Source organism: Alligator mississippiensis, chromosome 10, assembly GCF_030867095.1.
Source record: "Alligator mississippiensis isolate rAllMis1 chromosome 10, rAllMis1, whole genome shotgun sequence".
Taxonomy (NCBI): Eukaryota; Metazoa; Chordata; order Crocodylia; family Alligatoridae; genus Alligator; species Alligator mississippiensis.
Window position 1 is genome coordinate 33,885,239 of NC_081833.1, and position 209,825 is coordinate 34,095,063.

At 48.7% G+C, this 209,825-nt stretch overlaps 3 protein-coding genes and 1 long non-coding RNA gene across 8 annotated transcripts; 1 reads left to right on the forward strand and 3 right to left on the reverse strand.

The window, feature by feature from the left end:
• Positions 1 to 457: 457 nt before the first annotated feature.
• PSKH1 (protein serine kinase H1) lies at positions 458 to 86,461 on the reverse strand. 3 transcript variants are annotated; one of them, XM_019488968.2, is made up of 4 exons: positions 86,389 to 86,407; positions 73,110 to 73,196; positions 70,840 to 71,867; positions 458 to 1,139 (listed from the first exon to the last, which is right to left on the reverse strand). In XM_019488968.2, the coding sequence occupies exons 3-4, from the start codon at positions 71,785 to 71,787 to the stop codon at positions 822 to 824; spliced, it is 1,266 nt and encodes a 421-aa protein (XP_019344513.2). In that variant the 5' UTR covers positions 71,788 to 71,867; positions 73,110 to 73,196; positions 86,389 to 86,407; the 3' UTR covers positions 458 to 821. The 3 variants fall into 3 exon arrangements, with proteins under 3 accessions (XP_019344513.2, XP_006278152.3, XP_059569614.1); XM_006278090.4 differs by lacking the exon at positions 73,110 to 73,196 and having other exon boundaries at positions 86,389 to 86,461; XM_059713631.1 differs by lacking the exons at positions 458 to 1,139; positions 73,110 to 73,196 and adding an exon at positions 52,668 to 53,004 and having other exon boundaries at positions 86,389 to 86,461.
• A 75-nt stretch (positions 86,462 to 86,536) lies between these two features.
• On the forward strand, positions 86,537 to 99,311 carry LOC109283534 (uncharacterized). The gene is made up of 2 exons (XR_002090735.2): positions 86,537 to 86,685; positions 90,015 to 99,311. It is a non-coding gene; the product is annotated as an uncharacterized LOC109283534 (long non-coding RNA).
• Positions 99,312 to 117,221: 17,910 nt separating this feature from the next.
• Positions 117,222 to 136,545, reverse strand: NRN1L (neuritin 1 like). Its single transcript, XM_006278096.4, has 3 exons — positions 136,407 to 136,545; positions 120,970 to 121,132; positions 117,222 to 120,119 (listed from the first exon to the last, which is right to left on the reverse strand). Exons 1-3 carry the CDS (start codon positions 136,471 to 136,473, stop codon positions 119,831 to 119,833), a joined length of 519 nt encoding a protein of 172 aa, XP_006278158.1. The 5' UTR covers positions 136,474 to 136,545; the 3' UTR covers positions 117,222 to 119,830.
• A 4,841-nt stretch (positions 136,546 to 141,386) lies between these two features.
• On the reverse strand, positions 141,387 to 206,448 carry EDC4 (enhancer of mRNA decapping 4). Of its 3 annotated transcripts, none has more exons than XM_014599273.3 (29): positions 206,310 to 206,448; positions 198,292 to 198,448; positions 195,559 to 195,670; positions 190,919 to 191,018; positions 188,490 to 188,679; positions 186,362 to 186,509; positions 182,352 to 182,456; positions 178,792 to 178,901; positions 178,234 to 178,317; positions 177,542 to 177,637; positions 175,470 to 175,572; positions 173,894 to 174,074; positions 170,170 to 170,242; positions 169,465 to 169,556; positions 168,809 to 169,005; positions 166,567 to 166,655; positions 165,561 to 165,720; positions 163,333 to 163,796; positions 159,781 to 159,882; positions 158,591 to 158,743; positions 156,585 to 156,621; positions 154,127 to 154,307; positions 153,118 to 153,273; positions 152,489 to 152,604; positions 148,841 to 149,006; positions 147,505 to 147,691; positions 146,128 to 146,347; positions 145,100 to 145,263; positions 141,387 to 142,476 (listed from the first exon to the last, which is right to left on the reverse strand). In XM_014599273.3, the coding sequence occupies exons 1-29, from the start codon at positions 206,383 to 206,385 to the stop codon at positions 142,284 to 142,286; spliced, it is 4,212 nt and encodes a 1,403-aa protein (XP_014454759.2). In that variant the 5' UTR covers positions 206,386 to 206,448; the 3' UTR covers positions 141,387 to 142,283. The 3 variants fall into 3 exon arrangements, with proteins under 3 accessions (XP_014454759.2, XP_059569611.1, XP_059569612.1); XM_059713628.1 differs by having other exon boundaries at positions 146,128 to 146,365; XM_059713629.1 differs by lacking the exon at positions 158,591 to 158,743 and having other exon boundaries at positions 146,128 to 146,365.
• Positions 206,449 to 209,825: the final 3,377 nt, after the last annotated feature.

Below are 209,825 nucleotides of genomic sequence, written 5' to 3' on the forward strand. Positions count from 1 at the left end.
TAAACAGTTTTCTCCAGACAGATTCTTATCCCCTCCCCTTCGCACAACCAGAAACCTTCAAATCAGAACACAGGGAAATGTGACTGCAGATGGCGAGCACTTCAGGACATCCCGCTTTCCAATTTGCACATCAATCCTTAAACAACATGAGTAACCCTGTGACGCTGTCCCAATGATGGAGACCCTCAGGGGAAACCTCTCTACTTCGTGATCCTCATTGAAAAGTGCTGCCTGGTGTTTCCTTGGTGCTGCAGTAGGATGAGGAGCAGGGACCTAGTTTGCAGCTGAGTCACACACACAGCTAGGACAGGAATTGCTGTGACTCACTCCAGCATCAATAGAAAGGCATCATGGAGTGTGATATAAATAGTTTAAAAAAGTATAATATATATATTGAGAGAAAGAGAGAAAGAAACATAATGGTCTGGAATTAATAAATAACTATAGGCAGCCAAACTCCTGGGTTAAGGAGGGGACTCTTCTTAAGTGGCTCCTTTATTACTCACTGCTCAAGGCACTTGGACTTTGACCTTCTCTGTTCCTGACTGAGTACAGGGAAGGTTCTCACAACTCCACTTTCTGCATTTGGCTCTGTAACACAATCCACCTGAGCAAGAAGCACTCAGGGGTGGTGACAGGGATGCAGTGGCCACCAGAAAGCCCTATCTCCTCCATGCTCAGTGGGCACAGAGGGTCACTCCTGGAGGAGGAGAGCGAGGAGCCCTGGTGTTCTCCACACCAAGTGCGAGGTGTAGATTGCTGCACACCCATGCCAGGGGAAGTGCATCTGGGAAGACTTCTGGCTGTTCATTGCAAAGTTCTCAGCCATTGTATTGCTGCTGGTAGCGTAGGTTGAGCTCCCGGAGCTCCCGTTCTCGCACACGCCGTGACTTATTGGATTTGGTGGAGCGGCTAGAGCGGGTGGACTGGGCAGACTTGGTGCTTTGGCAGCGAGAGGACGCCCGCTTGAGGAGGTTCTGAGAGATGGAGCGGTGCAAGTTCTTCATGGATGAAGAGGCTGCCATGCTGACCACCCATGGATGCTTCAAGGCTTGAAGGGCTGTCATCCTGTCACTGGGATCCACGGTGAGCAAGCGATCAATAAAGTCCTTGGCTAGATTGGATACACTGGGCCAGGGCTGAAAAACAAAAAGGAAACAATTAGAACAAAGCATTCCAACGCAACTTTAACGAACACCCATTCCTGCTGGCCCAGGACAGCCAGCCAGGCAACAAGGCACTCTCCTTTCCACCATGGCCCCTTTTACTCATCCATTTGTCCTCACATCCCCGAGTTATATCTATCTTGGTGTCAGGCCAAAGAGCACGAGATGCAACTACCTTCAGAGCCTCCAAGCCAGATTCCTAGACTTAGTACTGATGATCAATGCTTCATTTCCACATGTGCCAGACTCTGAGCCCCAGTTCACACACAACTAAAGGCTTGTGCTCAATCTTAAACACTGCTCCTCTGCTATTGCAGGCCACCTGGCTTTGCCATCAACACATTTCAAACTGGTTTTCAGCTGGTGTAAGCCAGCATAGCTCCAGCGATTTCAATAGAACTTGACCAGCTGACACTGAAGATCTGGCCTTTTATCTCTACATGACATACTGTTGCTCTAGGTCTGGCTTAATTTTTTCATTATGTGGTTTCAGAAGAACAGTTTCCTTTACAGCAGAAGAATGTACATTTTAAATGGTCCTGAGCAATGTCCATTCACTACTTTAACCTGACTTTCTGCTCAGAGCTTCACATTTCCAAGTAGACTCTGAGAAAAAACATTATCTTTTGGCAGACTCAGATTCCCAGCTCCACAGAAATTCATCCTCTCCCACTTGACACAGCCCAATAATTAAATGCTAGTATGGAAACTTCATCAGTGGGGGTAGCTGAATTATCTATTGTGAATGATTCTTCCTGTAAATCAAGCATTTTTTTCTGGTCACTGGTGGTTCATGATGTTTACAAATTTGTTTCTTTTTCAAGTACTAGGACAAATAGCTGATCTGAACATATTTCAACCAACGGGTGGTTAATAGAGGTGCCAGGCCAGCCTTGTTGCTGGCTCTTGCTGGCTCCCCTTGGGTCCTACTGACCTTGGGTCCTGCCATTTTGACAGGCAGCCAGGAGCAAACGAATATTAATTTTCTAAATTTTTTAAGGGCCCCACGGGCCGAATAGAATGGCCTGGCAGGCTGGATCTAGCCCATGGGCTGTATTTTGCCCACCCCTGCAATAAATATATAGTCATTTTTATTTAAGAAAAAATACTGTATTGGCACTGAAGCAACACTTCTGAGCCTTCCTCGGGGAATGGGAAGCTAAGGGCACAGGTAGTGGAAGGTGCAGAAAAAAGTTATAAGCAAAGATTATAGTGCAACAGGGTGGGAAAAGCAATGAGCCTGGTGAATAACAGAGCATGGCATAGGAAAGAGAAGTATAGATTCTACCCCCCAAGAGACAGATTTCTGAAACCATGTCTTTTCTCTGCCTCAGGGTTGTGTGTAGCCTCCATCATTATGGTACTGAAGCTTTGTACGAGATGGATGAATATACAGAATTACTCAAAAACTGTCTGACCAGAGCCTAGCATGTAATTATTTAAAACCCGCTAGACAAAGGGCTGAATACAATCATAGTAACTAGGCCAATGCACATATTCCTAACTATCTGTTGTTGATGTACATATTAAAAAATAAAAGTAAAAATAAAGCCTCTTACATGATGATGAAGGTGTCTTCTGTCTGCTTCCAAGATCCCATTCAAGGTTGCTTTTTTTTTTTTATATAAGTTCTGACTATTGGGTTTAATATAATAGAAAATACTGGAACTGTGCTTAGAGTCAGTGCACTTTTCCAAGTGCTGATGAATTAATTGTAACCCAAAGCTGGAAAGGGAAGGGTTGGGGGCAGCTTTGTCTCCACTTCTGGTGTTTTGTGTTCCATTTCCTTTTTTCTTGCCTTTCACATTTCACGTATGGATCTAATGTGTGGAAAGCCAAAAGAAATTCGGACAGGGTCATAAATTTGGTTTTGCCTGTTTATCTGATGCCATCTCCACTGCCTTCTGCTCAACTGGTGCTCCTCCCTTCAATCCTATTTTTCTTCATGTACATGTACCAGGGACAGGCAAAATTCCAGGCTGAAGCAGGCTATCACCCACCTATCACAGGACTGAAAGGAGGCCTTTATTACTTTTTACCTGCACTGCTCCTCTGTTTGGGCTGAATACAGTCTCAATTAAACAGCTGTTTTGCAAGTAATCTAAAATCTCCAACACTTAAGAAAAGGTTAAAACGTTGGTTTTGTAATTTGCAATCTTCCTAGACATGAAAATTAATACAGGGCTTGCATCATGTGTGTGATTAAGCTACAAAAGCCTCAATGTCTGCCCACATCCAGGGTGTTTGCAGTGGTACAGCTATAAGCAAAAATCCCTAATGTCAACAGACTCTGAAGACCATGAGAAAGAATATGTTTTAGCCATAGCTGTGGGCTGCACAAAACAACATCTAAGGCATAATCCATAAATGAGAATATCCTAAGGGCTTGTCCAGGGTATAGGAGGTTAAATAAGGCTTCTTTAAAAACTATTATTCATATTCCAGTATTGCCCAGAGGCTCCAAACAAATGGCCTTTTAGGCACTGTATAAACACAAAATAAAGAAACACAAACAGCAAATAAGACCTGACAGAGTTACAGGATGGAAGAAAGGAAGCATTGTTAACCCTATTTTCTAGATGGGAAACTTGGGCCTCAACCACATACAGGAATGGCATAGGTTTACCCAAATCCCTAAGAATCAATCTGGTTCAGGATGCTCAAGTACCAGCCCATGGACCAGAACCAGCCCAAGGAGCTATCATCTGGCTGCCCAAGAATTCATAAATATGCCAGTGGTGGCATCATTAACTGCTGTTTCCCTGCTGCAAAGTTTCTGGACCTGTGGGGATAATACAGCCCTGCACACTAGTGTCCAGAGGGATCTGAGTGTACAGGGCCAGTTCAGCATGCTGGATCATACCCATGAACCTACCCAATGCAGGATCTGACCTGTGGACTGACCCCTCAGGACTGGTAGTTTGGGTGCCACTGATCTAGTTAAACTGGTTTAAGCCCATACCACTTCAATACCAGGCTGTCAAGAACCACCTGCTGATGAGAATCAGGTACCTGATCCAGAGGTGTGAAACACCCCAGAGTCTACATTCAGAAATATCTTTGACAGAAGCAATAGGTATGCCTCGGGTGAAAACAAACTCTCTGTTTTTGGAAACTGTCAAATACAAGTGACAGTATCTCAGGAACAGGTAGCAGAAAGCTGTTTTTGCTGATGGTCAATGACTGGGAAACTCCATAACCCCCCCCACCCCCCCCCACACACACACTTTCATTCAAGAAACAAATCTTAACTGGCTACAATAAAAGACCATTTGTTATTGTGGGCCAAGACAACTGCCTTCCTGATTGGCAAACTTTTGGTACACTGCCTGGATTTAAAACAAGAAACAATTTTAGAAACCACTGATTCACCTTATTATATTAAAGATACAATTCGACCACTGATCAAGCTGAATTCACATTGACAGCGGAAGACCCTACAATTTGTCTATTGGTACAGATGCTCACGAGTTGAACCATGTTAAACAACTAAAAATGCAGATTCTCAAAGAAAATGCTTTGAGTCTGGAAAGTTTAATTAACTGATTATAGTTTTGACTGCATCAGCTATTCTCAGTAGTGTAAACAGTTTGATTCTCCTTTGTAGGAAAGAAGCAGAATGTTTGGTTTCATCCAGCTAGTCTGTACAATAAATATGCTTATAAGCAAAGCCAGCACGTTTCTTTTCACATTCAAGAATAAGCTTGCTGGAGTGGGTTCAGCTGTAAGTTTAAACATATTTTGTAAAAACTTTGTATTTTCTTGGTTTTTAAAGGCTTTTCCACATGGTTTGTCACCCATGCCATTGAGCACCAACCAGACAGACAGACCTAAATATCATGAGAAAGAGATTTGCTGAAACAATGAAATAGACAAATCTAGTTTAATACAGGAGGGATGCTATAACTAGAGGTGCACCGATACATCGGTCCGATATCAGATTGGCACCGATATAAAGAAAATTGGCCTGATGTGGCTGATAATTTGGCTGATAAATGGCCCGTGCATGGGCACAGCCACAGCGCAGCACATAGGCAATGAGGAGCCCAGCTGGCAGCATGGAGAACGGTGTGCAGCTGGTAAGTCGCGTGTGGTGGAAGGGGAGAAGAGGGGTGCAGATCAAGGCACCCATGGTGAGGAAGTGAGACGGTGCCACAGCTCCTCTGGGGGGTGTGGGGATGGCAAGAGGGGGCGACTCCTGCTGCTGTGCGCCGCTCTTGCAGGAGCCGCTGGTCTGGTACTTGCCCACTTGTCTGGTGGCTTCCACTGCTGTTCGTCCAGGAGGACATGGGAGGAGTGGAGGTGCCCCCAGATCTGCGTGGGGTGAGCAGCGGCGGCGCAGGGAGGGTAGCTATGGGGTGCCTATGGCAATTTCTGGGGTGGCTGCAGCCCCCCCACCCCCTGTAGCCACCTACCTGGCACTGCCCTGGCTCCAGCCCCAGCCTGTAGCTGCAGCCCACCCTGCCCAACCCTGTGCTGATCCAGGAGGGACATGCCCCCCCGTACCCTTCCAATGACATTAACAACAACATTAGCCAACCTCTACCCCTCCCTACGCCCCCCCGGACAAGCCGCAGTTCCATCCCACGCCCTGCCCCAGCTGGCCAGTGTCTGCCCCAGTCCCAGCCTCTGCCAGGCAGCATCTGCCCCAGTCCCAGCCCCAGCCCCACTCCTTCCCTCACCCCGGGGGCCTTGATCTGCACCCCCATGCCCCTTCCCTCCCCCTTCCCCTTCCACCACAACACACTTACTAGCTACACGCAGCTGTATCAGAAATCAGATCAGTATCCCGCTATGCCTCCTTAAAAATCAGCTATCGGTATTGGCGCCAAAAATCTCTATCAGTGCACCCCTAGCTATAACGGACAGAAAAGCTTAAGGACCCATTCAACATTTGCCTAGAACTCTGGGAACAAGACCTGCAATCAGGTAACCAGCATCACCCTAAAGAACCTAGACACTGCTGATCCGTTCATGTGATGGTTTATTTCACAATCAGCCTCTGCCATAAAGGAATAAAGTCTCATGCCTCTACTGATCCTAAATCCCACTTTGGGCAAGGCTGACTATAAATAGTACAGAAGGTGAACCAGCCATGGACTGTTAATAAAAATGCACTATATTGTACAATTTATTTTTAGAAGTGTCAGGTTTGTCCTAGGTATTAAAATATTCCTGATGGATATTCTCAACCAATTTTCCTTCAATATCAGTTTCACTAATTACTGTCCACAGCACTTGAAGTTTCACTTCATTTTAAGCCAGAGACGCCCAACTGGGAGCCTGCAAGAAGTCGCAATGTGGCCCCCAGGCTCCTGCTCTCCCATAGTTTCAGCTGGTGCAGTAGGTAGGACCCTGGCTCTTCTCCTCTCCTCTGGCTTCTGCTTCCTGCCCACACTCCTGGGGACAAGACAGGGCTAGGCAGCAGGAGGGCACTGCAGTCCAGCAAAGGGAGATCCAGACTGCTTGTATGGTAAAAGAGGGATTGGTTTGCTTGAGCTGCACAGATGGCCAAGAGAAAGGTTGGGCTGCTCACGCAGTTGGAGAGAAGCTGAGCTGCTTCTGAGGCAAAGGGGGGCAGGGGGAGCACACGCTAGGTGTGCAGCCCGGGGGTTGGCAGCCTGTGGGGCATGTGACCCCCTGTTCAGAAATTGGACAGCCCTGATTTAAGCTACAACAAGGTCAGATTAATTTGCCAATTGATCGATCCCTCATTTGGCTCAGCTTGTCCCCTTCCAATCACTTACTTTTTTTTCTTTTGCAGATGCATGCAACTTGTCCCCTTTGTCTATGCTGCGGTTTATTTCTCCTTTCATTGTAAGAGTTATTTTCACAGTGAAACCCTGATTTGTTCTCTCAACTATCTTTACACGGATGACCAAACGCACCCAGCAACTTGATGTCCTTCGTTTCCCATTCCAAAAGGAGCATCTCCACTTCAACACCCCCATGCTGGAACCATTTGCCATAACCCAGTTTTACTTAACAACAGAAGTTTTGCGTGTTTATTTTTTTTCTTTTAAGTGGCAACACAGCCCCAACAGACCTTTTCTAACTGAATGTTTTTTACCCTGGTTCCAGCAATTTCATGTGGAAAGGCACCAATTAGTTCCAGATTTAATGTTCCATTTTATCTGTCAACAGCTTTGCTATCACTTTTTCAAACTATGGTGCCATGTAAGTAATCATGAGCCCACTATCTACTAAGAAGCAGGTCCACTATCCACTGTGGATCTTGTCTACATCATCTTCAAGATGTCTCCTGCCATCAGAAGGCAGATTCCTCATCAGTATGGAGGCATCTACTCTTTCCCCTCAGAAAAGAGCCTTTGGAACTGTAGCAATAGCAAAACAAACATTCTCACAACTCTTTCACTTTAAAGGCAAATGACATACAGTTGCTGGCCTGGAGCTTATCAAAGAAGGATATTCAAATTAATTACGCTAATAATTTGCAAATTTGCATTTGCCCTATGTAGACCAGAGAATTTGGATGGATCACAGGCAAACATTTTAGAACACTACCAGGAACCTGGTCATTTTTGAAGGTGGAACATATGAATATTTAGCATTTGACTAAAGAAATCTGCCAGCAACTTCATAATCTTTGAATAGGCAGCTGGCATTCGTAGGAAACTGGGAGAAAATAATCAACCTCAACCTCCAGAGAAGAGTTTGCTTCGCTAGCTCAGTTAAATTAAACTAACCAAAAACAAACTCCAAACAAAAGTGAATTGGATTTCTTATCCTTCCAATTACTCTGTTCCATCAGGAACCGGGAATATGGAGTGCTTGTAATTAGAAATCTCTTCTGGTCAGCAAACACAAATCAGTTTATTGATCTGTTTATGCTACTGGAGATTTCACCTGCTGTACTGTAAAAGTCTCTGGTTTTATTTCATTAAACCCTTTCCTCAAAAAATAAATAAGAATGTATCCTGCTGAGTGAGATGAGTTTAGTAGTTTCTCAGCCCTAATCCCCTAGAGAAGTTTGTTCATTTCACAGAAGTATCAAACTAGTTGTCACCATATCAGTCTCTGATCAAGTAAGATCCTGGGGGTTGCACAGGCCAGGAAGGGGCAGCCACTCCCTGAGCTTGATGTCAGGGCCCAGAGAGGAACACTGAGGCAGCAACAGTCAAGACTGATTTGCCTTGACAGCACAACAGGGGAAATTTGCACAGTGCTTCATCTCATCACTGCTGTGACAGATTCTGACTACTGCTATTAATCCTTCATTTACACGAACACCAAATAAAGCCACGAAAAAAAAACCCATCAAAAGGAGTCTCCATGCCACCATCTTCCCTCTAACCTCCCCCAAATACATTAATTTCAATGAACTACCAAAGGAGTCTTGGATTCAGTATATACTTTCATCCTGCTGCACCATATTATTTTGGATCTCAACTTACTCCATACCTTCCATGCTGCAAACCTTTTTCACAAATAGAGGCAAAGTCACATACTTCTGAGCAGAACCTCATCAGAATCCAAAGGACATTAATAGTAATTCATTGAGGGTTAGTGGCTATTCCACTGCCCCTTGCCCAGGGAAGGTCCAAGGAACCTCACTTTACTTGCCATTGGGCCTTGCTCATGAAACAGATAGATGATACAGACCAGGTTCAGAGTGGAAAACAGTTGCCCTCAGACAAAGCCAATGGGTGGGAAATGCCTGTAACCACAAAAAATCCATCCCCCAGGAAGAAGCTGAATTTGCTGCTCTCTGATAGCAGCAATGCCACCGTGAACCATGCATCATGCTGCAATGCAGTGCAATAAATTACTAAATTGCAGGGGGACAAAAGAAAGAGTTAAGTCTCTTAGCACGATATGTTCCTGTTGGTGAAAAGATGGCACATACTTCCTTGTCTCCACACTGCGGTCTCCTGCGGGGCTGAGCTTGACATGCCAAAACAAATATTCACTTTTTAATCCTGCTTTTAATCCAAGTTCAGATTTTCTTTACTGGCCTTTCTCCTAGAAAGGCCCACTCTCCAGCTTAAGTGTCTAAAACTAAATGCACCCACTAACCACATCAAGGCAAGAGGGCTCTGTGGCACGGCTGTCTCTGCTCTGTTATTACTAGGTATCATTGTGAATTTAGTGGTGAGTTCTAACTGGAACTGGTGCCAATTAAACATCTCTTTGGCCTGCCTGGTACCATTTTATTGAGGTATCTGGCTGGTGCCATTAAAACAAAATGCACTATCTTCATAAAGGACAATACCTAATCTCCCAGAAGGGCAGGGTAGCTAGAAATTGGTTCACAACACAAACATTCATTAAGAAATGCAATCATGAGAAAGCAGACCAGTGCAATCTGCACCCTTTCAAACAGAATCTGGCACCCTACATTGCAGCCCATGGCCATGTCTCGGAAGTCACAATAACTGCCAGAATCTTAGCAGAGAACAAAGAAACACCATTCTTCAGAGTACTCAGAGTGAGAATGAGGAAAGCTCATTAGGAAGGCTGCATGGCTCGCAAAGGAATAGCACAAGAGTAAATAACAAGAACATTTGTGACTGCAACAAGGACACGATTCTGATTCTTGCCCAGCAGCTCAGTGACCACAAAAGAGAAGAATGAAGTATTTCTACCCACTCATTCATTCCCCTGTTTGCATTTGAGTATGACTCTTCTGCTTGTGCCAGGGCAGCCAGGTGTCCCAGATGGTCTCCTAGCCAAGCATTAGCCAAGTCTGAGTACATTCAGTCCAGCATGCCTTTTTTAAGCAGTAAAGGACACCGATAGTAGCCAAAGCCCTTAGATACAGTCACGTCACACCTGCTGTGCAGTGGCATCCCTGAGAACTGAACAGCCTGAATGCTAAGAGGTGAAAACCCGGAACCACTGATCAGCTGAAGATTTAGAAACAAAAACAAAGTTGGGAGACGGATCTAATTCTCAGGGAGAGCACAAGAGCACATCCCCTCCATGAACAGGATCTCCCCATACTCTAGCAGCCAGTGGCAAAATCCCATGGCCTCTGCAACTCTGCAGCCAGGGAATTTGCAGAAATCTCCTCCCTCTGACATAGGATTGTGCTCCACAGTCCATGCTGCATTTAAAAATGTAAGTTTCTACCCAAGATGGTTACTCTTCCCAACCTTTGGAAACACGGGCTGATTATAATCATCATTATTTTTATGAGTATGGAGAAAAGCCTGAAAAGATAGATCCAACTGAAGTGCAAATTACTCCATCCCAACTGGAAGGTTAAATCCAACAGAGTGGCAATTTAAATCCCAATGTTGCTAATTACATAACTGTTGATTAATCTGAGATTCCAGCTAATTTGCTATTCCCACAATCTCTTCCTATCTCCCCCTTGCTTCCCTGTTAAAAGCTGCAGTTACACAAACCTCTTTCTTCCCCACAACTCTGAGGATGTGTTTCAGTGTTACCAATACAGAAAAATCTGTGCCATACCAGAAACTGAAAGCCTTGGGACAGGGTAAAATAAGTGCAACAATCTAGACAGACAAGGTTCCTTGGGTGAATATGATATCTTTTATTAGACCAACCCAAATAGTTGGAGAATAGTTATTAAGCAAGCTTTCAGGTTCAAAAACCCTTTGTCAGGCTAAGGAAATTTCAGCAGTTGGTGTGTGCTCTTCCTGGAGGGAATGAAAAGTAAAGAAGCCAGCAGCTGCGCTGGTATGCATACAAGACAGGTAGTCAGTAAATGTAGATTGAGGAGTTAATGGGTGAGAGACAGGCGGGGGGGAAGGGGGATGAAAGTGGAGAGATACCTGGGGAGTCAGATGTCAGGCAGGTTATAATGTGTCATAAATCCAATGTCTATATTTAGTCCATGATTTTTAGTATCCAGGAGGTTGATGAAGTGCAGTTTATAGGCTCGTCTCTGGGAAGTGACCAACTATTTGGGCTGGTCTAATAAAAGATATCAGATTCACCCAAGGAACCTTGTCTGCCTATGTCCTTAGACCAACACAGCTACAACCTATACCCATGCAACAATCTATTAATTTTAACACCACCAGGTCTATTGTACTAATCAGGTAGCACACTTCAACAGAATTGCAGAAGAATAAGGCTGGACAGGACTTCAGGACGTCATCTAGTCCACACCCCTGCTCAAGGCAGGATCATTCCTCTCTAAACTGTCCTTCCTTTCTCCCCCCCACCCCTGAAAAATGACTCTCTAAAAGGTATGGCCACACATAACACATAGCCTGATTCAAATGAGGTTTAAACTTGAAATGGACACATGTACAAGATAATTAAAGCAGTTTAAAGATGCCCAAAATGGTTCAAAAGTGTACCTGGAAAACTGGGTACTCTTAAACCAATGGACTGTGAAATGAGCACCTGTTATGTGTGGACATCAAGAGTTCCATGACATGGGTCTGTCTAATCCTGCAGGCATCCCATACTGTATCACTCCTCAGCTACTCCTGCACTCTGCTGCTGCAACCGACTGCCCTGGTACATGCCTAGAACTCTACAATCCCCAATTTGTTGGCATGTTTTATCAATGAGTTCCCTTGCACTGTTTGCTCAACAGAAGCTGTCTTTCTAACAGCCAGTTAGGTTCTCACTCCCTACACAACTGCAACCCCTTATCATGTCCCCTCAGCTCTTGGGAACCTAAAATCATGGGTCCAAACACTACCCCTCAGTTTCCCAGGCACCCTAAACTAGGCAAACACACTTCAGCTGCCTGCAACTTACCAAAGTCTGCACTTTACTCAATTCAAGTTTAGGATGTTTAGGGAACAAAAGAAAGCAGAAAAGGGAAAATGTCCTCAGCCACAGGTCACCCACACCCCTGGGGGCGTTTGTACATGCCATGTTTTTTGACCTTTCTTGTGCTGCAACAGCGTGACTGTTTGTATGAACGAGATTTCCAGATGCTTTAAAAGTCTTTCTGGTACATTAAACTAAAACTCCTCAGCTGTAGTTTAGTTTGGCTCCCCAGGAATTAAAGCAATGCATCCATGGATTCATTGTGTGCAAACACAAAGGCACTCTAAGACATGTAATGAGTCTCTTTGTCCACTAAGTGGACTTGAAACTTTTTTGTAGTTCACCCCTTTGAATTGCTGCCACTTTTTTTTTTGGTACCATGTGCTGGCTCCCTGCTCCCACAGCTACGTGGCAGGGCATGGGGTGGGAGGCCCCAGGCTGGGGGCGCAGCACGGGACCATCCCACTCTCCTGTGGTGCCACCTGGGGACTGGGCTTACTTTATTTGAAAACCTGGTATGTGCAAACACTGATGCGACCCTCCAAAGTAAACAAGTTTAAATTTTATAAACCTATTTAATTTAATGAGGATTAAACCCTGTGATGTGTACAGATGCCCTGGGAAGCCTAATGCATAAGTACAAGCACTACCTCCCCCACCAGCCATCCCCTCCCCACTGGGCTTGGGAGCCATGCTGAACTGAGTCCTCACTCCCACAGCCTGCGGTCAGAGCTACAGCACTTCAACACCTAAAAGGTGATCGTGGTACTATGTCCACATCCCATCAAGCACTTAAAAACTTCTAGCAAGAGAATCTACAGCCTCTCCAAGTGATCCATTATTATAGCACCTAATCACTCACATAAAGAGAGTCATATCAATTAAACCATCATATTTTAAAGCAAAGCAAAGCTGCTACAGAGAATTTCCAGTCTAATGAAGTACTACAGATACAGAAATCTTGCCCCTGAGTCCACAGGGCCTTAGCAAAGGCTAGAAAGAAGAGTGTGAGCCATGCTAAGGAAGCAAAGCATCTTTTCAGTTGCTGGATTAGAATTTCATCAAATATTAAGACCTCTGCTGTGTGTGTCCATGTACAGTGTGTGGTATAGGTGCTTGTGGGATGCACATGAGGGTGCCTTGTGTTTTTTTCATGCCGGAGATTAATGTGCAGTGAATTATTAAACATTATTATACATTAACATGTTTCCTTACCAGCTGGGGGCAGAAGGAAATACCTTGTGCCACTGTGAAGCCTGGCATCATCTATGGAAATACAATGTATGCACATCAAGGTTCAGTTAACTACCTTTTTAGGGTCTATCTTAGGTAGGAGTCACTCTTAGCCCACCTTCATCTTTTTGTAACAGATTTTGCCTATATATTTTCCTTAGAAGGAGGTTTAGATCCTGGGAGCAGAGAAGCTCTTACTGATTTTCTGTGGCATATGGAGAATATGGAAGGAACAAGACGTTTGAGATTGAAAGGAGCGAACAGCAACTGTAACAGCATCTATGGAGTCCCAGTGAATCCATGTCTATGTGCCCTAAATCCACCACAATGGTGCCTGCATTCTTGGGCTGAAGGACCCTGCCAAGAATAACCTGGACCCTGCGGATAACCTGGAGAGGGTCCAGAGAAGGGCAACTCATATGGTCAAGGGCCTGCAGACCAAGCCCTATGAGGAGAGACTAGAGAAACTGGACCTTTTCAGCCTCCGCAAGAGAAGGTTAAGAGGCGACCTTGTGGCTGCCTTTAAGTTCATCACGGGGGCACAGAAGGGAATTGGTGAGGATTTATTCACCAAGACGCCCCCGGGGGTTACAAGAAACAATGGCCACAAGCTAGCAGAGAGCAGATTTAGATTGGACATTAGGAAGAACTTCTTCACAGTTCGAGTGGCCAAGGTCTGGAACGGGCTCCCAAGGGAGGTGGTGCTCTCCCCTACCCTGGGGGTCTTCAAGAGGAGGTTAGATGAGTATCTAGCTGGGGTCATCTAGACCCAGCACTCTTTCCTGCTTATGCAGGGGGTCGGACTCGATGATCTATTGAGGTCCCTTCCGACCCTAACATCTATGAATCTATGAAGAACTGACACACACTGAGCCACTCATGGCTCATCAGAGAGGAGTTGCTTTTTAAGCTACAGAGTTTCATCAGATGCTGGAGAGCCCCCAGGCCTGGAGTTCAGCTTCCTACCCATAGGTGCCTTGGAGCTTGCCAAAGAAATCTTCTCAGCTTCCTAATTGTACAGCATGGGGACAGACTTCTATCCTGGCTCAACCTAGCAGAAATAATAAGCCAAAAGATGGCCATCTTGATTTAATGCACAAGCACTTGCCCATGCAGCACAGATGAGTCAGGGTCCCAATTTTGAAAGGGGAGAGGGAAGGCAGATGAGAGGAGAGGGATCCTTACCAAAATATTCATGAGTCACAGAATCATAGAAAATTAGGGTTGGAAGGGACCTCAGGAGGTCATCCAGTCCACCCCTCTGCTCAAAGCAGAGCCATCCCCAACTAGATCATCCCAGCCAAGGCTTTGTCTAGCCGAGTCTTAAAAACCTTCAAGGATGGAGATTCCACAACTTCTCTGGGTAACCTGTTCCAGTGTTTTACTATCCTCCTAGTGAAAAAAGTTTTTTCCTAATATCTAACCTAAAATTCCCTTGCTGCAACATGAGATCATTGCTCCTTGTTCTGTCATCTGCCACTACTGAGAACAGTATAGCTCATGGATGGGCAATTATTTTGGCCTGCAGGTGGCATAGGGAGTTTTGTGGAGCTGCCACAAGCCAGTCAGCATTCCCCCATCCTCCCTCCCACCCAGCAACAGCCTGGAGCCTGTGAGCCCTGTGGCTGCTCCCCACCACTGCCAACAGCGCACAGCCCGAGCCCCGACCCTGGCCTGTACCCGCTCCATACTTGCCCCATACTTGGACCAGCTGAAACCTTTATGCACAGTCCCAAACTCAGCCCACCCCACTCCTGAGCAGTGGCACCAGCTGGGCAGAAGCTGCTGCTCAGCACAGGTTCTGGCTGGTCTGGAGCTGGTCCGCTCTGTCAGGCAGAGTCCAGAGTAGCTGCAGGGCAGGTTGGGGTTGGGCTGTGTGCGCAGGTTCCTGCCAACACCATGGGGCTGGGGGCAGCAGCAGCTGGAAGGAGCTGCTGCCACCTGGGCTGCCTAGAAAGGCAGTCCAGCTGCACAGCCACCCCAACCCTGCTGTGTGCCCAGGGAATGGCGGGATGCACCTTGGGCTGGACAGCACAAACCAAGGGACTCGCCACAGGCCACAAAGTCCCTCTGTGGGCCAGATCCAGCCTGCATGCTGTATTTTGCCCACCCCTGGTATAGCTCCATCCTCTTTGGAACCACTATTCAGGTAGTTGAAGGATGCTACCAAATTCCCTCTTTCTTCTCTTCTCCAAACTAAATAAATCCAGTTCCCTTAGCCTTCTCTCAGAAGTCACGTGTCCCAGCCCCTTCTCCATTTTCACTGCCTTCCGCTGAACTCGCTCCAATTCTAATACAGCAAAAGCTGTGTTATCCGGCATCCAGGGGAAATGTAGAGTGCCAGTTAACCAAAACTGCCCATTATCTGAGAGGCGCCTGTTCAGGCCACTGTCCCTCCCACCGCATCTGGTGCTTCAGCGTGCCGGGGGACAGGGAGGGGGGCCCCACACAGGCTGCTTTGCCCTGGGCCATGGGACTCAGTGAAACTGGAAGTGCCACGGTGAGACTTCTGGTTTCGCTTTTCCTGTGTTGATCGGCATGGCAGTTAAAAGAGAATGCCAGTTAGTAAAGTGCCAGATAGCACAGCTTTTACTGTATAATAAAAGCCTTAGTCTGTCTGTCTGTCCATAATGTTCCAGGTCAACTGTGCATGCGCTGCCAAGACAGTGCATGTTGATTGGCTGCGAGGGCCCGGAGCTTTACAGGACAGAGGCGGCAAGGGAATGGCCGCACTGTTTCTCCCCCCGCCCAACAGCTGGCAGGGAGGGGGGAGATGGCGGGGAAGAGTGGAGGAAGGGGAGCAGAAAGGGGAGGGGGGTTCCAGTGGCAGCGCCCCCCCCGCCACCACCTGGCCCCAACAACAGCTGGCAGAGAAGGGGAGGCAGCAGGAAGAGAGGGAAGAGGGGGAGGAGAGGCGGGGGGGTGGGAAATGTTGCCTGCCGCCCAGTGTTGGTGGCTGCCGCTACATGCAAACTCCCCTCCTCCCCATTCCTGGAAGCTGGCTGCAGTGTGGGGTGGGGTGGGGTGGCAGGGGGGAGGGCACATAGGGGCACACCGGGCTGGATTTGGGTGGTAGGAAGGACCGGGGGGGGGAGAGTACACAGAGCCAGAGGCGGGGGGGCACACAGGGCCAGAGGTGGATCAGTGGCATAATACCTGAATCCTCCCACGTAATTAAATGCAGAAGCACAGCTGCTGTAGAAAGTCATGGTCATGGAGGAAGACAAGCTTTCAGGTAGCTAGGGCAAATCCCATGGAGGGCTTTTTATATCTGGACAGAGACCTTGAACATAATTCTGTATTCAATGGGGAGTCACTGTTGAGGGCAGAGAACCCTTGTGATGTGCTCGTGGCAATCCGCGTTGCTAAGAAGACTGGCTGAAGCATTCTGTGCTATTGGTTGCTGCGTTTTGTACTTTTTTGTTCAGCTTGGCAACCAAACAAGGCTGATCAGTTTTTCGTCTTTCACTCCCAGACAGAAGCCTAGCACCTGACTGCAAGATAAGACTTCCCTGATATTACAGGGGCTAGCTAACATCAGCAGCCAAGTGACAAATAACCAAAGAGAAAGTTTCCCTTAAAGCTCTTTATAACAATCCTTTTATATAGTGTGTGCATGTATATGTATATGTATCTGTCTTTAGAAGATCTAAACCTGGACCCTAAATCACTTGACTCTGCAATCACGTATTATGCTTCTTTAACCACATGGAGGATACCCCTAGACTCTAGTTTTACACACTGGTCCAGGCATACTCCACACTTCCAAAGAGAAAAGGGGGCAGTCATTAGCTTTCCATGCAGTCAGGAAGCGGCTCTATCATACTTGCCCTCTTGAAAGAGAAGGAGGCAAGTGGCATCATTAAAATTCCTGTTGCTTAGTAGCTCATTACTTGGATGCTGACTACTTACATTTAAACAAGATTTGGCAACAGAAATGACACTTGAGACAAAGAAAAAACATCACCAAAAAGAAAATGTGATTTTCCTTAGTTTGGTATCTTTCAGGGCAAAGTTTCCAGGGCATTGTGAACAAAAAGTGTGGTGGAGGTGGCTTGAACTGCAGCTGACTTCTAAAAAGGAACTCTAAAAATGGCCATACCAGGCTTAGCATATTTCAGGGACACCAGAGTTACATGCTTGACTTACAAGTAAACCAATGATTTTTCTTAACTGCCACTCTTGCAGAGACAGCCTGGGATCAGCCCCTGCCCCCAATGGCCAAATTTTGTCTTGCTCGTCAGTGCTAGCAATAAGGATTTTGCAGCTGGATTCCACACTCAGGTATATTTCTGTCACTTCATAGTCTTCAACAATGTTGCACATGCTCGAGGTCAATGAGGGCATCTGAATACAAGTCCATTAGTTGGGAAGCCAGACAAAAAACAGTTCACGCATATCTGCACTGACTCACTAATATGAATACAGCATAGTAAAAACAGGTTTTTTCCCTACCAAAGCAAACAAATCCAACTGATAAAACAGAGTCTGGGACAGAAAAAGAGCATGAAGATGTACTAAAAATACAGATCTACTTCAAAGTAAAACCATGTACTAACTTTAAAAACTGAAATGTGCTTATTAATTTAGGTTAAGTTAGTTGTAGCCATGTTAGTCTAAGGACATAGGCAGACAAGGTTTTTTTGGTAGATTTTTTATTAGACTGACTAAATAGTTGGAAAAACTGTTCTTTGCACGCTTTCAGGCACAAACACCCTTCTTCAGGTATAGGGAGAGTCCACTGTTGTTTTGTGTTCTCCTGCATGGAACAGAAGCCAATATGCAAAATGCAGATCTATAAAAATTCAAATGCATGGCAGTGAGGATCAGAGGCCATGGGAGACAATAGGTATGGGGTGGGAGGGTAGGGAGGAATGCTGACCTGGTGACAGAATGTAGAGACCTCTTTACGTTTTACTAGCTAGGTTCTCTCATCAGGTCAACATTCCCCCCCTTCCCTCCCCCACCTACTGGTCTCACATCTATCATCTCCTGTGGCCTCTGATCCTCAGTGCCATGCATTTGTATTTTTACAGACCTGCATTTTGCATATTGGCTTCTATTCCATACAGGAGAACACAAAACAACAGCAGACTCTCCCTATGCCTGAAGAAGGGTGTTTGTGCCTGAAAGCATGCAAAGAACAGTTTTTCCAACTATTTAGTCGGTCTAATAAAAAATCTACCCATCTACCCAAAAAACCCTGTCTGCGTATTAAGTAACACACACTGGGCGTTTGTTTCATTTCTCACATTCAAGATACTTCAGTTTGTGAAATTTCCAGTGTATCAGCTTTGCATGCTCCCTCTAGTACAGGTATCCTGGGTACTGAAAAATGACACCAATCTTTAAAGGAAAACTGTAAGTTACTACAACATCCCTTAGCCAAAGACAATGATGATGCCATCAGAGCACCAACTCCCAGCCAGAGGCCAACATTTCTTAGTGTTTAACATTGTGCCATGTGATACATGCATTAGCTCATGGTGAGGAGCCTGCACACTTCTCTTACCAGGCAACAGCAATCAGCACATTAATACATATTAGAGAGGATTCATCAAAAAGACAGAAAAGAGTAGCGTAAATACGTCTAACCATTCACCACAGAACTCACCAGTCACTTCACAGGTTTTATATCATTACAGCAAGGAAAGAGCAGAAAGAAAATAACTTTTGTAGATTTGAATTGTTTTCAAAGTGTCATTATGGCTGGTGAAGTGCAGCCACTTCACCTTAATCTGAGACCACAGCACCCCATACTGCTTCTGTCAGGGTCCCTACTCAGCTCTGCTAATCCACCTCCAACTCAATTCACAGCATGCCCTGCTTACTCCATTCTTCCTGATTCACTGTCCCCCAGGCTTGATTCAGGACACTGCCACCAGCTAACTGACCTTTTGAAGGCAGAAACTAAGTTTTCTAACATCGCACAATGGTTTCGTAATCCAGATAAACCAGCTGTAGCCACAAGACTCATCATGTGGTGGAATGAACTAGGCCTGAACATAGGTTGCTAAAAGCAAAGGGTGGTGCATTTGTCCAATTCTTTGTTTAGCCCTGCAGCAGCTTGAAAGGAGTGCCCAGGAGAGTGGAACAGCTGAAAAAGGTTGGAACAAAAAGTTTCCAAATGAAAAGCCATAACGTGCTAAACTCTGTGCAGCACAGATTCCTAGGCATTCAACAGTAATTTGATGATGCAGAGGGGGAGAAAGGAAGGATGAAAGAGGGACATGCAGCAGCCCTTTAATAATCCACAGCACTATAAGTATGTGCAGCCATCTGGTGCTGTGAACTCCTATAACCCAGATTTTTCAAATGAAAATAGTCAGCAGGCATTCCTCATGCATCTCATCTAGCATCAAACACGGCAAGTCCACCCAGCACTCAACAGCACGCAGGCACCCTCCCTCCCCTCACCACTCTGCCCAAAAGCCAGGGAGTACTTTCCTAACTGCAATGGCAGCTAAATTAGGGGGTCTAAGTACACACAATTTAATTAATTTACCTTTAAAGACCACTTAGCACATAGTGCTGACAAATGTTTTGAGCATGTTAACAGGCTGCCGTTAACCCAGAGGGACCCTAGGATTTAAATGTTACCCTAGTCAAGTAACTCCATACTGACAAAGCTCAAGGGTGGGATTCCTGGAAACAGCAAACACATTTCTAGAGACCAAATGATAACTAAGGACTGCTGAGAAACAGCATTCTAGAGCTGGGAGTAGTTAGTGAAAGGCTGAAGAAGGGAAGGGTCCAGCAACTTAACCAAGTATTGCTATACGAGTTCCAGTTGTGCCAACGTTTGCAGAATTTTTTTTTTAAGTCGCCCAGAACCAGGCAGTGAAGGAAGAGAGGCTAAAACACATGGTCTCGGTGCCAAGACAACCTCCCCCAGTAGATAAAACAGAAACAAAAAGGTTCCACTCTCCTGGAGGGCTGCTGGCTGTAGCTGTGTTGGTCCAAGGACATGGGCAGGCAAGGTTCTTTTGGCAGATATAATATCATTTATTAGACCAACGAAATAGTTGGAAAAAATGTTCTTTGCAAACTTTCAGGCACAAATGCTATTCTTCAGGCATAGGGAGACTCTGCCAGTGTTACATGTTGTCCAAGGTAGAAAAGAAGCTAATTTACAATGTTGCAACATGCAACACCAGCAGTTTCCCTGTGCCTGAAGAAGGATGTTTGTGGCAGAAAGCTTGCAAAGAACATTTTTTCCAACTTAGTTGGTCTAATAAAAGATATCACATCCACCCAAAGAACCTTGCCTGCCCATTTCCTGGAGGTTGCTGAGGAAGAAGACATGGGGGAACACTGTTCACCAAAGCAAAGGATAGGAAGGAGCTACTGCTCTGCTTTCAAAAGAGCTTTGTTCCCCCATTCCCTCTTGCATTAGCCCTGTCTCCCCCTGGGGCTAATGCAGTACCTCTAGCCCTGTGCCTGGAAACATATTCATTGTGACCAATGCTCCTGGTCCCTTGTGGGGCTGGTGCATGCTTAGGGTTACCATATTTCCCGGTTCAAAAAAGAGGACACCTGTCACGGGGAGGGGGGAGAGGGAATACAATGGTGGGGAGCAGTGACATACTGGTGACCTGCCCTGCCCGTTCTGTTGCTCCTCGCTGACATTCCACATCCCCCACAGCCCTGCTGCTGCCCCTCGCTCCAGACCCACTGACCCAAGCCCTGCCAGTGCCCCTCACTTCTAAACAGCAGTACCCTGCCCCCCACCCCTTGCTGGTGCCCCTCACTCCTGACCCACAGCCCCTTTCCCACCCCCAGCCCTGCTGGCTGGTGCCCCTCACTCCCAACCTGTAGCCCTGTGCCTTGCAGCCCTGCTGGTGCCCCTCACTCCTGACCCACAGCCCCTACATCCTCCCAGCTCTGCTGCTCAAGCAGCTTGCCTGCACACACCCTCTTCCAACAACTGCCAGCCCATGCGAAGAGCACATGATCTCCCGACAGCCAATCGGATTCCTCACTGCCCTCAGCATTGAGCAAAAGCAGAGGGAAAGTGAATACCGGGACATTTGCTGACATTTTCAAAAACCTGCCCAGATGGCGCACAACAGCCCAAAAAAGGATACATCCAGAAAAACCCAGATGTATCGTAACCCTATGCATGCTGAAGACAGAAAAGGTTTTCCTAGATCAGGAGTGGCCAACCTGCAGCATGGGTGTCACAAGTGATGAGCATGTGCTGAGTGGGGAGGAGACAGGCAGCACAGTAGCAAACAAGGCAAGCAGCAGAAAGCAGAGCAGCAGGCTGGGCAGGGGAAGCAAATCAGACTGGCACTCAGGGAAGGCATGGGGCTAATCTGACAAAAAGGCTGCCCCCCACTGTCCTAGCTTTTGCAAATGAGCCTCTGTCAAACTCTACACAGCAGAACATGTGCATGAAAATCACTGGAAACTGTTTTTAGGGCTAGGTACGGACAGTCAAAAAGCCTACGGCTGAATTGATTCAGTTTTTGCAAGTTAGCCTAAAATACAGAGATTAAACTGAGAAAAAATGGGACACACATTTACTTTTGGTTCAGGAAATGCAGCCACATGCCTGCAGTGACTCAGGCCAGAAGCCAAGGGGGCGGGGCTAAAGCACCGCTCTGTGCCACTTTCTCTTCCTGCTGCCTCCTAGGTCTCTGGGATTTGCAGTCCAGACTCACGGCAGCAGGACTCTTCCTGCTTCCAGGCACAGGTAGGGGGTGCTTCTGGGATTTGTAGCCCACAGTCACAGCCAACACTAAGTTTGAATGGGGGAAGGGGTGTTTAACCACCCTCCCCGGCCCCAGACCACTGCCGAAGTTTGCCTGGAGGGGGGCAGTTCCTGCCTCTTCCCCTACCCCCAACCCCTCTCTGCTGGAGCAGACAGCACAGCCCAGAGCTGGAAAGCACGCTGGGATGCTGGGGGACTGTAATTTAACGTGACCCATCAAGGGGTCATAAAACGGTTTGACCCTAATCAGTTAAGTCTGATACTACATTCAACCAGGTTCATCTTAAACCAGTTTCAGCCATTTTGAAACTGGCTTATATGCACTGAACTTCTGTTCTGTTACAGGTTTAAACCAGTTTCTGATCACTTAAACCAGTTTGTGTGTAACTTCTGTCCCTAGCCCAAGAGACTAGCAAATATGCACGGATTCTCATGGGGTCAGAAAAGTGATCACAAGACCAGCCCCATGGCAATATCAAGTTCTTATTCCAGACTTAGGAGGTGCCAGAGCTTTTCAAAGAAAAAAAATGACTGCCTGGAAGCCATCTTACCTATTTTTTTTTTTCCTTAACCTTGTTCATACTGAGCTATTTTTGCTGAAATTTTTCAAAAAGTCACCTGGAGACAGGAAGACTCATAAACCTTTCAGCCAGGACCACTAACATTTGACAAACTACAAGCACTTTGTGCTACTTTGTTCGTGGTACAAAGTCATAGACGGCCATTACTAGGGGTCTAACTTAAGGAGCCAGCCGACCAATTTCATGGGGACATCACAGCACTAGCTGCCATTTTTGTGGGCTGATCACAGCAGGGGGCTCCTCCCATGCTCTGACTGGCTGAGGGGCCCTGGTGGCCCTGCCCCTCACTGCTAACTGGCTGCAAGGGCTGTCCGTCATACAGCCCCACCCCTTGCCACTGACTGGTTGTGAGGGATGTTCATCGTGCAGCCCCTCCCCCACCAAATGGTGGAGGGGGTGGGCCCACACAACAGGTAGCCCTCTCAGACAATCAGCGATGAGGGGCAGGAGTGGTAGCCATTTTGGGCTCCCTTTCCTGCAAGGGCACCTCTACTTCCCCTCCCCCGCAAGCTGCACAGATGAACCACAGAGCTGTGAGGACTGCTGGCTCTCTAGGAAGCAAGCATTTTAATTTCAGTAAGGTTTGGGAGGGAGGTTGGGGGCAACATTCCCTCTAAGGAGTAGTGGTCTGTGAGCATGCTGCCTCAGTCCAGCATGGGACACTTATCAAAGGGGGCTGGAGGCTAGGACCTGAAGGCCAGGGGCCAGAGGCTGGAGCCAAGAAGCTGGGGCTGGAGCCAGGGGGCCGGCGTGGGCACCGCTGGCTCCAGGGAAGTGCTCCACTCCCCCGCATCAGGACCGGGGAGTGGAGCACTTCCCCAGAGTCGGCAGAGCCCATGCCAGGCCCCTGCCTCATCCTCCATCCCTGCCTTGCCTCACCTTAGGGAGGAGCCACTGCCTGCCCTGAATGAGGTTCTGCTGGCTCCAGGACACTGCTTTGCTCCCCAGCATTGCCTCGGGGAGCAAGGAGGCATGTGGCATCAGGGCCGGGGAGCGGAGCAGTGTCCCAGAGCCAGTGCAGCCTCACTCGGGGCAGGCAGTAGCTCCTCCCCGAGGTGAGGCAAGGCAGGAATGGAGGCTGGGGCAGGGGGTTGGTGTGGGCTTCGCCAGCTCCAGGGAAGTGCTCCACCCGGCCCTGATGCAGGGGAGCAGAGCACTTCCCCGGAGCCAGCGGAGCCCATGCCAGGCTCCCGCTCCAGCCTCTCCTGGTGCGCAGCCTCAGAAAGGCTGTGCATGGCCACACTTCTAGTTGTGCGCAGCCGCGCACCTTAGAGAGAACCTTGGGTGGAGGGTGGGGTTGTGGATTTAGCAGACATTGCCTACTTTTGCGGGCAATGCCAAATTTCAAGATTTCTGCAAATTTGTAATTTCAATAGGTCCCTAGCCATAACCTTAGCCATTACCATCAATGTCACCATGTTAATTTGGGTCAGGGCAAAGCATTTTCTTATGCTGGAGGGTTATATAACAAGACCCACAGGGGAACAGATCCTGGACTTCTCTAAAATTTCTTATGGAAGTTCAGAGATACAGGTTGTAGCCATATTGGTCTACAGGCAAAAGCAGGGACGGGCAATTATTTCGGGTGGAGGGCTGCTTAATGAATTTTGATGAGCTGTCAAGGGCCCCTTGCCAGGAGCTCTATCCCCTGGTTGCCATCTTGGGACTGGAAGTCCCACCCCCTATGCCACCAGCAGTCCCTACCCTTGCCACTGGAAGTACCCCTTTCGGCAAGGGAGTTGTCATCTCAGAACCAGAAAAAAAAACAAATTATATTCTAAAAAAAAAAAAAATCAAACATCTACTACAACATACATTTATTTGATTTCAAAAAACACTTTTGTCCTGATTCACATGTATTTGCATAGCGTACATAGAGGTGATTGCATAATAGCTTAAAATGAAGCTTTACTTTTGTATATTGTGGGGGTGTATGGAGAGGTAGAGGGGGTGGGTACACAGTTTGTATAGGGCTGTGGGTGTGTGCACACAGGTATGTGTGTATGTAGGGGGTGTGGGAGAGCGTGGGTGTGTATGTGGGCTTTGTGGGGGGTGAATAGGTGTGATGGTTGTGTATGTGGAGTGAGGGAGCATGTGGGTGTATGTGGATATGTGGGGTGTCTATGGAGCCTCTGCCAGCCTGGGTTCTGCGCTCCTGCTGCCCTGACTTGGGTCTCCGCTGGCCCTGGCCCTGGCCCCGGCCCCAGGGCACCCGGCCACCACCGCTTCCCCCACCTGCCACTCCCCACTGCTTCCCCACCACCGCCCACCCACCCCTCTGGCACCACGTGGTTCCTGGCCGTCTCCTGCTGTGCCCCATGTGATACTAGAGCACACAGAGCCAGCCAGGAATCACAGGGGCTGGGCTGGCTCCTGCTGCGCTGGCAGGGAGAGGGGTAGAGCCAGCCCAGGCTCTGTGCCCCTGCCACCCCACTCTGGGTCCTGAGCTCCCAGCCCCGTACTCCAGCCCAGCTGTCACTGTGCTCCTTATCCACCTGCTTGCTGCTACTCCCCTCCCTACCTGCTGCCACTGTCACTGGCATTTCCCCACCTTCCCACTGCTTCTCCCCTCCCCCTCCACCCACCTGCCAGCCGCTCTGGCAGCGTGCGGTTCCCAGCTGCATGGCTGGGACTGCAGAACACAGCAGAAACCAGCCTAGCCCCATGGACTGAGGCAATCACTGGTGTCCTCCCTGCACCACCCCATTCTTATCTAACTGCACTCTTGGATGTAGGGAGGCAGGGAACAGCCCCCAAGATCATCAGGCCAGGCCAGGCACCTCTGCTAGGTAGAGGCTTCCGGTTGGGGGCTGGAGGTGGGTGGGTGGGGGGCGGTTGTGGGGGTTGAGGCCAGTCGGGCCTTGCCGCTGCTGCCCCGGGTCCTGCTGCTGGCTTCTCCTGGTCCTACCACCACTGGTGCCTCATCAGCTTAGACAGGCAGCCACAGACAAATAATAATTAATTTTATACATTTTTTAGGGGCCCTGCAAGCTGGATAGAATAGCCTGGTGTGCCGGATTTGGCCCGTAGGCCATATTTTGCCCACCCCATGGCAAAAGAAACCAAAACTCTTGGCAGAAGTGATATCTTTTATTAGACCAACTAGATATTTGCAAAAAAAAAAAAATCTTTATTTGCAAACTTTTGGGTACACTTGCCCTTCTTTAGGCATAGGAGAATGCAAAGAATGTAAAATTTCTCCTTGGTGGAAATTAAAATTCACATTTCACAAGAGAGCTGAAAGTGTTGTAAGATCTCCTTGTTGGAAAAGTTCATTTTGGGTAAATCGGGCTCAGATAAAAGTTAAAAGCCCAAAAGCTTGCAAATAAAGACCTTTTTTTGCAAATACCTAGCTGGTCTAATAAAAGATATCACCTCTGCCAAGAGTTCTGATTCCTTATGGAAGTTCATTCATCAGACAGGATTGGCAGAACAATTGCTACAAAACAGGCCAACTCTTTCTCCCTAAGATAACTCTTAGGTCATGCTACTGTGCTTTAGCTATCAAGTCAAACCTGCAAGTTAATCATTCAAAATACCCAGCGTTGATGGGTATACTCAGTGTGTGGGATATGTTACGCTGATAGAACTTCACAAACTATAAACATGCTCAGACAGACATTCCCAGGAGCAGGCTGGTATGTATGGCAATAGCAGCAGGGTCACTGATAACCAGCAGCAGGAGACACCTCCCCCCTCACAAAGGATGTCTGCACTGTTCCCATTTCACCAATCAGCACTAATCTGCTGTTTTAGTGCAAGCTCAGGTTTCAGAAAAATCCATAAAAGAATTAAGTTGAGATAAAGAATGAATTGGGAAACATGTTTGGGATCTTCATCTTGGCACTTACACAGAGCAGCAGGGAGGCAAAAAAGGGAGGTGGGAGGGAGAGGAAGGGCAGACCCCTCCCAGAAGAAAGAACAAGCACCAACCACACAATCAAAATTTTAAAAATCTCTTGCAGAGCTCAGGGTATGTTGTGTGGGTGTGTGGAGGGAGGAGGTGTCCACCAACACCACCACAGCTCTGAAGGGTGAGATCAGCCCTTGCCTGCAGCCTTGATGGTGATCTTATGACCTTTGTTAAGAAAGGTTTGGCTTTTCCAGTACTTTGACACAGAGAGGTAGGTAGCCATATTAGTCTAAAATCAAGGAGAAGGCAAGGCAGCAGTGCACCTGAGTCAGAGATGCATAAGCTTTCATGAGCCACAGCTCACTTAATCAGATGCTGTGCAGTACTTGGAGAGGAGACCTCCAAGAAAAAAAACCTCTCATAGTTTCACAAAAAAAGTGTGTTTGGGTGCAGACAGATGTAACAATTGAACCTTTCCAAGAAGTGTCACTGGTTCAGAACTGGTTCAAAATTGTGTGAAGTGCTCTGGCTCTGACACCAGGGGTGGAAGTGACTACCTCAGCATGCCTTGCGGAGGGAAAATGGGAGGCAGGGTGAGGAGAAAGCTTGCACCCAAGCTTTGAGAGTCCCAAGGGGTGGGTGACTTGTGTTGTCACTTTTCTGCTTTCCCTCATTTCTCAAACACCTGAGTTCAATAAACTAAAATAACCTGTAAATAACCAAAGCCTGTAAGCACTCCCCTGACTTGGGTGGCAGGGTGGGGAGGAAGTGCATGGACCCAATACTTTTTGATTCCCCAGGGGCTATGGGGGGAGTCAGGGGCATAATGATCAGCTATGGTTGAGGAGGAAGTGAGAACATAGCTGGACGCTAGAAAAATAAGTTTTAAAGTACAAATAGTTCAAGGGAGCTTGTTGATAACATACAAACAAAAGGAAAGAAAAGTAGGCAGTAGAATTTTGACTACATACTACAGCAGCTAGATGCAGCAGTGTATGGGGGGAGGCTAGGAACAATGCATTATGGGATGTTGGGACAACTGACCAGACCCTTGTTATAGAACACTTGGTGACACAACACTGAACAGTACCTGAGTTTCCAGGTATACTGTGGAACCATTACAGGAGGATTTTAAGAGGTTTAACAGGCTTGTATGGCTGTCTTATTCAAGTTTAAACCATGTTTAAGCTGTGTGTGTCCATGCCTTTAGAAATGCAAAGGGTCAAGGTGATGCTGGTGAATCAGTGCTGCAAAACCCTTTGCACAACACTCAAACTTCCAAGGGAGATACAAGCAAGATCTTAACTACCTGAAACTAGAGATCCTAACATACCTTTCCCAAAAGCCAGTGTCCTACCCAAATTCCAACTGGGACAGGCACATTCTGCTCCAGTCCACTATTCCACTCATTCAAATGAATACAGAACACATAGCCCCTTGTCCTAAAAGAGGCTGTCTTTCAGTAGCTATGAAGCTGGTCTAAGTACTCTCAGACACAAAGTACTCTCAATCTCCGGTCACATTCCAGGGCAAAACAAACATCCCTCACAGCTGGTTACTCAAAATATGAACCTACTGGGCTCTACCACAGGGTTTCATTCAGTCAAGGGCAGAGCTGCAACAAAACACACAATAGGCACATGCCCACAGCCAGCTAGAAGCAGGGCTTGGATGACTCAGATTGCAGAACTGGCTCTCCCCTTTTGGTTCCACAATCTGAAAAAAGGGAGGGAGAAGTTATGGTCCAACCTCAGCAACGCACCCAACTGCCATATCATCCCTCAGTTTATTCAGTAGATGTTGGAGTGGTCTCTTTTGATGTTAAGACCCATGATTCTTTGGGGCATGTTTGGCCATCTCCTCTCTCACAGGCTTTAACCAACACTGAAATAGTGAACATTGTTACTCTTAATATCAATCTGTTTCAGGCACTTGAGTAAATCCATCACAATGAACAAGGCAGGTCACATTTTTAGGCTCCCATGAAAATTCAGAAAGACAGACATCACACTGCACTGATTACACCAAGTTCACATAATAAACAGTTCTATCCTAGTGACACTGGTCAGAAAAAGACTTACTCTTTTTTTCCAGTGAAAACTGAGACTCTGGAAAACAGAGTGATACTATCTTAGGGATGCCAGGTCAAAGGCTCAAGTGAATCTGCATTGTGAAGTGATCCATCTGTTCTTCCCATTTCTCCGGTGCTGCATTCATTGATCTTTCTACAGCATATGATACTGTTTGGAAGCATGGTTGCTAAAACTGTCCCATCTTCTCCTGTGTGCCAGACTGCTCTGCCTTTTGTGGACATTTTTGGGCAACCAATGGATGTGTGTCTACCTCCGAGACAAAGTGAACAGACCAAGGGCTCTAAATAAGGCCTCCTGGAGGCAAGTGTTCTTGCCCCAGCCCTCTTCAACATTTATATAAGCAATATGCCTGCTACCTCTTCAAGGAAATTTGCATATCCCAAAGACCTGGTACTAACCACACAGGCAAGGACCTTCAAAGAAACTGAAGATATACTAACATCTGACTTGCCAATAAAGGCAGAATATTTCTGCAAGTGGAGGCTGCAACCACATTCAACTAAGTCCGTCATTTCAGCATTCCACCTCAACAACCACACATTCATCTCAATGTCACTTTCACAATCCAACTCTATATCTTACCTAGACATGAAACTCGACCACACCTTAACCTTTTGTAATCATCTTTAAAAATAGCTGCAAAGATTAAGAGTCGGGCGAACACAGTGCGAAAACTCACCGGAACGAGTTGGGAAGCTACCATGGGAGTACTCCACACCTCTGCTATGGCACTGGTCTTTTCAATGGCTGAGTACCGTGCACGTTGTGTCTGGACTGCTAGCACTCATACCAAACGTGTGGATGTCCAGTTAAATTCTGCAATGCGTGCTATCACCGGAACCCTGAAATCTACACCAACTCAATGGTTACCGGTACTGGCCGATATTGCTCCTCCGGACATTTGCCACAACAAAGCTTCATACAGAGAGGTCAACTACATGAATGACAATTCCCTCCAGACCTCCCCATCCACAGAGATTTAAAGAACCTCCCAGCTCACCGCTTGGTCTCCCAGAAACCATTGTGGACACGTGTACAAGCTCTTGTAGTACACAACAGTGAAGCAGCTTGGAGGAAAGTGTGGAATAAAACCACCATTTGGAATAAACATCTAATTTACAATCCAACAATAAAAACCTCCTGGTTTTGACCTTCTGCAAAAAACATGGAAAGCTCTAAATTGGATCCAATCTGGGCATAGCTGCTGCGGTCACTTGATGCACAAATGGTGTATTAGGAGATCTGCAAAATGTGACTGCAGCAATCCTGTTAACCACATGGCTGCCCCGGCACAGGAAGCTCAGGTAAGGGGGGGGGCACGGGAAGGACAGGGCAGGAGCTGGTGCAGAGTGCAGGGAAAAGTGGTCCCTCCCCCATTCCATGGCCGGTGCTCGCAGCCCACACGGGGCTGTCCTGAGCAGACACAGGCATCCCCACACAGGCTGCGAGAGGCTGCAGTGCAAGGCACCGGCCACAGGGCAGGCAAGGGACCGCTTTTCCCCCTGCACTCAGCACCAACTTGTAACCCGGCTCCGCACCGGCTCCGGGCTTGGCCATCAGGGCTGTGCCATGGCGGCAGCAGCTGCAGCCCCCCTGCTTGCCACGCTAGGCAGTGGTTGCTGCTGCTACCCGCCTGGAGCTCACGCTGTGGTAGGCTGCAGTGAGGCTGCCACCGCCGCCTCTGTGGTGCCCAGCACGGGCAGTTTACAACTGGTGCTGAGCGTTGGGATGGGGGGGAAAGCGGCCCCTCCCCCACCCCCAGAAATTGTGAATTCTCTGATTAAAAGCCCCCAAATCAGCATTTCTCAATAATTAAAATGAAACGCCACTATATATATAGGTATCAGTTGAACACAGTGTTTTATTGATATCTTTGCAGTTTTAAAACAATTTGGAAGCCTACCAGTGCTTCAGTCACTATTCTATATATAAAAACCTTAGTCTGTCTGTCAGTAATGGTTTATTTGCAGTCTGACTGGCCGTCTCGGCAGCCAATCAGAATGCAAATAAAGCAGTAGGGACAGCAGATGGCAGAGTGCTGCCATGATGGTGGGGACAGAGGGAGGGGGCCAGGCCAGCTCTGTGGAGGAGGCAGTGACAGCAAGAGGGGGCAAGGAACAGGGTCGGGGCCACCACAGCAGGGAGGGGGACGGGGGGGAAGTGGCCCTGGGCCTGAACCCAAACTGCTGGGGGGAAATGGGGTCAGACCTGAATTGGGGGGGGGGGGGGGGAAAGAGGTGGGGGGGCAGGGCTGGACCCTGGGCTCTGTCCCTGCTGGCCCCCCGGTGGTGCATGGCTCCAGCCCCAGCTCCAAAGTAGTGGGGGCAAAGGTGGGGGGAGCAAGCCTGGCTCCCAGCGTCTGTCCCTGCTCAGCCCCTCCCCCCCAGCAGGCGGCGGTGATGAAGCGAACAGAGATGGGACACTGGCCCTGTCCCCCCGATCCCTGCAGACCGCAAAAACGGAGCAGCCGGGGGACGGGGGCAAAGCCAGCGCCACTGGCCACACACCCCACCTCCCCGCCCTATGGGTAGCAGCGATGGAGCAAACTGGGGGGAGGGAGCGGGGCCAGATGCAGGCCTCTGTCCCCGGCAACCCCTCCCTCCACCCATCATTCCTGACATCATTCCTGACAGGCAATTGGCTAGTAATAAAATTAAGTCTAAATACCTATACGTTTTGATGTTTTGCTTTGGGTTTTTTATCATGGAAAATCAGAGCTCCCCCTGCCCTCTTCACTCACTAGGACATGGGTCCAGCTGTGGCTGTCCCACCCCCACTGCTTTGTGGCACTGAGAAGCCCTGATATGCCAGTGCCCTGCCCCTGCCACCTCACTCCCCACCCAGAGCCTGCTGCTCCCCTCAGCCCTGCCAGACGGGACCCCCAGCTGCCAGGGCTACAGGGCCAGGGACCCGAGTCCACAGCCCCCTGACCTCTGCAGCAGCACCCAAGCCCATGGTGGTGAGAGGACAGCAGCATCCAAACCCATTGAGCCCATGGTGGTGGGGGGGCAGATGCAGGCTGACTGCTATGAGCTCTGCACTCACCACCCTGTTGCCTTCCCCCCGGGATCTCTGCAACCCAGTGGGCAGGACCCAGCACAGCAGGGCAGAGCAGTGCAAGGAAGCTCATTGCTGCCACTGGGAGCTCTGCACCACCATGACAAAGCAACCCCTGCCCATCTGGCAGCTAAGGGGCACAACTCCACGCCGCTGCCCCCACTGCTGCCAGGTGGGCAGGGGGTGTCTTGCTATGGCAGCGCAGGGCTCGCAGCAGCAAGAAACTTCCCCATCCCGCTATGCCCTGCCATGCCAAGTCCTGTCCACTGGGCTGCTGAGGGGGGGCAGCAGGGCAGGGAGCCTGAGCCCACAACCTGCTCCATGCACAGATCTGGAGGGCATGTGCCCCCATACCCACCCAGGAGTGCACACAGCAGCGGGGAGCCAGCCCCCACCGCCCTGGACAAGCCACATGCGGCTCCATCCCGCTCCCTACTGGAGCCCTGCAGCTGCGCACGCCAGCCCCGGGCCCCAGGCTGGGCAGCAGCCCCAGCCCTGCCCAAGCCACTCCTTCCCTCCCTATGCAGGGGGCCTCAATTCCCCATCCCCCCACCAGACATACCTGTGGGGAGCTGCTCTCCAGGCTGCCTGGCAGCCATGTACATGTGTGAGCACGCAAATGCATGTGGTAGCCCCTGCCTGACCACCTTCCTCCTGCTCCTCCCAGCCTCTTCCAGGCTGAAACTGTCAATCTGCAATGGGAAATCCACTGTTTTTCATGATTTTCCAGTGTTTTCCTCCTTTAAATGAGAAAATACGAGTTTTATGGCATTTTTCATGGCAAACAGAAAACCTGGATTTCTGGTCAGAATGGTAGCAGACTTGGTCTGGTCTGACCTGACTCTATACCCAACTATTCACCCAAAAATACAACTCAATCTTGGACCTATGACTAGTGCCCTTATGGAAAATTCTATCAACATTCATGACAGAGACTATGAACAAGACATGCTACACAAAAATACCTGCTCCCATATTTCACCTCCTCAAGGATTTGCTCACTTCTCCTTTATTCTACTGAGGGTTTCTTGGATCAAAATATATTTGTTTTGGGATTGCTATTTCTCTACCCAGCATACTGAAAAACTATACTAAGACACAAAACGTAAGCCTTCAAAATGACATGCACTGTCCAGCTTCATTGCAGTCAAGATATCGCAGACACCTCTGGGCCAGAGAGACTGCAGTGAAAGCCTGCAGGCGTCAGTCTTGGGATAAGTGGCTCAGATACAATGGGTCTGTTGCTTTGTATTAAACTAGAAACAACTATAGAAAAATATCTGAAGCCCCATAATGAGCAAGGGTATACCTGCATTAAGAAGGAAAGATAGATGTAAGACAGAAGATCAATTCCTGTTTGATCAACTCAATTCTAAGTTCAACTTCAAAGAACTGGTCACAACATAAAGCCCCAGCTATTGAAGTATGTAGTATGGAAGGGAAAGTAACAATAGTCTACTATTACAGGTGTTTGTAACACAATACAGGTGTTTGTGAGGTGTCACTTCCTGAGTTCAAGATGGTTTCATCTGAAAGAAGTGGCAGTCAGGAAAAGGGAATAGATTTTCAAATGCATATGTTGGTTTTACGCCAGCAGAGGTACCTTTTTACTGAGAAAAGTGTAAGAGGTGATACTTTTCTTCTTTTAGCACAAAGAATTTTCTACCACAGCTTTGAAAAGTTCTACAGCAGCACATGTCCCTGGCATAAGTTTGTAAGATTTTCCAACTTTCTAGTGAGCACATGATAAGCTTCAGTGACCCTAACAAGTCAGTTCCTGAAGTAGAAGAGAACTGGCCAAACATTTCACCTACTGATGCACAAACCAACATGAATTCACCTGCATTCATTCAGCAGGTGCATTAAAAGAGAAAAACAGCAGAAGCTAAAAGAAGTTACAAGAGCACCATGGTAGAGCATATTTGTCAGACTGACCTCGTGGTCAGCCTGATATTTGTCAGGTGATCTCGTGGTTGCCTACAAATTCATCAGGGGTGGGGGCAGCAAGAAATACGGGATACAATGTTTACCAAGGCACCCGCTGGGGTGACTAGAAATAATGGCCACAGACTGAAAGAGAGCAAATTCAGATTGGACATCAGGAAAAAATTCTTTACAGTGAGGGCTGCCAAAATATGGAATATGCTTCCAAAGGAGGTGGTGCTGTCCCCTTTCTTGGAGGTACTTAAAAGGAAATTGGACACACACCTGGCTGGGGTAATCTGACTCCAGCACTCTTTCCTACCCAGGGCAGGGGGTTGGACTCGATGATCTAACAGATCCCTTCCAACCCTACATCTATGAAACTATGACTTCAGCATGCATGCACCAGACAAGGAAAGGTACACTTTTCCACCTCTAACACAGAGAATTGTGCCCTCTTCAAGAAAGTGCACTTGATTTACTGCTGCCTTACTAAAAATAACTACACTCTCATGACCACCTGAAATATGAAAGCACATTCTTCTGCAAATTGATTTCTCTTTTGCTGAGAGATAGATGGAGAGAGAAAGACGCATACAGAGACAGGAAGACAGAGACCTGGATGTACATGCAAACATTTCTACAGTTCAGAAAAAGTTAGTCTAAAAAATTTTTAGACGCATGTTATGAATTCCTGCAATTACAGCTGTATTGTAAAGTGTTTGCACTGCCTATCGCAGCTCACAGAAGACACAATGCAATAGATGACCTGGGAAAAATGGCACTACCTTGGGAGACTGAAACAGACACAAAAGTTCATGTAGGCACTCAGGTGTAGAGGTGCCATGAAAAAGTGCCTTAACAGGCCTTTCATAAACTAACTGCCCTGTGCTTGGTATCCCTTTATTGTGCTGGGTTAACTTATAAACAGCCTGACTTCTAGTCCTTAAGAATTCGAAGTGTTATAAAAATTAAGAACAATTTACTGATGCTTGGCTGAAAAAAAAAAAAAAAAAAATCTCATTTCTATTAGTATGAAAGTCCACAGACCTCCAGAGTATGGGCTGAGCATTTCCTGACTCAGGAGAAAGAACCAGATATAGTGACCACTGGCAGAAAGGAGTGACCCATCCCTAGACCCAGCCAATCTGAGATCATTCCAACAGGTGCCACTCTTTTGTTCCATTACTTAACTTGAAAACTGCTACCAAAGTGGCCTTTAGATTCCCCTAGTGCAGCATGGCGCTGGTGACCATGAATAAATGCTCTGCAAACAAAACAACTACCTGGACATAGCACACAGGTGGAAGATGTTTCCAGAGGTCTATAGCAGCATTTCTCAACCTGTGGGTCGCAACCCAAAAGTGGGTCTCAAGAATATATGAAAGGGCCGCAAACAAACATTATAAATGGAGCAACAAACTTTAAAAATGGATTCTCCTTTAAAGGAAAAAAACGTGGGGAACCATGGGTTTAGAGCCTTCAAATAGAGCCTCGAAAATGAATACAAATAGACCATGCTTAAGGCATTAGAAGAGATAAGACTAATTAAAGGATACAAAGAGAGAGAGGATATGGTCAGAGACAGGATAGGAATAAGAACTTTGCACAGCATTCTGGGTGGATGTGAGCAGGGCAAAATAAAGCTGTAAAGGCCAACAAAAACAATGTTGCAGCAACTGAGCCTCAAGATGATGAGGGCCCAAACAAGAGTTTTAGTTAGATGGACAGATAGGAAAAGCAATATCTTTTAGACAGAAGGAAGTGTTAAAGTTTAGACAGAGCTTAGACACCAAGGCCCAGATGGAGGTCTGAGCTGGAGATAATGCCAGGCTATAGACCTGCACAACACCTACAGCAATAAAGAAGGGACAAGGGGGTGAGTTTGCGAAGAAAGGAACTGGTGTCTAATCAGCCATGAAAAGATGTCAAGAAAGCAGGTTTTAATTCTAGTTTGAACAGAAAGAACAAGGCTGGAAAAGTAGATATGTAAGTCATCATCATCAACATAAAAATTACACGTAAAAAATATGGAGAGACAAGGTTTGGTGGGAGAAAAGGTGGTGGTTAAGGACAGTGCCCTGTCCAACCTAGAAATCTGGAAGCAGGGTAAAGACATACTGAAGCTGAAATAAGAAACAGGAGAAGAATTGGAAGAGAGCAAAGTCATGGAACCCAATGGAAGACAAGACTTTAAGAAACGCTCAGCAGTGACAGGATATATCAGAGGCATCTCCAGACAGTACTCACTAGTGCCGAAAAGAGAGGAATAATCACTTTCCTCAATCTGCTGCCAACACTCCTACTAATACAGCCTGGTATGTTGCTAGCCTTCTTTGCAACAAGGGCACACTGTTGGTTCATATTCAGCTTACCATACAGTGGACAATAAGGGTATTAAGATATATTAGGAAAAACTCTCTCACTAGGAAGGTAGTAAAGCATCAGAACAAGCTACCCAGAGAGAATGATGATATAGTTAGGGATGGTCCTGCTTTGAGCAGGGGGTTGGACTAGATGACCTCTGGAGATCCCTTCCACCCCTAATTTTCTATGATTCTAAGTCAAGGAGGATAAGGATGGAACACTGGTTCCAAGCTTTAGCTTAAGAGGTCATTACAAACTTCATCAGTAGAAAATCTAGTTGAGTACAAAAGGTGAAAGCCAGATTGGAGAGAACCTCCAGATACCATCTTAACTTGTTCATTCAAGAGGCCTGAAGATAAAAGGGAAGAGAGAGATAGAGGTAGAGTGGTGTTTAAGATGAGAGAGATAAGAGCATGCTTGTACTGTGAAGGAAAACCAAGCAAGGAAAGAAAACAAGTGGCAGGGCGAGGGGGTGGAAATCAGACCAAGGGTTGGGACAAGGTCATGGCGACATGGGGAGACATTAAGAGAAGGAGAGCAGATAAAAAAAACCTTGGCATCTGAGACAGGGAAGGACTAGAAAGTTGTAGGAGGAGAAGGCTGAAGACAAGGCAAACCAAGTTGGGAAGGGAGGTCTTGTCATATTTTGTCAATGTCTTTCTTGGAAGAAATCAACGCGATCCTGAGCAGAGACAAAGTGGAGGGAAGAGAAGAAGATGCTTTGACAAATGAGTCACAAGTGGCAAAAAAGAGCTGGGATTGCAAGCGTGGGATTTGATTAAGCTGGAGAAGCAGAGTCGTTTAGCTGGGAAAATGACAGAGATGAAAGTAAAGAAAACAAATTAGTAGTTGTAGAAGTCAGACTGGTCACAGGATTTATGCTAGAGACACTGCAGTATGACAGAAAGAGTGGAAGTGAATGACTGTGAGCATTGAGCTAGGCCTGCAGGGGGGCAGGACAGGCTTGAGATGAGTAATAGACTTAACAGTGTAGGAGACAGTAGCATAGAGAACTGCCACATCGATTAAAGAAAAAGAGAGATCAGAGAGAAGAAGGCTGATGGGTCAGAAGTCACAGAAAGACTGAGTGACAGGGCAGTGAGCACTGGAGTCATAAACGAAGATGAGAGAGACCAGATGGTGGTCAGAGAGAGGGAATTCCCCAAGAGAGATCAGAGAGAAAGCGGTGCTTGGTGAAAATAGACTGAAGGGCCTTTTGACCAACAGGAGGCTTGACTCAGGGCTGCAGGTTGAATGGAGAGGTGAGGGTAAGGAAAGGTGCAGTGGGATATCAAAATGGAAGTTAATGAAGATAAATGTGAGAAAGTGAAGAGACAGACAGACAGACAGACAGAAGCTGGAATAAGAGAAAAGTTAATGTGATCTAGATAGAGGAGCCAGATACAGGGCTGTTCCAACAAGGAGAAAGAAAAGGAAATAAGACAGGCTAGAAATGACAAGAACACTACAGAAGAACCCCAATACCAACACAGGCCAATTTAAGTTAGGTAGTGTAATAGTTTTAGAAAGTCTCTGTCCAAGAGGGATGCATTAGAGGAAGGGATAGAGTCTAAGAGAACAAGACACTGTGGAAAAGAGGGTTAAGACACAGCTGGGGACAGCTGCTTTCTTTCTAGAGGTGCAGTGGGCATCCAAGAGAAGGGGGGAAAAAGTAAAGAAAGTTACAATCAATATGATATATAAGAAGTTAGGAATTACAGAAAATTGATTAAAGAAGCTAAAGTCATCATGAAAAAAACCCTATAGCTGGTCAAGCTCAGGACAATAAGGAAGTTTCTCTTACATAAACTAGGAACAAAAGAATCCTAATAAAACGGTAAAGGATGGACAGGGATAGTAAAACCACTGATGATTCAAAAAAGACTGAGGCATTCAATACATTTTTTATACTATCTGGTTGGAAAGAAGCAAGATAAGGAGCAACTTTTCAAACAATACAACCAGACTCAAACCCCACTCACTCTGACCTGCTACAATACCTGCCCCAAGACTAGGACAAGAGAATCACCCTGCTGGAACATATTGTTAATAATATCCAACCCCTCCTGGAAACTGGTGACCATGCCAAGGTAGTCATCATGAGGAACAAACCTATCCTGGTTTACAGACGGCCCTCTGACCTCAAATGGTGTGGTGTCCCTCCAGCAACAGACCCTTGCAATGAACTCAGATGCCAGCTGTGCCCCCTCATCATCACAGACCACATCATTACTTGTCTAAATAACACAGAATATAACATGCAAGATTCATTCATTTGCACTTCTACCAAAATAATATACGCCATTGCAGGCTCTCTATATTGGACAGACAGGACAATCCCAGTAGGAAAGAATGAAGAACACCAATTTGACATCAACTCCAGAGAGATGAAGGACTGTGGCAGTACACTTTAACCTCCAGAGACAGACATTCCATCCCTGCCCTCAGAGTAACTGTTCTTAAACAGCAAAACTTTAAAAAAACAACTTAAATGGGAAATTGCAGTACAAGAAGTCATCCACAAATGGGATTGTGTTAACAATCTGTAGTCTCAGTTTAGACCAGATTTATCTCATTATCTGGATTATTTTCATAAACCCTATGTCCCTCAGTGAGTTAACTACTTTGTTTTTCTCTCTTCTATCCAACTTGTCTCTCTCAGTAGTGCCTCTTTCCTTTTGCTCCCACTTTCCTATCCTTTATATTTAAATCACTACTCTCTATTTAGAAGCTCTGCTCCAAGGCCCTTTATACCATCTGATGAAGTAAACTGTTGCTTATGAAAGTTTATACATTTCTGATTTAGTTAGTCTATAATAGCGTTTCTCAACCTTTTTGGACATGAGACACCGCTCACTGGACTTGAGGCATGCCTCCATAACTTTGTGAATTGAATGGCATCCAGTTTCAACAACTAATTTATATATCACATTTACTCAAATTCAAGATAAGGATTTTTCCCCCCCCATTTAACATGGGGAAAGCATGAGACAAGCGAGGGGGGGGGGGCAGCGGGGGGCTAAAGGTGGGAGAGAGTAGACAAGGGCAAGCAGGATCAGTAGCATACAATACATTGGTTAGTCTCAAATCAATCCCAGACAAAATAATAGACAAGTTGTTACAGGATTTAATGCATATCAGTCCAAAGATGGGAACATAATTAATGCAAGTCAAAATGTCTTTTGCAGAGAATGCATCTTGTCAAACACACGACATTTCATTCTTTGATGAGAATGCAAGTTTGTACGATAAAGGTAACCACAGTTGTAACAGACTTTAATAAAAGCATTTTAGTCTTACACGATTAAAAACAATTAACATTTAACAAGTAAACAGATGCCTCTGACAGCAGTGCTACCACGAGAGCTTCAGTTTCTTCGACCACAGCACGCACTTCAGGGAAAGAGGACTCCTGGGATGAGATGGCATCCACCTCACGTGGAGAGGTAAGTCCCTGTTCTCAGTCAGGATGGCTGATCTATTGGACAGGGCTTTTAACTGCCTTTGCTGGAGGACGGGAAAACTCCTAGTGGAGCATGCCTGAGGACTGGCACACAGGAAAGCTCCCACGTAGAGGACACTAAGATAACTGTTTTTGAAAATACTAACAAAACGGTTCTCCCACAGCATCTCAGAACATCAAGGGTATCAGCTGGGGGCATCGGCTGCCGGTACAGCAATGCCAGGAGCATGGAGAACAAACAGGAGGAGCTAGCCCTCCTACTCTCTAGTGGCCAAAATGACCTGGTAGGGATCGCAGAGACCTGGTGGGACTCCTCCCACGACTGAAGCGTAGCCGTAGAGGGCTACATCCTGCACAGGAGAGACAGAGTAGGGAGAAAAGGCAGAGGAGTAGCTGACATTGGTTCCAAAGATCAGTAGCTTGAAACCCTCTGGGTCAAGCTTCCGGGGGGGGAGAGGGGGGGAAGAGGCTGGAAAAGACCTAAGTGTAGGCGTTTACTACAGGCCACCGAACCAAGGGGAGGTCCTTGATCCAAAGCTCTCTCGAGAACTGACAGAGGACCTGCTTGCAAGGGACTTGGTTGTCATGGGCAACTTCACTTACCCGGACATAGATTGGGAGGAACACTCAGCTAGGTTGGATCGGTCATGTAGCTTCTTAACTTTAATTGAGGAGTTCTTTCTGACCCAGGAAGTGCAAGGGCCAACCAGAGGTAACGCTGTCCTGGACCTGGTCTTGGCCAAAGGCAATGATCTGGTGTGTGGCTTGAACACTGAGGGTAGCCTCAGCAACAGTGACCATGAGCTCATCAGGGTCACTGTCCACCGCAAGGTTAACAAATCAACTAGCAGGATTGAAGTCTTGGACTTCAAAAATGCTGACAACAGGCTCGTGGCATTAGTAGGGAGGCAATGCGTGACCAGGGACAGAAGGCGAATGGGGTGCATGAAGAGTGATCATTCCTCAAGTACACGATCCTCGAAGCACAAAAGAAAACCGTCCCCATGAATAGGAATGGTAGCAGAACGGCTGGCAAGCCCTCCTGGCTCAACAGGGACATCATGGTCCTCTTGAAAAAGACAAAGAGGCGTACACACAGTACAGGCTAGGGACAGACCTCAAGGAGGACTATACAACAGTGGTCCACACTTGTAGGGAAATGATTAGGAAAGCTAAGGTGACTACTGAGTTTAAGTTAGCCAAAGGAGTCAAGGATAATAAGAAGTCCTTCTTTAGACATGTAGGGAGCAGAAGGAAAACAAATGGAAGTGTGGGGCCCCTGCTTAATACCTCAGGACAGCTGGTAATGGACACTCAGGAAAAAATTGAACTCCTGAATGCCCACTTTGCTTTGGTATTTCACCAGACCAAGGGGAAAGACGAGCAAGATAAGGATCACAGGGGGCATGGTCGGAATGACAGCCTTCCCACTGTGGATGCTGAGCTGGTACAAAACCAACTAGAAAACCTAGACATTTATAAGTCAGCAGAACCAGATGGACTTCACCCAAGAGTGCTGATGGAGCTGGATGAGGTCACTGCAGAACCCCCATGTAACAGGGAACCCTAGCCCTGTTACCAGGAAGCAGAGCAGCCCCTTTAAAACCAGAACCTCCAGGTGCAGCCATCCAGTTGAGCAAGGGTTAAGGATCAAGCCCTGTCAGCTGGTCAGGTGCAGGAAAGGAAAGGCCAGACCTATATAAACCTCAAGTGGAGAAAGCCAGGGAAGCAGCAGAGAGGGAGAGTCCCGATGACTATAGAGCAGCTACAGCAGCCTCCTTGGGAAGAATGTGCCACGCTGCAAGACAGAGGCATAATCGCATGCAAGCGGGCAGTTTGCCTCTCTTATTTTTATTTTCATTGCATGGCAATAGGGGCCTATGGTTTACCTTTAATGTTAAAGCCAGTGGTTTGTGGCTGAGGCTGTAGAGGACAAGGAGACCTCATTAGTGCCAAGGGGCACCGTGATAGAGGGCTCAAGAAGCCCTACTGCACTAGGGGTGCAGTACTAGGGCCGTGAGCCCAGAGTCGCTTGAAGGGATGATAGGAGCCTTGAAGCCGAAGTCCTAGCGAGTGGACTTAGGCGAATGCCCTTAACTACAGAAAGAGGGGCAAAGCCGGAAGGGGCTGAGGCTCCAACAGCCTGGTGCTACAGGGGAGCAGCGCAGAAGAGCCAGTAGGCCAGGTGTCATGGAGAGTATGAAACAGAGGGCCTTAAGCCCAAGCGGGTTAGAGAGCTAGAGCCTCGGAGTCAAGCCCTGCTTAGTGGGTTTTGACTGACAGGCCTAGCTAGAGAGAGAGGGAGTAAGCCCACAGCAGCTGAGACCCCACCATAAAGAGAAAATTATAAAAACATTTGCAAGGCATGGGGCACATCAAGTGGAGTTAGGAACATGCATTTAGCCCTTAAGGGCTAAATGAGGATAAGCTCATTATCCTACAGGTGGTTAGTCTAGAGCAGGGGTGTCCAACCTTTTTGAATGTGGGGCCGGATCATGAACTTTTTATCACCCAGTGGGCCGGCAGGAGCAGACGCTCGCATGGCCTGGGGGGTGCAGGGGTCAAGGGGCGCTGCCTTACCCCGCTGTGTCCTCCCTGCCACCTGGGTGGCCTCGAGGATGCTCCCACACCTGTGTGCCTGGGCTCAACAGCCAGGGGGACATGTGGGGACTCTACAGGGGGGGTGCAGGATGTGCAGGGACACCCCCCCCTGCTCACTCTCCCCCGGGGCAGCCCGAGCCCAAGCAGCAGGGGTCCCTCCCTCCCCAGGGCCCGCGACTCACCACCCCCAGTGCGATGTCTGTGGGCGTGGGGGGGGGGTGGATGCGGGGAGGCAGGAGCAGCGCCGGCTTCCCGCCCCACCAGCTACAGCAGCAGCAGCATCTCCCGCAGGCCCAGCCGCAGCATCCCTCCAAGCTGGCATCCACACCCCCTGTGCCCACCCGCCTGCTGCACAGCAACCTGCTCCAGCCCACGCAGCCGGCAGGAACAGGCGCAGGGCAGGGCCTGCATGCAAATGAGGGAGGGGCAGGGCTAGCAACAAAACCCTGCAATGTGGGAGAGGGGAGGAGCTGGCATGCAAATGAGGAAGGGAGAGGTGGGGGGAGGAAGGGACACCGTGAAATGAGGAGGGAGGGGAGGAGCCACACCGAGTTGGCAACATCAAGCTGACGCGGTGCGTGTGAGAACCTTGTCCCTTCCCCAGCCCTTCAGCAGCCATTAAGAAGCTGCTGAGGGGTGGGACAAAGGGTGGGAATGAAAGTAAACAGTGTTTACTTTTGTTTCCCATCACAACACTGCAGGCCTCAGAAAATGGCTTTGTGGGCTGCATGGCGGCCTGCATGTTGGACAACCCTGGTCTAGAGTCTGTCTGGGAACCTTTGGGTCAGCCTCCCTCTTTTTAAGAACCAATAACATCAAGTCATGTCAGCTGAGTAAAAGGGGGGAAGTTGATCCCCAGGGGAGGAAAATTCAGCAAGACTTGACAGGTGCCCATTCACTGGCCTACAGAGAATGCACCTGACAACGGCACCTTGTCAAACTCTGGCAAAACTCTTTCAGAAATCATGGCGCACAGGGGAGATCCCCGAGGACTGGAAGAGGGCCAACATTGTGCCCATCTTCAAGAAGGGGAAGAGGGAGGACCCGGGCAACTATAGGCCAATCAGCCTAACCTCCATCCCTGGGACAATCCTGGAAAAACTCATTAAAGAATCTATGCGCAATACGCTCATTGACAGTAAGATTCTGAATGACAGCCAGCATGGCTTCATCGCAGATAGGTCTCATCTTACTAATCTCATGTCCTTCTACGGACAGGTCTCTTGCTACCTGGACATGGGAAAGAAGGTCGACATTATATACCTAGACCTCCAACAGGCTTTTGATCTAGTATCCCACAATATCCTTGTGGAAAAATTGGAAATTTGTGGGCTTAACTGCTCAGCAGGTCAGTGGGTAGAAAACTGGCTGCATGGTAGGACTCAGAGAGTTCTCATTAATGGAACTGTGTCGTCCTGGCGAGAAGTGGCTAGTAGTGTCCCTCACGGCTCTGTGCTTGGACCTATGATTTTCAACAACTTTATCAATAATTTCTCAAAGATCTTCCCCAGGACTGAGGTAAGACTGATGGGCCTATAGTTACCTGGGTCCTCCTTTCTCCCTTTCTTATAAATGGGGACCACATTGGCCTTTTTCCAGTCATCCGGCACCTGACCAGAGCTCCATGAGTGCTCGTATAGCCGTGCCAGGGGCCCTGCAATGACCCTCACCAATTCCCTCAGCACCCTTCGATGAATAGCATCCAGGCCTGCTGATTTGAACACATCCAGCCCCTCCAGAAGTTCCCTAACTATGTCATCCCTAACCTTGGGCCTGGCAGTGTCTCCCCCGAGTCCTTCTGTACTCCTGGTGGGGGAGATGTCCCAGTCCCTGCTCAGAAAAATGGAGCCAAAGAATTTATTAAAGAGGTCCGCTTTTTCATTTGGAGCAATCACCAGATTGCCAAGTACATCCTGCCGGGGCCCTATGTTACCCAGTGCCTTCTTCTTGCTTCCTATGCATCTGAAAAAGGACTTTTTGTTATCCTTAATCCTGGTCGCCAGCCCCAGTTCCATCCCAGCCTTGGCATCCCTCCCCTAACAGCCGCCCTACAGCCTGGAGCAACAGAGGTGTGATCCTCTTTGGTAATAGCCCCTTGCTTCCATGGGATGTAGATTCATAGATGCTAGGGTCGGAAGGGACCTCAATAGGATCATCGAGTCTGACCCCCTGCATAGGCAGGAAAGAGTGCTGGGTTCAGATGACCCCAGCTAGATGCCTATTTAACCTCCTCTTGAAGACCCCCAGGGTAGGGGAGAGCACTACCTGCCTTGGGAGCCCATTCCAGACCTTGGCCACTCGAACTGTGAAGAAGTTCTTCCTAATGTCCAATCTAAATCTGCTCTCTGCTAGCCTGTGGCCATTATTTCTTGTAACCCCCAGGGGCGCCTTGGTGAATAAAACCTCACCAATTTCCTTCTGTGCCCCCGTGATGAACTTATAGGCAGCCACAAGGTCGCCTCTCAACCTTCTCTTGCGGAGGCTGAAGAGGTCCAGTCTGCCCCAGTCTCTCCTCATAGGGCTTGGCCTGCAAGCCCTTAACCATACGAGTGGTCCTTCTCTGGGCCCTCTCCAGGTTATCCACATCCCTCTTGAAGTGTGGCGCCCAAAACTGTGAAGTGTGGCGCCCAAAACTGTGAAGTGTGGCGCCCAAAACTGTGAAGTGTGGCGCCCAAAACTGTGAAGTGTGGCGCCCAAAACTGTGAAGTGTGGCGCCCAAAACTGATGCTTCTTTTGATGATAATACATTCTAAAAATATATGCTTCTTTTTTAGCCCTCAGGCAATCCTGAATGCCCTTGCTGAGCCATGGGGACTTTTTAGCACTCTTACCCCACTTGGTATGCATTGGGACTCACTCCCTTTGGGCTTGGAGGATCGTCTCCTTAAGGAGCAAAAATTATCCAAGAGCACATCTGCGAGGGACCAGCACAGGATATCATGCTCAGGGGGAACCCACTGTGGCGGGCCAGTAGGGGGCGCTCCTGCGTTGAGCCGCCCACCTCCCTGCGCCCGACCACCTTCCAGGCTCCGAGTGCCTCCCTTGGGGTGCCTCCCATCCGGCCAACCCCTTCCCTGGAGCACACCCGCTAGCCTGGGGTTCCCACTGCCACCATCCAAGGCTCTGGACTCACTTCTGGCTCTGCGCACCTTGGAAAACACAGGCCTGATCGTCCAATAGGTACTAGACCCAATACAAGCACTTGGGGCACTTCCCCAAGTCAGGGGCTTATTAGGAAGCCTCCCTTAGTCCACCGACCTAAGGGGCCTCCTTGGCATAATTTAGACCCACCCCTCAATAAGTCTCCCACACCGGTCACAAAGGAGAACTTTATTGATTACAGGGGGTAGGGCGGAAACAGGGTAAAAGGTAGAGCAGTATCATAGAAATATTACAGGAATATCAAAGGAATCCCATAGAGCAAACCAGGGTGGCTGAGGTAGCCGTTTAAACACGCATCTGAGTTACTGAAGCTAAATATCTAATCGGATCTCGAGTAGCTTACTCACACGCATCGTCCAGAGGTAGTTGTTGTTTCCTCTGGAGGCAGGGCACTCTTGGAGCATGTGGTGATGATGAGTGAGCCAGGTTCAGATTCACCTGGATGACCGCATGGCTAATGGCTGCCTTCTTCTTGGACCGAGCCCTTAAATAACCTCTCTGACCTCAGCAACCCGGTCCAATCGAAGCTGCCAATACTGGCTACAAACCGACCAATCTGCCAAGCATCCCTGGCTACCTGGGCCCCTGCAGGGCCGGGTCTTCCCCCCCGCGCCCAGGTGACCAGAGCATCCGTCTCCCCAGCGCCAGGCTTTTGTCATGCAGATAAGGTGGGGGATCTCCGCCCTGAGGGATTCAACAGCAGCCTCCCAGGCTGGTGGAGACAGATCTCTGGAGAGGGGCACGGATGGTGGCATTTCTGCCACACCCACATGGGCTCTTTAAGGGAAGATCCTGTCAGACTAAACTTATTTCCTTTTACAATCAGGTCACAAAGTCTTTGGACAAAGGCATGGGGGTGGATGAGGCCTTTGACCCTGTCTCTCACCCCATTCTTATAAAAAAAACTAGATGACTGTGGCATTGATGCCTACACAGTCAGATGGGTGGCTAATTGGCTGGACGGTTGCACAGAGTGGTGGTGGATGGGTCCTTTTCAACCTGGAGGGATGTGGGCAGTGGGGTTCCCCAGGGTTTGGTCCTTGGGCCCATACTGTTCAACATCTTTATCGGCAACTTGGACGAGGGGGTGGAAAGCACACTGTCGAAGTTCACTGATGACACCAAGATGTGGGGTGAGGTGGGCACACCAGAAGGGAGGGACAGAATCCAGCTAGATCTAGACAGGTTACAGAGGTGGGCAGATGAGAATAGGATGGAATTCAAAGCAGACAAGTGCAGGGTACTGCATCTAGGGAGAAGGAACCAGCAACACACGTATAGGCTGGGGAATACCCTTCTCATCAGCACAGAGGCAGAAAGGGATCTTGGAATCATTGTTGACTCCAGGTTGAACATAGGCTGCCAATGCAAGGAAGCTGTCAGTAAAGCTAACCGCACCTTGTCATGCATCTACATATGCATCACAAGCAGGTCCAGGGAGGTGATCCTCCCCTTCTATGCAGCATTGGTCATGCCACAGTTGGAGTACTGCATCCAGGTTTGGGCACCACACTTCAAGAAAAATGTGGCTAGCATTGAGAGAGTCCAGAGGAGGGCCACTCGCATGATCAGGGGGCAGCAGGGCAGGCCATACGAGGAGAGACTAGAGGGCTTAAACCTATTCAGCCTCCACAAGAGAAGGCTGAGGGGGTATCTGGTGGCCATCTACAAATTCACCAGGGGGGAATCAGCAGGGAATAGGAGATGCCCTGTTCCCCTGGGCACCACATGGGGTAACTAGGAATAATGGCCACTAGTTGACAGAAAGCAGGGTCAGGCTAGACATCAGGAGGCATAACTTTACAGTTAGGGCGGCTAGGACCTGGAACCAACTTCCAAAGGAAGTGGTGCTCACTCCTACCCTGGGGGACTTTAAGAGGAGGCTGGATAGACACCTGACTGGCATCATATGATCCCAGCATCCATTCCTGCCCAAGGCAGGGGGTCAGACTTGACGATCTGTTTAGCTCCCTTCCAACCCTAGCTACTGTGATACTATGAATTTGGATGTGGGGTGAAAAGCTCGCTGGCCAAGTTTGCGGATGACATCATGTTATGGGGGAGTGTGGTCATGCCAGAAGATAGGTTGTAGATACAGGTGGGCCTGGACAGGCTGGAGAGTTGGGCGAACTGGAACCAGATGAAGTTCAATACTCAGAAGTGTAAGGTGCTCCATCTAGGGGCAAACAATCCCCAACATACCTACAGGCTCGGTGGCAACAATTTGACTTGCACCATGGCCAAAAGGAACCTAGGGGTAGTGATCAACCATCGCATGAACATGAACTGACAGCGTGATGCTGTGGCCAGCAGGGCAAACAACACGCTGGCATGCATTAACCGTTGCATCTCATGCAAAAATAAGGAAGTGATACTCCTACTGTACTCCACACTGGTGAGACTACAGCTAGCATACTGCATCTAGTTCTGGGCACCGCACTTCAACAAGGATATGGAAAAACTTGAGGGTCCAGAAAAGAGCCACCCGTATGATCAGGGACTTGCAAGACAAGCCATTAGAGGAGAAGCTGAGGAACTTGGGCCTCTTCAGCCTACAGAAGAGAAGGCTGAGAGGGGACTTGGTAGTGGCTTACCACTACATCAGGGAAGTACATCAAGAACTCGGTGAACAGCTGTCAATTGAATGCAACCTCTTCAAATCACACTGTGGCAAAAAAGGGCTAATATAATCTTAATCTATATAAATAAGAACAACAAACAAAAGGAAAATCATGGATGTGATTTTTACCTCTCTATGCAGGATTGTCAAAATGGATACTTTAAAACTGTGTACAGTTCTGGCGTCCACATTTCTAAAAGGATGTTGACAATACTGGTGAGGGTGGAGGGAAAGGGCCACAAAAATGGTCTGAGGGCCAAAAAACATTATTATAGTGAGAGACTCAACAAATTCATTCAGCTTAATTTATCAAAAAAGAAAACCAATGGGTGTCTTGACTGCAGCATAAGACAAACATAAGCTTTGGTTCCAATAGCTAAGAGCTGAATCAACAAATATTCAAAATGTAGTTTAGCACACATTTTTAATAGTAAGGATGATTCATAATTTTAACACACTACTGAGAGAAGTTGTAGATTCTCCATCTCTTGGTGCCTTCCAATCAAGTCTGCAGACCACACCTGAATGTATGCTTTAAATTACATCTGCTTCCTTTCCTGTAGTTCCTGCCCAATTTGCTGCTTTGCCTTTTGCTTCCTGTCCTATCTGCTCCTGTACCTGTCACCTCCCTGATCTCCTGCATGCCGCACACACAGGCTGCCCATGCCAGATGTAGCTCCTGTGTCATAGGATAGTCAATGCCAGACTTGACGATCTAATGGTTGGATTTTCTCTCTGATGTATTGGTAGCATGTTACTTTCCACTTGATACTGATGACTGAGGTACTATCCGTATTCACCAAACAACCTGCAGAGCTTGGGGTCTAATTCCTGAGGACAAGACCTACAAGGGAAATGTAGGGGTCCAGTATATCCTGGTGTGCCCCCTCCCTCCTCCACTTTTTGGAAACAGGAAATAGAGTGATTTTATTTGGGGCTCACTACAACCGTACCCCCACCATAAGTCCTACCTGAGGATGCCCTTTATGGTCCTGAATGCAATGCAAACTCACCAATCTTACAAAGGCTTTCACCCAACAAGGACACTCCTCCAGAGAGATAGATTGCACTTTGAAAGAGCCACCCGGATACCACGTGAAGAACTGCTGCAGTACAGAAGAAACCCCCCCACAAAATCACACACCACTGGTTATGACATATCACCCCTCCCTTGAACCTGTATGGAAAATCCTCAAACAATTGCAACCCATACTAGAAAGAGACCCTATTCTTAAAAAGATCTTCCCAGAGCCACTCATCCTAGCCTTCAAACAAGCACCGAACCTCAGTAACCTCATCAACAGAAGCAAACTTCCTCAAGCCCAGAACACACCAAAAGGATCCAGACTATGCCATGACAAGAAATGCAAAACCTGCCAACACACCTCCACCACCCCCACAATTACTACACCCCACAACAGAGCCATCAGCATTCCCGGATCTTACAGCTGCACCTCCAGAAATGTAATCTCTCATCCAATGCACCAAATGCCCTGATGGAAAATACGTAGGAGAGACCAAACAACAACTGCGCACCAGAATGAATGCACACTGGAAATATAACAGACAGGAATATCCAATTACCTGTGGGGGCACATTTCTCCAATCTCTCAGTCCTGATCCTCAAAGGAAACTTACACAACACTTCCCGAGACGAGCCTATGAACTCCGCTTCATCAACCTCCTGGATACTAAAAATCATGGACTAAATATAGACATTGGATTTATGACACATTATAACCTGCCTGACATCTGACTCCCCAGGTATCTCTCCACTGTCACCCCCCTTCTCTCTCTTCCCCCCACCTCCCCAGCCTGTCTCTCACCCACTGACTCCTCAATCTACATTTTCACTGACTACCTGTCTTGTATGCAGACCAGCCCAGCCCCTGGCTTCTTTACTTTTCATTCCATCCAGGAAGAGCACACGCCAACTGCTGAAACTTCCTTAGCCTGACAAAGGGTTTTTGAACCCAAAAGCTTGCTTAATAATTGTTTTCCAACTATTTAAGTTGGTCTAATAAAAGATATCAGATTCACCCAAAGAACCTTGTCTGCCTATGTCCTTAGACCAACACGGCTACAACCTACACCCTGTAACCATCTATGTTTGCATTCTACTTTTGACAAGCTCTCTTGAACCCAGATCCTTTCTGCATTGATTCTCCAGCCAGGCTGAGGTTTGTTCTTACCACAGTCCTGTTTGTCGGAGATCTTAGATCTCTACTGCTCCTTAAGCATTACAGTCATCTATCAGGCTAATGTAAGCCTATTCCTTCCCTAATACACAACAAAAGTAGGTTCCTACAGTAGCTCCAAACCAGCAAGAAAGCAAGCAAAAGTGCCTATAACATCATCTCCAGCTCTCGCCACAGATCACAAGTCTGGGGTCAGTCTCATCTGCTGATATTGGGGGTTATCACATCCCATCCCATAGCCTGTAAAGGATGGGAACAAGAGCAGCTCAGGAAGGGAACAAGCAGGCACTAATGGATCTACTGGCCCAATGTTCAACTGCTATCCAAATTTTATCTGTCTTTCTTCTTAAGGAACTGGGCCTGCCCTTCTATAACTCACTGTGCCTGTGATGGAATTCATTAAGACAAAATAGCTGTTCCATGCATGGATCCTATAGATAGAGTTGTGATACAAATAAATAAATACATACATACATACATACATAGGAGTCCGGTTAAACAGATTGCATGAAGTGCAATACAATGCAGTTCATTAATTGTTTCAGTATTATAGGGCTAGGGGTCATCCAGAAGATTTGACTGTAGAGAAATGCAAAGCAGCAGTATGCAGAAAACAGATATATTCAGTCTCCAGAGTGGACAATACAGCACGAATGGACACTGCTATGTTCACGCACAACATAAAAACATGGCTCATTTGAGAAGATCCATTCCTGTAATGTAACTGTAATGTTGCTGCAGTAACCTCTTTCAGTTGCTCTTTTCTCTTCTCAAACATACACACTCCATATAAGCAGGATCCTGCAACAATGCCTGCCATGTAAAGCACCATGCTGCCAAACAAGTAGTGTTCCAGGGACCTTAGGAAGGGTGCTAGGTATCAAGGTGGGTTAAATCCCATGCCATCTGCTGTTGGGGGCAGGGCAGAGAGTTCAGCAGAGGATAAAAGCCTGTGTGATTCGCAAAGCCCCTAGCAGCACTGAAAACAGATGCAGAAGGGAGATGTTGGCAGCCACTTTCCAAAGTGAGAAGAAACTCTTTTAAAAAGAAATACCAATATGAATAGGTTCTTTCCACCCATTAAGAAGCATAATGCTGCGGTAGCTTCAATGCAATAATGGTAAAAGTTTAGATACTATGTTTCAGGATCCTCTGATTTTATTTTCAGTTACTATTGTTCAACATTTCAGGATCTACTCACGGGTAAGTCAAGAGCCAAGCTTTCTCTGGACAAAAAGTACCTTGAGGGCTTCTTTCTGCCTAGCGTCACTCAGTCTTAGCCAAGCATGGCTGTCTGGCAGACAGACAGTTAAGGAAAACCTGAATCATAGTAAGCAAGAACAATATTTTATACAATTTAGAGAGACTCTACTGCTGATTACCCTGCGACATTCTGGTATTACTAATTATATCACTTCATATACTCAGTGAACACAGCTCTAGCAAAACAAACCAAGTCCCTGCCCCTGTAATCTCACAAACACACACAGACAAAACACAACCAGTATTACAGAGAGATTTGAACTAGCAAGGGAGAGCTCTCCACATATAAAAGGTGACAATGCTGACCCCAAATTAGTGCCAGCTCGAGAGTCACAAAGCCAGGAGTGAGAGGAGCTGGGGGGAGGGCTTGGAAAACATAATTGTTCAAGAAAGGAAAATAGTGACACAGATGAGATTTATATAGTGTCTGCAGCATGAGGATGAATCTGATGTAGTGTAAGAAGAATCTGGTGACAGGACTTGATATGGGATTAGGAGCTGCGGTAATCAATAGAGATGCACCAATACATCGGTGCGATATCGGATGCACACAGATATAAACAAAACTGTCTGTATCAGAAATCAGAACCTGATATGGCCAATAATTTGGTCCCAATAAATGGCCCGTGCAGGCACATAGCCGCAGTGCAGCATGTAGGCAATAAGAAGCACAGCCCAGCAGCTTGGAGAGCTGCATGTAGCTGGTAAATCTGGTGTGGTGAAAAGGGAGGGGGAAGGGAAGGGGCAGGTTGGGGCAGATCAAGGCCCCCGTGGTGAGGGAGGGAGTGGGGCTGGGGCTCAGGCAAACACTGCCCAGCTGGCAGCTGTGGCTTGTCCACAGGGCACAGTGGGAGCAGCTCCCGTACCATTTGTCCAGGAGCCGCTCATCCAGTGGCTCCCACCACTTGTCTGGGAAGGCATGGGGTGGGGGGGGAGGGGGTGCCCCCAGATCTGTGTGGGGCAGGGCAAGGCGGGGCCGGGGCTGCACGTGGCTCTTCCCAGCGGGGGCTGGGCTGCACTGTGCTCAGGGTGGGCGGTGGCAGCACTGGAAGGTGGGGGTTGGCGAGGGCTATGGCTACTTTTGGGGTGGCTGCTGCTGCCCACCCCAAGCACAGCCCAGCCCAGCCCCTACCAGGAAAAGCCCAGCACAGCCCATGGCAGCCCACCCCGCACAGATCCAGGGGCACATGCTCCCCCCCTCCCCCAGTGCCCTACCAGAGCCACTTGCAGCTCTGTCCCACGCCCTGCCCCAGCCCCTGCCCCAGCTTAACTCCATCCCTCAACAAGGAGGCCTCAATCGCCAACCTCCCCCGCCCCTTCCCTTCCACCACAACAGACCTACCAGCTGGACGCTGCTCTTCAAGCTGCCAGGCTGGTATCAGAAATCGGATCAGTATTGGTCGATATGTCTCCTTAAAAAAAAAGTTGGCTATCGGTATCAGCCCCAAAAATCTCTATAGGTGCACCCCTAGTAATCAAAGCAAGGAGTACAGACACAACCACAACAGCTTCAGGCTGAAGTGTACAGAATCAGAAGCTCTACGCTGCACATCAGAAAGAAGGTCCGTGCCATTTTTGCCTGTGATGTCTTTGAGGCGCAACAAGTACAGAGTCACTTTTCAGTGGGTTTTATTAACAACTGTAGAAAGTGGCTAGCATGCACATGATAGCCAAATCTCATATCTAAATTCTCCTTGGACAAGTGGCATCTTCAGCTGCCTTCTGCTTCAGCTGTCCTGACAGACACATCACAAATCTTAACAGAATCAATTAATTTACACAGAAGAAAGTTATCTAGAGGACATAACAATCACCACATTTAATTGAAGCATAACTGATTTTTCACCATAGGCTCTAACGCTTGTTCTTCCTTTGCTTAGCATCTTCTCTCAGTGCCGTCCAATCTAGACTGCCAACTCCTTGGAGCAGATACCTTCTACTTAGTCTGCTTGGTCTGTCTGTCTGTCTGCGAAGTACATTTTCCTTCACCTGAGGAAAGGCACGTGAGCCTGAAAGCTTGCAAATAAATAGAGGTGCAACAAAAATGTTCTTCTACAGATACATAGGGAGCAAGAAAAAAAATTGGGCTCCACTGTGGGACCTCTACTGAATATCCAGGGGCAGCCCACAGTCAAAGCACACGAAAAGGCAGAACTCCTGAATACTTACTTTGTGTTGGTTTTCCTGAAACCCAACAGGGGCTGCTCATCTGACTAGAGGCCCAGAGAACAAGGGGAAGGTAACAACCTATACTAAACCAGCCCAGAACAGGGGAAGGATCTTTTACAACATTTGGACATCTTCAAGTCCACTGGACCAGATGACCTGCACCCAAGAGTCCTGAAAGAAGTGGCCAAACTTATAGCAGCACCATTGGCCAAGCTATTTGAAGAGTCGTGGAACTCAGGAGTGGTCCCAGATGACTGGAAGAGGGCCAACATGGTGCCCATCTTTAAGAAAAGGAAGAGGGATGACCCAACAAACTACAGGCCAGTCAGTCTGACCTTGGTCCAAAAAATCTTTGAAAAGTTGGTTAAGGAGGCCATTAACTACAAGCTTGTAACAGATGGGGTGCTAAACAGCAACCAGCACAGCTTTGTTGAGGCTAGGTCATGCCTCACGAACCTTGTATCCTTCTATGACCAGGTCACTAACCATCTGGACGAGGGACACAAGTTTTATGTCATCTACTTAGACTTCAGTAAAGCCTTTGACTCTTGTTTCTGAGTACTGGGCTGGACCAGTCTACAGTGAGGTGGGTGGACAACTGGCTCAGAGGCCACCCCCAGAGAGTGGTTATCAATGGGATGGCCTCATCCTGGAGGGCCATCTCCAGTGGGGTCCCCCAGGCATCAGTGATCGGACCTGTGCTATTCAATATATTCATTAACAATTTGGATGAAGGGGTAGAAAGTGCAATGATTAAGTCTGCAGATGATACCAAGCTGTGGGAAAATGCAGGCACACCAGAGGATAGGGCAAAGATCCAGGAGGACCTTGACAGACTGGATTTATCGGAGGAACAAAATCAGATGAGGTTTAACAGGGAGAAGAGCAAGGTCCTTCACCTGGGTAAGAAGACCCCTCACCACAATTATACAATGGGTGGTGGCCTACTGGATGGCACAACAGCTGAATGAGACCCGGGGGCGGGGGGGGGGGGGGGGGGGGGGTCACAATCGACTGGAAGATTAAAATGACCCAACAGTGTGACAAAGCTGCCAAAAGGGCCAATAAAACTGTGGCGTGCATCAGCCACTGTGTGGCAAACAGATCCAGGGAGGTACTCCTCCCTCTCTATTCAGTGTTGGTGAGGCCTCAGCTGGAATACTGTGCCCAGTTCTGGCCACCACACTTTAAGAAGGACATGGATAAGCTCAGGAGGGTACAAAGAAGGGGCACCATTTGATTAAGGACATGGAGGGTAGGCCCTATGAGGAGAGACTCCGGGAATTGGGCCTGTTCAGCCTCAGGAAGAGAAGGCTGAGAGGCGACTTGATAGCTACCTACAAGTACCTTGGGGGGAGCATCAAGAACTAGGAGAGCAACTATTCAGGAGTGCACCTCAAGGGAGGACGAGGACCAATGGGCATAAACTAATAGAGGATAAATTCAGCTTGGATACAAGGCAAAATTTCTTCTCTGTAAAGATCACCAGAATCCTAGCAGAGGTGGTGCAGTTGCCCTCCTTGGAGGTGTTCAAGATTAGGCTGGACAGGCACATTGCTGAGTTCATCTGACCCCACTACTTCCTGCCCATGGGAAGGAACCATAATTGATGATCACACAGGTCCCTACAGGTTCTATGATTCTATTAATATAATCAGTCCATATCAGATCGGCACTGATAAAAGGAAAATTGACATTATCAGCAATTGGCTTTTTTTGGCCAGTGTAGCCGATAACATCACCAATATATGCTGCATCCATGCGCACAGCCACAGAATGCATGCAGCCAGGAATGCAGCCTGGCAGCATGGAGAGCAGCATCTAGCCAGTAAGTCTGTAGAGGGGAAGGGGCATGGGAGTGCAGATCAAGGCCCCTATGGTGAGGGAGAGAGTGGGGCTGGGGTAGGCACTACCTGCCCAGGGCAGGGCAGGGCACAAGACACAGCCATGGGCAGCTTACCCAGGAGGTGTGAAGGGTGGGCGGTTCCCCACTGTTGCATGCACCCTCAGGGGAGGCACGGGGGGGGGGCATGTGCCCCCCAGATTTGTGCTCAGGGCTAGGGTGGGCTGCCCACTGTGGGCACAGGGCAAGGGCTAGGGTGGGCTGCACCAGCCTCTTCCCGGCAGGGAGGGCTGAGCCAGTGCTGTGCTTGGGGCAGGCAGAGGTGGGATGGGGCAGGCAGCAGCAGCGCTTGGAGGGGGCTTATTTGGGAGCTATGGGAAATTGTGGGGTGGCTGTAGCCCACTTCATAGCCACCCCTCCCAGCACCACCACTGCCCACCCCACCGCTGAGCAGTGGAAGCAAGAGGGGAAACATTAGAAAAACTAGCCTAGGATAAATCCAAACTAATAGCTGGAGCAGAACAAAGAATACCAACAAAAAGAGTAACAAGCGAGCAAGATCCTGAACAACAAAAAGACAACTGAGAGAAACAAATTAGCAGGGAAAGCTCTGGCAGGAAGAATGAAGTTATCACTAATGCCTCTGGTGGAATAAATGAAGCAGGCAAGCCAACTGGAAGGGCATGGCATTAGTGTTTCAAATAGAATGAGTCACCATAGAGAGAAGGGCAGTCACATATGCAGTGCAATTCACACCAACAGGTTTTTTTTTCACAGCTGCAAAACGTCAAGCAAGACTCATTTTTCCCTCTGGAACATCTATTCCACCCACCTAGAACACAACTGTAGAAAAAAAACAAGGAAATTAAACAATACTTGCATGACCTACAAAACACAAACTTAACAACTCCAAACAACATGTGCTCATCGCCTGCATTCTTATCAATTTCTACCATTAGACTGCAGTTAGGAAAGGACTTTGCTGAACTATGCAAATGTGCTCCTCTTTCTTGGAAATGCTACAAGTTTGTCATTCCTCTCTTCCCCCATTTGCACATCTGGGAATGCTGGAAGGACATTTACCTCTACCCAAGAAAAGTGGACACCTGGGAACCAACAAATCATGGAACTGATTTCTGCCTCAGTCTCATTTGAAATAATTCCACCTCCAACATGGAAGCTGAGACCACGTGACGCTAATGTTTTCTGTTTCACCAGCATTAAATGGGCCACCAAAATCCCCAAAATATATGAGTGGACTTAAGGAATGCATCACTGCTGCTTCAAACACACTGAGTAGGTGATTTTCTCACCAGTAATATCAGTTTGCCCACAGTCAAACTAAGGCACACATCCTTAAAGTAGGTGAGAGTGCCCCAAACTGCATAATGAAAGAAGAAAGAATATGGATTCACTCTTACAGAATAACTAAGGGGTTCAATAAATTCAGTTCAGTAATTCAAAGAAGCAATACAGATGCAGGAGAATCTGGGTCTAAAACAAGTAATACCTTTCATAGTAGGGACAGTGGGTATTCAGATTAGAGCAATTATGTGAAGTATTCATATTACAAAGGTGATAAATAGGGAACTACCGAATTCATGGCAGAAGTGGGGTGTGCTGTGGCTCCTTTAATCTTGCAGGTTCCCCTGCTCCCCACCTCCCACTGATTGGTGGAGGGGCTCCGCTTGCAGCTCACTCCTGATCAGTGGGGAGGTGAAAACTGCGCTTTTAAAATATGGTGCCATTTTTGCCTCCTTCCACTGATTAGCTATGGGGCCCCAGATGACCCTGATGTTTGCTGCTGACTGGTGAGAAGGCAAAAAACAGTGTCATATTTAAAACCACAGTTTTAGCTTCCCTGCTGATCAGGAGGGAGTGGTGGGGTCCTCCACTAATCAGCAGCTGGGGGGGGGGGGGGAAGCAGAAAACATGCAAGATGAAAGGAGCCACCACACGCTCTACTTCCACTGTGAATTCAGTACGTTCCTAATGACAGAGCTATGGAAAAGTATATGAGGTCCTTACGGTCTTGTACCTTTGGCACCAAACACCACAACACTTACATGGTATGTCCAGAAAAATCTTTTCTGAACGGGTAGAATCAGTTTTTGTCACCAAAACTTCCTATTTCCCAAGTGCAAAACAGCCCCTTTAACAACCAAGGAGAGGTCAGTAACATGTATATCCTCCCACACAAAATGTCCCATTCACCATGGGGCCGCTGTCATTTCTGCTTCACATGGCTGGTTGCACACAACTACCTGCAATCCACAAAGAAAAAGTATTAAGAAGACTGATGACACAGCTATGGACGGTTCAATTCCATTCGTCTCCCCGGCTATTGTGGTCAACAGGGCACTGCTTATGGGGACTGGAATTGAGCCTTTTGAGACACCAAGCTGCATTTATTTATCCAGTAAAACAATGAATCGCATGAAGACATCCGTGCCTTCAAGGTATGACCCAGCTCTCTCCCATAACATCATGTGCCAATACCTGGTACTCACAGGAAAGAACAGCACCCTTAGGTGGAAACGCTCCACAGAGGAAGATACTGCAGGTCTTTCAGCAAAATAATGCTGCCATTTCCTAAACTGGGTTGGGCAAAATACAGCCCATCACACAATTCCTTCCAGCCCGCAAGGCCCCTCCATAAGCAAAAAGAATTGTCATGGGCCCTGGCCCTCGCTGCCCCTCCGAAAGCCGGTGCCTCCACACTAAGTGACCACCCCCAGCCCCTCACCTCAGCCTGGCCTGACACACTCCCAGCCAAAGACAGGGGATGCTAGAGACAAAAGCAGAGGCTTTTGCCTGGCAACTCCGTGGCTGTTTCCCTGCCCACTGGTCCTGCCTGCAGCCACTATGTTAAGCCGGGGACTCGGGCAGAAGCTGCGCATTATGGGGCTGGGGAGGAGCCCTACAGGGACTTGGGTGGGAGGGCGGGAGCTATGCATTAGGGGGCTTGGTGGGGCTGACCCCTCACCCTGCTGCCATGTGCAGCCAGAGACTAAGGCAGGAGCATGGAAATACATGCTATGAGGCCAGTCGGGCTGGTCCTGCTCGCTGCCTCCACATGTGGCCAGAGACTCAGTTGTGAGTGCAAAAACGTATGCTATGGGGACAGGTGGGGTTGGCCCCACTCACTGCCACCACATGCAGCTCCAGGGACTCTCATACCCTGGAGACCCATTTCACTTCAAAGACACTCCAAAGACCCACCCCCACATACAAACCCATATTCTCCTACACACCCCATCCCCCACATACCTCCACACACCCACACCCTCCCACAGCACCCACACCCACCATACCCACACCCTCCCACAGCCCCCATACTCCCACACCCAACCCTCCACCATACCCACACACACACACACACACACACCCTCCACACACTCCCACACCTCCAACCCACCATGCTCCCATACACACCTACACCCTCCCACACTCCCCCACCCCAACCACACACCCCTGCACACCCAGACATCCACCCCCACCCACATACCTACACCCACCCCACAGACCCACCCACTCCCCATCCCAACCACACCCACATACATACATCCCCCACCCTTCCCCACACCCAACTACACAGACCCCACACACACAATACACAAGAATAAAACTGGATTTTCAGCTATTATGCAATCACCTCTATATACACCATGCAAACACACACAAATCAGGACAAAAAATGTTTTAAATAAAATTAAAGAATGTTATAGAAAATTTTTGAATTTTTAGTATATGATTTGTTTTTTTTCTGGTTCCAAGATGGCAACCTCCACCTTCCAAAAGGAGTACTTCCAGGGCAAGGGGAGGGACTTCAGGTGGCAGAGGTTAGGGACAGGACTTCTAGCTCCAAGATGGTGACCACGGGTGGGGCTACCCTTGCAGCCCTTGACAGTTCACCAGAACTCGTTAAGCAGCCCTCCAGCCTTAATAACTGCCCACCCCTGCCCTAAATCCTCTTGTACAAGATTCTCATTGCAGTTTACAAACCATCATTGGGGACTCTTCACAACACTAAATTTTATACCATACTTTTGGAGCATTTTTAATTGCTATAAAATGTAATGTTCTAGATGCATTTCAACACAAGATTGGGGGGGAGGGGGGGAAGCAAAACGGAAAAAAATAAAATAATTCCTGGGTGAAGTAATTAAGGCTAGAAACAGATATCACCAAATGAAGTGGATCAGTTGTGCTGAGATGTGTCCTAGCACAACTTATCCATTTAAATAGGCAAAACATGTCACCCACTGTCCCACTCTTTGATCTTGCAGAACAACAAACAATGCGTCCCCTGCTTCCAGATGTGCATCCCCAGCAATCTCTGGGGGTTCATGCTTCAGAAATTGCCACGGGCACATGTCTCTAAGCAAGAAAAGTTGGGCAGGGACTCCCAAGGCTTGAGGGGTCCAATCCCGCACAGGCCTCTAAAGCCCTGGGAGCACCTGCCCAGGCTGGTTGGGGAATGCCCGCACTCTCCCACCATAATGCAAACCAGATATCCACCCCAACAATTTATAGCTGCCTTTTGTCATGGTCAAACTGACGTCCATACAAAACATATGGATGTCTATTTGCTGTTGCTCTGTGCTGCCATTAAAATTTTTATGGTGGCACAAAGGTAACAAAAAGAAATATCTGTTTGCCACAAAAGGTATACAGAGGTCAAATCAGCGAGTCAGACTCTGAACCAGGAATAGAATCCAGGAGTCCTAACCTTCCAGTCCCTGATCTACCCACTGGGCAACATGTTCTTGCTCCTAATGCAAGAGTCCTGAGTAGCTGGATACAACTAGAAAAAAAAAAAAATCAGTAAAACACTCAAAGGACATATTCTGGAACAAGATGGTTCTAACTCCATCTCAGTGGAGTCTGGTGATTCACTCTCCTGCTTTAGCAGGCAGCCAGAAGCCCTGAATGTTTTTGTAGCTGTGGTACAAACAGCCTGCTCTTTATTAGAGGTGCACCAATACATCAGTCCGATATCAGATCAGCGTACATTAGCATGCCAATACATCAATAAAAAGAAAAAATTTTGTATCAGAAATCAGGCTGCTTCGACTGATAATTTGTCCGATAAATGCCCATGTGTACATGCAGCTGCAGCGCACCATGTAGGCAGTAAGGAGCAGAGCCAGCAGCATGGAGAGCTGCGTGCAGCTGGTAAGTCTGCTGTGGTGGATGGGGAGGGGGGAAGGGAGAGGAGGAAGGGGCATTGGGGGAGGAGGCAGATAAAGGCTCCCAAGGTGAGGGAGGGTATGGGGTTGGGGCTCCCGCTGCTGCACACAGCTTGTCCAGTGTTTGTCTGGCAGTTCCCACCACTCATCAGGGAAGATGGGGGGGGCGGGGGGGGAAAGAGAGGGGCCACCTGTGCCTCTAGATCTGTGCAGGGCAGGGTGGGCTGGGCTCGGCTCATGCTGGCTGGACAGATCCAGGGGCACACTTCCCCCCCATACCCTCCCAGATGAGCTGTGCACAGCGGTGGGAACTGCCCCCCCCACCCCAATGAGCCATGCCTCCGTCCCACACCTGCAGCTGCAGCCCATCCCATGCTGTGCAGATCCAAGGGGCACACACACACCCTCCCCACTCCCCAGACAAGCCGCTTGAGGCTCTGTCCCACGCCCCTCCCCACCCCCACTGGTCAGCGCCTGCCCCAGCCCCAGCCTCATTCCCTCCCTCACCGCAGGGGCCTTGATCTGCCCCGCCTCACACCCCTTCCACCACACCAGACTTACAAGCTGAAGAGCTGCGTATCAGAAATCGGACTGGTATCAGCCGATACGCCTCCTTAAAAATCAGCTATCTGTATCAGCCCCAAAAATCTTTATCAGTGCACCCCTACTCTTTATGCTACATAGAAAATCTTGGAAGTAGGCCATAACACCCAAAAGAAAAAAACTCTTCCACTTAGTGAGACCAGTCTAATATGACAAGTGGGGAGAGACGGAGTTTCCTAACATAAAGACTGCCACAATTCACCTTTAATGGACTATGTAACTTGTATTTAGAGACTTGGCATCATCAGCAGAGCTTACCAAGTTACTTTCTCTCTGCAGTTTATCTTCATAACCTCATTCTACTCATTACTCCAAAAAGTTTAGGAACTGTCAGAGGAGATGGTGCAATAATGAGAGCAGTGCTGTCAGTAGTATCCAAATGAGCTATTATGGAATACCTTGACTATTGATTTGCTAATAGCCTCTTCTATTTCGACAACAAGAAGTCCCTGTGAACTGCAATGGTAAGTAAATAAGTAGATCTCTCTCAGGCAGCAACTACATCAGCCAAGTGTCAGCTCATCTCTTGCCAAGAAAATGTGAATACTTCACAGGTCAGCATGCATTCTGGTTTTCTATTCCTTTCTTAATTTGTCTCTGAATTCTCTACCTGGGATTGGAGCCCAGCTACACCAGAGAAAGTTGGTCTCAACATCTTCCAATTCTTAGCCTCATTTCTCTACCACTGGCTGTTAAGTTCTATGGTAACAGGTAGGGGTGCACCAACAGACATGTTTTGGGCTGATACCGATGGCCGATTTTTAACAAGCCATATCAGCTGATACTGATCTAAAAGCCAACATGGAGCCCAGCAGCTTGGAGAGCAGCTTGGAGAGTTAGGCTCCAGGAGCGGCGAGAGACACGCAGGTGAAAGCCCGCTGTGCCCCCACTCCCCCAAAGCCCCCCAGCAGCCACGGAGCCCCCTGCCAACCCCCAGCACAGCTGGAGGTAAGCAGGGCCCATGGTGGGAGGGGATTAATCCCTAGAGAGTGGGAGGAGGTGGCTGAGTGGGAGTCGGGTGGGTCTTGCCCCGCCCAGGCCCCCACTTCACCCAGCCCCGCAGGGAGCCACGCGACTGGAGCCACACAAACAGGCTGTGTGAACAGGCACGCTTGTCTGCCGGTGTGAGAATTAGCGTAGAGTTTGTGCAGGAGGGCCCGAGGCCCTGCTTGCCAGCCCCCTAGGGTAGGTAGCCTCAGGCCAAGCCCGCCTACCAGCAGCATGCCACGGATGGGCACTCATCCCATCCCTCAGGTCCCCTCGGGGTCTGCAGCCCCCCCACCGGCACCTCAGAGACGGCCACCCAGACAGAGCCCGTGGTTCCGGGCTCCACACAGAGGGAGCCCCTGGCTCTCGGCTGCGGGGGCTGCCTGTCCCTTTTTCAGGCTCTGGGGCCTGGGAGCATGGCCACTTCCCCTTGTGGGGTCTGCTCCCTTTTGGGGTCTCTGGCACGCCAGCTGGAGGAGCTCCAGGCCACAGTCCAGAGACTGTGCGCCAACAGGGACTGCGAGCAGGAGATCGACTCCTACTGCCAGGCCCTTCTCCCCCAGGAGCCAGAGGGTAGACCACGGACGGTCTCCATCCAGGACAAGGGAGGACTCCAGGACCTCTCATTCTGTCCAGTCAGGGGGATGGACCAAGGTGGTCAAGGGTCCCAAGGCCCACCGCAACAAGGCCCCTGCCCTGCTGGAGCTCAGCAACAGGTACAAACCTCTTGCAGCCCCAGCAGAGCCTGCTAAGTTGCCAGCTCCTGCAGGCAACACAGGCTCAACTGTAGCTACCACTCCCGCTCTCCCCAAGACAAAACACAAAGTGTTTGTCGTGGAAAACTCCATCCTGAAGGGGACTGAGGGGGTAATCTGCCACTCCAACCCCGTAGCCCAGGAAGTCTGCTGCTTCCCAGGGGCCCGCATCTGAGACATTGCGGAGAAGATCCCTAAGCTCCTCCAGCCCACAGACCACTATCCCATGCTCCTTATTCATGTGGGCACCAATGACATGGCTCAGAGCGCTCCCAGCCGGGTCATGTGGTGCTACAGGGATTTGGGAGAGGGGCTAAAGGGTCTGGGGGAGCAGGTGGTGTTTTCTTCGATCCTCCCAGTCTCGGGGTATGGGCTGAGGAGGGAGAGGAGGATCCAGGTAGTTAACCAAAGACTGAGGTGCTGGTGTCATCAGGAAGGCTTTGGCTTCTATGACCACAGTCTGCTCTTTGGTGAGAGAGGCAGCGAGCTGCTGGGAAGAGACAGCCTCCACCTCTCTCCACTGGGGAGGAGGCTCTTCTCAGCCAGACTGGCTGACCTGCTCCACCGGGCTTTAAACTAAGTCCGCCAGAAGACGGGGGGACTACCACCACTGCTGGCCCGCTGAGCAACCCTTGCAAAGCAGGAACGCATCCTCCTGCTTAACACAAATAATTATGACACCATAGGGATAATGGAGACCTGGTGGGACTCCACCCATGACTGGACCACAAGTATAGATGGCTATACCCTGTACAGAAGAGATCAAGCTGATAAAAGGGGCGGGGGTGTAGCTCTCCATGTTAAGGAAAGCTACACGTCCCTGCAAGCTGATACTGGCAACCAGGGTGGACGACTGGAGACCCTCTGGGTTAAAATCCTTGGGGAACACGGCACAGGGGACACAACAGTGGGAGTCTACTACAGACCTCCCACCCGAAGTCAAGAGCTTGACCAGGAGTTCGCCTGGGAACTGGCTGAGGCTGCATGCCCCAGAACCATGGTTGTCACAGGTGACTTCAATTACCCAGACATCTCGTGGGAGGATCACTTAGAAAAATCCGAGCAGTTGCAAAGCTTCCTATCGTGCGTGGATGACCTCTACCTGACTCAAGAAGTCTATGGGCCAACGAGAAGTAAGACGCTGCTCGACCTGGTACTGGCTACTGGGGATGACCTAATCGGCGACCTAGTGATCGATAGGAAGCTGGGTGACAGCGACCACGAGCTAATCACCTTCACCATCCACCGTAAATCTGGCAAGTCAGTCAGCAACACTGAAGTCCTTGACTTCAGGAAAGCCAACTTTGACAAGCTCAGGAGGCTTGTCAGTGAGGCCCTAAGGGACCACGACCCCAGGGGGAGGGGAGTCCAGGAAGAGTGGTTGCTCCTCAAGGGAGCGATCCTCAATGCACGAGCTAATTCTACTTTATCTCGGAGGAAAGGCAGCAAGAGGGCACAACAGCCCCCCTGGCTCTCCAGGGATCTAGCAGACCTCCTGAAGATAAAAAAGAAAGGCCTACAAAGGATGGGATTCACCTCCAAGAAGGAATATTCTGCACTGGTCTGGGCCTGCAGGGAGCAAACCAGGAAAGCCAAGGCTGCAACTGAACTCCAACTAGCTTTGAGCATCAAGGAAAATAAAAAGTCCTTTTTCAGATATGTGGGGAGGCAGAGGAAAAGCAAGAGCAACACTGGACCCCTGCTAAACCAGATGGGGCATCTGACAACTGACGCCCAGGAAACAGCCAACCTATTAAATGGGTACTTTGCATCGGTCTTTCATCAGTCCCATGGGATGCCCATGCCCACTACGGGACAGGGAGGTCTGGGTGAGGGAGATCCCGTGCCCTCCAGCAATGCTGACCTCGTGAAGGAACACCTTGAGAGGCTGCATACCTTCAAGTCAGCCGGCCCTGACAGTCTACACTCCAGGGTACTCAAGGAGCTGGCAAGCATCATAGCCCAGCCTCTGGCACGGATCTTTGAGAGCTCCTGGTGCTCTGGTGTAGTGCCCAAAGACTGGAAGAAGGCCAATGTGGTGCCTATCTTCAAGAAAGGGAGGAAAGTGGATCCGGCAAACTATAGGCCCATCAGCCTGACTTCTATTCCGGAGAAGGTCTTAGAAAAAGTTTATTAAAGAGGCCATCCTTAATGGACTGGCCAAAGCCAACATCCTGAGGGATAGCCAGCACAGGTTTGTTGCGGGTAGGTCTTGCTTGACCAATCTCATTTCCTTTTACAACCAGGTGACCTATCACCTGGACAAGGGGGAAGAGATTGATGTCATATATCTTGACTTCAAAAAAGCCTTCGATCTGGTATCCCATGATCACCTCTTGGTGAAACTAGCCAACTGTGGCCTTGGGTCCACCATGATCTGCTGGCTGGGAAATTGGCTCTGTGGTCAGACCCAGAGGGTGGTAATTGATGAAAATCAATCATCATGGTGCCTTGTGACCAGTGGGGTCCCCCAAGGCTCTGTCCTTGGACCCATGTTGTTCAGCATCTTCATTAATGACGTGGACATTGGAGTCAGAAGCGGACTGGCCAAGTTCGCCGATGACACCAAACTCTGGGGCAAAGCATCCACACCTGAAGACAGGAGGATGATCCAGGCTGACCTGGACAGGCTCAGCAAATGGGCAGATGAGAACCTGATGGTGTTTAACACCGAAAAATGCAAGATTCTCCACCTTGGGAGGAAAAACCTGCAGCACCCTTATAGGTTCGGCAGTGCTACACTGACTAGTACTACAAAAGAAAGAGACCTGGGGGTCATCACTGACCACAAGATGAACATGAGCCTGCAATGCGATGCTGCGGCTAGTAAAGCGAGCAAAATGCTGGCTTGCATCCATAGATGCTTCTCAAGCAAATCCTGGGACGTCATTCTTCCCTTGTACTCGGCCTTGGTGAGGTCGCAGCTGGAATACCGCATCCAGTTTTGGGCCCCACAATTCAAAAAGGATGTGGAGAATCTTGAGAGAGTCCAGAGAAGAGCCATGTGCATGATCAGAGGTCAGGAAAACAGACCTTACGATGACAGGCTGAGAGCTATGGGGCTCTTTAGCCTGGAAAAGCACAGGCTCAGGGGTGATCTGATGGCCACCTATAAGATTATCAGGGGTGACCACCAGTATCTGGGGGGATGTTTGTTCACCAGAGCGCCCCATGGGATGATGAGGTCAAATGGTTATAAGCTACTGCAAGACCATTTCAGGCTGGACATAAGGAAGAATTTCTTTACTGTCCGAGCCCCCAAGGTCTGGAATAGCCTGCCATCAGAGGTGGTTCAAGCATCTACACTGAACATCTTCAAGAGAAATTTGGATGCTTATCTTGCTGGGATCCTATGACCTCAGTTGACTTCCTGCCCCTCGGGCAGGGGGCTGGACTCGATGATCTTCCGAGGTCCCTTCCAGCCCTAATGTCTATGTCTATCCGACTGGTAAGTCTGTTGTGGCAGAATGGGCGTAGGGGAAGGAAGGGACGTGGAGAAGGCAAATCGAGGTCCCCATGGTGAGGGAGTGGGGCCCGCACTGGGGCAGGGTGCGGCACACAGCTACAGCTCGTCTGGGGGACACAGTGGAAGGAGGGGGTGGTTCCTGCAGCTGCACACACCCCAGGAGGGCATGGGGGGGTATGTGCCCCCCAGACCTGCGCGCAGGGCAAGGGCAGGCTGCCACTGTGGGCTACGGCCGGGGGCAGTGCCGGGCTCTTCTCAGCGGGAGGGGGGCTGGGCCAGGCTATACTCAGGGCAGGTGGCAGTGGCACTGGGAGTGGGTAGCACCACCCACCCCACAAATTTTGGAGTGGCTGTAGCTCCCCCCATAGTCCCCCTCTCAGTGCTGCCCACCCCAAGCACAGCCTCAACCCAAACCCCACACTGGGAAGAGCCCTGTGCCACCCCCGACCCATGCACAGATTGAGGGGGCACATGCCCCATCATACCCTCCCAGGGTGTGTGCAGCAACAGGAGCCGCACCCCCCGGATAAGCCACAGCTCCATCCCACATCCCCCCCAACCTTTGCAGAGCCTGCCCCAGCCCCACTCCCTCCCTCACCACAGGGGCTTCAGTCTGCCCCCTACATGCCCCTTCCTTGCCCCACAACAGACTTACCAGCTGAATGCAACTCTCCATGCTGCCAAGCTGCGCTTCTGGCCGCCTGCATGCTGTACTATGGCTGCGCACATGCACATGGCATTTATTGGCAACATTATCAGCCACATCAGCCAAAATAGCCGATTGCCAATAATGTCAATTTTCCTTTTATTGGTGCCAATCCAACATGGACCAATGTATCAGTGCACCTCTAGTAATAGAGTTAGTATCCCTCCTGTCCTGCAAGCACCTTCACCACTGACACTTGCTCAACCAGCCCAGCTCAAGCATAAAACTACTGGCCACAAGCTTGTACATCTCTCCCCTGTGAGTTTTCCTTGATAAATACACCCTGAGTTCATAGTCTCAAAGTAAGAATTGAAAAAAACCCAGCTGTTTCTATCAAGACCAACTCTCTGAATTCTCTGCCCAAGACCAATTTATCCTCCATGGTAGCTGCAAAACAACATCGTTTCGTTTTGACACCCATTTCACTGTTTCAAAGGCACAGTGTTTCATTTTGTCGTTTCGTTGAAACTGTTTCGCTGTTTCAATGCGTTTCAACGTTTCACCCATAAGCTATCATAGGGAATCATGAAAATGCCTAAAACTTTGTCGTTTCTTGCCTGATTTGGATGAAAATTGCAGGGATGGTAGCCCCTTCTGAGGGCATGAAGCATGCCAAGTTTCAAGGAGATAAGTACAAAGATTTCTCAGAAACCACACCTCAAACTTCAAAAAGCAAAACACATGACACTTGCTGGCAGTGGCAGCCTCCTGTCATCCGGCGCAGATCCAGGGGCCCACACCCCCAGGATGGCTGCAGGGCTGTGCCGGACTCCTCCTGGAGGTGCAGGCCCCCAGATGGGTGCAGGATGACAGGAGGCTGTTGCTGCCGCTTGGGACCAGCGCTGGGCGCAACCCGCACCAGGGAAGACTGATGCTGCCACTGCCCCAGGCAGCAGCGGCAGCCTCCTGTCATCCGGCTCAGCAGCAGGAGGCAGGCAGAGCCAGGGCTTCACTTGGACCGGCTCTGCCAGCCCCACAGAGCTCAGCCCGGCAGCGGGAGATGGGGAGAGCCAGGGCTGCACTCCGCCTCCCGCCACTGGGCTGAGCTCCATGGTGCTGTGGAGCCGCTTGGAGAGCAGTCCTGGCTCTCCCCTGCCTCCCACCACCAGGCTGCTTCGAAACTCAAAACATTTCGAAATTTTCAAAATGTTTCAAGTGCCCTCATTTTGTTTCAAAGCTGTTTCAAAGTTTTTTGTTTCATTTCGATTTTGCCATTTCAAGCTTGAAATGCACTGAAACAGCTTTGAAATGAAACACATGGCAAAATTTTGCATAGTCCTAACTCCACGGTAGATTCTCAAGAGTTTTTTCCAGTCTAGATTTAAATGTAGCAAGCCAAGGGGGCCCCACCCTTTCTCCTGGGAGCCACTACCACAACCTGACAAATCTCACTTCTGACATTTTTCCCATTATAGTAGAAGGGATAAAGAAGAACAATCCTCCATGACTATCAGGAAAGTAGCCACATTTACCATCCAAGAGGACATGCAGTGCCTGGAAAGAATGACTGGGCAGTCTTAGAAACCAGCTAAGCTCCTTTGGACTTGTGGCCCTTTTCTCCTACCTACAATTTATCCTTGAGTTGGGCAGCACACTGTTACACCTGTGCCAGTATATGGCAGCCTTCAAGTATATCAGCCATTCAGGCACATAGGCTTGTTTAATCTTGTACATCAGGCAGGACTTTCGCTTTCATCGGTTCTACAACAGCAGAAGCCAGCTGGCCCACAAGTACAGGCTACTGACTGATGCATCTTCTGACTATGCCAAACAAAAAAGAATTGTATAGCTTTCAATAACAATCCTCAGAAAGATCACATATAGTAATCATTGCTCCCCAACCCAGAGCACTCCAGCTAGAATGACACAGGCAACATATTACAAGCTTGTATGCATTCACTTTCAAAATACAATAGACTTGGATCATTCTTACTGCCCACAAACCACTCAGACCCACACCCCACCGGGAATCCAATCCCCCTACTGTCAACATATTTATAAAAACATTTTCCAAAACTTTCAGCCTGAGACAGACACCTGGCATGAAAAATTTCAGCCTAAACCGTTAAAAAATTGGCAAAGTCATAAGCAATTGATGATGCAGACTTGCAATGGAAAGTGTTGGGCAACCTTAGCAACAGTTGGCAATACTAGCTCTGATGGGAATGGCATTTTCTACATTTTCCATCCTTCAGAGGTCTTATACTGTTTTGCAAGCTGCTATACCCTTGGAATTAGTGCTACATCCTCTGCTAGCCTGGTGCCACCTCTGGGTCACAACCTAGTGAATGTTTAACAACATACAGCAACACAGTAATGTAACACAAGAAAGGAAGGCTGTCAAATTCAAGTGAAACTTGGAATTCAGCCCCTGAATTTAAAGAGGCAGCATGTAACTTTCTCAGACACTGATTTAATCCCAATGCATCAAGAGAAAATTCTGTAGGATCCTTGACAACCACAAAATGTCAAGATCAAATGTCTCATCTGACAAATGACACCCCTGGAGGCAGTGTACCTTCTACTCCACTACTAGTAGAGGAGTGTTCTAGTACTGACTCAGAAGGAAAAGTGCCACTTAATCACCCAACAACATTCACCAGACCCCTCAATGAGGAGAGGCTCATCCAGGGGGCGTGTGCAGAGGTGGGTAGATCCTGCTGCTATGAGCACCCCCAGGGGAGCTATGAAGGGCGTGTGCCCCCTGGATCTGTACGTGTGGCGAGGGTTGGGGGCAGCGCCAGGCTTTTTCCAGTTGGGAGTTTAGGCTGAGCTGTGCTCAGGGCGGGCAGCAGCAGCACTGGGAAGGCGGTTACGGGGTGGGCTGCAGCCACCCCAAAATTTGCCATAGCCCCTGTTGTAGCACTGCCGTTGCCTGCCCCAACTCTCCCCTCCAGGAAGAGCCTGGCGTCATCTCCAGCCCCAGCCTATGGTGGCAGCCCACCCTCACCGCATGCACAGATGCAGGGGGCACACACCCTCCATGGCTCCCCCGGGGGTGCATGCAGCAGCGGGAGCAGCCCCCCCACAATCCCCAGATGAGCTGCGGCTCCATCCTGCATCCCAGCACCACTCATCACAGGGGGCCTCAGTCTGCCCCCCCCCACACCCTTTTCCCTTGCCCCTTCCCCCTCCCCCAAGACTTACCAGCTGGACACTGCTCTCCATGAGCAGCCCTCCTAGCCACCTGCGTGCTGTGCTGTGGCTGCACATGCATGCGGCATTTATCGGCAACATTATCAGCCACATCACCAAAAAAAGCGGATTGCTGATAATGTCAATTTTCCTTTTATCAGTGCCAATGCGATATGGACTGATGTATCAGTGCACCTCTACTTGATATATTCACTTAAGTTACAGAATGACAGGCAAAACAGATCAAAAGCATCAAATCTAATGGGAGACTAGGACTAAACCAACTCTGAAAAGGCTTTAAGGCAAAACTCCCAAAAGTACTTCAGAAACGTCAGTCTCATGTTCAAAAATGATTGAGGACACTATGTCTCAATGAAAGTGATAAGAAGCTTTCCAAAAGCTTATCTATAATTTCATTTTCAGCCTAAAATTACTTCTCTCCCATCCAAAATTAGTTTAAAAGAACTGAGGTTGGCTCAGCTAAAACTAGAAGCCAGGCAATGTTCTGACGCTTTACATTTCCTCCTATGCTGTCCTATAGGAAGAGCTTTTGTTTTGTTTTTTCAAAAATGGAATCTGAAGCTCAAGGTAGACTATGCTGCAAAGCAGAGAGAACCTAGAAAAGAAGGGATTTTACAGGGCCTGAACTGTAGATCTACTGCTTTCTGCAGGAACCCAGCACCAAATCTACCTGTTTAAAATCTGCAGCCTTATATACAGCAAAGACAAACGTAAAACATCGTAAGTTGCCAAGGAAAAGGAAGCAGATATGAACCTGTTATAGAGGCCTGAAAGGGTAAACAGGTGACTGGCTCCAACATGAAAATCCAACTTAAAAGACAAAAAGAAGTCCTTCCTGAAAGTCAGCTAATGCTCCCTAATGCTTCTAATCACCTCTCTGATGGTCTCTTAGTTAGAAAAAACACTTTGTTTGGATCCCCATTTGGTTCAGCTTTTGCAACACTCACCTCCCCTGAGTAACTGTACTTTCCTTTCAGGATCTGCCGGTACAAGCGGGTACGGTTGTCATCCTCAAATGGCATAGTCCCGCTCAGGAGGATATAAGAGATCACACCCAGTGCCCACATGTCGACAGAATTGGTATACGGTTTCCGGACTAAGATCTCTGGGGCAATGTACTCTGGTGTCCCACATGTAGTCTTCATTAGACAGTCATCTCCTTTCTTCCGGGCACTTGCCAACCCAAAGTCTGTGATCATGATTTTTGAATCTGTTCCAGGATGGTAATACAGCAAATTCTCTGGTTTTAAGTCCCGATGCGTGATGCCCAGTGTATGCAAGTACTTGACTCCATCCAATACCATCTGCAACACACGGGTAGCATCTCTCTCAGTGAAAGAACCTTTGGCAATGATTCGATCAAACAGTTCCCCTCCTGTGGCCAACTCCATCACCATGTAGACCCGATCCTGGGTCTCAAACACCTCAATGAGTTGGATGATATTTGTGTGCCGGACACGTCGCAAGACGCTAAGCTCTGACTCACACACTTCCCTCCCTTCCCGGTACTTGGTCTCTATCATCTTGATTGCATAGGGTTGCTTAGTAGCCTTATGTTCCACTCGCACAACACGGCTAAAGCTTCCTCGACCAATCAGGGCTTTGATGTCATACTTGGCTGTCACTCTGGGGTCAAATTTGGCACGGTACTTTGCCACCTTGTTCTTGCGGGTCTCAGGCTGCTCCAAGTGCATAGGCAGGTGGCCACTGGGATAGGGGTTGGTGTGCCGAGGAGGGGAAGGAGAGCCAGCTTTGACAGGAGTCCCGCCATCGTCCTTGATGAAGTGTTTGTACATGTCATTGTTATGAGCAGTATAAGGCTCTACCTTCTTAACCAGATCTAGCTGAACATCCTTGGGGGGCTCGGGAAGCACTTTGCTTGTCCCACAGCCCATCACTGAATGGTGCTAATCAAGGCATTCTCTCGCAGCAACATCAGCAGCGACCTTATCTGCGACAACTTCCACATTCGAACCTTCCAAGAAAGAGAGATAAGAGAAAGATAAAAAGTAGGAATTGTGGTAGTGAAGATCTGTAACATCAAACTAAACACTGTACAAGACACTCAGGACCCCACTGCAGACTAAGGGTGTATCCACGCTAGAAAGAAAAGTGGAGGGCTTTACACTTGCACTTCAGCCAACATATAGCACAATCCTTGTGAGTACAAGATACTATTACTCTGTGGACAATGGGAAACCCCAGAAGAAAGCCTAATGGGAATCAACTAGCACGGTGCTGTTCAACTGGTGGCCCATGGGCTGCATTCAGCCCATGACAGATTACTTGCAGCCATGAGGCTCCTACACAGCCACCTCTTCTGCTGTTGCAGCCAGTCTTCAAGTTCCCCCTCCCTCCTCCAGCTGCTGCTTCCTGCTTCTACCCCAAAGGATGGGACAATGCAGCACACAGCATGGAGAGCTGAGCATTGGTGCAGAGCCATGTTTGGTGGGGGGGGAGGGAGGAATGTCTGGTGCAGCAGTGGGGGAGGAGGGGGACACAGCAAAATGTGGTGGGGGTGCCCAATGCAGTGATGGGGAGGGGTTGCCCACCTGGGTGCATGGTGCAGCAGGGGGTCAGGGGAGTGTCTGCATACAGCACAGCCCGGTGGCCTGGCCCATGCCTCATCAGGTGCAGCTCCCAGGGACTTAGAAGTCAGATAGCTCTGAATTAGCCCATTCCTCTGGATTATGGGAGCAGTGAACAGTGATCTTTAATGTGAGAGCATCCTCCTTTGTCTGCCTTATGCTTTTGAAGGAAGCCTCAAATATCTCTAATTAAAGGCATTCCACAACCTTCCCTGAAAGCCTATCTAACTGAACTCTTTCTACAGAAATCCCTCACACTGAACTTCACCTTTGGTTTTCCCAGCATTACTTTAAGTCTGCTCTATCCTCATCCATTAACAATAGCTGATATGGACCCAATTTACAACACTGCTCTCCCCGTTTACAAGCAATTCTGTCCCTTTTGTTGTCTCTTCTTCATGCCATGCTAAGCTCCCTTACATAGTTCCAATAGTGCTTCATGCCCAAACCCTTGATCATTCTAGCTGCTCTAGCTGATCGATTTGAACCCATTTTGCTAACTAACACACAAAGACCAGAGTATATTCTAGTCCCCAAGGAATCTGCAAACCCTCTTATTTTTGTATCATCCATTGACTGCACTAGTCTCCAAGGCTAAAACACCAAATAATCCTGGACTTGAAACACACCCCACCAAGAATCCACACGATATCTCCTTCCAGTTGAGCACTGAATGCTTTTTCTGTTCTCCAAGGCTATCCAAAACTGGTTTAAACCTGTAACAGAACAGAAGCTCAGTGTACATAAGCCAGTTTCAAAATGGCCGAAATTAGTTTAAGATAACCTTGGTTCAATGTAGTACCAGACTTAACTGATTCAGGTCAAACCAGTTTATGAACCTTCCGTCCCAGACCCCTTCCCGGTTCAAATTAAATCAGAGTCCCCCAACAATCCCAGCATGCTTTCCAGCCCTGGGCTGGACTCGGCTGTGCTGTCTGCTCCAGAGAGCAGGGCTGGCCCTGCTCCTCTGCTCCCTAGCTGGAGCAGTGAGAGAAGGCTGATAAGGGGGTGGGGGGACAAGCCTGGCTAGGGATGCAGCCCAGTCTGGGGCAGCAAGAAGAGGAAGTGAACACACAGCCAGAGGGCCATACCCTAGTGCCTCCGGGCTTCTGGCCTGAGCCACTGCAAACATGTGGCTGTATTTCCTAAATCAAAGGTAAATGTCTGTTCACTTCTGTTTCAATTTAATCTATGCAACTTAGACTAACCTGCAAAGACTGAATCAATTCAGCCCCAGGCTTTTTGACTGTCTGTATTTTGCCCAAATGTTTAGATCTTGTGTAACCACTTTAGAGAAAAGAACCTATGAAAAGTTTTCTGCGTTAGGCATATACCATCTTCTCCCATCTCTTATTTTGGAGCCAGGCCTGCAAAGGCTGATAAAGGTTGTGTGTTATGATACCAGTCTTACCTGTATGCACTGGGTACAACATGTTGCAGCACACCATGTGCATCCTCTAAAACTCAGTCCCTTTTATAAAAATTTTTTTTTTTTTAAATAATAAATCCCTTTCCCACATACTGAGCACATGCAAGATCATGGTTCAGCCAGGGATGAGGAAGGGGTGCTGCCAGAGGTACTTTTTTGATAGGTTAAGTTGGAGGAAGGGAATTATGAATATGCATCTCCTGCAAACATGGTTGGAGGAGGTCCCACAGTAAAACTAAGTTCCACTATACCACCATCCCACATTATCTGTGTAGACTAGGGAAGGCAATCAAACCTTACCATACTGAGCACCAGAAATAGAAAAATCCCTTAAAAAGTTCCCTTGAAAACAAGGGCAAAACAGGTTTGTGCCCTTTTTTGTGACATATCAAGAAAGCCTTAAAAAAACAACTCCAAAAAGCCACCAAAGTACTTCCATTTCTCTTTTTTCCCCTCCTTTCCCCAGAGCAATCAGAAACATCATGTCTTTTCTTCCCTGTTTTCTGGAAAACTCCTTAGCAGGCCTAGAGAAATGGATTGGGTACATTCTTTGCCTTCCAAAGTTTGTAGCAATTTGAGATAAACAGGTGCTTTCAAATTTAAATGACTTGTATGAAAATCACTTCCCTATACAATCTGATTTCATTTTTGTACGCGCAATGATATAATCCTACTAATAGGATAGCTCTTCCACATTCCAGAGAGTCCTACTCATAGAAGTATATAAAACATAGATTTTTGTTGTAAAAGGTCAAGCAAGAAAAAAAATTCTAACTTTCTTTCTTGTTATAAAGAAGCAATACAAGAACATGCAGCCCCATTTCTCCCCTCTGCAAGTCACTTTTAAAGAGGACTTGAAACCACATTGTAAAAGAAAAAGCAAGGATAACAACACCCCAATGTCATAGATTTCATGATTTCATAGACATTAGACTGGAAGAGACCTCATAAGATCACTGGGTCCAGGCCCCTGCCCAAGGGGCAGGAAGTCAGCTAGGGTCAAAGGATCCCACCAAGATAGGTATCAAAATGTTTCTTGAAAATGTCCAGAGGTGCTTGACCACCTCTGGGGGAAGTCTATTCCAGGCCTTGGTGGCTCAGCCAGTGAAGAAGTTTTTTCCTGATGTCCAGCCTAAAATGGTCTTGCAGGAGTTTGTGACCATTGGACCTTGTCTTCCCTTGAGGTGCTCGGGAGAACAATCATTCCTCCAGATCCTGATGCATACCCCTTATGTACTTATAGGCTGCCACCAAGTCACCCCATAGCCTACGCTTCTCCAGCCTAGAGTCCCATGGCTCTCAGCCTCTCTTTGTAAAGCCTGCTCTCTTGCCCTCTGATCATGTGCGTGGCTGTCCTCTGGACTCTCTCAAGCTTCTCCACATCCTTTCTGAATTGTGGAGCCCAAAATTAGATGCAGTACTCCAGCTGCAGCCTCACCAAGGCCGAGTACAGCGGGAGGATGACATCCTGAGATTTACTTGAGAAGCATCTATGGATGCATGACCCCCACATCTCTTTCGGCTGTGGTGACAGCAAACGTAGCACTTCTGAGCCTGTAAGTGCGATGAGGGATTTTTTCTCCCCCAAGGTAAAGCAACTTGCATTTCTCTGTACTGAACGCCATCAAGTTTTCATTTGCCAACCTTGCAAGCCTATCAAGGTTGGCCTGGATCACACGCCTATCCTCCACTGTGGGCACTCTTCCCCACAGTTTGGTGTTGCCAGCAAACTTAGCCAGTCCACTTCTGACACCAGAGTTCAAATAATTTATAAAGACATTGAAGAGTACAGGCCCAAGAACAGAGCCTTGGGGGACACCACTGGTCACTGTGTGCCATGTTGATTTGGTTCAGTCAACTACTACTCTGGGTCTGACGCCAGTTCCCCAGCCATTGGACTGTAAAATAGTTAAGGCCACAGTTCCCCAAAATTTCCACAAGGACATCATGGGACACCAGGTCAAAGGCTTTTTTAAAGTCCAAATACATTATAACAACCTCTTTCCCTTTGTCCAGGTGATGTGTCACCTGGTCATAAAAGGAAATGAGATTGGTCAGGCAAGGCCTGCCCACAACCCATGCTGGCTATCCCTCAGAATGTTACCTTTCTGTTAGCCTGTTGATATTGTTCCGTTTGATATTTTTTTCCAAGATCTTTCCAGGGATTGAGGTCAAACTGATTGGCCCTGTAGCTCCCCGGATCTTCTGTCCTTCCTTTCTTGAAGATAGGCACTACATTGGCCCTTTTCCAATCTTCAGGTACTTCACCCAAGCTTCACAGGTTCTCAAATATCCTTGCCAGTGGCCGCGCTATATTTGCCAGTTCCTTTAGCACTCTTAGGTGCAATCTATCTGGACCAGCTGATTTGTGGGTGTCCAGCTTCTCAAGGTGTTCCCTCACAAGATCTACACCAATGGTGGGCATATATTCACTCACCCTGGTTATCCCGCATCTTGTCAGGCAGGGTGGTCCCTTTGGGCTGGTGAAAGACCAACAAAGAGTAATCATTAAGCAGACTGGCTTTTTCCTGGGTGTCAATTGTCAGCTGCTCCATTTGGTTTAGCAGGGGTCCAATGATGCCCTTGGGTTTTGGGTTTGTTGTTTTTTTTTACTTCCCAGGTATCTGAAGAAGGACTTTTTATTGTCTTTGATTCGTGTAGCCAGATGGAGTTCAGTTAGTTCAGTTACAGCCTTGGCTTTCCTAGTTCACTCCCTACAGGTGCAGACCAGTACAGAATACTCCTCCCTAGTGGTGTTTCCTGTCTTCCATAGTTTATAAGCTTCTCTTTTTAGATGTAGGAGGTCCATGAGTATGCTGTTGAGCCATAGGGGTTGCTGAGCCCTTTTACTACCTTTCCTACGGGCTGGAATGGATTTCCCTTGTGCTTTTAGGATCATTTCCTTAAGAAGCGACCACTCATCTTGAATTCCCCTCCCTGTCAAATCATAGAATCTCAGGGCCTCGACAACAAGTCTCCTGAGCTTATGAAAGTCGGCTTTCCTAAAGTCAAGGACTTCTGCATTGCTGACTGACTTGCCAGCTTTGCGATGGATAATGAAAGTGATCAACTCGTGGTTACCATCACCCAGCTTCCCTTCAATTCTTAGGTCACTGACTATATTATCCCTTTTGGCCAGTACCAGGTCCAGCAGTCCTTTACCTCTTGTTGGCCCATAAAGTTCTTGAGGCAACCAGAGCTCATCCACACATGTGAGGAAATTTGGAACTGTAAGATTTGGCTGAGTAGTCTTCCCATGAAATGTCCAAGTAGTTGAAGTCTCCCATGACAACTATGCACCAAGAGCATGCAGCCTCAGCCAGTTCCCTAGCAAATTCATGGTCCAGCTCTTGTTCCTGATTTGGAGGTCTGTAGTAGACTCCTATCATTGTATCCCCTTCACCGTGTTCCCCTCATATTCTAACCCAGAGGGTCTCTAATCATGCTCCTTGAGTGCCAATCTCTGCTTGTAGGTAAGTGTACTGCTCCTTCACCCCTCCTCCTTTTTTCAGCACAATCTCTCCTGTACAGGATATAACCATCTATACCCATGGTCCAGGCATAGGAGTCCCACCAGGTCTCTGTTATCCTTATAAGATTGTAGTCATTTCTGTTTAGAAGGACCAGTTCCTCCTGTTTATTCCCCAAGCTCCTGGCATTTGTATACAGGCAAGTAAGTGTGCTGTTGGAGGCCCTAGACTTCCCTACACTCATGGAAAATCTCTGTTCCTGGTAGAAACGGGTTCCCTTGAGCAGACTAACCTGCTGATTTTGTGGCTGATGCTTGGTAAATTTGCACTGGTGGTTGTCTGCCCATCCCCCAATGAGTTTAGTTTAAAGCCCGGTCAAGCAGGTCAGCAATTCTGGCTGCGAAGAGCTTCTTCCCCAATGGAGTGAGGTGGAGGCCATCCCTTCCCAACAGGCCACCACCTCTCCAAAGTGCAGACTGTGGTTGTAGAAGCCAAAGAATTCACAATGGCACCAGCACTGCAGTCTTCTGGTCACTACTTCAATTCGCCTCTTCTTCCTCAGCCTGTGACCCATAACCAGAAGGATTGAGGAAAAAACCACCTGCGCCCCCAGCCCCACACTCCCAGAACCCTGTAGTCATCATAACCCAGCTGGGATTGCTCCGAGCCACGTAATTTGTGCCCACATGGATAAGAAGCATGGGGTAGTGGTCAGAAGGCCAGATAACTTTTAGGATCCTCTCAGCTACATCCTGGATATGGGCCCCTGGGAGGCAGACCTCCTGGGCTAAGGGGTCAGAGCTGCAGATCGCTCCCTCTGTCCCCCTCAGGAGGGAGTGTCCCACAACAACTACTCTGTGATTTTTCTTAGGAAATGGTAGCTGGTCACGTTTCTCTCTCACTTGCTGAAGCTGGCAGCTCTGCTGGCTGTACTGGTTCTGCAAGGGCTTTGTACCTGTTGCACAGGGGGGCGATGACCCTAGCGCAGTGAGCGTTGTGGCTGGTGACAACTTTGTCCAAACCCCTGGCTGGACAGTATGGGACCTCCTCTTGTCTACCCTTGTCTTGGCAGGCAACCTAACTCTTCCCTCTTCTTCCCTAGGGTGAAGGGCCTGGCAGTAGGAGTCAATCTCCTGTTCGCCATCCCTGATGGCACGCAGCCTCCGCACCATGGTCTGGAGCGCCACTATCCGGCACTCCAGAGACTCCAATATGGAGCAAACCTCACAAGGGGAGGTGTCAATGCTCCTGATCCCATGTGCCTGGAGTCATACCTGGCAGCCCCTACAGCCGACAGCCAGGGGCTCCATCTGAGTGGAGGCCGGAACCATGGGTTCCAGCTGGGTGGAGGCCTCGGAAGTACCAGAGTGGAGGGGTCCAGTTACTGGGATGGGGGAATCTTCAGGGTGCAGCATGTCCCCACCATGGTACAGATAGTAGTTCAGGCTACTACAGTGCCAACCCTTCTCTTTAGGCTCACCGCCTAGAGCCTTGTGCCCCTCCTACTCGCCCTCCTGCGTTAACTCCCACATTAACTCGTGCATCAGGCCCAGAGCATGTCTGTTCCCGAGGCTCCAGTCACATGGCTCCTTGGGGGCTGGACCAAGGAGTTAGGGTGGGGGGCCTGACCCTCCTTGGCTCCTCCCAGCTGCCTCCCCGCAGCTGTCTAACTCCCACCCACCACGGGCCCCACTTACCTCCCAGCTATACTGGGAGTCAAGGTTGGTGTCCATGCCTCTGCTGGGGGGGTCACTGAGGGGTCCTGGGCTCATGGGGGTGGGACAGGCTTCCGCCTGTGCATCTTGCTCCAGAGCCAAACCTCAAGTGCAGCTTCTGTCACTGGCAGGCCCTTTTAAATCCGGCACATGCACAGTGGGCCTGCCGCCAGCGTCATGCCACTCTAGGGTCCGAGGGATCCCTGACCCACTGGAGAATGGGCAGGCAAGTGCCCCCACCTTTCCCTAACTCACACGCCGGGCGGCACCGGTGGTGTGGCTCCCTGGGAGGCTGGACCAACTAGAAGCCGGGGTGGGGGGAAGAGAATATGACCCTCCTTGGCTCCTCTCAGCTGCCTCCCTGCAGCTGTCTAATTCCCACCCACTGTGGGCCCATTTACCTCCCGGCTATGCTTGTAAGATTGCCTCACATACATAATAATTACAGGAAACCTAAAAGCTAATTCTCCTTAATTTCTTCTGCATTTGTCCTGTAGTTGTTGATATCGACTGCAGCAGGGGTATCAAACTCATCAGGTCCAAAGCACAGGGTCAATCTTCAGGCCGAACCAGACTCACAGACTGGCCTCACATTCTTGCGTGTGTCCTGGGGTGGCCAGAGTGGACACTGTGTGTGGCTCAGTCCTGCGCCAACTACTCCAGGGCTGCACTGCAAGGCCCCAGAGCCACTGACATAACTAACCTACGCTGCATGGCACCAAAGCTGCTGCCATATGCAGCATGGTTCCGAAAAGCCATGCAGTCACTCCAGGGCTGTGCTGCCTGACGTGGATGCTAAATGACTCTGGGACATGAGCTGGACCAAGCACTGTATGCAGCATGTAGCCCTACCAGCAAGCCCTACATGCTGCCTGTGGGTCATTGCGAGATCCACAGAAAGCAGTGGAGTAGAGGGGTGCAGATGATCCTCCTCCACAAGCCAGATCCAGCTGATGAACCATATCTTTGACATCCCCACTCTACTGTACTGCAAAGACGGGGACTGCAAATGATAAGCCACCCACTCCCACAGTGTACACTGAGATGGGTCTTCCCAGATAACTGACACAAAAGCTAACTTCTAAATTAAGGGCATAATTGCACATAATTTTCAGTCTGCACAGATCTTGCTTCAGATGGAAGAAATTCGTTTTTTTAAATAATTGACTTTCAGTGTTCTGTTCACAGCAATCATTCCACATGTGACTTTCAAATGCAATGTAAATTTAAAAAAGTATTTGCTCTACCAAAACCGTCTTCTCTTCTTTACCCTGACTCTAATTGTTTGGGATGGTATATTGACATTTCCAGAAACTGGTAGATATTTCTGCTGCTCTGTCACAAACAACACATGACACATAAGATCATGCATGGCTTCACCTGTCACTCATCTAAAATCATATTTAGAAAGTCCTTTCTAGGTTCATTTGAAAAGTCACATGGGTCAGACCACAAGTACATTACAGGCAGCTGCTGGAGCTGCTTCCAAGAAGCAAAGCAAACAGACCTTCTGCCCATATCCCCCTACAGCTAGCTGTCCCTGCTCACTGAAATGACATAGAGAAACAGATATGACAAGGCTTGCTGGCATAGTCGAAGGGAATAAACCAGCATTATCATCTCTAGAGACCAAACCCCAACCTTCAACTCTGGCCGCAAGTGAGGGAATCTCCCACCCCAGTCGCTATTTGGCCAGCACAAAACCAATGTACAGTTAGACAGTTTCTGAGACACAAAATCCCAGGATCACACTAGCACAGGATGCCTGCAGTTTAGCATTAATGGCACCTGGCAGAGCTGTGTGTAGGAAATCCAGGACAAACTGCAGGGTGCAGTGCATCATAGAAATGATGTGCACTAACAGAGATGTGGGGGAAAATTGATAGTGGGACTATGAAGAAAAAAAAAAGAGACTTGCAGATCAGTGCCCAGTGATGAAATGACAAGTCAGGACTGGGATGCAGCAGGAGAGCTCCGAGGGAAGAGAGAACCCTGCAAGCATCACAATAAGCCAGTACTATGAGCCTGTAATTTTCAGAAGCAATGATTTCACCAACTAAATCAAAACCAGACTGGGATGTAGGTTTTGCCCTTTAAATCATCAACACCAAGTACCCTCATTGTAAAGTGCACAGCAGGATCAACTGGAGTTTTACCATGTAAACTGTGTTTGAAGATAGAGGTTATTTGCTGGTTTCTGCGTCTCAAAGATCATTTATGTGAGTGCTGGTTAGCTAGGCACTTCTGCCACTAAAAGGGAGTATTGAGTTGTAACAGCTAGCTTTTAAAATACATTTAAAAAACCCATGCCTATTAGAAACTCTCAAAGTGGAACAGGCTGTAAAAAGTCACCTGTTAAAAGATGGACAAGGAACTCACTCACATTCCCCTATCCCCAGGAAATCCCTTGACAGACCCTGATATTTTCAATACCAAAGTCAAAATATGTTTTATTTCAGGTTTGTAAGAACCAAACACCATTTCTGTCTTTTCACCTCAGTGCAGAAAAGTTTTTACACTACTGCAGCAACAACATGGAATTCAGTCTGCTGGAACACAATCTACTGCTGTACCTAAGGGAATACTACTTTCACTCCTCATGTATGCCAAAAAAGTTTGCTGCACTTCAGCAACGGTTTACTTTACAACATTTGAAGATTAAAACAAGATGACTGACTAAGAGTTGGAGGAGCTGCCTACACACATTTTGGCAAATAGCCTGGCAGCTTTAAGTTTCTGCTCTTTGGCTCAATGCCCTGCAGTGTGGTGCCTGAGCAGGAACAGGGGACTATGGGAAAGCTGTTAGCCTCTACATCTGATTGTACCTCTAACCATCATCCAATTTGCCTTCACCCAGGAACCACCTATCCAGCCAATCAGGTCATACAGCTGGCAGAAAGGGTGGCCCAACTGGTCTTCAGTCAGAAAAGCCATGTAGAAAGCATTCTGAAGACATGCACAAACCCATAGTTATAAGACTTCACTTTTTCAAAAAGTATCAATTAAAAACTTTTTCTCCTAACCTAACCTTTACAGACAGGATTAGCAAATCAAATACACTGGTGCTGGCATACCCAGGTAGAGAGAAAATTACACTGACTTCTTGAATTTCACTGCACATTTTAAGGGCCTGTCTACTGAGATTAGTGTGTAATGGGAACTTAAAGTATAAAAACCTAATCCTGATCCTACTACATGTGCAGACATTTATTCCATAATAAAAGGGCCTTATTCCCCCTGAGTTGTAACAGCTAGCTGATTAAAATCATTTTAAAACTCTGATTTTAATCCCCTGTCAAAGTGGACTGACCTGAATCAGAACAAAGCACACTTATTCCAAAATAAGCCTGGTCATAAATGAAGTCACTTTGGAATAACTTTACATGTAGACAGGCCCAAAGTGAGTTTCCCAAAAATAAACAAAGAATGTAATAAGTGAAAAGGCTAAACTTGAGTCTAAATAATCTCAGGTATTATTAGGTACACATCTGAGCAATGTGGCTTCAAAGCACATGAGAATGACCCAGTCATTAAAACCATGTAAACAGAAAAGTTTAAATGTGACAATCAGTTTTGAGGATGGTCTAAGAACAGTGGTTCTCAAACTTTTTTTGTACCAGGATGCATATGTAAACATCAATGGCCAGTCCCAACCCAGTACCCCTCATGTCCAACCTGCCACCTCCCACCCCCAGATCCCCAGTGTGGGGCAGGTGTTTCAGGTATGGGGGGCCCCCCCAAGCAGCCCCTTTCAGGCTGGAACTCTGCCAGCCTGCAAGGGAAAATCCCGTTTCTCACTGTTTTCTCCTCTAAAGGAGAATCTATTTTTAAAGTCTGTTATCATTTTTAAAGTTTGTTTGCAACCCTTTCATACATTCTTGCAACCCACTTTTGAGTTGCAACCCACAGGTTGAGAAATGCTGGTCTAGAAAGCAGAAGAAATCCCTGCCTTACAATGACTACACTAGGCCCAAGCTTCACTGACACATCAACTCCAAGGTTTGAATAATAGACTACACAGATACAATTCTGTGGAACTTTATGCACTGACAAATGAAAGAACTATGGAATTAGGGAGCTTTGGCAAGGAGTGTCCTCCCAGCAAGAAAGACACATTCAGCAAGTATCCAAATAGTGGGAGATGGCAACATGATTAGCCACAATTGTAACCAACAAGAGCTGAGGTAAACTGTATGTTTTAAAATCTACAGGCTTCTTTCCTCAGACATAGTTAGCAACATTAGTCTAAAGTCAGGCAGAAGGCAAGGCAGGGTTAGTCTCTAAGGTACCACCCTGCCCTCCCTTCTGCCAAAATTAGGTCTGAGACTGCTTCAATCAAAGAAGAGTGATTTAAATCCACACATACTTTTCAATGATCCACTAAATTTGAAAACACCAGGACTTGAATGCATAAGAACCCCAACAGCAAAGAATTCTCCTTTCATGACCCAAGTCCTGATCCTAGTGAGCAGGAATGAGGGGGAACAGCTTTGTGGAAGTATCTCACTACTGAATAATTTTCCTACCAGCACAACCTCAGGGGTGCACTTTATTGTCCCTGTCTAGTGTTTATGAATAATCACTTCCAGGACATTTTAAGTGCTATACAAGATAAGGTACAAACCCAGTCCCAACATGCATACTCCCAAAGCAGACCAGAGGTAAATGATGCAAGAGACCATAAATCCCCATATCAAAAGGCTGCTCCGACATGCTGTAATTACACTGCATCAGAGCAGACTTAATTAACTGAGACTCCTGGAGCATGGTAATTACCTGTATGCATTAGCATCCCTGCACTGAAAAATGGAGGCCGGGGGGAGGGCTTTAACTAAAGCTCATTCAATGAGTTTTAGTTAAAGCACCCCCACCACCATTTTTCAATGTGGGGATGCTGATACACGAGACACTCCAGACGTTTTAATTAGAGCAGCTCTCAGAGCCGCTCTAATTAAAGCACCCACCCACACACCCAGAGCACATGCATAAATTCCCTAAGAATTCAGTAGTTAAGTCCCATACAACCTGAAAATAGGGGGTAAAGTGTGTGCTGCTTGGTTCTTCTGTGCTACATACACATTTTCCGCACTGCTTATCTGCCACCACTGGCTTTCCAGTGAGCAAAATTTAGCTTCCTTTCTAGCCAATGTTTAATAATAAATTGTTCAGCATAAGCTGGAAGCTAGATGGCAGGGAGTGCTCCTGTTCTTGACAAGCTGCCCTGCTTGTTTGGTCTGTTTCGTAGTGAGCTAAAGAGGACTTGCCAGATGTCTGTATATTTACCATATACTGCAACAGACTTACTAATGTGTTAAGTTTGTTTGAACAGAGTTGCAGGGACTCTAACCAAAGAAATGCTATTTAGAGCTCTGTGAAGAACTTGAAAAATGTATCGGGTATCTTTTCACAAGCAGTAAACGAAATGAGGATCTCCAGCAGTAAAGTTTTAGACAATGCACTTGTGCTGACAAGGGAAATCAAGCCCCATTCACACTGGCTGAAAAGCTGTTTGCAACACTTGAAAGATGGAGAGAGGGGGAAGGCAGTGGAAGGAGAACAAACTAACTAGACATATTTATTCATTTTTGAAACCAGAAGAGACTACTATGATTATCTACCAGAATATAATCCCATTTCCTGGAATTATGACCAATATTCTTGGTTCCTAAATGCATAGGCGCCCCTGCGGGTTACATGAAATAATGGCCACAAGCTAGCAGAGAGCAGATTTAGATTGGACATTAGGAAGAACTTCTTCACAGTTAGAGTGGCCAAAGTCTGGAACGGGGTCCCAAGGGAGGTGGTGCTCTCCCCTACCCTGGGGGTCTTCAAGACAAGGTTAGATATGCATCTAGCTGGGGTCATCTAAACCCAGCACTCTTTCCTGCCTATGCAGGGGGTCGGACTCGATGATCTATTGAGGTCCCTTCCAACCCTAACATCTATGAATCTATAGCCCTAATCGCATAGCTTCCTTTTCTGAAAGATCATAAATAAAATACAACACTTAAGTATTGTGCTAAGAAGCCATTGAACTAGGAAGTGCTGTGTTGGCCACCATTCATTTTTCTCCTTGTTTTAAATTCTGCCATTCTATGGTGGATCTCTATGCTTGCTTTTCTGTATCGGGTCTAATCCAAACATGAATGACTACAAAAATGCTTTAGTACAACGTACAAGAAATAAAGTAGTTGTGCATGCAGTTAAGTATCCCATTTTGATATAACCACCTCCAAACCCCAAATGCCGATTGTTGCTACATCTGGATTTGCAAGTTCCCCACTAACATTCTCCCACTCTCCGCCCCCCTCCGCCTCATTTAATGCATTATGTAAAATAGGCCAATTGTACAAACACCCATTAGAAGACCCATTAGAGTAGCAAGAGCTGTGACGTACCTCATTTCTACCCCACACAAATCATGACTCTTTAGGACAGAGAACGAAGAGGACTAAGACAGGATGCCTTAGCATTTTTTCCCCTTCTCTATTGCATTCTGCCTTGCCTACCACAGGTTTTAAAACACAGCTATTTGCAAAGCTACTGCTGCACTGGTTGGATGAGTTAATTATGCTGCCAATCAGTGTCAACAAATCAAGAACTTCAGTACAGCTTTCCCCCACTCAACTTCTGACTCTTGCTTGTGTTAGCTTGTGTCATTCATCACCCCCAAACAGCCACTTAGTAACCACCAGAAGCATGGCTTGACCCTAACCTAGAGGACGGGTTCTCATCCTTTTTAGACTCAGGGCACCCTTAGAAAATGCTGGCTCTTTGCTTTCTCCTGGTTTTGACTGCAGAGAAGTAAAAGTGTCGTTCTTCCGCTGCAGAGACCTCCAAGACACCGCGGCAGGTCAGAATGGTTTGAACGGCAGGAATCCCTATGGGTGATCTCCGGGTTTATCTTGTGAAGCATGTCCGCACACCTCACGGCGCAGTTGGTGCGAGGCCCCATGACCCCTGGGAAGGATCTCGGGCAGCCCGATGGAGGGCCCTGTCCTACCGCGGTCATTACAGCAGCCCAGGAGGCTGCCCCCAAAGCCCTCCTGGGAGGACTCCTGATGGGGACCCCACGCTCCGCCCGTTCCCCTGAACCCGCGAAGCTGCCGCCGCCCGGAGGCTGAGGGCGGGATCAGGCCGGGGGGCCAGGAGCTGCCGCCCGGGCCCGATGCTCGGGAGGCGGTCGGGGAGGGCGCTAAGCCTGGCAGTGCCCACACCCACCCCGCGGGCGCCCAGGGGCGGGGCGGGGCGGGGCGGGGCGATTGCCCCTGCGGGCGGGCAGCCCCGCACTCACCTCAGCCCGAGGCTGCTTCAGCTCCAGCCCGGCCCGGCGCCCGCGTCATGACGTCACCTCTGCGCGCCGCGGAGGCTGGGGGCGGGGCCAAGACTCCGGCCTGCGTTTGGCGGAGCCGGACGGGCGGGGTCAGAGGGCGGAGGGGAAAGGTCAGCGCGGCTTGCTCGGAAACCGCGTTGCGGGTTGCTTCTTCCTTGGTGGCGGCCGCACCGCACCGCACCGCACCGCACCGCACGGCGGCGACGACCTGCAGGCGGCTTGTCCCGTCACAGGCGGCCGCCGAGGATGTCAGCGCATGTAAGGCTCGGCCCGCTCCGTCTTTCTCTGACAGGGAACGGGACCCCAAAGCCTCTTACGTGGCAGTTGGGGGCAGAAAGGGAAGCATTTCTGTTTGTTTATTTGTTAACCGTGAGACTTAACCAGGAAACCCCTCTTGCTCCGGCTTCCTTCCCAGCTTCTTGCTCCTGTCTGGCTCCTGCAACCTTATGCCACTCCTTGCCTGCCATACTAGCCTACACCCAGCCTTTCTCCGCTTCCCTCTAGACCAGGGGTTTTCAACCTGTATATCTGGTAGATACAGATATAAAGGTCTATATATCTTATTTTGTCAGTCTGTAAAAATGCATACCTACCCTGCCTTCTGACTGACTTCAGACTAACACAGCTAACTACATCTCGCTGCATTTTTTTCTAGCCATGTAGAAACACGTAATAGAAAGTCTCCAGCCATGTTAAGCCTTTTGAGGCTGGAAAGAGCTCGGCGCACATGCAAAGGTGACTGAACAAGATCCTCCAATGGAGGGAGACTCCTAGGAATAGGATTTAAAACATCAGTTTAGCTGTACGAGCTAGGTACACAGATGAGCTGGGTAACTAAACTGACTACTGACATTCACCCACAGGGTTTATTGAAATTATTTAGTTGGGGTTTTTTAATTGGTTTAATTATTTCTTTCTATTATAAAAAAAGGCATAAAAATGTATTTCCTTTTTCAGGTCACATTTTAGGTCTTTTATATAACACTCTCAATGTTGAAGCGAATGTGATGATGAATGAATGACTATAGAGCTCTCTGTTCTTCTTACCCTGCTCTTATCATTGTGACATCCAAACACCTTCCATCACACATTAGATCAACGTGCAAGCTGTGTTGGTACAATGGGTGGGACGACTGGAGCACCAGAATTCATACTCCTGTGCGTTAAGAACAACTGCCATTACTAAATCTGACCATAGGTGTGCCTTGCCTAGTATCCTGTGTCACCCAGTGGCAGAGAGTATATGTTGGAAAGTAGAATGAACAGGATATGACCAAGGGGTTTTTTTTCCACTGTTTCTCAATTGCAAGCTCCAGTATTTAAGATCTAGGAAGTACTGATTCAGAAGCTGTACCCCTAATTTCCATGCTCAATAGCTACTAATGCACCTTTTCTCCAAGAATTCCTCCAATCCCTTTTTGAATCTGGTTAAACTGTGAGCTTCCATAATGTCTTGTGGCAATGAGTTCCACACTTCAATTTCACACCATTCAAGAAAGAACTTCCTTTTGTTGGTATTAAACTTGCTACCTACACATTTCATTTTGTAATCCCTAGTTTTTGTATTGTGAGAGACCGTAAATAGTAAATCTGTATTTACCTCCTCTTCACCACTTCGTATTTTGTACCCCCTCAGGATGTGTTATGTCCCCGGCTCAAGTATCTCTTCTAAACCAAGTAGGCCTAGCCTCTTTATCTTCTCCTCATATGAATGCTACTCCATACCACTACTTAGCCCTTCTCTGTACCTTCTATATCCTTTTTGAGGTGTGGAGACCACACTGAGCACAGTATTCAAAGTGTGGATGCACCATGGGCATAAACGGGCATAATCGTACTTTGTTTTGTTTACATTTCCCTTCTTAATCCCTAGCATTTTGTTTGCCTTTTTGACAGCTGCTAAGCTGATTTTTTTAGCACTCTGTCCACAATGATTCCCAGATCTCTTTCCTATGTGGAAACAGCTGATGTAGAGACTGTCATAGTATAGGTATGAGTAGATTATTTTTGCCTGTGTGCATTACTTTACACTTGCCTACGTTGAAATTTATCTGCCATTTAGTTGTCCGTTTGCTCAGTCGTGCCATATCCTTCTGTAGTTCCTTGCAGTCTAACCTTTACCACTAAATAATTTTGTCATCTGTAAATTTGGCCACCTTGCTACTCACCCCCTTTTCTAGATCATTATTGATATTTTAAACAATGCTGGTCCCAGTAGATCCCTGTGACCCCCACTGTTTACTTCTTTCCATCCCAAAAATGGGCCATGTATACCCGCTTTTTATTTTCCATCTCTTAAACCAATTTCTAATTCACAAACACACGTTCCCTGTTATCCCATGACTACCTAACTTCATTAAAAGCCTCTGATGAGGTACCTTGTCAAAGGCTTTTTGGAAGTTCAAATATACAACAGGTATGTCAACTGGATTACCCTAATCCACCTGCTTATTGACACCCTCAAAGAACTCTAGTAGGTTGGTGAGGCATGGTTTCCCTCTGACAAAGCCATGTTGATTCTTCCCCAGCAAGTCATGTTCATCCATGTGCTGAACAATTCTTTGTTTTTATTGTTTCTATCTGTTTTCCAGGAACAGAAGTTAGGCTCGCTGGCCTGTAGTTCCCTGTGTCTCTTCTACAGCTTTTTTTAAAAATGGGAGTCACATTGGCCACCCTCCAGCCTTTAGTACCAAGACTGTTTTTAGCAGTAGGTTTCATGCTACCCTTAGGAGTTCAGCAATTTCCAATCCGAGCTCCTTCGGGATCCAAGAGTGAATGCCATCAGGTCCCGGTGATATGCTACTGTTTAATTTATCAGTTTCCTCTGTGGCATCATCTATCGGCACATCAATTTGGATTGGCTCCACTGACTTGTCCCTAGAGAGGAGTAGATCTGGTGAGGGACTCTTCGTAATATCTTCTACAGTGAAGACATGCAAAGAATGCATTTAATTTCTTAGTAGTGGCTCTGCTGTCCTTTAGCACCCCTAATCATCTAAAGGCTTAACTGACTCTCTGGCAGGTCTTCAGCTTTTGATGCACTTAAAGAAAATGTTGTGGTTACCTTTTGTCTCAACAAGTTTTTCCTCAAATTCTTTCTTAGCTTGTCTTATTATGGTTTTAGGTTTGATTTGCCAAAGTTTATGCTTTTCTTTTCCACTCCTCATTAGGTTTTGACTCCCACTTGTTGAAAGAAGACTTTTTCCTTATTGCCTCCACAACTCTGCCATTCAACCATGCTGGATTTCTTTTAGTCCACTTTCCATTCTTTTTGCTTTGCAGCATGTACTTGCTCTGTGCTTCCCATATGGTGTTCTTGCACAGTTTCCATGCTGCTTGCAAGTTCTTCACCTCCTTAGAGACCCCTTTTAACTTCTTTCTAATTAACTTCTTCATTTTGGTGTAGCCTTCATTTTTAAAGTTAAAGGCCACTGTGGTAGATTTTCTTCTAGTCTCCCCTCCTACATAGATGTTAAGCCCAATTGCATTGTGGTCACTATTGCAAAGCAGCTCAGTAACAATTATCCTTTGCACCAAATCCTGTGCAGTACTCAGGACTAGGTCAAGAATGGCCTTTTCTTTTGTAGGTTCCAGAACATTAGGCACAAGACCAGGCCCTGCAGTATGTGGGATGATGCAGGAGCAGCAGCTACTGTACAGGAAAGTAGATGCTGCACTGAGGAGAGAGTATGATTGACAGAGCCTCAAGAGGATGGGGTGTATCTGAAGACAGCCATTGGGCATGCCTTCTCCACCAGAATAGCACAGTGGCTGACTCCAGAAGGACTACAAGAGGTGAAATCCCCAATCTAAATGAAAAAGGCAGCCCCTCAAACCCCTCCAATTCTATACATAATAATACATTCAAATCTGTACAACCAAAGCATTTTCATACCTAACTAATTGAGCTAAATCCTGAAGACTCTGCTTGGGGTCCATCTATCACACACTGAGGTCAGCATATGTTAGCTCAGTCCCTTTCCAAGTGAGACCCAGTGAGAATTTTACCAGAAAAAGAATTAACAAATTCTGATGAAGGGCTTCAGAATGTGTCCTGTGCCTGTTAGCTGACAGCATTTGTAAGTGTCTGAAAGCACCAACACAAGAGTGGAGAAGCATCAGCAACTTCCAGGAGATGAGCCAAAGTCTCTCTTCCTCTTCAATCAAAACCACTTGCTTCTGAGACGCTCAGTCCAGATGTCTCCTTACTGTATAATTGATGTGGTAGTGCACAAAGGCTCATGGGTTCAGGACCATGTTGCACTTAGCACAGTACAGATGAGCAGGAAGACACAGGTGCTTCCCTGAAGTAATTTAATCTGGGTTCCTCAACTCACTGCCAGAAAAACTCATAGAAATGAAAAATCTTACAAGGGAACTGAAAGCTGCAAGATTTGATTCTGGCTAATTTTGGCAAGCAATGAGTTTTACAGTTATGGGCCTTCCATAGACAATATGGTGGTTCTAACACTCATGAGTGGGAGGCTGTCAGAAGCTGTACTGTCCCCAATGAGGGGAAATAATGTGAAAAATGATATGAAGAAAGGTGGTGTTTGGAATAGCCTGGTCACGGCTGGTTGCAGTAGGGACCCAGAATTGGATTGAAAGCTGATGTGAGTCACAGAACCAAAGTTTGCTGCATCTGGGAGGCAGGCTGCCATGAGTCATTTGTAACTTTCAGGTGAACCATGAAATGTTATTCTGCTTTGAAGAGTGATTGTAAAACACTTTGTTTGCTTCCCGCTAATACCACATCCAACATCATCTCTTTACAACTTAAAAGGGTGTTGGACCAACTTTCGACCTTCAGACTCATCCTGAGGCCTGAAACTCAAATTGGGCTCCTTCTATCACCCATAATCTCAGCTGCATTCTGAGTTTTGTTAACACCATGGCTCTGAGTATGTGGTCCTCCTCCCTGTTGCAGTCTTGTTGGCTCTGCAGGGCTAATAAAATTATTTCAGAGACTTTTATAACCCTCTACATGAAGCTGGCAGGTCAGCTGAAAATTCCCAAGGGCAGATCACCCAAGTAAGGGGTTCTCCATTCTACATGCCTTGGGCTACCTGTGGTGTTAGCTCACTGTGAGAAATTCCTTTCTGAGAACTCCCAAGGCAGGATTGTCATTGCACTGACATACCATTCTAGCACAGCTTGTGACACCTGTATTCAGCTACTGCAACAAGAGGGAAATTAGTTGTCCCCCTATATGTTCTACTTGAATGAGTCATTGAGAGCTGGTGACACAGCAACGTTTAAGTAGATGATAGAGAGGTTTTTAATGTCTTTAGCTGTAACAGTGTGCAGCACTTGTCTGCATGACTCCTTTTACTTTGCCAGAGAGTGATATCTTTGGTATTAGCAAGTCCTTGCTAGGAATCACAAGTGGTAGAAAATAAAAGCACCAGCCTAACAAACTGCATCCTCACCATGTAATTAAAGAAGATTCAAAACCTTGCAGCAGTGACAGCAGACAGCCTTTCAGTCTGTATCCCAAAGCATAGGATCCCATTTCCAAGGCACTTGGTAGACCCCTGTATGGAAGACTTTTTCTAAGTAATAAGACTAGCTCTATCTCATTCTGGCAATCAAGAAGCTCATAACATTGTGAGTTATCACAGGTCTACTGCAATGCTGTAGAAAGGGCCAAGCCAAAGGAGCAAAGCACATGCAATCTGAGTTGGTGGACCTGCAGGATCATCATTCTAAACCATCATGAGACTGGGGATACAAAAGAGCTCAGGAAACTATAGTGCAAATCTGAGTTCAGAAGCACAGTATGGAGATGGGGAGGTAGAGGAGCAGTACTGATGGTAGTTGGTGAGCAGAGGGCCCACACAGATGAAGAAGGAACACAAGGAGAAGTAGCAGATCTCCAGAAATGGTCTGGTACAGGTATAAGCTGGGGAGAGGAACACAGTGTGATAGAAAAGTAGGAGGAACTCCTGTAATACCATAGGGCATGACTGAGCAATGGACCTTACTGTGGCAGAGGTGGAAGACAGCAGACAACAATCAGGTGATTCAGTTGGTAAAACCTATGTAGGATAGTAAGGAACTCCAGAAAACACTGGGCAACTGCAGAGATGGTCTGAAAAAACATTGGGCAGCTGCAGAAATGGTCCAAAACCCTCTCTGCTCCTTCCCTACTTCTATCCAACTCATGCAATTAAGTGAGTCAAAAGGGTTCAGTACTTTTTTTTTTTTACAGTGCCCCATGTGAAGTAGTGCAAAGCGGTCAAAGAGGATATTCTGCTCCACTGTGTCCCATTAGCTGACATATATCTCACCAGGCTGGGATGGGAATCCAATGTTACTGCCATACAATGCCAGCTGGTTGCATAGGCAGGCAAAAATGTGGGGAAATGACCCTGTAATGAGTTAAATCAAGGTCACCGCCTGCAAACCTGGGTAAAAGCCAACAGGGATGGATTGATATTCAATTAAATTGACTTAAAAAAGGAAATCCAACTTGACACATGCCTGAGCGGGGACATATTCCAGAAGCTGAGCTTATTATGGTATTACTGGGTGCCAGTTTTGAAGGACTGGGATTTGTAGCGTGTGGCTAAGGTGACTCTGGATCAGCCATTTCCTGCTTATGTTCAGGTCAGAGGGGATTTAGGCAGCTTTTCTGTGTTTTTCACTTAAGGTCTGACATTTTAGCACAGCAGAAACCCCTGCATGACCACACACTTGATAACTCTGACCTTCTGGAGTTTTCAGTGACCCTCACTAGAAAGAACTCTTATTCCTACCTCACTGATAGGCTTCAACACTTCCTCATGGCATGGATAGAAATAGTAGCCAGTTTGGAAATCATCATTTCACAGCCTAGAAAACCAGAAAAAATACCTGTCTGAATACTCTGTGGGCTTAACACTCCTTACTACCTCCCTCCAGTGCCAGAGGGAAGGAAATTTCCTATTACATGGTGCGCTGATGACCAGAACCTATTCCCCTGTTAGGTGCATAAATGGACTTAAGTGCCTATAGCAAGAGCTGGGGCCAAGTCCCTGCTATACCCCCACAGTGCCTGCTGCGCCAGTGGGAGACTTACCCAGTTGGGTCCAGGCAAGTAGCGTGCACCCCATGTGCTGGAGAAAAAGGTCCAGGTGAGGACAGGGAGATGGGCAGGCACTGGGGGCTGGAGAACACATGCCCCAGGGTTCCTGCACTGATTTGGCCTGGGAAGAAGACCAAGCAGCTTAAAGGGAGATGCCAAAAAATGCATGGTGTTCAGCATGTCCAGGAGCAGACACTGCACAGCATGACCAGAACAGAGAGAGACTAGTGGAGCTGAGCCCAGCCAGCTGAACCCTTGTGAAGCTTTGTGACACAGATGAGCTATGAGCAAGGATCACTCCCTGTATGCCCAGAGAGATAAATAACCACGGGTGGTGGGGTAGTATGGGTTGTCCCAACAAGTCCATGGGACAAGTGGGGGAATACCGTGGGGAACAGTTAGTCAACACTGACTGGGAAGAGGAAAAGGATGGACCCACCGAGTGGAGAGGGACCTAAAGAAGAATGTAGATGGCCAGGGCAAGGAGAGATTTGCATGGCCCACCAGGGAAAACATAAGCAGGACTTAAACCGGATGATGGTAGCCTAACAGAGCATCTGAGCTCTGAGGGAAGCCAATGTGATCAAAACTCTTTTTTTCTGTATTCAGGGATTAGGAATAACAGTGACAAAGAAAAAGAATCCATCCCTTTTGGTTTAGCATCTCTGGGTAAATGAGGGGCAGCTGGGGAAGATGGATGCCGTTTTGTGTTTAATTTATGGTTAACATGGTCCTACACCCTGCATCAGGGTATTTAAATGATTTGGTCTACTGGGCCTGAAGCAAGGCTGGAAGAGATCCTGAAGCATGAAATGAATTGATCCAGGAAAAAACTCAAGGAAGAGGCAAAAACTACAACAAAGGGAGAGAGAGAGAGGAGAAGACAAGTGAAGCATAACCCAATTAGTTAAAACAAGGAGGGATTCGACCAGAGGAAACTAATGCCAGGAAGCTGTGGAGTAAATAACTAGGCTGAGTTCAGGAATAGACTTTACTAGATGTCTCACACTCCAGATCACTGAAGAATAGTGACCAGAAGAAGGGTGTAGGGGAGGTGGAGCCCTGCAGAAGACCAGCATCCCTGGAAACTGACTTCTGCTATTTGGACCATCCATCCTCCCAAACATCATTATACCATCAAGGTATGGCAGGTAAGTGGGGAGGATGATCCAAAGGTCAAGATAATTCCAATGCGGCAAGGGGAGGCAGAAAGATGCACATTCTCACAGTGCCTAAATGTGAATTCCTGAAAAAAATTCCTGTGAGTTCCTGAAAAACATAAAAGGGGAAAACATAACATAACAGCTATCATAAAAAGTGGGTATCTCCTACTCCAGTGCTTTTTTGTGACTCAGCTGTAAGGGTAAGTTAACAGTATGTTACAAAAGTAGATGCTTTCATGGATTTTCAGTACACAAACAGAGTAAAATAGCACTTAGGTGCCTAAGTCCACTTAGACACCCAATAAGTGGAATAGAATCTGGTTCTGATGTATAACATCACTGTAAGATGTTGCAGAGAACACAGTGCTGGGAGTCCTGCCTAATAGAAATGCATGTTCTGGGAGCAAGCAAAAGCACAGATCAAAGATGAAACCTGTATGGCTTAGGGGAAGCACAATGGCCTACAGAGACATTCCTCTGCAGGTCAGTGGGTCAGCTTCTTCCCAGGTTAGCAGTGACAGCTCCTTTTTACCATTGGTCAGTAAGAATGGTACAGGAGCTGTTCTACTATTTCAGTAAGAATGGTACAGGAGCTGTTCTACATTGCCAACTCACTAACATGTGTCACAAAATCTTTTTTTTGTGTGAGGGAAGCAAGCAGGCTAGATGCAGTTGTCCTATAATGTAAATATCTTTGGACAAAATGGCATCAGGCTGCATTGTGGTGAGCCAACATTGATAGCTTCACAAGAGCAGTTTCTCCCATCAGATACATAGCAAGTTTATATGCTTACCACAGTGATATTAACAGTCTGAGAAGTACTGAAATCCTGTCATCTAGTCTAGTATGCAGTGCATGGGCTTAAGAGTTCAGAATTCATGAGTTCAGTTCCATGTTTATCATTATCTTTCTGTACAATGGCCTGAACCATTCTGCCTCTGTTTCCATTAGGGAACTAAGAGGTTAACACTGATGGGGTGCCCTTAGGAGAGAAGCGACATATGTCTGCAGGAGTTGCATCAAGGAAACTTGCCTTGCCACTCTTTATGATGTGCCAGTTGTGTGGATGAAGAGGGACTTCCTCTCCAAGTCTCCCCGCCCGGCACCTCTCAGCAGCAGGAAATTTACTGGGCAAATAAAAGGATGAAATATCAACAAAGTAAGATGGGAAGGGCAGTGGTGGCTGTGATGGATGGCTCTCACATCTCTGTTCCACGTGTGGCCGCCTCTGACACACAGCTGCCCAGAATAGTCTCACCATCTGGTTTCCAACCTTCCAACAATGGAATCACCCTGCATTTCCCCCTGCGATTACAAAATGTGAATTGATGCATCATCTCCTTTTAACTCTCCCTTCTTTTATCCTTTTTTAATATATAATTCAGGTTTGTCCCTTAGAAAAGAGAGGGGAAGATAATGTCTGCAAAGCATTTAATCTTCTGCCCAAAGAACAGCAGAGAGCAAATTAGGATCTACTCCAATTAATTTGCCCTGATGGGTAAAATCTGGAAAGCAGCCATATCTAGGAATTAAGAACAAAGCAGGGAGTGTAAAGTAGGTCACTGGGGTTTCATAACCGGTGAGTTGGGCTGTCAACATGTGCCAAGCACTCCAAAGGTGTGCACAGTTCTACAGGGGTGAACATGCAGCTTCTGGCAGATACAGTACTGTGCACACCAAGCCCCACTGCCAGCTGGGGACTCTCCAGTGGCTGAGATAAGAAGGAGTTGGTTCTGATTCTGGAGGCAAAGGGGATGTTCTCCTGGGCATGGAGAGGATTTCAGCTTCAAGGGAGAAGGCTGGTGGGCCAATGCACTGTGGGAGCTTGATGGCTATGTCTCAGAGTTAGGGTGGGGTGGAGGAGAGGATGTCAAAGAGATGGGACCATAGTGCTATAAAATGGTTCTTGCTCTTCCCTTTCACTCCATCATCTCTCCTAGTTACTTCTTTTCCCAGATGACCCTACCCAACTCCTAATCACCTTGTCCCCATCATGAGTTTTTAAACCACTCTGCCAGCCCCTTCAGTATTCCCAATGGGGAAATTCCCACTAACAGTCCCCTCCTCCTCCAGATCTCTGAGCACTCCCCCACAGCATCACCTCAGCACTGACCCCCCTCTAAGGCCCCCCAGCATACCAAACACTACTTCACTAGTTCGCCTACTGTCTCCTCAGCTGCACCCATCCCCTCAACTCCCTTCTTTCTCTCTCCCCAATCCAGTGCCTCCCTTCTGGGTCTCAATTCCCTTCCACTGCCAGTTCTCTGAGCACTGCTCTCCTCTGCTCCTTGCTTTGGTTGTAAGGGTGAAAGAGGTAAATTCATACCTCCACCCCTTAAATATGTTTAGCTCTGTGTGAACTGTAAAACATGACATGAAGTCCCTTCTCAGGATTCTTTCCTGTTGCCAAGAGAGTCTGGGGCCCTGCATGCTGTGGCAAGCTCAGGCTGATTTTCTGTACTGGATTCAATAAGCAGGTTCTGGTAAACAGAAGTAGATCCAAAGCACAGGGAGGCATTGGCTTTCCCAGCAATACAAGAACTGTGGCAGCTGAGAGCAATTGTTTGCAGCTGGTGCAGTGCACCAGCCACAATGGGAGATCAAAGGAGAGGGTAGCCATGGCCAGTCTTGCTCTGCTGGACTTCTGGGCAAGGATAATAACCTGGTGCATGCTCAAAACACTGGACTGGAACTGATATATTTTAAATGGAGTGATAGGATGGGCCCTGAGGGTGGCCACTGCAAACCCTAGGGGGCATCCTAATCCTGCCTGTACTCCAGGTCCTCTGTATTGTATTTCCTCTAAAGAGAAACTGTGTTAAGAGTTTTCTAGGTACAAGGGGAACCTGGAACAGAAGGGAAAAACTGTCTGATTGTTCCAGGTTCAAGCCGAGGGGGTGGTCATGATGCTCCCTGGTGGCTGAGTGGCTCCTGCCCAGCTCCATCTGTAATGTAGCCTTCCCTTGATTGCTTGTGTGCTATGCTTTGTTGTTACTGAGATTAAGTAAGAGCGGCTGCCCACAGGCCTTAGAGTGAGCCTGAGTCCAACCAGCTAATGAACAGGTCCCTCCCAGACCCCACAAGTCTTGATCCAGCCCTTATGATAAATAGGCCCTCTCAGCCTGTCTATGCCCATGAAGGGTGCATGAAACATGAAGCCTTAGAGGGAAAATTTTGTAGCTCCATTCCTCCCCTACACTATGCCCCAAGGTTTGTGGGTGTTAGCCCTTCTGATGATCCTTCTCTGTAGCCCTTCTCAGGACTCTCAGCCCCCTGGATCTCTCCACCCTCTCTTTCTGGGCCCTTGGACCCCTGGCCCCTTGGACTGGCCCCTCACTTGAGCCCTTTGTTTCCTTGCTCAGCCCCTACCTGGACCCATTGGCTCTGTTCCTTTGCTCAGCCCCTGCCTGGGCTTGTGGGCTCACTGTACCCCAGTCGCCCCTTTTCTTGGCTGGTGGGCTCTCTGCATCCCTGCTCAGCCCCTTCTCTGGACTGGAGAACCCTCTGTAGGCCTTTAGCCCATCTCCAGTAGGGTTCAAGTCTTGAAACTCAAACAATGGTATCAACATAAAGCAAAGGCCCCTTGCCTCATAAACCCTTCCTTCTCTGCCCTGGGTAATATTCTTTTGTTCCCAGGCCTGCAGGGTTGTTTCTACTACCTTCCTTGGTCCTCTAGAAGCACTTCTGCCCTACTGCAGAGAACTCCTCTCCTTGGGCTCTCAGAGCTAGACTACCTGACCCGCTTAGGCATGGGGGGATTATCTAGCCCCAGCCTGGCCCTCTTGTCAGGTGAGCCTCCAATAAGCCACCAGCCACCTGGAAGCTGCCTCTCAGGCAGCTTGTCTCCTTAAAGTGGCAGGAGGACCACAATGCCCTGCTACACTGATGACTAGTAGGCTTGTGTGAAGCAGCAAGTATTCAATTCAGATTCAGCCAATTCAGAGGTGTCGGGATCCAGGGCAGCCGGCCAGCAGCTCTCCCTGACTCCCACCCGGGCAGATAAGGGTCTGGGGCCTTAGAAGGCCGTCAGGCGGGTACTTGTGATGCTTGGAGTGGAATTAATTAGGCGGACGCTTATCGGTTGCAAAGCAAGATTATTTACTCACGCCATCAAGGTGGTGAAGGACGGAGGTCAGAGATACTTGGTTAGTTATAGCTTAAGGTTCGTAGGTCGTAGGTCGGTCTGCATAAGAGTTTGGTGGTCGCGCAGAGAAATGGTCGGGCCAGCAGGTCGTTGATTTACGTCTGAGAATTGGGTCGAGACGGGGGAAACTGACAAGTGATCAATTTGTCAGTTACTCTCACACATACGTTCAGAGGTTTTTTAGGTGTGTGTGCAGAGGTCTCCCGTTCTTCACGGAAGTGAAGACGAGTTTTATTTGTGTAATAGCCAATTGCTTTTCGCCACGTCATAAATGTAATTAGAATCGCCAATTATCTAGCGGTCTTCGCTAGGGTCTTATCACCGGGTTATTCCTTGTTTTCTTTGACCGATTATAATGATTTATGTACAGCACAGAAGGCTAAGTTCTATTTTATGTTGGTGTCGCAGTTATAAATTTCTTTGGCATGCGCAGAAAAAAAGCGGTTACTGGTAAAAACTTTTGTTAACCCTTAGTTAACCTAGTGTAAAATAAAACTGTTTTGAATGGTTTTACTTGCTTGAGACATGGGCACTACTTAATTTGGTTGTGACAAGAGGGACAGTGATTTGATTTGGTGATTCAAGTCACTGTCCTGATTCAATTTGGCCAAATTGGATTCAAAGATTTGGCACTGATTCAGTAATTTGGCCATCACTAAAATACCTATAATTTTGTCATTTTCTTGCAAATTTGGATGAAAACAGCAGGGATGGTAGCCCTGCCAAGCTTCAAGGAGATAGGTGCAGGGGTTTCTATGAAAATGCACCTCAAGTTTCTGAAAGCAAAACTCATATCACTTGTGTGTGTTACGGCAGAGTGAGAAGAATGCAGCAGGGATAGTAGCCCCTTCTGAGGGCATGAAGCCTGCCAACTTTCAAGGAGATAGGTGCAGGGGTTTCTGTGAAAGTTCACCTCAAACTGTTGAAAGCAACACTTGTATCCTGTGTGTGTTAAGGGGTATAGGTTGTAGTTGTGTTGGTCTAAGGACATAGGCAGACAAGGTTCTTTGGGTCAATATGATATCTTTTATTAGACCAACTGAATAATTGGAGAAATATATCTTAGCAAGCTTCGGGTTTAAAAACCCTACATCAGGCTGAGGAAGCATCTCCAGTTGGTGTGTGTGTTCTTCCTGGATGGAATGAATAGTAAAGAAGCCAGAGGCTGGTATGCATGCAAGAAAGCCAGTCAGTGAAAATGTAAATTGAGGTGTCAGGGGATGACAGACAGGCTGGCGGGATGAGGGGAAGCGGGATGTAGCAGGTAAAAATGGAGAGATACTTGGGGAGTGTAACAGGTGCCTGCTCTGGGCCAATCTAAACGTGGCCCGCACACCTGTTTCTGGGCCAACCGCCCACCTTCTCGCCTGCCATGTCTTGTTGTTAATTGATTAATTGATGTTAATTAGCAGGAGGTTGCCCTTTTACTGCCCCGATGCCAAGGGGCACTATCTGCGGCTCCGTTTCCTCCCCTACACTGTAGCCCATGCCTCGCCGATGGTACCGCCATTGTTCTCCGGGCCTTGTTGTAATCTGACCCCCTTGTCCTCACTGGGCCCTCCGCGGCCCTGCCTCACTCTATGCCTTCACTGGCGCTCAGGCTTTCCACAGCCCTGTCTGGCACTGCGCCCTCCCTGGGGCTTCTCAACGCTGCCACCTCTCTCTGGGGCTTTTCAATGCTGCCCCCTCTCTAGGGCTGGGGTCAGTGCACCCTGAATGCCGCACCCTCGCTGGCGCTGGGGCCCCCAGACTACTGTGAGTCCCCTTCTGAGGTCTCCTCCATCCCCATATAGCCTCTCCCAAGCCACCAGTAACAAACAGCAAAACAAAACACAAGCCCCTGTGCTATAACATAAAATCTAAGCCATCTGGCTCCAACCTCATCTCGCCACACCCAAGTTGCTTTAGCTGTCCCAAAATCTCAGGCCATACCTGCAGTCTGGCCCCTTCTCTTTGGCTCATTCCAGCAGGACTCCTTCCCCCTTGGCTGCCAGCAGGGAACTGCCTCCTGGCCTCCGGCCTGTGTTTTATATAGGAGCCAGGCCCTGCCCTTCTGGTCAGCTGACCAGGCAGGTGTGAGTCACTAGCTCCCTCCAGTTAACCTAGCAACCAGCACCTGTGTAAGTTACTCTGGCTCTACAAATAGCAGGCACCTTAGTGCCCTGATACAGGGAGCCAGATGTCAGGCAGGTTGTAGTGTGTCAGAATTCCAATGCCTATATTGAGTCCTTAAGTTTTTGTATCTAGGAAGTTGATGAGGTGAAGTTCATAGGCTCATCTGTGAAAAGTGTTTTGTAAATTCAAACAAGCACTGAACCTCTCTAACCTCACCACCAAAGGCAAACTTCCTACAGCCCAAAACACACTGAATGGATCCAGACCATGCCATGACATGACAAGAAATGCAAAACCTGCCAATATATCTCCAGTACCTCCACAATTACTACACCCCACAACAGAACCATCTCCATTCCTGGATCTTACAGCTGCACCTCCAGAAATGTTATATATCTCATCCAGTGCACCAAATGCCCTGATGGAAAATACGTAGAAGAGACAAAACAACAACTGCACACCAGAATGAATGTGCACCGGACATCTATTAAAGACCTGAACACCCAATTACCAGTGGGGACACATTTCTCACAAGAAAACCACTCTCTCTTCAATCTCTCAGTCCTGATACTCAAAGGAAATTTACAAAACACTTTTCACAGACGAGCCTATGAACTTCACTTCATCAACCTCCTAGATACAAAAACTCATGGACTCAATATAGACATTGGATTTATGCCACGCTATACTCTGCCTGATATATGACACCCCAGGTACCTCTCCACTTTTACCTGCTACATCCCTCTTCCCTCCCAGCCCCTCCCAACCTGTCTCTCACCCCCTGACTCCTTAATTTACATTTTCACTGACTGGCTTTCTTGCATGCATACCAGCCTCTGGCTTCATTCATTCCATCCAGGAACAGCACACACCAACTGCAGATGCTTCTGTAGCGGGCAAACCGAGTTATGCTAAGGCTTTTAGCTATAGACCAGGCCTTCCCAGAACTAAGTAACAAAATTGAACTGAGGGCACTGGCCAAGCAAGGGACAGCAGTTTCCCTATAAGGAATGTAGCTGGCACAGTGCCAGGGGACTGGTGCATGTGACAAGGGGCACTCTCCTGAGGCTGGGTCTCATGTCGGCCTGCCCACCTGTCTCTACAGGGCAGTCCACCTGCTCTCACCTGCCATGACTTTGCTGTTCCTACAAACAGATGGTAAATACGGGAGACCGCCCATTACATGGCCCGATGCCAGGGGGTGCTATCTGAAGCTCCAAACCTCTCTACCCCACAGCCCATGCCTCGCAGATGGCATTCAGGTTAATATTACTCCCGGTCTGAGACCAGAGCAAACTGAGTCCAAAGCTGGGCTCCACACACACTCACATTCATACCACCTCCCCTCTCATAGGAGGCCTCTTCCACTTTGCCCCTCTCTCACTGGGGCCTCTGGCATGCTGCCCGTTACCAGGCCACACTCCACTGCCCTGCTTCTCCTTGAGCGGCCCCTCTTGGGCCATTAGGCTTCACTACTCCCATACTGGCCTCACCACACAGGACCTTTGATTCCTGTGAGTTCCCCTATTCTACATAGTCCGACCTTATACCAAACCCTGGGCTAATTCTGCCCCAAGCCTTTCACTGGGCACAACTTCTCATGGGTCTGACCCTTGTGCTGTCCTTTAGGCCTACTCTGACTTCAACCCTACTCAGCCCCCTCACACGTGCAGCCCTTCAGGCCTACTTGCACTTCAGCCCTACTCTGTGTGGGGCCTCCTAGTGCTCTCCATACTGCCCCTGCTGGACCCTGCTGGTCTCAGTCACCTATACCTGGCCCCCACTACTTTCCCAGCTGCCTCCAAAGCCCACCCAAAGATGGGGGCTGGAGTTAAGGTGCCCGTCCTCACCTTTCACCAGGGAGGTAACTGGCCTGGCATTTCCTGGAACTCCCGCACCACCAGGAGCCCCACCAGTCCACTCTTCCCTGGCAGGGTGCAGTTTTAGGTCATGCCCAGGACGAAGAGTCTCCAGCTCCTACCTACAAGATGTTCCATGCAGCAGTTCAGCTAGGTGATGTTCCTGCCTAGCTACCAGCACCAAACTGCTGTGGTTATATAGGCAGCCAGTGTTTTAAAATGGCTGCCACAATCAAGCACCTGCTGGCTGCTTGACTCAACCCTCAAAGTGGCAGGTACTACCAGTGCCCTGCCACAGCGCACCATATAAGGAATGCTTGGCACACAGCCACAGGATTGGACAATTTGGGATGAGAGAAGTTACAAAAGTGATGGACAAACAAAGGAACATGTGTGTTCTGTGTTGCCACCCTGGGGAGGCAGGAGCGGCCTTGGACTTCTTGTTTGAACAAGGAATCCAAAAACTAACATCCCACCCCCCCAACATAGGATCTGAGGCTGGTACCACTGAAGATCACTGCTGTAATGTCTGAAGAAACCACTTGCCAGGTCATATTGTAAGGAAGAATAATAAGCCTAGGGGTTACTGTTAAAAGTTCACTTGATACCAAATTAGACAAGGGGCTGTGTCAATCCTTGGGGGGTCTCTGGTAAAAGGAATCCTGGGGCAACAGCTTCCTCAGCCTGATGAAGGGTTTTTAAACCCGAAAGCTTGCTAAGATATACTTCTCCAACTATTTTGTTGGTCTAATAAAAGATATCAGATTGACCCAAAGAACCTTGTCTGCCTTGTGTGTGTTAAGGCAGAGCGGGATGAATGCAGCCTGTAACAGGGGGCCTTCCCGGTGCCAGTTAGATCTCGGTCTGCCCACCTGTTTTGAGCCAACCGCCCACCCCTCTTTTGTCTACCACACCTTGATGGAAAACTGATTGAGATGTTACCTGGGCGGGAGGCTGCCCATTTAGGCCCCTGATATCTAGGGGTGACATTCATTCCACAGCTCCGTACCTTCCCTACACTGTGGCCCATGCCTCACAGATTGCATCCTTCACCCGCTCTAGCTGTGGTCCCCTCTCTGGAACCTTTAGCTCCTCCTTAGGCCCTGGCCCCACCTTCAGGCCAGTCAGAATCCCAAGTCTCTTGCTCTGGTCATTCCTCGCAGTGGGCCCTTGGCCCTTCAACCCTGCTTTGGGTCCTGGCCCCAGCACAGACCAGTTGAAGGTACCTCAGGTCAGATCCGAGCTGTCTGCCTGCTCTCGCCCTCACAATTCCACTGCAACCAATAAGCCTCAGGCCTCTCAAAGATCTTACAGGTCTGGGCTTTCCCCAGACAGGACTATGCATGCATGTGGTAGCTGGAGGTTATCAGGCACCTCTACCCGCCTTTCACCAGGGAGGTTCATGGTCCTGGCATTTCCTGGGGATGCCGTGCCACCAGCAGTCCCACTAGGCCTCCCTAGCCTGTCAGTTTGCAATTTAGATCATGCCCAGGACCTGGGGTCTCCTCCTTCCCCATAGCCCCATCCCATACCTCCAAGTTCATCCTGGCATGGGAGCTTAACAGGGATGCGTTTTTCCCCTGCTGGCTGGTGATAAAGTATACTACCTCCTCCAGCTCTGAGATCGAGGCATTAAATGGTTCTGAAAGCAAATAAAAAAAGCAAATAGGTGCAGAGTGAGGAGCGTGGTACTCACTCTATCGGCATGTGGAGTTTGGGGAAACCCAGCAGCAGGTGGTTCACCTTTAGGAACACCAGCTGCTCCACCAAACCAGGATTCAAGTAGGTGCCATGAGATGTCACAACATCGCCAGCAATGCTGAACACCCTCTTGCTTGGAACACTGGTTAGCGGACAGAAAGGTGTTCCCGGGCAACCGTGGCCTGATCCTGCCACACCTGGCTGCAGGTTGCCCAATAGGCCAAGGGGTCGCAGTGTAGTGGCTCCACTTCCTCACCAAGATAGGTAGACACCAAGGCCTCTGCACTACTTGCTGGATGGTGGTGTTGGCATTGGATTTGGACCTAGCCCCTATACTTTTGTTCCAGGCAAACACAACCCTCAGACCAACCACAACACCTGCCAGTTGATAATAGGTGAGTTTATTGATACCACGTGATAACAAAACAGCAACAATATAAACAATCAAACAATTCTATATCTACCAATCCTAGGGCTGTCATCAGAGTCAAAGTACAACTGGTCAGGCTGCAGGCTCCATTCTGAGGCTCTTTCTCTTAGGTGTCAGCAGTCTGGAGGTGGGATGCTGAGGTCCAAAGCCCCCCTCCAGTAGGGTGCATGAGACAGGCTGTTGGTATGCCCTTGATCCATGGTGGCCTCGGGGACCCTTCCTAGTGGATGGGGATGGGGACCCCTCTCAAGGAAGAGAAAGGGGGACAGGGACGGACTCTGTTAATCTCAAGTTTCTGCTTTTGTATTCTCCTTCCCCCTTGATGATTCCTGATGACTCTTCATCCATGGCTATCTCTGGTTGGTTGTCTCTCTGTGGTCACACATCCACGTAGCCTTGTGGGCCTCTCCTAATTTGGTCTGTTCCCCCAAAACCAGGACTCAGCCCCCTCCTGCCACTCTGGGGCCTTGTAGCTGGAGTCACTTATCGCATGTTACGGGGCAGTATAGGACATAATTCCTCAGTTCCCAGGTTGTGTGTCCTTGTGTTAGACAACCTGTCTGCCTTGAAGGCTGTGATCTTGTGTTATGGTATGCCCCCCTCAATTCTCAGGCTGTATTCATCCATTGGCTTTGTTGTGCTAGATAGTCCATCCGTTTCCAGGGCCGTGAGAAGCTGTGTGTGTGTTCCAAGCTCTTTAGAAATCCATTTAACCCCTGTTGCCCATCTTGAACCCTTATAATGCATATATCTATACCTATAAGCCAATTCCCAAAAAACAGACCTTTAAATACTGTTTCTAAGCCAACAGGTAGGGTCTGGTGCCTCTGGACCCCAACACTGAAGCCATGCCCTTGGCCCAAATTGGCAGTGGCTGTGGTGGAGTAGATTGGCTGGTGCTTGGGGTGCTGGCATGGGAAAGTGGATTCCCCTCTTCCACGTCCCCCTGCCTCTGTCCTTTTGCCTCCCTGCCTCTGTTCACCAGCACCTCCATCCAGTGATTGAGGGTTTTGCTGCTGCAGATGCTCCCCTTCATCCTCAGGTTGCACATGCCTGCCAGCACATGGACCGTACTAGACCACAACAGATCCAACAGTTTTTTGATGCCCTCCTTTAGCCGCTTCATCAGGGCCTGTGCCTCTGGTGAAAGTGGCCTGCCCCAGCCAGGAACACTGATCCCCTGGAACTTCTCCATTTGATTCTCAAGCTCCTTCACTATGGGGATCACCTGGCTAAGGAGGGCATCACCAGTGCTGAGGCTCTCAGCGGCCTTGAGGAATGGCTTGAGGACCACCAAGATCTAGGAGATGGTATCCCACTCCATTTTGTTAAGGAGGCCGCTGATCCTAATCTCCCTGAGCAAGGCCATCTCATGGATGACCTTCTATTGCTCAACCAGCCTTTTGAGCATCAGATATGTGGAGTTCCACTAAGTCTCCACATCCTGCATGATTTTGTGCTGTGGGATGCTCAGTTCTGCCTGTTTGTCCCACAGCATCTTGCCCCCTTTGATGATCCAGTGGAAGTAGCCCACCACCTTCCTGCATTTTGAAATGAGCTGCCTGATAGTGCTAGTGACAGCGCCATCACCGGGAGCCCTGTCCCCATCCAAGGCGTCCCTGACTATGAGGTGGAATTTGTGTGCTACACAATGGATGCTTTGTTGGCATCACATACCACCTTCACCATATTGGCCCCATTATCGGTGACCATGAACCCGTGGGTGAGCTCACCCTGCCCAACGAGCCACCCCTGCATCATGTGGTTCATGGCCATCATGATCTCCCTTGTTGTTTGGGACTCATCTATCACCTCCACATGAAGGAGAGGCCACCGAAGCACTAACTGATTGCACCATTGCCCTGTGAGGGAGAGGTAGACATGATCTCCACCCCAGCTGCTCTTGATGTCCGAGGTGAAGTGCAAAGCTATCTGCAGCCCTGCCTTCCACAGCTCCTTCCTCAAGTACTCCCTGAATGCCTCATACAGGGAGGGCACCACCATCTTGCTAAAGGAGGTGGTGCATGCCGGCACTTGGTAGGATGGAGCCACGAGTGCCATAAGGTGCCTGAGCCCTAGACACTCAACAAAGGAGAAGGACTGGCCATCCACAGCAACCATCTCCCCAATGCTCTGGGTGACCTCGCTCACCTTGAGAATGTGCCCCACTTCATCTCTGCCTTTTCCCCACTGGTCCAGGGTGGCCTGCCTCTACTTCTTGGGGACGGGGGCTTTGGAGCAAGAGGGGGACTTCTTTTTGGGCACCATCCCACTAGTGCCAGGCTGAAGAGGAACAAGGGCAAGGGGGTGCCTCCTAAGATGCAGCAGCGTTGCCATAGTGGTGAAATGTTCCACCTCCTTGCCCCAGTTGATCTGCTTTTGGCAATGTTGGCAGGTATCATACCGGAGATCATCTGCCAACTCAAAATGATCCCACACTACACTACCCACCTGCTTCTGGGTTGCAGGTGGGAATCCTGCCTTATCCCCCTCCTCACCAGGCAGAGGCACAATAACAGGAGGAGCTGAGCCACCTGTCCCCACAACCTCCTCCAAACTGCCTTCCAGAAGAGATCTGTCTCTAGGGGAACTTTGAGGGGTATGGAGTACAAACTCAGATTCCCCCTCCTTCCCAAGAATTTCCTTAGCTATGGCCTTCAGCTCCTCTGCTTCCATATCCAGCTCTCCTCTGGCACTAGAAGGCTCACATTTGGAACTGAAATTGGGGTGGAAACTGTCATGCTAGTGCTGGTGGTTATTACTGGTGTTAGTGGAGGTGGTACAGGTGCAGACACTGCTCCCACCTCCTTGCTCCCACTAGCAGCAGAAGACATCACTGCCAGGAAAAAGGGTATGTCTATGTTTGGAAGGGAGAGGAAACTTGCAGCTCTCCCTCTGCCCCCCCCCCCCCCCGCACCAGAAGACCTGGCACCTGCCTTTCCAGCACGCTTCATGTTTGGTGTGCTGCAAAATGTGTGTAGGTGTGTGTGGTGCTTTTCTGCACAGTGATGACACACTGTCAGGGAAAACACAGATTTCTTTTTGTGCAGGGGAAAAAAAAGACAGAGTAACAAGAAAAAATAAAAGGATTTTGAGGAAAGCATAAGTTGAAAGGGATAACAATAGGGATGGTAGGCAAGGGTAATTAGGAAAGGATTGGATACAACTTGCTAGCAAGAGACTTGCTAGTACTACCAAGCCAGAACCTTTCAGATGCTGCTGCTGCTGCAAGACAGACACAGCTCACAAAAGGCACTGAAACAGATCATTTCACATATAGCCTTATATGTTGTTTCTGTGTCCCTTCCCCAGAGCACTGTGATTGGAAGGGAACTCAGGGAAAGATCACAGTCACTGGCCAGCTACAGATGTCAATATCAGAGCAGTCTTCCCCGCCCCCCCCCCTTCCTCCTCCCTCTTTTCAGTTTCTGTTTCCTGCAAGCCTGCGTTCTGAGTCTCCAATTCTTTCCGAATCAATTTGGATGCTTCTAATTCAATTTGGACCCTTTAATGGGTCTCCTGATTCGATTCAGATTCGGAGATTCGGCCGCCAAATTGAGCCAAATCTCCTCCAAATTGAATCGGCTACTGAAGCTTCGCACAGCCCTAATGAATAACAGTATTTGCTGAAAAGGGAGGTTCTGAGGAAGTGTCATTATTCTAATGCTGGCAGACATTTGGGGACTGTAAAACCTTTGCCAAGCTATGAGAAAAATGCAGGCAGGATGTAGAAAATAAAGGCAGAATGTACACAGGTGCAAGAAATGTGATGTTTGGATTACAAAGCTGGTGTGTGACAGCATTTTATGTAGCCTTAATGGTGAATGTTGGTATTAAGGAGCTTGAGCCTTTACTAGAGAGAGAGGGTGGACTTCAGTACTTGCTGATAGCACTGGAACATTATACAAAACAACCTGAACCTCCCCCAGGAGACAAATGGCTGTGACAGTAGCAGGGATCCTGGCCAATGAATTCTTCACCAGATACAGGGACCTTGGTGAGCTGTGCACAAATCAGTGGAAACACTTTGACTCTAATGGGTTTCAACAACTTTGAGAGATTCTAGGGTTGTACAAACCATGCCTCTTGCAGCTCCTAGCTCTGCCAACATCCAATAGCCAGGTGGAAATACTTCTTAGGATTCTGGATGTTTAACTGGCCATCTTTGTAAAACAGCCTGAGAGAGACTAGAACTTGGCTTGAAATTGAGAGCAATAGAAGCTGTCTCCTGTTTGATTCCTGATACAATCAGGAAACCAGGACTTCGTGTTCATACCTTGTAAACCTATGGCTTTGCACCTACCTTCTCGATCCTTCCTCCTCATGGAACCCTTACAAGACCCTGCACGTTGACTAATGGCTGAGATCAAATGAGCTAACACCATCCTTTGAGGTTCACTGTTAGTGTTTAAAACAAAGCCAGGTGACAACAATTTGTCTAGAATCTGATGTTTCCCTCTTCTCATATAAACTACAGACTTTACAGAAGAAAACTGATTGGTGTGAACCTTTGATTTGTGGAGAGTAGATAACTCACCATAACCAATTGCAATTTGTATTCCATGCTTATTTATTGTGATAAACAAAAGTTATCATTTTGACTGAGGTTGCATTCATCAATGCCAACCTTACACCAGGCCTTATAATATGGTTCATCACAATAAGGGCATGTTGTCTAAGGGCACAGACAAAGAAACACGGTACAGGAAGCTTTGCAAAAAGGGGCTAGGGACTTAGTGTGCATCAGCTAACACACCATAACTGTCAGTGAGCCCGTGCTTAGCTCTGCTTCACTGAGAGATAAACAACAAAAGTTTAGTAAGTGTAGACACAGACAGTTACCACCACAGAGCAGCAGATGTGTAATTAGTCCCTATCCTCACTGTAATTTTGCTCATTTGTCCCTACCATAAACGATGGGTCACAACAACAGAAAGTAGGGCTTTTGTTATTTATACCTGAGTCCCTCCTGAGATGTACTATTGCTGCACACATGTATCAAAAAACACTGTCTCTGCCCTGAAAAACTAGCCATCTAAAACCCCAGAGGTTCTTTCTACCTTCAGTGCTAATTTTCTGTGAGCAAGTCCTTCGTGCCATAATTTGCCCACCAAAAAAATGTGGAATAAGAACTATTAAGTCATAGATGAGACAAGAATATTGCATCTCTGCATATTCATAGATTCATAGATGTTAGGGTCGGAAGGGACCTCAATAGATCATCGAGTCCGACCCCCTGCATGGCAGGAAAGAGTGCTGGGTCTAGATGACCCCAGCTAGATGCTTATCTAACCTCCTCTTGAAAACCCCCAGGATAGGGGAGAGCACCACCTCCCTTGGGAGCCCATTCCAGACCTTGGCCACTCGAACTGTGAAGAAGTTCTTCCTAATGTCCAATCTAAATCTGCTCTCTGCTAGCTTGTGGCCATTATTTCTTGTAACCCCCGGGGGCGCCTTGGTGTTCTCCACAGACTGCAGTTCACACCCATTATGCTGCTTTCCTATGTCTTATTATTTAGCCAAGCACCACTAGTGGACAGAGTTCACTATCCTTATGGAGCTGCAACAGTTCTCCTTAACATCTCCAATATAACAGTTTATTAATGGGTCAGTGGTACATTCAAGCCAAACAGCACCTGCTTTGGGTTAGGTATTTGACTGGTCAAATAAAGTTCAGTTAGTTGACCAGTCAAATAACAGTAAAAAATTGTAAAAAATTGCCAATAGGTCCAAATAATACACAGAAAAATCACAAGTTTTTCATTAATATGTCAAAAACAATAATAACGCATATTTCTGTCAAGAAAACTATAAAAAATGTTTTTTATAAAATTGCTATAATATTTGACCAGTCAAACATATGTAGTCAATTGACCAGTCAATTGACAATATCTGACTGGTCAATTGACCAGGCTGCCAACCCTACACCTGCTAATGCATAAATACAACCAATCTATAACAAGCAAACCTTGATGCGGAGCATGCACCACACAACCAAGCATGCAAGCATTAGAATGATTCAGCTTCAAAGCAAGAAGAAACTGACCAGCTGAGAACAGCAGAGCTGTCAATCCAACTCAAAGAGCACCTTCTCTGTCTGGGCATTGCACTAGGGTCCTGAAAGCATCTAAAGCTCACATCCTGCACAGAAGCCTCTTTCAAACATTTGTACAGTACCTGAATGAAAGCAGCAGATTCAAAGCAGTGCAGCTCTTCTGCTTCAACACCCAGCCAGAATCCCTTCAACTGCCATTTATAATGATTCCCAAAGAAGTCCATAGTTGTGCATATAGGCTACATCCCTATTTAGACTTATTACCCTGTTTGTTTAGGACACTGAGACTAGACACTCAGGTATGTTTAAATACTGCCTCCTGGGTTCTGCTTCCCATCTCCTCCACCCCCTGCCCCTGTCATGGTTTTTTGCCTGGTTACAGCTTCAGGACTTTCACTTACCCAGCACACATGGGTACAGCACAGCATACTTGCCTGGCCAGCACACAGCCTACTGAACATGCTCAGGAGCCACATTGACACTTGTGCATCAAATGGCATATGAAGTAGGATTGCTAACTGTGCATAAGTGCTAAAAGTGGCAGTTATGTAGCTGGGTAAATGCTACTTGGGTGCATACAGCGACGTAGGGGGTCTTCCCTGAAGTGTTCTGAAAGTAGAGTGAGTCACCCTGCACCCAAATCCGGCTCCCCCTATTGCCCGCCTAAGTGTGATCCTGCTTGAGTCCCTGGAAAACTATGAATGCAAACCATGTATGTGTTTTCTTCCCACTCTCTGCTCTTTGTGACTTAGTCTTCAGGCTAAGAGGCTGGCACATTACCAGGCAGACCTGTTCATATTTCTTCAAAGTCTCAAGCACAGGGGAATAACATCACACAATGGCACCTAAGTTCACCTAGGTATCTAATAGATACACGAGATTCTGGCCATAGGGTCTACAAGGTGGCAGGGGTAGTGCTTGGTGAATTCACCCCTCTTACAACATCCCATCTTCCCATGTAGAAGATCCTCAGCATCTCTGGAGGAGTCATTCCTCTGTGCTTCAGTTTCTCTGCATGCAGTGTAGGATTAATGACACAGCCCCTCCCCTGTTAGCACTCTGCTCCTTAGCGACTGGGAAGCCTTTGGCCTTCTCAAGCACTTGGTGCTGAAGAAAGACCTGTGGTGGTTTTCAGGTGGGTTGGCTCCTGCTCTCTGCCTCTGTGGGAAAGTGAGGCCCTGGTCAGCTCAGCATCTTGCCATAGGTGTCATTCTACATCACAGCTCCCTCCACTGAGCCTCACTGCTCAGCGCTCCCTTCACAGCCTCTCAAAGACTCAGACTGACAACAACAATAGTAGAAGGCAGATGAAGGAGGAGAGGAGCATCCCCAGTGCCGCTCACATGGCTGCAGTCGCCTGCTGATCCTCTTAGCCGAAGCCTGCGGAGATCCAGCACTAATTTACCCTTAAACACAGGATTGTCGAAAATTGTAAATGAAAGAATAGGCAGATTATCCTCCATGTTGCTACTTTCAATACACAGGAAACTGTGGGGGTGGTGGGTAGGTAGGAAAGGCCCAGTGGGACAGGAGGGCCTCATCCAGCTAGAGGCACTCAAGGGGCCAGGCTGGGAGATCAGCAGAGTAAATAAATGCCAGGAGGCCCGTCCCACCCAGCTGGATGGGGGCCAGACATCTGGGATGCACCATGCAAGGCAGCAGGTGGCTGGTCAGAGCCAGGAGCTTACTTGTCTCCTCTATACTCCAGGGGAGGGGGGAGAGGCTAGCAGTCATTATCCTTCCCTCCCACAATGTCAGGGCTACTGAGAGGGAGAGCCTCCCCCTCCCCCCACAGCATCACCACTCCCAGAACTTTGCCCAGCAGCATCTCTGCCCCTGGCTGGAGCACTGACCAGCACTGCAGGGCTCAGGGCCTGAGGTCAGCAGGATAAGGACATGAAGATGGCATTAGCTACCAGGGGAGGCCCATCTTCAGAGGCCATTTCCTAAACTCAACCTGGATGGCAGCAGCCCCAGCTCTCCCTGGCCTTTTCTGACAAGTGACCCTACAGTAACAAGATCACAAGCAACAGTATGCATGTGGCCTGCATGTGGCCAGCCCCCCTAGGCCTTGTGCATGATGTGAAGGGAAGAGGCCCTGAGGGGTGTCCCAGATCACCTTCCCCTCCCCTCACTGGCTGTTGTTCCCCAGGCTGTTCGTGCCTTTATGTTAGCTAACCCTGGAGCTGGAGCTGGAGCCTTTCCCCAGGGTCCAGCTCTGACATACTTGGCTGTTGTAGTGAGCTATAAGCAGCAGTAGAGACCTGGCATGTCCCACAGCACAAGCTATGAGATGGAAAAAACAGAAGCCCTTGGGCTTGAACTCCAGGGAGATACCAGCCTTTTGTTTATGACTTTCAGAAGGGAAAGTGCTGAGTTCATTGCCCAAGAGCTCTGAGCTGGCTCTGAGCAGGACCTGGCCTCAGTCTTGGCCTCTGCACTGAGTGCAGGATCCTCCTGCAGGCATGGAGTTCTGCAGGTCTAACTTCTGGCCAGCCCTGCACATAATCCACTCTGCAGGTAGTACTGAAGTGCTGCCTCCTCACCCCATACCAGTGGTGGGAAGACTGGGGTTTGGGACTCAGAAGAGTTCAAGTTCTGTTCTACCACAGTCTTCCTGTGCTTGTGGGCCTTAGTTCCCCACCTGTACAATGGGAAGAGAAGCAGAGGTATGAGGAAGAAGACATAAAGCTTCTAGATGGCTGCTGGCCTTTGGACTATTACAAGGGTGATTCTGAACTGGGCTTTGCTGTTGCACTACACAGTAAGCCCCCACCTTCACACCAAGTGTGATCCAAAGCCCACTCTCCTAAATGTGCCCACAGTGACATTAAGCCCGTATGCAGAGTGAGAGGGGCAGACTGGCTGCCTGCCTCCAGCCTGGATCTGAGCTTCATGTGATGGCATCCCCCCTCACAACATATATACTTGTATTAACTGGGCCTGCCCAAGCTCAGTACTAACCTGTTCATGGTGACTCAGGTCCCTCAACTTTTTCTCTTGGGCCTCTCCCCTTGAAGGATCGTCTAGTGCTTTGCCAGCTGTATATAAAGAATTTGTTCACCTGTCACTGAAACGCAGCCAGCTCCTGGGGTGCAGTCCAGCTGCCGCTCCAAAGCTGCAGCACTGCGGGGAGCAGGAGTGCAGCAGAACATGTCTCCCTGGGCTGAGAGCTGGGGAGTCCTGTTCATGGGATGTAAGTGCAGAAGACCTCGTGCCAGCTGCTCTTCCCGGCGGGCTGAACTCATGGCGTGGTCAGAACCCCAGGAGCTCTCAGTCTATGGGGGATGTGCTGCGGCACAGACAATGGCCTTTTCTAATAAGTGACAGGAACAAGCCTCACAAGCACATTTTAAACATAATATCACTGCCTCTCTCCCCAGCCAAAGGTGGCTGATTCCCTTCAGTACCTCCTCCCCTCACCCCCCAACCCAGCAGGCTTAACAGAGGCCTCTCCAGGGGTTAGGGATGAGGCTGTGCCAACCTGCAGGAAACCTGGGTGTGAAAACAGAGCAAGCTGCTTGCTCCCACAAAACCTGCTCTCCCCCTGACCCCCAGTTCTTCAGAGACGGGCGAAGCCTGCAGCAGCATATTATGCAGGGAGCCCTATGACTGCATAAGAATTCCCTGGAGGCACAGAAAGCCAGAGATCAAGGCTGGGATAGTAACAGCCAGGACCCTGGAAAAGGCAGGTGAGACAGGCAGGAGCTCTAGACTGGGCTCAGACCTCCCCTAGGGGGGGCTTCACAGCTCTTTTGCATCAACAGGACCTATATGAAATACGCACAGATTGCTGAGGGGTTGGATGCCAAGTGCCGAAGTCAGATTCATCAGTGCTACAGCTTGATGACTCCTACATTGAGGAGAAGCCAAAAGAGGCAGCTGGCAGCTCTCAGGTCCACAGACACCCCCAGTGCCCGTTCACTATGTCCCCCATCCCTGCAGCATCAGAGAATGAGTTGTAGTATAGGGGTACCAAAATCCAGGCCAGGCCTCCCGTATGGCGAGTAGAGCCTCTTCCCTGGCTGCCAGGCCCCAGGTGCCCATTAGGCTTCCTGCCAGATCTAAGGAAATCAAGGGGTGGATCCACACCTGCTGGAAGGGATGAGCTGCACCCAGACTCTAAAACCCCAAGTCAAGCTTAGCTTTGCCTCCTAGCTTGGTGCCCCACTTCCTCCTTCCCAGATATGCGCAATGGCAGTCTGGGTCACCCTGCCCTGCCTGGGCCGTGTGTGTGCCGGTACTTATGGTGAGCCCACAAGACAGAAAGTGTGGCAGGGTGCTGAGTGCTTGGGCTCCGGTAAATGAGACAGCAGATTAATTACATTATGGGCAAGTGATGCTGGGAAAGTCAAACCTAAATCCAGGCAAAGCCCTTAATACCCTTTACCAGGGAATCATGCTGCAGTGAAAATCTCCCTTTAATGCCCATGCGTGTGCCCAGGCCACACTCCTGCCTGCCAGCCAGGGGCAAGAGAGGAAATTACCTGCTTGGCTCTTTCTCTGCCTCCAGTGCAGGCCCTACTACCGGTTCCTGCCTTGCCCCCAGGGAGAGGAATGCTGTGCTGGGACCTGCATTTACACAACACCAGAGGCCTTGTCTGTGTGGTGGATGTCTTCTGCTCGCTGCCAAGGCAGGAGTTCAGACTCCACAGACAGCCTTAACTCTGACGCTTCTGCCTGCCCAGCCCTCGCTTGTCAGCCTAGAGCTCCCCCCACCCCACATCTCTCCTACCTTAATACTGTATATTTCCAGTGTGGACCACAGACCCCAGGTATCCCCTACCTTAACTCTTGACACCTCCCCAGACCAGCCAGTCTCCTTCTTCCTCTGCTAGCATACCAAATTGCTATTATCTGGCCCCACTTTGGGAGAGCACCCACTGGGGCTGAGAAACTCCAGCAGTTCCCAGCTCACAACACCCTGCCCCAGCCCCATTCCCACTGGGAGCTGGAAACAGCAGCTCACCCCCTGCCCTTCTAGTCTGTATAGACACCAGAATCCCCCTCCATGGACCATCTGCCTCCCACACTGCCTCACCTGTCAGCTTCGCACCCTCCTCCACCACGCGGGACGCTGAAAGCAAGCCGAGCCAGAACCCTGCAGTCCAACCCAGCAGAGCCCTTGCCTGGGCCCAGGCAGGAGTTCCCATCCTACAGGCTCTCTTACGATAGAGAGAAGTAGCCTAGACCAACCTCCCCCACTGAGTGTCAGCTGTCAGGTGAGCCCCAGGAAGGAGCATGTTTTAGGCTCTCCACTAGTGCCTTCTAGCAGATGCCAGATGACCACTTTGCGAAACCACCCCAGTAAGGCCACAGGCTCCCAAGGGGCACAGAGAACACCATGCCACTAACCCTGGGGCATTCGCAGCAAATGAGTGTGGGGTTTGTTTCCCCACTAGCTTCTCTGACCCAGCTGTGGTGACCAACACTTCCTTTTTTGGACCCAAGACTATGGCTCCATGTGCTGCCCCTTGGTACTTCCCTTGGCCTTCTGGATGGGCTTGTGGAGGAACAGGTCCCCTGGTGCTGGTGGAGGGAAGGCAGGCAGCAGTAGGGAAGGACACTGGGCAGGTACCGTCTTGGACAAAGCCTAGTTCCCCTTCAGGAAGTTGGTGGGAGCTGCTAGAGCCCAAGAACTCCCCTCTGGGAGTGGACCAGAGACTGCAGCCAGTTCAGACACAGGCTGGCTTCAAAGAAAAAGGTCTTGGGCCAGCTTTACTCGAGCATGGGGGAGCCACAGTGCTCCCCTCTGCTGAGTCTCAGGAGAAGGGCTGCAGGCAGTGCCACTCCTCATGCACTGAGGGCCAGCATCCTTCCCCTCACAGGGGAGAAGGAAGCTCCTGCTCTGTACTGCCTATAGCACCACTCTCCCTGTGGGGCACATCCCCCAGGCAGCTTCTACACCAAGCCCAGTGCCTCTCACAGACATACTGACTCCTGTACCCCAGCTGCCATTTTTGGCTTTTCAAAAAAATGGCCAGTCCCCCACTCCTAAACTAAACCCTACTTGCTCCTTCCCCTCAGTAAGCCCAACCCATCACCAAAAATCTCCTTCCACCTTTCAAACCATGTGATCTCTGGTAGACTGTGCAAAGCCCCTGCACTAGGGAAGAGACCCCTAATCTTCCACCTCCTGCCCCATGCCACCATATTGCAGAGCCACCTTGGGATACCTCAACAAGCTCAGGTATCCTGGGGGCCAAGCAAGCAGACTACACACAAGTGCACACCTCACACAACAGAAGGAGATGGAGAAAGAAATGTAAAAGTGTCTTTTAATATAAATATAGATACATTTGAATGAACCCAGACCACAGACACTGTCACGCCAGCTAGAGATAGGCAGACCTGGGACACATGGTTCCTATTCCATGGTTAAGTCAACTAAAGAACCTGTGAATGGCAATAAAAACCCAGAACACGACAGCAGTGTTAACTGAAAGGAAACTGCTTGCTCTAGCCCGGCCCTGTCCTAGTGCGGGCTGGGAAGCCACCCACACAGCTTGTCCCTCTGAGGGAGACTATGTCATGCTGCCAACAACTGAGCTGACAGACGCAGGGAACCAGGTCGCTGCTTGGAGGTAAGCCCTCATGCTGGAGCAATCAAGAGGAACAGTGGGAGCCCTTGGGGGCACGCTCCCACCCCACTACCTACTCTGGGCACTGTTACAACACACACTAGTAGGAACTATAGTATCCAGGGCTTTCTCCTAGGTAGGGACTTATACCTGGGCTGCAGCCCCTTTGCCCCAGTCCTGCCCAAATCTGTGAGCAGGGCTGTGAAACCTGCTGCTGCCACATCAAGGCCCGAGGTGCCTCTGCAAAACCAGTAGGATGGGCACGACTCCTACAAGCTCAGCCTAACAGTGCCTGGCCTAATCAGCTTGTGGGCATGTGGATGCTTTCAGACAGCTAACTTGGGTCCTGGTAGCAGTCGGATTAGCCCAGCACAGAGCTCAAAGGGGGCTGCAAAACCTACCTGAGAGGTAGGGAAAGTTAGCCTGCACTGAGCTGAGGGCTCCTAGGTACATTGCTACTGGCATCTAGGCTGAATCATTTAAAGCTGGTACAATATGTCTGCACTGTGCTGCAGCCTACAAGCTAATAGCCCCAAATAGCAGGCTCCATGTTGGGGGTAGGAAGGAAACAGCAAATGCCTCGAGGGAAAGTGAGAGCAAAACTCCGTGTCTTGCTGCAGAGTCTGGCTTTGAGACATGCAGAGCATCAGCCCTTCCATCTTACCTATGGGACTCATCAGCACTTCGCACCTCTGAAAGCCAGAAGCCCAGAACCCGGGGTAAGGTGTCTGCAAATGGTATGCCTAGGTATTGCTCCAAACTGATTTGTGAAAATGCCTGCTAGCAGTGTGCCTGTATCAAGACAGCCCTTATAACCACATACATGTGACAACCCTTGAGCTGGACATATGCACCAGCACTGCGAGGACCAGAGCTGGCTGTGCACAGGGGTTTGCTATGCCTTGTATCACAACTTAGGGAGCAGCACTCCAACTCAGGGCACACAGGCACTCAGGACTGTCTCTGCAGGGCTGCTCCATCATCTCTGGAGGGTGGAGACAATTGCCATGGCACCCAGGTAACTGGGATGACGGGAGAGGACAGTCCCCTTTATCATGCAGCTGCCCTTAGTGAACAAGGGAACACAGACTACATGGTAGGAAGCAGGAAGGTATCAAAGGGGAAAGAGCAACTGGACATCACTCTGGAAGGCATTGGTAGCTCCAGGGGGAGGTCTGTATTCTCAACATCCTTGTCATAGCCCCTTGCAGGGCTCAGGCCCCATTGGCTTTTCTATGGAGGAAGCTCTGGGGCAAGGAAGGCTGAACTGCGGTAGCAGGATCAGGGGCAGCAGGTCTCCAGAGAGCCCTGCGCAAACCCTATCTCTGAAGATTCAGTGGAAGGTAGGCCTGGGGGTGGCAGAAACAGGGAAGTTTGAGGTGCAGGGGTGAAAGGGGTGGAAGTGTGGGGAAAGGCTTATTGGACAGCATTGAAAGGGTCCAGAGGAGGGCCACTCACATGATCAGGGGGCAGCAGGGCAGGCCCTATGAGGAGAGGCTACGGGACCTGAACCTGTTCAACCTACACAAGAGAAGGCTGCGGGGGGATCTTGTGGCCTGTTACAAACTAGTCAGGGGGGACCAGCAGGCATTTGGGGAGTCCCTGTTCCCCCAAGCACTACCAGGAGTGACAAGGAATAATGGTCACAAGCTGGCAGAGGGTAGATTCAGACTAGACATCAGGAGGCACTGCTTCACAGTCAGGGCGGCTAAGACCTGGAACCAACTTCCAAGAGAAGTGGTGCTGGCTCCTACCCTGGGGGTCTTTAAGGGGAGGCTACATGAACTCCTTGCTGGGGTCGTTTGACCCCAGCGCTCTTTCCTGCCATGGCAGGGGTCAGACTTGATGATCTGTCAAGGTCCCTTCCAACCCTACAAACTATGAAACTATGATCAGGCCAGTTCTCTGTGGGAGCTCCATGAACACAAGGCTGAGGGAGGCTCAGCACTCAGACTCCACATCACCCCAAAAAACAAGAAAATTACTGGGAATACAGAACCTCAGGCCCCATCCTTATTTGCCTCAGGGGACCCAGTGTCCCTGCCACCAAAGGAACCTTGCCCCAAAGCCACTAACACAGCCTGGAATGGGCTGGGGAATGCCCCATGGGCGGCAGGGAGTGGTGCCTCCACTCTTCGCTGTGCTGGATGTTCAGACTTTAAGTTTGATCTATTTTGCAGAGATGGCTCTTGGCCTGGGAAGCAGCCCCCACTAAACCAGGAGTCTGTGCTGTGGTGGGTTCTGGCAGGGAAGTGCCTGGACCAAGGGGCTTCCATGCTGCTCCCTTGCTAGACAAAGGGTGCCAGCAGTGACGTCAGTGCCAGGAGAGGTAGGCTGGCCAGGAGCCCAGGCTGGGGGAGCTGGGCTGAGCCCCGCAGGGTCTCCTTGTTAGTCTCATCTGTATCCGAGCCCCTGGCACTGCTGGACAGCTTGGTCCGCGAGCTGCACAGGTCATACAGGTTTCCCTGGAACTGGATCTTCCTGGACTTCTGGCGCAGCGACTCCCAGATGGCAGCGGCCTCCTCAGGGCAGCTGGACAGGACCCCAGTGGCGCAGGTGTGAAAGTCATCCCAGGACCTGTAAGCAGTGAGAGGGAGGGGTCAGAGCCTTGACAGCTGGCAGAGGACACTGGCATCAGGCAAGCTGGTCTCCTATAGACCATAGATCCCAGCCACACCTGCTGGATCCAATCCGCTAGCAAAGAACTTTTGCCCAAAACCATCTCAGCCTTGCTGTACAGAGAACCCCTCACATATGAGGGCTATTTCCTGCTGGTGGGTGAACCTGAGAGACAAGTGAGCAAGGCAGCCCTCTCCCATCAGCCATGGACTCCCTCAGGGTCAGCAGCTCCTCCTGGCACAGGGTCCCTCTCACAGCAAGACCCTGCTGCCTCCTGGCCTACCCCTCATTCATAGCCCATCCCAAAGACAGACTGGGAGACAGAGGGCAGAGTCCACATCCTTTCCCATTGGCTCGGCCCCCTGATCCCTAGCTTGAAAGGCTCAACTACCTCCCATTGTGGTCCCAGCCTGCCACATCACCTCCAGTTCAAGGGACCAGCTCCCAGGACCTCCCAGGACACCATCCCAGATGCTCCACGGCCGCCCTCCCCAGAGCTGGAGGTTGTCCTCACCAGTTATGGCTTGGTTGGGAGAGCTGCCTTAATTGGTCTCTGGCAGTGGGCTAATTATCTGTGCTGATGGACAGAGCATACCAGCCTGGGCTCTGCACCTGAACATGACTATACTGCTTCCTGCCTTGGAGTAGCCAGCAGCAGTACAGCTGTGTTTATACAGCACCAGGTGGTGTCATGTTGCAATGCCTCAGCATGTGGGGCCAAATGCTGCCTGGCTCTGTAGGAACATTCAGAGAGGGCATCTTCCTTATTGCCATGGGCACTTCTCTGAGGCAGCCCTGCTACACTCACCTGCAGATGGTGTCCAGCTCCTGCACCTCCTGCCCGCTGTCCTCCTGCTGCCTCTGAACACTCTGGGCCATGCTGTCCCCCAGGCTGATCAGGCACCCGGCAAAGCCTTTGTAGATGGTATCGCATCCCCTCCCAGCCATGCTCACTGGCTCCTCAGCCACAGCTGCACAGAAAACAGGAGAGTCACTGCATAGTCCCCCCACACCCCTAACTCTAAGCCCCATCTCTGGGCAGGGGTGCAGCAGGGCACCAGTGCCCTATGTCTCATTCTGGACTTTGTCCTTCCTTCTAGGACAATCAGGCCAGTTCAGAAAGCTGCATGTGAACCCCATTGTGAAGCCGTCTTCCATCTGCTGGGCTCAGGGCAGGGCACCTGCATTCTGTTTGGTGCAGGGGCTGCTGGAAATACCCTCCCATTGCCAACTTGTTGGGTGCCCCACTCTAGATATCACTGCCATTGTTGCCATCTTCCATGCCAGAAATAATGGCTGCATTGCAGTGATAGATAACTCTCCACTGAGCTGCGGGAAGACCATTCTCTATACAAGGCTACAGCCCCTGGAGCCCCATCATAGCCTGGGGTGGGGGGGAGCATCACCAATGCTCCAAGGAAGCTGGTGCTATTGTGCGAGCTTCAAGCTCTCAGACAAGCAGCAGGTAGCTGGTGAGGGGAAGGGCGGATGGGACACTGCCACAGTGACATTAGGTAGCAGACACAAGCTACACCCTCCATCCATGCTGTGCTGCTCCCAACTAGCCCTCTCGTGCCGTTCCAGGGGGTGCATCTGGGGAAGGAATCAGCTTCAAACAAGCTGCCCAAGTGTCTGGGGCTTGATCTGCTCCCTTGACACAGCCCCCCCCAAACCCCCAAACAAACAAACAATGAACTGAGCACAAGGCCTCAGAGCTTAATTGCACTCCCCTGAGCCTCCTGCGACAGGGCCCGGAGGGCGCAGGCAGGGTCCCCAGCATTGAGCTGGCACCACGCGGCAGGTGGCCAGAACGTTTCTCTCCATTTCCTGGTTGCTCTGAGCAACCAAAGGGACACACAACAGTCAGCCGCCTTTCTCCCTCCGCACCCCCGCCTGGCCCAGTGTTCCCAGCTCTCCACTGAGGCCCAGGCACTGTTGGCAGCTGCAGTGGTCTCAGCCTCAGCTTCCCAAACAAAGCCACTCTTCAAAGGAAAGTGATTCTAGTGTCCCCCGTGGGCCTGGCCCATGCTCAGTCCTGAGAAGAACCAGTCACTCACCCTGCACCATCTGGCAGCCCTGCAGCCTGTTCCTCCACAGAACAAGGACAGCCTGGGGCTGCCGAAGCAAAGAGGCCGCCACAGCATCACACGTACCACTGCAGGGGTTGGGATTAATAGAAAATGGAGTCTGTGCTAAGGCTGCTGGAAACAGCCCCTGTGGCTCTCTCCAGCATCCACATCCAAGCCACTTTCACAGAGCTCCTGTGAGCCAACAAGAAGCACATGGCACCCACCCACTCTTGTTCTACACAGGCCAACCCCTGGAGGGAAGGAGGGAAGCCACCCTGAGGGCACACCCTGCTGCTGCTGTCTCACTCCCTTAGGGAGGCTTCATGGCCTCATTCCTGGGTCTGGTGCATGTGGAAAGGAAACAGACATGCAGAGCTGTGCAGGGCACCTGCAGACCGACTCGTAAGCTCAGTGCCTCGGGCAGGGGAGTGGCAGGAAGAAATCAACCACAGCAGGGGGGGGGTAAGAAGAAACAAAGCCTTACCTGCCTGGGCTGTCTGCACCCTGAAAGCAGCTGATACCGCTGTCACTGCTGGTGCTGTAGCAGAATGGGTTTGGGTAGCAGCAGCCTTGGGGCAAGGGCTCCCTGGGAGCCACACCTGGTGCCCTGTTTGCCACCCCCACTACCAAATGCTATTGGGCACAGGGTGCATCTGCTCTGACAAAATCTCCCAGAGGTGGGGTGGGGGGAGGAGTGCCGTTCTGCTCATCCCACTTAACCCCCAACCCCTAGGTGCACTGCTGGACATGAAGCTCCTACAGCCAGCAGTACAAAACTGCCCCTGCCATGGCAAAGACTTCATGAGGATTCTGGTGTCCCCTCACAGTTGGCACCCACAGCTAGTGCTCCATTTGCTTCCCCCCCCCAGTTATGCTACCACTTGCAGAAGCATTGTGGAAGTGGTAAAGAGGTGTCCTTAGTGTCAGCCCTAACTCCTGGACATGACTCAGCTAGGACATCAGGCTCCTGCCCAGACCCCAGCAGCAACAGACATAGGGTCATTACAGTAGAGCCAGAAAAAGGGCAAAAAATCCAGGGCTGCCCCTCCTGCCCCAGTGAGCCTGTCAGCCATCCTGATGCAGTTGTTCCCAGTGATAAAGCACCATCTGACTTTTGCCAGATGCTGAAGTCAACAGCTTAATACAGCATGTCCCTGCCAAGGTGGGAGGTGTAACTAGATGGTGTAGAGGCCCCTCCTGGCAATCTGGGATGTGGCCCTGAGTGTCTGTCACTGCCCTAACCTTTGTGCTGGCTCACTGGGCCCCAGTCTGGCACTCAGGCTGCCCCTTGCCTTGCAGAGCCATGTTCCAGGACACACATTCCCTAATGAATCATCCTCCACCACACAGTTGTTGGGGGCCTGCAGGCCATGCCTATCCCTTGCCTTTGAGGGCACTGTCATGTACTGCAGCAGCCTGCCCTAACTTTGACAATGGCTTAACAAGACTCTATGCTACTGGCATGTAAGGCATGGGCATGGCTACAAGTGATGGAAAAGAGAAAGTTCAGGCTGGTAGCTACCCTGGCTATGCAATGCCCAGCACCTTCCCAGTCACTGTGCCAACAGATAGTGCCAGTGCTCCTCCAGGGGGCTGGGGCAGGAACACAGCCTTGTTACCCCATCCCGCTCCATTCCAGGGCCCAAGGCTCAGCAGCATGACCAAAACCAAACCAAGAGGAAAAGGCAACAGAATAAATCCACAGCACTTAGGCACCTGCATGGGAGGTGAAGCAGAACAAACAACCCTGAAGCACCTGGACAGGAGAAACCCCACAGGAGGAATGGGATCACACAGGCAACTCGCAACAGAAACCAACCAGCAAAACGACAAGCCAAGCATTAGGAAACAATTTCTAGCAGGGGAGCACCACAGGGCTGTGGGCAAGGCTCCCCAAAGGAAGTCACGGGACTGTCAACCCTGCCTTGAGTAAGGAGCCCCCAGAGCTGTCCAAGGCGGGGAGCAGAGCCCATTTCTCCCTGCTGCCCTCAAGTTTCTGGGATTTAATTTAAAGAGAAAGGTTCTGTCCAAAGAGCTCAGCCTAGAACTTGTGACTTGAGCTGCCAGGTGGCCTGAGGCTGCTTCCACCACAAACACATGCTCTGCAGCCTGAAAAATGCTGCTCCTGACTGCCTGCCTGCAGGAAAAGGTAGTACTTCCACCAAGCCTTCTGCCCTCTAGCCCTGGTTTGAAGCCTCTGCCCTCTCCTGCCCCAGTTATTCCAGCATGAGCCACATTTCTGGGCCCTGCATCTTCAGGCTGGAAGTGCGGGCAAAATGGCAGCTCCCACAGGGATACCTGGCACCATTTAAACCCCTGGAGATGAAATGGGCTGGCAGAGACTGCCGAGCAGAGCTGGGCTCAATGGGCAGCCTAGCTTAGGCTACCACCACCCATTTCACTAATTGCCCATCCTGGTAATCCCCACCACTTCCTTTTAGCAGCTGGCAGGGCCCCCAATGCCACAGCCAGACTCCAAGCGCTCTGGAGATTTGGGGGAACCTTAACAGTCTTCAGGCAGCAGCTACAAAGCAGCCTCTTCGAAACTGAGCTGGCAGGATCCATGCTGAGGCAAACCCAGCTGGGAGCTGCTCTTTCTACATCACACAAGCAGTATAAAGTCGGGAAGTGGATCAGCCCCAGGTAGGGCTGTGCCACACAGTGCTGGCTTTGAAACACACTGTGGAGTGCTCTGTGCTGGCAAGGAAGAAGCCCATGAATATTTTAAGGAAGCTCCCCCAATTTAATCTGATCAAACACATCAATAGCAGCCCACACAGCCTGCCCTTGCACACAACGCGGCAGGGGAGAACACCGAGATGGAGCAGAAGCCACAAGACCTCTGAGCACTCAAATTTAGGGGTTGTCCTGGCTTTCCACCAAGTCTAAGACACCAGCAGTGGCTTTGGAAGTGGCTAACCTGGGTTCAATTCCTGGTCCAGACACCACACAACACTTAGGAAAACATCCCTTTTTGGTTGAGATGTGCCAACAACAGAGACCTTGCCCCAACCCCAGCCCCAGCCCCTCATCACCCACACTGCTAAAACATGCCCCTTGTTTCTAGTCTGATTTGGGTTTGTCTTATTTTAAACCTTTGGATTTTCTTGGGTCTTTGCCCATGCCCCTCCACCCTCCTCCTCCAGGACCCTCATACTCTCCAATCTGGTGAAAGGGTCCTATAACAGGGCACAGGGGCCATTTTTAGCCTGCTCCTTTCCCGGAAGCAGCTGCGTGGCTGACTAGTGCCCTTGAGGATGGTAGCACACATGGGTGCACCTCTTTAGCTCCTGGCAAAGCTGGTACTGTTACATGGAGCCCATGGGGGCTCGGGACAGCATGTAAACAGCCTTACATCAGCAGCCTCAGGAGGGCTGGCAATGACACAACACTTTCTCAATCTGGGCACCCAGTTCCAGGTCCTCCGTTTGCCCACACCCTGGGACCCGGGAGCAAAGAGGGAGCCAGTCAGAGTCTGACCAGTATGTCTGGTGCTGGTCCCTGGAGGGAAGCCTAGTAGCAGGAAGCACATGCCTGTGATGAGGATCAGCAAGGGGAAAAGGAGGAAGGAAGGGTCCAGATTGGACAGCAGGATTTGTCTCCCACCCAGAAGTATAATTAGCAGCAGGTGGCCAGGGCACAAGCCCCAAGTGTTGAGGTAAAAGGGGCACCAGTGATGGGAGTTGGAGCAGCACTGGGGGCAGGGATGAGGCCAGCTCAAGGGTGGGAGCTACCAAATTTCATGCTGCCATCATCCAGTGGCAATGAGATTTGGGGGCACTGGGCCATGGAGGAAGCTGTAGGGGACATTGTCAGCAGCTGGGGGGACAGTGTCATGCTGACACTTCCCCCCGGCAGCAATGGTATCTCTCTTAGCACTACTGGGGTTTGCAGCCAGGATGCAAATCTCATCAGTTACACTTCTGCTCCCACCAGTGAGATCAGGATACGCAACTGTCTCCCAAGGAAGCAGCCCCAGGGCCTGGAGTCTCCTAGGGAGCCCGTCCACTCTCCACACTTAGGAAGGTCTGGACGTGAGTCCTGCAAGGGCCTGGTCTTTCTGGGGCTGACAAGCAGGCAGCAACAGAGTAGGAGCATAGAAACCTGAAGGAGGCACCATCAGTGCTAGACAATTAGAGAAGGTCTCAGCAGCCCCCAGAGCAGTTCCCCCGACTCTGGCTGCTGAGAAACCCCAGTGCACTCCCAGCTCCACCCACAGACCTCGGGCAGCTGCAGGAGCTGGCCCACAGGGTTGCTGCCCAAAGGAATGGCTCTAAGCCTTGCTGCCAGCTGCTGAAGTGATTCATCATCATCAAGCAGCACTGCCTGGGCACCAGGGGCTGCTCCTTTGGGGAGAAAAAAAAATTCCAGTACCAATGGTTGGAGCTGACCCCAGGCCTGGGAAACCTGTTCTTCCCCCGGCACTGTTTGTTTAGCTGCAGTGAGCATCTCCCTCCCCAGGGGAGCCCAAGGACCTGGCACCAGCACATATCTTCTAGGAACAGCACTGGGCTGTGGGAGAGGTGTCTGTGAGACCAGCTGGTGTAAAGCAGGCCACATTCGAGCCTGGCCATGAGAGGCTATGGAAAGCAGCACTTCCAGCGTGGATTACACCCCAATGTCCTTCAGGACCAATGGAGTCAGGTGGCCAGGGCATGGCACCATCCAACCCCACCCTGCCTGCAGGCCCCCACCCAGCAGCTGTAAGTACTCTTCATGATGCAGGTGCAGGTGCAAGGGTCTGACTGACATATCTTCTTCTTCTCATTCATGAGGGCTCTGAACACCTCCTGGACACCAGCGGGGGCCATGTTCTGCACCTCAGGACCCTGCTGGGCTGCACCAGAGGAGTGGCAGCTCCGCTGTTTGGCTCTTGCTGGGGTGACGTGTGTCTCACACCACCTGGGACAAGCTTCCATCTTCTATATTCATTCTTAGCATATCAGAGTCCATCAGCTCCCAAGAAGCACCATCCCACCAGAGCTCTGCCCTCCCACCTCTCAGTTGGACTCTTTGCAAACAGAATTCCCAGAAGGCATTTGAGAGAGACCTGAGCCACCCCACTGGAAAGCTTGGTGCCCCCAGGGACTGCACCCCTCAGATGCCACAGGCAAGCTGAGACCACCCCCTTGGAGCAGAGGTGTAACCGATGAGATCTGCATCCTGGCTGCAAACCCCATTAGTGCTAAGAGAGATATCTCTAACCATCTACCACAGCACTGTGGGGCCTCTTGCAGTGCTGGGAAATGGAGGTCAGCACTGATACAGAGAGAGGAGCCTTTTTCCTGAAAGTGCTCTGTGATCTCCAAGCCAAAGATAACCCAGAGCAAAGAAACAGGGAAGGGAAATTTAGGAACTGAAGGACAGACAGCACCTGAAGAGGGTTGGGGTTAATTTGCACCCCGTTCAAGGAAGAGTGGTGCTCAGGTAGTGGTCCCAGCTGCAGATATGATAACTACCTCATGAAGACTAGAGTCAGGGACTGCCAGAGCTAGAAGCACGTGCTGGAGTTAGAAAGCCGAGGCTTGGAAGCTGGGAGTTGCAACAATATAAATATCTTCCACAGAGCAGCAAAGAGAAGGACCCAACTCCCTTTCCCCCTAGACATGGCAAAACCATCAACCAGTGATTCAGTCTCACAGCAACATGAGCTAGCATTTCAGGAACACTGGTCTCATGGCACTGAAGTTTCGATCCAGAAAGCTGTGGAACAGCAGCCAACATTGTGGGATGTCATTTCATTCTCCCCAGCAGAGCAGAGAGGCATGTGAGGGACAGTACATTCAGCCTTTGCACAGGGACATGGCACTGGATCACTGGCAAGCTGATTACGGATGACACTGCATCCAGGCTAGATTTGTCAGTGCCTGGTCCTGCAAGAGTGCCAGGCAGAGAGCTCCCTGGCTCACTGGAAGGGCAGGGGGCAAAAGAAGAGTTAAAGATAACTTTTGAAGCCCAAGGGAATTAAGCCTGGAGAGGCACCTGGGGAAGCATTCTGTTAGTTGTTTTGGTAGTGATGCACAGGTGGGAATGCTTTTCCTGGACACACAGACCTGCATGTATCAATGACTATAGGTACTGGCAACAAACTGGAGAAGTAGAGCTCTCCTATTTTTTATCCCCGAGAACTGAGTGGCTTGGGCATTCAACTGAGAAGCCAGAGGCCTAGGCTCTAAGCCCATCCCCTCACTCAACATGATTTGAACCTGGATCTCTTCAACTTCTCAGCAGTGCTCGAACCCCCACATCACAAATCAGGCTTTGCAAAGTCCTTTCATGTTTACCATAGTCAACAGGAAAAATAAATGGTTGGTGAGCAGTGCATTGGAGCGAAGATTCTGTGCCACCGGGACGAAGGCTCCAGGGTCCAACCTGTGGCAGGGTGGCCAGAGCACTATGCCAGGAAGTCAAAAAGACCTGAGGTCAGACCCCTCTCTGGGTGAGGGAGGACCTGGAACCTACTTGTAGGTGTTACTACATGAGCATAGCTTACAATACATGCCCAATCTGTATGCATATGTAGTTGTCTAGATACGCAGGCTTGTGTGTCCAGGAACAGCATTCCTACGTATGCATAAGTTCCAAAAATACCATGTAGGCAACCAAAACAAGCCACTTAGACACCCAGGATGCCACCTTTGGGGCTTGAACAGACTGAAGCATTAGTACCATAACCAAGGACTACAGGTGAATACAAGGGCTGTGCAGTGGTATTAAAGTGCAGGCATGCCCCCATGGGCCAGGTATGGAAGTTCAAGGAAATAAGAAAGCAGGGGAACATCTGTAACAGCAAGATGAGCCCAGGGTGGGGAGCCCAGGATACACAAAACAACAGCAAGACTCCTCTCTCCTTTATGGGATGAGAGTTCAGGTGACCTGTCCCCCCCTGATCTCCTAACTAGCTCCTAACTCACCCAGCTTGGACCCCTGGGCCCTGTGATTCCACCCTGAGCAGTCAGTAAGGCAAGCCCAGCAAGCTACCTGCAGAAGCCCTGCCTGCTGAGAGCATATCCAGCTCATGCTGTATGCCAGCTGTCCCAGCACAGCCAGTGACCTGCAAAGCTGGTTATGGAGTGTTAATTAGTCAAATGAAACCAAATATCAAGTCAAGGACTCCCCACTCAGTCCAGTTGGGATAAAGGAGCCAATAAACAGCTCTCAGGCAATGCTGTGCTACTCTTGCTCATCTCTCTGGAGAGTGGGGAGCATGACCAGAATTGCAGCCTGGAACCGAACAATCCCTTCTCCCACCCATGAGCCCAGGAACAAGGGAGCAGTGCAAAACAGAGGTGGGGGACAGGGGGTGGGGGTTGCTGCCCACATGCAGGGGGAGGAAATTGCTGTGTGCTGGGGAGCCTTCCCTTCTGCACTAAATCCCAGAGACATGCCACATTCAGATGCTGCTGTGAGAGGTTAACAAACAGAGGCTGAATGCAAGGGGCTAGTAGTATAACTAAGGGAGATACCCAAAGCAGCAGCCCTGGGTGCCAGCTTCGGGGGAATGCAAAAATAACAGCTGCCAAAACTACCAGCTGGCAGCACAGCAGTTGTCACTGCCCCATGTACTGCTGCTTCCCAGGGCACTGAGCTGTCCTGTTATACCTCTGCCCAGGGCAGGAAGGGGTGGAATCTCAACACATCTGAAAAAGAGTGTGAACAAGCCAATTTAAGTTCCCAGACAGAGACTATAGGAAGGTGAAGGAACCCCATCAGCACTGCAGAACAACACCCCCCACCCCAAAACTGGTCATGCACATCCAAGAAATTCAGAGTCAAGGTTAAAAATCTCGAGAGAAACCCAAACAGGCTAAGGAACATTGAGGCAGACAGAAAGAAAACCTTGGCCCTGCCAGGTCGTGATTTTTTTAAATCACAATTAAAGTTTGTGACTTGCTCTCTTTGAAGCATGCCAGGATGTTACCATATCTTTAAACGGAAGCTAATCATCCAGATTAAGAGTGGTGAGGACAAGGATCTTTGTATGTCTTCAGGAAGGGAGTTGCAGAACTATCCAAAAGTATAGAAAAGAGGGTAGCCACTGGCAACTGAGGGAAATAGCTATTGGGTGAATTGACCTTCCCTAGACATTTAGCAGTAATGAGTGGGGTAGAGGGTTCTTAGTTTGCTGGAAGGTAGCATGTTCTGAAGATAGGCTGGCATCCAGTGACCCGACTCTTCACAAACCTGGCTTCTCTTCTAGCTATTAGCACTGAATTCACTAGGGAGCTGTTTCTAATCTTTACTGCGGCAACTGTGGACGTTGTGATCAATAGTGCAAACAGAGGATTATTGTCTGGTGATTACCAGTCAATGTATGAATTTATCTTTCTTAACCTGCCTGCAGTTGAAATATGTGGTAGGAAACAAGTGGGGACTGCAATAATGAAAACAGGTAATTCCTTTAATGGGAAATGCAGCTACAACCAGGAGTCCTTGAGTAGCACAATAGGGAGGATTTGTGCTCATCTCAGAGGGCAGAAGTCATTTTCTTTGAATTCTTCAAAATCATGCATGCTTTTGAAACAGTTTTTATTAGTGAAGTAGAAGCAGAACATAAGTAAGATGGATGATCCTGCAAGTGACACTTCTGTTTCTGGAATCAAAATGTGACTGTGCAAAGTTATAAGCTTTGTTCCAGAGCTTTCAGGAGCTCTTCTGCCCCAAGCTTCACCAGGAGCCACCCATCTGTGCTTTTCAGACCCCCACTGGCCAAGATCATTCCACTAAACTGAAACAGACAGACAACCTAAGAAAGCTGGAGCTGTTTATTCCACCCACCACCTCCCGTGCAGCAAAAGACAACTTAAAGTGAGTCAAGCACTTTACACTGGATATTTTCCTCCAGACAGTCCTGAAGTCACTAATGGATGCTCAAAATGATTAACTGGGAAAAAACATTAAAAGAACAACTAAGAGAACCAACACTGATATCGCTGCAAGATGGTTGCTGGAAGTTGGACCTAATAATGGCTACAAGCACCCCACTCAGGGAATGATGCCATCCCACTTATTGTTATTGATTCTACATCTGAAAGGAAAGATACAGCACTTTGTGTCGCAGATGCTGAAGATGCCACCCGGGAGTGTGGAGAATAGGACACCAGATCTTGGTAATTTGCTCAGACAATGAAAATAAGGAGAAAGAGTCTGAAAGAGTCTGAAGGATGTATGCGTGAGCACTCAGACTTCTACCAACTTCACTGAAAACACAGCCATGGCAAAGTACTGTTGGGCACCGTGGAAGGTCAGAAGTTCTCTCTCTCCCACTACCGGCTGTACAGCTGATTGACTGAGGCAGTAGCTGGATGCCCCCACCTTGCTAATCACACTGCATGCAACTCTATGGAAAGCTGTCTCTGGGCATAGACACAAGACGCATTACTGCTGGGTCACCGATATCAGTTTTGCGTGTCAGGATACCGAGTGGATGGATGACCAGTTATCCTGAGGTAACTGCCACAATAGGGGCTATTATGGCTCTTCATCAGGGAAACAGGTAACAGCCTGTTTGCATTGCTCAAACATCTACCCCAGGACAATAGTGTGTACATGGGCTACCTTCACCAATACAATTTTTCACCATTGTAATTTTACTGTTTTTACTAGAGTAACTCTACCAGAGTACTTCAGCCAATTGCACTAGCGTGAGGCTGTGTACGTGCCTCCTCCTTTTAGACCAGTATAAAGGGAGAAGATCACATTCTACACAAACAGGTTGTAGATCCAGACCGGCTATGTTTACAGCCATCCTGCACTGTTTGCAGGTTGCACTAGGCCCAAGAGCAGAGGTCACAAGGAGAGACCAGGCCAGAAAGATGACAAAACTCTGCTCAATTCCGTCCTTCTCTCTTAGCATTTACAGGTCCAGATTTGGCATCCCAGACCTGTCAGTGACGGAGGCTGGATCATCAGTATGAAACAACAGGACAGAAATCAAACCGAGAAGTTTGCAGTACCTAAAACAGACCTGCCTACCCCGTCTAGTTCATTCAGTGTTAGTCAATGCCAAAATCTAATCAGGTGGGGACACTGTGACAGTGCAGAAGGTAGACGCTAGAGAGCAGGAGGAGTCCTGGCCATGCCAGCTGCTTGGCTGTCATGTTCCTGGACTCCCTTTCAGCACTGCGTGATTCCCCTTGTAGACAGGACATATGCCTCTCAGCTTCTGAGGGGCAAAGAACTGCCAAAGTTAGAGAAGTAAGGCTGCCATGTATAGCACAGTATATCTTATTTCCCTGGATCTTTTCCAATGCTCTGGGGTCTCCCTGCCTCCTCCCCATTCAGGCTGGGGAAGTCGCAACAAAACTATGGGGAGATTGGGAAGGGGAATGGGTGCAACCCATGTGCACAGGACAACAGGAGGGAAGCAACTCTGCCTCTTATCCCACAAGGAATTATATTCCAAATTCCAGCAAATACAGCCTGGTTCTGACAGTGCCCCAGGGAGCTGAACTCAGAAGCAAATATACAAAGCAGGACTCCCAGGGGCCAGGGGAGGTGACAAGGCGGCCACAGCTCATTGCCCTGCCACCTGGGACCTGCAGTCAGCGAGGCATGTGCTGGACTAGTGACAGCTTGGTGCTCTATGAGCAAGATGTCTAAGCCAGACAAGAAGAGAGCAGCCCCTGCAAGCTGCACTCACTGTCTGCTTCTTCCAGTCTCCAGGAGCCAGAGAAACCATCCAGCCCCTAACTCATCCACCTCTATCCTGCCCTGCTACCAGGAGCTCTGGATACTGTACAGCATCTCCCCTGCTAGAAAACATAAATAGTGAATAATTAACCCTGCTCCCCTTACACTGGGAAAGTCCTGAATTATCCACTAAGGAGCCCAAATCCAGTCTTTCAAAGGCAGCAGGCTCCCAACCCTGTTCCTCTCAGAAATATCCTGAAAGCAGCTGGCACTCGCCTATTAGCTCCACATTGCCCTCTGTCTTTGGAAAGACTTCCTGGACACTGCGGGAAGGAAAAGGAGAAATCGCATGTTGTTTAGATGAATAAACAACATTGGCTTGGAAGTAAACCACGCTCTTCCCTGGCCCATACACCTACAAAAAGACCAGGAGCATCCAGAGATTGCAGGAGGATTGTGTGAAGTAAAACTCACAGGAGTCAGGCCAACCCGTGGCTCCCTGACATACAGCCCCCGCCCCAACCCTGTGCACCACCATCCAGCAGGCTGGAAGGGGAGTCCTCTCCCCAGGGCTGGCTGAGTGTCTGAGGTTAGGCAACGGCCCCAGGTGGCTCTGGAGAGTGCCAGGCCACAGGGGAAAAAAGAAATTTCTGGGGTAACTCAGATGCTTTGGTACTGCACAGGTCTGAGCTGTTGCTGCTGCCAGTTCCTTGAGCAATGCCATGGTGAGGACTTGCTTTGCTTTCATAGAGGCTTAGGAAATGGTGCAGATTCCCCTTCCCACAAAGCCAGAAATCCATCTCCTCATCTTTACCCTAAGATCAGGCACACTGGCCTCTGCTCTGCCCCACATCTCTCCTCTACCTGCAGACTGACTCCAGGTGCCCTCAGCATCAGGGCAAGGCCAACCTCTGAGCTGTTCCCCCCTCCTTAACCAAGCCATAGTCTGTCTCTTAGCTCAGATCTTCTTCCCTTACCAACTGTGGGCAGAAAGGAGCCCTCACACAGGCTCAAACTACTGGTTCATCAAAGCCAATATCCTTGCCTCTAGCCAACCCTGCACCTCTCTGTTTATGCATTCCCCATCCACAGCCCCACCAAGTCCCAGGATTTCCTCGTCCTAGCCAAACTAGTGATCTACCTGACCAGAAAGGAGGCTCTGGCCAGGACGGCCTCTGGGGACTGCAGGGCTGTTTTTCTGTCCCTGGTCCATTCACATCTTCTGGCAGTTTCACTGGGCAGTGTCCTCTGGCTCCTTGGACTCATTAGGGGACCAGTGGGCACTGTCTGATGTAATCTGCTCAGTGTTCCCCGTTGGAGCACTTGTTTTAAACAGGTTTAAAACTCCTGTTTTCTCTTTAGCTGTCCCCCAAACTCAGTTGATGCATACCGAATAGCGCCCCCCCCACCCCCATTTGGGGAGGGGAGGGGCTAGCCATTGCTCTGGGCATAAGGCCCACATTCCTCTTGTATATCAAATAGACCTGCCTCTAGCTGTGACCTCCCCCTACTTTAGAGGAATGCACAAAGATCCACAGTGCACCTGGCCAACCAAATAGCTGAGGAGGCAAGAGGACCCCTCTTGAGCAAGGCAAGCAGTCACCTGGCACCCTGAACCCGCTCTGCACAGCACCCTGCTCTCAACAGGCTCTGTCCCTCTGCAGAGACTCACTCACTGCACAGGCAGGGCGCTCTTTGGTGGTCACCCCACAGCACTGTGCCCCTTACATTGGTCTGGGATGCTGGGCATGTGTTCTAGCCCCTGCAAGGCTACAGAATCTCACCCAGGTGCCTCCATGTACCACTGAGTCAGGACAATCAGACACACAATGCTGCCCATGGGCTGCCCGCTCCTCCTCCCTACAGCATCATACTCTGGACAGCCTAACCTCACCCCTGGCCCAAGAAAGAGATTCCCTGAATCCAAGCAGCTCAGAGCATTTATACCTGCAGATGCCAGTGGCATCCAAGCAAGTGACCATCTTTCCTTGCATCTCAGGGAGAGGAATTCTCTTCCAGAGTCTGGATCCTTTCCAGCCATCTGGCCCCCAACCACCTTTCTCACAGGAAAGGCCAAGATGTCACACAATGCACAAGAGAGCCCTGAGAATTGCACCTCATGTGGGAAGAATATGAAAAAAAAGCATCAAAGGATAGAGAATAGCCCCATTGTTCAGGGAAAAGACCTGGGCATTTCTGGTCTCTTTAAAAAGTAAAGAAACCAAGGTGCTGCTTTTAGCCAGTGCACAGCTCTGTGCAAAGATCCTGGGGCAGGAGCACCGCAGAACGGAGATGGAAGGGCAGTACTGGGAGGTGCAGAGATGGGAAGAATCAATGCAAAGAAAAGAAAACTACAACGTAACCGTTTAAAGAGAAACTACAGAAAGGAGAGAGAGAGTGTGTGCGCGCACGTGTACACTGGCTGGGGGATGTAATCCTGCCTCCCTGCATGCTGTTCTGGCTCTGCTCACACGCACACAGTTGGAGATGGGTTTCTCCTGCTCTCTCTCCTCCCCCAGGGCTGCCTGCAGCCCATATGACCATTTGCTGAATGAATTGTGACGCGCCGTTTACCTTGAGCTGCAGCTCTCAGACTGCTGGGCAGCTTCCCACTGCCAGGAAACTCCCAGATAAATTACTTGGCCAGGAAAAAGGCAGAAAATACTTGGCAAGTGCTAGAGGCATTAAGGTGTCCCCCCCCCCAACTTGAGAGGCTGCCCTCCCCACTTGCCCTCAGCCCTCCCCCTCAGCCCCGAGACACTTGGTATTTTTATTTGTATTTTTTTAATGTGCTTACTCAGAATAAGACATCCCAAATGTCCAACAAATAATCCAGCCTGATAAGATCTGCTTACTGCCAGCTACAGCAATCTGCCCTAGCACATCCGCGCCTGTCTCAGGATGCCTGCATCAGCACAGAGGGGTCACAAAAGGTGAAGTTTGACATAACCAGCAAAGAGGGGAGAGACCCGAGGCAGACCTCCTCACTGGGGCAGCAGGGAAGTGGATCTCCTTCCCTGTCCAAACTTTGCAGGCAGCAGAAAGTGCTCCACAGCTACAACTCCCAGCTCGGGCAATGCCATCTCCCCCCGGCCGCCGTGAGCCCGGCTGGGGCACCCGCGGGGACGGTGGAGGGGAAACCGGGCTTGTCTGTGGAGGCCAGGCGGCCTGGCCCGGAGCCAACAAACAGCAAAGGCCCCCCCCCGGAGCGGGCGCGGGGAGCAGGGCTGCTCGTCCGCACCAGGCTCGAACCGAGAGGAAACCTCACACGCCCGGATGCGGAGCCACCCCGGTCCCCCGGAAAGCGGCCCTTCCCCGCGGGGCGCCGCCCCCCGCTCGGGCTGGGTCTCGCCTACGCGGAGCCTCGTGGTCCCGGTGCCCGCCCGCGCCCTCTCCCTCTCCCTCTGCCGGCACGTGGCGCGGAGCCGTGGCCGAGCCCGAGCCCCGCTGCCCCCCAGCCGCTGGGACCCCCCGCCCCGGCTCCCGCAGCGGGACACTGTCCGGCCGGCGGGGACGCACATGCGGCCGGGCACGACACACTCACCCCAGCGGAGCAGCAGCAGCAGCAGCGGCGCGGCGCAGCCCGGCAGCCTCCAGCGGGCGCAGCCCATGGCGCCGCCACCACCAGCCGAGTGCCGCGAGCGCCCGCCGCGCTGGTTGCGCCCGGCGCCGGTGCCGCCCCGCCCCGCCCCGCCCCCGCGGCCCTGCCCGAGCCCCCGGCCCCGCGGGGGGGGGGGACAGGCGCCCGCTGCTGTCCCGCGCGGCTCTCGGCTCTGCTGCGGGGGGGGGGGCTGAAGCCTCAGAGCAGCCCCTGGCTCGGGGGACGGGGACGAGCGGGGGGGGCGATGGGCCCCTAAGGGGCCTCCTGGGCCGGTTCTCCAGGGTCACAGGCAGTCTCTGCCCCACGGGTCCCCAGCCCGGGGCACAAGGCCCGCCCCTGCCCGCACGCAAGGGGGGGTCAAGGCAGGGGAGGCGAGGGCACTGCCAGTAGCCCCGACCGTAGGGGCAAAGGGTAGGGTGAGCACCCGTCCCGTTTTAACCACCCGTCCCAGCCACCGTATCAGCTTGTGGCAGCTCTGCCCCATGCTCAGCAGCGATACAGGGACTGTGGTGAAATAAGGGGTGCTGGTCTTCCAGCATCTCCCCCCCTCCCCTTCTCCAACGCGCTCAACTGAGACTGGAGCTGGCAGAGCAGACAGCTGCATGCCCGAGGGGCTAGGGAGCAGGGCACCGCACTTTGAGACTCAGGAAGTCTCACCCCTGCCGGGGAAGTTATTGGTTAATAGCGACTCAGAAGAGCCGAGGAAAAGGAGCATGACCAACAATAGGGAGGGAGGAAACCCCCCCTTGCCCCTCTGACCTAGGGGGAAACGCCTTCCTGGTGCCAGAACTGGAGACCCGTGTGATGCTGAGCAGAGAGAACAACTCTAACCAAGAACCTCCGGGTTTCAGGAGTTCCAGCAGGAGCAACCACATATGCCAACCTTAGCTGAGACCAACCCAACGCTTCACAGGAAAGGGACCCACTTCCCCTACCCTGGCAGCACTGAGAGAAAGAATAATCCTTTGTTGGTCCCAAATGGCAACTAGCAAAAGCCCAGAGAGCAGACTACAGGAGAGCAATCCCTGTGCCCCAGCCTGGGGGTTGCAAATACACAGTTCACATATCACACACACCATACCGCCTCCCCGCCACCCCGAGATTTACAAATCTTGTCAGAATTTCCCATCTACTTTACTCAGATGGCCACAAAATGGTTGCAGACTTGTGCCACCAAGCATCTTAGGTTGAAAAGAAACTTCTCCCTCCCTGTTCACCCCATGAATGTACTTGTACAGGGAGATCATATCCCCTCTCTGTCTGGTTCTAAAATAAACAAGCCAAGATCCCTTAATCTTCTCCATAAAGGCAAGGTCCCCACTCCTTTAATCATCTCAGTGGCCTTTCTTTGCACCTGTTCCAGTTTAAATTAAATCTTAAAAAAAAAACCAAACAAGTGACCAGACCTGGACACTTGTGTGCTAAATAGGGTCTCATGTCATCAATGACTTTGCTTCTAGCAAAGCTCAGCTATCAAGGGAATTGGTTAAACTTCAACCGTCTGGACCCCAAGAAGAAAAATTAAGGCTTCTCTGACATTTTACACCCTGCAGACATCCCAAGGTACTTGTACCACTTTGAATTAGACCATGGCAGTGAAGGAAACAGTGTGCAAAGCCCTGGCTTGCTCCTTAAGCAGCACTCTGGCATTTTTAGCTCCAACCTACAGACACAAGAGGTATTTCTGAGTATTCCCATCTAACAGGTTCTTATGTTGCCGTGTTGGAAGCAGATACCAAATGAACTCAAACTCCATGCTCTCCCCTTTCAATTAGATGATATCCCTAGAGGACTCTGTCGCCCCTATGATTCCTTTAACCAGAGACCCCCCAAGGATTGATATGGCCCCTCATCTGATTTGGTATCAAGTGAACTTTTAATAGTAATTCCTAAATTATTACAAGTACTCTTCCTTGCAATACGACCTGGCAAGCATTTCATTCAGGCATTACAGCAGTCTGATGGTACTGGCCTCAGATCCTCTGCTGGGTGTGCGGGATGTTAGTTTCTTGTTACTCAAAGCAAGAAGTCTAAGGTTGCTCCTGTGTCCCCAGGGTAGCAACACAGAACACACACAGTCTCGTTGTTTGTCCACTACTATTGTAACTTTCTCATCTCAAACTGTCTAATCCTCAAGTTTCTTACCTCATCTTTTTAGATAAGGTACTCCCAAATCCTATTCTGTTTTTGGTTTTCTTTCCTTCTAGGGAAACTACTGTACCTGGTTGGCCCACCATACCAATCATAGCACTCATTTTGCCCAGTGCCCTATAAGGCATTCTGTACAATGTAATTGCTTTGTTCCAGGAAGGCCTAAAGTTATACTAAGAGCCTGAGCTTAACTCAGTTTGCCCGCTACAAACTCCAGACACTATTGTAAGAGATGGACAGGATATGGAGAACTTCAGAAAGGAAGGATAAGAGAATAGTGGGTACCAGCAACAAAGAAATGTGGGGGACAAACTGCAAACAATGGGTCAGTAAAAGCCATATCTCCCTCTTCCTAGGAGAGTGCTCAATGAGATTAGACAAGACTGGGAAGGCCACCTCAGACCCAGTTGGAGATGCATGCCAAGTCTGCTCAGAACACTTCTGAGGGATTGGGCTGCTCAGGGGACCACAGGCACCACCCTCCCTGGCTTCCAGATCCCAGCCAGGTTTGGCTGGAGCCAGGCTCCCAGCTGTTCAGGCCAGGACAGTCCAGGGCATGCACAGAAGCATGGCTGCAGGCACTGAGGGAGCTTTCAGGTCTGGCAGCAAGGTGCCTGGCAAATTTAGATGCCTTCAGGGTTAGGTAGCTGCTGAGTGGCTGGCTTTGAATTGCAATTCAGGATTCATACAGAGCCTATGCACCTAACTTATTTTGGGTTCTTACCCTGGATGACCAGGCAACACTGCCTTGGGTGGGGGTGGGGCAGGCAGGAGATGAGTTACTAGCCCATCTCAAGGGCTGTCAGGTTCTGTGCCTGCAGCCCTAGCATTTACATCTAAACTGTACTCATAGAATCATAGAAAGTTACAGGTGGGAGGGACCTCAGGAGGTCATCTCGTCCAACCACCTGTTCAAAGCAGAACCATCCCCAACTAGATCATCCCAGCCAAAGCTTTGTCTAGCCAGGTTTTGAAAACCTTCAAGAATGGAGCTTCTACCACTTCTCTGGGTAACATGTTCCAGTGTTTTCTACCCTCCTAGTGAGAAAATTCTTCCTATTATCTAACCTAAACTTCCCTTGCTGCAACTTGAGACCATTGCTGCTCCTTGTCATCTGACACCACTGAGAACAGTCTAGCCCCATCCTCTTTCAAATCCCCCTTCAGGTAGCTTGAAGGCTGCTAGTAAATCCCTTCTCAGGCTTCTCTTCTCTAAACTAAATAAGCCCAGTTCCCCATCTTTCCTCATTATTCATGTCACCCAGCCCCCTCACCATTTGTCACCCTCTGCTGGACTCAATTTGTCCACATCCTTTCTGTAGTGGGGGCCCACAACAGAACACAGTACTCCAAATGTGGCCTCACCAGTGCTAAACAGAAGGGAATAATCACTTCCCTTGACCTAGTGGCAACACACCTACCAATGCAGCCCCGTATGCCATCAGCCGCTTTGGCAACAAGGCCACAGTTGGCTTGTATTCAGCTTATTGTCCACTATAACCCCCATGTCCTTTTCTGCAGAGCTGCTGCCCAGCCAGTCAGCCCCCAGCCTGTACTGGTGCATGGGATTATTCCATCCCAAGTGCAGGACTTGGCACTTGTCCTTGTTGAACCTCATGAGATTCCTTTTGGCCCAATCCTCTGATTTGTCTAAGTCACTCTGAAAACTTGTTTGATTTATTGGACTACAAAACTCCCAGAGCAGCTGCCCCAGCCTATAGCTACAGCTGAGTCTTGGCTGTCCTGGAGGCCTAACACAGCCTGGAGCAACTGGCTCTGTCCCAGTTGCAGAAGTAGTAACGCTCACACTCAACATCATTCTAAATAGGAGGCAGGAAGTCTTCCAGAGGGGAGAGGCTGATCATGCCAGACAGAGGTCCCTGTGCCAGGGCTTTGTTTCTCCAAGCTCCCTGCACAAGCTCAGGATTCACACGAAGCAAGGAGAGTTCTTGCATGGAGTTCCTGCAAACTCCAGTCCATTCCTGCAATACAGCACAGCTCTTCATAGCTTAGTCTCAATGAGGAAGTAGCACCTAAACCCAATTTCAACTCATCCTTCACATGGTAGCAAGTCTGGCCTCAGTTTGACTTTTTCCTCAGGCAGACACAGAGTAACAGAGCAATGTGTTCCAACCAGCCAGCTAAATTAAGTTAGGAGATGTCAGTCTACTCACATTGGGACAATTGACAGTTGAGGGGTGTGGTCAACTACAGACAACTGTCCTCTGCCAAAGGGAGTTTGCACAATACAGGACAACACATCCCTTTTTGTTTGTGATTTACTAGAATCCATTTTTCAAATCCTATTGCTAAGCCTAATGGGCTCTAGGCTCTTTGCACCTGGAGGAGATGCTGACCTCCCACCCCTGTCTCAACTCAGCGTTCAGGGGCTAAAGACAGGTCAGCACCAAAGAACAGCAAGACTCGTTCTACAGCAAGAGCCTCTTCTAATGAAGATAAGTGTGGAGTAGCTGCCCCTTTCTGCTGATGGTGAACTCTGAAACAGGAACAAGCTTCTCAGCTCCCTTGAGAGGAATGGTATTATCCACTTGCCAGGAACAGATATAAATCAGGCAGGTCAGAGCTAATCAAGGGTAACTCAGAGGCAGAGAGATGAGGAAGAGAAGAGAACCCAGATGTTCAGACCTCCACTACACACCCGCCCAGAGATCTCAATGTGGTTTCTCCTTGGCTCTTCCATCCCACTAGAGGGAGCGGGCCTGTTCTAGGTGACCTCACAGCCCTGAGGAGAACAGAGGCAGCACCCACAGGTTTGTTTTTCTCCAAAAGTTGTTTATTGAACTTTTCTTAATGTTATTCAAAAAAAGATTCAAATTTTAGATAAAAAGAAAAACCCTGGTGTAAAATCCAAACTAAACATCTGATCCATGGACATGCTCCAGTACACGCAAGATGAAGGGCTCCACTGGGCTCTTGCAGCATGATGCTCCCTGGCCAACCTGAACCAGGGCACCTCCCTCCACTCCAGAACCAACACAGGGAAGATATGCATACACAACCCCCTGCTGGTGCCTGACCCGCTCAGTGGGCTCCTTACTACCATGGCACTACAGCTGCAGGAGCCCAGGGGGCAGAAAGAACTCTTCCCCCTGCCCTCCAGCAGGTATCTTTCCATTTGCTCCAATACCACCAGGGAGTTAGCAGCCTACACAGCTGGAAAGGATTTCTGGGCTCATAGATTTAGGCACAAAAAGATTTCTTTTCCTTCAGTGAGGAGCGCATGCATAACTTGAGGCATCCACCCACTTCACTCCACTGGGGCTCATCACAGCTCTCCTCTCCTCCACTCAGCAACAAATACCAACTTAAAGGGGGAAAGAAATCCAATGGCTTTAACTGAATGTGACCACGACATAGCACATTGGGTTGCCAGCCAGGCCTTGGGGACGGATGGGTGGGTCAGAGAAGCCTTAGCTCTCCTGGAAGAGGCTGTTGAAGAAAATAAGCCAAGTGAGCATTCAGTGATTATTGGGGACTATACACAGATGGCATTTGCCTTAGCAATGGGCAGGTTTGCCTTTGAGACATCACACACTTGCTTAATAGATTTCCCGGCAAGAGCTCTTAACACAAGCCACACGTGGTTAGTAACTAGTGGATCTGCTAAGTGGGCTCCCATGGAGCAGCCCATTAGGGAACCAGATGCCTTTAGGTCATGCTGGGTGTGACCAAGCCCTGAAGCATTATCATGAGGCGGCGGGCAGCCTTGCCCAAGCTGTTGTGGGGCTCTGCCTGTAGGAACTGGAAGAGCTTCTGCCGCACCTGGCTCATGACAGAGCCCATGTGGTCTCGAGTGATGGGGTCACTGTGATCCAGGTGCATCACTGCCTCCTCCAGGTAACTGAATGGAAAGAAGAGAAAGCTCAGGGTTATAAATGGGTTCACCAGCCAGTCCCAGCTCCAGCCTGGGGCATGTGCAGACACTTCCCTCCATTTAGCTTTTCCCAGCTCAGCTAGTTCAGACTTTGGAAAATGCTCCCTGTATAGTGCAGAACTGCAGCCCCAAGCCCATTGCTTGGGAACCTGGCTGCTCAGACCAAGCTAGAGAAGTCACATGCAACAACTCCCTAGGGTTGTGTGAGGGTTGCACTTTCACATTCCTCATCTACAAGTGGTATAATGAGGGGTCCTATGAGATTCATATCAGAAGTGTGGATTTATTGGGTGCTAGGGCCAGGGCACAATGTCACCTACCAAATACAAGCTGCAGTAGGGAAAGCAGGGTGAAAGCAAATACTGAACAAGAAATAGGCTGAAATGACCCATTTCAAGTGTGTGACCAAACATGGTAAGGAATTGGAGAGCAGCTGAAAATGAGCTCTCAGAGCCAGCATGTGGCTACAGAAGGAATCAGGAGATAGCCCTCTCCAGGCTAACCTCAAATCTCTCCACTTCAGGCCGTGGTGTGCTTTGACATTCTACAATCATGCAGTCAGCCCTTTTCTGCTCCTGAATCTCTCTCTGCTTTCATTTTTAAAAGCTATGGCTTGGCTGACATGACAGTTCTACTGTTGGTTTAGGAGCACTGGGGATGGGGCAAAAGGAATCGCACCACTGAAGTACACAGGTTGTAAGCAGAACCCTAACCTAAATCCAGATAAGCTGAGGGGAAAACTCCTATGGCCAATACAGCTCATTCTGCTGGGGTAACTGGTTTTAGCTATACTGACAGAAGGACTTGCTAGTGTAACAGCATCCACATGAAGAGGTCTCCTGGCCTAGTTCTTTCAGCAACCCCTTTAATATCCAAACAAGACCCAAGTCTCCAACTATGGCCTTACACTCACTCTGTAATAGGAATGTTGTATCTTCACTTCACGCAGAAGTGTGTTCTTGGGTTGGCTAACTCATCAAAAAACTTGGGTTTCAACAGATTAGCAGCCAAAGTGCATCTCCAAACTCTTCTATGGGCTTGGACTCAAGCTGCCTTTTCATTTCTGCCATTATAACTTGTGTTAGGCAACCTGAGCTCACACTTTGTGCACTTGCAATGCCCTGACAGCCTGCAAGTAGATTAATGCAGCAGATCACATTTCAGACCAACCATTTCAGCCAAGTGGGGTATAGACTCTGAAACTGAAATACGTCAACTTTAAGTGTCAGTAGTGATACGTATGTCACTGCCTACTGATTTAATAGAAAGTCACCAGCTACTGTGCTTATTCCACAATTTCAACCATCACCTACCAGCACTCCTGCTTGCCCAACTTCATTTCCCTTTGTTGCTGAATACTGTGCTGGCAGTGTGCTGCAGAATTTTGGGATGGAATTAAGTTGCATTCAGTGTCGCACCAAGTAGCATTACACTACCTGGATGAAGCTAGAATCAGACTTCACATTTTAAACCTCTCTGAATTACCACAGAAACCAGATGCCTTGTCACAGAAATTGCAGCCCCCAGGCTAAGTCCACCTGAACATGGGTGATCAGAACTTGCACCACTGGTGCTCAGAATATCTCCTCTTTGTATACGGTATATGCCACATAAGCAACCAACTCGGCATCTTGCCCCAATGGTGATGGTAGCTAACACAAATCCTACAGTTAATGGTCGCACTGGACAGCTCAGTGAAAGCTTCAGCTCAACACTACTTAGGACATTCCCTGAGGTCAATGTGTTTAGCATCTAGGAACATGCCTGAAGTCATAAGAACACAAGAAGTGCCCTGCTGGGTCAGATCGATCGCCCATCTAGTTCAGTATCCCATCTCCAACAGTGGCCAACATGGATGCTAGAGGAAGAGTCAAACTAAATAGATTTAGCGTGATCTATCCCTACCTTTCCTGACATCCACCATTATTGGTTTAGAGATGCCAGAGGAAACATCTCCAAGTGTTCTGTTCAACCGCTATTAATAGAACTATCATCCATGACTGTCTGTATGTTTTTGAACCTGGCTATGCTATCTGCCTCCACCATCTCCTGTGGCAATGAATTCCACAAGTTAACTATGCGTTGCATAAAAAAGAAGTATTCTCTCTTGTTAGTTTTAAATCCGTCTCCTACTAATTTCAGTGGGTGCCCCTTAGTTCTAGTATTCTGGGATTTGGTGAACAACAGTTCCCTGTTCACTTGGTCCACACCCTTCATGATTTTCTAGACTTCTAATCATACCACTCCCTCAGCCTTCTTTCTAAGCTGAAGAGTCCTAGCCTTTTTTAGTCTCTCCTAGTACAGCTACTGCTTCATATTACTGATCATTTTAGTTGCCTTTCTGCATCTTTTCTAGTTCTACTACATCCTTTTTGAGATGCAGAGACCAGAACTGCACATACATTCACAATGTGGCTGCACCATGGATTTATATAATGGCATGATATTCCCCATTTTGTTTTCAATTCTCTTCTTAATGATGCTCAGCATTTTACTAGCTTTGTAGTTGCCACTACATATTGAGCTGATGTTTTTAGAGAACATGCTCAATATACAGAGACCTGGAAAGGAGATCTAGGATCACACCCACCTCAGTTTCAGTTCAGTCCGGGTACCCAAATCTGAGGAGAGCTGCTGAATGAGAGAGAGGAGGACAGGTTGGGACAGTGGACATGGATGCTGCCCGAAAACTTGCTGTGGATCTACAGTCTCACAAACATACAGGACCAGATTCAGATCAGCAGCAGTGAGAGCCTAACAAGAAAAATATGAGTCAGAGATGAGTGGGATGGAGAGGGGTATGAGGAACCCTATAATGGCAATGACAAAGCCCTGTATGCCTAGGTAGAACTGAATGGTGTTCCCACCCTCTCCTGTCTGGAGACCCCCTGCTCATTCAGACCTCAAGGCACATATTTAGTTCCAGGAGAGCACACTTTCTCATCAGAAAACCCAACACAGCCAACTTAGCTGCATCTGCTTAGGAGATCCAGCTCTAAAACAGCTGGTTGGGACCATGGACCATACTGCATGAGGTAATGGTGTAGAGTAACTGCTATGCCATGGCAGCCAGCCCTGCACTCAGGCACACAACACATATGGGTTACATTTGTTCAAAGACATCTATGAGATTGAACAAACCAGGGCTTGGTGCTGGCCAGATGCAGGGTAGGAAACAGGATGGAGCCAAGATCCCACCAGTGGTCAAAAGATAATGCATTCCACACATAGTAGGGTTGAATGCATGAGTCTTTAGCACCCCCCATCTTCACCCCCTGCCAATGACAGTTTGCCACAGCCCTCAGCAAAATCTGTCAGCAGTGGTAAGGACAGAATACTTGGTACTAAGGGCACCAGCCTTGTCAAAGCGTTTTGCCACTAGCAGTTTGCTGCCCTTGGTGTCAAGTGGTGCACAGCAGCAGGTGCCTGCCCCATTGCACTGCCGTGGCTGGAGCACAAGGATCACTTTGGAATGACTCTGTCTCCGAGTCATTCCAAGTGGCAGAGGAAGGGGGAAGGAGGGGAAGGGAGTCTTTCCCCATTTCATCCCTCAGGCAGAATAAGAGGGGATCCCTTGGCTCTTTCAGAAGGATCAGCCCCATAAGGCAGCCCATGTACCTGCTGGAAAGCTTGGTTGAGGTGGCCCTGTTGCAGCAGCTGCAGGATGTGAGCCTGCTGAGACTGGAAGTCCAGGTGAGCAGAGGGGATGGGCGTGCCCGCTGCTGAGCGCATTGCCTGCATGATGCTTGAGGTGACAGCTGCTTGCTGCTCCTTCATGGCCAGGCTCACCTCCCCCTTGATGACCCGCTGCACCTGAGTCAGAATGGACTCCTGCATGCTAGAAAGAGAGTGAGCCCTGAGAACAGCATTAGAGATTTCACTGCTTATGCTTACACCTGACAAACCTGGGATTCAGATCTTAAGAGGGATGCTTTGTACTTCAGCACAAGCACCAGAGGGCTCATACAAACTGCTTGGAGGCCCAAGTACAAATAAAGAGTACCAGGGAAGGGTGCACACAGCCCCCTGGGGCTCTGTAGAGCCCTTGTGGTGTGCAGTCCTTAAAATACTTGCTCCACTGCACATGCTAAAGTCGCTCAGATTCCTGGGAGAGAGATGAGTGGGGGAGAGGACCGAGTAATAGGATGGGCAACCTTTCCAGGACCCTGTTCTTCCTCATAGCTCTCAGCTATGTTAAGTCTCTAGAGTCTCTGGTGCCAGCGCAAAGCTGCAGGGATCTCTGCTAATCCCACAGCAGCAGCAGCAGCTTTCCACAAGTGTCAGCTCCCACTCCCGGGTGCCACCTGGAAGACGAGAGGGGAGCTGCATTTGCATTCCACTGGTTGGCCTCTTTGTTGAAGCGGTCAGGGTCCCCTGTAGATGCAAATCTATACTCTTATTGCCTGGAAACACAAGGGGCCACACTGTGCTACAGACAGTAAGACAGTGGATTCAGTCTATTTGCCAGCAGCTCAGGCATGTCTGTAACATGTGCAGCTGCATCCTGTAGCTGGGATTCAAGGCATGAGTTGCTGCAGACCTAAGAATCCAAACCCTTCTCACAGTGTGTCTGAAGACATAAGTCAGGTGGAGGCTCCTAGCAGTGCCTCAGAATCCTTTTGCCAAAACAGAGATAGGCAATCCAGGCTCCGGGGTCTCTCCCCAACTCAAGCCTGGTTGAGCTTTGCTTCACAGAGTACACAGAGCTTACACTCTAGGGCCCAAGACTCTAGTTTGAATGAAGGCTCAGCTGCAAGTTATGCTGATAAGCAGTCCTCTATGCGCAGCTACACATGCCTGCATGAAGCTCTTGTTGACTGGTTCTGCATACTGCAAATGAAAGGTTCAAGAGCTACCCCCTGGGGTAGGCCTGTTTCTACAGGAGAGCTAACAAAGGTCTCTGTTGCACACCTTGCCTGGCCTCACCAGCACCTGCACTCCTCAGTGATGCCCATTTCAGCAGGTGCCCAACGTTACACCCAGATGCCAACTTACTTGCCCACGATGATATGCAGCTGATGCTGCACTTCAGCATGGACACTGGCCGTGATGGTGGAAGCCAGCTGCTCTGTGGTGCTCTGGAAGGTGGTGATCAGCTGTCGGAGCTGGCTCAGCAGGGGGTCCCGTGCCTCCTGTTCTCGCACCTTTTTGTTCTTCATGTGGGTCTCCAGCTGTTGGATATCTGCAACCATCAGACAGACAGGTGCTTGGGGACACGTGCTAGCTTAGGTGCTCTTGGGGAAGCAGAGCCGTTGGCAGCTCTGCTGCCTAACCACACAGCATGCTCTAGTAGGGGTTATGGGGGTGTCCCAAAGCCCAGCCTTTGGGCCACACAGCAGACCAATCTGTGAACACTTCCATGCACTCCCCCAGGCCCCCATCAGTGGTATAGAACACAGTGACTGAGCAGCCAACCCAAAATGTTCTGTAGCAACAAGTCTTTGCATGGGCTGCTCAGCTGGGGCCAAAGACACAGGGCAAGGGGAGCACACATGTCTTTGTGGTACACTAGTGTGAGCTACAGTACTTCATTGGCAACAGGGCCAGGAGCGGGTATATCTGAAAAAGCCAAGAGAGGAAAAAGCTGCAGAATTCAAAGGGGAAACTTTAACAAAGGCAAGGAGAAAGCAGGCTGTGTGTAGGATGATCAACCCTGAAGACCCCATAAAAGGAAGGGAGGGGGGCACCACCAGCCTGGGTAAGACAAGGTGAACACGAGCACCAGTTCCTTTACACATTGCCGCACAAGACAGAAATAGGGAGGTGCTGTAATAATGGCTGGTGCAGACTCAGGCAGAGTCCAGCACTGCACATGAGCCAGGACTGGGTAACATCTTGCTTGTTAGCATATCCAGGAATTAAACCCCAGGCTTTAGCTCACCAGAGGGATGCAGAAGTGAAAGGAGCTCCTTCCAAGTGCTGTGCCTCCCAGCCAGTATGGGACAGGAGAGGGAAGAAGTTTGCCTTCTGTCCCCTGCCTATATCAGGGCAAATATATGATGCTTCAGGACAGTGACAGCCCTACTGCCACACTAGGGAAGCGTGATGATACAGCAGGGCTGTTATCAACTGGGAGACTACAGCTGAGGAACTAGAGCCATGCCTATAGGTCAGACTGGGAGCCAGGAGCACCACAGACTCATCTCAGCTCTTGCACCAGCCTGAATTTGGTCATACAAACTGCTTTGCATGACCAAAGTGAGAAATGAGGATTAAACCTCCCCTCCCTTGCAGATGGCTGCCATTGTGGTGCTCTGTACTGGGACTGTGGGTTTGTTGTTAACGATGACAGACAGCCAGGCTAGGGAGGGAAGGTTAAGAAATGACTCACATTCCTGTGTGCCCTGCTTGAACGTGTCATTGATCTGCTGGAACATGGACTGGCAGCTCTTCTCAAATGCAGGCAGCACGATGCTCTGGAACGCCTCCCTGTAGGCTGACTGGATGGGTCCCTGCAGGGCATCCGCAGCTGCCCTCGCAATGGTATCTGTAAGGTTCTTGAAAACACACATGCAAGAGGCCCCAGAGTTTAGCATTTTTCTACTATCTAAGAAAAGATGGGGGGAGGCATTTTACCTGCCCTGCAACCCAAAAACAGCACAGACAAGGACTGCCCAGCACCAATCAGAAGTATTTTTCTTCCAAACAGTTAACACCCTTTTCCAGTTGATGTGCAGTTAACACTACACTTTGGTGGCTGAGGGAACCCCAATTAGTACATCCTAGAAAACAAAGATTTCCCAGTGTTTTAATTCAAATGCAAAAAAGGAGATGCCAAACCTAGATTCCTCACCCCTTCAGCCATTAGATCCTGCAGAGGTAATTAAGGCATCTCCAGACTATAAACAATGGAGAAGAGCTGAATACAAGAAATGAAAAAGGAAGGAAGAGGAAGTGCTGTGCAGAAAATCAGTGCAGAAGGCATAGTGATCTGGAAGCTGCAATTCCACAAAAATATATTCACAGTAAAAGAAGAAAAGCCAAAGAAGGGAAATTCAATGCATCTGGAGGACAGTGAGAGCACAGGCAATAAGCAAAAAAAAAATCTGAAATACCCTTCAGAATCCACTCAGTGTGAATTCTCTTGGTCATGAGGAAAGGCTGAAAGAACTAGGGTTATTTAGTCTGGAGAAAAGAAGGCTGAGTGGGGGGATTTGATAAAAGTCTTCATATACCTGAAGGACAATTACAGAGAGGGTAGAGATGGGCTTCTCTCTGTGGCTGCAGAGGATATGACTTGGAGCAATGACCTCAAGCTGCAGCAGGGGAAATTTAGGTTGAAGATTAGGAGGAACTTCCTGACTACAAGGATGGTCAAGCACAGGAACAGACTACCTAGGAAAATTGTGGAATCTCTATCTTTGGAAGTTTTCAAGAGCAGGCTAGAGACACTTAGCTGAGATGAGTCTATACAGTCTGTGTCAGTGAAGAGGCAGAAAAGGATCTTGGAGTCATTATTGATGCCAAAATGAACATGGGCTGGCAGTGTGGGGAAGCGGTCAGGAAGGCCAACCGTACCTTGTCATGCATCCACAGGTGCATCTCAAGCAGGTCCAAGGAGGTGATGCTCCCCCTCTACGCGACACTGGTCAGGCCGCAGCTGGAGTACTGTGTCCAGTTCTGGGCACCACACTTCAGGAGGGATGTGGACAACATGGAGAGGGTCCAGAGGAGGGCTACTCGCATGATCAGGGGGCAGCAGGGCAGGCCCTACGAGAGGCTAAGGGACCTGAACCTGTTCAGCGTCCACAAGAGAAGGCCGAGGGGGTGATCTAGTGGCCGTTTACAAACTAGTCAGGGGGGACAAGCAGGCATTGGGGGAGTCCCTGTTCCCCCAAGCACTACCAGGAGTGACAAGAAATGATGGTCACAAGCTGGCAGAGGGTAGATTTAGGCTAGATATCAGGAGGCGCTGCTTCACTGTCAAGGCAGCTAGGATCTGGAACCAACTTCCAAGGGAAGTGGTGCTGGCTCCTACCCTGGGGAGTTATAAAAGGAGGCTGGATGAACACCTTGCCGGGGTCATTTGACCCCAGTACTCCTTCCTGCCATGGCAGGGGGTCAGACTTGATGATCTGCTCAGGTCTCTTCCGACCCTACCAACTATGAAATTATTTCCATAACCATTTTTATAAGTCTGATGGATATACAACTATAGAGCAACAACATGATTCCAAGCACCAAGACCACCACTTATAGCTAGACTAAAGCTTAACAGTAATGTCTGGAATGATTCTGTCTTGAGCAGGGGGCTGGATTAGATGACCTCATGGAGGTCCCTTTCCAGCTCTACTTTCCTTGGAACCTATGAAAAAAAGGACTGAGCAATCATTAGCCACAGCTCTGCAGGAGCTCAGGGGATCGGAAGGAAATGGCACTATGCTGAATCCAATGGGAGCTCCAGGGGACCAGGCTACTTCCCTGTAGACCATTAACATTACATTTGTAGAGACTCAGTGGAAGAGGCTGAAAACAGTGAGGAAAGAGGGATTATATGAAAAGGACCTGAATTAAAAAAGCAGATAGGAAGTAAAGATAAACTTGGAAAAAAGAATTTAAACCATCTTTGGAAAAGTGCGTACTCCACATGCATATACACACATATATTCTACATAGGACAGTAAGACCTCCCCAGCTTTAAAGCTATAATCACCTGCCTGTTCAGGCCAGTAAAGACCAGAAGGGAAAAGGCAGAGCAATAGGAGGGGAAAGCCCAAGCAGAGATATTGCTAAAGCTTCAAATCATGCCTTTTTCTGCAAGTGTTGGGAGAAAACCAGCTCAACACTGTTACCCTGCTAAATACTGAGAAAGAGCACTCTCTCAGGAACAGACAGTAAGCTGGCTTTCTACCTACTGACCATGCAACAGCTAGGGTGCTTCTTGGGGAGCTTGCAGAAATGTTGGCTTTGGAGTGAGCCGAGGGAGGAGCAGACTGCTTTGTGCTGGGTTTGCTAAGGAGGTGCAGATCCTGGGACACAGTCCAGAGAACTTCATCCATTCCTTTGTACCCCTCTGGTGAACTAAAGTCTGGGGTTTAACTTCCCAGTATGCCAACAAGTAAGACGTTACCTAACCCCTGCTCATGTGCAGTGCCAGACTCTGCCCATGTCTACACCTGGCCTGAAACTTAGCATGGGGAGACTAAGTGGACTTTCAGAACAGAATAATAGAAAAATAGGGCTGGAAGAGACCTCAGAAAGTTGCCTTGAGAAATCTCAAGGCAGAATCATCCCTGTACAAACCATTCCAGACAAGTGCTCATCTAACTGACTCTCTAAAAACTCTGAGGATGGAAATCACCTAAATATTTTGTAGCATCTGTTGCAATGCTTAAATCACTCCCCTAGTTTTAAAGTCCTTTGTAAACTTAAAATTCCCCTTGCTGCAATTTAAGAGTTACTCTTTGTCCTGTCCCCTATGGCTACAGAGACTAGTCTGTCATCATTCTCTTTATAATCACTCTGAAGGTGTTTGGAGACTTGTTAAATCCCCCCTCATTTCTCTTCTCTAAACTAAATCCTGGGTTTTCCCATCTTTCCTCCTAAGTCACGTTTCTTAAAAACTTTTACTAATTTTCAGTGCTCTCCACTGGGATCTAACCTGTCCATGCCTTTAAAGCGTGGTGCCCCAAATAGAATGACGACTGTCTTGTACATTTAAATATGCATACCCATACTGGAGGAAAATGCTTGTCAAAAAGTCCCTCTGAAAAGGTGTTCCCATAAAAGAAGCTCTTGCTCTCCACCAGCATAGGAGGTGCAACAGAAGACAAGAAAAGGTTGCAAGGTGGAATAGAGAGAGAGCAGGGGTCTAACCAGATTTCCTATGGTACCAAAAAGTGGCTCTGTCTACACTAGCAGCTAAACCATTTTCAGCCTCCACTGAAGAGTGAGGATGCTGCCAGTCAATCAGTAATGGATCATTACTCTGAAAGGTCAATGCTGGACAGCTTGGAGATGGCTGCATTCTGGTCCTTACCTTTGATTTCACCAGCTTAGTGACATTCTCCTTCAATGTGCCCTCAACAGCTGTGAGTTTGGTTGCAATGGTGTTACTCAGCTGTCCAGTGACAGGGTCCATGCTTTTGGAAATACCTGAGTACAACATGAAGGAGAAAGTGATGCAGATGTAGCTTAAGAGCCAGAAAAGCATTCCCCTTTCCCTAAGAAACAGAAGACCAGTGGGATGCCAAGGCACTCAGGAATGGTATGGTCATGATACTTTTCAGATGTATTTCAACAAAGTCTACAACCCATTCTGCACTGGCTGAATATCAGGAAAGTTCACACTCATTAACTGCTCACAGAGAAAGGCTGCACACAGCATGTAAATGCCAGTCTGTGTTCCCTACAGAGAGTTTCCCACAACTAATTTTTCCAGGGTCTTTGCATCTTTACACTTCTTCAGATACCTATGCAGAGACCCGGAGAAATAAGCAACAGTAGGCAGCTGTAAGGGCTAAATGTAGCGCATCCAAAATCCTGCCTCTTGCAGTGCTGATCCTCCCATTAGGGCAGCTTTTTGTATTTCAACTCCATGCTAAGCCAACCAACCATACAGGAAGAATGGTACAAACCTGCCCCAAAGCCCTGGGCATCAGCACTTACACTGGGGCACTGTCTTCTTCATCTCTTCACGAATGGTCCTCTCCAGGCGATTACAGACAGCGGTAGACATGGACTGAGAGAGCTGTTGGGACAGGTGATCCTGTAACTGCTCGTTCCGCTGCTGCCATTCAGTCAGAGCTCGGTCTAGCCTCCTCTCTGATCATACATTAAGGAACACAAGCACCAGGAGATTTCTCCTCTTCTCCCAACACTCACCTAATAGACATCTCCAGCACTCCTGTGGACTTCAAAAAGCCTAATTTACTTCTCTGGTATCAGCATTCTAGGACACATCTTGCTTCAGCTGGTAAATCTGTACTTGATGAACACCTGCTACCCAACAGGCCACTGGAAGGATCAGTGACACAAAGAAAGTAGCAATGTTTTCCCCCATTTATGTTCTGTGAACTTCCCATCTTGACAAGGCATTGAGAAACAGCAGCTTGAATCAGGTGCAGAGGCAAGCTGGCCCTTGTTGATTCTGGCCTTGCTGCACCTTGTCACCTTCATGTTCTAGCACCCAGCTTTTCTGATATCACTCCATTTTGCCCTGAAGCCCCTTGCTTCTCAAAACCCTGACCATATCTCATGCAAAAACTGTAGCATGGTTTTATGGCACAGACCAGACACACTCAGACCACTGTTCCAAAGCCTCATGTGTTTCTTCAACATCACCTGCAGTTCTTCACAGGAAAGGTAAACCAAGGCTTTTCTTTTACTCCACCCTTTGCCAGTGTCTTGCCTGAAATTGTGAGTAAACCAACTACACAATGCAGTATTTCTTTCTAAACTGGAGCATGTTTGCAACCACTGCCAACAAGCGGTATGTTGTGGCTCTTTGGTTAAGACCAACTGCTTACATGGCTTGCAAGCCCATCAGCATGGAGTGTCTGCAGCCAGGCATAAGGCTCTTGAGGACTTAGATGGATTTCCTTCTACTGAAAAGATGCTCACCCAGCCCTAGCCCTATGCTATGTCCACTTCCAGAGGGGTTTCCATGGAAGGATACGCTCTTGCTCTTGCTGAGAGCCAACTACTCTCTCCACGTGGCCCATGAGGGAGCTCTGCACAGCGTCCAGGTGATCAGTGAGTCTCCGCATCAGCTCCATCTGGTTCTGCCGTAGCTCAGTGAGCTCTCTCTGTTGGTTCCTCAGCAGAGACATCAGCTCATCCTGATACTCGGGAGTCACCTGTTTGCAGAGGAGACAAAAGGGCAGGCACTGGTGACACCACTGTCCACCTCACCTGTAATACAATTAGAGGAATGCAAATGCATAGACTTAAGGGCAATTCACCTTCACAGTCCATGAGCAAGTGCTAAAGTACCAACTTGACCTCTCTCCCCCCAGCAAGATTTATAGCCAGGCCTCAATGAAGCAAAGTGAAAATTCCACCTTCCAACAGGGTCAAAATTTTGCCCTAAGTAGCAGACTGATGAGCTGGGTTATGTTTTTTTTCCAAGGTCCTGCCATGCACCTTGCTGAACTAAAAGTTAATTACTCAGTAGCAAACCATTCCCAGCCTCCCCCAGGCTATTTATTTAATTCCAAGACCCGCTTATTTTATTTATTGATTTTTGCTTCCAAAACAAAATAGGAAAACCAGTCTGTTCACTTCTTCTTGGATACCTGGAACACTTACATGATTCAAAAGCCTTTGCTGTGAGAGGAGAATAAAGCCCTAGCACAAGGACAGGCAATTATTTCAGCTGGAGGGTTGCTTAACGAGTTTTGGTGAGCTGTCGAGGGCCACATGGGTAGCCCCAGCCCTGACAGCTGTCCCTGGGCCAGGCTGGCTCTGTGCTGCACCATGCAGGTCCTGGCCTTGCAGCTGGGAACCGTGCAGTGAAGCACAGAGCCAGCCTAGCCTGGTCTGTCCCAGCAGCATGCAGTTCCCCACTGCAAGGCTGGGACCCATATGGCATGGCACAGACTGCATTGTGCCAGGCCAGGCTCCATGCTGGCCTGGGCTGGAGGGGCTGTTCTGCTTCCCTTGTCTCTAGCTGCGGCTGCTGCTTCTGTCCCTGCTGCACCGCTCTGGGTGGGCAGGTGGGAAGCTTCAGCGATAGGCTCCTGCCCTGTGCATGGAGCTCTGGGTCCAGCTCCCAGCCACCTTCCATCCACTCTGCCCGCCCAGCTTGACGAGCAGCCCCTGTGCGCAGGCAAAGTGGGTGTAAGGCAGCCAGGAGCTAGAGCTGGATCTCCATGGGCTGGGCAGGAGCCTTCCGCTGAAGCTTCCTACCTGCCTGGAACATGCAGCGTGGTACAGCATAGCACAGCAGGAGTAGGACTTGCAGCAGAAGGCGAGGGGAGCAGAACAGCCCACCAGCCCCGACCAGCATGTGCAGCTTCCAGTGTGGCTGTTCCTGGTGCAGCTGCAGCCAGCCAGGTGCTGTTGTGCTCCCTTTGCCTCTAGCAGCCCCTTCTCCTCCCAACTCCTTCCCCCCTGCTGTGCTGCTCCAGGCAGGGGGAGACAGGGGGGAAACTTCCCCCCCCCAGCTGCTCCCACTGGAGGTGAGGGGAGCAGAGGAACATCCAGCCAGCTGCAGCTGCACTGAGAACAGCCCAGAAGCTGCATGCTGGCTGGGACCAGGGCTGGGAGAGTGCAGGTGTGGACTGCCCAGGTTAGGCTCAGCCCCATGTGGAGCATTGTAGGGGCAGCTGCAGGCCAGATCCAGCCAGCTGGCAGGCTGGATCCAGCCCACAGGCCGTATTTTGTCCACCCCTGCCCTAGGACTTGGGCAGCTGATCTAATGCACTTACATTGGCAGGTTGGGAAAGCCGTTCTGCCCTGCACTACCACTTGGACCAAATCACCAGCCACTTCCTCTAACTCAGAAGAAGTGGAGGCTATGGCCAGCCCTGCTCCTGGGGGAAGGGGAATGATACCAAATGTGTTTTCTCCCTCTCTCTCAAACTCTTTAACCAGGAGGGAAGGCATTTGATATTTTAAAGAGTGCAAGCAGCTGGTTGAGATCCAAGCATCTCAAGAACAGCTCATCAATTCCTAAAATGTAGCTCTTTCCCAATGGTGCTGGGAATGCCTCACTATCCCACTGCTAGTGCACTCAAAAGTGATGTGAGGAAGAGCAGTTGGAGCAGACACAGCTGTGGGCTGGTCATATGGTGAACACTGAGATCTAAATCAGGCATAGTAAGTAGCAAAAGGAGGCCAATGGTTTGGGAAAGTCTAGGCCACTCTCTCTCAAGCCAACTTTTTTCTGCTATCTGCAAGACAAAGATGCAAAGCAATGCTGAACTAGTCTGACAGGGTCTTGGCTAGCACTATTGTGCACAATGTCTGCCTGCTCATGCACAGTGTAAACCATAAGCTCTGCAGCAGAGGAAGAGATTGCAAAAGGAACTGAAATGGATTTTCTTTTAGTCATCAACAAGCAAGCTAACATGCAAATAGGAGAGGGAGAATCCATTCCCTGGGAAAGCAGCAATGGCTGCACTGTCACTAACCTGGTGATCAGATGATCGTGGGGACTGAGTCACATCCCTGGAATTTAAAAAAAGAATTAATATAACTAAGTGAATTACATATTTAGGATTATCCAGATCTATGGCTAAGACTGACCTTGCCTTTTGGTTCCTCCCTTTCACTCTTATATCCCACCCCATCCTTCCTGACCAGTGTCCAATACTAGAGCACTAGAGGGATACCATAGTCCAGGTTTGCATGACACTAGCAAAGTAATATCAACTATTACTTCTACCAATGATTAACACCCGAGGTTCTAGTTATCATGTTCCTCTCAATGAGTGTCTGAGACCGTGCCCTAACTGGGGCTGACCTTTTACTCCAAATATCACTCTGGACTTTTTATTAGTGTAAAAAGGATTCATAGATTGTAGAGTCAGAAGGGACCACAATGGATCATCATGTCCAACCCCCTGCCCCTGGCAGGAAAGAGGACTGAGGTCAGATAGCCAGGTGACTATCTAGCCTCCTCTTGAAGACCTCCAAGCTAGGTGATAGCACCACCTCTCTTGGAAGCCCATTCCACATCCTGGTCACCCTTACTGTGAAAAATTTCTTCCTAATATCTAACCTAAATCCACTCTCAACTAGTTTACACCCATTATTCCTAGTCACTCCCTGGGGTGCCTTAGTAAACAGCGCTTCCCCTATTCCACACTGACCTCCCCTAATAAATTTATAGGCAGGATCACATGCTTGCATTTTCCAGTCTTGCATTTTTTGCAATTTATTAATAAGAAAAATCCAATGCATGTTTTGAAAATGCCTGATTCTGTATGTAACGATTGCCTGGAATGCCTCCAAGTCTTTGGGTAAAGGCACCATTAGCATAGGGCAGCATGTCCTCAAGAAACAAACCAGAGAAATGACAAAATCTGTATGGCTCCCCCAAAACCACAAACCCACCTCTGAACCAAAACTTGACAGGAAGATGTGTATTTGTAGCTCACAGACTGGGTGATCAATAACTTTAAACAGTGTCCATTAAGCTGTCTAAAAAGGACTGGCGATGGGAAGGGAATGGTCTCTCTCAAACAGTCTCTTGGTTATAGGAGGAAGAGATGACAACTAGCAACTGAAAACTTTGGGTCCATGTTCTGCCTAATCTACCTACCCACAGGTCCAAATTCACCTATATAGCATCTGAGGACCAGAGAGCTACTTGTAGGGGTTGCACCATTTCCCCAGACATTAATCCAAGCCCCCTGACCAGTTGCCCTATTGGATTTGATTAGATCCAAAAGTCTCTGGTTTGTAACACTTCAAGCACAGGACATTTTGCATGGTTAAGTTTATACGTACAGGTGGGTGACAAAGGCCAGACATTATTGCTGAACATGTATGCTAGGGCAGCCTCTAGAACAGGGATGGGCAAAATGCAGCCCAGGGGCAGGATGCGGCCCACCAGGCCATTCGATCCAGCCTGTGGGGCCCCTAAAAAATTTAGAATATTAACCAGCCCTTGGCTGCCCGTCATGTGGCCCTCGATGGCTTGCCAAAACTCAGTAAGCAACCCTCTGCCCAAAATAATTGCCTGCCCCTGCTCTAGAATCCAACCAGAGTAAGGCTCTGCTGTGCTGTGCAAACAGGTAAAACAGTCCTGACTAAAATAGGGCACATGGCACTGGTCTGGAGCCAAAGGGTAGGAGCACAGCTCTAGCATTCCCATCTCCCCAGAATAATGAATTGGCCTCCCATGAATTCTTCTGAAGCCAAGCTTGCAGTCTGCTCCATCTTAGACCTTCAGTCTCACCTGAGAGGGAAAGAGAGAAACCGTTTCTACACCCCTGTGAAATGGGCACTGTCTGAATTTTCACTGGGGGTTACTGCTCCCCCACTACCAACAAAAGGAAACCCTGAGTTCCTTGCAAGGAGAAGGCACTAGTTCTAGGGCATGCTTAGAAAGCCTAGCTGCTACTGGGTTTCTCAGGCTGTGGCCCTGTGCTGCCAGCCTCGCAGCTGTCTGCATCCTGGCAGCTGAGCATACCCGTCCTCTTTCTTGCCCTTCCGCTTTAGCTTTGGGGAAGCCCGAGGGGATGCCTTGGCTTTCCAGTCCTTCACAGGCAGCCTCTGTGCAGATACTTTGGCACCAAATCCGCCTGATGTAGAAGCCAAACTTGCAACTTCATCATCATGGTCACTACGAAGGAACAGCAGGGGAGAGGACGTCACTTTCAATGTTGAAGAGCATTAGTTTTTGCCTTCTAGTGGGAGACGCAGAACTCTGCTTTATATCCACACTGACTGGGGCATCCCCATCCTGAGCAGCCAAGGGCTTTGCAGGCAAAAGGCAAAAACGTATTCCAACCTGATCTTTAATCCAAGGAATCTCCAGGGCTTGGCATGGAACACTCCACCTTGATCCAAGGTACCAGGTTGCACAGATCAATATCAATGGCTTCATAACAAAACCTACCGTCTCCTCTGCACTAAGCACCAGTATAGTCCATGCTGCTCTGCAGAGGTCTTTGGCTGTTCCTGATACATACCCCTGCTGGTGTGGAATTCTTGAATGCAACTACTGATCCTGCAGGGAATTCCTGCATAACATGTGTCTCTTGTATTGTTACAGACAAAAGGTAACTGACAGAGAGAGCAACCAAGGTAGAGTCCAACGACACTGTAAACCTTAGTACCTTAGGTGCATTTTAGCTGGCAGCCAGCTGTCTAGCACAGGCTGCAAACTTCAGCACCTAACTGAGTGTGGGGAACAACTAACCCTCTACCCACTGAGGAAGATTGACTCTACCAGGCATGCAAGACCAAGTAGTGGTGGAAGGTGGGTCATGAGCAGAGGATGGAAGGAGAGCTCACCAGCAACCCCTAGAGTTTGCCATCTACCTTGCTTTAAATTCAAGGACTGGGCTTCAAACTGTCAGTAGTTTTCACTGACAACTGGACCAAGCTTTATCCACCGGGCTCAGTAGGTTTCTATGAGCAACATGGCAAGTGTCTACCCTAGGGACTGTAACCTGAGCATTGTCAGAGGACTCTCACTAGTCACCAGGTCATGAGGAGGGCTGGATTGCTTATGCAACCTCTCTTAAGCCATCATCAGATGGCAGGAGGCAAAGCAGAGGCATTTCACACCACAGATGAAAGCTGACTGCAGATGAAGGCACGAACAAAGTCACAACATGAACAAAGTCCATGCAAGAAAGCGGAGTGCTCTGGTACCTTTGCTCTGCACTGGCATCCTGGCTGTCATGCTGTAGCAGGTGGTAGCTGTGTCTGTGATAGGAAGAGCTCTTGTGCTTCTCTTCAACCTCGTCCCTAGGGCTGGAGAAAGAGGGAAATGCCATTACAAAAGTATCTGTGCCCAATTATCTGCTCCCTCAACTTGCCACAGTGTAGCCCCCTGGTTTGAACCCACAGAGCCGGCATAGTCATATAACAGTCCCAGTCTGCCAGTAGGGACCCTGAAGGCATCAGAAATGTAGGAGCAACCAAACCCTAGTCCTTTAGGAGGGGCATGAAGGGAGCCCTAGCACAGCGGCTCTCCCCACCAAATGGGAAAGCTCCCAGTATACAGCTGTTGCAGGAGACCACCTTGGGCTTCACTGGAAGTAGCAGGATATCACAACCCCACTGGCTGGCACCTTTCTCTTTCCAGAGCTTCTGGCCTTGAGCGCAACATTGCAAGGCTTCCCTACTTTTCCAGGCTTCAGAGAAAGGAGTAGGTAGAGGAGAGACTGTTTAGGCTGGGGTGAATATGTCACCAGCTCTCCTGGGTGGGAGTGCAGATGTTATCCTTTTCATCGGGTTAGCAGCAGTTTCTGATGGAGACTGCACATCCTCTTAGATTGTAAGAGGAGCACAATTTATATACATGGCAATGGCCAGGAGCACTTTATGAGGCTCCTTAGTGCCACTACATGCTCTCTATGTGAAGACCTGCAGCTGAACTAGAATGAAGCAGACCTAGCCAACAGCAGAAAGGAACAGTCACCCTGCACACCCACAGGCCTGCACTGTGCAGAGAGCCAGAGGGGCCTGAACAAAGAGCTGGTAGAAACAGCTACCCTGGTATGGCCTAAGGCAGGGGTTGGCAACCCCCCCAACATGCATGCCAGAGCATGGCATGCAAAGCCATTTTGCTTGGCATGCCACAAACACCAGGGCTCTGGGCAGCTCCTGCTGGCCATGAAGCCTGGGCTGCATACAGTAGGCAGCTGAAAGGCTGCCCAGAGCCAGGGTTGGCTGCAGCTAGGAGGCTGCAAATAGCTGCACTGGGCTCCAGATCACTAGCACCACGGTGGTAGTGGCTGCACGCACACTTCTAGGCAGACAGCGGGGGAGGGGGCTGGGGCAGTACAACCCTGGCCCCTATCCTGCTTTTTGCCTGGAGGCATGTGTGCAGCTGTCACTGCCGTGGAGCCGGTGCTCCAGAGCCTGCCAGCTGCCTGCTACAACTACCCAGAGCCCAGGCCAGCTGTGGCAGGTAGCCAAGAAGCTGCAAACAGCTGTACTGGGCTCTGGAGCCATTGGCTGGGTTCTGTGGCAGCATTGGCAGCTGCACACCTCCCCCACTGGATAGTGGGGGAGGAGCTAGGGTTGGGCTGTCCAAGGCCCCTCCCCCACTGTGTCAGGAGGCACATGTGCACCCGCTACCACCACCAGCTCTGGAGCCCCTTGCAGCTGTTTGCAGCTTCCCAGCTGCCTGCCACAGCTGACCCAGGCTCTGGGCAACTACAGTAGGCGGTGGACAGGCTGCAAACACAGCTGCAGCAGGCTCTAGAGCCTAGATACCGGCTCCATGCCACATAGGGCTGGGATAGCGCCACCCTGGTCCCTTCCCCACCATCTGCCCAGAGGCACACACAGGCACTGCCATGAACGAGGATCCCCTGCAGCCTGCCCTGGACATGTCAAGTCAAGGCATGGGTCGGGATTGGGGTGTTTTTGGCACTCCAGCCAAAAACATTGCTGACCCCTGGGCTAAGGTTTTTCTATTCTAATCTCCCTTCCTGAACATGATTGCAAACACATGAGACAGAAAAGCAGTGCAAAGGCCTAGATTCAAAGGCTGGTTCCAATTTCTTACTCCCATGGCAGTCAGGATTGGAAAGACTGCAAAGGCAACACTCAGATGGTGAGTGGAAGGAGGGGAAAGAGAAACACCCATGGGTCACCAAGTCAATCTCTTCCTCAGGCAGTCATTAACCAAAAGAATTCCCCAAAATCACCACAAGCCCTCATGCACAACTACAAAGAACCAAATCCAAAACACGAAGAATGCTTCATAGTGCTGCCACTGCTCTCACACTGAAGCAACAGGGAAGCAGCTGGTTAAATACAAGCTCAGAAGATCTTGGAACAAAAGACCAGGCCTTATACTATGAAGGAAGGCATACTGTCTGGGTCATTCTGACCTAGTGGAAAAATTCCTTCCTGACCCTAAAAACTGGCAATCAGAAAAGCAAGACCCTCTACCCTTAAGTAGGAACCCCTGTGTTTTTCAAAGTCCCTGAAAGATGTTCACGCTTAATGGTGCAATGGGATCTGTTCCCTGATCCAACAATCATGCTCCTGTTATGCCATGTGCATGGCAGGACATGATCACAATCATGCCACTACTACTTGCCAGTGCAAAGAGCTCCCTCTGCACTGTCAAATAGAAAGCTGGGTGTCCTGTGAACCAGAGCAGCTCCTGGGACAGACAGACGGCTGACTGTGGGTCCCAGCCTTGGGATCGCATTGGGGCTAGTCCCAGAGACCTCTCATGCAGCATGGTGGGTACCCTCCCTCATGTTCAATTTAAGGCTTGATGGTCAATCATCACACACATTTTGTGGAATAATTTTGTGGCTTGCTTCCTATTTTATTGTGCCATTCATTTCCTGAACACATGGCTGGGTCACTATTTAAAATGCAATTAACTGACTAATTGTATTTTAAGCGTAACATCTACCAGGGGCCTAAGTACCAGCAGAAGCACTGGCACACTCCAATCAACCTCCCCTCCCCTGAGCCTCAGGAGTGTTGGTCACAGCAAGGAGTTACAGGCTTAAACCTGCTGAACTTTCTCAGAAAGATGAAGTGTACAGGGCCAGCCTTGGGAAGAAGAGATCCCCCTGTTAAGCAGAGGGCTGGGGGAAAAAGTCAGAACTTTTGCTCCAGCCACGTTGAAGGACCCAGACCTGCAGCGAACCTCAAGCAGCTACCTGAGCTTAAAGGATTCCTTTCTGGGACATGATTAAACACACCCCATCCTCATCCTGTGGATTTGCTCACAGGACAGAGACTTATCTGGTGCACTATCAGAATTATTTACCAAGTTACAATCTGTTTGCCCTATAGGGGCTGCACAGAGGCCACCACAGACACAACTTGCCCTACACAGCCTTTATTTCTAGTGATGATACACAACATGGAAAGACACCAGCTTGATTCTCAAGGTGAGTGTGCACTGCTGCCAGCCTGGCAAACTGAGACCCTTTGAGCTGCTGTGGAAGAGAAAAGTAGAGTCCATGCTGCCATTTTGGAATTTCTTGTAGACCAGAGATGTTCATTAAAGCTGGCCTGTGTCAGGGGAAAAAAAGTAATGCCTATGAATTCAGTATGCATGAAGGGGAAATGAATCACCAGGGCTCTGAAAACAAATGAGGGATGGTAAAGAGCATTCCTTGTCTGACCCTGAAACACCGGGTCACTGCCAAAACACCCACTGGGCAATGTCAAGAAAATGCCACCATGTAAAAGGATAGCAAGACACATCTTGCTCCTTACCTGTCTGCCATGCTGTTCCTGGTTTCTCTGGTGATGTCAGGAGCTGCTGGCCACGGCTGGCTCACAACACTGTCAGAAGAAGCATTTTCCTGAGTTAAAGCAGTCTCCAGCAATGAGGGAGTGTTCAGTCTGTCCACCTCCACAGGCGCCATGTCCAGGGAGTGGTGGCTGTGCTCGGAATTGTGCCTGTTTCTTGGAGACAGCAAGTGCAAGGCCGAAGCAGCTGACGCCATGCTGTCTGCATGGTGGTTGGGCTCCAGTACCTCTGCAGGGAGCCCAGTTGGGGCTGCTGCAAAGCTGCGTTGCAGGGTCTCCGAGGCAATCTCTGGGATATCTTGAGACATAGCAGTGGAGGCTGAAGAAATTACATCTGGGGAGCGCTCACGGGTGGGAGAAGCCTGGGGTACCACAAGGGGCTCCACTTCCTTCAGCTCTAGAGAGAGAGGTGGATTTCCAGGTGCAACCTGACCAAAACAAACAAGCCAATCTTCTTCATAACAGAGAGACCCAAAGACTCAAACAGATGTTGCACTTATCCTGGGGTAAATCCTAAAAAAAAGTTTCCTAGATGAGAGGTAGTTCACAATTTATCTTGAGATATTGCAAACTTCATCTGTACAGATATTCCAAGGTTGCATCACTGAATCAATGGCAGAAAAGCAGCATTGCAGTCAGCTGCTCACTAAATGCTGATTACAAGGGCAATGTGTGTACACACCAATCCTGGAATATGTTTGTTCTGGGACAAACATAGGCACAACTTCTTCAGAGACAAATGCAGCATCTGTTCCTAGCCAAAGACAAACAAGCCTTTTCAGGAACCCTCAAAGCTCCACAACAGCCACTGGGACTGGTACCACAGCAACATCAACCCATCTTCTGGAATGGGAGGTAAGAGCCACGCAGGGGGCTCTACTCACAATACTGCTGTAGCTTTCTAGGAGAGAGCTGTTCAGGAGTCAGGCAGATGGGGAAGAGGGTCTCTAGACACTACTGCCAGAGCCAGCCCTAGGGAAAATGGCACCCTGAGCGAACTTATATTTTGTCCCCCACACCCACTTAGCAACACTCAGGTGGGGCAGAGGTGAACAGTGCAGTCCAGTGGGGAGGCAGAACCACCAGCACTGCTTGACATGGCCTGGCTCCCCCTAAGCAGCAGCGGGGGGGTGTTGGGCTCGCAGGCTGGTTAGTGTGGGCAGCTCTGCATCCCTCCTGGTTGTGCTCTGCACCCCTACCCCACCTGCCTCTGCCTGCAGCAGTGCCTTTGACTTGGGGGGGGGGGGGTGTTGTTGGGCACTGGAGTGTGTGGTGCCTCTTGACCACAGCACCCTGGGCAGTTATCCACATCGCCTACCCTTTAGGCCAGCTCTGGTAACAGCTAAGATTGTATCTTGCTCCCATTCTGCTTCAGCCCAGTATCACAGGAGTAGATGTAAAGCAGGAGTCTGTCCTTTGTGTCATTTTAACTCTGCCAGAAAGAACATTTACTGGCTAATGGGTTTGCATCTGACCCTACTCACATAACCAATGTAACTGATACTGGGAGGTTGCTCAGGCGAGTGAAATGTAAAGAAATGCAGGACTGGGTCCAAGACTTCAAGCCTCCCACTAGACAAGGAATATGTACAAATTAAAGGACTACTCAACTTGAGTTCATTTGAGTCAAGATTTTACAACAACTGTTGTTACAACATTGATGTTCTCCAGAACTAAAAGATTACTCCAGCCTTGGGCTTCAAATTATAACCCGTTTTACTGGATTTTTCAAATATAGGCAGGAAGATAAATGCTTTAGAGTAAGCAGACCCCCAAAGACAGGCAGAAGCAGACCTCACACTATTCCACTCAGCTTTAGATATAAACTAGATGCCAAAGGAGCCAGATTCTTCTAAGGGCCTCAGTGACAGTGTACACTACCTAGAGCATTTCCTACCAATCAGCAACCTGGCTCTCTCTGGTGATGACAGGACAGGAATAATGCTGCACTAGCATTTCACAGCTATGCTTGATGGTTTTCAAAGTTCTTGCTGCCTTGCTGTCTTCGTAATGCTGTGACCAACAGCATCTTCCAGCCAAGGATATGATCCAATTCCGCTTTCCACCCAACAGAGCCAGGGTCAGATATAGAGGAGATCAACTGCATCCCAGCTGCCAGAGGAATGAGGAATAAAAGAGGAAGAGCTACCATATGCCCAAGAGGAAGTTGCACACAGAGCTCAGAGCCTTACCGGGACAGGTGCCTTGGCAGTCAGTTTGTCAGGGAGTCCAGGGATAAGAACAGAATGGTTTCTGGGACTGGTCTGGAGACTGCTACCACTGCTGCTCAGTGTGATGCTGGTATCCAACTGCATCTTTGGGTTCAAGGTCAGGTCTTCAGATGGCCTATGGCTGGAAGAAGTGGAAATGAGTCAAGAACCAAACTTATTTCATAAGGCAAGACTGTGCAGAGCCCTTGAACTAAGGAATTTGTATCTCCTCTACACTGAGGTCAATACAGGACCCTAGTCAGAGGGTCTCCTAAGGTTCCTCAAATCCTAGCACAGCTCTAGGGTTCCTCCCAAGACCTCACCAAGCAGCCAACCTTTCTAGATTAAGAGGACTGTGAAGGCCTTGTGCTTCACTACAAATAATGCTAGAACTTCATGGTCAGATTTGGAAGAGACCCTCCAAATTCTCTAGTTCATCTTCTGCAGGGTGCAGAGGTAAGAGGAGAACAAAAACAGCCAAGCTAGTCCCTGTGCTCCTCTCTCCCGGCCTAAGCAATAAGGTTTCCACCAACTAGTTCAGGAGCCTGATACACCTCACCACTAGGAAGCTTTTGCCCAACATTCAAGCCAAGTAAGTGTCTCTTGATTCATGTCATTTTCTTTCCCTCCATCTGCCAGTAATTCCTCTGTCCTTTGGTACCTCCAGCCTTCCTTTCCTTGTAAACAGTGCCATCCCTTTGGGAGAAGCACAGAAAGCAACTGAGCTGTGGTGCAGCAGAAGAGTTCCTCTGAGACAGGAAGCAGAACACTATGTCTCTGCACCGCTCCCTGTCTCCTGGGACCCTTGGCAGAAAGGCAGGCTCACTCAGAGCTGCCTCGGAGATGCATGCAAACAGATGACCACTACAGGCAACCTGGGAATTCAAATTATTTCTAATTCTGGCTTCAGGCTCCTTCCTTCTTTTCCTTCCATGCAGGTGGGGGCCAGTTCTACTGGGAAGGATATACGACTCTGCACTCTGCTTACCTGGACATGGCAGCATCATTGACAGAAGTGCTGCTCATGGCTGTGACTGCAGTCAGGGAACTAACACTGCTACCAGGTGACACGGTGATCTAGGGCAAAACACATAAGCGACACAGTGCATTGGTAGGGACTCTGCAATTAGCCTTCAGGTGAATAAGGCTGGGCTCTACAGTCCCACCAAAGAGCTTCCAGGATACAACAGTGTACTGGGAACAGGGAAATGTACTGGATTTTTATAGCTGCTATATCATAGTAGTGCCTGCAGCACCAGTCAAGACCTGCATCCACTGCTCTGCACATGTCAACCTGAGAAGGACAGTGGTAAAAATGCTCTGAGAAGCACCTCTGATTCTAGGCTCAAGAGCAGCAGCTTGGGGCATCCTCAGGGCATCCCTGTCACCTCAATTCTGGGGATGATGCACGCAGAGTAGTAGATAGGTAGGGATTTATTTTTTTGGTAGTTAGACTGAGGACTCACAGTATAGACAGAGCTTACGCTGCATGGACAGCAGCCTAAAAAGCATCTCCAGAGCCTTCTGTAGGGAATTCTGTATAGTTTACTCCTCAGTTTTGTATTAATACAGAGCAGCATAATCTGCCACCAAAACAGATCAGCACATTAAAAGATTCAATGGGGCCATCTCTATAAACACCACACAAGCAAAGGTGCCTTCAGCAGAGACACTCATTCTGCATGCGATGAAGCACTGAAGGGAAGCCAAAGGGTCTGTTCCTCCCCATTGCCACGGCAAAGCTCCCATACACAGGTATTTCTGGAGAAGTCTGAGAATAAGAGCTATGCTCACCCAAACTTAGAAAGTGCTCAGTCTAATCTGCTACTACCCTTATCCATCTCCCAACTATGCTAAATACCAGAATGTGGGAGGGCTTGTTTAAAATATGTCTGCCAGCAATGCAGATTGGAGGAAGGTTCCAGGAAGCAGTTCTACATTAGAGATGTCTCAGATCCAACAAAACCTGGACCAATTTGCCCAGCAGAAAATGAAATTAACATAGTAGCTGTTTCCTAATTTACAGCTGTGCTCTCTAGCACACATTTCAATTACCTAGGCCCCTGTGTACTTCGAAGATGTCAGGGGGTGACACATCAGGCCCTAGAGCTATCAGCCATTTAGAAAATGGAGACACCTAAAAAAAAAACAACACCACACTTGCGTCTCCAACACACACTAAAAGCTTGTTGTGCCATGGTGCAAGTTCTCCAGCACCTAATAAAACTCAGCAGCTCAGCGATCAGCAGAATGCCATGCACGTCGGGATGTCTGGTGTCTCCCCTTTGCTCAGCTAGTGGCAGTACAGACAAGTTCGAGAAAATATACCTAAGCCACTTCAGAGATGAACAAGTCTCAGTGCAGAAGCACTGAAGGGTGCCCTTGCCTCCAAAGCTAAGTAATAACTAAGAGGTAAGAACACATCTTTCTGTCCACCCAAGTAAGTGACATCTATTAATTAGCAGAGCCCCCTGCTGGAGACACAGCATATGACAACAAAAGCCTTTTGCCACCATAGTTATGTCAACCTCTCCAAATAAAATATGCAAAGGCAGGGAACAGTAACCTACAGGCTGCAGAGCCGCAGGGCTTCACCTGTACAGTGGTGGCACGGGGGATGGGGGTGTAGCGACAGAGGCAGCAGCACAAGCCCCATAAAAGTGGCATCTCTCCCCTGCCATGGCTGGGCAGGAGTTTCCCTCACCCTAAAGGCCCATGCAGGAAGTCTCTTGGAATCAACCTATTTACTTGATTTCTCTGCTGCTCTGCCCAGAAAGCTTAAAATAAAAGCAGGTCAATAAAACCAGATAATATAAATAAAACATTTTTCAGACAAACACTCCCAAAAATAAACCTGCCTGCTAAAAGCCTGCCCAAATAAACTCTTACAGAGATTCCTACAATTTCTAGACTTGGGGTCCAGTGGGCCTCAAGGTGGGGAGGGGAAGATGGAGGGGAAGGGGGGAGGAGTTCCAAAGCTGAGAAGCAATTACTAAGAATGACTTCCCATATCTTTTTGCCAAGCAAACCTGGCACGCACAGAACTGAGAGCAGAAACTTCTTGGTGGAGATACTACATCTCCAGCTAAAAAGGGTTATGCAAAGGCTGGATTTTCAGAAGCTTTAGCAATAGGCACACCTGTGCTTTGTATTTTATTTAGACTGTTGGAATCATCTAAGCTTCGGAGGAATTTACCTAATAATATATTATACCCTGCTCCTCTGGTTACCTGCTGAAGAGATGTGCTCGGGGTCATGAATGCATCTGGGGTCATTAGCTTGGGTTTGGCATCATTTGAGAGAGAGAGAAAGTCTGCAGGCACAGGCAGGTCTGAAATGCGCCGTAAGTCAGACTGGGAACCATGTATGGATCCCTTCTCTGATCCCAGCCCTTCTGTGCCCAGGTCAGCCAAGTGGTCTGGAAATGCTGCAGAGACCAGAAAAAAAAAAGCTTTATTAAATAGCTTCCATGAAGTTCAGACTAGGAGAGATTTATTCTTCCAAAGCATTGGCTTATACCATTGCTGTCCATTCTGGGCTCCATAAAAAGAACCAGGAAAGCCCATGGCCTACTTACAGTCAAGGACACAAGCAAAACCCAACTGGATCATTCAAGATTACAGAAGAAATGCATCATCTCTCAGAGCTCAACATGCTATTCATGTAGCAGTTCCATACTCTGCTGAGATTTTTTTATAACCAATCAGACTCCTTATACCCAAGTTCAGAATTCATGAAGAAAGGATTCCAGAAGCCCAGCAAGCTTCCTTTACAACATCATCCTGCAGTGCACAGAGCTACACACAGCAATGACAAGCATATGCTGACAAAAAATACTCAAAGCACAATGCAGCTCTGGCTAGAACCCCTGCCCAAACACACTCACCAAAATCTTCATGGGAGCCATGGGAGGGTATTGATGCAGCCATATCTGGGCTATGAAGAGGCTGGAATCGGATCTGTACATCCTGAAGGGCCCTGAAATATTCAGACATCCTTAGTTTATGTATTGCCAACAGAACTGAAAGGGTCTTGGAGGGCTTAGTGGAATATACTTTAGTATCTTCTGCTTATGAAGGGCCAAGCAGGAGTTCTGCAGTCAGTGTTGCCCCTTATCGAGCTGAAGGCCCCCTACTGTATACTCCATATTCAAAATGCCAAGCTGTCTGGATTCAAGCCAGGTCACCAAGTTCTGGCCCCCAAGTCATTAGAAGTGGTCAAATGTAGAAGTATTCACACTTATACCCTATGAAAAATTCCACAGCTCTTGATGGCACATAGAGAAACAAAAAAACCTAGTGCTAGTTCCCCACACAGCCCTGCAAGACGGCCTCCTGTGCCCAGAGTACTCAAGCACACACAAAAATACTAGGAGCCTCTATTCTTCCAAGCAAGTTTCAGATTAAGCAGCAGAGCTTGCAGCACATGCATTAACAGTCATTAATTATGCCCCAACTGCAATTAAGTAGCAACAAGTGAGACTCAAGTTTTCAAGTTACTCTTCCAGGTCATTGCAGGAAAGAAGGAAAGTGTATATATGCAAGAATGGGACCAAGGACAATTATCCATAGTAATACCTATGGGTACTCACTTGGTGTGGACACAGAAGAGCTTGATCAGCACACCTGCTGCGGATTCAACAGCCCCAGCCCCCTGAGCCCCTTCTGGGAAAAGGACAGAAAAGAAAAAAAAATAACTGAAATTCATCTCCTCAGGCACAACTAGCACAATAACAAACCTACACAAGTGCAGACCAATCACTGCCCCACTACTGGAGCATATCAACCCCACTGATCTGAACTCTTTCTGACCCTCTCCTCATTTCACTCCAATGCTCTATACTCATTTAAACAGGTCCAAAAACTCTAACCTCATTGCTGGGTAGAGAGAGGTAAGAACAGGGACTGGTAAGTATATTTGCTTAGCTACTGAAAGTCAGACCCATGCTCCAAGTAGCAGGCTTAGAAAAACAACCCAGCTCAGTTCAAAAAGGTCAGCTTACTTAATGAGAAGTGAGGGGCTGAAACAGGAAAAACAGAGAAACACTCCCTATCCTGTCCTATGCAGGAGGTCAGACCCGAATACAGCAGGCAGTGCCATGAATCAAGGCGACCGTCCCAGGCCCAGTGCTTTGGGGAGCCCTGCAGAGCCAGGCAGTGGCACAGCAACTTTGCGCTGCCACCAGCTTCACATCCAGCCACTCAGCACCCCCCTTTCCCCTAAATCCCCTGCCAAATCCGGTACGTCGGGCCACTGCCACCCCGCCATCAAATCTGTTGCCAACTTCCTTGTGTCCAGGGATGGGGCCACGCATAGGCTGATTTGCCCCAGGCCTCGCACCCTGCTCAGGCCGTCTCTGACAGCAGGCCTTAAAAAGTCAATGACAACTCTTGAGTCTTGCCAACAACTTCCCAGCAGTAACTGCTGCTGACAACCACCAAAGGCTTCATACAGTCTAGCTCTGAGGAAAGCCAAAGACATTTTAAAGAAAGATCTGCCCAAGCACTTTCAAGATAATCACCAGTCCAGGGATATAAATATCATTTTTTAAAAACTATCTGTTTAACCTTCCTTAATTAGATCGGTTAAATGATTACTCCATTGCACATACAGTACCTAGTTTAGTGACCTCCACCAGAAACAGTCCCAGCTCCACAGCCCGTTGTCTTCACCATGCGTCTGGCACTGCATGGGCCCCAGGCCACTAGCAGGGAGCTGTGGGCGGGGAGCGATGGACATGGCCAAGCCACTAGGAAGCACTGCTCAGCCGCAGAACTACAGCTTCCCCTTGTTCCCATAGGCAGGGGCTGGAGCTATAGACCGCTTCTGGGCCCAGGGCCTTCTCACTGCAGCAGCGAGACTCCCAGCACCCCCACAGTGGCAGGGCAACGAGCTCCCTGTGCCTCCCACTGCATTTGTGCTGTTGTGGCCTGAACCTGAAAGGCTCCTCTGTGCTGCCCCGCCAAACCCTCCCCAGTATGTCCTGGGGGAAGGAGGGGCCTGGTCCCAGTGGGGCAGCCTTCACTGGACATGCTGTATCCTTCCCCCTCCTGCCTGTGGCACTGGGACCTTGTGGGGCCTGGCCCAGTCCTGAAATAGGGCTGAGCACACAGGCTGGCTCAGCCTGAAGAGGTGCTGCGGCAGCTGGAGCAGGTGGCACTGGGTCTGAGGGGTTGCTGCTGGCCCTTTGTGCAGTAAGCGCAGCCCCAGGGCACCCCTGAGTGGCAGCACTGCAGCAGGGATCCGGGGGCAGCATTAGGGCTGCAACAGCACCCTCCCAGTCTGGAGCTGCTGCACCACAGCCCCTCAGGAATATCCTGGGGCCACACTGCACGAGAGGCCAGCGGCAACTCCTTACACCCAGCGCTACTTTCTCCAGCTGCCACAGCGCCTCCTTAGGCCAAGCCAGCTACACGCTCAGCCCCGCCTCAGGGCTGGGCAAGCCCTGCATGCCCCCAGCACCACAGAAAGGAGGGGAAAACAGGCAGCATGCCCATGGAAGGGCACCTCACTGAGACTGGACCCCCTTTTCCTCCAGCAAACTGGGGAGGGCCCAGCTCACTAACGTGGAGGATCCTTCTAGGTCTGGGTTGCGGCTGGAAATGCAGGGAGCCCACTGCCCTGCCAGGGCCCCAACACAGTGGGAGGGTAGGGAAACTCACTGCAGGGTCTGGAAGTTTTGCTGTTGTGGTAGGAAGGCCTTGTCCAACACTTGTGGGGAGGCCTGTCACTTCTGTCCCTCCCTCACCATGGCAGTGGGGTCTGGGCACAGAAGAGGTCCTCAGGTCTGGCTCCACCTGCAGCCCCAGCCTGAGCCCCTGTCCATGGGGATGAGGAGAAGCTGTGGCTCCACAGCTGGACAGCACCCCAATAGCTTGGCCTTGCCTGCTGTCCCCAACCTGCAGATTCCCATCAGCAGCCTGGGACCCACGCAGCACCAGTTGCATGGTGAAGACATAAGGGGCCAGGGCATTCCTGCTGGAGGTCACTAAACAATAAACAGCAAGCAGTAAACAATATAAATATAACTGTCATTTAACCATTTACATCCCTACAGCAGTCACTGCCAGAAAGACCTTCTGTGTCTTAGCACATGGAAGGTGGGATGGGGAGGACTGCTGACACCAAGGTCCTGCTATCTGGACACCAGAAAGGGATTCTGAAAACCCAGGCTTCTGGCTCTTAGCTCTGCCCTCAACAGCTCTTTGACCTTTGCAAATCATTCCCTTCACCCTTGCCTCAGTTTACAGCAGTACAAGGGGATAACAATATATTCTTCGTTTGGGAAGCAATGTAAGCTGCTGCTGATGTAAAGCACTGAGTTTGCTATTATAATAAATGGAAGGAAACTCATCAGCCGTTTACTACACAAATGCACTGGCTGTCTCCTACTGCCGTGGCTTTCTTAGGCAGTCTGTCTGTATCATTAAAGCCATCTTTTTAGCTCTGACAAATAAGAGGCAGCAGTAAGAAGAAAAATAAAACTGCCACATGCACTGATAAACAAAGGAGCAGGGGTTAGTTCCTCACAGGACTCCGCACATCTGAAATGAGCATAGGTGTCTACAAAAAAAACCCCAAACCTTGAAAACAGCCCTCAGAATGACAGCCCCAAAGATGGCATCTTCCTTCCTGCTCTGGAGGACAAGTTTCTTGCTTCCCTCATTGCTGCAGGGCCCCACTCTTTGGGGAACCCGTCTCTCTCCGTTCACAGTTCAGACAGGGATGGGGCAAGAGCTTCCTCTAAGGCACTGCACCTCACCCTGTTACATAAGTACCTGTAATCCTGGCATGTTTTATACTCGCCTCATGCCTCTGCAACCCTCCAGCAGCACAGGTAGGGAGGGGCAGACCAGCTCTTGGACTAGGCATTCCCTTGGGTACCTCTTCGGACCTCAGATATTAGAGACACATGCTTCACCGAGGCAAGTGCACATTAAAGACGCATTCATACCACCTCCAGATGCTCTCCCTGATTTATGCAACTTCACACCACACTACTTGGGCAGGAGCTCCTTCTTCAGACTTTAATGAGATAGGGCACATTCCAGAAGTGCACCCAGAGAATCCACTCAGGAATCCACAGCCTAACCACGTGCCCAGCCCCTCTTCTCCAATACGTGCACTTTTTGGCAGGTCTGTAGTGTTCTTTACCACCAAAACCCTACTCAGTGGAGTTCCCACAAATGTCTCAGCTGTGGCAAGAGTTTTGGAAACTCTCCTCCCTCTCCACCCCCAGATAGAAAATATAGTACAGTCTCTGCCACTAATGAGCGACTGGTCTCAAAAGGAGCAGACTGCCCTTTGTTACTCACCTACACTAAGGGAGTCATTTTCCTCTTCAGCTAGCAGGACCTCAGTGTGTCTTAGCCGGCAGCGACTCACTGCCTGGATGCCGAAGCTCAGGACTGGGTGGGTGAGGAGGAACTCTGAAATGGAGCTGAAGTAGGCTTTACCTTCTTCCTGGTTCTGCATCAGCTCCATCACATACAAGACCTAAGAATATAAAAAAAAGCCATACAGGGTTTGATTGCAGGTTCATCTACCCGAGTGTCCCGTCTCTTTCAGTAGCACAGAGCAGATGTTAAGGGGGAAAGTATTTAAGCAGGGCCTATCCAGACTAATTCATGCCCTGCCCCTCTCCCCTTATGATTTCCAGCATTCAGAGGCCTAGAAAGTCTTAATCCTAAAGCTGCAGTCCTAGTTATTGTATACAACACTTACCAGTGGGCCAGTCCTCCACAAATTTGTCCAAATCCCTTTTGAATCTGATTGTATTATGGGCTCTTCTGCTGTGAAAGCAGAAAATCAGGAGCCAGTCTAAGTCACTGGGACTTTGCACAGCAAACTGGCAAGTATAGGAAGTCGGTCCTGCTAGTAACCCCAAAAATACTTTAAGTGATAGGTAACAAGGAACAAAGTCTACCTCAGCTATTTGAATCTGGAAAGAATCAAGAGAGCTCCTTAGGAGTTCTTCAAAAGCCACTGTTAACCTTACCTTTAATAGGCAGATATGCCTCAGATGCTGCACTCCAGCATGCCATGCTCAACTTGCTTGAAACAAACAGGTTCTTTAGATCCAAGAAGAGCAATGAAAACTGGGATATGTAGTTTTCACATGATCAGCATCAACAGTAATCTACAAATCTAGGTGTCTGACACTCAGCATGGTGCCATAATGCCATGTTTGTGCTAATTATCCATGGGCTCCTACTAAGCTGCCAGTGCAGAACCCCTACCCCACATTACTTAGCAATAAATTTTAATTGGCTTTAAAAACTCCATGTAGCCTCAACTGAGACACACCTGTCTCCTGCAGTAAAATGGGTGGCATGCATGCAGGTCTGAGGATTCTGTCCAAACATAGCACATCTTGACATAGAGATCCTTTACTCCTGCTATGGATATTAAGACTGGGCATGACTTGTACATTGGAAATCAAATATGCCACCATTACCGGTACAACACCAAGAACAGGACCTTCAAAGCAGAAGCAGAGCTTTTGTTCCTAATTAGCAGTGAAGCTGCCAAGAGCCTGGTCACTTGGTATTGCTCTCTGTGGCTTCACTGAAAACAAGTGGTTAAATCTGAAAAGATGCTTCCTGCCACCACAGTACATGACAGAATATACCAGATCAGCCATCTCATCTCTGAGGGCCCTGTCGCCAGCTGGGCGTTCTGGGAGGAATTCTATGCCTTGCACAGGGCTCCTCAGGAGCCAAGCAGCAAAACTGTCACTATTCTTTACCTTACAATGAAACTGTTTGCATCAGCCTTTGTATACATTTCAACAGTGAGTGCAGGTAACCCTGACACAGCAGCTGTGCACAATTTAATCTCCTCTTCCTGTCTACTATAGCTGAAGTAGCCAATAGAGTAAGAACCACATACCTTTCTCTGCACATCACTCAGTATCAGGTATTCAGCAGAGAGGTCCAGGCAGACCTTCAAACTTGGAAGAACGGTCATGGAACTGAAGATATCAGAGGAAAACCTGGATGCACAAAAGGGAATACACAGAAAGTGAGAGCAATTATTACAACAGGAAGACAACACCTTCAAACTACATTAGTTGAACAAAGTACCGGTTTAACAAGTTGGCCAGATATTACACTGTACAGACACCAAAACAATGAATCCCTCAGAAATACTTAGAAAGGCTACAGACAAGAGGTTAATTTGCAGGAACAAGACCTATTTCAGGGGCAGGCAACTATTTTGGCTGGAGGGCCACTTAACAAGTTTTGGCGAGCTGTCGAGGGCCCCTTGAGAACCATCTTGGGACCAGAAGTCCCACCCCCAACTCCCCCCCCCAGCCTTTGCTACCAGATGTCCCTCCCCTTGCCCTGGAAGTACTCCTTTTGGGAGGAGAGGGGGGCTGTCATCTTGGAACAAGAAAAAAACAAATCATATACTTAAAAAATATATCAAACATCTACTATAACATATTTGAATTTTATTTTTAAAAAGATTTTTGCTCCTGATTTGTGTATGTTTGCATAGTGCATATAGAGGCGATTGCATAATAGTTAAAATACAGCCTTACACTTATATATTGTGTATAGGAGGGTAAGGGGGCATAAGTGGGGGGGGGTGTGGGATGTGTGGTTGGGGAGTATGTGGATGTTTATAGTAGGCTGTGGGGGGGGAAGGGAGGGGAGGAAAGGTATGGGTATGCTGGGTGGGGTATGTGGGGAAGGGTGGGTATGTGTGTGTGGGTCTGTCCCGTCCTCTCAGCAGCATGTGGTTCCTGGCTGCAAGGCCAGGACCCATGCAGCATGGCATGGAGCCGGCCCAGCTCATCCCCTCAGCAGCACGCAGTTCCCCGCTGCATGGCTGGAACCCATGTGACACAGCATGAAGGGGACAGGACAGGATGGGATGGGCTGGCTCCATGCCATATAGGTCCTGATCAAGCAGCGGGGAATCGCATATTGCTGGGCCAGCCCCATGCTGGTCCTGGCCTTGTAGCCAGGAACCATGTGCTGCTGCAAAGGGACTGGCCGGGCCGGGCTGGCTCCATACTGCACTGTGTGGTTCCCGGCTGTAAGGCCAGGACCCGCACAGCACAGAGCCAGTCCAGCCTGTCCTGGCAGCATGCGGTTCCCCTCTGCAAGGCCAGGATCAACACAGCACGGAGCCAGCCCAGCCTACTAGTGCATTAGAATTCCAGGAGCCATGGGAAGCCCCATGCCATCAGGCTGGGCCAGCTCCGTGCCTCCACATGGTGCTCCTGGCACTCTAGCTGAGAGTGGCCAGTGGGCTTTTTTTGCTTGCCCCTGACCCATTTTGTTAACCCTGAGAATTAAAAACCTTTAATGCAAGGACTTGCAGTGTCCTAACAAACGTGCCACATTCACAGAAGGGTGGGTATATACCAATATAACAAACCCAAAATGCACTTCACTGTGGGTCATGGAAGGGAAACTGCAGAGATGGCTCTTGTGAAATGTATTCATCCACAAGAGCTAGTCTCACAGTCTGTAATCCCTCAGCAGAAAGGAAGAGAATGTGAGAGGATGAAGCGGGACAGATTTTAGATTGGGTAGCAACTTCTCTTCAATGATGCATTGCACTTCAGGTCAGCCTGCGTACATCCCTGCCAGCCTAGTACCACACCAGCACTTTAAGGCAGCAAAATAATAAGGGAAAGAAATCCTGGAATTGTCATCTCCCTTAGTGAAGTGAACAGCAAGTATTTCTCACAGAAGGATCCAAAAACTTCCCCCATCCTTGAGGATGTACAGGTAGACCAGAGCAAAGATAACAAGCAAGTAAAACTAGTTGGGCCCCAACAAAGCAATATATATGTACTGCATTAAACACCACAGACAACCCCTTCTCATGTATGGTTATTACTCTCAGGATCCTCAAAGAGTTGAATTTTTCTTTGCTCTACAGCAGGTTCAAACCACCCCCTGCCTCTAAGACCTGCTTGCTGATCCAAGTAGATAATTACTCACCGGACAGTCTGCAGACAGGTCCAAGACACAGTGCACCACATCTTCAGTTCCCGATTCTGATCTGCACCTGTGATGAGAAATCTCCAGAAAGGAACCCTGCAGGCACAAGAGAGGTAAATCTGGAGGACTGCTCTTTAAAAGCAGGTCTAGTCCTCCCTGTAAGGACTTCCTTGCAAGGAAACAGTTCACATACTTGGCCAGTTTTGTTCCACACTCCCAAAGAAGTTTCTACTTCATAAGTAGATTAGACCTTCACATTCTGGGGCCTTCTCTCTTTAGAGAAGTCAAAAACTGTCAAAAGTGAGTTGCTCTTATGAACCAGGAATGAAACTTAGGATGCTATGAGGCAGAATAGACTGGCAAATAGCAGAAGCCTAAAGGATACCATTCCATCCAGAAGTATTTTCACTGACAAGTTCTCCATATCCATGAACAGAAAGACAAAGGAGGCAGGGTAGAATTGTATTTTATAGATTAACCAAAGTATACGTAGGAATAGGACAACTTCAGGCTGCCCCACAGAGCTGCAACTATGCTCTCATCATTAGAAATGGAGACTTTGTTGCTAACAAGACAATATGTGTACAGACACAATCACTAAGTACAACATACACATGCAGTTATAAGGATTCTTCTTAAAAGCTAGAGTTAAGAGACTTGGCTACATGCTGCAGTTCAGGATTCAGACTTACTCTGGGTCTTGTTTTTTATGATTGTCACAGAAGAGCAGACAGGAAAGAGGCTTCCCATCATGAGGCTTCCATTCATGGAGGCACCTAAGAGAAAAGCAGAGAAAAGGTGAAAAGCACACAAACGCTTGCAGAAACAAGGGGTTCTAAATTAGATGCATTTAGAGCACACAAGAGCAAATAAATTTTTGATAAAAACTATCGCCATGATTGGCCCATTTGTTGACTCTTCACAGAGCAGCTAAGAGCTAATGGATTTCTCTCATTACAGGACAGTACAAGGAAGCTTGATCTACTACAACCTGTGCAGTATCTCTTCTACAGACAGGACTTTTGATGCCAGAAACATCAATTTAAATGATTTGGAAGAGCTTAGGCACAACAAATGACACTCAGAAATTTTACAGTGCTCTTCAATGTCAAATATTAACCTTCTATCTCCTGCTCCTTACATTCTGAAAAGGAATCCAACAGAAGTTCAGTGTTACAGAGCTGCCTCTCACGGAAAGGAAACTTTTTTCCTTTGTAGTGGGACCCATTGTTTTCAGCTTCTTAAGTTACCTTGGCTCATCCTGTCCTTCAATGTAGATCTGCCAGAATTTGACATAGCCGTCATGACTTGCTGTGGCCAAAACTGTTCCATCTGGAGAGAGCGCTCCCTCACTTAGACGCTAAACAAGAAACAGGAAATCAAAACCAGTCATTCCATAGCTCCTCAGGAAAACAGAGTGCTGTTTCAGCTCAGGAGCAGCAGACTTGCACAGAAAGCATGGTAGGGTAGCAGCTTAAAGGAAAAAAAAAAGCCTGTCAGTTTCAGCAGTGTCTGCAATCAACAATTTACTCCTTTACCCAAGAAATTACAAAGCAAATTTCCATTATAGCATTACGATCATGTCTTTAAGAGAGCTAGTTAAACCTAATGGGCATTGCCGGTAAATGAGCTGATAGCAGAGGGAGGCCCCACTCTCTTATAAGCACATTTAATTTCATTTCTGAACCTGCTCAGTCTTAATTTCTGCAGTCACTGACATGTTCACAATAGTACTGGACCTCCGTGCTTTCTGCTTAAGCAGAGATTTGAAGTGCACAAAAATACACATGCAGGGGGAAAAAAAAAAAAAGAGCTGTGCAAGTAAAACATAACATTGTCTCCTTCCAAGCCTAAATGCGACCCAGCCCAAAGCACTACATTCCATGGCATGCTCTCCAATCAGCCCAGTGAAAATTAACCAAAAAAGTCAGCAACTCACAATTCAGACAGAACATGTTCAAAGAGAAATGGTCACATGCTCATTTAAAAAAAAAAATCCTTCCTTGTATTGCTAGCGTCAAAAATGTACTGCTGATGAAGAAGTGTAAATGAGAAACCTAGAGTTTAACAGTGATGTACATTTACTTATTTTCAAGCAGTTTGGAGCAGAAAACTCATTTATTTTCACTCACTTCCTACTTCTAAGGTCCTTACTGTTCAAAACATCACCTGCTGGATACCTAATCCATAGGCTGGGTCCATACACAGCACTTATATATCAGTCTAGCCATCTCAGTTAGAGGAAAGTTTTTTTGGCTTTTTTTAACCAATACAGTTATACAGATATAACCCTTAGCATGGGCATAGTCATACCAGTGTAAAGGTGCCTTATAGCTTATTCCTGCTCTCAATATAGTAATAAGCTAAAAGGCTAGAATCCAGCTTTCCTGCATCCATGCCTGGTAGTTGTATCAGGATGACTATTTTAGGATAATGGAATTTGTACAATCTCTAGACAACCTTTAGGAATATTAGGACTGTTAATTTTTCAAAACGTGACATGTCAGTTGCTGACAACAAATGGGGGCTCCATAAGCAATTAGGAACCATTCCCATTAAAAAAAAAAAAAATCACAGCTTCATAGATTGTAAGGCCAGAAGGGACCTTGGAAGACCAGTGGGTCCAGCCCTCTGCACCAAACACGAAAGCTAACTGGGGGTCAGGTGACCCCAGCAAGGTGCCTGTCTTGTCTCCTCTTGAAGATTTCCAGGGTAGGTGATTGCACTACCTCTGGAAGGAGCTTTTCACCATCTGGACACCCTGAACGTGAAGAAGTTTTTCCTAATGTTGAGCCTAAATTGGTCTTCCAGGAGTTTCTGGTCATTATTCCTAGTTTTCCCCTTGGGTGCCCTGGTGAACAGCTGATGTACTCCCCCAGTGTAGCGGTAAGCTGCTACCAGGTCCCCTCTCAGCTTTCTTTTCTTCAGGCTGAAGAGTCCTAGATCCCTTAGCCTTTTCTTGTATGGCTTGCTGTGTAAGACTATGATCATACGAGTGGCTCTTCTCTGGAGTCTCTCAAACTTGTCCATGTCCCTGTTAAAGTGTGGTGCCCAGAACTGGACGCAGTACTCCAGCTGCTGAGTAGAGCAGAAGCAGCACCTCTTCCTTAGTTTTGCTGGAGATGTATCGATTGATGCACGCCAGAGTATTATTTGCCGTACTAGCTACAGCATTGCACTGACAGCTCATAGTCATATTGTAATCTATTATTACCCCCAGGTCTCTTTCATTTGCGGTGCTAGTCAGTTTGGTGCCATAAAACCTGTAGGTGCATTGGGGGTTGTTCACCCTGACGTGGAGCACTTTACATTTCTCAACGCTGAACTTTATCAGGTTCCAGTCCACCCAACTTGCTAGCCTGTCTAGGTCCACCTGTATCAGTAGCCTATCTTCAAGCGTGACCACGCTCCCCCATAACTTGGCATCGTCCGCGAACTTGGCCAGTGAGCTCTTCACCCCCACATCCAAATCGTTATGAAAGGTGTTGAAAAGTACTGGACCAAGCACCGACCCCTGCAGGACACCGCTGCCCAAAGTGAATTAAATCACTTAAGTCATCTGCACACTTCCAAACTATTTTATAGGCATATAATTTTGAAGGCTGAACCTTGCAGAAACTGACAGCACCCCCTTCAAGGGAGATGCACTTAGTTGTTTGTATTCATAATTTAACTACAGGCAACCCCCTCCCCCCTTAGCGCTCTTAATTGGTTCCTGAATAACCAAGCATTACCGAAAGTTTTTGATGACCCAAGATGGCAACCATAAGCGTTATTTATGGGCTAATACAATAATTCCGAAGGGTTATCTTTGACTAGTCAGTTTGCAGAGCATTCCGAAATCAGGACTTGACTAACAAAATGTGAGAAGGTTCACACAAGAATTGTCCACCAAGCCCTGCAAAAAAGAAACTACAGGACAAATCTGAGCATTTAAAAATGGCTGGGCCCCAATACACTAGAGTAGTTTAAAGAAGAGATGTTCAACCCCCAGCCCAGGGGCCAGATCCAGCCCTTGGTACTGTGTCATCTGGCCTGCAGGAAGCCCTGTGGGACATGGCCCTGTGCACTAGATTGGACACATGTGGAGTTGCAGGACCCAATCCCAGCTAGATGGAGCCTGATCCTGGCTGGCCGGGGCCCAATCCAGAGCCCAATCCCAGTGTTCAGGGAGGATGTGGGGCCTAATTCAGATTGTGGATCAGCCCTGTGCTATCCATCTAATCTGCAGGGCCAAAACAGTGAGCACCACTGGTTTAAGAAGTCACCAATTTGTTTCAGGACTCGTAGCTCCACAATACAAGCAAGCTCATCCTACTCAATTAAGAAAGGGCATTTCACGGGTCTGCCTTCTGACACTACTTGCTCTCACCAACCTCACAGTCGCTGGACATGAAAGGGATACAGAGCAAAGGATTACAGTCCAACTCTAGCTGGCTTGCCTTTATTTCATCAAGTGATCTGAATGTTATTTATATTTAAGTGTTTAATAATGCCAGACAGATGATTCATCAGCTTGGCAATGCCAGAGTCATTCATTATTAAACCACTCTGGGTAGCAGGACACCCTGCAACACCATTACTCAAAGTATGGCAGGAGCTTAGCTTTCAGTCAAGGATGCTAAGGACTCATAATGTACCACAGAATGAAACTGCACTTTGGCAAGCACCCACTGACTAGCAAGAGGCTCTAGTGTAGCAATAATGATCCTGGCCCTATAGTACTGTTCTGAAAAATGTGATTCCCCAAAGGAAACACAATTCTGAGATAGAATAAAAGGATCTGAACCAAAGGCAGAAGAGCTCTTACCGTGCTGTGGCCTTTCACCACAATGAAGCCCTCTTTGATGTTGGTGACCTCCACTGGCCAAGAGCTATCATTGGCTCGGATTATGTCCAGATCCCAAACCTCTGCCTGGAAAAGAATGAAGGTGGATAAGTTGTTAGGGTAGCTTGTTATGTTTAATGCTTTGGAGTTGTACCTGTACCTAAATAGTGTTTATATTTAGCCTTATTTAATCATTGCTTAAGTTTTGTCCTTATTCACTTTTTGTTTTTATTATTAGCTGGCTTTGAGTTGTTTTTGTAGAGCTCATAGATGCTCATTATATCTTTTTTTTTTTTTAATCACGGTAAGAAGTTCTTTTAACATAACATAGCAATGGTCTTGTTACCAGCTCCAATTAACTGAACTTGGCACTAACCAGTTGAATCAGGAGGATGAAAGGATTGGATATGCGCTAATGAAACTGATAAGGGAGACCTAAAGGACAATGCCCAAAGAAAGACAGGAAAAAGGCCAAATTAAGAGGTGTAATGCGTCTGTTAGACAGCGGAATATGCTGACAGGATAAAAGACGGACAGTGTGCTGACTGCAGAGAGACCAATCCAAAAGCGAAGAGTCAAAGAAGTGAAGTTGAAGAAAAGCATAAAAGAGGGAGTAAGAAAGTTCATCATTTTTGTCATAAATTCAGCCTTCAACACTGTCTGAACTGTCCCAGCCCATGACATACCCTTTGCTTCCAGGAACTGAGTGGCCGTCTTTTCTCTTGAGCAAAGTAACAACTAGGATTGAGTGAGATTATTGTATTGAATGTTTTTCTCTCTCCCAATACAGAAACTGCTAAGATAATACTTGTTGTACTAATAAAGTTAGACTTTGATTTTAAGACACTGAGTTGTCTGCATATAAGTTAAACTTTTATTTTAGGACCCCAGGTTGTCTACATTTGTATTTCACATTCCATTTAAGGGTTAATTGTGCTTTAACAATCCCTAAGCACTATCTGGTGGACAGTGGTGCTAACAAAGTGCATGTACACACTTGCAAAGTTGTTCCCAAGTCCCAACTGGTTCTTTATATTTCCACACCGGTCAAGTCCACCCCCCTTGCAAATTATGCTACGTTGATACCCCTCACTTAGAGTCAACTGCCACACTATATTAAGTTTGCTATTTTGAAGGAGTATAATGATACTGTGCACACACAGGCAAAAAACTAAATGAGGTTTTGTGTAGCCCTACCACCTTGCAAACTTACATTTTCCTTACTCTCCCCCTGGCAGATGGAACCCATTTGGTGTCACTGCTTTTCAGAATTCAGTCCTGCTCCTAATTTTATTACAACTTTTTACCTTTATGTACTAGGTGCAGTTTCCCCAGAGAATCTCATTTTCTGCCTGTTTCTAGTCTCTCTCTAAATTAGTTCTTCACCAATCTTCTTGTCCAAATCCTTCAGTGTCATCTACAGACCTCATTGATTGAGCTTGTTACTTCTAGTACTAAATCCCTGAAGGTGATCCATAAAATGGCATACAGAAGTGGACAAGCAAAATAGGAGGCTGCATTACACTGGCATAAAGTGATGAGACGCCTTCCACAAGAAGAACCCACCCCTGAGGTCTTTGCTTTTGAGTCTCTCTCTCTCTCTCTCATACCCATTATCTTCTTTTGACAGTCAGCATTCTATTCTCCTCTCTCTAAAATAAGAATGACAGAACTACAATTGAGAGCATATAAGGAAAAAGTCACATAACAAAGTTATACTTGGTATTCAGAAGTACCCTAGAAAAGATGATGCAACACTGAACATTCTTGGTTAGCAGAGTCCCACTGAAATTAGTGACTGAGGACCTGCATTTAGCCATTTCCCACTAGCATTCATGTTCCATGGGGGCAGGAGTATGCCAAATACACAAAACTTAGTACAACAAAAGTCTACAAAGCAATGTTTTCAGCCAATCCACAGTGCCAAACCTGAACTTCCATTTGCTCCTTTCCCAGTTTAAAAAGGAATGTTGGCTTAACATTAGCCTAAGCTGTCAGGTCACACAGTGCCTGCTCTCTTCATTTCCACTGCCTAAGAGTGCTAAAATTCATTACAAATACCTTGGTTTGCTATTATGATTCCCATATCAGCAACTGTGATAGCTGCCACATGAAAGTTATTCCAGCCCCAATGGGACAGAGAGGTGGCTGACTGACCACATATCAGATTGGCAGGGTGTTCAGAACAGCCCTTCTCATTGAGTTGTGGCCCACTATGAAGTTTGAACTCTGTGTACTAAGCCATTCCATGTAGACTTTCCTCCATACAGCAAATGGGGTTTCTGTGGAAGGAGGACAGCTTCCAAGGGATCCCACCCCCTTTCATATCATGCAGAGATGGTGGCATGCACAACACTATTGCTGTCTGGCAGATAGAGGTGCTCGATCCTCTGCCGTTTCTTAATGGTTTTCTAGACTTAAACAGCATTAGGGGAACACAAAGGCTGTGCAATGAAACAAGCAGAACAAGACAATACTGAGGTTGCTCATGCAAAATTACTTTTTCCCCCCTCACACAAGCATATCCAGACTATTATGATCACGCTGCCTTTCTATAGGATCCCTGCCTCATTCAGTGCACAGGATGGGAAGTGCTCAGCACTTAAATCGCCTCACAATGCACAGCATTCATGCACTTTTCTGAATGGGCACCCTATGACTCAGACCATAGTTTTTCAGTCTCTCAAGAGACATGATGAATCAAATGTATCCTCACAGCACCCTGTGAAGCAGGAAAGTATTATTCCTATTTACAGATGGCAGAGAAGCACAGAAGGATTAAGTGTCTTGCTAAGGCCCAAGAGAAGCTTGAAGCATACCACATCTCCTAAGAGTCAGTGCTTTGCTTGATCCACAAGATTATCCCCCCCATTCTTGTAGACTCCTTCCTGCCTTGTTCACTACACAGTCCACCTTCTGCACTTGCACAATACTCAGAACTTCAACTTCATTCACTTTCTGATCTGGCACCCAATAAGACCATATGCTGCAGAAAAAGAACGTGATCAATTTATCGTACTAATCCAAATACTTGAGGGGCAAAGTTAAAGTAAAATGGAAAATAAATTACATTGAAACTTCACAAATTGCTTCTTCAGTTCTCTAGGCTAAACAGTTCTATTATTTGTAGTCCCCTCTTACATGGAAGTCTTCCATGCCTCTAAGCTTTGTTCCTCTTTGTTTCTGCTATGCTCTTTTTTAAATAAAGTGTTGAGAACTGGACATGTTATTTGAGGAAAGATTACCAGTTATCTGTATAATGACATTATATGCTATGTGATTCTCAATGCTTTTCTTAATACATTGGCTTTTTGACTGTCACTACGCTTGGAGCAAAAGTTTCCACCAATGTGACAACAGTGACGTCATGGGTGGTCACAGTTAATTTAGAATATATCCTGATGATCTTCTCCACACACAATACATCTACAATGTTGAGCTGGCTTAAGTGTTTCAGTTTTTTCAGAACTTCAACATGAGACAGGCATGTCTGGACAATGTCATTTCTGCCCTATTACACTAACCTCTGTGAAGAAGTGTTTCTATGTTTAGTCACCTAAAAGCATGTGCTTTTAGTGCTCAAAATCATTGTTCCAGACATTTTATTATAAACAGCACCATGCAGCTATGTTGGCAAAAGAATCCATCTGCTGTAATCAAAGCAACAGAAAAGGACTTGACTGAACTGAGAAAAAGGCTGCTTTTATTTTACAAAAAATACATCACACTATGAATTTTATTTGGTGCTCACAATAGTGAGGATTAACAACACTGGCTAACAGTCAGAAACAAGCATGCTCCTTTTTCATCGTCACTACTGTACAAGTGTCAAACTTGTTCTGAAAAGGCCACTACACATTGGCAGTGTGCTATACACTACACGTTGCAAGTAGGCTATAACCACTACATTCATTTCACATGCAATTATATTCTCTCCCCCTAGATATAACAATAAGAAACAACATGTCAATAAGACCCACAGGCCTCCTTACCCTGTCCTCATGCAGCAGCGCCAGTATTTGGCTCCCCTCTTCACTGCTTTCCTCATTCTCATCTGGAATGAAGGGGCACCATATGATCCTCCGAAAGTTGTTCAACGGGGTACCATCAGGTCGTTTAATGTTCACCAGGATCTCCTCTCTAATTATAATGTTAAGGAACTTGCACAGTTTGGGCTGTTAGTACAGTTTACCAATAATCTGCTCAAGTTGAGTCCTCTTTTGAAGTCTGAAGTTAATTAGCACTTTTTGGATCACTGAGATCCAAAGGAAAACCAGTTAAAGGACTTTTACAGTAGGGAGGCTGCTTTTTTCTGCTGCAAAGAGAAGCTGACAAGGATCTATGTATCTTCTGTATGTTTCACTTACTGTCTACATAAGAATGGAATAGAAAAGTAAAACAGGGAAATATACTTAGGTTACACTTATACGCACACAAGTGGAGTGAAATTCTCAGCTGTTTAGGTTGGAAACTGAACTAGCTTTGGGCTGTGTTATTTCAGCTAGCACTGGGAAAGAGAGGCAATGGTAAGAGATGCAAGAAGGATATCCCAGCCAAGTGACACATTGGGGTGCAAGGGCTCTGTCCTGCTCTGCTTCATTATAGTAAAATGGCTTAACTCAGTCACTTAAAGGATCACTGCCATGACCTATTAGGCAGTGCACTGCATCAGGCTGAGAAGTGCCCCAGGGAGCCCAGTAGGGCTAGAGACAACACTCTAAAGGTAGTCTTGCCTCCATCAGTGGAACATGAGCAAGTACCTCCAAGAGATCATGAGTGTGCCGTTTCAAAACAGGAAGGTGGAGGGCATTAGGGGCAATGTATGCATGAGACTGGCTAGTCCAAAGGGTCACTTTTTAATTCAGTCAATGGGAGAGTAAAACTAGAAAGACCATTTTTGCCTGCAGCAATAACCACAGGGCAGAGCTGGACCATTTAAAATTCTGGTTCTCTGCAGAGGCTTATCATAGACACTAGCAAGATCGTAAAGGGCCAAGGCTTTATGGAGACACCCTCTCTAAACATTGACTGGAGACCGCTAGTCTAAATTATGGCACATAAAGGATAGGCTAGCAATTCAGGCCAACCTGGACAGGCTCGCAAGGTGGGCATATGAAAACCTGATGATATTCAACACAGAGAATTGTAAGGTGCTCCACCATGGGAGAAAAAGCCCACATCATACTTATAGGCTCAGCAGTTCTACACTCACTAGCACCACGACCAAAAGAGACGTGGGGATCATGACTGGCCACAAGATGAACATGAGCCACCAATGCGATACTGCAGCCAGCAAAGCAAATAAAACTCTGGCTTGCATCTACTGATGCATCTCAAGTAGACCAAGAAGTCATCCTCCCTCTTTACTCAGCTTTGGTGAGGCTGCAGCTGGAGTACTACATCCAATTCTCAGCTCCACACTTTAGACAGGACATTGAGAAGCTTGAGAAAGTCCAGAGGAGAGCCACGCACATGATTAGAGGTCAAAAGAACAGGCCTTATGAGGAGAGGCATGGGACTCTTCAGCCTGGAGAAGCAAAGACTCAGGTGGACTTGGTGGTGGCCTATAAGTATATAAGGGGTGGGCATCAGGAACTGGGAGAACATCTGTTCATCAGGGTACCCCAAAGGAAGACAAGGTCTAATGGTCACAAACTGCTGGAAGACTATTTTAGACTGGACTTAAGGAAAAACTTCTTTACCGTCCAAGTCTCCAGTGTCTGGAATAGACTTGCTGCAGAAGTGGTGCAAGCACCTATTCTGGATACCCTTAAGAAGCACTTGGATGCTTATCTTGCTGGGGTGATCTGAACCCAGCTGACTTCCTGTCCCTTGGGCAGGGGTCTGGACCCAATAATCTCATGAGATCCCTTCCAGCCCTAATGTCTATGAAATCTATGAGGTTTGAATCAACTCTATTACCCATGATCTCTGCTCAACTGATTCACATTCATGTCAGTCACCACAGTCACATGACCTTTAATGGAAGGAGTAAAACTATCCAGGCTCTTGTTTGCTAAGTGCTTGCTTGTTAAGCCCCTGAAGCCCAGCCTGATTTTCTGCTACATTAATGTGTCATCACTATGCAAATACTGCCACAGAGCTGGCTTGATCAGATACTGGATTTTCCCATTAACCATGGCTAGGCGCCAGACAAAGAGGTTGCCAGCCTCATCCAGGCAAGCTAGCTGATTGGAGTTGAGATGGGCGAAAGCCAAGTCTGCCACACCACCCGTGAATCCTTTCAGCAAGGTTCGCTCAGCTGTGCTGACACTCAGCACACGCACCATGGCGGAGCCATTAGTGGCACCTACAGAAGAGAATACAAAAGAGAAAAGTCACTGCCTGCCATCAGGAAGTTCTTCCATGGACTCTTCTTTGATTCCAACAGTTTCAGTACTCATCCCTGCCAGCAGCCATTCTGGATAGTATGCTGACAGTCCCTGTCAGCATACAGTGTGGTACAGTATAATACAGTACTTCATACCACATCACACTAAGGCATTCACCTTTGGTGGAGGAAAAAAGAGCCATCACAGCAATGAGATGGATTTGCTGCCTTGTAAATGCTTGGCTCAATTTCATGCATCTCTTACGATCTCTCAAGCAGCCAGCTGTATGTTATCCTCCTTCCCACACCAAGGTGACCTTGCTCTGATGCAGAAAGTTTGCCTTAGCTTATTTGGAGGGCAGCGATATTAGGATTTGTATTAATGGGCAGAATTCTACTGACAGAAGTGTCCATAACCAACTTCAAGGGTTTATGCAGAACCTTAAATATTCACCCTAAGCTGGCAATTAGGAGAAGAGGCTTTCAGCAATTCAGCAAATTCCAGTAGCATTAAGTAATGTTAAGTTTCAACTCAGTTTTTCAGAAATCTGAGATAAAGCTTCACAGAAGCTTACAGACAGTTACATCCTCTACTGGATGAAAGTAAAAAATTACATGCATTCATATAGCAAAGTGGGGTGTATAGGGCCAATGAAAAAGAAAATCAAATGCAAGATACACACCTGAACCCAGGAAATTTCCCACTTCTACCATCCAAACCACTAGGCCTCTCTAACAGACATGTCCTACATTCTACTTCCAGCTTTCCACACCCACCTTGGTGGGAAAGGGCAGGCCAAATATATCAATGGCCTCCGTTTCCAGGGCTACAAATTCTACTACATCCACACCTCAATACAAAGGCATTAGGCATCTTACAAATACCTACAATAGAGCAACCACATCTAACAAATATAGACGGGAAGCAACAGTTTCCTGACAACTATGTTCTCTAGAGCAGGAGTTCCAACATTTATGCACCCAAGGGCACATTCGAATTTAAAAGAAAAAGCAGCGGGTGTCAATATGAATATTAAAGTATAGAATTTGATCAATCCGATCATCTCATCCATTACCTAAAATTGCATTAGATCTGCAACTTCAAAATGCAGCTTCCCTTTTCTTACAAAATATTTGTTGGAATAATGATTTTTACCAATCGTAAAAATGCGCACAGGCACCTGAATAAGTCTTGTGGGGGGCACCATGGCACCTGCAAGCACCACGTTGGAAACCACTGCTGTAGAGGGAGAGTGCTAGGTGTTAGAGAGGGACAGCATGAAGGGAGACTCAGAGACCTCTGGTGAGGCAGGAGAAAGAAAGGCCACTGTAGATGATTAAGCGCGTCCAAAAACTGATCGCATTCAGGCTGGACAACTTGGGCTTTATTAACAAGGTGCATCAGCTTCTTGCTCCAAAGGGAGCATTCTGCTCTGTACTTGCTTCATCTCTTCTGAAGCTTCTCTTAACCCCACAACTGCTCTTAACATATGCAAATAAATCAGTCTTAAATAGTTTTGCACTCTCTTGTTACTCAGGGCCTATTTTTGTGTTTATCCATGGAGAAGAGGTTTGTTTACAATAGAAACATTAACTCTAGAGAGATGAACTCTCAATAGGATGGAACCAGGTCCCTATGGAATCCCAGCTCCAACACAAAGTGGTCCCTGACTGCCTTATCACAGCATCATTTCAAACAGCCCCACTTGCAGAGCAAACAGGGGGTAGCAGAGTCTGGCAAGAGCAACTTCAAGGACAGGGCACTCCCAGCTGCAAACATGCCCTATTTCTCTTCATGGTAGCTTCTCAATGTACAGCCTCTAAAATATTTATTCCCAAATCTGACTGAATCCTGTAGATTCAGTGCTCTCCTGCAAGTCCCATTCCATCATCTCCTTCATTCCCTGGTTCTGCTACTCTCTCTCAAAGGCCTGCTCTTCACCATTGCTCCTCCCACTATAGTCAACCTTTCCCACTGGAGTTAGATGCTTTCTCTTCAATGGTTGTATCCTACTCTTCCACTCCAACCTACCAACCCCTTCTTTTAACACCAACGCCTACACCTACTTCCAAGTCTACCTGACTTAAGCATCCCTAACATAAGCATGAGAAATGGGATGTTCCAAAAAAAGCTGAAGGTATTCGCCCTAATAACAACTGAAACACAAGAGGAACCCAGCACAGACAGAACCTACAAAACAACAAAAGGGTGCCTCACCTCGGATGGCATATGCCAGGTAAGAGTTTGAGACTGCTATCAGGTTTCCATAGTAGTATTTCTGCTCCCAATCGTATCTGGCAACCGGTTGGATTTTTACCTGTGTGGAAGAAAGAAACACATAACCTGGAGAAGAATGAAAAAAGAAGGGCTGAACAAACACCCTTCAGTGGGAAAGAGGCAGCTCTGCAGAAACCAGATGGCCATTTTATACACAAATTTCAGAGTGAAACCAGAAGAGTGTAGCCTAAATAGAAACTTTTAGAGAGCCCAAAGCAGCCATGCTCCTGAGGCTATGCACTGCAAACAAGAGTTATCATATTTACTCAAATACAGCATGGGGGATGGGGAAGACCTCATCTTATATACGAGTACCAGACTGGGGCAGGCAGCAGCTCAGCTCTGGCTTTGGCCCCAGGCTTGGGGCTGAAGTGACAGCCGAGTTGCCAGTACAGGTGTACCAATACATGGGTCCAACATTGAATCGGCACCAATATAAAGAAAATTTACTATATCAGAAATCAACCACATCAGGCCAATAATTAGGCCGATAAATGGCCTGTGCATGCAAGCAGCCACAGCGCAGCACAGGCAGTGAGGAGCACAGCCCAGCAGCTTGGAGAGCTGCCTCCAGCTGGTAAGTCTGATGAGGTGGAAGGGGAGTGGGGAGGGAAGGTACTGGGGGGACAGTTCAATGACCCTGCAGTGAGGGAGGAGTGGGGCTGGGCTGGGGGTGGACAAGAGCTGCCTAGCCAGGGTAGGGCGGGTGTGGCATAGAGCTGCAGCTCATCCAGGTAGTGTGGGGCAGCTCCCGCCGCTGTGCACCACTCAGTCAGGAGCTGCTGGTCTTGTGGCTCATCTGGCGGCTCCCGCTGCTTGTCCGAGAGGGAAGCGTGCCCCGGATTTGTGCGGGGCAGGTTGGGCCCGGGGCTATACCAAGCTTGTCCTGGTGGGGCAGGGCTGCACTGGGAAGGGACTGTAGCAAATTTGTGGCTGCAGCACCCCCTCCCCCATAGCCCCTTCCCAACACAGCCCCACCAGAAAGAGCTTGGTGCAGCCCTAGCCAGCCCCACACATATCTGGGGGCACCCCCTGCCCAAGCCTCTTGGATGAGCGACATAAGCAGTGGCGGGAGCCGCCGGATGAGCAGGCAAGCGCCAGACAAGCCACCAAAACAGTGGCTCCTGGCCAAGCGGCACACAGCAGCGAGAGCCACCCCCCCCCCCCGATGAGCTGCAACTCTGTGCCATGCCCACCCTGCCCCAGCTGGGCAGCGCTTGCCCCAACCCCACACCCTCCCTCACCCCGGAGGCCTTGATCTGCCCCTGTGCAGCCCCTTCCCTCCACCCTCCCCTTCCAGCACACCAGACTTACCAGCTGGAGGCAGCTCTCCACGTCACCATGGAAAGCACGGGTATTGGAAATTGGATTACTATCGGTTGAAAAATTGGTTATCGGCATCAGCCGCAAAAATCTCCATCAGTGCACCTCCAGCTGCCAGTTACCCCAAGCCAGAATGGCTCACTTGGGGGGGGGGGGGGGGGGGTATGCAGTTGGGGGGAGCACAGGAGAGACTGTATGGCAGGGGTGGGGGACCCTGCAGCCTGCCTCCCTATCCCTTGCCCCACTCCATACCCATGTCTGCCATTCTCACACCCTGCTCCCCTCCCCCCACCTTGCTTTCTGCTGTGACTCCAGTCCTCCAGCCCCAACCCTGCCTAGTTGGGAGCTGCCTCCACTTCCCCCTGGCCCAGCTGGGCTGGGGCTTGGGTCATACATCTGCTGCCCAGAGAACAGAGCTGCAACAGGAGGTAAGGAAAGGTGGCATACAAGGAAGAAGTGGCAGCCAGGCACATGCACAAAGGGACAGAGAGGACACGTGATAGGGTGGCAGACACAGGCACGTTGGGAGAGACAAGAGGCAGGGGAGCAAGGGGCAAGGGTCTACTCCTCCCTCCCACACCACTACCTTCCCCACCACAGCAGTAGCGCCGGGGGGGGGGGCAGCAGAAATGAATTTAAGACAAACTGCTATTAATTAGATTCCAAGTCCCAGAATACTAGAAGTAGGGGGGATACCTACTGAAATTAGTAGGTGACACGATTAATACTAATAATAGAAAATACCTAAAGCAATGTGCAGTTAACTTGTGGAATTAACTGCCACAGGCAGTGGTGGGTATTAATGAGTATTGAACAGAATGGTTGGCGGCGTCTTCTCTGGCATCTCTAGACACCAGGGAAGGTTTTGAAAAGGAGATATCTTATTCTAGAGATATCTGATTCAGTGCTCTCCTCCAGCATCCACTTCTGCCACTCATGAATGGAGACAAAATACTGGGCTAGATGGACCATTGGTCTGACTCAGTGTGGAACTTATGTTCTTATATTTACAATTGTCCATGTATTGAATCTAAATGTTGGGGGGGGTCCTCTTAAATTCAATGTAATCTTAGATTCAGGTAAAAAAGGTACTATCAGGTACTGCTGAATAATACTACTGGCTCATCTACCATGGGACAATGCTAGCACAGAGACTGAAGGGAAGTCTGGGACTCCAGCAACAGTCAATGGAAAGGGTATTTGAGATAAAAGTGCCTATTCTGTCTATGGCATGAGGCAGCTGCCCTAGGTTTAAATACTGCCAGTAGAGAATCTGGGAGTAGTTGAGACAGAGGCCTGGCCTAATGTACTAAAGGTTGTCCCTGCAGTAGATGCAGAGAAAGGAACTGAAAAGTACTATGAATATCAAGATAGCAAAGTACCATGCTTTCCATCTGTGACTGCCCAGCAGGCCACCCTGCCAAACAGGGGTAGAATGGTGATCCGCACTTTTATGGCCATCAACCTCTATAATTAATACTAAAAATAAATCTCCAACTCTTATTTAGGAATGTAGCCAAAAGCTCTGGAAAAATTCCAATTGGGTCAAAATATAACAACTCATCTGCAGAGTGATTCAAGTTGAACATATCTGGTGCTGTGTTCCCTGCTCAGCATAGAAGCTACTTAACAGCACTGTGCTGTTGCTTTACCTATAGCAGGTTAGGGTGTTGTGTTGTCTCGTGTCAGGGTTGACACCATAATTTTGGTGAGTAGCTAGACAACGGATTTGTATACGATGGTTTAGATTGGAATGATCCAGCCTCAGGCAAGGAGCTGGACTAGATGACCTCTCAAGGTCCTTTCTAGCCCTACTTCTCCACGACTATGCTAACCAGAGCCCTCAGTGGACCTGGTCAGACCTACAGCTTAGGTCACTTCTCCCTTCACGGCCATGACCTCCCATTGGAGCAAGGAAACCACTGACTAACAGGAAACGCAGGGAAGGGAACTTTCACAGAAGCTGCACTTAGACCAGTGGTTTTCAACTTTTTTTCATTTGCAGACCCTTAAAGAATTTTGAATGGGGGCATGGGCCCCTTTGTAAATTTTGAATAAAGGTGCAGACCCCTTTGAATTGTAAGTATGGGTATTCAAATACTTCTAATTGATTACAGTCATCTTTTGCAGATCCCTTAGACATAGTCTGAGGACCCCTAAGGGTTAAAAACCACTGTCCTAGACAATGGAGCTCACTGCTGCAAAAAAAAAAATGAGTTACGTGCCTAAAATCCGTCCCTGAGTCACCTTTCTCTCAATAGGTTCCTCAAACACCCCACCCCCCATAATTAAGGAAGAGTTACCCTTTGACAAACTGGGAAGGAAACAGTTATTTTCATTTTTAAAACCTTAAGAGGTACTTAGGTGTTACAGTGATGGGCTTAGACCTGCGGTTCTCAAACTTTTTAGATTCAAGCAAAACCTTTGCAAAATACCAGCTCTCAGCTTTTGCTGAGACTTTATGACTACAGAAAATTAACAGAGCAATTCTCTGGTTTCAGAGAACTCAAAAGATTACATGTCCAAATATTTTTGACACAATGGATTCCTATTTGAAATCTCTAGTTTATCTTGTGAATCATGTGCAAGTCTTTGCATACCCAACAGTGCTAATATTGCATGGCATCCCTAAAAGCAGGGGTGGGCACCTATTTTGACTGGAGGGCCACTTAATGAGTTTTAGTGTCCTCTTGAGGGCCATCTCTCTCTCTAACCTTCCCCCACTCTCCCCTGCCCTAGAGCTGTAGTACACCCTGATCCTCTCTTTCTCCCCCTCTGTCTCTCCTCCCACCTGCCCAGAGCTGTAGCATGCCCTGATCCCCATTCCCAACCTGGAACCTGCTGGCTGTGTCCACTGCATACACCACCACCTGCCTGGTGTAACATAAGCAGCCCCGGGTGGGCGCTGGAAACAGCTGTGGAGGGGCCCAGCAGGTGGGGATTGGGGGTGTCCACTGAGGTCCACAAGTGATGCTGCTGTCCAAGTGCTAGGTGGAAACAAACAGTCTTGCCTACCCACCTGGCACAGTGGAAATAGTCTAGCCCACTTGTCTGCACATGGTGGTTGGAGCCACTGGTGGGTGAGCCAGATCCCATAAGTTGGTAGCTACTGTTCCATGGGCCAGATCAATCAGTTGGTGATCCAGATCTGGCCCATGGACTGTATTGTGTCCACCCCTGGCTAACAGGATCTCACAGCACCCTAGCCAAGAATCACTGGCTTAGACTGACCAGACAGAGGAACACTTTCCCTTTACCTTGTTGCTCCCTCTGGCCTTACTGGTGATGCTGGAATCACTACTGGCTACTATCTCCACATCTTTCGCTGATATCACGAGGCAGGTAGAGCTGTCATCTCCAGAAAGGCAGCTTTGAAGAAAAATAAAAGAGTTAAAGTCACACACCAGCCTTCTTGAGTACAAGGAGAGAGTGACACTGCACAAATGTCATGGGAAACAGTTTTAAATTGCAATTCAGTGATACTCATGTTACTCTTCTATGTTCAAATTCAACATTAGTAAACCACGCAGAAAGGTCTAGCTTCTTTAGCTTAAAATCTCTCAAAGGTTTCTCACACCCAAGTTATCCACCCTTATGCCTTCAAGTTGTAAGATTCCTCAGAGTTGGTCTGGGTCACAGTGCAAATACTACCAAAAAATGCAGCTGGTCTAAGACCAAACATATGCGGTCACTGGAAGAAGTGAAACTTGCTGTTAAGCATTTCCCCCAGTAGCACCTCTCAGGAACATGCTAAACAAGTGATCTTCAGAGAAGCCAAATTTCAGGCATCTTCATACGACTAGCTTAATGCAGAGAAGAGCAGTCATGCAAAGACAAAGAGGATTGGACTGAATAGATCAATGCTCTAATCCTGTACAGTAATACCTGGGTTGCTATGTCATCACTCATGCCTTGTGATAGTAAAAACTTTACCTGCAGCGTCACCACCAAACCTTTGTATAGTGTCATAGGCACACCTAATTATGTATACCACTCAGCAGGGTAGTAACTTACCTTGGGATCAGTTCTTCTGCTAGGTGCTACCTGAAGACAAACTGCCTAAGGAATGTATAGGGTATGTCTACACTCCACAGCATGGTGCAAGAGAGATCAGACCTAACCAAAGACCTGAAAGCAGTCCAGTTATAACGGCACAGAGCTCCATGCATATTTATTTTCTCACTTGAGAAACGAGCACATGTGAAGCTCTATACTATCTCAGCTAGACTGCTTCCTATGACCAGGCTAAATCAGGCATCTCTACATTGCTCGACAACATGCAGTACAAACATTACTTAAGTGACAGAGAAGTATGGGGATGGGTGAACTGCAGTGCACACAAGTTTCCATATACAGCTCTACCAACACATATCAATTACAGTACCTGCTACTATACGCATCCTGAGCTCTGCTGATTTTTTTTTTTTTCAAATCTCAATTTGCAGAATATCTTTTTTTTTTTTTTTTTTTTTTAATTTCAGACCTGCTTCCCTCTCTTACACAGTTCCACCAGGGCTCCTTAATTCTTGAACAGCAGAGATGCTGCACATTGGACCTAGGGCTCTTTACAGTCATATCTGCCTCAGAGATATTCCTCACAATCCAAAGTAAATGTAGGCACTGGCCTTCAGCAAAAATATTTTTCTCTTCCGAATTGCTATAAAATCTAAACTGCATTTTCACAGCTTCTCATTATATCTGTCTCACCAGAACCAAGATTTGACAGAGCTTCCCACTTGTTCTCAGGCATCCCTGCAAAATGCTGTTAGCTAAAGCTATATTATCTTTAGGCTGTTATGTTAAGCATGGTATATGTTTGGGTATCTATTTAACTCAGACATTTATAAAGATGTTGTTTATTGCACTATACTAAATCATGAAATCTTCCAATATTCAAACACTTGCATTGTTTTCAAAATATTTGTTATAATTGTTTTGTTTTTCTTTTGTATCAGACAAGCATGATGAATCTTGCACTTTTATACTTCCACTAGCAAACTGCCCATCAAGAATGACGGGGTGTGGGGAAGGCAGAGACAGAAGACTGTGTCCAGCTCCCTCCCCCCTCGACCCTGCCTCGGGTCATGGCCGCTCCCTACTTTCCTCCCTGACACTTTGGGCCAGGGTTGAGGCCACTGTCCTCCTCCCCTCCCCAACACTTCAGGCCAGGGCCAGAGCCTGGGCTGCTCCACTCGCCCCCCCTCCCCCCTCCCACCCTTGGGCTGGAGCTGCTCCTTGCCTCCCCCCTGCTGCTCCAGGCCAGGGCCACCGGGGCCACAGCAGCGGTGGCTGCGGTGGGGTGCAGCCACCAGTCACACCCCCTCCCCACTTCTTGCTCCCCTCCCTCCCTGCTTTCCTCCATGGGCTGTTGTTGGAAGGAAGGGGGAGCGCCCCGGCCCCCGGCTCCAAGAAGCAGGTGGGGAGGGGGCGAGGTGGGGAGGGACACATCGCCCCCCCGATGCATCCCCTCTGTTATGGCAGTGGTCCACTCCCTGTCATCCCCCTCTGCCTCCAAGGAGCAGGGCAGCAGGGGGCAAGGCCAGCAGAGCTGGCCTGGCCCCCCTGCTCTGGCCCCTCAGTCTCCACCATGTGTCTCTGTCTCTCCAGAGCACTCTGACTGGCTACTGAGGCAACCAATCAGAGTATGAATAAAGCGTGATGGACAGACAGACTAAGGCTTTTATAATATTAGAATTTTTAAGAACTGCCATACATCCTTAAGAAGCTGTATGCATGGGACTTCGGGATTCTTACCTGTTGAGGTAAAAGCAAATGGAGGTTTGCTGAATTCTATAGTTATATGTGGATTAAAACTGGAGGTGCATTAACCAATATGCTGAGCTTGCTCCATTTTAGTTTCTGCAGCAGTGCCACAGGCTAAGGATTGCTAACAGCCTTCATACGCTTAATCAATAAACTAATTGAGCTGTATCAGACTCGTCTTCTGGGCATTTCCACATATTAGAAATGACTAACGGTGAACAACTTACATGACTTGCTTCTCCTGCAGGGTTCCCAGAGGAACACTGCGGTGCATTGGCTTAGCCAATGAAGCTCCATCTCCAGTTGTGATGGGGTCTGGCACCAGCAGCCCGTTCAGGTCCCCATTGTATGAACTGGATGGTCGCTGATTTTCATTCACTGAACCTAAGGACAAACATGAACAGCATGCATAAGAGTCAGCCTTGGAAGTGATGCAGTACAGTGCAAAATACCTTTTACCTGGATGATCTCCTTAGGTTTCACCACCTTATTGGGAATATGCTGACCTGTCCAGGTGAGGTAGGTGAAAATGAACCCAGAGTAACAAGCATCTCTGTGGGTAGGTGTGGAGCTATAGTTTTCCCTCCCTCGGACTAACTCTTCTCAGAAAAGAAACAAAGAGAAGGCAACAGACATGAACAGGAAATCCCTATTCAAGAATTGAACAACCCAAATTAGTGGCATCACCACCTGACCTGCAGGCCAGGACTAACCTGAGCCATTCATCAAGCTTCAGAACAAAAGACTTTTCAGACACTGAGCTTTTTAGTCCTTATGGCCAAAGAAGAAACCTTCTAAAAAGGGAGGTAGCTAACTCTGGGGGTGGCAAATTCTTCAAGTGTGCAGACAGCCTGAAACAGCACATATGAACAACCCTATTCAAAAATCAGCTGCCCAAGTTTGATTCCTACTTATACAACCAAATTCTGAAAATCTGGCTTGTGAGTATACAGCTGTGGATCTAGTACTGTACATGAATGCAGTTACTGTGGCTGTGTGCATGTACATTAACTAGTAAGCACACAGAATCATTGGGTTAGAAAGGCTCTCAAGGGTCATCTGGTCCAATCTCTTGAACATATGCAGGAACACTATGCCTGAGGTTCTGTATATACACTTGGTATACCCGAGCAAAGGTGGCAATGGGCCTGCCAGATCCCTCCATTATTCTTTTGTGTTTGCTAGCCATAAGGATTGCACTGCACCTGCAAAGGTGCAAGCTTCTCAATGACATGACTGGCATCTGCGTTTCAACCATGGTTTTATTCATAGATGTTAGGGTCGGAAGGGACCTCAATGGATCATCGAGTCCGACCCCCTGCATAGGCAGGAAAGAGTGCTGGGTCTAGATGACCCCAGCTAGATGCATATCCAACCATGGTGTCACGGCGGGGTCCTGCAGGAGGGCCGTAATCTCCTCAAGGCCCCCTTCCCGTGCCAAGTCGGCTGAAGGGCACCCTCAGGTTCTCACCCGCCACGTCTTTGATGTTCACATGTTAGGGAGGCTGCCTTTTACACCCTCTTGGTCACTTCTCGATGGAAACTAAGACCCCGTGGTTTTCCAGACCCCTCGTGGGTCCCGCTCTACAATGGGTGCTTCAGGGGCACCCTAGCCTTAGGGGCTATGCGTGGCTCCAACCACCCCTTTTACCATGCCCCAAGCCTCGCAGCTGGAATAGACGTTGTTCCGTCTGGGTCTACACTCTCTCTGGCGCTCAGGCTCTCCACAGCCCTCTCTCTCTTTCTGTGCCCTCTCTCAGGGCCTTCTCAGTAATGCCGCCCCTCTCTCGGGGCTCTTCTACAATGTTGCCCTCTCTCGGGGCCTCCTCAGTAATGCTGCCCCCTTCTCCGGGGCTGACCGCACCCGCACTGGGGCTTCTCAGCAACGCCTCCTTCTCTGGGGCTTCTCAACTGCCCCTCTCTGGGCTGGGGTCTATGTATCCCGAATGATGCGCCCTCACTGGCGCTCGGGTCCCCACACTAGTGTGAGTCCCCTATGAGGCCTCCTCCAACCCCTAATTGCCTCACCGAAACCACCGGTGATAAACAGCAACACAAAACACAAGCCCTTCGGCTATAACTTAAACAGAAGCCGCCCGGCCATAACAACGTTCAAGCCTACCGTGGATTCTTCATCTCACAGCAGTGTTAGATGCTGCTCCTGCATCGTGCTTCTCCTCTCTCTCATGGCAGAGAGCTCCTTCCTCCTGGGCTGCTGGCAGAAAAACTGCCTCTGGCCTCAGCCCCTAGGGTTTATAAGGGCCAGGCCCTGCCCCTTACAGCCAGCTGACCACTGGCAGGTGTGGGTTGCTTGCTGACTCCAGTTGCCCTGGCAACCAACAGCTGGGCTCCTTATTCACTGCTAGGGCTCTTTCTCTAGCAGTTTCCCCTCTTTAGGAGCAGGGCACCTCAGTGCTCTGCGACACATGGATATATATTCTATCTCCTACCCTGGAATCCTGTTCCTGGGATTCTTGCCCTTCAAATCATTGAACCCCATTCACCTGCTGGAATTTAATTACCATGTCTGCTAGCAGCTTTCAAAAGGAGATTGATGCTAAAAGGCATCAGAGACATTTCCATGCCAAAGACAATGGATCCCAAACAGAAATGAGAACCAAAACTCACTGCACTCATGTGATTTCCTGTTATGTAAAGTGCTACTTATCTCAGCACAACTTCTTTACTATAGTTGTGAAATTTTCACCAATCCAGAAAACTGAAACCTGATTTATTGTTGCCCTAGAAACAACTGTTTGCAAGGTCTTGTGAAATGGCTGCTATTGTCACCAGAAGGTTAATGCTCCTATGCTATTGGCAAGTCTAAGAAACCCAAATATAACTGCCTGCAAAAAAACAAAACAGAACAAATCCTCTGAAAGCCAGACAAGCTTTCAGGTACAAAACAGGATAGTTAATTGCTTCAAGTCAGCAGGGAATGCAGTTCAAGCTGCTATCAGCAGCAGTAACTGCTACTATTACTCATTCTCTAGAAGATTTATGATTCCTTTTAAGAAAAGGATCTAAATCATTTAATACGCCCATTTAGCATGCAAGGAGAGAACTAGGATATCCCAATTAAGATGCTACCTAGGCACATCACTAGCAGGCCAAAGCCTGAAGTAATGAACAGACAGCAACTGCACTTATCCACTAGGAAGAGACTACCAGTCACCAAAGGCAAAACCCATTACTGTGGGATGAGCACTGAACCCATTACTATGGGATAAGGACAGTTTCCATTGCAATGATCCTGAACCATGTGCTTCCCCAACAGCAGCATGAAAATGAAGCAATTGTGGCTGGTTTCATTCATCTGAAAATGGGTGGCTCCACCAGAAGACTATTCTGTGCAGGACAGGCATGACCTTCTGCTGTAGTAAGAGATGCCTTGAAAGAGAAAAGTCCTTGCTCTCTCGGCCCTCAGTGAATGTGCTTCTGTTGACGCCTACAGATCAAAGATATGAATCTCATGGAAAGGGGAAATAAAAATCAATATGCACAGATGGGGGCCAGGGCTGGTTGGCTTAAGGACCTGACACTGAGTCCCTCACTTCACCCTAGTGGGAGCTGAACACATTGCAGCAGCAGCAATCAGCCCAAGCATCCACATGAAGAAAATGGACAGCCACTCTGGCAACTGAACAGCAATATTTTTTGCACTAATACTTGCCTTCCAAAGGCTTCAGGAAGAGAGTCTGATACAGCCACGTTCCCTTCTTCCTGCAGAGGGCCTGAGAACCGTGTGGGTCATAGCGTAGCCTCTTGTAGGATGCTTTCTACTTTCCCAACAAGTAATAAAGTAATGCTGGCTTGTACAATGTAGAACCTTATACTAAGTCAGTGACACACATGGAGTTGGCCTGATGCCTGTTGCCAAATAATGTCTGAATAAGAAATTAAAGGGATTTGGCCACATATGAAGCAGAAGGTCTCCTAGCTAACTTGCTGGCTTCTGCAGCATAGCATGCCCACAGTAATTAGCAGTGCTCGCACAACTGCCAAAAGACTCCTAGCATGATCATGTTCAATGCCAATATGGGGCAACAGAAGACATTAATTCTTGGGGCATGATACCAGAGAAAAGCCACCAGTTGCTGAACCCCTGTGGCTGAGCTGAAAGAAACCTGCTTTAAAAAACCTGTATCAAGACAGAATTTGTGGAAGGAGGAGCATTTGACTGACAGAGCAAGGGGAGTCCCTTTATAAAGCAGGGGATTCTTTTCATTCTGCATTTGCACACCACCTAGAACAGTGCAGTTCAACATATGACTGTGGAAGCTCTGAGACACTACAATCATAATAAAGGACATGCACAGTCCTAAAACAATTCTAGGAAAACAGAAGTTTCTTCCCAGGGGGCATGTAAGGCAGCACCTGCACTGTGCATGGGAGACTTACATTTGTAACTGGTATATCTGTGAAACCCAAAGGGTAAGAGAGTTAAGGACTGGAAACGATCTTTGAGAGCACTAACATCCTTTACTGAGAACTGGCCTACCCCAACACATACAATTCTCAGCCTGCTCTGGGAGCTGCTTTTGTTTCAGTAGTACCTATGAGTCTCTGAAGCAGCAATGCTTCTCCTTCTGGCTTCCCCAAATTCACCTCCCTATTCAAGGCCTCCAGTGGCATTCTTCACCCTAAACAAGAGCTTTTTTACCCTAGTCTGCTTTGCCTGGGGTCTTTCAACTCCCTTTTAACTCTGCTACACAAGCAATACCTCCAGCTCCAAGATCAACTATAGGTGACTCCATCCCATCATTTTACTCCACTTACAAAGACATTACTGTCAGCCCCAGCAGAGTCCCACTAACCATGATCCATCAGTTACTTACTAGTAAGTGCTTCCTGAACTGCTGTTGATCATAACTTCCTACTATTAATCTGCAAGCCAGTTCTGCCTCTACCCTAGGTTGGTCTCTTCTGGCTTTTTGAAGACTGCATTCCCCATCTACAGTCTCTTGGAACATGACAATCTTATAAGGTCCCTTTCAGCCCCTAACATCTATGAATCTATGAAAGTGCAAGGAGCACCACTTGTTTTTGTGCGCTGTAAGACTGTGCTACCTAGTGCTCATTAAGCTAATTACAGAGACAGACGGGTAACAAGACTGTTCAAAACAAATCTTAAGAGGTCATGTATCTTTTTAGAGCTACTCCTTGAAAACAAGGCAAGTGTGAGAAAGCAGTATGAAGTTGGATCCAGCAACCACATTAAGGTGATTATAAGGGGAAAATTACCTCCTCCCTTCCTCTTCTGGGAGTTAGAGAATACCTTAAAGAGGCAGATTCTGGTTCTATTACCAGTTTCTTAACATCCAGTTGACACCTACAGGGTTTCCCTAACAAAACCATTGCTTAGCAGATAGCAAATTTATTCCATCCAACTCCAGGGCAAGGCAACTAGCATTTACTTTTAGAAATATTTTGGAGAAGACAGGCCAGAGATGTAAACAGACATAAGATGGAAATAAGTAGAGATGTCTGCGAACACAGAGAGAAAATAAGACCTAAGGAGGAGGAATAATAATTACGATGGAAGAGAGATGAGAACGACAGAATAACCATAGTCCTAAATCAGTTTCTTGGCTCCCACCAGAAGTTTCTTCGTACTTTAGGAAACAGCCAGGCCACCTGAAACAAGAGAAGCAGTTTTAGATAACTATGGAACATACCTTCTTTTCAAAATCCAGGCCCTCTCTCTAGGCCCTTGATGGAGCAGATACTTGCCACTACAGTGATAGTAGAATGAACCTGGTTTTAGTGTAAGAGGCAGAGACAGTTCTGCAGTTATAAATTTGTTGCAATAGAGGAGAGAGAGAGATTTTAAAAAAATGGCACTGTAACCCTGGGCCTGCTTAAGAAACCAAAGACAAAAAGAAGACATTTAAAATAACCAAAAAAAGCTGAGATGAATTCACCCTAACTAACCACAAAGAACGGTTTCAATGTGTTACAAAACACTTTTGTGGGTAAATAAATAAATACATTCACTCAACACATGATTGACCGGTGGGATCACTCAGCAGGCAATGCAGATGATTGTTCCTGCTTTGGGAGAGAACAGAAAGAAAGATTTGAGACAGAGATCAGATTTCTTCAGATAAGCAGGACTAAAGAGGGTACAGTGAACAATCCATCATGGGAACAGAGGGACAATTCCAGAGAGACTAAGTGGCCCATCCAGACAATCCAGTAAAGAGCCTGAAAACAGAATGGGAATTATGAACCAGGAGCATCTGAGCTACTGGAGCAGCACTTGCTTACAGCTACTGTACCTCACAGAAAACAACCTATAAAGAAGTAAGTGAAAGGGAATCAGAGGGCATCACATTCCCCATTCCAGAATACAAGGGGTTAATTCTAATGAAGGCTCTATTTCAGACTATCCTTGGGCTAACAATCCAATCACATCATCAGACTGGTAAGAAAAGAAACTCCCCTGCAAACTCTCAAAAGTGAAGACAAAAAATGAAAACCAGGAAATTCTCTGTTAGCCAATCTTAATTCTGTCCTCATATTTCCTGCTCACCTTTTGTGTACGGACCAGGTAGTGTAACCTGCTCTCCATGGCTACATCAAAGGGGTGAAGATTCAGCCCATGAGACTAAAGAGGAAAGCAAAGTTGCCAGGGCTGCTACTGCCCATGTACATAGATTAAGCATCAAATGCTCTTATCAGGGTAATGGAATAAGAAGAGTCTTCGCCTAGATCAGGAAGACAAATAATTTCCAAATAGGTGGACAGTCTAAAGCTTGAGCATGGTTCAAGAACAACTACAATGGATATAACTACACAACAAAACGGAAGTGTTATAAATGGCTTGAACATAATCTACTCATTCAGACCACTGTTCTGAGCCTGCAACCTGGACAACACTGGGTGCCTCTGCACGTGGAGTAATACGTTATTGTTACTGTGCATTAAGTTTAGTACCTGGAATATGAAGTACTAACTAAATGCACAGTAACCTTTGCTATTGCACAGTAGCATCGGTGCACGGTCTTTTCATGATGCTTAATATGCAGCAGACTAATACTATTGCGCATTAGCGCAGCTTTTGCCATGATGTGCTAATGTGCAGTAGAATTAGTCTACTGCTCATTATCTTGTGTAGACGTGCCCACTGTGTATGGAATTAGAAACTTCTAAGGCAGCTGAGTGACAGTCACACGAGGGCCCTGTCAAGTAGCAAAGCGTCAGAAACATAACAGGTACTATTAAACCAAGGTAGGCCTCACCACTTACAAAGCCAGAGAAAGCTGATAGAGAGCTGCTGAGAGGAAGATGAACCAAGGGTTTAACACTCTTCTTTCTTTCACTATTTATTTTAACTTTCAAACTGAGCTAAGAAATCTAATGAGGCTTGAAGTACAGAAAACAGTACCTGCAGCTCAACATTTCAAAGCTTCTTGCCCCCGTCTCTCCTCCCCACCCACAACAGCCCTCCGAGATCCAGGCTGGCAGCCTGCGAGGGGGGCTCCTGTAATTTGATTTGAATGAAAGTAAATAGCTCGTCATGTAAACACATGTTGACCAAACTTGCCATGGGACCTGGCCAGTGAGGTTTTCTGCCATGTGCAGCAGGATGGTCGGACACACAAGATGTTCCCCATGGAGGCCCGTGCTGGCACGCTGATGCCCAGGGATGAAGTGCTGCAAGCTGGGCAGGGGCCCTGGAGGACTGAGCCTCTGAAACGAGGGCAAGAGAGAGCCTCCTGGGGGCTGCGTTCTGGCCACATCAATAATGGGGCAGTGCAAGTCAAAAATGCCAAGTGCTCCCTAACCTGCGTGACTGGGTCCAGAGAAGGGAATCAGACCCCTGCCCAGGGTGGCTGCTCTCAGCCAGCGACTGTTTGGGCAAGGCCTAGTTGAGGGACTGGCCTGGGAACCAGACCGGGCCGGACCACAGTTTACAGAGGGACCCACAACCTCCCGGGGAGCACGTTTAGGCTGCTGGACCCGGGGGAGCCCCTCCCCGCCTCACTCCTCCCCCCGGGGCGGCAGGGAGGGACCGCTGCAGGCTCCTGCCGCCGCCGGCGAGGGGACGAGCAGTCTTCGGCTCGCGGGGCCGCCACAGGCGGGGCGCGGGGAGCGAGCAGTCCCGCGGGGCGCAGGGATGCCCGAGGGCCGGCCCCGGCCCGCGGCGGCCGCGCCCTGCCCCGGCCGGCGGGCTCCAGCCCCACTTTCGCACAGGGGCGCCGCGTGCCCGGCCCGGCCCGGCCCGGCCCAGCAGCCTCACCTCCGGGCCGGTCCAGCTTGAGGATGTCGCGCAGGTGCTGGGTCGCGTCCTCGATGTCGATGCTGGCGGAGGCCATGGGCCCAGCCCTACCGCTGCCGCCGCTCCGCGCCCCCGGCCGCGCCCCCACTTCCGCTTCCGGTCCGTTAGCCGCGGCTCCGACGGAAACGGGCGCCAGCGCCTCGGGTTCCGCGCGAGGGGGCGGGGCCTGGGCAGCGCGGCCCTGGCCTGGCGGCGGGAAGGAGCGGAGCCGGCGGGCCGAGCCCTGCCTGCGGGCGGCAAAAGCTGCATCTCCCTCGGCAGCTCGAGGCGTCCGAGTCGGAGCCCGTGACCGCCTCAGCCCGTGGAAACCGCCGCCAAAGAAAAAGAGCGGCTCCCGGGTCCTGCCTCCCTGCAGGAGGCCTGCGCCGCTCTTTGCGGTTCGGCTTCCCCTGGGAGACCAGGCCCGCACCGGGAGCCTCCCTCTGCTCTGGGGCTGGGAGGAAACCTTAGTGCCATTTTCTCAGTTGACCTCTTTTCTCCTTGTCCTAATGGGCTGCCACCTCCCAGCTGCACAGAAGCATCTCTGCCCCAGGACATGTACATCTGACCTCCTCATCGTAGAGCCAAGGGTGGAGGTTTGCTCCCAGAACCTACTTTCAGCTCACTTGGGACCTAACCAGAACCCATCTTCCTCCAACCAAAGTAGCAGGGAATACTATGATCTCAGATAGATACCACTTTGCTTTCGCCTCAGCCCTTGCCTACTTTGATTGTAGTAGGCAAGGGCTAGAGGATACAGGATGCAGTACCCTGGCCTGCTTTCACTTGCTGCTTCTGGCTGAGTTAAAAATTACTTGCTTGTGCTTAACCTTCAGTTATGCCAGACACCTTATTAATGTCACATGGCACTTAGCATGAAATTCACAGCACTGACCAGGTTTACCACTGTGGGCCATACTGCAGGAAGGAAGGGATGTACTGAAGCGTGTGTCAAGACAACGTTGCAGGAAGGCTTCTGGCTGCTCTTGAGGGAGTGAAAAACAACAGCTGGCTTCCATTAGAAGAAAGCTCTCCCACCCAATACAGTTTGAAAGCACAGACGGCAGCTGCTGTCCCTACAACTACAGTTCAGGAAAGAAAGCCACATTTAATGCATTTGGGGAGATCTGAGATCTTCCCTTAACAAGAATTTCAGGTACTCAGAACAAATTTGGCCTGCTACAGAACTGGCATGACTTTAACAGCATCCTTCCAAGCACAGGGGTTGGGAAGGAAGGAGGGTGAGCTGGCAAGGGTCGTTAGGTTTAGTTACCTTTCAGTTAGTACCCAAAGATAGGAATGTTCCATTACAGCTCCACTGAATGGTTCTCAAGTCTTCTCTGGTTTTTTGAGTGCCGGGTCCCAGCCATAATTTGACCTCTACTTTCTAGGCTTGGGCTCAAGCAAGTAACATTTGTTAAAGAAATCTTTATTAACACATTTGTCACAGGTACAATCAGAACAAGCCAACATCATACAATAGTTTATATTAAATGTATAATTTTACTCCACATAACTGTTCACCTGATATTACCTGCAAAGCTATTGCTGAATATTGTCTACAATTTTACAAAGATGTTTTCCTCTAAGTATGTAGAATGCCCTCCATATGGTACTGTGTAAGCTCTCTCCCGACACCTACTGCCAAGTTTTATTCAGTAATACATAAGCAAAACTCTTGGTAACATTTTATTTTTACATCTAGTGGACAGAAATAATGACCCAGAGGTATTCTGAAGGAGGGTCACATTTGAAGTATTAGCTTAGAGAGAGGTAACGTAGTCATCCTATTTGTGACAAAAAGCATAAAGGCTTTCCAGTCCATTCACAAAAAAGCAGCTCTGGCATGATAGCTAATAGACCGGGCCAGGTGGTCATACATTTGGCACAGCTTTTTCACAATGCCTCTTGGGTGCCATTTTCCACAACTGAAGAAATTTCAAGTATATGGTGCAGGCTACCTTAAAAATTCTCCCCCTTCAGTTTGGGCCAGGATCAGAACTCATTTTCCCTAGCCAAGACAAATCTAGATATTTATCTATACTGCCTGCAACTGCAGTACATAATTGCCATCAAGAAAAATAAACTATAAATACACTAGGGTTGGAGGGTAATATTCACAATGAGAAGTTAATTGCAAACATAAGCTAGTCATTCCCGTCTTAGATGCAGAGAAAATGGTCTTCCCTTGCCCATCCTCTAGCCAACACATGGGAGTAGGTGGAGTGCCCAATGCCTGCAAGAATCACATTCAAGGAGTTTTCTTAAGGCACCTTTTTAATATGGCTATTAACACTGCTAATATTAAGGCCAACATGATGTTCCAGCCCAGCTAAGCATGAGATGGCTCCAAATCTCATTCAGTGTGGGCAGGACAAGACAGGCTGCTTAGAATAAGAATCTCAGGTATAAAGAATTCAACCTTCTCCCACCTAAGAGAATTAAAAGGGGCAGCAACTTTACTTGTCCCTATCCCTCTTAAAAGCCTTCTTAACATTTGAAAGTGACTAGTCTTCAGTCCAACATTTGCGACGAGAAATGGATACTAGTGCATGACCCATCAATACAACAGTTAATGTTGGACCAAATGGCTTCTCTTCTTAAAAGAAGTCCTTGAGCTGAAGCAGTTACTAAGAGACAGCAAGTTTGTCCGCATACTAAGGGCTCGAGGAATGCACTGGTTTCCCAGAAGCATTTTATGCAGCATTGGCTCACTTAGGAAGTAAAATTGGCACTTATGTCTCCTCTGGTTAGCGAACCAGGGCTGAACAGCAGAACGTGGAGAAAGGGAAAAGTATAATGTTATGCAAGAAGCTTCAAAGGGCAGCTAATAGCTCTCTTCTCTGAAGGTCAGAAAGGCTGCCAGGAACAAGAGGTCATATACTGAGAGATTTTTTTTTTAAAAGACCCATCAGGGGCATCCCTCAACTCTGGTATTTAATCTACTCACATGCTCTTAATCATCGAGTTGGTTGCTGATGCTCAGGAACCAACCAGGCTTGGTGGACAAGATCTTTCTGCAGACCAGGTTTGACTGGAGAGTCAGACCTTCTCCCTCAGATTCCAGAGTGGACTGGAAGCATTTGGAACTGGAGGCTAATACCATAAAGAAGGCTTTTCCAGTAGCTCCTGACCACAAAGAATGGCTCTTTTGTTTATATGGATCTTTCTCTTAAGGACTAATTCCTTGGAGGGATTAACACTGTGAATTATTTCTATGCCAAACGAGCATAATAGGAAATTCAGTATTCTATTTCCATTTAACTTTCAAACAGACAGTGAGGAATAGAAGAGCAAGTTACTGCTAATACTACTAAAAACAAAGACAGTACATTTATATCATTTTAGAGAGCCCCAAGATCAGTTTTCATGAAAGCTCAACTCCAATTTAGACACCAAATTAAGCGGCCAGAAATTCAGGAATTGAGCAGCTAAGCACATCATACTGAGTTTTCTTGGCTTCTTAAAAGTCAAAACTGCAGAGTTCTGTGCACTTTT

Coding starts and splice junctions, on each gene's coding strand:
- NRN1L (XM_006278096.4), bottom strand. CDS start 136,473: ATGGGCTGCGCCCGCTGGAGGCTGCCGGGCTGCGCCGCGCCGCTGCTG. Junction 121,133..136,406: donor GCTGCTGCTGCTCCGCTGGG/GTGAGTGTGTCG, acceptor TTTTCTGTGCAG/CTGTGGCTGAGGAGCCAGTG. Junction 120,120..120,969: donor GAGCTGGACACCATCTGCAG/GTGAGTGTAGCA, acceptor CACTGCTTACAG/GTCCTGGGATGACTTTCACA.
- PSKH1 (XM_006278090.4), bottom strand. CDS start 71,787: ATGGGCTGTGGGACAAGCAAAGTGCTTCCCGAGCCCCCCAAGGATGTT. Junction 1,140..70,839: donor AGTACAGTTACTCAGGGGAG/GTGAGTGTTGCA, acceptor TTTGTTTTTCAG/CCCTGGCCCAGTGTATCCAA.
- EDC4 (XM_059713628.1), bottom strand. CDS start 206,385: ATGGCCTCCGCCAGCATCGACATCGAGGACGCGACCCAGCACCTGCGC. Junction 163,797..165,560: donor CTGCCAAGGCACCTGTCCCG/GTAAGGCTCTGA, acceptor TGTTTTGGTCAG/GTTGCACCTGGAAATCCACC. Junction 154,308..156,584: donor CACGATCATCTGATCACCAG/GTTAGTGACAGT, acceptor CTCTGCAAACAG/GTGACTCCCGAGTATCAGGA.